The 225,276-nt window shown below is 35.2% G+C and overlaps 8 protein-coding genes and 1 long non-coding RNA gene across 22 annotated transcripts in view; 5 read left to right on the top strand and 4 right to left on the bottom strand.

The window, feature by feature from the left end:
* Window positions 1–13,367: 13,367 nt before the first annotated feature.
* LOC111052074 lies at window positions 13,368–29,048 on the bottom strand. The gene is made up of 6 exons (XM_039440566.1): window positions 28,605–29,048; window positions 26,736–26,996; window positions 23,801–23,942; window positions 20,801–20,941; window positions 16,594–16,746; window positions 13,368–13,885 (listed from the first exon to the last, which is right to left on the bottom strand). The coding sequence occupies exons 1-6, from the start codon at window positions 28,913–28,915 to the stop codon at window positions 13,670–13,672; spliced, it is 1,224 nt and encodes a 407-aa protein (XP_039296500.1). The 5' UTR covers window positions 28,916–29,048; the 3' UTR covers window positions 13,368–13,669.
* Window positions 29,049–29,702: 654 nt separating this feature from the next.
* Window positions 29,703–50,407, top strand: LOC111052073 (dolichyl-diphosphooligosaccharide--protein glycosyltransferase 48 kDa subunit). 5 transcript variants are annotated; one of them, XR_005572863.1, is made up of 8 exons: window positions 29,703–29,930; window positions 30,368–30,532; window positions 35,512–35,648; window positions 39,517–39,708; window positions 42,036–42,170; window positions 45,508–45,666; window positions 48,891–49,389; window positions 49,732–50,407. XR_005572863.1 is itself a non-coding variant. In XM_039440563.1 (8 exons), exons 1-7 carry the CDS (start codon window positions 29,786–29,788, stop codon window positions 49,278–49,280), a joined length of 1,323 nt encoding a protein of 440 aa, XP_039296497.1. In that variant the 5' UTR covers window positions 29,703–29,785; the 3' UTR covers window positions 49,281–49,310; window positions 49,670–50,407. The 5 variants fall into 5 exon arrangements, 3 of the variants coding, with proteins under 3 accessions (XP_039296497.1, XP_039296496.1, XP_022194380.1); XR_005572862.1 differs by having other exon boundaries at window positions 48,891–49,502; window positions 49,670–50,407; XM_039440563.1 differs by having other exon boundaries at window positions 48,891–49,310; window positions 49,670–50,407.
* A 227-nt stretch (window positions 50,408–50,634) lies between these two features.
* LOC120354163 lies at window positions 50,635–53,494 on the top strand. The gene is made up of 2 exons (XR_005572864.1): window positions 50,635–50,718; window positions 52,507–53,494. It is a non-coding gene; the product is annotated as an uncharacterized LOC120354163 (long non-coding RNA).
* A 9,360-nt stretch (window positions 53,495–62,854) lies between these two features.
* On the top strand, window positions 62,855–69,477 carry LOC111052069 (nucleolar protein 16). Its single transcript, XM_039440561.1, has 4 exons — window positions 62,855–63,122; window positions 64,748–64,865; window positions 67,761–67,946; window positions 69,307–69,477. Exons 1-4 carry the CDS (start codon window positions 63,022–63,024, stop codon window positions 69,445–69,447), a joined length of 546 nt encoding a protein of 181 aa, XP_039296495.1. The 5' UTR covers window positions 62,855–63,021; the 3' UTR covers window positions 69,448–69,477.
* Window positions 69,478–75,348: 5,871 nt separating this feature from the next.
* Window positions 75,349–80,037, bottom strand: LOC111052068. Its single transcript, XM_022338683.2, has 3 exons — window positions 79,974–80,037; window positions 77,396–77,460; window positions 75,349–76,353 (listed from the first exon to the last, which is right to left on the bottom strand). The coding sequence occupies exons 2-3, from the start codon at window positions 77,445–77,447 to the stop codon at window positions 75,542–75,544; spliced, it is 864 nt and encodes a 287-aa protein (XP_022194375.2). The 5' UTR covers window positions 77,448–77,460; window positions 79,974–80,037; the 3' UTR covers window positions 75,349–75,541.
* A 3,668-nt stretch (window positions 80,038–83,705) lies between these two features.
* LOC111052066 (mediator of RNA polymerase II transcription subunit 1) lies at window positions 83,706–115,876 on the top strand. 2 transcript variants are annotated; one of them, XM_039440560.1, is made up of 11 exons: window positions 83,706–83,879; window positions 84,446–84,579; window positions 88,959–89,092; window positions 95,377–95,512; window positions 96,699–96,942; window positions 98,525–98,631; window positions 98,840–98,937; window positions 101,558–101,885; window positions 104,510–104,690; window positions 107,599–107,800; window positions 111,602–115,876. In XM_039440560.1, exons 1-11 carry the CDS (start codon window positions 83,843–83,845, stop codon window positions 115,356–115,358), a joined length of 5,358 nt encoding a protein of 1,785 aa, XP_039296494.1. In that variant the 5' UTR covers window positions 83,706–83,842; the 3' UTR covers window positions 115,359–115,876. The 2 variants fall into 2 exon arrangements, with proteins under 2 accessions (XP_039296494.1, XP_039296493.1); XM_039440559.1 differs by lacking the exon at window positions 98,840–98,937 and having other exon boundaries at window positions 98,525–98,729.
* Window positions 115,877–133,762: 17,886 nt separating this feature from the next.
* LOC120354162 lies at window positions 133,763–147,234 on the top strand. 3 transcript variants are annotated; one of them, XM_039440558.1, is made up of 5 exons: window positions 133,763–133,911; window positions 138,333–138,866; window positions 140,771–141,093; window positions 142,730–142,899; window positions 146,888–147,234. In XM_039440558.1, exons 2-5 carry the CDS (start codon window positions 138,344–138,346, stop codon window positions 147,042–147,044), a joined length of 1,173 nt encoding a protein of 390 aa, XP_039296492.1. In that variant the 5' UTR covers window positions 133,763–133,911; window positions 138,333–138,343; the 3' UTR covers window positions 147,045–147,234. The 3 variants fall into 3 exon arrangements, with proteins under 3 accessions (XP_039296492.1, XP_039296491.1, XP_039296490.1); XM_039440557.1 differs by having other exon boundaries at window positions 140,765–141,093; XM_039440556.1 differs by having other exon boundaries at window positions 133,781–133,916; window positions 140,765–141,093.
* Window positions 147,235–149,319: 2,085 nt separating this feature from the next.
* Window positions 149,320–164,753, bottom strand: LOC111052071 (COP9 signalosome complex subunit 7). 2 transcript variants are annotated; one of them, XM_039440554.1, is made up of 6 exons: window positions 164,542–164,753; window positions 161,452–161,656; window positions 157,601–157,765; window positions 156,146–156,233; window positions 152,458–152,678; window positions 149,320–150,904 (listed from the first exon to the last, which is right to left on the bottom strand). In XM_039440554.1, exons 2-6 carry the CDS (start codon window positions 161,626–161,628, stop codon window positions 150,749–150,751), a joined length of 807 nt encoding a protein of 268 aa, XP_039296488.1. In that variant the 5' UTR covers window positions 161,629–161,656; window positions 164,542–164,753; the 3' UTR covers window positions 149,320–150,748. The 2 variants fall into 2 exon arrangements, with proteins under 2 accessions (XP_039296488.1, XP_039296489.1); XM_039440555.1 differs by lacking the exon at window positions 164,542–164,753 and adding an exon at window positions 163,727–163,981.
* Window positions 164,754–185,362: 20,609 nt separating this feature from the next.
* Window positions 185,363–225,276, bottom strand: part of LOC111052070 (leucine-rich repeat flightless-interacting protein 2) — an 88,129-nt gene continuing 48,215 nt past the window's right edge. For 5 of the 6 annotated variants that reach the window (XM_039440551.1, XM_039440552.1, XM_039440553.1 and 2 more), the window contains exons 3-11: window positions 220,194–220,326; window positions 219,247–219,416; window positions 215,126–215,272; window positions 208,554–208,670; window positions 204,033–204,201; window positions 200,202–200,470; window positions 197,844–197,948; window positions 188,501–188,634; window positions 185,363–185,441 (exon numbers count right to left, since the gene is read on the bottom strand). In XM_039440551.1, the coding sequence (XP_039296485.1) occupies window positions 188,524–188,634; window positions 197,844–197,948; window positions 200,202–200,470; window positions 204,033–204,201; window positions 208,554–208,670; window positions 215,126–215,272; window positions 219,247–219,416; window positions 220,194–220,326 (1,221 nt within the window). In that variant the 3' untranslated portion in view covers window positions 185,363–185,441; window positions 188,501–188,523. Of the gene's footprint in view, window positions 185,442–188,500; window positions 188,635–194,039; window positions 194,077–197,843; window positions 197,949–200,201; window positions 200,471–204,032; window positions 204,202–208,553; window positions 208,671–215,125; window positions 215,273–219,246; window positions 219,417–220,193; window positions 220,327–225,276 lie in introns of all 6 variants that reach the window. The other variant, XR_005572861.1, reaches the window with a different exon arrangement.

Below are 225,276 nucleotides of genomic sequence, written 5' to 3'. Positions count from 1 at the left end.
TTTATCCTATTCAGCCGGTATCTGCATGATTTCTGCTGGTAGTTCAGGTGTTTCGGAACTCACCTGAAGTTTTATAAATGTCCATTGAGTAGTAAAAATAAATTGTAGACTTGAGATCAACTCTTTGAAATCACCAAAAGAGTTTTGATTTTCAGTGTGAGTTTATTACTGAAGCATAAACACTATAAAAATAAGTAAAACGAGAATAATATGAATAATATACTACAATAATTGAAGTTATTTTAAAAATTTGAGTATAGTTTAATCCTGTTTACACTAAACCTCTGCTTCTAAATGAAGTTTTGCTCTGCCGAAAAAAGAATACCATTGATTCTTATTGGGGTGTTCACACGTTGATAGTCGGCAGATGTGTGAACACTTTCATAAGAATCGAAGGTGTCTTTTTTGGCAGAGTTAAAATTTATTTAGAAGCAGAGGTTTAGTGTAGACAGGGTTCAACAATACTCAAATTTTTGAAATAACATAGAATGTTAGAGCAGAAATCAATTAAAAATCAATGATTTCAAGACACAGATGGATCTCTAGTTTGATTAAAATAGTCAGTGGTTTTGCTTCTACACAGCTCTCTATTGTAAATTTTTCTTGTTCAGATAATTATGTTTTATTGTTCTCACAATAGTAATATCAGTAAATATTGATAAATCCACCAAGTTTGTAAATATATTTATTAAAATTTCTAGAGTGTAAAATTAGAAGTGTTTATTGAGAGATAGATGAAATAAGGCAGTGATAAATAGCTTAGTGTGATTAAATGTTTGAAAAATTGTTCAAGATATGAGAATTGGCCAATTTACTAAATTATAATATTGAAGTAATTGAATAATGAATTCAACGTGCTAGAATAATATTGAATTTATTTTTATTGTAGTTACTTGTGTGACTATTTTATTGTCATATGAGATTAAGGCTTAAATCACACTTAGGCGACTCAGGTGGAGAAGAGACTGGACTCTAGTGGAGAACATGTGTTTCCAAATGATGACGTCGCGGGGACTAGAATCGACTGGTCTGAGTGTCACCATTTGGAAACACATGCTCTCCACTAGAGTCCAGTCTCTTCTCCACCTGAGTCGCATAGGTGTAAGTGGAGCCTTACACTTGCCCGTTGATATTAATATTTGTAGCCTCTCTGTAATTCTCTCTTTTAATTCTTGCTCAGCTGGGTAGAGAAAGAATAGCATTAGCTCTTATGGTAGTGTTCACACATATTTGTGAATACTCCCATTAAAACTAACAGAATTCATTCATTCATAAAATAAGTACATCATCAAAAATGGTAGGGAGAGAAAAAATAAGATAATCTTGTGCTATTCCTCTCCCAAATTTAGATAACACATAGTCCGAAATAGGTTAAGGATGTTTGGTACACCTTTTTATGTTTATTTAAATTGGATAATCTTTTTCAATATAATTGTTAAGATCATTATAAGAGTGAGAAAAAGTGGCAACTGAAATTTTTAAGTGGTCTAATAAGCGAGTTATGTGTTGTTGAAGTGCTAAACTCCGTTTTCTTTCCAGATCATGAACGATTTTGAATTTTCCATTGGAGTTTTTTTAATACATTCAGTACATAATTGGCTTTGTTCTAATATGCGATTTTCGCGATTAATGTCAAAATAAACAAAATTTTCAAAAAATGTTACTTTTTTATTTATGAACGATATGGGGAATAAAATGTTTTAGTTTGGAAAGATACATTTTTTGAATTTTTAAGAGAAGTTCTAATAATAAAGTCGAAACCGTTTATGATCTGGAAAGAAAACGGAGTTTAACACTTCAACAACCCATAACTCGCTTATTAGACCACTTAAAAATATCAGTTGCCACTTTTCCTCACTCTTATAATGATCTTAACAATTATATTGAAAAATATTATTCAATTTAAATAATAAAAAAAGAGTAACGAACAGCCTTATGTCTTGTAGTTCTCCAATTCACAAAATATTCAGCCCTCAAGTATTTTCAAAAATACTCAAGTATTTTCAAAAATACTCAAGTATTTTCAAAAATACTCAAGTATTTTCAAAAATACTCAAGTATTTCACACATCCTTCCACTCCAATTATTTTCTCTATAACTTCTTCTTCACACGCAATTAGATGGTTCGGAACCCACGTTAACAACTGTAGTGCAAACTTTTCCAATAAAATGTTATAAAAACGAAAAAATAAAACGGTAGAAGCCTATATGTATTATAATGATTGCGTCCATTACCAGTCGAAACAGTGGATAAATATTGATTGATTAAAGCTGTAGAGAAATAATTCCTTATTTATATAATGTATATATCTAGGATATGAAATGTTTTTCCAGTATCTCTATTATAATGTATTATCAATATTGTTATAATATTATACTATCGTTGGCGAACTCTATAATAATTATTATGGACTATTGGTAGGAAAATATATTGAAAATAAAATACACTTCGCATATTTAATCTTTTGGATAGATTTAGCAAATTCCTTAAAGATACAAGCACATAGCTATAAAGTTTTGATAACATTATTATTTTCATAAAATTTGATAAATCATGCTTCATTATTTTGCATCTACTCCATGATTTTCAAAGCGATTCAGTTTGTATAATATAGAAAACTTGTATTTCTAAAGTGCACAGATATTATTGAGTCTAATCTCTGTTTAGAAAGTTTTAATCACGTGATTAATTTATAGATGATAGTAAATTTATATTGATAGATAATGAGATCTGCACAATTTTTTCTCGAATTCTAGCTAGAGTTGTGTAGGAGAAATATAGCATAATTGAATTTAAATTCAAAAGCGTTACAACTATTGACGTTATTTGTGACTTGAATATAAGTATGCGCAAAGTTTTTGTGATAAATGTTTGATAATGAGAAGAAATCAGAGGTAAAAATAAATAAAAAGCTAAACTAAATTCCAAAGTCGAATTTTTGAAACACCTAAATTTGTAGGGGAAATCCGGCATACTTGTACCTAGTGGATACTTTGCTTCATGTTGAAATGAAAAATTGTGTTAAATACTATGCTGTAACACAAGTAATAAAAATACTGATAAAATGTATATCATAAAATTAAATATAATTATTAATATGTATTATAATGTATTCGTCGAGACCGTTCTAGAAGTTGTATATCAGAGTACCTAATAAAAGAATTAATTATTATAGAAAAAAATGATTGATTTCTTTCAATCCTGTTATAGAAATTGGGTAGATATTTATTTAGTTTTTTTCGAATGAATTTACAAATACCTTTTTAGTTTTCTTTTCGTAGGTCAACTTATCTCAGCAAATTATTTTTTCAATCATAGTGCTTTCTCAGATCCTTTTGGTTGTTTGTACAAGAACTAACAGATCTCAATTCTGTTTTGAAGCAGGTAAGCACCAAAAGGGAAAAATGGACCCTTTATACATATATTTATAATGTCTATAGATATAATTCATATCCTAAAATGCAACACTCATCTAATAGCCTTGGTTTCCTCCTTCTAAAATTCCTTCTTATGCCGACTGTATTATGAATAGAAATAACTTTATTGAAACCTACACATGCATGAATTTGAACCCATCTGTTTACTAATATTGCCGTATTATCAAATATCATTTCCTGTTTACACTCGAAATTAAAGGTTATTTATATTTTTTATTAATGATGCCATCATACCAGTTATGATATAGGCTATTATAATGCGTCTAAGTTTAGTTTTAGTTTATCAGTGATTGACAATGGTGTAATAACCGAAACCGGTCTTTCTAATTATCAATAAATAAGTGGTTTTTTGACAATTTCTTAGTCTTTTTCATTCAATATGAATAATTACCACAATATCAACTTCTCAACTACACAAAAAGTATTATAATGCGGTCCACGTATAAAGTCAACACCTGATTAACATTGGTGTTGCTATCCTTGTCTGTCATTAGACATAGCAGATGGCTTTATCCTTTGCTAGCTCCACACTGTTGTCAATTAATTTTTTAACTATGAAGATATATAATGAGCTACCAGAATATCTAATACATTGTAAAAATGTATTAATGTTGAATGATAGACAAGGATAGCAATACCATTGCTAAGCAAACACAGCCATTATAACGTGGACCTCACTATAATTATTACTATCCCATTATTTCCACTGACTATAACGTGAATCCCACTATATATATATATATATATATATATATATATATATATATATATATATATATATATATATCCCCCATTTTCCCCGAATTATTCCCCATTTCTAATGTAAGTAGTTTTTAAGTGTTTTCAATCTATTTATGTCTTATGTCTCCTGTTTTAATTCATATAAATAGATTGAAAACACTTAAAAACTTGCATTAGAAATGGGGGAAATTTTCGGGAACTGAGTTCCCTTCCTCAACCGAGCAGACTGCAGTTTGAAATCCAACGGTTTAGTATATATATATATATATATATATATATATATATATAATATATATATATAACAACTAAGGAAACTGGGAAGGAGGTTATTAATTTAGAAAAACAACACAATATAATGAGATAACAAAATGGTCATGATTTTAATTATACGATCATTGACAATCAGTAATTAAAACAACAATTGTAACAAATAATAACGAAATAAGATTAAACGACTACACTAAACAGTCTTCAAATTATATTAAAAAATACAAAATAGAGACACAACATTGTTTCTCGAACAAATATACAAATAATTGTTACATTTTTAGGGAAAATGTAAGGGGACGTTCTACTAGTATTCTGTATTAATATTGTGATGTTTTAGGGGTAGAGTTTAATACCATAATAAATAACTAGTACAAGAAAACTGTGAGTTTTGAGATTTGTTGAGTTTTGAAAAAAAATTGAAAACCAAATTTTGAACTATGTCATTGATGCCCGGTTGCAGAGTCCTCACATAAGGTTAAAATCAGGCATTTAACTTATTTATGAAGCCATAACTCCACTTTTCGTTGCACAGATGTCAAAGTAAACTATATCTCCTATAAAACTAAAAACGCCCAATTAAACACATGATTTCGTTGCAGAGTCGTCAAAAAGAGCTTATTTATGTTTTCAAAAACGGTCATTTAAGTTATGGGCCCGAAGTCGTGCTGTTAAATCCAATATCTACTCCCGCCAAATGCATTTTAGAGGTTGTGATAGCTTTTTTGGAAGATGTTTATGAAAAACCATCTGTAATATTATCGCTAAATATGGTGAGAAATCTCGCCAAAAGCCAAGAGTCGCCATATAGTTTATCAATGTTATGTGAGGTCTTTTAAGTCTGTTCACAGTGATGTCGATTAAAACTTTCTCCGATGCCAAGACATTGGTTGGATAGAAGCATGTACGGAATAGTTATTTGTGCAACTAGTGCGCAAAGTGACAGTTTGCTGCACCGAAAGAAACGTTTACGCCCGAGCCGTAGGCGAGGGCGGAATGGTTTCTTGAGTGCAGCAGAGGAACTTTGCGCACGTATTTCACATTAAGTTTTTCCTACAGTTACCATTGAATATGAAAAGTGGGTAATTATGGGTAAAATTGCCTGAAATGCATCAAATGTTTTTCTGTGTAATTTTATTATTGATAAAAACCTTAATCCTAAAATCCTAAAGTCCTCGTTGTCCTTGGTTATAATATATAATGAATAATAATTAGCGCGTTGTGCTTGGTTGCACCTCTGCTCACTATAGCAGCCACAGCAGTCACTGTTACCAACTTCATTTTGATTTTGCTGCACTGTTGCTCCATACAACCTACTAAGTATTTTGCGTTGCCATGTTGCAAATCTGGAGTGCAGAAAAATTTTTCCCGCACTAGAGCGGAAAAGTGATTCTTTGCGTTCTGGAATCAGTGCAGCAATGGCCACTTTTCAACGTAACTGTAGGAAAAAAATGAATAGAGCTGCAGTGTGACTTATGAGTGATGCTAATTCGAGATATAGCTAAATGGGCTTCGGCAAACGACTGTGAACGACCAACCATTTATGTCAGTGATTTTAAACTATGTCTCACATAGCTATGTTTGATTTTATGTAACGACTCTGCAACCGGGCATCAGTTTAAAATGTAACTGTTATTCAACTTTTGGATAAAAACATTTTAACGGGCCGGTAAACAAATCAGGGTGTCCACTAAATCAGGCTCAGAAAATTCCCGTATATTTCCCGTCTTTCCCCGTCGGTTATATCTCATAATTAATACGGGTTTGGTGTTTTTATTTGTATATACAATTTCTACAGTTCTTTTATCTCAACATGAAAAATAATACAAAACCGGTATTGTTTAATTTGAAGTTAATAACAAGGCTCGATCATTATAGACTGTATTAACTGACGATTCAATGAGAATCCACAGTTTCTTGCTATGATGAGCGAGGAATCCCTCAATCGTACTATCTGACTTTGTAAATGTTGAAAAATTGTGAAAAAAATCTAAAAATTTACAGATTTCTTGTTGAAATGAAGGGGAAATCCCTCGAACTCTACTATGTGATTCATGTTTTGGAACAGTTTTGGGCTTCAAGCCTGTTGTTCCTTCCCCAATCCATTCATAGTTGAGAATTATATTGTATCTATCAATTATAAATAAATAAATGTTGGAAAAACATATAAAATTCACTATTTTTTTTGTAATTAACAAGTATATTAATCCTAATTATTGTGAAATAATCAGAAAATTCACAAATTTCTTGCTAAAATGAAGGAAAATCCCTCAAACTCTAAAAATAATGAAAATTGAGAAAATTTTGTAATTTACGGGTATATTAATCCTAATTATTGCGAAATAATCAGAAAATTCACAAATTTCTTGCTAAAATGAAGGAGAATCCCTCAAACTCTACTATCTGACACTAAAAATAATGAAAATTCACAGTTTTCTTGTAATCAACGGGTAATCCTAATTATTGTGAAAAAATCAGAAAATTTACAGTTTTCTTGTAATGAACGGGTCTATCAATCCTACTATTAATAAGAGGGCCGGAAAAACACATCTGGTCTACATATCCCATCAAATTGTTACATTCATTATATTGTAATTCGCTCTACAATTTTGTACTATTCAAAGAGATTCTTGCAATACACCCCACAGAGTGGACGAAAAACAACCAAAAAATTCAAATTACAGATCCTACAAGTATTGACACATCACAAAATTCACTGACAATTTTAGAGTTTTTGTCGAATTTGAAAAAAATCTCCGTAAATTCGAGAGAATGAAAAAACAACCAAAATTCACATTACAGATTCTACAAGTAGTGACACAACACAAAATTCACTGACAATTTTACAGTTTTGTCGAATTTGAAAAAATTCTCTGTAAATTCCACAGAGTGTACAAAAACAACCAAAAATTCATTTTACAGTTTTTGTCGAATTTGAAAAAATTCTCTGTAAATTCCACAGAGTGTGCAAAAACAACCAAAACTTCATACTACAAACACGGTAGTAACACAACACAATTCACTGAAAATTTAACAGTTTTTGACGAATTTGAAAAAATTCTCCATCACAATTTCCAATCAATCTTCAGAATTTTTCCGTTAATTTCATCACAATCTTCAAAATTTTCTGAACATTTTACAATAATTATACAATGTAAGATAATTATTCTTTCAATTTTTATCGAATTTTTCTAAATATGTGTACATTTTCCAATATTTTCATGTAATTTTTCAAACGTTTACCAGACACCTATATTATTATTTTTCAATTATTCTTTCAATTTTTATCGATTTTTTCTGAATATTGTGTACATTTTCCAATATTTTCATGTAATTTTTCAAACGTTCACCAAACACCTATAGTGAGATTCTTAGATTGACAACATTCCTCATAAATTAGATGAATGCTTTCCATTCAAACAATAATGACAGCTTTAAATGAATCTCTGTATAATTTTCTTGAAATATTTACTAAATTATACCAGCGTGTTGTACAGAACAAAATTTACCATACTGTATTATTTTTTAAACCAATATTTTCCTTTTTCAAATTCATTATCAAATTCAATTTTCAATATTTTACACTCTGTCCATAAACACTAGTTTCTCTTTTACTATTAATCTATAGTGAGGTCCACGTTATAACGGCAGTGGAGAAAGATTACCAAACCTCTGTCTTGTCAATGCCTGCTATAGACGGTAGCAGATACATTTTACTCTCTGTCCATAAACACTAGTTTCTGTTTTTCTATTTAATATATAGTGAGGTCCACGTTATAACGGCAGTGGAGAAAGATAGCAGTACAACGTTGCCAAACCTCTTGCTTGTCAATGCCTGCTATAGACGGTAGCTGATACAGGTTTATTGATGTAATATTAACTGTTCATTCTCGTTTAAAATAATCAATTATATTTTATTAAGCAATAAATTATATTCTTTAATAATTTCATAATAAATTTTCATAACTTAGATGAAATATTTTGTTAATTAATTATTCATTCTACAATGTTTGAAAAAAATTTGATGGATTTCAGGGAATTTTACCCATAATTACCCACTTTTCATATTCAATGGTAACTGTAGGAAAAAATTTAATGTGAAATACGTGAGCAAAGTTCCTCTGCTGCACTCAAGAAGCCATTCCGCCCTCGCCTACGGCTCGGGCGTAAACGTTTCTTTCGGTGCAGCAAACTATCACTTTGCGCACTAGTTGCACAAATAACTATTTCCAATTATTTAATAAAGAGTTTTCATTACTAAGATGAAATATTTTGTTAATTAATTATTCATTCTACAATGTTAAAAGATGATCTGGCAAAAGAGCAAAGCGAGAAAGAGATAGCGCTATCTGCTTTGTTGAATGATAGACAAGGATATCAATACCATTGCTAATCAAACACTGCCATTATAACGTGGACCTCACTATAGTAAAATTTACTTGAAACTGTGAATATTGGCGGAATAGGAAGCATAAATGATGCTGCAATTCATGAATGAATTGCTATCAGTTCTAAATCAATCTTACTATAACAATAGATTAGTGTTTAAAGGTGCGTACAGATATACGCGCCGCGAACATGAGCAATTCACTTTTAATCAGCTGATTATATCTGTATTTTTACAGAAACGGTAAGATACAGATATAAAAAGCTTGGCATCAGCTGATTAAAAGTGAATTGCTTATGTTCGCGGCGCGTATATCTGTACGCACCTTAAGATTCCACTGTTTCTTAACCTTTCCTTCTCTCTAAAAAGCGATCTCTCTAAAAAAAGGTCTAAATTAAATGAACAACAAACAAAATAAATAGGACGAACAAAAAATAACAAAAATAAAGAATACTACAAGAGTATAAATACAATTCACCAAATGTGATTCCCTCCAATATTGGTTGATATTTTCAAAAATTATACAAATTTTGAAGAATAATCACTATAAATGGGATTGATGTATCATTCAATGAATTCGATTCCTCCAATATTAGACCGGGCGTACACCGGTTAGTCAAGACAAGACTAGTCACGTTCAGTCACAATACTTCACATAGTTGCTTATGAAGACATGTCTAATTATTGCAATGACTAATCAGTGTGTGTTGCTTCATAAGCAACTATGTGAAGTATTGTGACTAATCGTGTTATGATCATGTCTTAGGCTAGGCACATACAAATTAGTCAAGACAAGACATGATCAGACACGTTTAGTCACAATACTTCACATAGCTGCTTATGACGCAACTCACACTGATTAGTCATTGCAATTAGACATGTCTTCATAAGCAGCTATGTGAAGTATTGTGACTAAACGTGTCTGATCATGTCTTGTCTTGACTAATTTGTATGTGCCTAGCCTAAGACATGATAATAACACGTTTAGTCACAATACTTCACATAGTTGTTTATGACGCAACACACACTGATTAGTCATTGCAATTAGACATGTCTTCATAAGCAACTATGTGAAGTATTGTGACTGAACGTGTCTGATCATGTCTTGTCTTGACTAACTGGTGTGTGACTAGCCAGTTAGTCAAGACAAGACAAGACATGATCAGACATAATACTTCACATAGTTGTTTATGACGCAACACACACTGATTAGTCATTGCAATTAGACATGTCTTCATAAGCAACTATGTGAAGTATTGTGACTGAACGTGTCTGATCATGTCTTGTCTTGACTAACTGGTGTGTGACTAGCCAGTTAGTCAAGACAAGACAAGACATGATCAGACATAATACTTCACATAGTGTTTATGACGCAACACACACTGATTAGTCATTGCAATTAGACATGTCTTCATAAGCAACTATGTGAAGTATTGTGACTGAACGTGTCTGATCATGTCTTGTCTTGACTAACTGGTGTGTGACTAGCCAGTTAGTCAAGACAAGACAAGACATGATCAGACATAATACTTCACATAGTTGTTTATGACGCAACACACACTGATTAGTCATTGCAATTAGACATGTCTTCATAAGCAACTATGTGAAGTATTGTGACTGAACGTGTCTGATCATGTCTTGTCTTGACTAACTGGTGTGTGACTAGCCAGTTAGTCAAGACAAGACAAGACATGATCAGACATAATACTTCACATAGTTGTTTATGACGCAACACACACTGATTAGTCATTGCAATTAGACATGTCTTCATAAGCAACTATGTGAAGTATTGTGACTGAACGTGTCTGATCATGTCTTGTCTTGACTAATTTGTATGTGCCTAGCCTAAGACATGATCATAACACGTTTAGTCACAATACTTCACATTGCTGCTTGTGACGCAACTCACACTGATTAGTCATTGCAATTAGACATGTCTTCATAAGCAACTACGTGAAGTATTGTGACTAAACGTGTCTGATCATGTCTTGTCTTGACTAATTTGTATGTGCCTAGCCTAAGACATGATCATAACACGTTTAGTCACAATACTTCACATTGCTGCTTGTGACGCAACTCACACTGATTAGTCATTGCAATTAGACATGTCTTCATAAGCAACTATGTGAAGTATTGTGACTGAACGTGTCTGATCATGTCTTGTCTTGACTAATTTGTATGTGCCTTACCTAAGACATGATCATAACACGTTTAGTCACAATACTTCACATTGCTGCTTGTGACGCAACTCACACTGATTATTCATTGCAATTAGACATGTCTTCATAAGCAACTATGTGAAGTATTGTGACTAAACGTGTCTGATCATATCTTGTCTTGACTAAATGGTGTGTGCCTAACCTTAGTTAGTATTTCAAAAATGGTTCAAATTTTGAAGAATAATCACTTATACATGTAAATAGTTTTGAAAGCATAGACATTTTGATAGTAATAAGTAGCCTACATGACTACTGCAAAAATAAGGTATCAAGGTATACCTTGAACAAAAGTTGATATTTTATAATATGGGCAAGATCATATCCTCAAGTAAAATTACTATTTTTGTAATAATCCAATCAGTTTTGAAAGGCAAACACATTCAAATTGTAATAAATTAATTCTAAAAATATAGTCTCCGTAAATGTTTTTTTAATGGTAAATATATTTTTCAAAATAGTTCACACGAAAATATAATTTCCTTCAATGTCTTTTGTGATTTTTTTTGGTGAAGCATGTACTTTTCAACATAGTTCACATTTTTCAAAGAATCCTTACTGTATAATATGGATATACTATTGGAAGGAAAACACATTTTAGTATTATATTAATTTGTAGCATTCTTTCTCAACCAAACTAAAAATAAAAGGTAACGTTGTTAATGACTTTTTAAAAAAAGGCAGCTTAAATCATAGCATAAGATGTGAAATAAAATGATTAAAAAAATGAGGAGGAAGAAGAAGAAGAAGAAGAAGAAGAAGAAGAAGAAGAAGAAGAAGAAGAAGAGAAGGAAGAAATAAGGAAGATGATGAAGAAGAAAAATTAAAAGAAAAAATACATAGAAAAGGATAAAAGAGAAGTGATAGGGACAGGAACAATTTTAAGATGGAGGGAAGAAGAAGAAGAAGAAGAGAAGGAATAGGAAAATAAAGGAGACTAAACAATTCAGGATTAGAAGGAAATAGAAGGGATAAAGAAGTTAAGTTGAGAAGGAGAAACCAGGAAAAAGATAATGAGGAGGAGAAATAGAAGAAGAACAAGGAGATAAAAGAGGAAACAGAGAAAAATAGTAGTGTAGTAGAGGTAGAAGTAGAGAAAGACGAAGACGAAGAAGAAGAAGAAGAAGAAGAAGGAGAAGAAGAAGAAGAAGAAGAAGAAGAAGAAGAAGAAGAAGAAGAATGATGCTGAGTAGAAAAGGAAGAATACTGAGGAAGTGCGAGAAGAAGAAGAAGAAAATATAAGTGAACGACATATAAGAAACAGTCAAATAATATTAAGAAATTAAAGAAAAAAGAAACTAAGGAGACTAGAGCAAGCAGAATACAAAGTAGAAGACGACAAATAGAATATAGAAGATTGAAAAGTAAAATGAAAAATGAAGAAGTAGGAGACGCCAAATTAATAGGAGAAAAACAATCAAACTGATAATCCTAACAAACTAAAATAAAAACAATCGCTTAGAACATCCAACACTTTACAGAGTTATACATTGTAACAGTTACTACATTACAATAAAATGTAACAGTACTACCATAGAGAAACAATAGCATAAGTGGATATGCCATGGTATAGGGCGTTTATGTCGCAACTTTTACTGTTATCTCAAGCCGATCACTGTCGATTTTTCTGTTTTGACCGGGTAAGTGTATGAACAGCACAATATGAGAGACTACCAGCGTCATAAAGCTTCACAGGAAAGAACTACGTGGACTATCGGCTTGAGATAACAGTAAAAGTTGCGACATAAACGCCCTATACCATGGGATATCTACTTATGCTATTGTTTCTCTATGGTAATACACAGAAATCGATATGGTTTTCAGTTTCACTGTATAAATACGGTACCTGAAGAATATGAAGAAGAAGAATAACTAGGAGTAGAATAATATGAAAATATCTACTTTTGTGAGTGATTGAGAAAATGAGTGAATTTACAACTTTTTGTTATATTTTTTAAAAGAAATGCAGACAGATTATTTATCTACGTTCTACAAAGTATTCACCAGAGGAGATTTAGTACATACATTTGGTAAATACATTGAATGGGGAAACTTAGTATATACCATGGTACATAAAATGAGAAATACATTGAATGGGGAACTATGAAATTGTGCTCAATTTGAGGTTAGGTCACTTTTTTGGGGATGATATGGTAAGCTTTTAACTTCCACCATTGGGAATCTTCAATTTGAAAAAAGGTGTTTATGATTTACATCTACCTGGGACAGTTAATTTCTGAAAAAGTCAACTGTACCTCCACTTGGGAGAATCACTTTCAGAAAAAACTGGACAATATGGTGATCTCCTAATGGGGAACCATTCGCTTTAAAAAAGTATTTTGTAATGATCGGTTCTCCTAAATTCATAAGTAACTTAGAAATTGCATAATAGAACTTCAAATCGTTTTACCTCTATCTGGGGTAATTAATTTCTGAAAAATTCAACTGTATGTATTACCTCTACCTGGAGAATCACTTTCAGAAAAACTGGGCGGTATGGTAAGCTCCTAATTGGGAACTATTAGTTTTAAAAAAGTGGTTGGTATGCTTTATGTTATCTATCTGGGAGAATGAATTTGAGAAAAAGCGGAGAACCGCAGATAAAAACGGAGACGCAACTTCAACCGCAACTGGTCCCACGTTTGGCGCCATTTCCAGACGACCGCAGTGACCCGCCGCCCATTTTGAGTGAGCGCATCGCCATGGCACGGTTGAAGTGGTGCCGGTGTGATGATGTGGCCGTCGATGTGCCGTTGCCAGACTTCTGGTCGTGGGCAAAGTCGGTCTCCAGGTTGGCATCAACTGATGACACTATTACCAGGAGAACACCAAGAACCTGGAACAGGTTGATAATATACAATAAGTACAATAATAATAATAATAACAAGATCTACTTGATACAAAAGGCAGTGCTGCTCAACACTGTATCAATGGTTAGGGCATTCTTAAACCTAGCAGCAGAATAATTCATCAAACTCTTGTCATAGACTTATTTTGATGAAAAACTGCATAGTAATGTGATGAAAAATGAAAACAATAAAAATAATAACAACAACAAAAGTAATAATAATATCGAGTGACCTGGCTGACTCAGGTCTGGTGTCAGAGTTTTCAGGTCGCAACTGATCAATTTCAGGGCCTCTCACATGACCTAACTACTATTTTTTTGGCAGCCGAGATCAAAGGTTTAACGGGTCCATCCAAAATACAGGATATAAGTGCAATCACTTGTACAATCACTACACTTGTACAAGTACAATCACTACATTCTACAATCACTTGTTGAAAGGATCAACAGGATCAAGTCCAAAACTGGTCCTATTCCAATTGTCCAAAAATATAGGTTATAAAAGTAATATTTCAAAATTAACAATTTACATACACCACAATAACAAGAAAACAAACTAATTTTGATTTTTATAAATAGTTAATATTGGGATTATAAAGGTATTCATGGAATCACTTTTTTCTACTAAAATGAACAACTATCAGTCAGATTTTTCAATTACTCAATTCATTCACTTACTGTAACAAGTGCTTTAAAAATCACGAGCTCAATAAAAATGCTTCAAGCCTTTTAAATTAATATTGAGCAAGTTATATTATTGACCGAGCGAAGTCTAAGATTCAAGTCGACGGTTTGGCATTTCTCTTAATGTTTATATGTATATATGTAGCGCATTTACGGCAAAACGCGGTAAATGATTTTCATGAAATTTGACAGGTATGTTCCTTTTTTAATTGCGCGTTGACGTATATAAAAGGTTTTCGGGAATTTTGCATTTCAAGGATAATATAAAAGGAAAAAGGAACCTCCTTCATACGCCAATATTAGAGTAAAAATCAGTCTATAGAATAATTCAAAGACCTTAAAGATGCATAGACTCACATGCATCGCTAGTGTCGTACTTGGAATTGAAATCCGCCATTGAGGGGGCAACCCATAAGATTATTACATACCAATGCCACCAATGCCTTTGTGATCTATAGTATTACTAATATTATATATATATATATATAATATCTCATGCTGAAATACCCCAATGGGGGCCTTCAATTTCAAGTAAGAGCTATCATTGGGAAGGCATAGGCATTGTGGGTCTATATCTCTTCAAGGTCTTTGGAATAATTCATCATAAATCAGCTGACAAGTGATTACACAGATGTGTGGAGAAGCCAGTCTATTGCTGTATTTCCATAAGGTCTATAGTTTCGATCAGGTACTTGTGGATGAGAATACTGCATGAGGTCTACTGTTCACAGAACTACTAGTATAGTACGATGTGGGAACAGTGCGGAGGTGGTAGAGGATAGAACTATCTGCTTTGTCTAATGACAGAGAAGTGTGGAGAAGCCAGTCTATTGCTGTATTTCCATAAGGTCTATAGTTTCAATCAGGTACTTGTGGATGAGAATACTGCATGAGGTCTACTGTTCACAGAACTACTAGTATAGTACGATGTGGGAACAGTGCGGAGTTGGTAGAGGATAGAGCTATCTGCTTTGTCTAATGACAGACAAGGATAGCAACACCAATGTTAATCAGGTGCTGATATTATAACATGAGTCTCACTAGAGTCACTCCAGTTCCCGCTTAACCAATACTGACAGTAGAATGTGGATTGGACCACTGAATTTTTATTTATTTATTTATTTATTTATTTATTTATTTACAATGCAAATGACACTAATGTAATAGCATTGAAAGATAAAATAATAAGGTAGTCCTTGTGCTATTTTTCTTCCAAATTTATAGGTGAAAAAGTCCGAAATGAGGTTAGAATTTCACGTGTACAATTTTGATAAAATTTCAGTCCAAAACAAAAATGAAAACTATAAATTTTGAATTTAGATGGCTTGAATTGATATAGTTATTTGTGCAACTAGTGCGCAAAGTGTCAGTTTGCTGCACCGAAAGAAACGTTTACGCCCGAGCCGTAGGCTTCTTGATTTTGGTTTCTTGAGTGCAGCAGAGGAACTTTGCGCACGTATTTCACATTAAGTTTTTCCTACAGTTACCATTGAATATGAAAAGTGGGTAATTATGGGTAAAATTGCCTGAAATCCATCAAATGTTTTTCTGTGTAATTTTATTATTGATAAAAACCTTAATCCTAAAATCCTAAAGTCCTCGTTGTCCTTGGTTATAATATATAATGAATAATTAGCGCGTTGTGCTTGGTTGCACCTCTGCTCACTATAGCAGCCACAGCAGTCACTGTTACCAACTTCATTTTGATTTTGCTGCACTGTTGCTCCATATAACCTACTAAGTATTTTGCGTTGCCATGTTGCAAATCTGGAGTGCAGAAAAATTTTTCCCGCACTAGAGCGGAAAAGTGATTCTTTGCGTTCTGTAATCAGTGCAGCAATGGCCACTTTTCAACGTAACTGTAGGAAAAATTAATTAGAATTATTACACTCAATTACCACTTGTAGCGAATAATATTGAGTTATTTAAGAAAATTTGGAACCATTCAAGCAACACAAACTTGTAAACACTAAAGCTTAGCTGATGTATATGAATAATTAGCATGTAATTACCAGGCATATGATGATGAGAAGCGTGTAGATGTGTATGGTGTTGTCTGGCAGTGTTTCCATATCCCGCAGCAAAGCTAGAGCTGGCTCGAACTCGGGTCTCAGTTCCAGACAGTGTCGCAGATGCAGGGCTGCCTCCTGGTAGTGACCGTATGCCTGCCAAAAACAAGCCAAAATTAGAGTATAAGTATTCTAAATTAGAGTTAACATAATTTCCAAAGTTAATAATTATTTCACAGTTTTAAGTGTTTAGTGAGTGTTATTTTGTTATTCAATTTGACTTGCAAACAATCATTTATGCCAAAAACAAGCCAAAATTAGAGTATAAGTATCCTAAATTAGAGTATATCTTAATTTTCAAAGTTAATAATTATTTCACAGTTTCAAGTGTTTAGTGAGTGTTATTTTGTTATTCAATTTGACTTGCAAACACTATAAATTCATTTATGCCAAAAACAAGCCAAAATTAGAGTATAAGTATTCTAAATTTGAGTACATCATAATTTCCAAAGTTAATAATTATTTCACAGTTTCAAGTGTTTAGTGAGTGTTATTTTGTTATTCAATTTGACTTGCAAACAATATAAATTCATTTATGCCAAAAACAAGCCAAAATTAGAGTATAAGTATTCTAAATTAGAGTTTATCATAATTTTCAAAGTTAATAATTATTTCACAGTTTTAAGTGTTTAGTGAGTGTTATTCAATTTGACTTGCAAACAATATAAATTTGTTTATTTATTTATTCGTGAACAGAATCACAAATCATATAAATATGATTAGGAAGGAACAACAGGCTTGGCCCAAATCTATTCCATTCCCAAATTCTGATAAATTAATAAAATGTCCAAAAAATAGGTTATGTTCTACTGTAAACGTTAAAGTTATTTTAAATTGAATGAAATCTTTTGGTACTCGTTGCTAGCACACAAACTTAGGTTTTGCTGGCAACGCCAATTAAATTTTAAGTTAAAATTTTATTTTTATTCTGTATAAGTATGAAGTATTTGTTTTATTCATTATTGTTATCTTTATAATTGGCAAATAAATGATTTTGATTTGATTTTTGAATTTCAATTTTCGTCCAAAAATATATATAAGCTAAATATTTTGAATTTAGAGAAATTAAAACACCAAACTATATTTAAATATAACACTTAATTATCACTTCATATTGAATTTATCAAGTTATTTTATAAAATTTTGAACCCAAAAATACACACAACTTAATTAGAACTTTTCTGTTTTCAAAAATGTTTGGACTGAAAATTTGATCTGAATTCAAGTGTATGGAAAATAACCTACTTTTTGGAATATTTATCTTTTATCTATCTATAAAAGCGAAATGGCACTCACTCACTGACCGACTCACTCACTCGCAGAACTAAAAATCTACCGGACTAAAAACGTTCAAATTTGGTAGGTATGTTCAGTTGGCCCTTTAGAGACGCACTAAGAAATCTTTTGGCGATATTTTACTTCTAAGGGTGGTTTTTAAGGGTTTAAAGTTTGTCTTTTAGCATGTATATTCTTCTTATTCCAATATCTTGAAATTATAATTGAAATGTCCATACCATATGTTAATATAGAACTATAATCTAGAGAGAGTACTTCTTCGAAACAGTTGTTGTGGTAACTAAATAAAAAATTTTGTCAGGTTGGCATTAAGTTGAGTTGAGTCGATATAGTAACAGGTGTTTTTCGAGATCAAATTGACATAATACGTTCAAATTCGGTACAGAGGTTCCGCTGAGGTCTACATGCAGGCGAGCGAAGCGATCTCATTTTTGGACAATCCAGTCGGGGGTCCAGGGGGCGGAGCCCCCTGGCTAGACGGATATGGCGAGCGAAGCGAGCCTGCCGGCTAGTAGTGTATAAATAAAAATTCGGGGAAGAATCAGTTTTGGGCTGTGCCTGTTAAGGTGCGTACAGATATACGCGCAGCGATCATGAGCAATTCACTTTTAATCAGCTGATGCCAAGCTTTTTATATCTGTATCTTACCGTTTCTGTAAAAATACACATATAGTCAGCTGATTAAAAGTGAATTGCTCATGTTCGCGGCGCGTATATCTGTACGCACCTTAAGGGCAGGTCACACCGAGCTCGCGTCCGCGGCGGTAGCGAAGTCAAAAAACTCGCCTTCCATGTTATTAAGTTGTGCAGGTCACACCGAGCTCGCTACCGCGGAGGTAGTACTCGGCGGTAGTTTCACTTCGCGAGCCAGGCGTGTCATCCAATACTTTAGTCCTTCCCCAATCATTTTAAAGAATTAAGTTTAGTTTATCAATAAATAAATAACGAGCGAAGCTCGGTGCCCCGATAATAATAATTATGGTGGTTTACTTTGAATATTTCTCCGAGAGTATAGTACTGCATCCAGGCCGACTTGTCGGGTGGCTGAACCTCTAGGGAGCGCCGAGTCAGATAGATGGCGTCATCCAAATACTGCAGGTTGAACAACACCCGGGCCAGGTTCAGCAGGACCTGTTCAACAAAACAAACATATTTCATTCATTTACTCCACACTAGCACCATAGAAAAAATTGCATAAAAAGATATCATAGAGAAACAATAGCGTAAGTAGATATCCCATGGTAGAGGCCGTTTATGTCGCAACTTTTACTGTTATCTCAAGCCGATTACTGTCGATTTTTACTGGTTTGACCGGGTAAGAGTGTATGAACGGCACAATATGAGAGACTACCAGCGTTATAAAGCTTCAAAGGAACGAACTACGTGGACTATCGGCTTGAGATAACAGTAAAAGTTGCGACATAAACGCCCTATACCATGGGATATCTACTTACGCTATTGTTTCTCTATGAAGATATCCCATGGTATAGTGTGTTTACGTTACAATAATGTCAGTGTTAACTCAAGCCGATAGTCTTATCGGTCCCTATAACTTGGAAGTTTTGTATCAAGTTGAGATGATATTGTATCATATTGTGTTGATACTGTATCATGTGTGGTGATATGCCATGGTAAAGGACCGTTATGTTGCAAATAATATTCACAATGTTGCAAATGTGAGTGTTAACTGAAGCCGATAGTCCTAGTAGTTGTTTTCATAGGTAGTCTCTCATACTGTTCCCTTCTTACACTCCCAACAACACACTAATAATAGACAGTGTACAGGGTGTCTATGTTGCAAATGTGAGTGTTAACTGAAGCCGATAGTCCTAGTAGTTGTTTTTGGTGAAGCTATGTGACGCTGGTAGTCTCTCATACTGTGCCCTTCTTACACTCTTACACTCCCAACAACACACTAATAATAGACAGTGTATATGGTGTCTATGTTGCAAATGTGAGTGTTAACTGAAGCCGATAGTCCTAGTAGTTGTTTTTGGTGAAGCTATGTGACGCTGGTAGTCTCTCATACTGTGCCCTTCTTACACTCTTACACTCCCAACAACACACTTATAATTGAAATGTCCATAACATATGTTAATATAGAACTAATCTAGAGAGAGTACTTCTTCGAAACAGTTGTTGTGGTAACTAAATAAAAAATTTGTCAGGTTGGCATTAAGTTGAGTTGAGTCGATATAGAACAGGTGTTTTTCGAGATCAAATTGACATAATACGTTCAAATTCGGTACAGAGGTTCCGCTGAGGTCTACATGCAGGCGAGCGAAGCGATCTCATTTTGGACAATCCAGTCGGGGGTCCAGGGGGCGGAGCCCCTGGCTAGACGGATATGGCGAGCGAAGCGAGCCTGCCGGCTAGTAGTGTATAAATAAAAATTCGGGGAAGAATCAGTTTTGGGCTGTGCCTGTTAAGGTGCGTACAGATATACGCGCAGCGATCATGAGCAATTCACTTTTAATCAGCTGATGCCAAGCTTTTTATATCTGTATCTTACCGTTTCTGTAAAAATACACATATAGTCAGCTGATTAAAAGTGAATTGCTCATGTTCGCGGCGCGTATATCTGTACGCACCTTAAGGGCAGGTCACACCGAGCTCGCGTCCGCGGCGGTAGCGAAGTCAAAAAACTCGCCTTCCATGTTATTAAGTTGTGCAGGTCACACCGAGCTCGCTACCGCGGAGGTAGTACTCGGCGGTAGTTTCACTTCGCGAGCCAGGCGTGTCATCCAATACTTTAGTCCTTCCCCAATCATTTTAAAGAATTAAGTTTAGTTTATCAATAAATAAATAACGAGCGAAGCTCGGTGCCCCGATAATAATAATTATGGTGGTTTACTTTGAATATTTCTCCGAGAGTATAGTACTGCATCCAGGCCGACTTGTCGGGTGGCTGAACCTCTAGGGAGCGCCGAGTCAGATAGATGGCGTCATCCAAATACTGCAGGTTGAACAACACCCGGGCCAGGTTCAGCAGGACCTGTTCAACAAAACAAACATATTTCATTCATTTACTCCACACTAGCACCATAGAAAAAATTGCATAAAAAGATATCATAGAGAAACAATAGCGTAAGTAGATATCCCATGGTAGAGGCCGTTTATGTCGCAACTTTTACTGTTATCTCAAGCCGATTACTGTCGATTTTTACTGGTTTGACCGGGTAAGAGTGTATGAACGGCACAATATGAGAGACTACCAGCGTTATAAAGCTTCAAAGGAACGAACTACGTGGACTATCGGCTTGAGATAACAGTAAAAGTTGCGACATAAACGCCCTATACCATGGGATATCTACTTACGCTATTGTTTCTCTATGAAGATATCCCATGGTATAGTGTGTTTACGTTACAATAATGTCAGTGTTAACTCAAGCCGATAGTCTTATCGGTCCCTATAACTTGGAAGTTTTGTATCAAGTTGAGATGATATTGTATCATATTGTGTTGATACTGTATCATGTGTGGTGATATGCCATGGTAAAGGACCGTTATGTTGCAAATAATATTCACAATGTTGCAAATGTGAGTGTTAACTGAAGCCGATAGTCCTAGTAGTTGTTTTCATAGGTAGTCTCTCATACTGTTCCCTTCTTACACTCCCAACACACACTAATAATAGACAGTGTACAGGGTGTCTATGTTGCAAATGTGAGTGTAACTGAAGCCGATAGTCCTAGTAGTTGTTTTTGGTGAAGCTATGTGACGCTGGTAGTCTCTCATACTGTGCCCTTCTTACACTCTTACACTCCCAACAACACACTATAATAGACAGTGTATAGGGTGTCTATGTTGCAAATGTGAGTGTTAACTGAAGCCGATAGTCCTAGTAGTTGTTTTTGGTGAAGCTATGTGACGCTGGTAGTCTCTCATACTGTGCCCTTCTTACACTCTTACACTCCCAACAACACACTAATAATAGACAGTGTATAGGGTGTCTATGTTGCAAATGTGAGTGTTAACTGAAGCCGATAGTCCTAGTAGTTGTTTTTGGTGAAGCTATGTGACGCTGGTAGTCTCTCATACTGTGCCCTTCTTACACTCTTACACTCCCAACAACACACTAATAATAGACAGTGTATAGGGTGTCTATGTTGCAAATGTGAGTGTTAACTGAAGCCGATAGTCCTAGTAGTTGTTTTTGGTGAAGCTATGTGACGCTGGTAGTCTCTCATACTGTGCCCTTCTTACACTCTTACACTCCAACAACACACTAATATAGACAGTGTATAGGGTGTCTATGTTGCAAATGTGAGTGTTAACTGAAGCCGATAGTCCTAGTAGTTGTTTTTGGTGAAGCTATGTGACGCTGGTAGTCTCTCATACTGTGCCTTCTTACACTCTTACACTCCCAACACACACTAATAATAGACAGTGTATAGGGTGTCTATGTTGCAAATGTGAGTGTTAACTGAAGCCGATAGTCCTAGTAGTTGTTTTTGGTGAAGCTATGTGACGCTGGTAGTCTCTCATACTGTGCCCTTCTTACACTCTTACACTCCCAACAACACACTAATAATAGACAGTGTTTAGGGTGTCTATGTTGCAAATGTGAGTGTTAACTGAAGCCGATAGTCCTAGTAGTTGTTTTCATAGGTAGTCTCTCATACTGTGCCCTTATACAGTGTGCCCCTATACTAAGAATACACTCTTACCCGGTCAAAACAGAAAAAAATCAACAATAATCGACAGTAATCGGCTTGGGATAACAGTATAAGTTGCGACCTAAACGCACTATACCATGGGATATCTACTAACACTATTGTTTCTCTATGCTATTACAATGCGGCGCTTCCTAACAAAGCGTGGTGTGGGTTGGAGAGGCGTGGATTAGCGTGGGTCTACTCTGTGGCGGGCCATATTCATAATCAATCAGCTGACAAGTGGATTATCCATTGTATGCATTACACAGATGTCTGGAGAAGCCGGTGAACAGGTGACACCAGATTGTAGATGAGATTGTACTTGTAGATGAGAAAACTGCGTGAGGTCTACTGTTCACAGAACTACTACTAGCATGGGAAATCTCAAATTTCATTTATTCAAACTCACAATATTACAATCAGAATCAATAAGAAAAACAAAAACACACAGCTCATTGAGATAGAAAATAATTAATGAAGATTAATAAAATAAATACTGGTATTTAGAAATAAATTAAGAAAGTATTTAGAAAAAAATCTTCTATCTATTTAGATTTATCTTCTAATCTATTTAGGGCCGGTTTCCGAGCTCGGGATTTAGCTAAGTCCTAGACTTTAAACAGCTGGAGTCAGAAAATTGGTTTTCCAAAACGGGGCGTAGTCGCAATCATTGTCATAGTCACGTTTGAATTGAATTTCAAAAAGCTAGAAAATTAAACACAAAATAAAATAGTGTAAAGTTTCAGCTATTTTGAATTATTCAGGACTGTCTAATTTCGTAAAGGAAAAACGTTTCCAATTATAGAAATGAGAAAATAAAAACTAGCCTACGACTACAGTTATAAAAGCTGCGACTACGCCCCGTTTTTGAAAGCCAATTTTCTGACTCCAGCTGTTTAAAGTCTAGGACTTAGCTAGATCCTGAGCTCGGAAACCGGCCCTTACAGTATTTAGAAAAAATCTTCTTATACTATCACCATAAATGATACAGTATCACCACAACATGATACAGTATCACCACAATATGATACAATATCACCACAACATGATACAGTATCACCACAACATGATACAGTATCACCACAACATGATACAGTATCAACACAATGCCACTGCCATTATAACGTGGACCTCACTATAGCAATTATAAGCCTAATCACCGAAAAATTTATCAACATTTTAGGTGTGTTCCTTACCTCAGCATTATGCGGCGATACAGCCAAAGCCCGCCTGAAACATTCGATCGACCGATAGGTGTCACCCTTAATCCGAAAAAAGTTGCCGATCTGATTGTAAAGTTGAACAGACTTCGGTTTCTCTCGTTTCGCCTTCATCAACCTGAAAAAAACATGAAATCCACTTCAAATACCAACTATCAAAAGCCAAATAGCTCTAATTTGATAAGCCAATTTCATAAATGATAAAGCTAATCGATTTGATAAGCCAACTTCATAAATTAATATTGGGGCACCGAGATTCGCTCGTTATTTATTGACTTTTGATAAACCAAACACAATTCTTTAAAATTATTGGGGAAGTACTAACAGCATAGCACAAAACTGTTTCTTTCCCGAATTTTGATTTAAATACACTATAAATAGTCAAGAAAGTAGGTTATGTTCCATACACTTCAATTGAGGTTTAATTTTCTGTTCAAACATTTGAAAACAAAAAATTCATAATTTAGATTATATATACAAAACAAACTGAATAACAACATAACACTCACTAATCACTTGAAATTGTCAAATAATGATCAACTATGAAAATTATAATATAATCTAGTTTAGAAGGATTATCATGTCATGTCAACAAATCAGATTATGTTGATCAAATCGATTAAATTGTCTAGCTAGATAAAATTTCTCGCAGATTGATTATGATTACACAGCTGGAAATAATTCTGTATCTCTCCCACACAGGCAAACGCATCTTCCGTTATGGAGAGACGACGAAATTATCATCTGTTTTCCAAGGATGAATTATCCTTTTAATGTCGTTCAGCGAGTTTTCCAAAGAATGAGACCTAGTGCAATCGAATCTTTATAATCATACACCTACTATGTTCCAAATTTCGTGAAAATCGTTAGAGCCGTTTTTGAGATCCGTAGAACATAAATAACCATATAAAAATAACCAGATATATACAAAAATTGCTCGCTTAATATAATAAGATTTATAGGTATCTTTTATGTATAGGGCTACTTGTAATATAGCCTAAATATAAATAGAAGTCTCAGTAATAATTTAAAAAGGGTACTGAGATTTGTATTATTTTATGATTTATAGGCTACTAGCAGTTCTGTGAACAGTAGACCTCACGCAGTATTCTCATCCACAAATACCTGATTGAAACTATAGATCTTATGGAAATACAGCAATAGACTGGCTTTTCCACGCATCTGTGTAATCACTTGTCAGCTGATTTGTGATGAATAATATTCTATAGTCTGATTTTTACTCTAATATTGGCGTATGAAGGAGGCTCCTTTTTCCTTTTATATCATCCTTGAAATGCATAATTTCCAAAAACCTTGTATAAACGTCGACGCGCAATTAAAAAAGGAACACAACTGTCAAATTTCATGAAAATCTATTACCGCGTTTCGCCGTAAATGCGTAACATATAAACATTAAGAGAAATGCCGAACCGTCGACTTGAATCTTAGACCTCACTTCACTCGGTCAATAATAGAAAATTCCCACACACATGCTCTGCTATTGTTGTGGGGCTTACAGTCCGGGTCCTGTAGCTTTGCCTACAATACTACCCGTTCGAAAGCATCAAACATTTTTGAAAATGTATCTTTCCATGATCAACTTCTTGCTCTTCTGTATCTTCTCAAAAGCAACGTGTTGCATCCGAAGAGATACACAAGGACCTTTAATGTATCTTTCCATAACCAACAGATGCTCTTTTGTGTCTTCTCTTCAAGCAACCAACGTGTTGCATCCGAAAATATACACAAGGAGCTTCAATGTATCTTTCCAAAAGCAACAAATGTTCTTTTGTATCTTCTCTTGAAGCAGCGTGTTGCATCCGAAACAAAAGGAACTATAATGTATCTTTCCATAAGCAAAATATGTTCATAATTTGATTATGAGATGTTGTGGTATTTCTCCATAATTGTAAGAATAAGACTTTGATATTGTCAATACCACTTTTATTTATTCGAAAATTAATTCATTATTCAGTACCAGGTTTCATGGTAAAACCTATGAGATTTCTCTTTCCCTTTTACAATCTCAACACATAACCTAAAATTGAATTTCGTGTACCTCCAACAACAACAACAAACTTATTAGTTTAGCTGAAGATGTGGTAGGTTTTACCATGAAACCTGGTACTGAATTATGAATTAATTTTCGAATAAATAAAAGTGGTATTGACAATATCAAAGTCTTATTCTTTCAAAAAATGTTCTTTTGTATCTTCTCAAAAGCAACGTGTTGCATCCGAAAATATACTATTTCTTTCTTTCTTTCTTTATTTCTTTATTTATTCTTTTTACAATGGAGCACAGATCGGGAGAGAAAAACTAAGAATACCTTGTACTATTTCTCTCCCAAATTTAGGTAGCATTAAAAGTCCAAAATGAGGTTATGTCTTCTACAAGGAGTTCTTGTGTAGTTGAGAAGTTGATATTGTGGTAATTATTCATATTGAATGAAAAAGACTAAGAAATTGTCAAAAACCACAGATTTATTGATACTTAGAAAGACCGGTTTCGGTTATTACACCATTGTCAATCTCTGACAAACTCTAACCGGTCTTTCTAAGTATCAAAAAATCTGTGGTTTTTGACAATTTCTTAGTCTTTTTCATTCAATGCACAAGGAGCTTTTTGAGTAAAGTTCTTTTAACACAACACAGCAACACAGCCTTCGTTCAAGATGCTCTTTCCATAGTTGGTGATACGTTGCAACTCTCTCATTCATGAAGAATCTCTGTGTGTAGGGAGCTTCCTCCATCTAGGGATCTAGGGTCTCTGAAGCCTGATGTTTTTGCAAAGCCGTGAATATTACCCCGCCAATCCTACCTTGACGTTTCAAAGTCACGGAGGCATAGGTATAGGACGCATACTGTACATTAATGTGAGACAGCGATAAATGTAAAATTTGAAATCAAACCTTCTCTCGAGCGCTTCCACGTCAAACTCAGCTCCCCTTTTTTTGAAAATTAACGCCACCGTCGGCTCAGGGACGTTGGGATGCGACATCCTGTTAGCGATGCCCACCAGACTGTCGTAATAGGTGAAGTTCACCGTTTTGCCACAATCCAATTGCTCGTTGTCGGGTGGTGACGGTTGTGACGACTTGGCCGATTTCTTGTCCGCTTTTGTTGTCGTTGTGTTGTGCGCCTTAGCGGTCATGTTTTTGGACGTGCTTTGCCTGCAAATTGACAAGAAATTAATTAGAAATCAGCTGGAAATTATTGGAAAGTAAATAGGACATAATTGATAAAAATTGTTAATCCTTTTTTCTAACAGTAGTCCACACCGACTGTGCTCTCTGAGCAAAAAATAGACAACTTTTGTTGCTCTAAATTTAAGACTTGCAACGTGTTTTCTAAAAAAAAACTGACAACTTTAGTTGTAGAAAACGATTTTCGGACATTTGTGTTGGCAATTTTGGTGTCAATGAAGTTTCAAGTGTTTTGACAAAAACATGTGGTAGGCTGTAATAGATATTTGTCAAATAATATGTAGGCTATCAGAATTTGACAAGATTTACCCTAGGTGTTTTGAGGGAATCATGTTATACACTACAGTGAGTTCCACGTTATAATGGCAGTGGATAAAGATAGAAGAATAGCGATGCCGATTCTCTGCATTAATTAATTACATTTCTACACTAACAAAAACATAATTGGCAACATTGTGGACCTAAAAAAGGATAGTACCACCGGCTTTGTCGAATGATGAACAAGGATAGCAAAACCAAAGTTGATCAAATACTGTCATTATAACGTGGACCTCACTATACCGGTACAGTCATTTGACAATATTTAGGTGTTGACAGAGTCGTGATAAACTAAAAGTGATTTAGTATGGCTTTTGTTGGTGGGGAGTCCCATGCCGGAAGGTCCCACCGTCTGAATATATCATTTAAGCCATCAATGAGCCCTTACGACTGTCAAACTTCAGCCGGGACCGACAATTTAACGCGCCCATCCGATAACTGGGGAGTGATCTGATTAAAAAACGTTTGGCAATGAGAGGGTTTGATCCGGGGATCTCTATGATGCTACGCAAGCACTCTATCCACTAGACCACAAATCATTCCATAATATCCTATAGCTTAAACTAATGTTATTAAACAGTTGTTCATAACTTGAGAACATTCAGGTGTTTTTACGGAATCATTCTGTGGTAAATTACCTCCAGTTATTTGAAAATCGGATGGACACGTTAATCGCCCGTCCCGGCTGCCTAAAAAGCAGTCGTTGAGTCATGTCAGAGGCCTTCAAATTGATCAGTTGCGATCTGAAAACTCTGACACCAGACCTGAGCCAGCCAGGTCACTCGATATTATTTTATTTGAAAAAGAAATCAGAATGAAGAATAACTTTTTCAGGTGTTTTAATGGAATCATGTGGTTAACTACAGTTATTTAACAAAGGTTGTGTATAATTTGAAACTATTCACGTGTTTTAACATCATGTGATAAACTAGAATAGTATTATTTTGTTCAACAATACAGATTCATCCATACAGTTGAATAACGTCAAGTTGGTACAGTGATAAATTGAGTTATTTCAATAACGGCAGTTATTTGACAAAGATTCTCTAGAATTTGACAAAATTCAGGTGTTTTAACATCATGTGATAAACTAGAAAAGTATTATTTTGTTCAACAATACAGATTCACCCATACAGTTGAATAACGTCAAGTTGGTACAGTGATAACTGGAGTTATGTCAATAAATGCAGTTATTTGACAAAGATTCTCTAGAATTTGACAAAATTTAGGTGTTTTGACAGATGTGCCATGACTTACAGCTCACGTGAAGTTGCATTGAGGTTCTCACAGTCAGTGCAGTAGAGATTGTCACTACTATCTGCACTGCGTTTAGTCCACGTTTTGCCATAATGTATGACCGTGGACGTGATTATGTTGAAGATAGGATCTTCCTCGACTTCCTCCGGTTGTGCAGACAGAGTCACCAGTTTTGGAAAGTGACTAGCTTCGATGATTTTGCCCTCCTCTGCATTCAGTTTCCACAGTGTACTCGTTCGCGAATTGCTTTGCAGAATGTGAAACGAAAGAATGTAGAGTGCCATGTACGTTAGACATGGTATTTCGCTCATGGTGAGGTGGAAAAAGCTACAAGAATTCAGCCCCAAAATGCAGAAAGTTCACATTTCAAACTAGACACACCATAACAAAACACAGACACTGGTCTCCCTTCGATCGGACTGGTTGCTGGAAATTGGAAATGTCTCCTGCTGCTGCTTCACAGGGAGAAGCAGGTTGTGCAAACTACTGAGATCCGTGATAAAAAAGAAAAATTCTGCACAAAAATTGAAGAAAACATCTTCAAAAATAACTAAAAATGCTTTAAAACGTGCAAATTGCAAAAAATTCACTTATTCGGAGCGAAACGAGATTGAAAATGTATGGGACTATGTGTATAACATTTATATGAAATACAAATGTTTCCCGTCCCAGGTTGATTTATTTGTTCCGAATGTGATTAATGGATGGAATTTGTCAAAAAATTATATATTTTCGCATGGAATAGAAAGAAACAATTAGTTCTTGTCTGAGGAGCCTCTTGCAGTGTAATTTGTCTGGAGAAACTCATTTTCTGATGAGTTAATTCTACGTCGTGAAAGTTGATCAAGAAACTTTGTATCTGAAGTGACAACAACCTATTTTTTGAGTTTCATGACAAATTCGTAGTTTTCAGGTGAAGTTTTTGTGATTGTATTGTTTTTAATTGGTTTTTGAACAGGAATTATATAATCATGTATTGTTGTGGGAAAATTCTATGTCCATTGAGGTAAACAATTGAGCTTTGCAATATTCCCGTATGCCGTTCGTAGCGCTAGCATCGTGAGCTCTCTAAAAGTTTGTAGTCTATGATGGATCTCCGCCATCTTGTCAATCTGTTCATCGACGACATCGATTCGTTGGCAATTCAGTTTGTTGATTAGTTTTCAGAATAGTTTTTCAACATGGAAAAGTCGTTTATTTATCTTGTACTTCTATTATTTGTAAACTGTAATTTGAGTTTTGTGTCCAGCGAACATGAAACACTTGTGCTTTTGGATAATTTGGCAATTAAAGAAACGCATTCAATGTTTTTCAAGTCATTGAAAGGTGAGGTTATGCATCTACTGAATGACGTGTCGTTGCCGGCTTGTTCTTTATTTTAATAAATTAATTAATTTAATAAGTGAAAGGGAGTAAAATTATCTATTGTATTTCTCTCTCTAATTTTGTATTTTCTTAAATAAGTTTATAGAGAATTTATACAATTTTGACAAGTAAATGCTTTCGTGTTCAACAATAATAATAATATTGTTATTTTGAAAATCAAAGAGACAAAATTTTAAAGAAATTTAAGTTTATTATTGTTCTCTTATTATCTAAAATACTTATCACATGAATAAGTTCTTTAGAATTCTAAGAAAATTAGCATTACATGTAGGTACTGTCTTATGTCGGCATGAAAACCATAAAAGTAAGTCGTCTAATTAATTTATCATGTTTAATTTATGATACAAAATTACTAATCTAATCCCTTTTTGTTTCAGATCGAGGCTACGCGTTGACCTTTAAATCAGCTGATGACTCCACATTGATTTTGTCAAAATACGGCGAATATTTGTATGAGAATTTGATCATTTTTGCGCCATCCGTCGAGGAATTTGGAGGCTCTCTGAGCACAGAATCGATCACTGATTTCATTGACAATGGAGGTGAGTTACATCATAGAGAAAATATACGATAAGAAAATATTCCATGGTTTGTAGAATTCATTCAAAGTTGGAAGTTTTGTATCAAATTATGGTGTTGTGTATCAAGTTGAGATGATATTGTATCATAAATTGTGTTGATATTGTATCGATACTGTATCTTGTGTTGATACTGTATCATATTGTGTTGATACTGTATCATATCGTGTTGATACTGTATCATAACGTGTTTATACTGTATCATATCGTGTTGATACTGTATCATTCATGGTGATAGCATAAGAAGATATCCCATGATATATAAAATGTAGTTTATGTTCCAAACTTGAAGATGATTTTTTGTTAACTCAAGCCGATTACTGTTGATTACTGTCTATTATTAGTGTGTTGTTGGGAGTGTAAGAAGGGCACAGTATGAGAGACTACCAGCGTCACATAGCTTCACCAAAAACAACTACTAGGACTATCGGCTTCAGTTAACACTCACATTTGCAACATAGACACCCTATACACTGTCTATTATTAGTGTGTTGTTGGGAGTGTAAGAAGGGCACAGTATGAGAGACTACCAGCGTCACATAGCTTCACCAAAAACAACTACTAGGACTATCGGCTTCAGTTAACACTCACATTTGCAACATAGACACCCTATACACTGTCTATTATTAGTGTGTTGTTGGGAGTGTAAGAGTGTAAGAAGGGCACAGTATGAGAGACTACCAGCGTCACATAGCTTCACCAAAAACAACTACTAGGACTATCGGCTTCAGTTAACACTCACATTTGCAACATAGACACCCTATACACTGTCTATTATTAGTGTGTTGTTGGGAGTGTAAGAGTGTAAGAAGGGCACAGTATGAGAGACTACCAGCATCACATAGCTTCAACAAAAACAACTACTAGGACTATCGGCTTCAGTTAACACTCACATTTGCAACATAAACACTATACCATGGCATATCACCACAATATGATACTGTATCATCTCATCTTGATACACAACACCATAATTTGATACAAAACTTGCAAACTTTGAATGAATTCTACAAACCATGTGATATCTTCTTATGCTATCTTTTCTCCATGGTTACATGTAGTGAGAATTACGTCATTAAGTCAGTGGAAATAAAGAATGGCATGGTTGCCTATCCATTGTATCCACCGTCTACATGATAGATTTTTCTCATGATGCAACAGTTGTGCCGAATCATCTTCTTTCACTATTATTCCCCTTCGTCTCTACCCCTTCTTTCTTCTCCACCTCCTCCTCTTTTTTTTACCTTCCTTGCCCTATTACCATAGGTAAGGAAAGTATTGCTTTCCAAAAAAATTAACGCACCCCAATTTTTAAATTTCCATATGTTTCAAGGTCCCCTGAGTCCAAAAAAGTGGTTTTTGGGTATTGTTCTATATGTGTGTGTATGTGCGTCTGTGTACACGATATCTCATCTCCCAATTAACGCAATTACTTGAAATTTGGAACTCAAGGTCTTTATAATATAAGGATTCGACACGAACAATTTCGATCAAATGCAATTCAAGATAGCGGATGAAATGGTGAAAATGATGTCAAAAACAGACGGAATGACTTGAAATTTGGAACCTGAGGTCCTCACAATATAAGGATTCGACCAGAACAATTTCGATCAAATGCAATTCAAGATGACGGCTTAAATGGCGAGAATGTTGTCAAAAACAGTGTTTTTCGCGATTTTCTCAAAAACGGCTCCAACGATTTTAATCAAATTTATACCTAAAATAGTCATTGATAAGCTCTATCAACTGCCACAAGTCCCATATCTGTAAAAATTTCAGGAGCTCCGCCCCATCTATGCAAAGTTTGATTTTAGTTTCCCAATTATCAGACTTCAGATACAATTCAAACAAAAAATTTCAAGTGGAAAATATTGAGCATGAAAATCTCTACAATTAATGTTTATTAACATTTTCACCTTTAATTGAAAATAAGCTCGAAATTCGAGAAAAAGTGATAATTCAATTGCAAACTGTTGGCAACTGTTGATTCTATTAAATGATTCACTATGAAGAGGTAGCAGACCTCGTGTGTCTCCAGCGTTATTGTACTGTCACCAGCTGGCTTGGATCTTTGAATAGTAGACTTGAGATGCGTGTGAACACTAGACTAGCGTCAGGTGATTTATTTTCATAACGGCAAGGAAAGTTGTGTGAGTGCGCCACACCAGATTTTTCTTCTTATTTTTTGTCCTCTTCATCATATAGTATTACTACTATAAACAACAATATAAACTAAAGCGTATCTAGAAGGTAAGAAACGCCACAGTAATAATTTTACATAATTTTACATTATTGTGAGAATCTCGTTATTAAGCCAGTGGAAATGATAGGATGACATAGTTGCCGATTCTCTGTTACCACCGCCCTCTATAGTAGATAGCTGTGATTCAAGTCATCCCCCTATATCTGATCTCATATTAATTGTTGATTCTTGTAAATAATGATCAATTGAATTTCAAATATCCTATCCTATACTATTAAACGAGCAACTTCTGTTTATATGTTTGTATTTCACGGATCTCGAAAACGATTCTCACGAAATTCAGAACATAGTAGGTTTATAATATAGAGATTCGATTGCACTAGGTCTCATCCCTGGGAAAACTCGCTGAAGGACATTAAAAGGATAATTATTATTTATCCTTGGGGAAACAGCTGATAATAATTATTTCTCACCACTTGCTTCCAACCAATACCTGCTATTGCTCCAAGTAATAGTAGGTATTGTTCCACTCCAGGATTCCCCAAAGTTCGAAACTGCAATCATGGTTTCATTGAAACGCATATCTCGGCATCAAATCAAGATATCCAGCTGAATTTGATCTCATCGTTCCAAGGATTGATAGATAGATCTAATACGGTATCGAATATTTTAAATGTAAACACCCATTGTGTGGCACATCATTATAAAACACTTCCTAAAACAAGGAAGATAACATCAATTAAAATATTCTATGATACTTGTATCCAAAATGGCGGCTAATTGAAGTTTTAGTTTTCAAAGAAACGAGGGGTTGTAACTCGAATATTTTGAATGTAAACACCCATTTTATGATACATCATTTTGAATACCTTTTCAAAACGAGAAAGATGAAATCAATAAAAAGGTTTTATGACACTTTTATCCAAAATGGCGACTGCTTGAACTGTATCAATTATGACTTCAAAAACTTAAACTTCAATCAGCCGCCATTTCGGATACAAGTTAGTATCATAGAACATTTTAATTGATGTTGTCTTCCTTGCTTTAAAAAGGCTTTCATAATGATGTCCCACACAATGGGTGTTTACATTTAAAATATTCGAGTTACAACCACTAAGTCACCCCCTTATGAGGGATTGAAATTCAGTTGTACGTCAAAAGGTAGAGTATTCGACCAATAACTTACCCTGAAAGTTACAGTATTATATCCACAACAGTCTCCAACTTATTGAAGGGCTCCCATACATATGACTCACTCTGTATATATGGTATTAGAAAGAACCTTTAAACTTGTACAAAACAAATTTGGTAGTATTGGCCAACAATAGCAGTACAAGTAGATTTCAGACTAACAAAGAAAGTCTAAAATTCTACAAACTCTGATTTGAAAAAGAAGATAGATGAAATCCTATGCTATTAAACGAGCAATTTCTGTTTATATGTTTAGGTGTTTGTATTTCACCGGATGTCGAAAACGGCTCTAACGATTCTCACGAAATTCAGAACATAGTAGGTATATAATATAAAGATTCGATTGCACTAGGTCTCATCCCTGGGAAAACTCGCTGAAGGACATTAAACGGATAATTATTATTCATCCTTGAAAAACAGCTGATAATAATTATTTGGTCGTCTGTTGGTGATGGAAGTGAATGAGCGAGTTCATGTGTGTGGGACGGTGTCAAAATTATGACTCAGCTGTTTTTTGTAATCATTCAATCAGGTACTTAGTGCCGGTTGCAAAAAAGCCGGGTTATTTTCAATCCTAGATACATCTTTCTGAAATGGTCTTCTCTGATTTGGTTCATGTGAAGTTAATCAGGATTAAAATTCAACCGGCTTTTGTGCAACTGGGCCTTTGTGAGGGAAATTTTTGCATTCCTCTGGGAATCAATCTCTCAATTTACTGTGATTAGATAGAACATTTCTGTATGAATGTTATTATAATTTCTTCTTTCGTAATACATTTTTTATGCTTTTGTACTCCAGAGCGAAGCTCGGTCCCCGTTATTACTATATTCACCGAGTAAATATATTCACTATTAGCCGTCAGGCTCGCTTCGCTCGCCATATCCGTCTAGCCAGGGGGCTCCGCCCCCTGGACCCCGGACTGGATCGTCCAAGAATGAGATCAGCAGGCTCGCTTCGCTCGCCTGCATTTTTATCATTTGTTAGGACGATCCAGTCGGTGGTCCAGACTAAACGTCTGGCTAAACGGATATGGCGAGCGAAGCGAGCCTGGCGGCTAGTAATATGATATTCCCAGGAATAGCTCCGATTGAAGTAGCAGTGCCCAATCAATTTTTCCGCGATAAGTGGATTTCAATCTTCAACTTGGTGCCAACCTAACAAAATCAACTCAACTTAATGCCAACCTGACAAAATTATTAATTTAGTTACCAGTTAACAACTGTTTCGAAGAGGTACTCTCTCTAGATTATAGTTCTATATTAACTTATGGTATGGCCTTTTTTCAATTATAATTGAGAGAATAAGAAGAATATACATGCTAAAAGACGAACTTTAAACCCTTAAAAACAACCCTTAGAGTTAAATTATTGCCAAAAGATTTCTTAGTGCGCCTCTAAAGGGTCAACTGAACATACCTACCAAATTTGAACGTTTTTGGTCCGGTAGATTTTTAGTTCTGCGAGTGAGTGAGTCAGTCAGTCAGTGAGTGAGTGCCATTTCGCTTTTATATATATAGATTCGTTGTAGATCCACGTAATTTGTTTTGTAGGTAACGTTCTGGTAGCTGGAAGTTCCCAATCGCAGGATATCCTGAGGGAACTGGCAACAGAATGCGGTTTTGAAATGGACGAAGAAGGAGCCTCAGTTATTGATCATCTCAACTACGATATTAGCGATAGTGGCAAGGTACGTGTGTCAGCTCCCATTTGTTGATGTGCTTCATAAAATACCACCAAGCTGTCTTTCTGTGTGTGGCAGGTCGTATCTGATACTGTGTTGTACAAAATACCACCTAGCCTATATTTCTATGTGGGAAGTCGTATGATACATGATTTCAATGTAGAATTTTTATGCGAACATGCTGTTGCGGCCATTTGAAATTGTATTCATTCGCTCATTGACTGCCAGATGGCAGGAAGGTTTCTATAATATTATATAATAATAATAATATCGAGTGACCTGGCTAGCTCAGGTCTGGTGTCAGAGTTTTCAGGTCGCAACTGATCAATTTCAGAGCCTCTGACATGACCTAACGACTGCTTTCTAGGCAGCCGGGACCGACGGCTTAACGTGTCCATCCGAAACACGGGAGTGGCCCGAGATAAATATCTTGCCCGTGCCGGGATTTGAACCCGGGCCTCTGAATCATGAAGCCAACATCTGATCCACTCGACTACGGCCACTCCTAAAGTATTATAATATCCATTACTCATCAATTTATCGTTCCAGGCACTGGATAGTTTGCCAGTCAGTGTGAATTCAGCTCTCGTATTGCTAGCACTCCCTGTCGAGGCTTTAAGATTCAGGAAATTTGTCCTGAATCTGCCTAAATATTCGTGTCGTTTAACATTTTAGGAAATTCGGCCTATATATTTTATATTCGTGTAAATAAGTTGAATTTTCGTTTTACGTGAAAATTTACTCACGTTTCGAATTAATAAGTGAAAAGTGAATGCCAGAACTCAATTTTTAGTTTTTGTTTTTATAAATAGTCAAGTCATAGTTTTATATATCCAGACAGTAAACTTCATCTTAGAACTTTTACCATGGCAAAATTGTAACGTGCTATAAATTTTCGGCTCTAAATTTATTGTCTAAATTCAATATATTTTAAATTTTGCTTAGTGGTTTTGTGTTTTGTTTCGGTTTTATATATGTTTGGACTTTTTAACATCAAAATGAACTTTATTCCGAAGTGAAAAGTGTAAATTTAAAGTATTGTGCTCACTATATAACCTTAGTGTCCGGTTTCCCATTAGGGAACTTTGGACTATATACGGCGAGGTGGAACTACCCTTGGGTCTCCCCACCATTCAAAGCCATACGCTAATAATAATAATAATCTTAGAACGGGAAAACAGCAAGGAACCAACTTTAACAATCGCATTTCGGATAGATCGGTTTGCATAATTTCACCTATCTTTTCCTCTCATCTATCCTATCCAGCTGTCCACCTTTTACCTCAAATATAAGTAGGCAAGCAATTCGATTCACGACATGTTGGATTTGGGATTTGGTGAGTACCTTTTCTGATTTTCTATGTGTTCTATGTATGTGTTTTTTTCTGAATGGATATATTATTCAGCACAAAGATTTGATTCGAATTATACAGTCCACTTCAGAGCATTTGAAACTTGTAGTTTGAAATATTTAAATTTAAAGAACCAGTATTTACGTACCACATGCTCATCGATATATTTAACTGTTGCAAAGTTATTCAAATTTAAAATAGTTATTTGTGCAACTAGTGCGCAAAGTGTCAGTTTGCTGCACCGAAAGAAACGTTTACGCCCGAGCAGTAGGCGAGGGCGGAATGGTTTCTTGAGTGCAGCAGAGGAACTTTGCGCACGTATTTCACATTAAGTTTTTCCTACAGTTACCATTGAATATGAAAAGTGGGTAATTATGGGTAAAATTGCCTGAAATCCATCAAATGTTTTTCTGTGTAATTTTATTATTGATAAAAACCTTAATCCTAAAATCCTAAAGTCCTCGTTGTCCTTGGTTATAATATATAATACTAATAATTAGCGCGTTGTGCTTGGTTGCACGTCTGCTCACTATAGCAGCCACAGCAGTCACTGTTACCAACTTCATTTTGATTTTGCTGCACTGTTGCTCCATATAACCTACTAAGTATTTTGCGTTGCCATGTTGCAAATCTGGAGTGCAGAAAAATTTTTCCCGCACTAGAGCGGAAAAGTGATTCTTTGCGTTCTGTAATCAGTGCAGCAATGGCCACTTTTCAACGTAACTGTAGGAAAATACTGATTAATCATTCAAAAGTTATAAATCTGACAGATCAAGCATTCTGTTCGATTTTTCATTCCAATTCACAAATTTCTTTCCAATAAAGCATTCCAGTATTTATTTCATTAATTATTTTTTATCTTACTGAGCTGTGTGATTTTGTTTTTCTTATTGATTCTGATTGTAAATATTGTGAGTTTGAATAAATAAAAATTGAATTTGAAAGTGTTTATTTGATTGATTGACAATTACAAATCATAATTGCAATATGATTGGGAGAAGACAACAGACATAGTCCAGAACTGTCTTCTCCCAATTTTTTACAAATAAGTTTCAAAAATGAATGAATGAGGTTAAATTTCACTTTTCATTTCAAAAAGTCCAATTTCCAAATATTGTGTTGAATATGTGAGTAGTGGCTTAACTGTTTTCTAATATTTAAAAATTGAAAGTTGATAGTGTAAACATTTTTAAGGTTTATCTATTTCATGTTGGTATGAAAACATTTACTCATATCATTTTTTTTAATCTGTATTTTTTTTCAAATTTAGTTTAATATAATATCAAATCAAAATCTTTATTATGCCAAAATACAAAATCACTTGAAATACTTCAAATCATTAATACAATAATAACTGAAATATTCAGTAGATACATAATCATTAAAATGAATAATACATTTCGATTGAATAAATAGAATTGGCACAGCTAGCAAAGCGAACTTGTGCGCTAGCTGTGAGTTCATCTTCGATATATATATTTTTAAACTTTCTTGCAAAATGATAAAACTACAAACAATAAGATTAGTATGAAGAAAATAAAAATATAAAGGCAAAAACAAAAATAAGATATCCCATCCGTCAATGATAAGATATCCATCAATTTTCATAATTTAGTTTATCGATTTTGCGAATTACGCCAGGCCCTCACAAACACAGGCTTTTGCCTACATGTGAGTCTCTCATAACGTAAGGGTGTATATAATAGTATTCCGACAAAAACTTGAAAACCTTCTCTTACAGTTCCCACTATACTCACTTTCTGATTTCCTCCAGCTGCCAGTAGAGAATCATTTTTTGGAAAACATAGGTGATAGTACTCTGTAGTATTTTATATTTTTATGTGTTTATATTTAAATGATACATTATGTACGTTGGATTATTTTATTCTTGATATTATTGTTTTATTGACATATATAGAGCAAACCTTGAATAGAGGTTTCCAATAGTATTGTTTGTGTCCTGAATGGAATGAAACTTTTATTCTATTATTCTGTTATTTTATTATGATGTATTTATAATGTATATTTTGACGTTTCCGATAGCATTGTTTGTATGCACTAAAGGAATAAAAATCATTCTTAAAAATCATTCTTATTCTTATTCTTATAATGTACTGTAACTGTACTGTATTATTTGTAAATTGGGAGAATAAATTGATTTGATTTGGTTTGATTCATTAGGATTTTTCAATGTGATAACTGTTCAAGATATCGATGTGCGGTTTTTGCCATTCATTTGCTCTTGAAATTCTGTATAAAAATAATGTATTTTATGACCATTTTTCCATTAAAAACAAACTATGTTGGATTCAGAATGTCGATTCCAAGATGATGGACTAAATTTTGAAGCGACAGAAAAGTAGTTTTTTTTTAAATTGATTAGGGTCCCAACTTATCGTAAAATTTCCTTGTAAAAGAAATATTAAGGTGTTTCCATTATTTTCAGCAAACTGTATTTCTTTTTTTGTTCACATCTATTTTTCTAATTCGATTCTATTCATTTTTTATTTATTTTTTCTGCAGCACACACTGATCGTAGCAGACGCAGCCAACCTGATAGATGCGCCCGTGATTGTCGGCGAGCGAAGAGGGGTAGCACCGCTCCTGTACAAGGGAACAGGACTGATAGCTGACTCTGACAATCCTCTAGTTCTCAGACTGCTCTCTGCTCACTCATCTGCCTACTCCTATGTACCTGATAGGCCTATCAAAGAGGTAATAATAGTACTTTACGTAACAAGTCCGGTAACGATAATTTACCGCATAAGTATGAGAATTATCATACGAATGCGGTAAATACGTTACCGTGCAAGTTACGTACAATATTTTTTGTCATACTTATCTGAGAAAGAATAATATTGCTGAGAAACAGAAACCATTACCTGCTGCTGCTCAAGCTACTGCATTCTATAAACATGACTAGCGCCTAGTTCATAACAGACAGACCTTCGAGCTCAAATAAAATAATGAAGGCCTAAATTATAAGATTTCAGATAAGTTCTTATAACTTTAAACTCCTTAAATTAGTTCTTCAATTATTTGAGTTAGTAGCCTATATTAATTACTCAGATGTTATTGGGACTCAGTAGAGTCCTAACATACTCGACTGTAAAGAGAACATATGATCTCTTTACAGTATAGTATGCTGTAATGAAAATCACTTGTTTTCTTGTTCTGCAAACAGCTGTTTACCGGCTTGATTTAATGCATGGAAAACAGCTGCAATAAGTATGGCAAAAACTCATTTATACAATAAGTACATTATCAAAATGATAGGGAGAGGAAAAATTAGGTAACCTTGTGCTATTCCTCTCCCAAATTTAGATAAGGTTACACATAGTCCCAAATAGGTTAAGTCTTGTAGTTCTTCAATTCACAAAAAATAAATTTTCAAATGAATAAATTCTTACTGACGACTATAGTGCCCACGTTATAATGGATGTAGTTGATTAACATTGGTGTTGCTATCCTTGTCTATCACACGACAAAGCGGATAGCTCTATCACTTTCTCGCTTTGCTCTGTTGCCAGAACGTCTTTTAACAATGTAGAATTAATAAATAATTGAAAAAATATTCCATCCTAATTATGAAAATTCATTATTAAATTATTAAAAAATATAATTGATTATTTTAAACTAGAATGACATATAATATTACATCAAAAAAACCTGTATCAGCTACCGTCTATAGAAGGCATTGAAAATACAGAGGATCGGCAACGTTGTTCTCCTATCTTTCTCCACTGCCATTATAACGTGGACCTCATTATAGTGAATTCTTACTGATGTATATAGAATATAGTGAGGTCCACGTTATAATGGCAGTGTTTTATTAACATTGGTGTTGCTATCCTTGTGTATCATTCAACAAAGCACATAGCTCTATCCTTTTATAGCTTTGCTAAGACATCAGGTTTTGTTCAACACACTCATCACCAGATGTCCTCGTCCAAATGCTTAGCATAGTGAGTAAGGAGTACACCTAAATTATAGTGAGGTCCACGTTATAATGGCAGTATTTGATTAACATTGGTGTTGCTATCCTTGTCTATTATTCCACAAAACAGATAGCTCTATCCTGTTTTGTATCAAATTATGGTGTCGTGTATCAACTTGAGATGATACTGTATCATATTGTCGGTATGTCGAACACTAATGCCGGTTACAGAGCTCGACCGACCGTCAGCGCGTACGTCAGTCGCGCTTGTCTTTTCCATAGATATTCCATGTATCCGTACAGAGCAGGACTGGCGGCACGCATGCGCACGGTCAGGACCATGCGTTTTAAGACCATCGGTCGAGTTCGTGCGCATCCGTTCCATCGCGCTATTGAAACAAATAGAATCTTTCAGAGCTGTACTGATCAGTAGCCCGATCGCAACATAACCAATGTGCTGACACCTCTGCCCGACAATCAGCTGATATTGAATTGAATAGCATAATGAATGAATTCAATTAATAGTTTCATATTTGAATTCAGAGTTTTTCTATACGTACATTTCTTCAATCATTTCTAAATGTTTTATTGAAAAAATCATATATTAATAATATTATCTACATATATTTGATCCATAGCTTAAAGTGACTGCATGTATTCCCAATGGTAATACAAGCTCGAAATAACTCATCAAAATTTCTGATGGACATTCTGAGGTAGTTGAAAAATGTATTTCCACCCCAAGAAATGATGTATATAATGGTATTAAATTCCCTTTGAAATGCTCTTTGGGCGACCATCGGGTGAACTTGATATATACGTCTTTTAATCTTTCGTTTACGAAGATAATAAGCTGCAATTAATCTGTAAAGACGTCCATTTTGTGAGTCAGAAAAACTGATGTATGGTCAGGATGGTGCATACGCACTGACGGTCGGTCGAGCTCTGTAACCGGCCTAATATTGCTATAATGAGGTCCACGTTATAATGGAAGTATTTGATTTACATCGGTGTTGCTATCCTTGTCTATCATTCAACAATTATCATTAGTTTGGTATGGAGAAATTGTACAATATTCAATTATTTTTTATAATTTTGTTTGCAGTATCCTCACGCAGTTGGCAAAAACACTCTGCTAATGGCCGCCCTTCAGGCGAGGAACAATGCCAGGGTGGTCTTCACCGGATCGCTCTACTTTTTCTCCGATGAAGCCTTCACGTCTCCCGTACAAAAAGCACAGGTCAGTCACGAAATCTCTTTTTATTCTATAAAAATGAATGTCTGTCTGTTTGTTTGTTTGTTTGTTCCCTATAGACTCGAAAACTACTTGACAGAACGGCATGAAACTTTGGGGAATACGTTGTGTGAATATTGGGGATGGTTTCTGACCAGAAATTTCAATAGGGGGGCTAATAATAATTATTGACAGTGCGAAGTGAGGCCTAAAGGTGCGTACAGACTTTCGCTCTGCTCCGCAACCGAACGTCACTCCAGCAGAGCGATTGATGATCGACCGGGGAGCAACAGTGGAACGCGAGAAGAGCTAACATCTCCCGTAACGTTCATAATCGGTTCGAATGCAGAGCGGGGGTGGAGCGATTGCGGAACGAGGGCGGAGCGAGTTGGAGGCGCGTATATCTGTACGCAGCTTTAGATTCAAGTCGACGGTTTGGCATTTCTCTTAATGTTTAAATGTTTGAATGTTTAAATGTGTATATGTTGCGCATTTACGGCAAAACGCGGTAATAGATTTTCATGAAATTTGACAGGTATGTTCCTTTTTTAATTGCGCGTCGACGAAGATACAAGGTTATTGGAAATTTTGCATTTCAAGGATAAATATAAAAGGAAAAAGGAGTCTCCTTCATACGCCAATATTAAAGTAAAAATCAGACTATAGAATTATCATAAATCAGCTGACAAGTGATTACACAGATGTGTGGAGAAGCCAGTCTATTGCTGTATTTTCATAAGGTCTATAGTTTCAATCAGGTACTTGTGGATGAGAATACTGCGTGAGGTCTACTTTTCACAAAACTACTAGTATATTAATCCATTTTACAGACCTATGTTTTCGAAATTGTCGGCCGAGCGGCTAACGTAGAACAGGAATATCATCATGATTCAAGATCATGTTGTGATAATATGATTTAGCATCTTAACTTACCAGCTGTAATAAACACGTCACTCTGTGATAAAATTGTTCACTGGTATTAAAACGGTACTTTTAAGCACATAGGAAGTCCGTATTGAGATGTAAATAAAAATATTTATTGTCAGATAAATTTCAAGGTTCACCAAATAAAGTCAAGTGTGACATGAGATACATTGACTTTTTGGCGGTACGAAGTTCGCCGGGTAAGCTAGTCAATAATATAATAAAGGAAAGTATTGGCTTATACACGTAGGGGATAGGAAATTCACGAATGACGCATCATCACGTCTCAACTACTCAACTCATTAACTTCAAATATTGCATATAGATTCTTAATTAACCGAGGATGGTTACAGGCCTATTCTAAATTCTTCCAGTAGATCAAGTTTTTAATCAGACCCTTGCGGATCACGGGTTACCTGCTAGTATTCAATATTTCTCATTCTTGTATCATGAGTTTGAATGTTTTGAAATTTTTACTTTCCGTTGAATTGCTATTGAGAATACGGCCCTTAAGATGCATCCACACTCTCGCCCAATGTGTGCAAATGAGGACGAGCGCAAGAGTGTGGATGCGTGGTTTGCCAGTATTCGCCTTCGCTTGTATTTTTGTCGAGTGGCCACAAATGTTCACATGGCAAGACCAACGTGGCCAAGCTTACAAGACACTTGGTCAGCCAATGTGTGCACTAGAAATCTTTCTATTTCCACCTCATACTAGTTTATTTTTCTTCCCTGTTATTTATTATATTTCATAATGTATTTACAGTTCCGGTCCTGTAGCTTTATCACATTGTGAGCATAGGTCGTTAATGTTTATAACTCAAAGTTTATAACTCAATTTGAGTCGTAACTCAAATTTTGAGTCGATTTCTTGTCGACTACTGTCTATTATTAGTGTGTTGTTGGGAGTGTAAGAAGGGCAAAGTATTGATTGATTGATTGATTGAGTACTTTATTTATGTAGATTACAATATATACTGGCTTATACACTTATATACAATAGCTTACAATACAGCAAAATCATAGATGAATTTACATAATATAGACTAAGAAAATAATTATTGAACTGTATATATGAAAAAAGCAATTTGTAATGCAGTATGAAAAGACTACCAGCGTCACATAGCTTCACCAAAAACAACTACTAGGACTATCGGCTTCAGTTAACACTCACATCTGCAACATAACGGTCCTTTACCATGGCATATCACCATAAATGTTACAGTATCAACACAAATGATACAGTATCGTCTCAACTTGATATACAACACCATGATTTGATACAAAACTTTTAACTTTGAATGAATTATATAAACCATGGGATATCTTCTCATGCTATATTTTCTCTATGCTATCACCATAAATGATACAGTAACAATATGATACGGTATCAACACACATGATATAGTATCATCTCAACTTTATATACAACTAGCCGTCAGGCTCGCTTCGCTCCCCATATCCGTCTAGCCCCGACTGGGGCTAGATCATCTAAGATCACACCGACTGGATCATCTAAGAATGGGATCAGCAGGCTCGCTTCGCTCGCCTGCATTTTTCATTTGGGCATTTTTATCATATATTAGGACAATCCTGTCGGGGGTCCAGACTAAACGGCTGGCTAAACGGATATGGCGAGCGAAGAGAGCCTGACTGCTAGTAATATAATATTCCCAGGATTGAAGTAGCAGTGCTTAATCAATTTTTCCGCGATAAATGCATTTAAATCTTCAACTTGGAGCCAACCGAACAAAGTCAACTCAACTTAATGCCAACCTGACAAAATTATTAATTCAGTTGCCAGTTAACAACTGTTTCGAAGAGGTACTCTATCTAGATTATAGTTCTATAGTAACATATGATATGGAAATTTCAATTATAATTAAGAGATTGGGAGAAGAAGAATATGCTAAAAGACGAACTTTAAACCCTTAAAAACAACCCTTAGAGTTAAAATATTGCCAAAAGATGTTTTGGTGCGCCTCTAAAGGGCCAACTGAACATACCAACCAAATTTGAACGTTTTTGGTCCGGTAGATTTTTAGCTATGCGAGTGAGTGAGTGAGTGAGTGAGTCAGTCAGTCAGTCAGTCAGTGAGTGAGTGCCATTTCGCTTTTATATATATAGAAGAAGAAGACACCATAATTTGATACAAAACTTCCAAAATTTGAATGAATTCCACAAACCATGAGATATCTTCTTATGCTATCTTTTCTCTATGCTATCACCACAAATGATACAGGATCATTTACAATATGATACAGTATCAACACACATGATACAGTATCATCTCAACTTGATACACAACACCATAGTTTGATACAAAACTTCCTACTTTGAATGAATTCTACAAACCATGGGATATCTTCGTATGCTATATTTTCTCTTTTGTAATGGTGAGTGTTTTGTGTGATTTCAGAGCTCTCAAAAGTGGGTGACGTCTGGAAATCAGGTGGTTTCCGAAGCACTGACACAGTGGGTGTTCAAGGAGGCCGGAGTAATCAGGGTCAAATCTGTGGCTCACAAGCGACTCAACGAGAAGGTGCCTCCACCGGCCTACACCATTATGGATACTGTGGTCAGTAGTTGACGGCGGTTAAAGTTGACGTTGGTTAGAATTAACATTAGTTAGTACAGAGGCATTGGATTTCAAACCGTTCCTCCATGACATGAAGAATCTCCATCTGGGGATCTATTTCATTTCATTTATTTATCGTCACATTACATCAATTTTTGAGTAACACTCATTTGACTGGTGACATGTCAATACTAGAACAACATTATATTTAAAAGACTTAGTTCTAACTTCTTGAAAGTAAAATAAATAAATACACTCTATGATGTATCTCATCAAATTCACATGGAAATGAAAGTCACAAAAAGTTAAGTTACACTCTACAGCCCCTTTTCACAAATTAAAATTCGGCAGCAGAGTATAGGACTTTCTCTACTAGCATTTTTCTGACTGTTAGTTTGAATTTGTTTATGGCTGCAGGTAATTTATTAAAATAACGTATTCCAGAGTAGAATGGAGTTTTTTCTAGAGCTGTGTGCCTATGTACTGGAAAAGCAATGAGACTACTATTACGTGTATTATACCCGTGATTATCTGTGCAGAATTGAAATTTATCTAAATTCTGTTTAACAAAAACCAACAATTGATAGATAAAAATAGATGGCAGCGTTAGAATGTTTAGGTTTTTGAAGAATGCTTTGCAAGAATCTCTTGATCTCAATCCACAAATGACTCTTACTATTTTTTCTGGATTATAAAAATTTTACCGCTATCAACAGAATTTCCCCAGAAAATGGTTCCATAGCTCAGATATGAGTAGACATATGCGTAGTAGACGGCCAATAGGGTGCTTTTGTCTAGTGAGTGAGAGAGGGTGAGAATTACAAAATAAGCTTGATTTCATTTTTTTTGCAAGGACCTGAATATGCTCCTTCCAAGTGAAACTCTGATTATTATAAGTCCCAGGAATTTTGTTGAAGAGGACACTTCAACACTGTCTTCAATTATTGGAAGATGTACTCTGTTCACTGCTGTTTGATTACGAGCAGAGCTGAATTGAATAAGATGGCTTTATTATAGTTTAACGATAGACCTTTTGCTTTAAACCACTTTGACATTGCTGACAGTGCACTTTTCAATTTACTTGCAAGAGTGATGTGATCGGGTCTATAGTGAGGTCCACGTTATAATGGCAGTCAGTATTTGATTAACATCGATGTTGCTATCCTTGTCTATCATTCGACAAAGCAGATAGCGCTATCCTTTTCTACCACAGCAACGTTCCAGGTTGTTTTTACAATGTAGATCAGCTATCCTTTAGAAGGCAGTTGCAAGGTAACTTTCTTCTCCTATACTTCTCCAATTACATTATATGGTGAACCTCACTATCAAAAGACCAGGATTCTAATTTCTAACAAGATGGCGCACCTCACGTGACGTGTATTGGTGCACTCAAGTATTTGTGAAATGTAAAAAGCATTGGTTAATATAGTGAGGTCCACGTTATAATGGCAGTGAAGAAAGATAGGAGAAAAACGTTGCCAAGTCTCTCCAATTTGCACTGACTGTACACAGCTGTTACTCAATTCATCCCATTGTATTTGATCTAATAATTATCATTTCCCTAATTACATAATCAATTTGATGTCAAATTAATCAAGGAAATTTTTTTCTATAATTTGATTTGAATATTTGCTTTCATAACTAAGATTAGATTTTTTGTATACAAACCTGAAATGGCGGCTAGTTTAAAAACCTGTGATACAACAATCTGAATTTCAAAACAACAGAAATTAAGTTATTTGGTAGATATTCTATTCCAATTTCTTTCAAAAATAATAGAAAAATAGAAATCATATTTAAAATGAGTAATTTCAATGGAAATAATTCTGAAATAACCTTAAAATATTATTTATACCAGTACGAGTAGGTCTAACCTCTAACCTATACATGTAGGCTAACTGAAGCATGGATGAAGTCTAGAATGGTTAGTTATTAACTTTTAAAATGTCATTTTAGGTATTTTAATTTGTATTTCTCATACGGTAATGTCTAAAAATTATTTAATTGTTTCAAAAACACATTTTAAATCAATTATACGACTTGTGTACTCAAGTATTTTGATAGAATGAAGAAAAAAAATGACAACTGATAATGAATTATTGTTCACTTTTGTACAGTCACTGTCAAAAGTAAAAATAAAATATTCTGGCAAACTGACAACATTGCAAAGCTAGAGAGAGATAGCGCTATCTGTTTTTTGTATGATAGAAGAGGACAGCAACAGTATTGTCAATTGTACACTGCCATTTGTAAGCGCGATATGGACGGCGGGAGAAGCCTCCACCAAATATGTAAGCAAAATGTGCCTTCACCGAATATGTAAGGGTGGGAAAATGAAAAACAAGAAACACAAGAAAAGATCGTACAGGTTTTTGATATTTAAAACAAAACAATAAATTATTTGTACAAAATTAGAATTATAATTAGAAATAATAATAATCAGATGAATATTTCAAGGGCTACTCGCTTTGCTGCTAGTGAGGATTCATTTGTTGTGGTTAATGAAAAATTTATGAACAATGACTCAGTAGTCACCTACCTTGATGAAAATGGCTTCCCACTTTGGCATCCACTGGTTGAAACATGACGTTAATTATTAATTAAAAATAAAAAAAAACTGATCCAATGAAGTGGGGTTCAGATCCCTTCCTATTTAATAATACAATTCTGTTTAAACTGCCCAAACTGTGACAGGAAAACTGTATTATAAAACAAGAACAAAATCTATCCCCTTCACCAGAACAGCCGGACTTTACTCACAGTCCTATCGAACGAGCTCACACACTGACACACTCCGACCAAAAGTAAAATTTTGGGTATTAAATATAACTCAGTCAATGCCAAACATGGAAGCCATTTCAAATACATATTTTTATCAGTCGCACAAGCGGCACGTTTGTTATTAAAAACAAAAAGAGAAGCTACATTAATTTTGACAACAAATGAAATAAACAATCTTTCTGTCGATGACAAAAATCGTTCAAAAACAAAAACACTGTTCATTAAACTTTTTCTAAATTAAAACTCTAAAATCCTGATCAATATGAGATAAATATATGATTCATATATATGTCCCATATGACCAGGTGACACATTATAACATGGACCTCACTACAGGCGTTTGTTTGATAGTTTCCATCCTGTATGTATTCTGTAGCGATGGGATGCATAGTGTATGATTATCCTAATATCTATTAATTAATTCTATCTCTGTCTGTTGGCAGGTATTCTCACTAGAACTGGAGCGCAAGTCCGGCGCCTCATGGGTGCCTCACGACGTGAACGACCTACAGCTAGAGTTTGTGCGCATCGATCCGTTTGTGCGGCGCACATTGACGCAGAAAGGCCGAGGCAAATACGAAACCGTTTTCCGTATTCCCGACGTTTATGGCGTTTACAAGCTGAAGGTTGACTATAACCGTGTGGGTTATACCCATGTGTATAGCAGCACACAGGTGTCGGTCAGGCCGCTGGAACATACGCAGTACGAGAGATTCATTGCCAGCGCGTATCCCTACTATGCCAGTGCGTTGAGTATGATGGCCGGTGTGTTTCTGTTTAGTTTGGTGTTTTTGCATTATAAGGAGGAGCCTGTGAAGGGGAAAGTTGAGTAGGTTAGGTTAGGTCGAGGTTTGTTAGGTTAGGTCGAAGTATGTTAGGTTAGGTTAAGTGAGATTGTGTGTGGATTGGTAAGAGGTAATATAGAAGAAGATGAAGATTGAGGAGGAAGAAGAAGAATTAGATGGATGAGGAGGAAGAAGAAGATGGAGAAGAAGAAAGAGCTTGTTAAGGGGAAAGTTGAGTAGGTTAGGTTAGGTCGAAGTTTGTTAGGTTAGGTTAAGCCAGATTGTGTGTGGGTTGGATGGATTGGTAAGAGGTAATATAGAAGAAAAAGAAGAAGAAGAAGTAGATGGATGAGGAGGAAGAGAAGAAGAAGAAGAAGAAAGAGCTTGTTAAGGGGAAAGTTGAGTAGGTTAGGTTAGGTCGAAGTTTGTTAGGCTAGGTTAAGTCAGATTGTGTGTGGAATGGAAATAGGTAATGTGGAAGAAAAAGAAGTAGATGGAGGAGTAGGAAGAGAAGAAGAAGAAGAAGAAGTAGGTGGATTGGCCGGTGTGTTTCTGTTTAGTTTGGTGTTTTTGCATTATAAGGAGGAGCCTGTCAAGGGGAAAGTTGAGTAGGTTAGGTTAGGTCGAGGTTTGTTAGGTTAGGTTAAGTCAGATTGTGTGTGTGGATTGGATGGATTGGTAAGAGGTAATATAGAAGAAGATGAAGATTGAGGAGGAAGAAGAAGGAGTAGATGGACGAGGAGGAAGAAGAAGAAGGAGAAGAAGAAGAAGATGGAGAAGAAAAAGAAGAAGATGAGGAGAAGCAGAAGAAGAAGATGGAGGATGCTAAGGAGGAGACTGAGAAGGTTGAGTATCTGTTAGACCTTTGGAACACACGCAGTACAAGAGATTTATAGCATATAGAAGACATAGCACAAGAAGATATGCCATGGTTTGTAGAATTCATTCAAAGTTTGCAAGTTTTGTATCAAAATTTGATACAAACAATTAATAATTTAATTATGGTGTTGTGTAACAAGTTTAGATGATACTGTATCATATTTTTGTGTTATGCAATGGTAGAGGACCGTTATGTTGCAAATGTTTGTGTTAACTGAAGCCGATAGTCCTAGTAGTTGTTTTTGGTGAAGCTATGTGACGCTGGTAGTCTCTAATACTGTGCCCTTCTTACACTCTTACACTCCCAACAACACACTCATAATAGACAGTGGTCGACAGTAATCGGCTTTAAAATTGGAACATAAACGACCTATACCATGGCATATCTACTTATGCTATGTTTTCCGTACGGTACAGCCATAGCCACCTCTAATACAAGGCCCCGGCCTACGATATTGCAACGTCGCAGTGTAGGCCTAGAATCTAATACATGATAGGTGAAAAAGATCAGCTGGTATTTTAAAAAATATTTTTCACCAATCATGTATTAGATTCTAGGCCTACACTGCTAAGTTGCAATATCGTAGGCCGGGGCCTTGTATTAGAGGTGGCTATGGTACAGCCCACTGCTTTGCACTTATTACCTAGGAGAGTGTTCTTATCCCTAAAATGGATGTTTTCACACTGACCGATTCCTCGCCGACACGACACGACAGAAAGCTCTCCGATTAGGTTGACGTATCAAGAATCGGATAGCGTCGTGTCGTGTCGTGTCGTCGAGGAATCGGCAAGTGTGAAAACGGCCAATGAGTGATTGAGAGAATAAAAGTTGATGAGATGAATCTATAGTAGCGTACAGACTTGGGCGCCATGAACACGTTTTGCTTTCCATCATTTGATGATATACTTATCATATCTGTATTTCTACATATGGAAATTACCGAATATCTGTATTTGTACAGGAACAGTGAGATCAGTTAATGATATACTAATCATATCTGTATTTGTAGAGGAACTGTGAGATAGAGTTATAATCACGGTATATAGAAGAAGACGGTAGGTGTCACGCGCATGTTTGTGCTAAATTTCCGGTGTAGCTGACGTCATTTTATATCCAATCATCTGTTTTCAAGAAATAAGTTTCATAATTGCCAATAGGTGTTGAAAGCCTCGGTTGGTGGCGATGACGTAATCTAGCTAGCTGGCCACTGCGCACACATTTCGTGGCCCCTACCGTTTTCATCTAACTACCGTGGTTATAATAAGCATAGAATCAGCTGATGAAAAGCGAAATGCGCGTATTCGTAGCACATAAGTCTGTACGCGCCATATGAGTGCTATAGAGTATGATTGACAACACTCCAGATTTCGTTTTGTGCGTGTATCAAAGGACGTTGACATTATTTTAAATAACCCTGAAGACTTGTTCACCTCCTGATTTCTATTATTCTGTCTCAAATATATTTATTTCATCGTAATAAATTACCTATTTTGTTTTGTTCATATTCCTCTAAACAAGTTCGGTCTCAAATTTTTTTACCGTAACTGATTTTTCGTTGTGTTCACCATGTTCCTTGTACTGAAATACATGGAAAGTAATTAGTTTTGACATTTGTTGTTCATTTATTTTGTGTTACCGTTTATTTTTGTTTGCATTTAAATTGATGATTATCGTTTTCTTCTTCAATTTTTCTCACTTAATTTTGGTAAGCCCCATTCAATATAGGATACATACCATGGTGAGATACATTTCTAATTCAATTCTATTTAAATTCATGATTATCGTTTCCTTCTTCAATTTTTCTCACTTAATTTTGGTAAGCCCCTTTCAATATAGGATACATACCATGGTGAGATACATTTCTAATTCAATTCTATTTAAATTCATGATTATCGTTTTCTTCTTCAATTTTTCTCACTTAATTTTGGTAAGCCCCTTTCAATATAGGATGCATTCTATGGTGAGATACATTTCTAATTCAATTCTATTTAAATTCATGATTATCGTTTTCTTCTTCAATTTTTCTCACTTAATTTTGGTAAGCCCCTTTCAATATAGGATGCATTCTATGGTGAGATACATTTCTAATTCAATTCTATTTAAATTCATGATTATCGTTTTCTTCTTCAATTTTTCTCACTTAATTTTGGTAAGCCCCTTTCAATATAGGATGCATTCTATGGTGAGATACATTTCTAATTCAATTCTATTTAAATTCATGATTATCGTTTTCTTCTTCAATTTTTCTCACTTAATTTTGGTAAGCCCCTTCAATATAGGATGCATTCTATGGTGAGATACATTTCTAATTCAATTCTATTTAAATTCATGATTATCGTTTTCTTCTTCAATTTTTTACACTTAATTTTCGTAGGCCGGGGCCTTGTATTAGAGGTGGCTATGGTACAGCCCACTGCTTTGCACTTATTACCTAGGAGAGTGTTCTTATCCCTAAAATGGATGTTTTCACACTGACCGATTCCTCGCCGACACGACACGACAGAAAGCTCTCCGATTAGGTTGACGTATCAAGAATCGGATAGCGTCGTGTCGTGTCGTGTCGTCGAGGAATCGGCAAGTGTGAAAACGGCCAATGAGTGATTGAGAGAATAAAAGTTGATGAGATGAATCTATAGTAGCGTACAGACTTGGGCGCCATGAACACGTTTTGCTTTCCATCATTTGATGATATACTTATCATATCTGTATTTCTACATATGGAAATTACCGAATATCTGTATTTGTACAGGAACAGTGAGATCAATTGATGATATACTAATCATATCTGTATTTGTAGAGGAACTGTGAGATAGAGTTATAATCACGGTATATAGAAGAAGACGGTAGGTGTCACGCGCATGTTTGTGCTAAATTTCCGGTGTAGCTGACGTCATTTTATATCCAATCATCTGTTTTCAAGAAATAAGTTTCATAAATTGCCAATAGGTGTTGAAAGCCTCGGTTGGTGGCGATGACGTAATCTAGCTAGCTGGCCACTGCGCACACATTTCGTGGCCCCTACCGTTTTCATCTAACTACCGTGGTTATAATAAGCATAGAATCAGCTGATGAAAAGCGAAATGCGCGTATTCGTAGCACATAAGTCTGTACGCGCCATATGAGTGCTAATAGAGTATGATTGACAACACTCCAGATTTCGTTTTGTGCGTGTATCAAAGGACGTTGACATTATTTTAAATAACCCTGAAGACTTGTTCACCTCCTGATTTCTATTATTCTGTCTCTATTTCATCGTAATAAATTACCTATTTTGTTTTGTTCATATTCCTCTAAACAAGTTCGGTCTCAAATTTTTTTACCGTAACTGATTTTTCGTTGTGTTCACCATGTTCCTTGTACTGAAATACATGGAAAGTAATTAGTTTTGACATTTGTTGTTCATTTATTTTGTGTTACCGTTTATTTTTGTTTGCATTTAAATTGATGATTATCGTTTTCTTCTTCATTTTTCTCACTTAATTTTGGTAAGCCCCATTCAATATAGGATACATACCATGGTGAGATACATTTCTAATTCAATTCTATTTAAATTCATGATTATCGTTTCCTTCTTCAATTTTTCTCACTTAATTTTGGTAAGCCCCTTTCAATATAGGATACATACCATGGTGAGATACATTTCTAATTCAATTCTATTTAATTCATGATTATCGTTTTCTTCTTCAATTTTTCTCACTTAATTTTGGTAAGCCCCTTTCAATATAGGATGCATTCTATGGTGAGATACATTTCTAATTCAATTCTATTTAATTCATGATTATCGTTTTCTTCTTCAATTTTTCTCACTTAATTTTGGTAAGCCCCTTCAATATAGGATGCATTCTATGGTGAGATACATTTCTAATTCAATTCTATTTAAATTCATGATTATCGTTTTCTTCTTCAATTTTTCTCACTTAATTTTGGTAAGCCCCTTTCAATATAGGATGCATTCTATGGTGAGATACATTTCTAATTCAATTCTATTTAAATTCATGATTATCGTTTTCTTCTTCAATTTTTCTCACTTAATTTTGGTAAGCCCCTTTCAATATAGGATGCATTCTATGGTGAGATACATTTCTAATTCAATTCTATTTAAATTCATGATTATCGTTTTCTTCTTCAATTTTTTACACTTAATTTTGGTATGCCCCTTTCAATATAGGATACATACCATGGTGAGATACATTTCTAACGGGTTAATCACAGCTTTGGGTTAATGGTATGCAGTGATGTTATCCATGAAGAATGATGCCGGTTATAAGTGAATCTCATTATAAATATTCATTTTCTGGATGAATATTATGAAATTTTGAATTAAAATTATATGGGAGCGCTTTTTATCGTATTTCTGAAGAAGAGTAGCCTACGTTTTATGCTAATTCGTATAGGACCAATATTTACATTATCAACATAGTAATTAATTCGTTTACACTATGTAGCTAGGGAGCTATATAGCAGAGCTTTATAAAATTTGAGCTACATATAGCTCTGCTATAAGTAGATTTAAAGCTAATTTTATGTAGCTATATTATGTAGCTCTGCTACATGTCATTTTTTATTTATAGCAGAGCTAGATGTAGCTGCTCTGTCCTTGAAGGAAGGCTGCCGCAGCTGTTTAGTGCCTGCTATTGGATAATTTTGTCTCTATTCCAGTCAAATTCACTCTCCATTATTGCACAATCTATATATATAAAAGCGAAATGGCACTGACTCACTCACTCACTCGCATAACTAAAAATCTACCGGACCAAAAACGTTCAAATTTGGTAGGTATGTTCAGTTGGCCCTTTAGAGGCGCACTAAGAAATCTTTTGGCAATATTTTAACTCTAAGGGTTGTTTTTAAGGGTTTAAAGTTCGTATTTTAGCATGTATATTCTTCTTCTCCCAACTCTTAATTATAATTGAAATTTCCATATCATATGTTACTATAGAACTATAATCTAGATAGAGTACCTCTTCGAAACAGTTGTTAACTGGCAACTAAATTAATAATTTTGTCAGGTTGGCATTAAGTTGAGTTGACTTTGTTAGATTGGCACCAAGTTGAAGATTAAATGCATTTATCGCGGAAAATTGATTGGGCACTGCTACTTCAATCCTGGGAATATTATATTACTAGCCGTCAGGCTCGCTTCGCTCGCCATATCCGTTTAGCCAGACGTTTAGTCTGGACCCCCGACTGGATTGTTAAACATATGATAAAAATGCTCAGATGAAAAATGCAGGCGAGCGAAGCGAGCCTGCTGATCTCATTCTGGACGATCCAGTCGGGGGTCCAGGGGGCGGAGCCCCTGGCTAGACGGATATGGCGAGCGAAGCGAGCCTGACGGCTAGTAATATATAAATAAAAAAAAAATGCTTGCAATGCGCAGTAACCTACTGGCACTCTGACAACAAATGAGTACAGTATATCTGGTGTAAACCAGCAGGCACTAACAGCTGCAAACAGCAGTAAACAGCTGCGGCAGCCTTCCTTCAAGGACAGAGCAGCTACATCTAGCTCTGTTATAAACAAAAATTGACATGTAGCAGAGCTACATATACCTCAGATTCTTCTTGATGTTTACCAAAAATTTTGGATAGCTCATTTTCTGCTATATAGCTGAGAAAATAGGCTTAAAACTGCTATATATTATTATTATTATTACAATTTAGTTGCGTAAAGCCACACATTTTGAGCAAGGCTCAAGTGGCATGCAACATGTCAAGTTGAGGATCGGGATCCTGAGAATGCGTTGCAGCACTCCTCTATTGGATAATTTTGTCTCTATTCCAGTCAAATTCACTCTCCATTATTGCACAATCTATATATATAAAAGCGAAATGGCACTGACTCACTCACTCACTCGCATAACTAAAAATCTACCGGACCAAAAACGTTCAAATTTGGTAGGTATGTTCAGTTGGCCCTTTAGAGGCGCACTAAGAAATCTTTTGGCAATATTTTAACTCTAAGGGTTGTTTTTAAGGGTTTAAAGTTCGTATTTTAGCATGTATATTCTTCTTCTCCCAACTCTTAATTATAATTGAAATTTCCATATCATATGTTACTATAGAACTATAATCTAGATAGAGTACCTCTTCGAAACAGTTGTTAACTGGCAACTAAATTAATAATTTTGTCAGGTTGGCATTAAGTTGAGTTGACTTTGTTAGGTTGGCACCAAGTTGAAGATTTAAATGCATTTATCGCGGAAAAATTGATTGGGCACTGCTACTTCAATCCTGGGAATATTATATTACTAGCCGTCAGGCTCGCTTCGCTCGCCATATCCGTTTAGCCAGACGTTTAGTCTGGACCCCCGACTGGATTGTTCTAACATATGATAAAAATGCTCAGATGAAAAATGCAGGCGAGCGAAGCGAGCCTGCTGATCTCATTCCTGGACGATCCAGTCGGGGGTCCAGGGGGCGGAGCCCCCTGGCTAGACGGATATGGCGAGCGAAGCGAGCCTGACGGCTAGTAATATATAAATAAAAAAAAAATGCTTGCAATGCGCAGTAACCTACTGGCACTCTGACAACAAATGAGTACAGTATATCTGGTGTAAACCCAGCAGGCACTAAACAGCTGCAAACAGCAGTAAACAGCTGCGGCAGCCTTCCTTCAAGGACAGAGCAGCTACATCTAGCTCTGTTATAAACAAAAATTGACATGTAGCAGAGCTACATATACCTCAGATTCTTCTTGATGTTTACCAAAAATTTTGGATAGCTCATTTTCTGCTATATAGCTGAGAAAATAGGCTTAAAACTGCTATATATTATTATTATTATTACAATTTAGTTGCGTAAAGCCACACATTTTGAGCAAGGCTCAAGTGGCATGCAACATGTCAAGTTGAGGATCGGGATCCTGAGAATGCGTTGCAGCACTCCTCTATTGTATAGGGACATGCCTCTACCAATGTCCTGGTTATCTTAGATAAAAACACTCTATAACCACCACACAACCTAATATCCTCTGGAATACAATTATAAAACTTCAATCCTGAATAATACGGTCCTTTTTCAAGCAGAGAGAGTCTATGAATTGGGAGCTGGAACAAACATGCATTTCTACCTCGAGTTCTGTATGCATGATTAATTCGGTCGACATTGAACATTTCTGAATTTTTGAACACAAAAGAAACCACTTCCAAGAAATAGATAGCTGGAACAGAAAGAAGCTGGAGTCTCCTGAGTATAGGTTTACAGGAAGAAGAAGGACTCACTCCCTCAACAATCCCAAGTGCTTTTTACTGCATTTTGAAGCATGTGTTCAAATAGTTCCTTCCTGACCCCCAAAATAAAATACTAAATCTAATCAATGATAGGAAATATCCATGATAGACCCTTAGAGCTGTCGTAATATTTGAATTTGCCTTTACAGTTCTCAGACTGTAAAGACTATATAGCCGGACTATATAGCAGATCTCCAGTGTCACTTCTCGAACTTATAGCAGAGCTACATAGTGTAAACCTAGCTTTAGTGATATAAAGCACTCTGATATTAATAATATAACAATCTAGCAATAATGTTGTAAAGACTATAATACATTAATAGGTACGGCACGTAGACTTCTTCATTTCTAGCTTAAAGAAATTACACATTATTTAACTATTTTGAATTTTGTGTCTTATACATGAAGATAATACAGTATCTTCAAAGCTACAATTTGACTAACACATTATATTTGTAAAGGGTCAATTTACTATTGAGAAATATTATTAATAATGTTGAGATATTATGGAATGTAGAAATAAAATAGTACAATATTGGGATATTGTTTATAATTTACCACTATGGATCAGACATTCATATAAATACTGTGTGTGTATATGTATTATGTGTATATGTATATATTTATATATATATATAGCACTTAACAGAAAACACTTTAAAGTTTTATAATATAAATGTAAACAGGATACACACGACACGGATAGATTAAAAACTTACATTTAAACGAGAATTTTCGGGGAGCTGGGTCCCCTTTGTCAATCACCCTTTGTTGATTCTCGTTTAAATGTAAGTTTTTAAGTGTTTTTAATCTATCCGTGTCGTGTGTATCCTGTTTATATTTATTTATATATATATATATATATATATATATATATATATATATATATATATATATATATATATATATATATTCATCCATTGTTACTATAATGCAGTTCACGGAACTCATTCCCCACATTCAGACTTGTTGTTTCATATTTATTAAGGATTGAGGTTTTTATGCGAGAAGCTGTTTCTTTTAGTTGAGAATTAATCTGGCCATTGAATATGTAAGAGGCTAAAAATATGCAGTATAAAGCTAAGTTGTCCACAAATAGTTTTCTACTAAAAGTTGTCAATTTTTGTAGAGAACAAGATTAGTTGCTCTTCTTAAACGTGGATCAACAAAAGTTGCCAATTTTAAGAGCTTGGTTGGCGTGGAATTGTAGAGGGGGAACATTTTGTTGGCAACTTTTCTATAGTGTTTCCCACACACTGAGAGAAAAACAAAAATTTTGTTGAGAGCTTTAAGAGGTTTGGTTCAACATGTATTCAACTAATATTAATTTGAAAGGCTTCACTGTTGAGAAGATCGAAACTACTGTCATCCATAATTTATTGACCGAAGCGAAGCTGAGGTTTTAGTTTCGACTCGATCGGCTTTTGTTTGTTTGTACCGCAGTTACAGTCGCAGTTATTGTCCGATTTGGTTGAAATTTGGTATACAAGCTCTTTGAAACAAGGCGCAGAAACGTATGTGTAACGATTTTTGATAAGACCTCCGGTTTTAATATAAATTGTGCCGCTCTAAAATGTGCTATATTGAATGAATGGTATCGTTGGAATGCTATCGATAGAGGACAAGAGGTTGTCAGCGGTGAACCTTGAAACGTCTGAGCCGCTCCAAATCATACTGTATTTATTAATTGAAGAAAACTTCTCACTTGATTGTACCATTTCTTCCCTTTTCAACACGATATTTCCCTGTTTCATAGATGAATAGTTTCTAGACCTACCGAACCGGCCGGAGACACATCACAGCTTAGTAAAGTTAGCTCTTGTTTTCGCTTTAGTATGAGTATGAGATCGGAAACCGACTTGTGAGCATAAACATTATGCATAGACATAACAAGCCGCCATAACATTGAATCCACTTTTCATAAAAAACATTATTAGCAACCTCCTGTCATTGTCACCAACATACCCATGTTATTTAGAATCATTTCCGTCTCACTATCGTCTGTGAGACGATTCATGGTCTAAATTGCCTACTGCATATTCCATTTTTTGTCAGTTGACCGATTTCTTATAATTAATTATTGTTAGAAAATTTGTAATATTGTAAATAATAATTATTTTATTTATTTATCTATTTACTCTTATGGCTTTTATCGGCAGAGAGATCCTCTCGGATGTTCTGCCTTGCCGTATTACCCAATGTCATTTCCTATCAACACTCAAGTTTATAGGTTATGTATTGGGTAAATAATAATATGGGGACGATATGGAGGTACCTCCTTGAGAGACATTTATAAGTCCGGTGTCCCTGGAAACAATGTCTTTAGCACTTTCAAAGGAGAAAATAATAGATGTCTTGGATAAATCTTCACAATATACTGTACTTTCTTAATGGCCCTTCTCATTAGTTTGAAAGTTGTAGGCTATTCATGAGCGAGGTCTACTGTTCACAGAACTACTAGTTAATAGGCTACTAGTTGTAGGCTATTCATGAGCGAGGTCTACTGTTCACAGAACTACTAGTTAATGAAGAATGATAGAATCGGCTTATACGTGTAGGGGATAGGAAAGTCACGAATGACGCATAATCACGTCTCAACTACTCAACTGATTAACTTGAAATTTTGCATATTGATTCTTAATTCACCAAAGATGGTTAAAGACTCATTTTAAATTCTTGAAGATTTCAGTTTGACGAGTTCTTAATTATCCAATGTTGTGATCAAGGCCAGGTTTTTCTGGATAGATCGTGTCAAGTAAAATTAAAAACAATATTCACAAACTTTAGGCAGTATCACAGTCCAGCAAAGCTCTCACTAAAGAAGTCCTCCAACTGGTAGAAGCTCCTTCCAATGAGTTCCTGAATACATTTACAGGGCGCGCTCTCTAACTGAGTCTGGCAGGCAGTTAAACATTCGCACAGCCAACACTGGAAAACTAACCTTCACTCTTGACAGACGACAGCGCGGCACATCCAAGTTGACCCTCCCTCGAGTTCCATGTGAATGCACTTCCTCTCTTCTGGTGAATGTGTACGGTAAATGTTTTTTCGCCACACTGCACAGAAAGCAGCTGTTTTCCAGTCCCTACGTAGATCTGAAAGACATTGTTTGCAGACGACTCTCGTCTGACGTCAGAACAGGTTTCTTTCCGGCCTAGGCCGGAAAGAGTACCCTTTCCAGCCGCTAACATGGAACTAAGAAAGGTGATCAAAAAACTTTTCATTATTTGTGTTCATTATTCAATAATTAAAACATTTATAATAATATCATCTTATTGTCATTTGAAAGAATAAAAAAGTATAAACTCAACCTCCCACATAATTGAACATCATCTTTTAGGTTATTTAGACAAATCAGAATAAAAATAAAAATCTGATGTGGCGCACTCACACAACTTTCCTTGCCGTTATGAAAATTTATCACCTGACGCTAGTGTTCCTGCGCATCTCAAGTTTACTGTTCAAAGATTTGATCCAGCTGGTGACAGGGCAATAACGCTGGAGACCCACGAGGTCTGCAATCTCTTCATAGTGAATCATTTAATAGAATAAACAGTTGCCAACAGTTTACAATTGGATAATCACATTTTCTCAAATTTCGAGCTTATTTTTAATTTTAGGTGAAAATGTTACTGAACATTAATTGTAGAGATTCTCATGCTCAATCTTTTCCACTCAATTTTTTTTGTTTGAATTGTATCTGAAGCCTGATAATTGAGAATCTAAAATCAAACTTTGCATAGATGGGGCGGAGCTCCTGAAATTTTTTACAGATATGGGACTTGTGGCAGTTGATAGAGCTTATCGATGACTATTTCAGGTATAACTTTAATCAAAATCGTTGGAGCCGTTTTCGTGAAAATTGCGAAAACCCCTGTTTTTGACAACATTTTCGCCATTTTAGCCGCCATCTTGATCGAAATTGTTCGTGTCGGATCCTTATATTGTAAAGACCTTACGTTCCAAAGTCATTCCGTTAATTGGGAGATGAGATATCGTGTACACAGACGCACATACACTCATAGTACACACACACACATACAGACCATACAGACACATACAGACACCCAAAAACCACTTTTTTGGACTCAGGGGACCTTGAAACGTATAGAAATTTAGAAATTGGGGTACCTTAATTTTTTTCGGAAAGCAATACTTTCCTTACCTATGGTAATAGGGCAAGGAAAGTAAAAATACTTGGACAATTTCCTGATATTCAGATTAGGCCTCAGATTTGCTAGAGCTATCACCTTCCACTTCTGCTTTCGGAAGTGCCTAGTAAACAACTATTCTCATATATATATATATTGTTTATTTTTGTGTGTGGCGAAAAATAGCGTTCGCACCACGGGCAAAAATGTTTTTCCAGCTCTCAATCTTCTCTAGTCCTCGGCCTACGGCCTCGGACTTGAAAATCGATTTCGAGCCGGAAAAGTCTCATTTTCTGCTCTAGGTGCGAAATATACTATTCCTGACATGTAGGAGCGATGACAATAAATGTAGACGAGGTCATATACTGTATGGATACCCAAACGCTGGAATATGGGCTGGCAGTGCGCATCATACTCACTACATGTCATAACACGGATTGCCTTTCTTCTGGAGCAGGAGTATGTTTCTCACATGCGTCGAGTGCCCACATATCAAGATGCCGTACTGAATGTGGCTGGCAAATACCGTATGGTACCACATGGTACAACATCAGCAGGCGATCAACACTGAGCAGCGTCCGCATTTTCCGGAACAGATAAACAACTCTTGAAAGCCTTTTGCAAACTTTGGTGATATGTGACTCCCATGATAGTTTGGTATTAATACCAAAACTAAGTAATGTCTCAGGCTCAGCATCAAGAGTACCTAACTGTTCTGCTGATAGTACATGCTATCTCATGAATTTTGGTCTCATTCAGCTTCAGCTTATTATTGGCAAACCACTTCTTGGCCTCAGAAAAGAGCGTGTGAGCCTTGGATTTGGCATCATGCCCTGACCAATGATCGTTTAGATCATTGCAGAACACACCTGTTTGTTCAGTAATTTTTGTGAAAAAATGCATTGGAGAAGCAGTAACTCAGGCAGTGCACGAAGCTAAGATTTAGCTAAGGTATAGCTACATAGATTAAATTGGTAGGGAGTATGAGTTATTCGAAAGAGTGTGATTGTATTTTATTATAAAATACATTTATTTAGAAGCCTATTCTAGAATATTCTCAACATCATTTTTTATTGAATGAATGTGAGTTGAAGTACTTTGAAAACAATTCATATTTCCCACCTTGAGTTGAAGCAGTTTGACTTGCAGGGATACCAAACTAATTCCTTGAAAATTGATATCGAAACTAATTATTTGATGCTTCATATTCATATTTAACTACATTATATTTAAATTTGAAAAACACTGAAAATTATATTTGAAAATATATTACTGTATAATATATAAAATTATCTCTATACAAAATTATATTACTGTATATTATATTATACAGTATATTGATTGATAATAATTTTCAAAGTGTTTTGACTTTATGATCAAGTCACCAGTTGTTGAGGTTAGATTTTCTTTCAACAAGCAAGACAAAGACACTCAAAACAACGTGTTCTCTGACTTAATTGCTTTTGATTAGTTTATTGAAATATATTTAATTGCTGTATTTGATTTGCAGATTTCAAAGTTTAAACAATGCCAAAAATTCATAAAGTACGTAGACGACAACGGTTTAGGTATGGAGCTAACAGAAAACGTGCAAATAAACGAACCGTCAAGGGTCCAACCATACAATGGTATGTTGAAAGCTTTCTATCTTTTTGCAATCTATTAGCTTAATTAGCAGTTTCAATAATTGTATTTGTAAATATGATACGTAATTCTCAAACTAATTAAATTTAAAATCATTATTTTTTGCAAAATTTGAGTTCAGTCAAGTGTAATTTACTTTGTAGTAAACATTGCGAGGTTAGGTTATCAATTTATTGCAGTCAAATAGTTTGACTTTTTGTTGAATTAAGTTATTCAAATGATGTGCAAATATAACTAATTTTAAATTTCACTATTTATAAGGACTCAGTTCAATTAATACAATTGAGTTATAATGGGTGTAGGTATTCTTGAAATAGGCCCATGTTTGTAAACAATGTGGGGATATAGGCTACCTATGGATATAGATAACCAGGCCTAAAATGTTATTGAAACTGAAGTGTGATATCAATCACTTGAGGATTTGCTCAAACCGATTTAGTTATTTTCAATAATATATGTAGGTGGATTACAAGGAGAATTAAATTTTGAGTAAACTTTAAAGAATTGTGAAGAGAAAGAACCTTCTAAAAAAATTGGTCAAAAACTTGTGACAATATCGTTCTTAATCAAATTCTAAAGTTACTTGTGCTTAATATACTTTTGTTTGAGTAGAAATTATAGAAGTATTTAACAAGAATGAAGAATGTAGTTGTAATATGATCAACAATAAATGAAATACCTCTAATTTTAAGATTCACGTTTATAGACCTATCAGTTTTTGCCTCGTTTTCGTTTCATAAGCTCAAATTGGTTTTAATAATTTATTGAAAAATTGGAATAATTTTTGAAAAAATTTGAATTTTTTTTTCTAGGCCTAGAATCATGTATTGATCTCAACTTGATTGAAAGAGTTGACTTTATAGATAAAAAAGTTATCAAGTGGATGAGGAAAAACAGGCTATCTATAAAAAAAACATGTCTTCGACGGCCTTCGGCGTTTTTCCTGATATTTGCAAGATTAAATTGAAAAAAATGCATCCCCAACAATAAGTCCTGCTCGTCGTATCCCACTCAAAATTAAAGAAAGATTTCAAGAATCTTTGGAATCACTAAAGTCAAAAGGTATTATAACCCCAGTTGAAGAGCCTGTTGACTGGATAAATTACGTTGTAGTTGATGAAAAGCCGGATGGATCACTGAGAATTTGTATTGACTCAGTTGAACTTAATAAATATATAATCAGGGAACGTTATCTCATTTCAACAGTGGAAGAACTAGAATCAAAATTACCACATCAAGTCCATACCATTCAAAATCAAATGGATTAGCAGAAAAGGCAGTTGGAATATTCAAAACAATGTTTAAAAAGGCAGCTGCAAACAAGCAAGATTTGGAATTGTATTTACTAAATTATCGTAATGCTCCCGTAGCTGGATTGGGATATACACCTTCACAGCTTCTTAATAGCAGACATATAAGAACTAAGATTCCTATACCACATTACGCATTGAATCTAAAAATTTTACCTAATGAGATAATCGAAAAGATGGCAAAGAATCAATCGATTCAAAAACTTTACTATGATCGTAATGTATCTAAAAACACCGAAGATTCTGTAGTTGGAGAGGAGTTGGACAATTTAAAATTGATTTTATTTTATTATTTTCAGTGAAATATTGAAGGAAGAATGGAATAAGCATGCATCTGTGATAAACAACTTCAAAAATATGGGCTTGGCTTTCAATCCAAATTTAGCCGTCGGAATTCCCAAAAACAGAGTTCTACCTGTAAGTATATCTATTTTATGTCTTGGATATTTTTTTACTGCTCTCATAATCTGAGAACTACTTGGGCCATCAATGAATGAACTGGAGTTCTATAGTTTTTCATAGTGAAATGAAAATTAACGGTTAGTCTCTGAGAATGGTTTTAATGACAATCAACATAAAATAACTTAGATATATTCGAAGGTATTTACAATTTTTAAACTGAAAACAACGTTCAAATGTAGTGAGACTTGGGCTGCCACGTCAGCATTTGATTAACCCAGTTTGCTATCCTTGTCTATCATTCGACAAAACAGATTTTGCTCTAACCTTTTCCAACTACACACTGTTGCCATATCGTTTGTAGTCTATGAAGAAAAATAATCAAATAAGCTACTAGAAATTTTAAATCTCACTTGAAAAGAAAACACCAATTCCTGCTCATCTGATTAACATTGGTGTTGCTGTCCTTGTCTATCATTCGACAAAACAGATTTTGCTCTATCCTTTTCCAACTACACACTGTTGCCATATCGTTTGTAGTCTATGAAGAAAAATAATCAAATAAGCTACTAGAAATTTTAAATCTCACTTGAAAAGAAAACACCGATTCCTGCTATATCAGATATACCTTGATGAATTGAATTCCATCTAGATTTAAGAATCTACTACAGAAAACAGAGGAAAATGAAAATTGGCAACTATGCCGTCCCATCACCTCCTCCGAATCTCACTATAGTGAGGTCCAATTCAAGCAGACAGCGGTCCTTATAAATAAATATTAATACTTGAACCAATGCCGAGTTTTTAAAGTAAATTATAGTACTCATTTATATTGAGGTCGACGTTATAATGGCAGTGGAGAAAGATAGGAGAACAGAGTCGCCGAATCTCTGTCTTCGTTATTTGGCTTCTTCCAATTTTTTTCATCCCACTGACCACCTATGAAAGGGGTATAATGATTTGTCAATTATAATCTAAGTCGTCAATCTTTGCATTCCACAATGCAAAAAGAATTCCTCACTGGAATAAGGACAAACCTGCAACAACTCCTCCCTCACCTTAATTCTGAACTTTTCACCTGTAAGAGCTTTTATGCTACCATGAATACTACCAATAAAAGGGTACTTGATACAAGGGCACTATTCTTTACAATTTCTGCAAATAAACTATATAAGTTAGGCTACCTTGATATATAATATTCCATTGCTGAAGAGACTTGATATATTGTCAAAAAATCCACTTTATTTCAATAAAAATCTGGTGTGGCGCACTCATACAACTTTCCTTGCCGTTATGAAAATTGATCACCTGACGCTAGTGTTCACGCGCATCTACTATTCAAAGATCTGAGCCAGCTGGTGACAGGATAATAACGTTGGAGACACACGAGGTCTGCTATCTCGTCATAGTGAATGATGTAATATAATCAACATTTGCCAACAGTTTGCAATTGAATAATCACATTTTCTCGAATTTCGAGCTTATTTTCAATTGTAGGTGAAAATGTTACTGAACATCAATTGTAGAGATTTTAATGCTCAATCTTTTCCACTTGAAATTTTCTGTTTATGTTGTATCTGAGGCCTGATAATTGGGAATCTGAAATCAAACTTTGCATAGATGGGGCGGAGCTCCTGGAATGTTTACAGATATGGGACTTATGGCAGTTGATAGAGCTTATCAATGACTATTTTAGGTATGAATTTGTTCAAAATCGTTGGAGCCGTTTTCGAAAAAATCGTGAAAAACCCTGTTTTTGACAACATTTTCTCCATTTTAGCCGCCATCTTGGATTTCATTTGATCGAAATTGTTCCTGTCTGATCCTTATATTGTAAGGACATTAAGTTCCAAATTTCAAGTCATTCCGTTAATTGGGAGATGAGATATCGTGTACACAGAAACACATACACTCATAAGGTGCGTACAGATTTACGCGCCGCGAACATGAGCAATTCACTTTTAATCAGATGATGCCAAGCTTTTTATATCTATATCTTATACAGTTTCTGTAAAAATACACATATAGTCAGCTGATTAAAAGTGAATTATTGTTCGCGGCGCGTATATCTGTACTCACACACACACACACACACACATACACACACACACACACACACACACACACACACACACGCACACACACACACACACACACACACACACACACACACACACACACACACACACACACACACACACACGCACGCACACGCAATACTTTCGTTACCTATGGTAATAGGGCAAGGAAAGTAAAAATTATTATTTCACTGTATGTTACATCATCAGCTGTAAGTTACTGTTGATAGTGTTGATGATGTGTGAGCACACACGAAAGCATGCTGCTGTCAAATAACTAGTAGTTCTGTGAACAGTAGACCTCACGCAGTATTCTCATCCACAAGTACCTGATTCAAACTATAGACCTTATGGAATGGAAATACAGCAATAGACTGGCTTCTCCACACATCTGTGTAATCACTTGTCAGCTGATTTATGATGAATCATTCTATAGTCTGATTTTTACTCTAATATTGGCGTATGAAAGAGGCTCCTTTTTCCTTTTATATTATCCTTGAAATGCAAAATTTCCAAAAACCTTGTATATACGTTGACGCGCAATTAAAAAAGGAACATACCTGTAAAATTTCATGAAAATCTATTACCGCGTTTCGCCGTAAATGCGCAACATACAAACATTAAGAGAAATGCAAAACCGTCGACTTGAATCTTGGACCTCACTGCGCCCGGTCATTAATTTTTATTTAAATAAAGTGAATTTTTTGACAACATTTTTCAAGTCTCTTCAATTATGAAAAAGTTCCACAACATCAATATTCACTCCACAAACATATTCTATTGCGTTTCAATTTTTGTTTTCACGTATTTTTTTATTTTATTTCTCTCTTCACAGGCATCAAGAGAGAAAGACGAGAAGCAGGATAAAGTGCAAAAGGAACAGAGAAAGGCACACAAAGGACATGTAATGAAGGAATTGGAGGAGGACGCGAATGCCCCAAGAGAGAGAAAGTTTCGACTGCCTAATAGCACGGTACAACAGCTGACCTATTATCTGGACAAATATGGAGAGGACTATAAGGTAAGTTCCAGCTATGATTAACATTGGGTCTTATGAGAGTTTTCACAACATGGATAAGGAGATGTCCCATGGTCGTTTGTGTTCCAAATTTCAAGTCGATTTCTTGTCGACTACTGTCTATTATTAGTGTGTTGTTGAGACTGTGAGAGTGTAAGAAGGGCACAGTATGAGAGACTACCAGCGTCACATAGCTTCACCAAAAACAACTACTAGGACTATCGGCTTCAGTTAACACTCACATTTGCAACATAGACACCCTATACACTGTCTATTATTAGTGTGTTGTTGAGAGTGTGAGAGTGTAAGAAGGGCAGTATGAGAGACTACCAGCGTCACATAGCTTCACCAAAAACAACTATAAGTAGTAGGACTATCGGCTTCAGTTAACACTCACATTTGCAACATAGACACCCTATACACTGTCTATTATTAGTGTGTTGATGGGAGTGTAAGAGTGTAAGAAGGGCACAGTATGAGAGACTACCAGCGTCACATAGCTTCACCAAAAACAACTACTAGGACTATCGGCTTCAGTTAACACTCACATTTGCAGCATAGACACCCTATACACTGTCTATTATTAGTGTGTTGTTGGGAGTGTGAGAGTGTAAGAAGGGCACAGTATGAGAGACTACCAGCGTCACATAGCTTCACCAAAAACAACTACTAGGACTATCGGCTTCAGTTAACACTCACATTTGCAACATAGATGTTGCAAATGTGAGTGTTTACTGAAGCCGATAGTCCTAGTAGTTGTTTTTGGAGAAGCTATGTGATGCTGGTAGTCTCTCTTACTGTGCCCTTCTTCAGTTAACACTCACATTTGCAACATAGATGTTGCAAATGTGAGTGTTTACTGAAGCCGATAGTCCTAGTAGTTGTTTTTGGAGAAGCTATGTGATGCTGGTAGTCTCTCTTACTGTGCCCTTCTTACACTCTTACACTCCCAACAACACACTAATAATAGACAGTGTATAGGGTGTCTATGTTGCAAATGTGAGTGTTAACTGAAGCCGATAGTCCTAGTAGTTGTTTTTGGTGAAGCTATGTGACGCTGGTAGTCTCTCATACTGTGCCCTTCTTACACTCTTACACTCCCAACAAAACAGTAATAATAGATAGTAGTCGGTTTGAGTTGAGACAAAAAATTGACTTGAAATTTGGAACCTGAACGACCTATACCATGGGATATCTTCTTATGCTATATTAAATCTATGTTATTATTCTTGGTTGTCGTGTGAACACCTAGACAATATTATTTTCACTGAGTATAATGTGAATCTCACTTTTTATTTTAGTTTTATTAATATTTATATAATATTATATTCTTCATATCAATATTCTTTGTTCTTGTTTGCAGGCTATGGCAAAAGACCCCAAAAACTACTACCAAGAGACGTGGAAACAGCTGAGGGCAAAAGTGAAACAATTCAAGGGTGTTCCAGAACAGTTTGAGAAATATTTAGCTGAAAGAGCAAAAAAGATGGAGGTTGATAGTTAGTTGTGTTAATAAATTGTTAAAAACATCAAAGGTATGTTTTATATTCATTTATTTCATCTCATTCATTTTTTTCATCTCATTTGAGGGTTGAGTGTAAGAGAGGGCCGGCTGCGCCCTAACTCCGCCCTCCTAGGTAAAAATAGAAGCAGCCATTCTATTCTATTCATTCATTTTAATTGTGTAAAACTCTCTTGAACTTGAGAAATTACAAATAAAAACCTGTTTGGTCTATAGATTTGATATGATATACTTTGTTCAATTAGATAATAATAATAATTAATAAAATTGATATTCAACATGAGATCTCAGGGTTTTATATGAATTCGGGCCGTGCATGGAAGTAAGCTTCCTACATATATCAAATAAATTTATAAAATGTTCTTATGAACTATGTGATATCACTCAACACGTTGTGACTTTTTCTTTAATTTAAGTTAATTTGAATAGCGCTTTTAATTAATTTCCCCACTATACGTAGAAAACCTAAAACGAGCTCGTTTGATTTATCACTCACATTCATGAAGTTCTTGACGGTCTTGTGGATTGAATTAATTATTTCCAATAATTAATTAGGCAGGTCTCTTTCATCTCTGCTGGGCTAACGCGTGGTCCAGATTTCTTATAGATTTCTTTCTAAATTAAAGATATATTTATAGGGAATGATTACAATTACGAACTCTTTAACAACACTGAGTTCACAGATAATTTAACATTAATTACAAATATTTCACATTTAAAAAGGGGTTGGCTTGATAATTTTAAAATTTTAAAGGAAGAAAGAACCCTAAACTCCATGTGCATCCTCTCAGGTCAAGATCTTAAGCCAGAAGAAAGTGGTTTTCAGAAAAATTTATCTCTTCCTAGAACAATTTTGTAAGCTTCTTTCTGATTGGCCTTCAATTTAATAAACTCAATACAATTGGTCGCCTCAGGATCAGGGCTTCTTCAACTTTATAATAGAAAAAATTTAAATAAAAAGTTTTTATATAAATATATGGAGTGTTTATCTTAAATTAATTTCATAAATAAATCGCAATATACGATGTTAATAAACAATATACATTTAGTTTTTTATATGAGTTTTGTATACTCTGGATTTTCGTGCTTTTTAGATTATAATAATATTTATACAGAAATAATAGTTGTCCGTATTTCTATACATCAACCTTCCTTAGTATATTATAATACATCCTTTGTGAGTAAATTTTTATATTCCAACCTATTATACTGGTTGATCGAACGATCAGCTGATTCGCTCAGTATTGATTCAAATAATTATCGATTTATTCTAGATCGATTGATTCATTTAAAGTTGTAAACAAACAATTCTAACCTCAATGTACATGCAAACTTTTATTTTTTATAATCCGCCAATAATAAGTAAGCCGCTTTATAATTTTTAATTTTGCCAATGGATTCTCATAGTTGTTGAATCACAATTATACATGTTTTCTTATCATTTTTGATAATACTATTACTCTTTATCGCTAACAATATTCGATTTAAGTTGATTATCCTTTGACTAGGTCTAACTTTCTTTTCCATTTTATAATTCTATTAAAATTCACTGGTTCATTTCAAAATATTTGATACTAAAGTACCACGTGACAGAGTGTAAGAAGGGCACAGTATGAGAGACTACCAGTGTCACATAGCTTCACCAAAAACAACTACTAGGACTATCGGCTTCAGTTAACACTCACATTGCAACATAGACACCCTATACACTGTCTATTGTAGGTGTGTGTTGAGAGTGTGAGAGTGTAAGAAGGGCACAGTATGAGAGACTACCAGCGTCTCATAGCTTCACCAAAAACAACTACTAGGACTATCGGCTTCAGTTAACACTCACATTTGCAACATAGACACCTATACACTGTCTATATTAGTGTGTTGTTGAGAGTGTGAGAGTGTAAGAAGGGCACAGTATGAGAGACTACCAGCGTCACATAACTTCACCAAAAACAACTACTAGGACTATCGGCTTCAGTTAACACTCACATTTGCAACATAACGGTCCTCTACCATGGCGTACCACCATAAATGATACAGTATTACCGCAATATGATACAGTATCAACACAACATAATAAAGTATCATCTGAACTTGATACACAACACCATAATTTGATATAAAACTTCCAAACTTTGAATGAATTCCATAAATCAAGGGATATTTTCTTATTCTATCTTTTCTCTATGGTAGAAAGCAGTGACAAGGCAGTCTGGGAGACTCCCATAAGAACCAACTGAATTATCATAGACAAAAGATAGCACAAGAAGATGTACCACGGTATAGGGTGTCTATGTTGCAAATGTGAGTGTTAACTGAAGCCGATAGTCCTAGTAGTTGTTTTTGGTGAAGCTATGTGACGCTGGTAGTCTCTCATACTGTGCCCTTCTTACACTCTTACACTCCCAACAAAACAGTAATAATAGACAGTAGTCGGTTTGAGTTGAGACAAAAAATTGGCTTGAAATTTGTAACATGAACGACCTACACCATGGGATATCTTCTTATGCTATATTAAATCTATGTTATTATTTTTGGTTGTCGTGTGAACACCTTGACAATATTATTTTCACTGACTATAATGTGAATCTCACTTTTTATTTTAGTTTTATTAATATTTATATAATATTATATTCTTCATATTAATATTCTTTGTTCTTGTTTGCAGGCTATGGCAAAAGACCCCAAAAACTACTACCAAGAGACGTGGAAACAGCTGAGGGCAAAAGTGAAACAATTCAAGGGTGTTCCAGAACAGTTTGAGAAATATTTAGCTGAAAGAGCGAAAAAGATGGAGGTTGATAGTTAGTTGTGTTAATAAATTGTTAAAAACATCAAAGGTATGTTTTATATTCATTTATTTCATCTCATTCATTTTTTTCATCTCATTTGAGGGTTGAGTGTAAGAGAGGGCCGGCTGCGCCCTAACTCCGCCCTCCTAGGTAAAAATAGAAGCAGCCATTCTATTCTATTCATTCATTTTAATTGTGTAAAACTCTCTTGAACTTGAGAAATTACAAATAAGAATGTTGGTTTCATCGGTTTCGTCAAAATCTTTGGTTGGAAATGCTTTAAAAAATACCCTGATTATTGAGAATTTCGAATTGACTTGACTCAGCTGTACACAGGGAAAATAGTAGCTTCTACTATAGAGAGGTCCACGTTATAATAGCAGTGTACAATAGACAATAATGTTGCTGTCCTTTTCTACCATACAACAAACAGATAGCGCTATCTCTCTCTAGCTTTGCAATGTTGTCAGTTTGTCAGAGTATTTTATTTTTACTTTTGACAGTGACTGTACAAAAGTGGACTAACAATTCTCAGCCGCCATTGTATTGCTTTCCGAAAAAATTAAGGTACCACAATTTCTAAATTTCTATACGTTTCAAGGTCCCCTGAGTCCAAAAAAGTGGTTTTTGGGTATTGGTCTGTATGTGTGTGTGTGTATGAGTGTATGTGCGTCTGTGTACACGATATCTCATCTCCCAATTAACGGAATGACTTGAAATTTGGAACTTAAGGTCCTTACGATATAAGTATCTGACACGAACAATTTCGATCTGATGCAATTCAAAATGGCGGCTAAAATGGCAAAAATGTTGTCAAAAACAGGGTTTTTTGCAATTTTCTCGAAAACGGCTCCAACGATTTTGATCAAATTTATACCTAAAATAGTCATCGATAAGCTCTATCAACTGCCACAAGTCCCATATCTGTAAAAATTTCAGGAGCTTCGCCCCATCAATGCAGATAGATTCCCAATTATCAGGCTTCAGATACAATTGAAACGAAAAAAATCAAGTGGAGTAGATTGAGCATGAAAATCTCTACAATTAATGTTCAGTAACATTTTCACCTAAAATTGAAAATAAGCTTTAAATTCGAGAAAATGTGATTATTCAATTGCAAATTATTGTTGATTCTATTAAATCATTCACTATGAAGAGATATCAGACCTCATGTGTGTCTCCAGCGTTATTGCCCTGTCACCAGCTGGCTCAAATCTTTGAATAGTAGACTTGAGATGCGCGGGAACACTAGCGTCAGGTGATCAATTTTCATAACGGCAAGGAAAGTTGTGTGAGTGCGCCACACCAGATTTTTTTTCTTCATTCTATCAAAATACTTTGGTACACAAGTCGTATAATTGATTTAAAATGTATTTTTGAAACAATGAAATAGTTTTTAGACATTACCGTATGAGAAACACAAATTAAAATACCTGAAATGACATTTTAAAAGTTGATAACTAACCATCCTAGACTTTATCCATGCTTCAGTTAGCCTACACGTTTAGGTTAGACCTACTCGTACCCGTATAAATAATAATTGAAAGGTTATTTCAGAATTATTTCCAATGAAATTACTTATTTTAAAGAGGATTTCTATTTTTCTATAATTTTTGAAAGAAATTGGAATAGAATACCTACCAAATAACTTAATTTCTGTTGTTTTGAAATTCAGATTATTGTATCACAGCTTTTTAAATTAGCCGCCATTTCAGGTTTGTATAAAAATAAATAATCTAATATCAGTTATGAAAGCAAATTTTCGAATCAAATTATGGAAAAAAAATTCTTGATTAATTTGACATTAAATTGATTATTTTATTAAGGAAATTATGATTATTATTAGATCAAATTTAATGGGATGAATTGAGTAACAGCTGTGTACACTCAGTGGCAAAATGGAGAGACTTGGCAACGTTTTTCTCCTTTCTTTCTTCACTGCTATAACGTGGACCTCACTATAGCTGTTGTGGAAACGTGGATATGGAAATGTCATGTACATATTTGAGTTCCAGACATTTCCAACTCTGTGTTCCAATGACAGCTAGTGGAAACTACTATTGCCTCTGTGTGCAGGCTGCTTTAGATTAGTAAGTCGAAGAAGACTTACTCATTTGAGTTATTTTCATGATGCCCCGGTGTTCTTAGAAAAGTAAGAGTTCCCCAATAGATAGCTGTGTTCTTTCCCAAACCAGCTATTCTCCAAATATCAAATTCTTTTCAATATGTTGTAGTGCAAGAAAGAACTAGAAGTGCACACTACAGAAATGTAAAAAAATTGCTCACAAGAGAAGAAATGAAATGATAACATAGCAGAACATCTAAGCACTTCCAGAAACATCAACACATCAGAAAACATTCAGGACATATCAGTGCTTAAGAGACAAAGATTTCAACATAGGATGAATTTCAGAAAGATAGGCTTGTTCTGCAACAATAGATTAAGGTGAGTTATAGTTGAATAATTCAAAAACTTACTCCTTCATCTCTAAAATATGTCAAATGACACTTTTGTCTAGATGTATACTGTTAGGCTAGGCGCACACCAGTTAATAAAGACAAAACATGATCAGACACGTTTAGTCAGAATACTTCACATTGTTGCTTATGACGCAACTCACACTGATTAGTCATTGCAATTAGACATGTCTTCATAAGCAAATGTGTGGAGTATTGTGACTAAACATGTCTTGACTAATGTGCGAGATAAATTACTTTTAACATGAAGAGGAGAAACCCATTTCTCCCTCCACAGTTTGTAGCATAGTCACAGACGGACATCCTGCGCACAATTGGATGCGCCCTGTCATTTTGCTTCAGGTTCTTGTGATGAACACATCTCCGTAACATACACAAACATAACACTTTGGAACATTGCCAGTGGAGGGGAGCGAAGCGTTACAAAGCTCTCTCACACAGACACAAAAGAAGGAGAATGCTGCTAGGTAGTGGGAGAGATTAGTGGAGGATAGAGCATCAGATCTCTCCGTCTTTGAGAAAGAGCCGTGTTAAAAGAAATTTATCTCACACTTTAGCTGGTGTGCGCCCAGACTTATACTACATGAGGTAAGCATTGGTTGAATAATGAGTCATTAAGTACTATCATTTTGATTTTATTGTAAAATTTACATCTTATGTACATTTATGACATCATGTTTGTTGAATAAGAGTTGATAATCATTGTAATAAATAGATCAATATTAATTTGGCCATTTGAGAATCCAAGGATTGTTCTGATTTTTGTCACAAATGACTAATTCAGAAGGAATTTAGTGAGGGAGTTGTAGAATTTAGACAGGAGCTGAAGAACCTGGAGCAGCAGCAGCAGAAGATCCACCACCTGAACCTCCACTGAAGGCTGACATGATGGCATCAGGTTTGGCCATGCTCTGGAACTTGTCAGGACTGAAGTTGTTGGTGATCTGCTGTGGGTTGGTGAAGGATGACATGTCAGGCATCTGTCTGGCAACCCTGTATTTCACTTCACTGGCTGAGGCACTCTCAGCTGGAGCTGGTGATCCAGATGCACCTCCACTGAAGGCTGACATGATGGCATCAGGTTTGGCCATGCTCTGGAACTTGTCAGGACTGAAGTTGTTGGTGATCTGCGATGGGTTGGTGAAGGATGACATGTCAGGCATCTGTCTGGCAACCCTGTATTTCACTTCACTGGCTGAGGCACTCTCAGCTGGAGCTGGTGATCCAGATGCACCTCCACTGAAGGCTGACATGATGGCATCAGGTTTGGCCATGCTCTGGAACTTGTCAGGACTGAAGTTGTTGGTGATCTGTTGTGGGTTGGTGAAGGATGACATGTCAGGCATCTGTCTGGCAACCCTGTATTTCACTTCACTGGCTGAGGCACTCTCAGCTGGAGCTGGTGATCCAGATGCACCTCCACTGAAGGCTGACATGATGGCATCAGGTTTGGCCATGCTCTGGAACTTGTCAGGACTGAAGTTGTTGGTGATCTGCGATGGGTTGGTGAAGGATGACATGTCAGGCATCTGTCTTGCATATCTGTTGTTTCCCTCGTATTTCTTGCCACTGTATTTGTCATACATCTCAGATCCTGGGATACCTGCTTGACTCGCATGATGACCTGTAACAGAAATCAAATCTTAAAAGTTGCATTAGAAAATTATTTTCTTCTTGATCACTTGTAGGTCTTGCTTTAGATTAGGAAAACGTTCTGCAACTAGTAGATGTTGCCATCCTTCTCTCACTTCTGGCTGCTTCCTAGTTCTATCCTTATCTAATTACTGGCTCCACTGTTTCTTCTATTGTAAGGTCCACGTTATATTGGCAGTGTTCGATTAGCAATGGTGTTGCTATCCTTGTCTATCATTCAACAAAGCGGATTGCGCTATCTCTTCCTCGCTTTGCTCTGTTGCCAGATTGTCTTTTAGCAATGTAGAATTAATAATAAATTAACAAAATATTTCATCTTAACTATGAAATTATTGAAAAATAAAATGTTTTGCTTAATAAAATATAATTGATCATTTTAAACGAGAATGAACAATTAATATTACATCAATAAACCTGTATCAGCTACCGTCTATAGAAGGCATTGACAAGACAGAGGTTTGGCAATGTTTTTCTCCTATCTTCCTCCCCTGCCATTATAACGTGGACCCCACTATAGTTAACGTTACTATTGTCGCTGTGGCAGGAGGTTCTTGCACCAGCTAATGTTTTTTTGTTTTTTTTTCAGAAATTTGTAATTTGATTGGGTTGTTTCATAATTTGATATCTTTTGTGTATCTTGTGTTGATTTGAATGAAACTATTGACTGATCGATTTAGGGCCGTTTGCACACTCAAAGCTTTAACTGGATTTAATCAGCTGGTAGCTTAAACTCAAAATGTAACACATAACAAACTAGACTTGATACGGATTTAATCCAGTTTAAAATGAAATTCAGTTTGAACTGTCATTGTGCAAACGGCCCTTAGTGAGAAACTCTCATTTTAAACTGTCATCAATCCTTATGAGTAAACATCAATGCTTCCCCTCTAAACAATGCTGTCAGTTGATGATGAATATCTATCCGAAGAATATATGGGTGTCAATTTTAGTTGAGCATATTAACCAATTTTGATAGAAAATTTTTGGAAAAAATATATATTTGCAAAACTTACCATAGGCTGTAGCCATCATAGCAAGGCTAAATAACAATGCAGAAGTTCCCATTGTTTATCGTAACCTGGAAATAAATAAAAAAATAAAAACACTTCACTCACATGGGCTACTTTTTAACAAATTAATAAAAAAATATAAAAATCTTGCAGTACCCTTTTTTTAAAAAACTTGAAAATATTTCAACAACTAGTTTCGACCCTAACTTAGGTCATTTTCAAGTTGAAATGTAGAAAATAATTAAACTAGTTGATACTCAACAACTTGTTTAAAGTTTTAAAAAATAAAACTAGTTTTAAAAAAAATAAAGGGTACTACAAGATTTTTATATTCACACTTTTTCTATGTATTTGAACACGACAAATACAAAACTTAAATATATATAAATACTTAAAATATAAATACTTTTGTGTGTTTATACAAAGCAGCTCGGAATGGATCAAGAAATCATCACATTTTTATATTGTTTTTATTAAATAGAAAAATCTATTGAATGTATGTGTCGAAAGTTATTGGGGAGTAACTTTAGTTAATTGACCGAGTGAAGTGAGGTCTAAAGGTGCGTACAGATATACGCGCCGCGAACATCAGCAATTCACTTTTAATCAGCTGACTATATCTGTATTTTCACAGAAACGGTAAGATATAGATATAAAAAGATTGGCATCAGCTGATTAAAAGTGAATTGCTCATGTTCGCGGCGCGTAAATCTGTACGCACCTTAAGATCCAAGTCGACGGTTTGGCATTTCTCTAATGTTTAAATCTTTGAATGTTTATATGTTGCGCATTTACGGCGAAACGCGGTAATAGATTTTCATGAAATTTGACAGGTATGTTCCTTTTTTTAATTGCGCGTCGACGTGTACACAAGGTTTTTGGAAATTTTGCATTTCAACGATAATATAAAAGGAAAAAGGATCCTCCTTCATACGCCAATATTAGAGTAAAAATCAGACTATAGAATTATTCATCATAAATCAGCTGACAAGTGATTACACAGATGTGTGGAGAAGCCAGTCTATTGCTGTATTTCCATAAGGTCTATAGTTTCAATCAGGTACTTGTGGATGAGAATACTGCGTGAGGTCTACTGTTCACAGAACTACTAGTTTAAACTTGGAGGAGTGAAATGATGTGCATACGCGGTTATGCATCATATTTTAATCTTTATTTGAAGATTTATAAAGCTTTCAGAGTAGCGCACATTACAATATTGATATTTAAAGATATTGTGGATGATTCGCACCCTAATTAAATAAAACTATTGAACTTGAAAACCATAAATACATTACTTTCTCATCAGTCATTGAAAACTTGTCAAGTTGAAATAAAAACACACATATATTGAAATAAAACACTCATATATTGTCAAATTCTGCAGTTTTATTTGGTCCAGGACCATTGTTCTACCTGGCAAGCTGTTTTTACTTTCCTTGCCCTATTACCATAGGTAAGGAAAGTATTGCTCTCCGAAAAAAATTAAGGTACCCCAATTTCTGAATTTCTATACGTTTCAAGGTCCCCTGAGTCCAAAAAACTGGTTTTTGGGTATTGGTCTGTGTGTGTGTGTGTGTGTGTGTGTGTGTGTGTGTGTGTATGAGTGTATGTGCGTCTGTGTACACGATATCTCATCTCCCAATTAACGGAATGACTTGAAATTTGGAACTTAAGGTCCTTTCACTATAAGGATCCGACAGGAACAATTTCGATCAAATGCAATTCAAGATGGCGGCTAAAATGGAGAAAATGTTTTCAAAAACAGGGTTTTTCGCGATTTTCTCGAAAACGGCTCCAACGATTTTGATCAAATTCATACCTAAATTAGTCATTGATAAGCTCTATCAACTGCCATACGTCCCATATCTGTAAAAATTTCAGGAGCTCCGCCCCATCAATGCAGATAGATTCCCAATTATCAGGCTTCAGATACAATTGAAACAAAAAAAATCAAGTGGAGTAGATTGAGCATGAAAATCTCTACAATTAATGTTCAGTACCATTTTCACCTAAAATTGAAAATAAGCTTTAAATTCGAAAAATGTGAATATTCAATTGCAAATTATTGTTGATTCTATTAAATCATTCACTATGAAGAGATTGCAGACCTGATGTGTGACTCCAGCGTTATTGCCCTGTCATCAGCTGGCTCAAATCTTTGAATAGTAGACTTGAGATGCGCGGGAACACTAGCGTCAGGTGATCAATCTTCATAACGGCAAGGAAAGTTGTGTGAGTGCGTCACACCAGATTTTTTTCAATAGAATTCAAAACTAGGTACTCAATTTCTCTATAGTGCTTGACAGATTTTCGATCATTGAAAAACAACTGATGTGTGAAATTTCCATTCAATAAATGTAGAGGATATTTTCGTGTCAGTCAATTCATAAAAAATAAAGTTCTAAAAGATTATTGCAGAAAATGAATAACTTTATTTGAGTTGGTCTATACTGAATAAATGAATTAAAGATTGAAAAAATGAAGGGATGTACGGGCTCTTGTGAAATAAAATCTTCACTCAAGTCAGCAAAATTCACAAAATAAACTATAAAAACTCAACATACTGTAATTTACTACTTACTCTTTGCAGTAATAGTAGATGTTTGTTGTTCTTGTGGTTGAACCACTGTGATGAATTGAAGTTTTTCGCACAGTATTTATAGTTGAAAATTTCAGTACAAGAAACGGATGTTACCCCCACCATTTACAACTTTTAGTTTGAGTCCCCTTAGAAATTATTATTCTTCTTCTACTATTAATACTTCTTCTTTTTCCACTACTACTTCTTTTTTCTCTTCTTCTTTCTCTACTTCTACCTCTAATTCTTCTTCCTGTACTTATACTTCTTCTTCTTCTTCCTCCACTTCTTCGTCTTCTTCTTCTTCTTCTTCTACTAATACTTCTCCTTTTTCCACTACTACTTCTTTTTTCTCTTCTTCTTTCTCTTCTTCTTTCTCTACTTCTACCTCTAATTCTTCTTCTTCTTCATCTTTCTCTACTCCTACCACTACTTTTTCTTCTTCTTCTTCATCTACTTCTTCTTTTTCTTCTTCGTCTTTCTCTCTACTTCTACCTCTACTACTACTTTTTCTTCTTCTTCCTCTACTTCTTCTTCTTCTTCTTCTTCTTCGTCTTTCTCTACTTCTGTACCTCTACTACTACTTTTTCTTCTTCCTCTACTTCTTCTTCCTCTACTTCTTCTTCTTCTTTTTCTTCTTCTTCTTCCTCTACTTCTTTTTTTTCTTCTTCTTCTACTACTTCTTCTTCTTCTTCCTCTACTACTTCTTCTTCGTCTTCGTCTTTATCTACTTCTACCTCTACTTCTTCTTCTTCTTCTTCTTCGTCTTTCTCTACTTCTGTACCTCTACTACTACTTTTCTTCTTCTTCCTCTACTTCTTCTTTTTCTTCTTCCTCTACTTCTTTTTTCTACTACTTCTTCTTCTTCCTCTACTACTTCTTCTTCTTCTTCTTCGTCTTCGTCTTTATCTACTTCTACCTCTACTTTTTCTTCTTCTTTCTCTACTTCTACCTCTACTTCTTCTTCTTCTTCCTCTACTTCTACCTCTACTTCTTCTTCCTCTACTTCTTCTTCTTCTTCTTCGTCTTTATCTACTTCTTCTTCTTCTTCTTTCTCTACTTCTACCTCTACTTCGTCTTCTTCTTCCTCTTCGTCTTTCTCTGCTTCTACTTCTTCTTCTTTTTCTTCTTCCTCTTCCACTCCTCCTTCTCCTTTCGGCTCTTAAACCTAATCAACTGCTAGCTAATAGTATTTCCATTGGAACTTGAATAATAATTAATACAGTAATAATGAATTAGAGGGGACGACTCAAGTATATTATGTTATCAAGCCTATTCAAGAATTTGTTAGCAGCCTTACCTCTATATAGTCGTGAGAGTTCACTCCAAACGGTCAGCATCTAAATAATGTCAAGGGTTGACGGTATCCATATGGAACGCGTCTGACAGCAATCACAACATGTAGCCAATCTTACTATAGTAAGGTCCACGTTATAATGGCAGTGGATAAAGATAGAAGAACAGCGTTGCCGATTCTCTGCCTTAATTAATTATATTTCTACACTGTCAAAAACAGATTTGGCATCGTTGCGGAGCTAGAAAAGGATAGTACTACCTGCTTTGTGGAATGATAGACAAGGATAGCAACATCAAAGTTTATCAAATACTGTCATTATAATGTGGACCTCACTATACAGTGAGTTCCGCGTTATCTATGTTAATTTCTTCCAGTAGTTTCATGTGGGGTGTTTGTCGTAGGCCTATATTGTTTAAACTAATTTACAATTTTAAGTTGAGTTAATTTTATGATTAGGTTTCCCCTTTGGAGTTTAGAGTACAATACATCCGTTTTATTTTTCATCGCTTGTGTTGCATCTTATCTCCCCCTTGTTCAAGGAGATATAGTCTAGTTATTCGTAAATAATTCTATTTCCTTCACAAGTTCTCCTAATTTTCTATGGTAGAGTGTTAGGCTAGGCACACACCCGTTAGTCAAGACAAGACATGATCAGACACGTTTAGTCACAATACTTCACATAGCTGCTTATGACGCAACACACACTGATTAGTCATTGCAATTAGACATGTCTTCATAAGCAACTATGTGAAAGACAAGACATGATCAGAAAACAATACTTCACAAGTTGCTTATGAATACATGTCTAATTGCAATGACTAATCGGTGTGTGTTGCGTCATAAGCAACTATGTGAAGTATTGTGACTAAACGTGTCTGATCATGTCTTGTCTTGACTAACTGGTGTGTGCACTCAGAGAACGGTCAGGCGTTCCGAGCTCTTGGAAACTGAACCTAGTTGATCAAGCGAAGTGAGGTCTAAGATTCTAGTCGACGGTTTTTGAATTTCTCTTTATGTTTAAATGTTTTTATGTTGCGCATTTACGGCGAAACGCGGTAATAGATTTTCATGAAATTTGACAGGTATGTTCCTTTTTAAATTGCGCGTCGACGTATACACAAGGTTTTTGGAAATTTTGAATTTCAAGGATAAAATAAAAAGGAAAAGAAGCCTCCTTCATACGCCAATATTAGAGTAAAAATCATACTATAGAATATTATTCATCATAAATCAGCTGTCTAGTGGACTATAATACTACCCGTTCAAAAACATCGAACATCTTGACCGTCGACGTATATACAAGGTTTTTGAAAATTTTGAATTTCAAGGATAATATAAAAGCAAAATTATAATATAAGAGGAGATAATAGATAAAGATAATATAAAAGGAGGCTCAAGCCTCCTACATACGCCAATATTAGAGTAAAAATCAAACTATAGAATTATTCATCATAAATCAGCTGTCGAGTGGATTATAAATTGCATGCAATTCAATATCTCAATGTAACTTGGTGAAAAATCAGATGCTGTGTGGATTATAAATTGCATGCCATGACGCATGCAATTCAATATCTCAATGTAACTTGGTGAAAAATCAGCCGCTGTTGGACTATTTTCATGCCTCATTAAATGCAATTTTTATGCACTATTCAATGAACTATTGATTGCATGCAATTAATAACTAAAATAACATAGTATTTCCTCTCGACCTTTCTCTGCTTTCAACTCGGGCTGACCTGTTGCCAGTATGTCTTGAAGGAGATTAGCTTTTGATGTTAGCATTTTTGATACACCAACCCCAACAGCCATTATAGTCGTTTTCACACCGATATCTCGCCGACACGACATACAGACAGGATTTACTCTGATGGACAGTATAAGAGGAGGCTGTGGTTTATAACTGCGCAAGGTCTACTGTTCACAGAACTACTAGTTGAATTGATATTGAAGCTATACACAGATCTGATTGGAACTGAAGTTAATTATAAATTACCTATATAGACTCTAATAGACCGATTATAGATTATATCTGTCTTAATAATGTCTCTATTAAGACAATATTCCATCCAATATTTGACATGAGTAAATGTTCCCGGGCAACTTAATCTTAAGCATTCAATTGAATCTGAAATCCATTTAAAAACCCATTGAATGAATTAAATTTTTTGGAATTATAGAAACTCATGTCAGTGTTCCTTGTGAATAAGTTATTTTGGCAATTAATATGCTCCTTTTTGAACTGAGGACAATCCATCTTTATTTAGAAATCTTGAATTAATAATCCGAAATTTCACTCTCAATCATCCAAAACTTTTCAAAAGGTGAACCAACTTGTCGACTGTGTAGAATACACAGCTTGTCGGCGTTCCACTTCGACTTGATCTTTCACGGCTGTTTCCAAGTCTGTTACGTTGGCTGACCTGCTTCTCAAACTGGTATGCAAAACAAATATGGCCGCTTTGCCGTCTGTAGATGTTTATTGGGAACGTTGAAAATGTTTTATAATTATAAATTGCTTGAATTAAAGTTTAATAATTAATAACAATTTATAATTCAATTGAAATTACCTACAACGATGATGGATAATCCACTAGTGAACGCCGTGACGAGTTGTAAGTTTTTTCTATGAAGATATTTCTATCAACAGCTTGTAAAATGGGGTTAACATGTACAAACGAGATTGATAATAACAACTTATTTATCGTAAATAAGATTATTATTCACTAGTTAATTATCATTTATTTTAATAGAAGTGAACAAGATTGGTTCGAGATCTTCATTTCCCATACAAACATGACATGATTCTAATTTAGTACCGTACGGTATTTCAATTTTTTAACAATATCATTTTTTAGTGATTGTTATTGTAACTAAGCTTGTAGTCATTTACATTCACGAAGTATAAAGATAAATAATAACATAAATTATTCTCAAGAATAACTAGCCTAGGATAATTTCATTTAAGAATCTTGCCAAGCATTAAGTATATCTTAAGCAGTAAGACTATCTTATATTTTATCTTTATGTTTCTTCCCAATATTTACTCAAATTATTTTTTCAATAGTGTAGTATCAATTTTTTTCTACTCCATCTAGCGTGTCATTCAAAATCTGTACTTATAAATATTTTTTTATCAACTTTTACTCTAATTTTAATTTACTTTTTCTGTTATTTTTAGGTCCCGCGGGCAGTGCGATCATGGACAAATCGAAAGAATGGCAGATGGAAATGTTGATGGAAAAGCTGAGATCAAAATCGGGGCAGTTTAAGTCATTTTTCGAAAGTGCCAAAGCATTAAGGATGTGTTTACTGGTAAGTATTTGAATTAAACACGTTCATTCATGACTTAGATTGATTATTTGTGTATTTTTATAGTGAAATGCACTTCAAACTGTTAGCATTAGTCGAGAATGCGTTAGTGTTATTGACCGAGCGAAGTGAGGTCTAAGATTCAAGTCGACGGTTTGGCATTTCTCTTAATGTTTATATGTTTTTATGTTGCGCATTTACGGCGAAACGCGGTAATAGATTTTCATGAAATTTGACAGGTATGTTCCTTTTTAAATTGCGCGTCGACGTATATACGAGATTTTCGGAAATTTTGCATTTCAAGGATAATATAAAAGGAAAAAGGAGCCTCCTCCATACGCCAATATTAGAGTAAAAATCAGACTATAGAATTATTCATCATAAATCAGCTGTCAAGTGATTACACAGATGTGTAGAGAAGCCAGTCTATTGCTCTATTTCCATAAGATCTATAGTTTCAATCAGGTACTTGTGGATGAGAATACTGCGTGAGGTCTACTGTTCACAGAACTACTAGTTCATAGAGAATCAAATTTCTACTGAACAATTCATCGTCTTGTTAAAACAATTTGATTTCAAGCGATTCAATGATTTTATTTCAGCCAGCAAATACATACAGTACACAAGGCCATGTCAGGGATCCTTGGTCATAGACCAAGTTTAGTGAATGCTTAAAGTGAATCAAATTCTCACTGTAACAAATTCATTGTTGAGTTTATACAGATGCATACACTTTGCATAGAAAAATGTTCATGACATGTTACATGCCACTTGAGCTCTGCTCAGCTTTGTGGCTTCACGTAACAAATGACAATAATAATAATAATTGTTAAAAAAATTCATGAATGTAAATTCATACTCCGACGTGGAAGGACTATGAGCTTGTTCACATGACTGCGATTTACGCTCGGTTGTCGCTCGATTGGCAAATCGCTCGGTTTGCCAGCCTCGTACACATATAACAGCGATTCATGAGCGGTTTGCGCTCGGTTATGATAAATAATTACTAGGTACAACATCTATGTACTCAATCTTAAGATCTTAATCTATGCACTTAACCACTATATTACTCTTAAACATTATATTACTGCTCTGATCGAAACCGCTCGGTTGACTGATAGATAGATATATATTACGTCTGGTTGGCCTCAACGGCGTCAGACAAGTCAAAGTGCTAGCAAAAGCGAGACACCATTAATTTTTCATTAAATTTATATCTAGTATATAATTACTATTTGTCTTTGACTCTATTACAGTAATCAAAATAGTCCTTCAGACTATAAAACCATTCCTCCTTTAGAAATAATTTCAAACTTCGTTTAAACTTTTTTCTTTTTTATCGTTAATATTTCCCGCAACCGAGTTGGTAGTACTTGGTAAATCTTTCTACCAATATAACTGGGTTTTTCTTCATACAAAGTCAATTTATGTTATTCCGAGAAGGTACTCTTATGCCGTGTATTATATTCACGTGTATTAATATGTGGAACGCTCACATTGATAATATATGTAAAAAAATGAAACATATTATACATAAATTTTACAGGTTAAACGGGTTAGGTGATTTAAATATATTACTATTAATTTACTTTGCTTACGCCCAGTCAGTATTACAGTATGGCATTAGGGTATGGGGTGGGGCATTGGACGTACATTTTAACAAAATCTCCTTAATTCAAAAACACTTAATTAAAGCTGCACTTGGTCGACCCAGACGTTACCCTACAAATCTCCTTTTTACAGAATTCCCAGTTTTAACAGTTAGGCAACTATTTGTGAAAAACATAATATTATACATAATTAAAAACAGAAATCTATTTACACCTCAAGCTCGAACCTACAATTTTCGAATGCAAGATAATTATCAAATTAACAGAACTGACATGACTGTATGCCGAAGACAATTTCCTTACATCTGCAATAGACTCATCAACCTGCTACCAGAAAACTTAATAGCAAATAGAACAACAAAAGCAAATCCTAAAAAAATAGCAGAGTGGATAAAATCAATAAACACTTCTCAATTCTTACAAACATAATATAATATTAAATATCACCATCATCTCATTTCACTAACTACAGTTCATCAATAATTGTATCAATTCTCAATTATATTTCAGATATATTCCTTCCAACACAATATATATCAACATTGACTTATAACAGCAACCAATCATAAAATTTAATATAGCAGTAGCTTACTTCATTTGTATTACACTTCAACTTTTCTCATATTATCAGTATTCTGTACATTTTTATTGTCATACATATTTGTATTATTTTTTCTTCTCTTTCACTTGTGTATTGTACTTTTTATGAATTTTTTTGGTACTCGCTGCCAGCACTCAAACCCTTGGTTTTGCAGGCAGCGCCTATTATGTTATTTTGTGTAACAAAGTTTTTATTTATATGAATACTTTGATTGTCTATCTTGTTTAACTTTGTTTTGACATATATCATTGTTTTGTATTATATTTGAAATGGCAAATAAAATTTGATTTGATTTGATTCATGCGTCCTATTAATAGTCTGTAGTGAACACCTTCTAATATATACACACATTTCCAAAATATAGAGACATGGAACACTGAGAATCTCCATTTTAATAAAATAGTCCCTACAATGTGTTTGTGGATGCAACCTCAACATAGTGCGCAATGCTTTCTTTTGACAAATGTAAATTTTCTGAAGGTTACTCTCTCCAGCTCCCCATAGGGCCACTGAATATGTAATATGTGACTCCACCAAGCAATGATAGACCGTCTTCAATAGAGGCTTATTATTTAATTTACTTAAATTCCTTAAGACAAAAATTCCACTCGCTATTTTACTTTCAATCTTATCCAATTGTTCCCCCCAACCCAGCCCTTCCTCCAGTTTCACCCCTAAGAAGTCCGTTGAGCTCTTGATTACCAATTCCGACTCTCCAATGAATAATTTAGGTGTTTCATTGTGTCTTAACCTCCTACTCTGATGCGTTTGTAGACACATATAATCTGTTTTCGAGGCATTCAACATCAATTTATTATTTGCAAAATATTAGCACAGACTATTCATCTTAACATAGGACTCAATCTCCAATTTTCTCAAGTCTTGGCTTCTTGTCACCAGAGTCGTATCATCTGCAAAAACATACAGATTCTCAATGGGAACCGACCCTGCAACATCATTCACATAGATCAAGAACAGATTTCCGGTCTTCGTGGTGACTGAAGACATGTGTATGCTCTCATGCCTGCTCTAGTATATCGAGCCGCCCGGCAACCGAGCGACAACCGAGCGGTTGTAGTCTGTGACTACAATCGCCGCGATTCGCCGGCGACTACTAAAACCGAGCGATGCATGTGTACGGCACCATGTGTTTCCCTATACCTGGCAATCGCTCGTTTTGCCAACCGCGCGACAACCGAACGTAAATCGCTGTCATGTGAACAAGCTCATAGTCCTTCCACGTCGGAGTATGAATTTACATTCATGAATTTTTTCAACAATGCATTTGTTACAGTGAGTATTTGATTCACTTAAAACATTCACTAAACTTGGTCTATGACCAAGGATCCCTGACATGGCCTAGTGTACTTTATGTATTTGCTGGCTGAAATAAAATCATTGAATCGCTTGAAATCAAATTGTTTTAACAAGACGATGAATTGTTCCGTAGAAATTTGATTCTCTATGAACTAGTAATTATGTAAACAGTAGACCTCACGCAGTATTCTCATCCACAAGTACCTGATTGAAACTACAGACCTTATGGAAATACAGCAATAGACTGGCTTCTCCACACATCTGTGTAATCACTTGTCAGCTGATTTATGATGAATAATTCTATAGTCTGATTTTTACTCTAATATTGGCTCTTTGACAAATTAATGTTAGTTGCTGTAAACGTGTACTGGACCAAATTGCATGCGGTTAGTGCCGGAAGAAAGGTTGGCGGCCCTATATGTGTCGGTTTACATTTCAAATAAACGTCAGATGTTATCACCGCTGATTCGTTTAAACTGAGATGGTGCACACGGCCATTGAAGTAAATTACCTAAATAATTACCTGAATTACCTTCCTCTTCACCAATACCAGCAATGCCTGATGGGTTGCGTCAAGAGTAAACTCTTGATTTATAACTTTTCACATTTTCAACTATCGAGATGGCAGTACACGTCAGGCAAGGCCTACCAAGTCGTTATTTATAATGAAGTATAAATACATTTGTTTGGGATAGCAATCTTTGTTGTGTATGATTGAAATTTTTATTCTGTTTGATTATTTTCTGAATTAGTGATTTTTTTTGTAGTAAACACAAGGATTTCCTTAGTATTTTATCTACCAATGTTTTCACATCAGTGTTGTTTGTTGCAATAAAATAAATGAATATTTGCAGGAGAAACGCTACCCGGTGGACAGTTTAGAGCGTAGCCAACTGCACAAATGTCTGGACACTCTGCAGCAGAATATAAAGGTGGCAACACTGCAAGCTATGGTGGAGCGGCTAGAGAGCGTATCGCGACAGCTGGGGTGAGTGCTAAATGAAGTATTTCGACTTTTTGTAATAAAATCATAGAGAAACAATAGCGTAAGTAGATATCCCATGGTATAGGGAATTTATGTCGCAACTTTTACTGTTATCTCAAGCCGATTACTGTCGATTATTGTTGTTTTGTTGGAGTGATAGTGTATGAACGGCACAATTTGAGAGACTACCAGCGTCACACAGCTGCATAGGAAAGAACTATGTGAACTATCGGCTTGGGATAACAGTAAAAGTTGCGACATAAACGCCCTATACCATGGGATATCTACTTATGCTATCGTTTCTCTATGATAAAATGTTGTGCAAAAATAGTTTTGCAAAAGAAATATTTCTTCTATGCTTAGTTTTGAAGCATCTAAATTTGAAAATCTGCTTTGTGAAAATACTTGAGGACTGAAAATTTTGTTAATTGAAGAACTACTAGTTGTTCTGTGAACAGTAGACCTCACGCAGTATTCTCATCCACGAGTACCTGATTGAAACTATAGACCTTATGGAAATACAGCAATAGACTGGCTTCTCCACACATCTGTGTAATCACTTGTCAGCTGATTTATAATGAATAATTCTATAGTCTGATTTTTACTCTAATATTGGCGTATGAAGGAGGCTCCTTCTTCCTTTTTTAGTATCATTGAAATGCAAAATTTCCAAAAACCTTGTATATACGTCGACGCGCAATTAAAAAAGGAACATACCTGTCAAATTTCATGAAAATCTATTACCGCGTTTCGCCGTAAATGCGCAACATATAAACATTTAAACATTAAGAGAAATGCCAAACCATCGACTTGAATTTTAGACCTCACTTCGTTCGGTCAACAAGACTTAACCTATTTCAGACTATGTTTTTATTTATTTTTTGATACAATTACAAATGATATGAATATGATCGGGATAGAACAACAGGCATATCTTTAAACTATTCTGTTCCCAAATTTTGATAAATAATAAAATGTCCGAAAAAATAGGTTATGTTCTTACTGAGGAAAGTTAAAGTTCAAAGTTCTGTCCAAAATTATATATGAGCTAAAATTTTTGAATTGAGAATGATTAGAATACCAAATTATAGTCAATATTGCACTTAATATCACCGCACTTTGAATAAATTAACTTGAGTTATTTCAGAAAATTTTGAAGCACAAAAATATAAACACAACTTTCCACTAGGCACAGCTGTTACCACTATTTAGTGTTATCTATATTTGGGAGAGGAATAGCACAAGGTTACCTTATTTTTCCTCTCCCTATCATTTTGATTATTTACTTATATATATATATATATATATATATTATATATATATATATATATATAATATATATATATAAAAGCGAAGTGGCACTCACTCACTCACTCGCAGAACTAAACATCTACCGGACCAAAAACGTTCAAATTTGGTAGGTATGTTTAGTTGGCCCTTTAGAGGCGCACTAAGAAATCTTTTGGCGATATTTTAACTCTAAGGATGGTTTTTAAGGGTTTAAAGTTCTTTTAGCATGTATATTCTTCTTATTCCAATATCTTAAAATTATAATTGAAAATGTCCATACCATAATTATGTTAATATAGAACTATAATCTAGAGAGAGTACCTCTTCGAAACAGTTGTTCTGGTACCGTAACTAAATTAAAAATTTTGACAGGTTTGCATTAAGTTGAGTTGACTTTTTAAAGGTTGGCACCAAGTTGAAGATTGAAATGCATTTATCCAGGACCTCCTAAATACCAATTTATCCAGTTAGCCAAAATTAGCGTTTTCTCAGCTTTTCTGCGTTTCCTCACCTTTTTCAATAATTGATGGAAATATATTTAAAAAAATTCAGTAGGTTACATAGGTTTAGCTGAGGTGGAAGAATTTTGTTCGCCAAAGATACGCCGATATAGTAACAGGTGTTTTTCGAGATCAAATTGACATAATAAGTTCAAATTCGGTACAGAGGTTCCGCTGAGGTCTACATGCAGGCGAGCGAAGCGAGCCCGTTGATCTCATTTTTGGACAATCCAGTCGGAGGTCCAGAATTCGGTACAGAGGTTCCGCTGAGGTTTACATGCAGGCGAGCGAAGCGAGCCCGCTGATCTCATTTTTAGACGATCCAGTCGGGGGTCCAGGGGGCGGAGCCCTCTGGCTAGACGGATATGGCGAGCGTAGCGAGCCTGACGGCTAGTTGATGTTATACATGAAGAAGGCTGACAGTTTCAGTTTGGTGACAAATTGATAAAGTGTAGTTGACATGTGAAGACAAAGTAGTTTTTAATCAAGAAAAGCACTCAAGCTTCACTTGTTGACTGGTTATGAATAGTAAGTAGCCCAAAGTTTGATAAATCGCTAATGAATTCTTATTAGTCTCAAAGTACTATAGGATACGATGACCCCTGTGTTCAATGGGACTCTAAAGCTGCGTACACATATTCGCGCTTCCAACCCGCACCGAGCACGCTCCTCCCTCGTACCACCATCGAACCACAGTCGCTTCGCTCACGCACCCATCATGAACGTTACGGAAGATGTTAGATCTTCTCGCGTTCCCCGGTCGAACCACTGTTGCTCCCCGGTCGATCATCAATCGCTCTGCTGGAGTGACGTTCGGTTGCGGAGCAGAGCGACAGTCTGTACGCACCTTAAGGCTCAACTCTCATTTAGGCGACTCAGGTGGAGAAGAGACTGGACTCTAGTGGAGAGCATGTGTTTCCAAATGGTGACACTCAGACCAGTCGATTCTAGTCTCCGCGACGTCACCATTTGGAAACACATGCTCTCCACTAGAGTCCAGTCTCTTATCCACCTGAGTCGCCTAAGTGTCAGTTGAGCCTAAAGGTGCGTACAGATATTCGCGCCGCGAACATGAGCAATTCACTTTTAATCAGCTGACTATATCTGTATTTTTACAGAAACGGTAAAAGATATAGATATAGAAAGCTTGGCATCAGCTGATTAAAAGTGAATTGCTCATGTTTGCGGTGCGTATATCTGTACGCACCTTTAGGCTGACAACTATAGTGAGGTCCACGTTATAAGGGCAGTGTTTGATTAACATTGGTATTGCTATCCTTGTCTATCATTCAACAAATTGGATAGCGCTATATCTTTTCGCTTTGCTCTGCGGCCAGATCTTCTAACAATGTAGAATTGATTAATTAACAAAATATTTCATCTTAACTATGATATTATTGAAAAATAAAATTTCTCGCTTAATGAAATATAGTTGATATTTGAAACGATAATGAACAGTTGATATTACATCAATAAACCTGTATCAGCTACCGTCTATAGAAGGCATTGACAAGACAGAGGTTCGGCAACGTTCTTCTCCTATCTTTCTCCACTGCCACTATAACGTGGACCTCACAGTTATAGCTGTAAGCATGTTTATCATGCACATACACATGTTCATCATAAGCGAGAGGGTTCCAACATAAAATAAATAGCCAATAACAATAAATAAACCATTTGAAAATTGCAAATGGTAATGATTGAAAAATAATTTATCCTCAAATAGATCAGCGAAGGAAAAATAAACTACAGAAAATTGATTGATTGAATACTTTATCTGTGTAGATTACAATATATTCTGACTTATACTTTTATTGACCGAGCGAAGTGAGGTGTAAGATTCAAGTCGACGGTTTGGCATTTATCTTAATGTTTATATGTTTCGCATTTACGTCGAAACGCGGTAATAGATTTTCATGAAATTTGACAGGTATGTTCCTTTTTTAATTGCGCGTCGACATTATATACTAGGTAAAAATCAAATGATAAAATTCATTAGAATAGCCTGGAGGTACCGATCTCAGCTGATTGTGGAGTTCAACACTTAATAATGCAATCTTTCTCCTGTCTTATTTACATTAATTATTTGTAGAGTCTAATAGTAGTCAACTTCTGGCAGACGGCCTGAAGGCCATTGCTGTATAAAATTTATCAAGTTATTATATATATATTTTTTGTTGTTGTGGTTGATGTCAATAAAGATTTTTTGAATTATTATTATAAAAGGAAAAAGGAGCCTCCTTCATACGCCAATATTAGAGTAAAAATCAGACTATAGAATTATTCATAATAAATCAGCTGAGAAGTGATTACACAGATGTGTGGAGAAGCCAGTCTATTGCTGTATTTCCATAAGGTCTATAGTTTCAATCAGGTACTTGTGGATGAGAATACTGCGTGAGGTCTACTGTTCACAGAACTACTAGTATAAAACAGCTTACAATACAGCAAAATTATAGAAGAAGACTTCTCATGTTTTTTATGTAATTTTCAACTATTCTTTACTTCCCTCTATGCCTTCACTCTGCTCTTTCTCTTCCCTTCCTCACTCACTTTTTCTTTTCCCCATTTCTTAATAATATCCCATTACTAGCCGTCAGGCTCGCTTCGCTCGCCATATCCGTCTAGCCAGGGGGCTCCGCCCCCTGGACCCCCAACTGGATTGTCCAAGAATGAGATTAGCAGGCTCGCTTCGCTCGCCTGCATTTTTATCATGTTAGGACAATCCAGTCGGGGGTCCAGACTAAACGTCTGGCTAAACGGATATGGCGAGCGAAGCGAGCCTGACGGCTAGTAATGTGATATTCCCAGGATTGAAGTAGCAGTGCCCAATCAATTTTTCCTCGATAAATGCATTTAAATCTTCAACTTGGTGCCAACATAACAAAGTCAACTCAACTTAATGCCAACCTGACAAAATTATTAATTTAGTTGCCAGTTAAACAACTGTTTCGAAGAGGTACTCTATCTAGATTATAGTTCTATAGTAACATATGATATGGAAATTTCAATTATAATCAAGATTGGGAGAAGAAGAATATACATGCTAAAAGACGAACTTTAAACCCTTAAAAACAACCCTTAGAGTTAAAATATTGCCAAAAGATTTCTTAGTGCGCCTCTAAAGGGTCAACTGAACATACCTACCAAATTTGAACGTTTTTGGTCCGGTAGATTTTTAGTTATGCGAGTGAGTGAGTGAGTGAGTGAGTGAGTGAGTGAGTCAGTCAGTGAGTGAGTGCCATTTCGCTTTTATATATATATAGAAGATTATTTTCATGTACTGTTAAGCATTGAACACTCGGCCACTGCGCTCAGGTTCCTCGAACCTTGCAGGGACTTCCCGTTTTTAATATAGTTATGTATAATCCTATTAATGGTATTTTTCTTTTTCATTTTATATTGTATTTTTCTTTTTTTCATTTACAACCATTTTTGCCATTGTAATTATGTTTTTGGGACAAATAAAAGATTTGATTTGATTTGAATTTACATAATAGACTGAGAAAATAATTATTGAACTGTATATGATATGAAAAAACAATTTGGAATAACTATAGATAATATTGTTATGCATCTAAATAAATTGGCGGAGCTTTGGACATTTCAATATCTATTCTTTGGAAATAATGTTCAAAATATCCTTCCCACTAACTCTCTACCAAAGAATCGGAGATACAAAAGTCCAACCGCAAAAAAGTTTGCTGGAAGCCTTTCGCTGTGTAGACACAACAATGTATGCCGACATGTGTATCATGCATGTTCTACTGTTAGTGACTAGTTTAAGGCTCAACTCACACTTATGCGACTCAGGTGGAGAAGAGACTGGAGTCTAGTGGAGAGCATGTGTTTCCAAATGGTGACACTCAGACCAGTCGATTCTAGTCTCCGCGACGTCACCATTTCAAAACACATGCTCTCCACTAGAGTCCAGTCTCTTCTCCACCTGAGTCGCATAAGTGTGAGTTGAGCCTAAGGCTAGGGCTCACGAGCGCACAAAGTGCGTCCGTTGCAACTTATTTTTTGACGTCCGTTGTAGAAATGAATAGAAGTGAATTGGTGACAACACACGAGGTACGTGCGTACCAAGTAACGGAAGTCGTAACGGACGGTGATTTTTGAACTGCGTAGAAATGCTACAACGCACGTCGAGACATGCGAAAGTTATTGCTTCGTCTGGTTCAATTGCGTAAAGCCAACTGACGTTGACGCACCACACTCAACGCTCGTGTGGTGTCATTGGCGACGGCCGCATAAAGTAAGTTGCAACGGACGCACTATGTGCGCTCGTGTGGCCCCAGCCTAAGAGATTTTGTGGTATTTCTTCATAATTAAGAGAAAAAGACGTTGCTGTTGTCAACAAAATATGTAGTGGTATTTAGTGGTATTGACTACATCAACATATTTTTCTTTCAAATTTCGAGCTGACTTTGATTCAATCCTGTAATAGATAAATGAATGAATTGATAAATAAATATGCTACTATTTTGTTGGCAGGCTAAAATTCGTGGCGGGACCCACAGGTTTGGATTGGTTCATATCTTCGGACATGTTCTATTTGGAGGTGGTCCTGGAGGCCAGCGGAGCAGTCAAGGATGTCAAAATCCACCACGAGGGGAAAGTAGAACAACAGGTGTGTTCATCCAATACAATATTTATTCACTTTTTGTGTAGTTGAGAAGTTGATATTGTGGTAATTATTCATATTGAATAGAAATACTAAGAAATTGTCTTTAACCACAGATTTATTGATACTTGGACCGTTTTCGGTTGTTACACCATTGTCAATCTCTGATAAACAATATTTATTCATAATTGTTGATATACTGTATAATAAGTCTTTGGGTTTCCGAGCTCGGGATTTAGCTAAATTCAAGACTTAAAGGCTGTGCAAAGGCTAAAAAAAAACTTTCTACTGGTTATATTTAAAAAAAAAAATCGATTTGTATATCATCAAGCTATTAAAATGAAAAACGTTTCTCAGGAAAACATTTTTTTTTCAATCATTACTTTTTGAGATATGAGCGGCTCAAGTTTAAATTTTTTGGACAGATCATTTCAAATTCGGTTAGAGAGATCCATGAGATTTTAGAGGATAGATCTTATAAAATGAAAAATTATTGGTCATTTTTTGTAAATTGAATAACTTTCTCAAAATTGATATTTTCAGAAAATTTTGGCTGTAGGACATGATTTCCTATTTTTGGGTGTATTCCCCCTCCCCCCCATTACTAAATTTGAAAATCCCTAAGGAATCCTGTTCAGAATTAATTTTTCTTTCAGGTGATGTGTAGTTTTTTATCTATACTAGAAAATATCCAAGTTGTATAGGGTAGAAGTGGTAGGTTTACGTAATTTTGAAAACCCTTTAAAAAATAGGCCTTTTTTGAAAATTCGTAGCTCCGGAACCAAAAATGGTAGAATCCTGCGCGACCACTCAATTTAGTGGAAGTTTCATTATCTTTCATTTTGTAGAGAATGATTTTACCCCAAAAACTCGAAGTTTCCGAGATTAAATGGAAAAATTGAAAAAAGTCCAAAATTTTAGGGTTTTGGGGGGGTTTTGGGGGTGCCCTCTGGCGTGTCAGCAAATTTCAGATTCGAATTCAGCGCCCCAAAATACATATAGAACCGTCGAGAAAAATTTCGGTGCTGTTTCCTGAAAAACGACCATTTGACTATGTGTATTTATTATGATCAAGTCAAACCTTTATTTTAATCACATTTTCTACAAATATAAATTTTCATTCGCTTAGAGTGTATTTTTATTCGTTTGTACTGTTAATAATTTAATTTTTGTTAATATTTTTTTATTCTAGAGTTGTGAGGAATTAGTCTCCTGCCTGACCCGCCGTGACTTCGCCGACTTTGCCAACCAGCTGGAGGGACTGGCCGGCATCTACCAGCTGAATGCAGACAAGAAGGTCAAGTGCAAAGCTTTCACCGCCCTAACTTCACTCGAGGCAGACCTCACCAGTCTGGCAGCTGTGGGACCTGGACCACTTGACATCCAGGCGCAAGTGCACAGGTCGCTGGTTGGGGTGCTGCAGAAACGCAGGGGAGGTTGGTATTTTTTTTAGTTAGGAGAGGTTAGTTGGATGTTTCTCCTCCTCCTCCTCCTACTTCTTCTCACCCTTTTTCGGTAGAGAGTTAGTGGGGAGGATATTTTTAATATTGTTTCCGAAGAATGGACATTGATATGTCCAAAGCTCCGCCAATTTATGTAGATGCATTACAATATAATTAGGCCTATCTATAGTTATTATATTACAAATTGCTTTTTCATATCATTTACAGTTCAATAATTATTTTCTTAGTCTATATTATGTAAATTCATCTATAATTTTGCTGTATTGTAAGCTATTGTATATAAGTGTATAAGCCAGTATATATTGTAATCTACATAAATAAAGTACTCAATCAATCCTCCTCCTCCTCATCTTCTCCATCTCTCCTCTCCTTCTCCTCGTCGTCTCCTTCTGCTTCTTCTGCTTCTCCTTCCACTTCTCCCTCCCATCTTCCCAGTTATCTTTTACTTTTCTCCCCCTTGGGGCCAGACCATATTGTGCGTTTTTTTAGGCGTTTCCAGACAGAGTTTTTATAGTCGGCAAGGCAGGAAAGTCTCTGGCTGATTGGATTGGCGCCTGAGATGAAACGCTTAAAGCTGTGCAAAGGCTAAAAATAAACTTTCTACTGGTGATATTTTTCTAAGTTTTTCGATTTGTATATCATCAAGCTATCAAAATGAAGAAGTTTTCTCAGGAAAACATTTTTTTCCGATCATTACTTTTTGAGATATGAGCGCCTAAAGTTTAAATTTTTGGGACAGAAAATTTTAATTTCGGTAATAGATAAATCCATGAGATTTAGAAAATAGATTCTTCATGATATTGTTGATCAAGTAAAAAAATGTTCTTTAAATAATAATGTTTAAGAAAATTATTCATTTCACCAAAAATGATCAAAATTAACTCAACTAAAAGTGATTTTTGATCATTTTTGGTAAATTGAATAATTTTCTTAAAAATTAATATTTTCAGAAAATATTTTTCTTACTAGATCAACAATACCATGAAGAATCTATCCTCTAAATCTCATGGATTTATCTCTTATCGAATTTGAAATGTTCTGTCCCAAAAATTAAAACTTTAGGCGCTCATATCTCAAAAAGTAATGATCGGAAAAAAATGTTCTGAGAAAACTTTTTCTTTTGATAGCTTAATAGTATACAAATCGAAAAACTTTGAAAAATATCACTAGCAGAAAGTTTATTTTTAGCCTTTGCTCAGCCTTGATCAAAAGTAATGATCGGAAAAAAATGTTTTCCTGAGAAAACTTTTTCATTTTGATAGTTTGATGATATACAAATCGAAAAACTTTGAAAAATATCACTAGCAGAAAGTTTATTTTTATTTTAGTTTATTGTCTGGTCCTTCATCTTGTCATCTGCTCTCTTGTATTATTGTTGTTCTCTTAATTGTAGAAAGTAAGTTGACTTTTGTTTTGTTAAACACACGAAAAAAATTAATCTGAATCTTCTCCATAATCATCATGATCATCTTCTTCCACTTCTCCTTAAATCAAGTATTTCTACACAATGTAATGAGTAAATAAATGTTTATTGATTTTTTTTAAATTTATTTAGGCCACCCAATGAAACTGACCTACTTTGTCAGCCCCTACGACTTGTTGGACACAGAAGCCAACCAGTCGCGACCCCTGACTGTTGACAGTCTACTGGCTGATGACAAAGTGGGACTCAGTGTCACCGTATGCATGGAGGGCTCACTGTCACACAAACTGCAAACTGCCACTCTGGTCACCCTGAACAACCAGAATAATGGCAAAATGTGAGTAGAAAAGGACAGCAACAATTATGTACTTGTATTGAACCCACTTTGTCACAGTCCCACTTTGTCAGATGACAGTTTTAGTTGATCGTCTACTGGCTGATGACAAAGTGGGACACAGTGTCACCGTCTGCATGGAGGGCTCACTGTCGCACAAACTGCAAACTGCCACTCTGGTCACCCTGAACAACCAGAATAACGGCAAAATGTGAGTAGAAATTCAGCTAATTTATGTACTTGTATTGTAAGTCATCGATCCCGGCCATCGACCTTATGGAAACACAGCAATAGACTGGCTTCTCCACACATCTGTGTAATCACTTGTCAGCTGATTTATGATGAATAATTCTATAGTCTGATTTTTACTCTAATATTGGCGTATGAAGGAGGCTCCTTTCTCCTTTCATATTATCCTTGAAATGCAAAATTTCCAAAAACCTTGTATATACGTCGACGCGAAATTTAAAAAGGAACATACCTGTCAAATTTCATGAAAATCTATTACCGCTTTACGCTGTAAATGCGCAACATATAAACATTTAAACATTAAGAGAAATGCCAAACCGTCGACTTGAATCTTAGACCTCACTTCGCTCGGTCAACAAGTTACATTTGGACCAAAATCTAACGGGACTCGAGAATATTCCGAAGAGAGAGAGAAGGAAGGCACCTAGAGACCGGACCAAATTGTTCCGACTCGTAAGCCGCATTCCTGACGACTCCAGAGAGCCGGGTACAGGGAGTACCCAACTATAGTGAGGTCCACGTTATAATGGCAGTGAAGAAAGATAGAAAAACGTTGCCAATTCTCTCCATTTTGCCACTGACTGTACACAGCTGTTACTCAATTCATCCCATTAAATTCAATCCAATAATATTTTCATTTCCTTGATAAAATAATCAATTTAATGTCAAATTAATCAAGAAAATATATTGATTCAAAAATTTGCTACCATAACTGAGATCAGATTTTTATTTTTATACAAACCTGAAATGGCGGCTAATTTGAAAAGCTGTGATAAAACGATCTGAATTTCAAAACAACAGAAATTGAGTTATTTGGTAGGTACTCTATTCCAATTCCTTTTTAAAATAATAAATATAGATCCTATTTAAAAATAAGTAATTTTAATGGATTAATTCTGAAATAACCTTTCAATATTATTTATACCGGTACGAGTAGGTCTAACCTATACGGGTAGGCTAACTGAAGCATGGATGAAGTCTAGGATGGTTAGTTATCAACTTTTAAAATGTAATTTCAGGTATTTTAATTTGTGTTTCTCATACGGTAATGTTTAAAACTTATTTCATCGTTTCAAAAATACATTTTAAATCAATTATACGACTTGTGTACTCAAGTATTTTGATAGAATGAAGAAAAAAATGGCGGCTGAGAATTTTTGTTCAGTTTTGTACAGTCACTGTCAAAAGTAAATATAAAATATTCTGGCAAATAGACAACATTGCAAAGCGAGAGAGATAGTGCTATCTGTTTTGTTGCATGATAGAAAAGGACAGCAACAGTATTGTCAATCGTACACTACCTCACTATAGACGACTTATGGCCAAGTCCTGTTCTGGGGCTCTTTTTGGTTTCGAGTGGAATAGCAAGAGGACCTCCAATAGGGATTGGGAACGTTTTTCCCGACCCGGAGATTGCATTCCCAGAGGCTACCAGACTGTTCCTACTCCCGTCTCACCACGTCCAACCCTGTTAAGCAGTGCGAAAGCTCGGCCCCTCTTTCTTAAAAGTGGAAATCATCTCAACAAGGCACTCACGGCCCTGTTTCAACCCCCGACACGAGCTAGGGTGGTTGACGGACACCACACGAAGTGTCCCGTTCCCTATTGCGGCCCACCCCAAAATAATTGTTTGTTTACTCACACAAAAATAATTGTTTGTTTACATAATTTACCTTATGTATAATTAAATCTCCAGGTAATTAAGACTCCAGGTACTTTTTACTACAGATAATCATCCAAGGAAAAATCGATAGAAAAAGAGGTCCTGGAAGGAGAAGAATATCTTGGCTGCATAACCTTAGAAAATGGACGTGAAAAACATCAGCTGAACTCTTCCGCATGGCTGTGGACAAAATTAGGCTTGCCATGCTGGTTGCCAACATCCGAAACGGATAGGAACTACAAGAAGAAGAAGATAATTAAATAAATAAATAAATGTTTATTTCCCAAAAAACTTAAACTACAATATCAATTACACAAAATATTAGATAAATTACAATATTACATAAAATAGTTACAAAAAATTATTATAATGTGTCCTCCACTTGTTTAGTTATTTCTGGTTGGAAATTGACCTACTCCACTATGGCCTACCATGTTCTAGAGTAGGTTTTGTTAGTTTTTTGTGCGTATTATTAATTAGTTAGTGTTTAGTAAGTCATTAGGTGGTTAGTTGTTATTTGAAATAATGTTTTCTATGTTCTGTCTTCCTTTGCTCATCAACCAATTGTATACTATTGTTTTGAACTTTCTAGGATGATTAATCTGTTTAAAGTTTGCAGGAAGTAGATTGTATAGTTTTGGTGCTAAATGATTGAAATGTCTCTGGTATAGTGCCTTCCTTGCAACACTGGTGATGAGAAGATTCCTGTATGTGGTGTTGTGGATGTGGTTTCTGGTTTGAAATGTTGTTGGGTTCTTGTGTAATCTGCATAGTATCTCCTTGGAGTAAAGCTGTCTTGGATCCATCACGTCAAACTCATTGACAATTACAGAAAAACTTTGATTAATAAAGTTTTTATAAATAATAAATTTGATAAATAAGTCTCCATCAATAATTGTTTTTATATGTTTTTTGACAGCCCATCACCGTCCTACACCCCTCTAACGGCCGCTAACAGCGCCAACCTCCCAGCCTGCTTTGCACTGAGACTCTCGCAACCGATGCCCGTCTGCCTCCAGCTGTTGGACCAAATCAGACGCGTCATCAGCGCAGGAGGAGATGTGGGAGGAGGAGGTGGAGGAGGAGGAGAAGGTGGAACCCAATGTGCTGTGCAGTTGGTGGGCAGTCAGCAGCCCATGTTGGCACTACTGGTGGCTAAGGGAGGTGGTGGTGGTGGTGGTGGAGGAGGAGGAGGAGGAGGAGGAGGAAAGGAGGTGACCCCGGTTGAGAATCGTGGAATGTTTGTGGTGAGTGAGCCTTGTTGTTCAGCGCCGTTACCATAGAGAAAAAATAGCGTAATTGACCGAGCGAAGTGAGGTCTAAGATTCAAGTCGACGGTTTGGCATTTCTCTTAATGTTTAAATGTTTGAATGTTTATATGTTGCGCATTTACGGCGAAACGCGGTAATAGATTTTCATGAAATTTGACAGGTATGTTCCTTTTTTATTTGCGCTTCGACGTATATACACGGTTTTTGGAAATTAAATACAGAAAATATAGCATAATATCATAGAGAAACAATAGCGTAAGTAGATATCCCATGGTATAGGGCGTTTATGTCGCAACTTTTACTGTTATCTCAAGCCGATTACTATCGATTATTGTCAATTTTTACTGTTTTGTTGGGATGAGAGTGTATGAACGGCACAGTATTGATTGATTGATTCAGTACTTTATTTATGTAGATTACAATATATACTGGCTTATACACTTATATACAATAGCTTACAATACAGCAAAATTATAGATGAATTTACATAATATAGACTAAGAAAATAATTATTGAACTGTATATGATATGAAAAAGCAATTTGTAATATAATAACTACGGTATAGATAATTATACTGTTATGCATCTACATAAATTGGCGGAGCTTTGGACATATCAATGTCCATTCTTCGGAAAGAATATTAAAAATATCCTCCCCACTAACTCTCTACCAAAAACAATCACTCAGTATGAGAGACTACCAGCGTCACACAGCTTCACGGGAAAGAACTACATGGACTATCGGCTTGAGATAACAGTAAAAGTTGCGACATAAACGTCCTATACCATGGGATATCTACTTACGCTATTGTTTCTCTATGATAATATCCCATGATATAGGTCGTTCATGTTTCAAAATTCAAGCCGATTTTTTGTCAACTCAAGCCGATTACTGTCTATTATTATAGTGAGGTCCACGTTATAATGGCAGTGGAGAAAGATAGGTAAACAATGTTTCCGAACCACTGTCTTGTCAATGCCTTCTATAGACGGTAGGCTGATACGATATTGCAACGTCGCAGTGTAGGCCTACAATATACATGATTTGTGATGAAGATTTTTAAAAATACCAGCCGATCTTCTCCACCAATCATGTATTAGATTCTAGGCCTACACTGCGACGTTGCAATGTCGTAGGCCGGGGCCTTGTATTAGAGGTGGCTATGCTGAAACAGGTTAATTAATCCTATTATATTAAGCGAGCAATTTCTGTATATTTATATCTGGTTATTTATGTTCAACGGATCTCGGAAACGGCTCTAACGATTTTCACGAAATTTGGAACATAGTAGGTTTATGATATAAAATTCGATTGCACCAGGTCTCATCCTTGGGAAAACTCGCTGAACGACATTAAAAGGATAATCCATCCTTGGCTGAAACAGCTGAGACTTTCGTCGTCTGTGGATAGTGAAAAGTGAGCGGGTGATTCTGTGGAAAATCAAAATATCGCATCCCCGAAATTCATAAGCTGACGTACAGCCAGCTGTAAAATATAATCACGATCATTTTTACTTTCCTTGCCCTATTACCATAGGGGTAAGGAAAGTATTGCTTTCCGAAAAAAAATTAAGGTACCCCAATTTCTAAATTTCTATACGTTTCAAGGTCCCCTGAGTCCAAAAAAGTGGTTTTTGGGTATTGGTCTGTATGTGTGTGTGTGTGTGTCCTACTACTGTAGTCTTTAAATTTGTTTTAATATCGGGGCACCGAGCTTCGCTCGTTATTTTTATTTATTGATAAACAGAACACAATTCTCTAAAATGATCGTGTTTATATTTTACAGCTGGCTATACGTCAGCTTATGAATTTCGGTGATGCGATATTTTGATTTTTCTCATACTCACTTTTTTACTATCCACAGCTGTTTCAGCCAAGGATGAATTGTCCTTTTAATGTCGTTCAGCGAGTTTTCTCAAGGATATGACCTAGTGCAATCGAATCTTTATATCATAAACCTACTATGTTCCAAATTTCGTGAAAATCGTTAGAGCCGTTTTCGAGATCCGTTGAACATAAATAACCAGATATAAAAATAGCCAGATACAAAAATAACCAGATATAAATACAGAAATTGCTCGCTTAATATAATGGGATGTTAAGAGAAGTGCACTCCAATAGGGCTTATGCCTAGGTGTGCCAAATTTATTTCGCTTTATGTTTTCGTCCTTTAAAGCAAGACGTATAATTTCTATTGGTATTTTTTTATTTTGTATTTTTAGCTGGTACAATGTTTTTTAATATTATCATAGAGAAACAATAGCATAAGTAGATGATATCCCATGGTATAGGGCGTTCATGTCGCAACTTTTACTGTTATCCCAAGCCGATTACTGTCGATTATTGTTGATTTTTACTGTTTTGACCGTGTAAGAGTGTATGAACAGCACAATATGAGAGACTACCAGCGTCATAAAGCTTCACGGGAAAGAACTACGTGAGCTATCGGCTTGAGATAACAGTAAAAGTTGCGACATAAACGCCCTATGCCATGGGATATCTACTTATGCTATTGTTTCTCTATGATATTATGTTGTGCGAAATAAATTATTTTTCTTGAATTGAAGAAAGTACATCTGTACATTTTTGGTGTTTTGCAGACACTACCTGACCACACCCATTGCTACTTCATGACTGAGAACCGGCAGTTGGAGGGGGTTCTAGTGACCAGTATACCGTTCAGTCATCCCTCACATGTGCCCAAGGTCATCGCTCTGCTAAGACAACAGGCTCTCTTCAATACACTCATAACCAGCTGTATTCGACCTAATGCTAAGCATGGTGAGTGCGGATGTCACCTAAATTAGTTGTTCTATTATTATTAACTGTAGTTATTCTATAATGAGATCCACGTTATAAAATCAGTTGGTTGATCATATTTCTATAATGAGGTGCACGTTACAGATGGAATTAAATAGAGAATGCATTTATTCAAATGCTAATTAATATATAATTATTATTTAACGAAAATCGTAAATAAATGCTGTAAATCGCCCCGAAGACTTCTGCTACTGCAGACATTGACAACAGGGTTAACAGCTAGATGGAAACTCGAGAACTATTATCCAAAAATTATTTGCCAGCCCGGGAATCGAACCCGGTACCTCTCCCAATTGCCGGTCAGGAATGCTTACCCTTACACCAAACTGACAATCTCTGGATAGCAGCGCTCATTTTATACGAAGCCATAGCGGCCAACCAGGTTACAGATGAAATTAAATAGAGAATGCTTTTATTCAAATGCTAAATAATCATTAAATTTTCGTTAAATAATAATTATAGGTCCACGTTATAATGGCAGTGTTTGTTTAGCAATGGTATTGCTATCCTTGTCTATCATTCGACAAATCAGATAGCGCTATCTCTTTTTCGGTTTGCTCTGTTACAAGATCGTCTTCTAACAATGTAGAATTAATAATTAACAAAATATTTAATAATGAAAAATAATTATGAAATTATTTTAAAATATGATTTCTTGCTTATTGATTATAATAAACGAGAATGAACAGTTAATAGGGGTATTCACAATGTTGTTTTAGCCAGCTAAAGTGCTATTTGATAACTCTGGATTGTGAACGCCCCATCTAAACCCATATGCTATAAGCTAACTGCTGTAGCGATCCGAGCGGATAATTTGTGTAACTTGAAGTTAGTTTGAAACTTAGACCAGTGATATTATGAACATATTATGTTCAGCTGTTCTTAGTGAGAATTTGTGTGTATTTTTGGCTTCAAAATTCATAAAATAACTTAATTAATACAATGTGCAGTGATAATTAAGTGTAATATTTAACTATAATTTGGTGTTTTAATTTTTCTAAATTTAAAATTTGCATCTCATATTTATTTTTGGACGAAAGTTGACCTTGAACTTCTTACAGAACAAACATAACCTATTTTTTGGACATGTAATCAAAATTTGGGAATGGAATAGTTTTGGGCCAAGCCTGTTGTTCCTTCCCAATCATATTTATATGATTTGTTATTGTATCCACGTATAAATGAAATATAAATGAATATATTATATATATTTAATATTCTAGACTAGAATAGACAAGCTGGGAAGTCTAGCCTCTGAAGCCAACATCTACTGCCTTATCGCCCTATCGTGACGTCATCATCGTATAGAAAACTTTTAGATTGTGTCTATTTCAGATGAAAGTAAATTATTATTTATAAAAATGGTAAACTCCCGCTGCGCTCCCACTGAAATAGACACATAGAATATCGTGACGTCATCATCGTATAGAAAACTTTTAGATTGTGTCTATTTCAGATGAAAGTAAATATTATTATTTATAAAAATGGTAACTCCCGCTGCGCTCCCACTGAAATAGACTCAATCTGCTATGGAAAACGATGTAAACAAACTCTACAGAAAAGTTTTCTATCCGATGCTGACGTCACGATGTAGCGATATGGCAGTAGATGTTGGCTTCATCTACTTTCAGTATGAATATACAATGGGGCGTGTCTATTCTATAACTGGTCTAAGGTTTGAAAAAGTAAGATTATAAACATATGGCTGCCGCTTTAACAGAGATAGCTAGAGTTAGCGGACTCAAACCTGCGCTATCTGCTATCTCGTCTGTTAATTTTTTTCTAACGTACCACTAAAGCATTGAGTTAACACAGACTTAGCAAATAGCTGGAGATAGCGAATAGCTCGACTTAGCCAGGTAACTCCAACATTGTGAATAATTATTACATCAATAAACCTGTATCAGCTACCGTCTATAGAAAGTATTGACAAGATCGGCAACGTTTTTCTCCTATCTTTCTCTACTGCCATTATAACGTGGACCTCACTATACATCTGAAGATGTGTTGGCACAGTATACATACAGTATGGAAACTTGGCTAGTACCCTGGCGCAAAAATCCGCCATCTTGTTAGGAAGCGCCACATTATTTATTCATTTATCTATTTATTTATTAGAACAGTCACAAACACAATATTTGGAAAGAGAAACAGGCAATTGCCCAAAACTTCTTCAATTCCTTGATTTTGGCACATAAATTGTCCAAAGTGAGGTTAAGTTTAAAATTTCTGTTTTCACCAAAGATTAACACTCAGATAATACGTATTCGAGATATGACTGTAATAGCATAGAGAAACAATAGTGTAAGTAGATATCCCATGGTATAGTGCGTTTAGGTCGCAACTTTTACTGTTATCCCAAGCCGATTACTGTCGATTATTGTTGATTTTTTTCTGTTTTGACCGGGTAAGAGTGTATGAACTGCACAGTATGAGAGACTACCAGCGTCATAAAGCTTCACGGGAAAGAGCTACGTGGGCTATCGGCTTGAAGTAACAGTAAAAGTTGCGTCATAAACGCCCTCTACCATGGGATATCTACTTATGTTACTGTTTCTCTATGGTGATAGTATTGATAGGAGGTTCGGATCACTTTACTAATCCGGATCAATTGATCTCGTTCACTGTCGCGAACCAATCAAAAGACAGGACTTTAACTTGCTAACAAGATGGCGCAGTCACGTGACGTGTCTAGTATTTGTGCCATTTAAAAAGCATTGTTTGGATAGGCTTTTGTTTGTTAGTTTCCATTCTGTATCTATTCTGTGGTGTTGGTTTCAACACGAAACTGCAGTCCTTTGGACAAGTTTAATAAATGTGGATGTGACAAAAATAAAACTATGTTTTTTTTTAAATTTATTTTGTTCAGTTGCCGACCTGGAGAAGACGATAATAATGGAGCTGACCCCTCTGTCGTGGTGCCAGATCTCGATCTCTCTGGAGCACCCTGTAGAGGAGAGTATGGCCACAGCTGAGTTGGACCTGAGCAATGTGTCAGCTGTCAAGTGTAAGGTGTACACGTCCTCCAACGAAAACCATTCGCCCGACTATGCCACACGCGTGCTACAGAGGTCAGTATATCCCAAAGTTGATTGATTGATTGATTGAGTACTTTATTAATGTAGATTACAATATATACTGGCTTATACACTTATATACAATAGCTTACAATACAGCAACATTATAGATGAATTTACATAATATAGACTAAGAAAATAATTGTTGAACTGTATATGATATGAAAAAGCAATTTGTAATAAAATAACTATAGATAATAATAATATTGTTATGCATGTACATAAATTGGCGGAGCTTTGGACATATCAATGTCCATTCTTCGGAAAGAATATTAAAAATATCCTCCCCACTGACTCTCTACCAAAATAAGTTAGTAGACAGAAGGTTGGTCACTCATCTATTGAATTTAAGGGCCGGTTTCCGAGGTCGGGATTTGGCTAAGTTCTAGACATTAAACAGCTGCAGTCAGAAAATTAGCTTTCCAAAACGGGGCGGAGTCGCAATTTTTATAACAGTACTCGCATTCGCAGTTTTTATTTTCTCATTTCTATAATTGAAAACGTTTTTCCTTGACGGAGTTAAACATTTCTAAATAATTCAGAATAGCTGAAACTTTACACTATTTTCTCTTTATTTTATTTTGTGTTTAAATTCCTAGTTTTTTTAAATTTAATTCAAACGTGACTTTGACAATGACTACGACTACGCCCCGTTTCGGAAAGCCAATTTTCTTACTCCAGCTGTTTAAAGTCCAGAACTTAGCCAAATCCCGAGCTCGGAAACCGGCCTCAAGTTGACATGCAATTTGGAGTGGGGGAACTGCAGCCGTGACGTAGGCTGTAGTACACAAAGTGGGCAGAATATCGCATTCTTGAAAATCATACGGTGACGCTTAGTCTAAATTCAAATCAAAATCAATCAAATTCATTTATTGCCAAAAATAAAACAAACAATAATTTAGTCATACACATACATACACGAGCAAAAATAGAAATAAAATGTTAATAATACAATATTACACATACATGCATATACATGCGAGTTAAGATTGCGATTAATCAAATAGTCTTTTTAAAAAATGAATTTATTTGTTAACCACATATTACAATAATTTTATATCTCGCGATAGAGCTCCATCCGCTATGTCCGCTAGCTTGGAACTGACTACTAAATACAATGTTACCTTCCACTACAACTATGCTACATCAACAATAATGGAATGAGGAGTGCTGACTATATAAGTAATTAGCTATATAACTTGCATATACATGCATATACATGAGAGCAGAAAAAACAATTATTATAATTTGTTGTCAATATTTGCAGTAGCAGAAGTCTTCGGGATGATTTACAGCATCTAATTGGGATTCTCGTTTAATAATAATTATTCATTAGTTAGCATTTGAAAAAATGCTATTTCTAATCTATTTCCATCTGTAGTCATGTATTGACAATCATAAATCATTATTATTGAACTAGCAGGTAACCCGCGCTCCGCAAGGGTCCAATTAAAAACATATACTGAAAACTTGACCTACTGAAATCTTGGAGAATTAAATAGGCCTATAACCATCCTCGGTAAATTAACAATCTATATGCACAGTTTCAAGTTAATCAGTTGAGTAGTTGAGACGTGATGATGCGTCATTCGTGAATTTCCTATTACCTATGTGTTTAAGCCAGTTTTTTCTTTTTTTATAGTTTATTTATTTATTAATAATCATTAGATTACATCAATTTTGGGAATAATCCCATTTGACAGGTAACTTGTCAGTACTAATACTAATCCTAATACATACAATCAAAATAATAAAATATTTATTCAGGTATCAAGTGTCAAGTATCATTAAGGATGGTAATGATTTATATTATATATAAAAAATCAATTTTCTCTAATAACATTTTTTGACTGCCTGTTTGAATAAAATGACTGATTCAATGTTTCGAATGTCTGTTGGCAGCCTATTATAGAGCCTCATTTCTGAATAAAATGGAGTTTTTTCAAAAGCTACATTTCTATGGATTGGAAATGCAATAATATTTCTATTTCGAGTATTATACTTATGATTATCTGTACAAAATTGGAACTTATTGATATTTACTTTAACAAAAACTACTAGCTGGTAAATGTAAATGGAAGGAAGTGTGAGTATGTTAAGGTCTTTGAAAAATGCTTTACATGAGTCCCTTGATCTCAGTCTACAGATAACTCTCAATATCTTTTTCTGCGTGATGAAAATTCTACGGCTGTCTACAGAATTACCCCAAAATATTGTGCCGTAGCTCAAGTGGGAGTAAACATATGCATAATAGAAGGTCAATGTGTTGTATAGATGTTTCCTGGACATGAGAAGATTGCATTTTTCAACACTAAATTTTCCCCAGTGCATAGTCTGTCAGTACCCTGTCTTTTCTTCTATAGAGGGTAGCTGATACTGGTTCTATATCTTCATCAGAGTTGAAAATTATCAGAATAAATAAAGAGTTTGGTTTAAAACCTGTAACCTTTCATTCCGTACAACAGAGTTGTACGTGCTACCAAATATGCCAGGGAGTCACTTGGAGAAAGCTCTGTTTGGTTGGGCTTTTATTGTTACATGAACTTTGAATCATAAATTGAATGAGTTTGTTTTAATTATTAAATTAAAATTAATTGAATAACGAAAATGGAATCAACCTATATCCATCTATGGGAGTACGTCAGCCAGTAAAGGTGGCACTGGATAAAGGTCCTATAGCCTACCTTGTGTAAGTGACCACGGCTTGTTCATCAAGCCGTAGTTCATTAGTAGTTATTGTCTGACATTAGTTATTGTTTTCATTTGATGTTCTCTTCTGTGATAAAACATTCATATAAATTTATTAAAAAATGTGTTTCAATATATGGTAACTAATTTTAAACTGCAGAACTTTAGTAAGTGAACACCTTCAGTGAATGACATACACCCCCATCTACGGTAAATTCAGAATATTTATGTAAAGTTTGAAGTTAATCAGTTCATTAGTTTACTTCTATAAATAGAGTGTATTTCTAAAAAAAACAGAGGTTTATTTTGGATGGAAAGATATCTGAGATATCTGAAGATATCAGAGATATCTAACGGTTGATATCTAAGGATAAAGTCAGATTAAACATTTTAGAAATCTCCAATGCTCTGTATTTTTAAGTGATTCTAAGCTAATTACATCTGAATTAATTCTAAATATTTGTACAATATTAATTACAAGATTATAAAATAAAAATAGACATTAATTTCAACTTGAGTATAAAAATATTATCAATTCTACTAAATTTCCTTGTATTATTTTACTAATATATTTTCTAATGTATTTAAGTGATTCTCAGCTAATTCCATCTGAATTTATTCTACTAAATTTCCTTGTATTATTTTACTAAATATCGGGACACCAAGCTTCGCTCGTTACTTTTATTTATTGATAAACAGAACACAATTCTCTAAAATGATCGTGTTTATATTTCACAGCTGGCTATACATCAGCTTTTGAATTTCGGGGATGCGATATTTTGATTTTTCTCATTCTTACTCACTCACTTTTTCCGCAGACGACGAAAGTCTCAGCTGTTTCAGTGAGTTTTCCCAAGGATGAGACCTAGTGCAATCGAATTTTTATGTCAGAAACCTACTATGCTCCAAATTTCGTGAAAATCGTTAGAGCCGTTTTCGAGATCCGTTGAACATAAATAACCAGATATAAATAGCCAGATACAGAAATTGCTCGCTCAATATAATAGGATATATTTTCTATATCGTATTTGATTTAATGTATTTATGTGATTCTAAGCTAATTCCATCCCGTTTACTAAATTTCCTTGTTTTATTTTTCCAATATAGATCCCTCTCCATCCCAGTCACGATGCGAGCCCTAATCAAATCCTGGCAAAAAATGACCAGCATAAAAACGGAGGTTGACCAAGGATCAGGAGCAGGAGGAGGAACTGGAGGAGTAGGAGGAGGAGGTGGAGGGGGAGGAAACATGATGAACGACGGAGGAGGAGGAGGAAATCTAGGAGGCGGAGGAGGAGGTGGCAGTCTAGATGAGACAATCCGGATTAAACCAGATCCAGATGGCATGATGATGGAGGAGGAGGAGGAGACGAATGCTGGCGGGGAGGTAGTGGGTGTGGAGGAGGAAGAGGAGGAGGAGATGGAGGTGGAAGAGGTGGTGGGGAAGCCAGAGGAGGGGGAGGGGAAGGTGGTAGAGGGAAAGCAAGAGGAGGAGGAGGAGGATTTGCCGATGCATGTGTTGGAAGCAATCATTAGTTCGGATTTGTTGTTGAATGTGCCCGACCATTTAAACTTGAAGGATGCGGTGGAGCTGTTTGGCCTGGGGGGACCACCGCATGCCACCACTGAACCCCCTCAAACCTCCGCCTCCACAACCGCAAAAGTTGTCGATGATGATGTCGCCGCAAAAGAGTTGAAGAAAGTGTTAATGTCTGGTGGAGGCGATGACGAGAAGAAGAAGAAGGTGGAGGTAAAGAAGGAGGAGGAGGAGCCGGAAGAGGAGGAGGATGACCTCCTGGGATTGTCCAAGAGTTTATTAGAGGCAGCCCCGTCTCTTTTGCCTGATGTTGCCGTTGAACCACTGGCGTTAGCCACTGATGTTCCCAACTTGCTGGCCACTCTGTCGGGGGATGTCAGTGATGTTCCTGCTGCCTCAAAAACTGCTGAACCTGCAACAAAATCAGGCAAAAAACGCAAGTGGAAAACAGAGGAAGAGGGGGAGATCGTGGTGGAGTCATCCAGTAGTGACTCGTCAACAACTCTAGGTAGCAGCAAAGAAGAGGTTGAGGTTGTGTCTAGCAGCACACTGCAACCGGTGCTAAGTTTGTCGCCATCCTTGGAGCCACCGGAACCCAAGAAGCGGTCGCCCAACTCGATTCTGCAGGATTTGGAGAATAAAAACCTGGTGCCTCCCACAGTCAGCATCACTCCCATCACAACATCCAACATTAACTCTGTTTTGGGGTTGGAGAGACGTCCTGGCATTGAGTTGATTCCAATCGCCAGCCCCATGACGAGTTCTAGCAGCAGTAGTAGTATCACAATTACACCGATTTCAAAAAACGGGGGGAGTGGGGGTGGAGGAAGTAGTACTAGTAGTAGTAAGAGTAGTAGGGGAAGTAGTTCTAGTAGCAGTAAGAGTAGCAGTAATAGTAGTGAAGATAAGGACAAGAAGAGGAAGAGGAGGAGAGAGGATAATTTCATGGGGCCTCCCAAGCAAGATCCGTTGTTGAAACCGGTTTCAGTCAGTATTAAACCAACGGATTGTGGAGGCTCGCCTAGACCAGTGTCTCCCAGCAGCTCCAAAACCCCCAGCAAGTCCACAAAACATAGTCATAGTCCTGTGTACACATCCAGTCCCAAAAGCAGTCCCAAACACCGCACGTCTTCCCCGTCTGGAAAACCTAGCATGTCTGCACTGAAATCTGCCTCGTCTGTCAGCTCACCCAAGCCTGACAGTTCTAAAAGTAGTAGTAGTAAGTCTAAAGATTCTGGTGGTAGGGATAAAGACAAGAAGTCTAGTAGTGGTCATCAGAGTCCCAAGTTGAAGTCGTCGACTGTCAAACTGAAGCCACTGGATTTGGGAAGTGGTGATGTGGCAGGGGCGAATCCAGGGGTGGGGGGCAGTGGAGGGGGTAGTAGTACACCCCCCAGTGGTGAGAAGTTGTTGCAGCCGCAGCAGATCCGCAACCGCAAGGGTTCACTGTCAGCAGTCATTGACAAACTGAAATCCGCCCAACATTGTGGCGATGGTATTGTGCTGGAAGGTGGGGCCAGTGTGTCAGCATCAACCAACGTCAAACTGTCACCTAGTGGAGGTGCAGCTACAGCCTCTGGTGCCACCCCAACCTTGTCCAAAGATGCTGCCAAAGTGGGTGGCTCAGGTGTGGTGAAATCTGCCTCTGGCGACAAACTGGGCCCTAAAGCTCCCGGTGATAGTAAGGTGCCTGGTGAATATATGGTCAAGCACAGTTCAGATGGGATGAAGATCACCATCAACAAGACACGTGCCAAAGACTCGTCCAAAGCTAAGAGTAGTGGTAGTAGCAGTTCTGTAGTCCCATCTGGGTCGGGTTCCCCTAAAACTCACACCGGTCTGAAGCCAGGAGTGAACAGTGGTCCTGCTTCCAAGAAACCACAGTCGAGTGCGTCTAGTAGCAGTTCTTCATCTTCCTCGTCTCAGCGTGTGAGTGCTAGTGGAACCAAGGTGCTGAGCAAAACAGCCAAAACAGTTTCACCCAACTCCAAAGCCAAATCATCGAGTAGTTTGTTGTTGAAAGATGGTAGTAAACTGAAGACATCCAAATCATCAGTGTCATCATCAAGTGGCTCCTCTTCATCATCATCATCTTCTATCTTTGCCAAGAGTGATCTGAAGAAGATGAGTCCACATCGCAGTGGTGGGGGAGAGGATGGTGCCAAAACTGAGTTTGGCCTGATTCCTCCGCAGTTGGTGGTTGAAGGTTTGATTAAGCAGTTGGATCCAAACTTTCAGATTCCAAAGTTGTCGGCCAGGCAGAACAATAATAACAACAACAATAGTAGCAGTGTGAACAACAATATGACAATGTCATCATCATTGGGTGGTGATGATGCTGGTAAGAAAGGAGGGGTAGTTGTGAATGATAGTGGTGGGAGTAAGGTGGCGAGTGGAGGGGGTAATAGTTCTATGGGGTCTTCTTCGACAAGCTCTAGTAGTACAAGTTGTGTTGTTGAGTCTAAATCAGTGAGTGATCCAGGAACTCATCCATCACGGATTGATGGCCTCAGAGCAGCAGCTGCAATGGGTTTGAAATTTGAAGGTAGTGATTTTGGAGGGAAGTCAGCTGATTTTTTAGGGTCTACCTCCACCACTACCGGTACAGTTACCAGTAGTGGTGGGGGGGCTGCTGTGTCATCAGCACTGCTTGAGTCGGCTTCCAGTCTGCTGCGTGGTTCAGTTGATAGTTTTGCTGCAAAGATTGAGGAGAAAATGCTGGATCTCACGTCTACCAGTTCAGATGTAGTGGTTGATTTGAAAAAAGTGTCACAGAAAGCTTCAAGTATTTTGGCAGCTACCACCTCGACAGCATCCCAGGAAGCAGCTGAGATTCTGTTGGACATGTCAACATCATTGCAAGCAGCAAACAAGATGCTAAGTGCAGGTGACAAGCTGTTACCAGACAAATTGGTGCCAAATGTAGGTCCCAACACTGACAAAATGGCACCCAATGTAGGACTAAACACTGACAAAACTGCGCCCAATGTGGGACTAAGCACTGACAAAATCGCGCCCAATGTGGGACTAAGCACTGACAAAATGGTCACTAATGTGGGACTTAACGAAAAAATTGCACCCACAAGTTTCTCACCACTTTTAGCCATCACCCACCACAAACGCAGCACCCCTCCTCCCTCCACTTCAACTACCCCTCTCCCTCCACCCTTGCCAGTTACATTTTCTGTGCCCTCACCTTCGGTTTCTGTGCACATTGTCAAGTCACCGGCTCCATCACCGCTAATAATTCCTTCACCACATTCTGCATCACCCTGTATCACAGACGATGAACTCATGGATGAGGCACTGGTCAATATAGGCAAATAGCAGCTAGCTGTTGTTTAGGGCTGTGAAACATGCACCAGTAATGTTGTATGGGTGTGAAACATATTCCAATACTGAGGTCACATATTGTTATATATGGGAATAAAAACATGTATATCACAATATAGTACAGTATTGTTGTATGGGAGTGAAACATGTATCCATGGTGACAGTTGTTAGTGAATCTCACTGTAGCTGTTGTATAGGGATGTAGAGTTTGGACCAGGTTTGCTATATAGCTTCGAAACCTGTATCATAATATAGACCAGCATTACTTTTATGGGTGTAAAATATGGTCAATTACTGTAATCAATTTTTTGTATTCTATTCTGTAATAGTTATTTACTGTTCATGATTGAAAAGTTGTTTTGTTTCAAATGATTGTAGCCTATCGATGCCAAAATGAAGAAACGTTTGATTTGTAATAGAACAGTCTGCAGACAGGAAAGTAGTAGCATAGAGAAACAATAGCGTAAGTAGATATGGCATGGTATAGGGCGTTTATATCGCAACTTTTACTGTTATCTCAAGTCAATTACTGTTGATTATTGTCGAATTTTACTGTTTTGTTGAGGTTAGAGTGTATGAACGGCACAATATGAGAGACTACCAGTGTCACACAGCTTTACGGGAAAGAATTACATGAACTATCGGCTTGAGATAACAGTAAAAGTTGCGACATAAACGCCCTATACCATGGGATATCTACCTATGCTATTGTTTCTCTATGGTAGTAGCTTCTACTAGCTACTGTGGGAACACGGAATTAGAAATGTCTGGAACTAAAATGTACATGACTTTCTCAATTCCGTACTCCCATTGCAGCTAGTGGAAGCTGCTATTGTCCCTGTGTGCAGCATGCTTGACTTGTATTGTTATGAAGATGTGATACATGGTTATGATAAAAACACTCCATTCACATGGGCTAAATTTAAATTAATATAAAAATCTTGAAACACCCTTTATTTAAAAAAAAAAAAACTTTAAAATAGTTGAACAACTAGTTTCGGTTATCACATCATCATCAGGTTATAACCATGATGATGGTGTGATCATTGAAGAAACTAGTTGTTCAACTATTTTGAAGTTTTTTTTTAAATAAAGGGTGCTTCAAGATTTTTATATTGTTTTATTAACTTTATGGTTATGATTTATGTGTTATAATGTTGTATTGTTTCGGGTTTTAGCCTTTGGTACTTTACTGGAAGTTGTGTTATTTTAAACGATTGAATAAATAATCTGGTTACAATAATTAATGTTGCTCTAACCAGCATTGTTATAAGGAGTTGAAACATGAATGGTTCTAAATATTTATGTTTCAACCAGCTCAGTCAGGGGTCCCCAACCTTTTTTATCCAAGGGCCACATTGTTAATTCTTGGGAGGCTTAGAGGGCCAATAACAAGGATGTATGTGGAATTTGACTTGTGGGGACACACACGACGGGGGATTTGGGGGGTGTACAATTTTATTATATAATATGAGGAGTTTTGAGTATGTTTAAGTTGGAAGAAACAAACCAATTAATTTTATTTTAATAAAAGTCCAATTTATTGAGTGTAAGCTCATAAGAAAACTTGACAATGCATGAATTTGTAAAAAGTTTATTATTAAATTATTATATATAATATGAGGAGTTTTAAGTATGTTTAAGTTGGAAGAAACAAACCAATTAGTTTTATTTTAATAAAAGTCCAATTTGTTGAGTGTAAGAAGCTCATAAGAAAACTTGACAATGCATGAATTTGTAAAATGTTACTATGCTAAAAGAAAATAGGTACTCATTTTTAGTGAGAATTTATTTTCCACTTGAATTTTCCGCCCATTTAGGATCAAACTTTGTGGTTCCGATCATTAAAATTGATTTCAAATGTTCATCTGACAAGAAAGTATTTGGATTTATCAAACTTCATTTTTGAAAATGTCTGCTCACACTTGTAGGTAGATCCAAAAAAGAGAAAACATAGCTCGAGCATGTTTTTTTATATTTTTAAAGTCTTTTCCTGGGAGAGAACTGTAAAATGGAAGTAGGTTACCTTCTTTGTAGCGTTCAAACAGGGACATGTACAGTCCGTGCAGACCATTTGCTAATACGGTATCTCACAATGGTTGATCGCTGCTTGTTTACAGCTAATTTTACACTTATTAAGAAATGGAGTGGCTAGTAAGAGAAGAGTACTGAACTCATAGTTGTTAGCAAAAATGTGTATAAATATATATTTTTAAAAATCTGTTGCAATAACTCTCGGCGGGCCGGACAAAATCCATCCGCGGGCCGGATGTGGCCCGCGGGCCGTAGGCACAGTATACACATACAGTACGGAAACTTGGCTATACCCTGACGCCAAAATCCGCCATCTTGTTAGGAAGCGCCGCATTGTAATAGTATTGATGGTAGGTTCGGATCACTTCAATGATCCGGGTCAATTGATCTCGTTAACTGCCACGAGCCAATCACAAGACCAGGATTGGAACTTCCCAAGGTCACGTGACGTGTTTAGTATTGGCGTCATGTAAAAAGCATTGGTTAGATAGGCGATTGATTACAATTTTCCATTCTGTATATTCTGTGCCGTAGGTTGGAGAGCCCTGAGCTATGTTATAAGGATGTGAAACATGGACTGTTGTACTAATAACAGTTACATGTTATACTAGTTACATGTGAAACATGGACTGTTATTCTTAATAATTAATTTAACAATTGAGAATGGCATGCACAATAATTGGTTATGTCTTGAAGAAATAAATAAAGGTTATTTCAATTAAAAAAACAAAATAATCAGGATCATAATAAGGATAGATCTGATAATAATTATAAAGTTGATCACAGCCATTAAGTTCTATCAAATGACATAAATTATTAAATTTTAGTGTTTTAATTAATTGCAAATGAAGATTCTGTATTATTGATGCTCTATAGTGAGGTCCACGTTATAATGGCAGTGGTTAAAGGTAGGAGAATAGCGATGCCGATTCTCTGCATTAATTAATATTATATTTCTACACTGTCAAAAACATAATTGGCATCGTTGTGGAGCTAGAAAAGTATAGTACCACCGGCTTTGTCGAATGATAGACAAGGATAGCAATTCCAAAGTTGAACAACTACTGTCATTATAACGTGGACCTCACTATAATATTGAGTTACTTAAGACACAGTTTGTGCCAAAACTAGAAATTTTGAAAAGATGATTACTATAATATTATTGATCTTGAAGAAAACCTTTCTATAGGAAGATTATAAATTTTAGAAAAAATACAGTTTTTTTTTGTATTGACAGACGTTTGAAAAACCAATGACAGCCATGGAATCCATAATATTTTGTTAAATTACATGCTATTGGCGCCTGAACAAAGATTTTAGCCCTCTATGTTCAAGCTACAGTTTTAATAATTATAAAAAACTGATTATGTTTAATTAAACTGTTTTCTGTTCGTATTTTGCTTATCTTTTATTAGTAAGATGAACAAACAATATTTATTTGTAGCCTAGATGTTAAATTGTATTTAATTATTAGTCTTGAATGTATGCTATTCTTGGGCCAAATGTATTCATTTCAATTCTTAGCTTGTCTTAAAAAATTTATCCAATCCTTGGTTTAAATGTATTCAATCATAGAGAAACAATAGCATAAGTAGATATCCCATGGTATAGGGCGTTTATGTCGCAACTTTTACTGTTATCCCAAGCCGATAGTTCACATAGTTCTTTCCTATGCAGCTGTGTGACGCCGATAGTCTCTCAAATTGTACCGTTCATACACTATCACCCCAAAAAACAGTAAAAATTGACAATAATCGACAGTAATCGGCTTGAGATAACAGCAAAAGTTGCGACATAAATTCCCTATACCATGGGATATCTACTTACGCTATTGTTTCTCTATGATTCAATCCTCAAGGGCCGGTTTCCGAGCTCGGGATTTAGCTAAGTTCTAGAGATTAAACAGCTGGAGTCAGAAAATTATCCCTCCAAAACTGGGCGTAGTTTTTATGGTTATCTTGATTTTCTGATTCCTATAATATTGGAAACAATTTCCTTGACGAGATGAACCATTCCTAAAAAATTCAAAATAGCTGAAACTTTACACTAATTTCTCTTAACTTTATTTTGTGTTCAATTTTCTAGTTTTTCGAAATTTAATTTGAACGTGGTCTATGACTATGCCCCATTTCGGGAAGCCAATTTTCTGACTCCAGCTGTTTAATGTCTAGAACCATAGAGAAACAATAGCGAAAGTAGATATCCCATGGTATAGGGCATTTATGTTGCAACTATTACTGTTATCTCAAGCCGATTACTGTCGATCTTTACTGTTTTGTTGGGGTGAGAGTGTATGAACGTCACAGTATTGATTGATTGATTGAGTACTTTATTTATGTAGATTACAAAATATACTGGCTTATACACTTATATACAATAGCTTACAATACAGCAACATTATAGATGAATTTACATGATATAGACTAAGAAAATAATTATTGAACTGTATATGATATGAAAAAGCAATTTGTAATATAATAACTATAGATAATAATTATATTGTAATTCATCTACATAAATTGGCGGAGCTTTGGACATATCAATGTCCATTCTTCGGAAACAATATTCAAAATATCCTCCCCACTAACTCTCTACCAAAAAATGAGAGTATGAGAGACTACGAGCGTCACACAGCTTCACAAGAAAGAACTACGTGGACTATCGGCTTGAGATAACAGTAAAAGTTGCGACATAACGCCCTATACCATGGGATATCTACTTACGCTATTGTTTCTCTATGCTAGAACTTAGCTAAATCCAGAGCTCGGAAACCGGACCTAAATTGTCTTTGATTTTTACAAGTCACACTGTCTCCAAAGTTTCTTTGGTTTATTATATATTTATTTATTTATTTAAATATTTTTCGACAGATTCAGCTGATGGTTTAAACTAGAAGAGTTCAAATTTTATGAATGTAATCTCAACGAATTTAATCACAAAATTTAAAACACGTACTATGGTTTAAAAATAATTTAAAACAATATAATATATTTTAAAAATGAACAACTTGGATACAACAGGTACTATGTATGATTAAAAATATTGTATATATATAATGTGATAAAGAAGATACTGTATATAATGTGTAAAATACAAATAAAGAATGTTATTATATCTATTACTAATTATTATAAGATGAACAAGTATAAATACGATATTCAGACATTGATATTATATTATTGTAACTATTTTAATTTTTTGATATTGAGTTGATAATGAACTTATTAAACATGATATTCTATGCATGGACTGCAATGACATTATTAATTAATCTTTGTAAATTTGTTCAAAATTATTATAGTGAGGTCCACGTTATAATGGCAGTGTTTGATTAGCAATGGTATTTATTTATTTATTAGGTTAGCAAAAAATACAAGAATCGGAAAAGAAAAAACAGGCTATTGCCTAAAACTTCTTCAATTTCCTAATTTAGTTTTAAATTGTCCAAATATTATAGGTTATGTCCATTCAAATTTCTACACCAAATCACAATCTAAAATATAAATTAGAATAAAACAAACAATTTTAAATTTGGATGGATTAATAATAAAAGTTTCTTAAAAACATGAAACAAACTATAAATTCACAAAATAAAGAATAAAAACACTTAAATTTTGAGCTCGAAAATATCATATTGCTATCTTTGTCTATCATTCAACAAAGCGAATAGCGCTATCTCTTTCTCGCTTTGCTCTGTTGCCAGATCGTCTTTTAACAATGTAGAATTCATAATTAATTAACAAAATATTTAATCTTAATTATGAAAAATATAATTCTTTGCTTAATAAAATACAATTGATTATTTTAAACGAGAATAAACAGTGTTAATATTACATCAATAAACCTGTATCAGCTACCGTCTATTATAGAAGGCATTGATAAGACAGAGGATCGGCAACGTTGTTCTTCTATCTTTCTTCACTGCCATTATAACGTGGGACTATAGAACCGAAGACATTTGTGAAATGCTTTTTTATATAAGTTTGTTTTTAAATGAATAAAATCATATTATATGTTTAATTGTTTAGTTCAGTTAACCTTCTTTATTCATAAGAAATTGTAGAATAGGTACTATGAATAAGTAGAATAATAATCAGTTGTAGCAAATGTGGTTGAAAAATCGGATAGATGTATTCATGAGTTCTGGATGAACGGAGAATTTGATGTCTTTTATAATGAAAGATGTATTCGGATAGATGTATTCAGGAGTTCTGGATGAACGGAGAATTTGATGTCTTTTATAATGCATTATTATATTTAGGAGAAACACGGACCTCGCCTTAAATTCTTTGAAAAAAAATTGAAACATTAACCAGTGTTTAGGAGATATGGTCATTTGATTTTTTTAACTTTCCCTTTTCAGTTACAGTACACAAACATTGATTTTTTGCCGTCATTATGAATTCTATCAGATTAAAGGGACCTTGACAAGCATCATCTGTTAATCTAATAGAATTTATAAGGAGTGCAAAAATTACGTCCAAAAATGTGGTGTGGCGCACTCACACATCTTTCCTTGCCGTTATGAAAATTGATCACCTGACGCTCTAACGTTCACGCGCATCTCAAGTCTACTATTCAAAAGATATGAGACAGCTGGTGATAGGTCAATAACGCTGGAAACACACGAGGTCTGCAATCTCTTCTTAGTGAATGATTTAATAGAACCAACAGTTTGCAATATAATAATCACATTTTCTCGGATTTCAAGCTTATTTTTAATTCTAGGTGGAAATGTTACTGGACATTAATTGCAGAGATTTTCATGCTCAATCTTTTCCACTTGAAATTTTTTGTTTAAATTGTATATGAAGGCTGATAATTGAGAATCTAAAATCAAACTTTGCATAGATGGGGCAAAACTCCTGAAATTTTTACAGATATAGGACTTGTGGCAGTTGATAGAGCTTATCAATGACTATTCCAGGTATAAATTTGATCAAAATCGTTGAAGCCGAATTCGAGAAAATCGCGAAAAACCCTGTTTTTGACAACATTTTAGCCGCCATCTTGGATTGAATTTGATCGAAATTGTTCGTGTCGGATCCTTATAGTGTAAGGATCTTACGTTCCAAATTTCAAGTCATTCCGTTAACTGGGAGATGAGATATTGTGTACATAGACGCACATACACTCATAAACACACTAAAGCTGCGTACACATATACGCTCTTCCAACCCGCACCGAGCACGCTCCTCCCTCGTACCGCCCTCGTTCCTCCATCGAACCACAGTCGCACCGCCCACGCACCCATCATGAACGTTACGGAAGATATTAGATCTTCTCGCGTTCCCCGGTCGAACCACTGTTGCTCCCCGGTCGATCATCAATCGCTCTGTTGGAGTGACGTTCGGTTGCGGAGCAGAGCGAAAGTCTGTACGCACCTATACAGACCAATACCCAAAAACCACTTTTTCGGCCTCAGGGGACCTTGAAACGTATAGAAATTTAGAAATTGGGGTACCTTAATTTTTTTCGTAAAGCAATACTTTACTTACCTATGGTAATGGGGCAAGCAAAGTAAAAATCGATGTGTGTGTAACTAGAGTAGAGCTGCGTTTACACCAAAGTTATTAACAAAATGTTTATCATCACATTGGCGAAATTCTGTCCTATTCTTGAGTTATATGCATTCGAAGATGAGTGATTTCTCTGATCTGAGAGTGGAGGTAATATTCTATGTTTGAGTGAATAACTCACCCTGTATTGTAGCGAAACGTCTCATATTATAGCACAACACTTTCTTAGATCAACCTCTATCCATAGCCCCAATATCAACCAAATCTGGGAGATTTGCATGTCAGCTGTATAACTCAACCTGTATAGCGGCTAGGGATGCCAAATTTGGCTCCGACATTTCGCTGTCTCAGTGCAATAGTGTAACAACTAAGAAACTACTACTTATGAGAAAACAATGATTCAAGATTTGGGCTCCAGTTAAACTGAAAGAATTTCAAATTTTGTCAGGTAAAGCTCTATCCATGGTGCAAATTTCAACCAAATCTGAGACACTTTTGGTTTTTGTGGGAAAATTTTCTTGGACATTTAAGAACTCTGAACGGATGGTCGGATTTGGTTGAGTTTGGTACCAAATGATAGATCTTGAAGAGACAAACACAGACATTATGATGAAAATGAAAATATACTCATAGGTTCAGCAGATATGATAAAATTTTCAAATTGTAGGTTTGCAGCTTGATAACTCATCCTGTATAGTAGTTGGGGGTGCCAAATTTGGTTCCGACATTTGTCATTTCAAGCTCTATCTATGGTGCAAATTTCAACCAAATCTGAGACACTTTCGGTTTTTGTGGGAAAATTTTCTTGGACATCATGAACATTTAAGAACTCTGAACGGATGGTCGGGTTTGGTTGAGTTTGGTACCAAATGATAGATCTTGAAGAGACAAACATAGACATAGGCCTATGATGAAAATAAAAATATACTCATAAATTCAGCAGATATGATAAAATTTTCAAATTTTATGTTTGCAGCTAGATAACTCATCCTGTATAAGTAGCTGAGGGTGCCAAATTTGGTTCCGACATTTCTGAGGTCAAGCTTCATCTATTGTGCGAATTACAGCCAAATCTGAGATACTTTTTGTCTCAGTGTGGTTCACAATGGGTAGTACGGTAATCATCAACTTTTTGTGAAAAATAAAAATCTTTCAAACTTCGTAATCTTATGGTCTTTGATGGTAATCATCAACTTTTTGTGAAAAATAAAAATCTTTCAAACTCAGTGATCTTATGGTCTTTGATGCGAGAAACACAAATCTGGAATCATATTTGCAAAATTCCTTACAGTTCAGGAGATATCACCATTCAAAAATTTGAAAATTTTATGTTTGCAGCTTCATAACTCACTCTTTATAGTAGCGGGATGTGCCAAATTTGGATCTGACATTTTTCAGGTCAAGCTTCATCTATTGTGCGAATTACAGCCAAATCTGAGACACTTTTTGTCTCGGTGTGGTTCACAATGGGTAGTCCATGGTAATCATCAATTTTTTGTGAGGAATAAAAATCACTCAAACTTCGTGATCTTATAGTCTTTGATGCGAGAAACACGAATCTGGAATCATATTTGCAAAATCTGGTGTGGCGCACTCACATAACTTTCCTTGCCGTTATGAAAATTGATCACCTGACGCTAGTGTTCCCGCGCATCTCAAGTCTACTATTCAAAGATTTGAGCCAGCTGGTGACCGGGCAATAACGATGGAGACACACGAAGTCTGCGATCTCTTCATAGTGAATGATTTAATAGAATCAACAATAATTTGCAATTGAATAATCACATTTTCTCGAATTTAAAGTTTATTTTCAATTTTAAGTGAAAATATTACTGAACATTAATTGTAGAGATTTTCTTGCTCAATCTACTCCACTTGATTTTTTTTGTTTCAATTGTATCTGAAGCCTGATAATTGCGAATCTATCTGCATTGATGGGGCGGAGCTCCTGAAATTTTTACAGATATGGGACTTGTGGCAGTTGATAGAGCTTATCGATTACTACTTTAGGTATAAATTTGATCAAAATCGTTGGAGCCGTTTCCGAGAAAATCACGAAAAACCCTGTTTTTGACAACATTTTCGCCATATTAGCCGCCATCTTGAATTGCATTTGATCGAAATTCGTGTCGGATCCTTATAGTGAAAGGACCTTAAGTTCCAAATTTCGAGTCATTCCATTAATTGGGAGATGAGATATCGTGTACTCACACACACAGACACACACATACAGGCCAATACCCAAAAACCAGTTTTTTGGACTCAGGGGACCTTGAAACGTATAGAAATTTACAAATTGGGGTACCTTAATTTTTTTCGGAAAGCAATACTTTCCTTACCTATGGTAATAGGGCAAGGAAAGTAAAAATTCCTTACAGTTCAGGAGATATGACCATTTGAAAATTTTATGTTTGCAGCCTCATAACTCACCCTTTATAGTAGCTGGATGTGCCAAATTTGGATCTGACATTTCTAAGGTCAAGCTTTATCTATTTTACAAATTACAGCCAAATCTGAGATACTTTTGTCTCAGTGTGGTTCACAATGGGTAGTCCATGGTAATCATCAACTTTTTGTGAAAAATAAAAATCTTTCAAACTTCGTGATCTAATGGTCTTTGATGCGAGAAACACAAATCTGGAATCATAGACTATTTGCAAAATTCCTTACCGTTCAGGAGATATGACCATTTAAAAATTTGAAAATTTTATGTTTGCAGCTTCATAACTCACTCTTTATAGTAGCGGGATGTGCCAAATTTGGATCTGACATTTTTCAGGTCAAGCTTCATCTATTGTGCGAATTACAGCCAAATCTGAGACACTTTTTGTCTCGGTGTGGTTCACAATGGGTAGTCCATGGTAATCATCAATTTTTTGTGAGGAATAAAAATCACTCAAACTTCGTGATCTTATGGTCTTTGATACGAGAAACACAAATCTGGAATCATATTTGCAGAATTGCTTACCGTTCAGGAGATATGACCATTCGAAAATTTGAAAATTTCATGTCTGCAGCTTCATAACTCACTCTGTATAATTATAGCTGGGGTTGCCAAATTCGGCTCCGACATATCTCAGGTAGAACTACATCTATATGGTGCAAATCTCAGCTACATCTTCTGAGATGTCTGTTTCAGTGTGTTTCACGATGGTTAGTTCATGATTTTTCTTATTTTTTGTGAAAAATAAAAATCACTCAAACTTCGTGACCTTATGATCTTCGATGCGAGAAACACGAATTTGGTACCAAATGATAGATATCGAAGATTGATTGATTGATTAAGTACTTTATGTATGTAGATTACAATATATAGGCCTACTGGCTTATACACTTATATACAATAGCTTACAATACAGCAAAATTATAGATGAATTTACATAATATAGACTAAGAAAATAATTATTGAACTGTATATGATATGAAAAAGCAATTTGTAATATAATAACTATAGATAATAATTATATTGTTATGCATCTGCATAAATTGGCGGAGCTTTGGACATATCAATGTCCATTCTTCGGAAAGAATATTAAAAATATCCGCCCCACTAACTCTCTACCAAATGAAGAGACAAACTTAGGCATATGATAACATTGAAAATATACTCTATATATTTAATATAATAGTATATTTCGCACCTAGAGCAGAAATGAGATTTTACCGGCTCAAAATCGGGTTTCAAGTCCGAGGCCGTAGGCCGAGCACTAGAAAAGATTGAGAGCCGGAAAAACATTTTTGCCCGTGGTGCGAACACTATTTTTCGCCACACACAAAAATAAACAATATATATTTATAATAATAATAATTTACTGAGCACTTCCGAAAGCAGAAATGGAAGGTCATAGCTCTTGCAAATCTGAGGTAATCTGAATATCAGGAAATTGTCTAAATTGTCTAAATAACCTAAAATATGATGTTCAATTATGTGGGTGGTTGAGTTTATACTTTTTTATTCTTTCAAATGACAATAAGATGATATTATTATAAATGTTTTAATTATTGAATAATGAACACAAATAATGAAAAGTTTTTTGATCAGCTGTTTTTTGATCACCTTTCTTAGTTCCATGTTAGCGGCTGGAAAGGGTACTCTTTCCGGCCTAGGCCAAAAGAAACCTGTTCTGACGTCAGACGAGGGTCGTCTGCAAACAATGTCTTTCAGATCTATGTAGGGACTGGAAAACCGCTGCTTTCTGTGCAGTGTGGCGAAAATATATAAAATATATTTTGCTCTAAGGATGTTATTAAAAACTTGAGCAACTGAAATCTTGAAGAATTTAAAATAGGCCTATAACCATCCTCGGTGAATTGAGAATCTATATGCAGAGTCTCAAGTTAATCAGTTGTATAGTTGAGACGTGTAATGCCAACGTAGAATCCCGGCTATTAGTAATGTTCATAATACATATATACATAACTAGCCGTCAGGCTCGCTTCGCTCGCCATATCCGTCTAGCCAGGGGGCTCCGCCCCCTGGACCCCCGACTGGATCGTCCAAGAATGAGATCAGAAGGCTCGCTTCGCTCGCCTGCATTTTTCATTTGAGCATTTTTATCATAATTATGTTAGGACGATCCAGTCGGTGGTCCACACTAAACGTCTGGCTAAACGGATATGGCGAGCGAAGCGAGTAGCTCTGATTGAAGTAGCAGTGCCCAATCAATTTTTCCGCGATAAATGTATTTAAATCTTCAACTTGGTGCCAACCTAACAAAGTCAACTCAACTTAATGCCAACCTGACAAAATTATTAATTTAGTTGCCAGTTAACAACTGTTTCGAAGAGGTACTCTATCTAGATTATTGTTCTATAGTAACATATGATATGGAAATTTCAATTATAATTGAGAGATTGGGAGAAGAAGAATATACATGCTAAAAGACGAACTTTAAACCCTTGAAAACAACCCTTAGAGTTAAAATATTGCCAAAAGATTTCTTAGTGCGCCTCTAAAAGGCCAACTGAACATACCTACCAAATTTGAAGGTTTTTGGTCCGGTAGATTTTTAGTACTGCGAGTGAGTGAGTGAGTCAGTCAGTCAATCAGTGAGTGAGTGCCATTTCGCTTTTATATATATAGATATATTTTGCTCCAAGGGTGTTATTAAAAACTGAAATCTTGAAGAATTTGAAATAGGCCTATAACCATCCTCGGTGAATTGAGAATCTATATGCAGAGTCTCAACTTAATCAGTTGTGTAGTTGAGACGTGTGTGTAATGCCAACGTAGAATCGCGGCTATCTATATATATAAAAGCGAAATGGCACTCACTCACTGACTGACTCACTCACTCACTCACTCACTCACTCACTCGCATAACTAAAAATCTATTGGACCAAAAACGTTCAAATTTGGTAGGTATGTTCAGTTGGCCCTTTAGAGGCGCACTAAGAAATCTTTTGGCAATATTTTAACTCTAAGGGTTGTTTTTAAGGGTTTAAAGTTCGTCTTTTAGCATGTATATTCTTCTTCTCCCAATATCTTAATTATAATTGAAATTTCCATATCATATGTTACTATAGAACTATAATCTAGATAGAGTACCTCTTCGAAACAGTTGTTAACTGGAAACTAAATTAATAATTTTGTCAGGTTGGCATTAAGTTGAGTTGACTTTGTTAGGTTGGCACCAAGTTAAAGATTTAAATGCATTTATCGCGGAAAAATTGTTTGGGCACTGCTACTTCAATCCTGGGAATATTATATTACAAGCAGTCAGGCTCGCTTTGCTCGCCATATCCGTTTAGCCAGACGTTTATTCTGGACCCCCGACTGGATTGTCCTAACATATGATAAAAATGCCCAAATGAGAAATGCAGACGAGCGAAGCGAGCCTGCTGCTCTCATTCTTGGACGATCCAGTCGGGGGTCCAGGGGGCGGAGCCCCTTGGCTAGACGGATATGGCGAGCGAAGCGAGCCTGACGGCTAGTTAGTAATATTCATAATACATATATACATAATATACATAATGTACATAACACATAATACATAATGTTTATAATACGCATAATACACCGGACAATATTGTAATACTATTACTTTCTATTACTGATGAGAAAACGCTCAGTGAGATTTCCTTTACTATGTCTGCGTTTGTGGAATGGGAAACTGGATTGTCATTCATAAGTCATGCATATGAAACTATCTTTGATAGTAAGTCATGCTGATACTTTAACGTGGATCTAAAACTATTCAGATTATAATTTTCAACATGCAACCAGAGTCGTAGCATTGTTCTCAGTTGGTTGCTTACAATAATGACGTCGGAAGAATAAATTGGACCAAGAAAAGAGACATCTTTATCTGTTGTTATCATTAAACATATCCTTTCAATTACCAAATTGAGTTTATGTCATCATCTTTTTCTTCCTCAGTTACTATCAGACACATAGTTACGTGCCCCACGTGTAAGAGGATAGAGCTATCTGCTTTGTGGAATGATAGACAAGGATAGCAACACAATGTTAATCAAATACTGCCATTATTGACCGAGCGAAGTGAGGTCTAAGATTCTAGTCGACGGTTTGGCATTTCTCTTAATGTTTAAATGTTTATTTGTTGCGCATTTACGGAGATGTGTTTCTGATTGTAACTGAGCGAAAAAGTAAGATCGATGTAAGAGAATTAATTCAACTATTTTTGTTGCAAATTTCATGTATAGAGAAGTCCACGTTATAATGGCAGTATTCGATTGACAATTGTATTGCTATCCTAGTCTGTCATTCAACAAAGCGGATAGGCTATCTCTTTCTCGCTTTGCTCTGTTGCCAGATCCAGATCGTCTTTTAAAAATGTAGAATTAATAATTAATTGACAAAATATTCCATCTCAATTATGAAAAATTAATTGACCGAGCGAAGTGAGGTCTAAGATTCAAGTCGACGGTTTGGCATTTCTCTTAATGTTTAAATGTTTATATGTTTTTATGTTGCGCATTCACGGCAAAACGCGGTAATAGATTCTCATGAAATTTGACAGGTATGTTCCTTTTTAAATTGCGCGTCGACGTAAATACAAGGTTTTTGGAAATTTTGCATTTCAAGGATACGATAAAAGGAAAAAGGAGCCTCCTTCATACGCCAATATTAGAGTAAAAATCAGACTATAGAATTATTCATCATAAATCAGCTGACAAGTGATTACACAGATGTTTGGAGAAGCCAGTCAGTCTATTGCTGTATTTCCATAAGGTCTATAGTTTCAATCAGGTACTTGTGGATGAGAATACTGCGTGAGGTCTACTGTTCACAGAACTACTAGTAACGTGGACCTCACTATACAGAGAGTCCCACGGGAGGTTTGAGAGCCGAAGACCGCAGATTCTATAGTGTGGTCCACGTTATAATGGCAGTGGAGAAAGATGGGAGAACAATGTTGCCGATCGTCTGTTTTGTCAATGCCTTCTATAGACGGTAGCTGATACAGGTTTATTGATGTAATATGAACCATTCATTCTCGTTTAAAATAGTCAATTATTGACCGAGCGAAGTGAGGTCTAAGATTCAAGTCGACGGATTGGCATTTAATGATTAAATGTTTCAATGTTGCGCATTTACGGCGAAACGCGATAATAGATTTTCATGAAATTTGACAGGTATGTTCCTTTTTTAATTGCGCGTCGACGTATATACAAGGTTTTTGGAAATTTTGCATTTCAAGGGTATAAAAGGAGCCTCCTTCATACGCCAATATCAGAGTAAAAATCAGACTATAGAACTATTCATCATAAATCAGCTGACAAGTGACTACACAAATGTGTGGAGAAGCCAGTCTATTGCTGTATTTCCATAAGGTCTATAGTTTCAATCAGGTACTTGTGGATGAGAATACTGCGTGAGGTCTACTGTTCACAGAACTACTAGTAACGTGGACCTCACTATACAGAGAGTCCCTCGGGAGGTTTGAGAGCCGAAGACCGTAGATTCTATAGTGTGGTCCACGTTATAATGGCAGTGGAGAAAGATGGGAGAACAATGTTGCCGATCCTCTGTCTTGTCAATGCCTTCTATAGACGGTAGCTGATACAGGTTTATTGATGTGGAATATTAACTGTTCATTCTAGTTTAAAATAGTATATATTTTGTTAAGCATGATATTATATTTTTCAATAATTTCATAACTAGTAGTTCTGTGAACAGTAGACCTCACGCAGTATTCTCATCCACAAGTACCTGATTGAAACTATAGACCTTATGGAAATACAGCAATAGACTGGCTTCTCCACACATCTGTGTAATCACTTGTCAGCTGATTTATGATGAATAATTCTATAGTCTGATTTTTACTCCAATATTGGCGTATGAAGGAGGCTCCTTTTTCCTTTTATATTATCCTTGTAATGCAAAATTTCCAAAAACCTTGTATATACGTCGACGCGCAATTTAAAAAGGATTCTGTCAAATTTCATTAGAATCTATTACCGCGTTTTGCCGTGAATGCGCAACATAAAAACATTTAAACATTAAGAGAAATGCCAAACCGTCGACTTGAATCTTAGACCTCACTTCGCTCGGTCGATTAATTTTTCATAATTGAGATGGATTATTTTGTCAATTAATTATTAATTCTACATTGTTGAAAGACGATCTGGCAACAGAGCAAAGCGAGAAAGAGATAGCCTATCCGCTTTGTTGAATGACAGACTATAGTGAGGTCCACGTTATAATGACAGTATTTGATCAACTTAGGTTTTGCTATCCTTGTCTATCATTCGACATAGCCGATGGTTCTATCCTTTTCTAGGTCCACACCGATGCCAATTATGTTTTTGACAGTGTAGAAATATAATTAATTGAAGCAGACAATCGGCATCGCTATTCTTCTATCTTTATCCACTGCCATTATAACGTGGACCTCACTAAAGTAAAAAGTAAATTCGTATGGCTTTTGTTGGTGGGGAGTCCCTTGCGGGAAGGTCCCACCGCCTGAATATATAATTTAAGCCGTCAATGGGCCTTACGACTGTCATACTTCAGCCGGGACCGACAGTTTTAACGTGGACCTCACTATAGGGATAGCAATACAATTGTCAATCAAATACTGCCATTATAACGTGGACTTCTCTATATACATGAAATTTGCAACAAAAATAGTTGAATTAATTCTCTTACATCGATCTTACTTTTTCGCTCAGTTACAATCAGAAACACATCGTGATACTTTAGTATCTCTCTCTCTCTCACGAGAGCTGTAACTTAGATAATAGATTCTACATGAAATTTGCAACAAAAAATGACCAGTAAAATTTTCTTATATAAACCTTTGTTTCCGAGTTAGATAGATTTTTCGATATTTTTGAAAAACGTCAATGACAAGAAAACTATCAGTGAAAATCCAATTCTAAGGATATGGTTGGAAAGAGGAAGAAATTTCCAATAAAGTTAAAATTCTTTTAATTTGACTAATTGTTTGACGTTTTTGAAACTTTTATGGGCGTTCAAACTATATGAAATTTGGCTATGAAGTGGACGAATGTACTTTCTTTAAATTTGAACACTCATGAAAAGTTAAAAAACGTCAAAATAAAGGAACAAATTAGCTTATATAAATCTTATTGAAAATTTCTACCTCTTTCCAACCATATCCTTATAATCAACTCACATAATTAACTTCTTCTCCTTCTCCTCCTTATTCTTCTTCTTCTCGCTTCTTCTTCTTAACCCCATCCTCCTTCTAATTTTTGTTCTTTTCTTCTTCTTTTTCACCGTCTTCTCAGTCTCCTTTCTCTTCTTCTTTTTCTTCTTCTTCGTCATCGTCTTCTTTTTTCTCTTCTTATGTTTTTTCTCCTCCGTCTTCCTCTACTTCTCCGACTACCTCTTTCCCTTCTCCTTCTCCGTCTTCTTTTTTGGTAGAGAGTTAGTGGGGAGGATATATTGAATATTGTTTCCGAAGAATGGACATTGATATGTCCAAAGCTCCGCCAATTTATGTAGATGCATAACAATATGATTATTATCTACAGTTATTATATTACAAATTGCTTTTTCATATCATATACAGTTCAATAATTATTTTCTGAGTCTATATTATGTAAATTCATCTATAATTTTGCTGTCTTGTAAGCTATTGTATATAAGTGTATAAGCCAGTATATATTGTAATCTACATAAATAAAGTAGATACTCAATCAATCTTCTTCTACTTCTCCATCTTCCTCTTTTTCTTATTCTTCTCCGTCTCCTTTCTCTTCACCTCTTCCTTTGTTTTTTTCTCCTCCGTCTTCTTCTACTTCTCCGTCTACCTCTTCTTCTTCTCCTTCTCCTTCACCTCCTTTCCCTCCTTTTCTTCCTTTTTCTTCTCCTCCTCCTCCTCCTCCTCCTCCTCCTCCTCCTCCTTCTTCTTATTTTTTTTCTCCTCCTCTTACTCCTCCTCCTCCACTTCTTTCTTTTACTTCATCATCTTCTCAATCTTATTTTTCTTCTTCTTTTTCTCCCTCTTCTACTTCTCCTTATTCTTCTTCTTAGTCTTTCTCTTCTTCTTCTTCTTCTTCTTCGTCTTCTTCTTCTTCTTCTTCTTCTTCTTCTTCTTCTTCTCTTCTTCTTCTTCTCTTCTTCTTCTTCTTCTTCTTCTTCTCTTTCTTCTTCTTTCTCTCTTTCTTCCTCTCCCTTCTTATTCTTCTTCTTCTTCTTCTTCCACCCAAATCATGCAACCATACAGTGTAACAATACTACAATAAGCTTCTCACTCGAAACCCAATGTGAGTGAGCACAGTGTTTGCATGGAAAGCATTCAAGCTTCTAATGAGAAATGCTCTGACAGATTAACGTGAACTCACTGTAACTTATAACATACTAATATGCTCTAGCAGAACTAAGGAAGGGGCTTCCAATTAAAGATGGCGGTCCAGTATAAAAGTAAGACTAATTTCATTAATAGTTTCAGTTTTACCATAGAGTAAAGATACTGTTTAACCTAGATTATTTTCCTCTGGGTTTACTAGCAACTAGTGGGCGATTTGAGTTGATGTCTGCTTATTAGTTAACAAAATTGGTAAAGTATGTACACACTTATTCATACATTGTATTGATTAGGCTGAAGCTGCGTTTACACCTGAGTTAATAGCACGAGTTATTAACAAAAAAGTTATTAACTTGACTGAATCGTCAAAAATTTCTCTTGAAAAAAGTTAATAACTCATGTTTCTAACAGAAAATTCCTTGTTATCAGTATAATTGACTTCCATATGATTTCATTTAACGAGACTATTCATATGATAGAATAGGCGGAATAAAAATCTGGTGTGGCGCACTCACACAACTTTCTTGCCGTTATGAGAATTGATCACCTGACGCTAGTGTTCCCGCGCATCTCAAGTCTACTATTCAAAGATTTGAGCCAGCTGGTGACAGGGCAATAACGCTGGAGACACACGAGGTCTGCTATCTCTTCATAGTGAATCATTTAATAGAATCAACAATAATTTGCAATTGAATAATCACATTTTCTCGAATTTAAAGCTTATTTTCAAATTTAGGTGAAAATGTTACTGAACATTAATTGCAGAGATTTTCACGCTCAATCTACTCCACTTGATTTTTTTTGTTTCAATTGTATCTGAAGCCTGATAATTGGTAATCTATCTGCATTGATGGGGCGGAGCTCCTGGAATTTTTACAGATATGGGACTTGTGGCAGTTGATAGAGCTTATCAATGACTATTTCAGGTATAAATTTAATCAAAATCGTTGAAGCCGTTTTTGAGAAAATTGCGAAAAACCCTGTTTTTGACAACATTTTCGCCATTTTAGCCGCCATCTTGAATTGCATTTGATCGAAATTGTTCGTGTCGGATCCTTATATTGTAAGGACCTTAAGTTCCAAATTTCAAGTCATTCCGTTAATTGGGAGATGAGATATCGTGTACACAGACGCACATACACTCATACACACACACACACACACACACACACACACACACACACATACAGACCAATGCCCAAAAACCACTTTTTTGGACTCAGGGGACCTTGAAACGTATAGCAATTTAGAAATTGGGGTACCTTAACTTTTCTCGGAAAGCAATACTTTCCTTACCTATGGTAATAGGGGCAAGGAAAGTAAAAAGCAAAAAATTTTCTTCAAATTAAACATGATTGTGTGTTATCATTAAAATAATGATCTTCATCTGATCTAATGTAAATTAATTATAACGTGTTTACACCAGAGTTTAAAACAAAAGTTTTCAACATAAGTTAATAACATTTTCTTTTGGCTGCTAGTTTTGTTATCAACAAAAGTTAATAACTTTGTCACGTGTTTTGTCTGCAGCTGTAGTTATTAGTTATTAAGTTCCTACTCATTTTGTTGCCAATACAAGCCGGAGCAAAAAACTAAATTGCGAGATTGAGGAATGGATAAGATCAAATGAAACTGAAGAAAAACTCTTCTAGGCACCAACTGTTTCTTGTTTTATGTTTTGTTTTCTTATCATAGAATAATAATTATTGTGTGTTACTACTAACTTTTATCTAATTTCATCATCTACTAATCTACAAAATTATATTTGTGTGTAAATTCCACTAATCTTTGTTCTTATTTTGGTTCAATTTCTTAGTTTATATTGAATAAATATATTACTGCAACTTAGGTCTACGCACAGGTTTTACCTTGTAGGCTACTCCTTAAACATACATAGATGGACATAAAAAATATACTGCAGTTTTGGGATCATTTTATATATTTAATAGTAATTTTCTTGTATTATTTTTAGATGTTATAATATTTTATTATTATAATTGTGTATGTTTTTTGAGTATCTACAAAAATATATATATACAGCTGTAGTTGTAGGGTAGGGTTGCTGGGCGAGGGGGTCGCGGGGAAGATAGTAACCTATTATTAACAAAAGTCACCGACTCTCGATGGATAACATAAATCTTATTAATAACAAGGAATTTTCTGTTGAAAACACGAATTATCAACTTTTTTTCAAGAGAATTTTTTGTCGATTCAGTCAAGTTGACAAGTTTTTATTAATAACTCATGTTATCAACTCCGGTGTAAACGCAAATCAACATGATGTTATTAACTTTGGAATTAACATCAGTTGATAACAAAAATGTTAAAAACTTGTGTTATTAACTCCGGTGTAAACGCAGCTTGAATGTATTCGTGTATTTACAAGATTAACTACACTTCCAAATTTAGAGTACATGGTTTTTGAGTTGTTAGTATTGAACAGTAGCATAGAGAAACAATAGCGTAAGTAGATATCCCATGGTATAGGGCGTTTATGTCGCAACTTTTACTGTTATCCCAAGCCGATAGTTCACGTAGTTCTTTCCTATGCAGCTGTGTGACGCTGGTAGTCTCTAAAATTGTGCTGTTCATACACTATCACCCCAACAAAACAGTAAAAAATTTACAATAATCGACAGTAATCGGCTTGAGATAACAGTAAAAGTTGCGACATAAATTCCCTATACCATGGGATATCTACTTACGCTATTGTTTCTCTATGATAGTAGGCACCTATTTTAATGGACTAACATGAAACTTATTAAATCCAGTGTTAAAATCTCCCATGGAGAAAAAAATGCAGTGTTGAAATAATACTTGAAACTCGAATGAATAATGCATTATTATGATTATATTATAACAGGGGTGCCCATCCCCCAATGGTCCATGTCGCAAAATTCCCCCCAAAATTCTCAAAATTCCCCCCATTTTTCCTAGTTTTTTTCCAAAAATCCCCCCCAAAATTCAGCCTCATGTCGCAACTTGTGACATCAAAACATGCTGTGTGCACCCCTGTATTATAATATGCTTTTTTAAAACTACAAACTGATATTATCACAAGTTATATCACTCACACAACTTTCCTTGCCGTTAAGAAAATTGATCACCAGACGCTAGTGTTCACGCGCATCTCAAGTCTACTACTAATCAAAGATTTGAGCCAGCTGGTGACAGGACAATAACGATGGAGACACATGAGGTTTGCTATCTCTTCGTAGTGAATGATTAAATAGAATCAACAGTTGTCAACAGTTATCAATTGAAATAATCTCATTTTCTTTTAATTTTGAGCTTATTTTCAATTTTAGGTGAAAATGTTATTGAACATTAATTGTAGAGATTCTCATGCTCAATCTTTTCCACTCGAAATTCTTTGTTTAAATTGTATCTGAAGCCTGATAATTGGGAATCTAAAATCAAACTTTGCATAGATGGGGCGGAGCTCCTGAAATTTTTACAGATATAGGACTTGTGGCAGTTGATAGAGCTTATCAATGACTTTTTTAGGTATGAATTTGATCAAAATCGTTGGAGCCGTTTTCGAGAAAATCGCGAAAAACCCTGTTTTTGACAACATTTTCGCCATTTGCGGCATTTGATCGAAATCGTTCGTGTCGGATCCTTATAGTGGAAGGACCTTAAGTTCCAAATTTCAAGTCATTCTGTTAATTGGGAGATGAGATATCGTGTACACAGACGCACATACACTCATACACACACACACATACAGACCAATACCCAAAAACCTTTGGACTCAGGGGACCTTGAAACGTATAGAAATTTACAAATTGGATTACCTTAGTTTTTTTCGGAAAGCAATACTTTCCTTACCTATGGTAATAGTGCAAGGAAAGTAATAATAAATGAAATGAAACGAAATAAAATTTGAAAGTTCAGTTTGGAACCCTTAGAATGTATTCTTATTTCTAAATACCATATTAAAATGCAAAGTTTAATTATCATTAAACCTATTATTAAATTAAATGCTGTAATTCATTAGCATTTGAATATAATTGCAATATCTCAGTAATTTTCCACCAAAGTTCAATTCTTAATTCAATAGGGAAATTTAATTCAATTCTAATGTTCCTTTCAAAATAATTTTGATAATACCGTAGTATTGATTGATCATACCATAAATAATACAAGATGTAATAAATAATAATCTTTGTACAATAATTTATCATACACCAAATATCTCATTTTATAACCAAGAAAACATAGAAGATATCCCATAGTATATAGGGCGTTTATGTTGTTTGTAAAAGTGAGTGTTAACTGAAGCCGATAGTCCTAGTAGTTGTTTTTGGTGAAACTATGTGACGCTGGTAGTCTCTCATACTGTGCCCTTCTTACACTCTTACACTCCCAACAACACACTAATAATAGACAGTGTATAGGGTGTCTATGTTGCAAATGTGAGTGTTAACTGAAGCCGATAGTCCTAGTAGTTGTTTTTGGTGAAGCTATGTGACGCTGGTAGTCTCTCATACTGTGCCCTTCTTACACTCTTACACTCCCAACAACACACTAATAATAGACAGTAGTCGACAGTAATCGGAGAAGAAATTCGGAACACAAGCGACAGTCTATACCATGGGATATCTCCTTATCTATGTTGTAACCGTATTGTATTTCACACACCCTTAAATAATATGGTTCAATTTTTTCAGGGGTTTACACAATGGCATCGCCCAGCTACGAGGGTGATCCAAGAAATAGCTTCCAAATTCTGTGTCTAGCAGTTTTAATAATCAGTTTGATACCAACCGGCCTAGCAGTCGTTAACAGAAGTGGCAACGTTGCAAACAATGTTGCCAACATGGGGAGTAACGTTGTAAACAATGTTGCCAACATAGAAAATTATGTTGTCAACAAAACATTAGACAGAGTAGATGTGACAACTTATAATGCTGAAAATGGGTCTAAAATAACAGTTGATAAAAAGGAGAACGATTTTCAAAATGGGACAACTTATGGAGAAGAAGAAAAAGGAAGAGAAAGAGGAGAAGAAGAAAGAAAAGAAGTAGAAGAAGGAGGAGTGGGAGGAAGAAGAGGAGGAAGACGGGAAGAAGGAAAATATTTGAAGAACAATGTCACAGAAGTTGATTTTCTTCTTGAAAGATCTGAGTCTGTAAAGCGTGAGGGAATTTATCCATATCATCATCATCATCATCATTATAGCCCACATCATGTTGAGTATGAAGGTATTTATCCAATTTAATCTATTTATTCATTGAATTATTAAACAAATTCAATAATACAGTATTTTTATAGGGCTATTTGGAAGATTAACTTAATTACAAAGAACTACTAGTAAAGACCTACTTTTTGTGTAGTTGAGAAATTGATATTGTGGTAATTATTCATATTGAATGAAAAAGACTAAGAAATTGTCAAAAACCACAGATTTATTAATACTTAGAAAGACCGGTTTCGGTCTCAAATCTCTGCCGGTTTCAAACTCTGAAAGATTGACAATGGTGTAACAACCGAAACCGGTCTTTCTAAGAATCAATAAATCTGTGGTTTTTTGACAATTTCTTAGTCTTTTTTATTCAACTAGTCCCTTTTTTATTTCATTTCAGTGAATAACTCACCCTGTATTGTAGTGAAACGTCTCATATATTATAGCACGACACTGGTTAGGTCAACCTCTATCCATAGCCCCAATATCAACCAAATCTGGGAGATTTGCATTTTTCATGAAATCCATGAGTAAAACATCAATACATCGTTACAATGCGCATTTTGCCTTTCATCAGCTGATGCTATACTTACTATATCTGCACCTTACTGTTTCTGTGCAAATACAGATATAATCAGCTGATGAAAAGTGAAATGCGAATGTTCGTGGCGCATAAGTCTGAACGCACCTTAAGGCTAGGCACACACCAGTTAGTCAAGACGAGACATGATCAGACACGTTTAGTCACAATACTTCACATAGCTGCTTATGAAGACATGTCTAATTGCAATGACTAATCGGCGTGTGTTGCGTCATAAGCAGCAATGTGAAGTATTGTGACCAAAGTCATTAGACATGACTCCATAAGGCTAGGCACACACCAGTTAGTTAAGACAAGACATGATCAGACACGTTTAGTCACAATACTCCACATAGTTGCTTATGAAGACATGTCTAATTGCAATGACTAATCAGTGTGTGTTGCTTCATAAGCAGCTATGATGTGAAGTATTGTGACCAAAGTCATTAGACATGACTCCATAAGGCTAGGCACACACCAGTTAGTTAAGACAAGACATGATCAGACACGTTTAGTCACAATACTTCACATAGTTGCTTATGAAGACATGTCTAATGGCAATGACTAATCAGTGTGTGTTGCGTCTCAAGCAACTACATGAAGTATTGTGACTAAATGTGTCTGATCATGTATTGTCTTGACTAGCTGGTGTGTGCCCACCCTAAGCAGCAATGTAAAGTATTGTGACTAAACGTGACTAGTCTTGTCTTGACTATCCGGTGTACGCCCAGCCTGAGACAAATCTTTTAAATTTTCAGAAGACTACTACATCCAAGATGGCCGTTCACACACCGATATCTCGCCGACACGACAGGACAGAATTATTCACTCTGATAGACAGTTATGGAGTCCCACGTTATGGACATCACTATACCAATATTACCCATTGAACATACTAGTAGTTCTGTGAACAGTAGACCTCTCGCAGTATTCTCATCCACAAGTACCTGATTGAAACTGTAGACCTTATAGAAATACAGCAATAGACTGGCTTCTCCACACATCTGTGTAATCACTTGTCAGCTGATTCATGATGAATAATTCTATAGTCTGATTTTTACTCTAATATTGGCGTATGAAGGAGGCTCCTTTTTCCTTTTATATTATCCTTGAAATGCAAATTTCCAAAAACCTTGTATATACGTCGACGCGCAATTAAAAAAGGAACATACCTGTCAAATTTCATGAAAATCTATTACCGCGTTTCGCCGTAAATGCGCAACATATAAACATTTAAACAATAAGAGAAATGCCAAACCGTCGACTTGAATCTAAGACCTCACTTCGTTCGGTCAATTAAATTTTTCGTATAATTTTCTTAAGCTATTTTCTGAAAGTTTCAGAAGACCACTACATCCAAGATGACCGACATCATCCACTCAACTTTCCCCAGCACCATCATGATTCCCCCCACCATGAATACCCCCGACCGGTACACCATCATCCCAGTCCACACCATCATAGCGGCCTGCCTTATGATATAGCAGTGAAGGCCGCCCTGGGCCCTCTAGTGGGCGTGGCCTTACTGGGCGTGGTCGCCTCCCTGGTAGCCAATCCGGTGCTGCTACAGTTGGGAGTGGTGGGGGCTGGCAAGAGGAGGAGAAGGAGGAGACATACCGCCCACCCTGCTCTCGACTTGTCTGTTATAACAGGGTTATTGTCGCAGGTAAGTTTTTTTTTACTTTTATCATTTATAATCCTATTATATTAAGCGAGCCATTTCTGTATATATATTTATTTATGGTTATTATTTATGTCCAATGGATCTCGAAAACGGCTCTAACGATTCTCACGAAATTTGGAACATAGTAGGTCTATGATATAAAAATTCGATTTCACTAGGTCTCATCCTTGGGAAAACAGGCTGAAGGACATGAAAAGGATAATTCATCCTTGGAAAAACAGATGATAATTTCGTCGTCTGTCGATAACAGAAGATGAGTGTGCCTGGGTGGGAGATCAGCTGTGTAATCATTCAACCAGCTTACTGTATCTCGCGAGAAATCTAGAAATTTTAATTGAGTCAATCAAAATAATCTGATTTGTTGACATGAGATGGTATATATCATAATATTCAAAATATTCAAAGTTAATCATTATTTTACAGTTCTAAGTGATTATTGAGTGTTATTTTGTTATTCAATTTGGTATGTAAAAAATATAAATTAGAACTTTTATGTTTTCAAATATTTGGACTGAAAATTTGACCTGAATTCAAGTGTATGGAACATACATAATCTACTTTTAAGAATATTTAATGTATAAATCAAAATTCGGGGAAGAACAGTTTTGGGCTATGCCTGTTAGTCCTTTCCCAATCATTTTAAAGAATTGAGTTCTGTCTATCAATAAACAAATAACGAGCGAATCTCGGTGCCCGATATTTATAATAAAAATCTGGTGTGGCGCACTCACACAACTTTCCTTGCCGTTATGAAAATTGATCACCTGACGCTAGTGTTCCCGCGCATCTCAAGTCTACTATTCAAAGATTTGAGCCAGCTGGTGACAGGGCAATAACGCTGGAGACACACATGAGGTCTGCTATCTCTTCATAGTGAATGATTTAATAGAATCAACAATAATTTGCAATTGAATAATCACATTTTCTCGAATTTCGAGCTTATTTTCAATGTTAGGTGAACAATGTTAAGTGTTACTGAACATTAATTGTAGAGATTTTCATGCTCAATCTACTCCACTTGATTTTTTTCGTTTCAATTGTATCTGAAGCCTGATAATTGGGAATCTATCTGCATTGATGGGGCGGAGCTCCTGAAATTTTTACAGATATGGGACTTGTGGCAGTTAATAGAGCTTATCGATGACTATTTTAGGTATGAATTTGATCAAAATCGTTGGAGCCGTTTTCAAGAAAATTGCAAAAAACCCTGTTTTTGACAACATTTTCGCCATTTTAGCCGCCATTTTGAATTGCATCAGATCGAAATTGTTCGTGTCGGATACTTATATCGTAAGGACCTTAAGTTCCAAATTTCAAGTCATTCCGTTAATTGGGAGATGAGATATCGTGTACACAGACGCACATACACAAACACACACACACACACTTTTTTGGACTCAGGGGACCTTGAAAACGTATAGAAATTTAGAAATTGGGGTACCTCAATTTTTTTTTGGAAAGCAATACTTTCCTTACCTATGGTAATAGGGCAAGGAAATTAAATAGTTAATAGTGGATGAAAAAAAGTTTTTTAGTGAATTTCTATAATTGAACATTCAAACAAGTAGCTCTATTAAGAAACTATTAGAATAATTATATTGACTAATTTTTTTCACAGGTTCCCAAATCCAGCTACCTCCTCTCCCAAGAACGCAGTCTGGTCGAAAACTACATGCGGTGTTCAGGACTTCTTAACTCAATTCAAGATGGCTGCGTTCTCAGATTGGCCTGTGAATTGTGGAGTGAAAATTCCAAACTGTTCCAGAGTCAACGCAACGTTGTCAGAAGGTAAACTACATCCATCTATCATATAGTGAGGTCCACGTTATAATGGCAGTATTTGATTAACATTGGTGTTGCTATCCTTGTCTATCATTCCACAAAACAGATAGCTCTATCCTTTTCTAGCTCCGCAACGTTACCGGATGGATTTTCAACAATGTAGAAATGTAATTAATTAACAAAATACCTAATCTCAATTACGGAAATTTATTAATGAATCATTGAAAATATATTTTCTTGGGGAATAAATATAATTGATTATTCTAAACAAGAATGATCAGTTGATATTACATCAGATATACCGGTATCAGCTATCCTCTATAGAAGACAGTGGCAAGGCAGAGAATCAGCAATGCTGATCTCCTATCTCTCACCACTGCCTGTAATATTAACCGTACATTTTTGTTTAGAATAATAAATCATATTTCATTCATCAATAATATATATTTTTAAACAATAAATTTACATTAGTAAAATTAAATGTATTTTTAATTAATAATATTTCTACATTTTTCAAAAACTATCTGGCAACGTTGCGGAGCTAGTAAAGGATAGCACGCACTATCTGCTTTGTTGAATGATAGACAAGGATAGCAACACCAATGTTAATCAAATACTGCCATTATAACGTGGACCTCACTTTTGCAATCAGTGGTCGACAATATGATACAGTATCACCTCAACTTGATACACAACACCATAATTTGCTACAAAACAGTATAAAGATCACTGCTTTGTGGAATGATAGACAAGGATAGCAACACTAATGTTAATCAAATACTGCCATTATAACGTGGACCTCACTTTTGCAATCAGTGGTCGACAATATGATACAGTATCACCTCAAGTTGATACACAACACCATAATTTGCTACAAAACAGTATAAAGATAACTGCTTTGTGGTGTGATAGACAAGGATAGCAACACTAATGTTAATCAAATACTACCATTATAACGTGGACTTCACTTTTGAAATCAGTGGTCGACAATATGATTCAGTATCACCTCAACTTGATACACAACCCCATAATTTGCTACAAAACAGTATAAAGATTACTGCTTTGTGGAATGATAGACAAGGATAGCAACACTAATGTTAATCAAATACTGCCATTATAACGTGGACCTCACTATAGCAATATTAGTGTTAGACATACCGACTACATGATACAGTATCAACACTATATGATACAGTATCATCTCAACTTGATACACAACACCTTAATTTGATACAAAACAGAATAAAGATCTCTGCCTTGTGGAATGATAGACAAGGATAGCAACACCAATGTTGATCAAATACTGCCATTATAACGTGGACCTCACTATAGCAATTAGTGTTCGACATGTTCACAATATGATACAGTATCAACACAATATGATACAGTATCATCTCAACTTGATACACAACACCATAATTTGATACAGAACAGGATAGAGCTATCTGCATTGTGGAATGATAGACAAGGATAGCAACACCAATGTTGATCAAATACTGCCATTATAACGTGGACCTCACTATAGCAATTAGTGTTCGACATGTTCACAATATGATACAGTATCAACACAATATGATACAGTATCATCTCAACTTGATACACAACACCATAATTTGATACAGAACAGGATAGAGCTATCTGCATTGTGGAATGATAGACAAGGATAGCAACACCAATGTTGATCAAATACTGCCATTATAACGTGGACCTCACTATAGCAATTAGTGTTCGACATGTTCACAATATGATACAGTATCAACACAATATGATACAGTATCATCTCAACTTGATACACAACACCTTAATTTGATACAAAACAGGATAGAGCTATCTGCATTGTGGAATGATAGACAAGGATAGCAACACCAATGTTGATCAAATACTGCCATTATAACGTGGACCTCACTATAGCAATTAGTGTTCGACATGTTCACAATATGATACAGTATCAACACAATATGATACAGTATCATCTCAACTTGATACACAACACCATAATTTGATACAGAACAGGATAGAGCTATCTGCATTGTGGAATGATAGACAAGGATAGCAACACCAATGTTGATCAAATACTGCCATTATAACGTGGACCTCACTATAGCAATTAGTGTTCGACATGTTCACAATATGATACAGTATCAACACAATATGATACAGTATCATCTCAACTAGATACACAACACCATAAATTGATACAAAACAGGATAGAGCTATCTGCTTTGTCGAATGATAGACAAGGATAGCAACACAAATGTTAATCAAATACTACCATTATAATGTGGACCTCACTATTCGAGTTTTACGACTGATAATAATGATATCTATAATATAATAAAGGAAAGAATATTGGCTTATACACGTAGGGGATAGGAAATTCACGAATGACGCATCATCACGTCGCAACTACTCAACTCATTAACTTCACATTTTGCATAAATACATTCTTAATTTACCGAGGATGGTTATAGGCCTATTTCAAATTCTTCAAGGTCTCATTAGGTCAAGTTTTCAGTTTGTCAAGTTTTCAATTAGACCATTGTGGAGCACGGGTTACCTGCTAAGTAATAATTAATAAGAATAATAATTTTTGAATTATCTAAACTAATTAATTTCATTTTTTCAGGACCCTTTCTGAGATTATTGCAAGTGATTTTAACCTTCCGGTAGTCGCGCCCTACTCAATCACACGAGCAGTCGCGTGTTGTATTTTGTACAACATCCAATTTTCCAAGTACTCTGTTTACTGTCAAAACATATTAATTGACCGAGCGAAGTGAGGTCTAAGATTCAAGTCGCCGGTTTGGCATTTCTCTTAATGTTTAAATGTTTATATGTTGCGCATTCACGGCAAAACGTGGTAATAGATTTTCATGAAATTTGACAGGTATGTTCCTTTTTTAATTGCACGTCGACGTATATACAAGGTTTTTGGAAATTTCGCATTTCAAGGATAATATAAAAGGAAAAAGGAGCCTCCTTCACACGCCAATATTAGAGTAAAAATCAGACTATAGAATTATTCATCATAAATCAGCTGACAAGTGATTACACAGATGTGTGGAGAAGCCAGTCTATTGCTGTATTTCCATAAGGTCTATAGTTTCAATCAGGTACTTGTAGATGAGAATACTGCGTGAGGTCTATAGTTCACAGAACTACTAGTTAATTGTATAATTACTTTTTCCATCTTCTTGGATTATTTTACGCCTATGAACTGGATGATTACCATTTCATAGCCTAATAAGGTACATCACGCAAAGCCATCAATTCTGTGTTATTGGTTCGTTTACAGTCGCCGTATACAGTCTTTCCCTATCTTATGCACTGTGGCGACTAAATGGCACCTAAAGACTGAACCATTGCTCGGTTGATACTGCAACTCAGTGGAGTGATGGGGGGAAAGTTTTGGAATGCATAGGTGACTCATTCACTGACACCACCCCATTCAATAGTTTTGTGCAGCAAAAAACTGACACTGTTGTACTTTTTACAACAGTGCGACTGCCGGAAGGTTAATAATTGGTTTACGACTAATAATAATGATATAATAAATAATACCAATAATTTTGGAATGATTTAAACTAAGTTTAAGTTTAAAGTTTTGGAATGCATAGGTGACTCATTCACTGACACCACCCCATTCAATAGTTTTGTGCAGCAAAAAACTGACACTGTTGTACTTTTTACAACAGCGCGACTGCCGGAAGGTTAATCATTGGTTTTACGACATGATGATATAATAAATAATACCAATAATTTTGGAATGATTTAAACTAAGTTTAAGTTTAAAGTTTTGGAATGCATAGGTGACTCATTCACTGACACCACCCCATTTAATAGTTTTGTGCAGCAAAAAACTGACACTGTTGTACTTTTTACAACAGCGCGACTGCCGGAAGGTTAATCATTGGTTTTACGACATGATGATATAATAAATAATACCAATAATTTTGGAATGATTTAAACTAATTAATATGATTTCATTTTTCAGGACTCTTTCCGAGATCATGGCAAGTGATTTGATTCCTGACCATATAAGAGGCATGATATACAAGGCCAGTCAACACGGAAAGCTGTTGGGTCAATGTGAACAATACCATTGCAAGCGATTTCAAGGGGAAAATGTTGAAAATTTAGAAAAATTTTAAAGGAATAATTGAAGATTACATAGATAAAAATGCCTTGAATTCAAAATAATATGTAAACATGATTTTATATTATTTGAAAATGAAATTGACAAATATAAAAAAAAAGAAATTTGATCATAAAACCCTTTTCTGATCATTATATTTTATTTGTGTTTTATGAAATGTGAATAAATGTGGAATGTAATTAGTATGCTATTGTTTATTAAATGGAGAGATACTGAAAAGAGACGTCTATTATCAGTTTAAATTTGTTTTACAAGTTTAGAAGTATTTGTGATTCAATTATTCTAATTTTGTAAATTTTCAATAGTAATTTCTTGCAGTGGTCAAGTTATTAGAGTAATATTGTTAATTTCCATCAACTAGGAGGTCCACGTTATAATGGCAATATTCAAGTCTGTGCAAAGGCTAAAAAAAACTTTCTACTCGTGATAGAAAGTTTTTCGATTTGTCATCAAGCTATCAAAATGAAAAGTTTTCTCAGGAAAACATTTTTTTCCGATCGTAATGATTAATTCCATGTTGTTAAAAACGATCTGGCAACGTTGCAGAGATAGAAAGGATAGTGCTATCTGCTTTGTTAAATGATAGACAAGGATAGCAACACCAATGTTAATTAAGGCTGTGCAAAGGCTGAAAATAAACTTTCTACTGGTGATATTTTAGAAAGTTTTTCGATTTGTATAATATCATCAAGCTATCAAAATGAAAAGTTTTCTCAGGAAAACATTTTTTTTCGATCATTACTTTTTGAGATATGAGCGCCTAAAGTTTAAATTTTTGGGACAGAACATTTCATATTAGGCTAGAGATAAATCCATGAGATTTAGAGGATGGATTCTTCATGGTATTGTTGATCTAGTAAAACAAAAAATTATGAAAATATCAATTTTTGAAAAAGTTATTCAATTTACCAAAAATAACTCAACTGAAAGTTATTTTTGGTTATTTTTAGTAAATTGAATAACTATCTTAAAAATTGATATTTTCAGAAAATTTTTATTTTACTAGATCAACAATACCATGAAGAATCTATCCTCTGAATCTCATAGATTTGTCTCTTATCGAATTTGAAATGTTCTGTCCCAAAATTTTAAACTTTAGGCGCTCATATCTCAATATGTAATGATCGAAAAAAAATGTTTTTCTGAGAAAACTTTCTCATTTTGATAGCTTGATGATATACAAACCGAAAAGCTTTGAAAAATATCACCAGTAGAAAGTTTATTTTTTGCCTTTGCACAGCATTAATTAACATTGGTGTTGCTATCCTTGTCTATCATTTAACAAAGCAGATAGCACTATCCCTTCTATCTCTGCAACGTTGCCAGATCGTTTTCAACAAAGTAGAAATATAATTAACAAAAATATTTAATCTTAATCATAGAAATTTATTATTAAATCATTAAAAAAATACATTTCCTTGACAAATAAAATATACTTGATTATTCTAAACAAGAATGAGATATATCGGTATCAGCTATACTCTAAAGAAGGCAGTTGCATGGCAGAGAATCGGCAACGCTTTTCTCCTATCTTTCTTCATTGCCATTACAACGTGGACCTCACTATAGAATGCAATCTATTTTTATGCTTTCAAATACTCTTGTTACAGCACCTGCTTGTATTCAAAACAAATAAGGTAGCAACTTAAAAATTAGACAAACCATAAGGCTGGTCACACACCGATTAGTCAAGATTAGTCACGTTTAGTCACAATACTTCACATAGTTGCTGATGGAGTCATGTCTAATTGCAATGACTTATCAGTGTGTGTTGCGTCATAAGCAGCAATGTGAAGTATTGTGACTAAACGTGACTAGTCATGTCTTGACTAATCGGTGTGTGTTGCGTCATAAGCAGCAATGTGAAGTATTGTGACTAAACGTGACTAGTCATGTCTTGACTAATCGGTGTGTGATGCGTCATAAGCAGCAATGTAAAGTATTGTGACTAAACGTGACTAGTCATGTCTTGACTAATCGGTGTGTGATGCGTCATAAGCAGCAATGTAAAGTATTGTGGCTAAACGTGACTAGTCATGTCTTGACTAATCGGTGTGTGTTGCGGCATAAACAGCAATGTGAAGTATTGTGACTAAACGTGACTAGTCTTGTCTTAACTAATCGGTGTGTGTTGCGTCATAAGCAGCAATGTGAAGTATTGTGACTAAACGTGACTAGTCATGTCTTGACTAATCGGTGTGTGACCAGCCTAAGCACTCATAAACAAACATTTCTCAAGGATCATAATACTATTCAAATAAAATAGGAAGTTACCATCAATTAATCATATAATCTTTCATCAATATTACAAACTAAATACAGATTAGAAATTCAATTACAGTAAGCACAGAAACAACTTAATTAGAAAATTATTTAATTACCTTAAAGTTTAGAAAGTCTTGACTTTTCACTGATATCGACGATATTGCATACTGGTATCAACATTTTGAATATCGAATTTAGGACATCAACACAAGAAATATCGAATTTAATTACCTTACAGTTTAGAAAGTCTTGACTTTTCACTGATATCGACGATATTGCATACTGGTATCAACATTTTGAATATCGAATTTAGGACATCGACACAAGAAATATCGAATACTTTTATCGATTTCACTGGGAACAGTTGTTACTGTCCACCGCTCGTAACTTGGCTTCTGAGGTCTATGGCGTAGGCTTCGACCATTAATATAATTATATTATAATTATACTATATATTATAATTATATTAATGGTCGAAGGGCGTAGGGGGGAAATGAACGAGTGGCGCCATCTTGTTGACGAATCGGTAGTGTGACTACAAACCGTGCTCACTAATAAAGCTATTTACCATCAGCTTTCAGTTTTGTTCCCGCAGCTGACCGGAGTAAACGTCGAAATGTTGTGTTATTTTTTCATTAACTTAGTTATTCATCTTAAATTCTATTATTTTATGTAACGACTAAAAACGTTATGATGTAATTTTACTTATAGATCGCTGGGATGGAAATTGCTCAATTACATTTGGCGAAGACAAAATAGACCACAGCGTTTGTGTACTCGCTACCTGGCTCTCCAGTGCCATATGTCACGCCTAAAACTAGATCGACTGCATTCCTTCCAGAGACCAAGTTACGAGCGGTGGACAGTAGTAGCAATTTATTGATAAGGTGCCGGTTGCACAAAAGCGGGTTAAATTTTAACCGTGATTAGTTCCACGAGAAACAATCAGAGGAGCTGTCTTTTCAAAAAAGCCTTCTCTGATTGGTTCTCGTGAAGTTAATCATGGTTAAAGTTTGACCGGCTTTGGTGCAACCGGGCCCTAGTTAGTAATTTATTGCCAAGATCTAATAAAATAAGACAATTCAACTTGAGATCTTGAGAATAATTTTTTGAAATAATTTCCTCAAATGTCCTCCAGTTTTACAAGTAGAAAACTAGACAATACTGATCCCAACACCATCAAATTTTTAACAAATCAATAAAAAAAAATCTCAAGTACCGAATATCCAAGTATCGAACACCACTATCGATATACAAAGTATCGACTACCAGTATCGATGTTGAAAGTATCGATCACATATATCGATATCCAAAATATCGACTACCAGTATCGATGTTGAAAGTATCGATCACCTATATCGATATCCAAAATATCGCCCACCAGTATCGTTATAACCGATATCGACTCCAAAGTCTCGAAACTTGGTTTTGCGATTATTTTTGCCAAAATTTGGTGCCGGTCCTCATTGGTTTGGTTTTTCCAGTTTTCTTAGAAGACTTATCACTGCTGCCTATTGTGATGGCGTCAGTCGACATTGCCTCGTCTGTGTCGTGTGTCTGAGTTTTCAGCGCCTTCTTGATATTGATAACCTGCAACAAACACATCAATATTGTAACTTAACGAGCGTAGCGAGTTCTTACGTATGACTGGAGGAGCCTAGAGTCGTTGTCCGTTTGATGGATTGACGATTAGTTGCCATTGTGTACGTTCTGGGAACACGGTGAATTGTTCCTTGAGTCATTGTCCATTTGTGGGTTTGTTGGTTCAATGATTACTTTCAATTGTGTACGTTCTGGGAAAACGGTGAATTTTTTGGATCAAAATTTACCGGTAAATTGTTCCGCGTCCCATGGGAACAATTTGACAGTCAATGTTCAAAAATTCAGTTATCTATATACTATAATAAAGGAAAGAACTGGCTTATACACGTACGGGATAGGATGTTTGACGCATAATCATGTTTGACGCATCACCACGTCTGAACTACTGGACTGAACTTGAAATTTTGCATATAGATTCTTAACTAGTAGTTCTGTGAAAAGTAGACCTCACGCAGTATTCTCATCCACAATTACCAGATGTCAACTGTTTTAAATGTTAACAAACTCAGTTCACGTTTAAATTTGTATTCCATATGATATAATTCATCCAGTTCCGTGATGATCTTTCTATCTGATGAAAATTAATTTTTTAGAATCAAAAATATTATAATTTCTCCAGCATTATTTACTTTATTTGTTTATTTTTAGAATTGTGTTTCGCCGTAAGAGAAAATAGTGTAAAGTTTCAGCTATTTTGAATTATTTAGAAATGTTTAACTCCGTCAACGAAAAGCGTTTCCAATTATAGAAATGAGAAAATAAAAACTGTGACTATTATAAAAAACTGTTATAAAAAATGCGACTACGCCCCGTTTTGGAAAGCTAATATTCTGACTCCAGCTGTTTAAAGTCTAGGACTTAGCTAAATCCCGAGCTCGGAACCGGCCCTTGAACATTCAAACATTTAGAGAAATGCCAAACTGTCGACTTGAATCTTAGACCTCACTTCGCTCGGTCAATTAATTTCCATAGAGAAACAATAGCATAGTTAGATATCCCATGGCATAGGGCGTTTATGTCGCAACTTTTACTGTTATCTCAAGCCGATAGCCCACGTAGTTCTTTCCCGTGAAGCTTTATGACGCTGTTAGTCTCTCATATTGTGCCGTTCATACACTCTTACCCGGTCAAAACAGTAAAAATCAACAATAATCGACAGTAATGGGCTTGGGATAACAGTAAAAGTTGCGACATAAATTGCATCTCATATTGCACAATATGAGAGACTACCAGTGTCACACAGCTTCACGGGAAAGAATTACATGAACTAGCGGCTTGAGATAACAGTTAAAGTTGCGACATAAACGCCCTATACCATGGGATATCTACTCAAGCTATTGTTCCTCTATGATGTAACTTACTGAGCGCGAGGTCTACTGTTCAAATTCAAATTCATTTAGTTGCCATAAAATAATACAGATTGATAAAATAGATATTCTAACTTACAAAATGGCACTACCGGCAAAGAAAACTTGTGCGCCGGCAGTAGTACTGTTCACAGAACTACTAGTTTATTCAATAAACGTTTTTTCTATTCTTACCTCCTGCTCGATCTCCTCCTTATGTTTGAGTGCCCGATTCTTCTCAGCATTGGCCCGATTAATCTGGGTCTCAACACATGCAAGTATGGCCTCACAGCTGTCACACCATTCCTGTAGAGTCCCAATCACAGATCCCAACTGAGACGGCTGTGTGTCTCGGCCTATAGCGTAGTCCACCTCCAGCTGGCTGTTTTTCTGGTCCAGTTTGCCGTGAATTATGTCTAAAAAACGACAGAAATTGATTAGAAATTATGTTGAATCATATCAAAATCATGTGGAAAGAACGAGGAAAAATATTTGTAAAAATCTGGTATGGTACACTCACACAACTTTCCTTGCTCATTGAACTGTAAGCCTCATTCTTAAACGAGAATAATTTAGGGGAATAACATAATGACGATTGGCGGCAACATATTTGAAACTACGGTATCTATATATATAAACGCGAAATGGCATTCACTCACTGACTGACTGACTCACTCACTCGCAGAACTAAAAATCTACCGGACCAAAAACGTTCAAATTTGGTAGGTATGTTCAGTTGGCCCTTTAGAGGCCGACTAAGAAATCTTTTGGCAATATTTCAACTCTAAGGGTGTTTTTTAAGGGTTTAAAGTTCGTCTTTTAGCATGTATATTCTTCTTATTCCAATCTCTTAATTATAAAAATGTCCATACCATATGTTAATATAGAATTATAATCTAGAGAGAGTACCTCTTCGAAACAATTGTTAACACTGGTAATTAAAATTAAACTGGTAATCTCAAAATTAATAATTTTGTCAGGTTGGCATTAAGTTGAGTTGACTTTGTTAGGATGGCACCAAGGTGAAGATTTAAATGCATTTATCGCGGAAAAATTGATTGGGCATTGCTACTTCAATCCTGGGAATATCCGTTTAGCCAGACGTTTAGTCTGGACCCCCTACTGGATTGTTCTAACATATGATAAAAATGCTCAAATGAAAAATGCAGGCGAGCGAAGCGAGCCTGCTGATCTTATTTTTGAACGATCCAGTCGGGGGTCCAGAGGGCGGAGCCCACTGGCTAGACGGATATGGCGAGCGAAGCGAGCCTGACGGCTAGTATGTGTATATAATTGTTTTCAGAGTACTTTTTCCTTTGATAAAATTGTGAAATTCAATGATTTTTTAGAAGTCGACAAAACAGCTGCTCTACAGATGAAATATCTCGACTTTGTGTTCTTTTTATACACTGCTCTACCTACCTACCTCATGCACGAGAAGGAGGTTACAATTTCATTTCTCAAAGATGGGGTGGACCCCCCATTAGTTCCCCAGGAAGGAGACTCATGCCAGTTGATAGAGCTGATAAATAACTATACAGGGTATGAAAAAATCGGTCAAGTCATTTTTTCAGAAAATCGTGAAAAACATGTTTTTTTTTTTAGTAATTATCCGCCATTTTTCTCAAGAATATTATGGAGCTCCTGTAAATTTCCCAGAAATAAGACTCATGTCACTTGATAGGGCTTATAAATAGCTATCCATGGTATAAATTTGAAGAAATTCGTTAGAGCCGTTTTCGAGAAAACTGTGAAAACATGGTTTTTTAGTAATTATCCGCCATTTTTCTCAAGAATATTAAGGAGCTCCTGCAATTTTCCCAGAAATGAGACTCATGTCAGAAGTTAGAGCTTATAAATAGCATGGTATAAATTTGAAGAAAATGGTTAGAGCCGTTTTCGAGAAAACCGTGAAAACATGGTTTTTTAGTTATTATTTGGACTCAGGGGACCTTGAAACGTATAGCAAAATTGAAATTGGGGTACCTTTTTTTTTGGAAAGCAATACCATAGAGAAACAATAGCGTAAGTAGATATCCCATGGTATAGGGCGTTTATGTTGCAATTTTTACTGTTATCTCAAGCCGATTACTGTCGATTATTGTCTATTTTCACTGTTTTGTTGGGGTGAGAGTGTATGAACGGCACAATATGAGAGACTACCAGTGTCACACAGCTTCACGGGAAAGAACTACGTGGACTATCAGATTGAGATAACAGTAAAAGTTGCGACATAAACGCCCTATACCATGGGATATCTACTTATGCTATTGTTTCTCTATGGCAATACTTTCCTTACCTATGGTAATAGGGCAAGGAAAGTAAATACGAGAGTAATTCATAAAAAATTATGTTGAATCATATCAAAATCATGTAGAAAATGTGGAAAGAACGAGGAAAAATAATTGTATATAATGTAAACTAGAGTATTGCATAGTCCACCTGCAGCTGACAGTTCTTCCGGACCAGTTTGCCCTGAATTATGTCTGCCGAATCACCTCAAAAAAATATCAAAATGATGTAGAAAATGTAGAGAGAATATCGAAATAGTATATTACGCTACAAGCACAGAAAGTCAGTGTTTACGGTATGAGGATAGTTTCCCGGGCGAGGCTTGCCGAGCCGGGGAATATGTTATCCGAATACCGTAAACACCTTTCTGAGAGAGTCGCGTACGATATTTTTCGCCACACTACAGGTATAGCTGACGCCAAAAAGTTAGGCGGTTTCGTGGGTCTCTTGTGCGTTCCAACAGCTGATGTTGTCAGAGTTGTCATCTAGCTTGGCTTAGGTGATGATTTTTAAATCAAAAGAGACAATAATAATAGATGCATTGCATCAGCTGTGAGTAGGTTACACCATGTGACCCACGAAGCCGCCTAACTTTTTGGCATCAGCTATATAACAATAATAAATTGAATAAGAATGAGGGGGGGGGGAAACTTTGAAGTCTCATATCTCAAGAACCAGACGTCGTAGCAGGGTACTCAAAGTGGGGTGGAAATTTCCGATCTCACCCTCCTGAACACAATGCACCATATGGCACAGTTGTCCAAACACATTTTCAAAAAAGTTTTTTGCAAATGTAGACTATTTGTAAATTGTATTAATTTGAATTTGTAATGCGTAAATGTATTATAATTATAATCATTCGGCTATAAACCTTGATAAAAGAAACCAAGATCATGAAAACTCTTTTTATTGACACATAGTATAAGAAAACTCAATTTTATTCTTCTATTGACATATTAGGCTACCGGTATACAAAAAAAAAAAAACTGAACTTCATACTTTTTTCATGTGAATATTTTTTGAAAAAAATGAGAACTTTGACTGTTAGTTCCATGTTAGCGGCTGGAAAGGGTACTCTTTCCGGCCTAGGCCGGAAAGAAACCTGTTCTTACGTCAGACGAGAGTCGTCTGCAAACAATGTCTTTTAGATCTACGTGGAGACTGGAAAACAGCTGCTTTCTGTGCAGTGTGGCGAAAAAGAATTAAATGTATTATTTAGAGATATTTTTCTAACACTCAAGTTATCATCTTAAACCCATTTCCACGTGAATTATGTATAACAAATCACGACAAAAATAATATATTGGAATTTTGTAGAAATGAAGATAATATGCAGAATATTAAAGAAAACAGTAAGGCTAGAAGCACACTAGTTAGTCAAGATAAGACAAGACACGTTTAGTCACAATACTTCACATAGTTGCTTATGAAGACATGTCTAATTGCAATGACTAATCAGTGTGAGTTGCGTCACAAGCAGCTATGTGAAGTATTGTGACTAAACGTGTCTTGTCTTATCTTGACTAACTGGTGTGCGCCTAGCCTAAGACTTTGAGAAGATAAAGAAGAGTTAATAAAATGGGAACCTCACCAGCATAGATAGCCTCTATTATCAAGTCCTCAAGATCTCTAACGTTTTTGATGTCCAAATCCTTTAGAAGAATCGAGTAAGGAATGCACTGAAAACAAAAATAACATGAAATTATTAGTATATATAGAATAAGTACATTCTTTTGCAAATGTCTACCAATATCAAAGAAATTCTACAAAATTTATTGTAATGATAAATAAAAGTGAGGAAACTGGACTCCATCATATCAGTATCAAAGTCCGTACTCAGTTCAGTGCAAATATTATTGTTTTCCATCTATACAAAGTTGGATTTCAGATTCTCAATTATCAGGCATCAGATACAATTCGAACAAAAAATTTGGAGTGGAAAAGGTTGAGCATGAGAATCTCTACAATAAATGTTTTGTAACATTTTCACCTAAAATTGAAAATAAGCTCGAAATTCGAGAAAATGTGATTATCCAATTGCAAACTGTTGGCAACTGTTGATTCTATTGAATGATTCACTGGCCCATATGAATAAAACCAGAGCAAATGCTCATGAGCAAGAGCATGGAGCATAAGGTTTTGCTCATGAGCAAAAGGTAGTAGCAAAAGCATTTGCTCATTTTTATATGAATAAGCTTTACCTTATACTCTTACCTTATGCTCCTGAACTCTGCAGCAAATGCTCACGTATTTTAAATATTTTTCATCAGCTGATTCGCTTTTGTAGCCTTACTTTGCTTTTATAACTCACGGAAGCGCTAAATATGCAAGTAGGATGGACCGCATGTGTTTGCGTCGTTTGCTCTGTTTTCTATTAATTTATGAATAGAGTTTTACGTTAGTTGAGTTTAGAATTTTGAAATAATAGCGTGAAAAAATGTCATCTCTATAATAATCGTCAGCATATTCTTATAATATCAATAGCTTGTTATAATCGTCTACACTCTCATCTTTTTAAATGCCTAATTCCTATTTTGTGATGGCTATCTTTATATCAGGTATGTCTTTTGTATTTATTCTCTTGTAGGAATAATGGTGATATATATCATGGTTGAATCTGAAAAGAGTTTTATAGTTCTCAACTATTGGTTGTGATCGTATCTGGTATAGTTTCCTCTTCCTCATACGAATTAGTTGAGCCATTTTACTATGAGCAAAAGGTGATAAGCTGCTCTAGACTAGACTCACATTTTTTGAAGCATTTGCTTCAAAAGTTGAGCAAATGCTCTAGTTTATTCATACAATTTTGAGTATAAGCTTTTACTTTTGAGCAAATGCTCAAACTATTTTTTTGATGAGCATGAGCAAAAGGTTTTGCTCACGTTTATTCATAGAAAATGAAGCAAATGCTCCATATTTTAGAAGTATAAGCAAATGCTCAACTTTATTCATATGGCCCAATATGTTCGCTTAAAATACTTCTAGAAAGTCGCCTTTCTAAAATAATAAATAAATAAATTTAAATTGAATATTTAGTTTTTCTTACCTTTAGTTCAGTAGCCAGGGTTACAATAGTGAGATGTTGCAGTTTTCTTGACTCAATAGGTCCCAAATCAATGAATTGAGCCTTGTTATCCAAATACATTCTGTACGTACCGTAGGCGAACAGCGATAATGTATTATAGTAGTTCACTGTTGAACCCGTTTCGAGCTGAAAAAACAAATTTATTCATTTATTTATTAATAATCATTACATTACATCAATTTTGGGAATAATCCCATTTGACAGGTAACTTGTCAGTACTAATACTATAATACATACAATCAAAAAATAAAATAAAACATCAACAACAATCAAAATCAAAAGAAAAATCATTAAAACATCGTTCAAATGAACTTAAAATACACAGAGATTGTTCAATTTTTTTAGACCTAAACTATTTATTTATTTACAATTCAAATGACACTAATGTAATAACATTGAAAGATAAAATAATAAGGTAGTCCTTGTGCTATTTTCTTCCAAATTTATAGGTGGCAAAGTCCACGATAAGGTTAGAATTTCACTTGTATAATTTTTATAGAATTTTAGTCCAAAATAAAAATTAAAACTATTAATTTAGAATTTAGATGGCTTAAATTGAAAAATTAATTATAAATATTCCACTCAATTACCACTTGCAACGTATAATATTGAGTTATTTAAGAAAATTTGTAACTTCAAAAAACACAAACTCGTGAACACAATTCATATACGAAAAAAAGTGAAGTCCACGTTATAATGTTATAATGGCGGTATTGATTAACATTGGTGTTGCTATCCTTGTCTATCATCATCCTATAGTGAGATCCACGTTATAATGGCAGTATTTGATTAGCATTGATGTTGCTATCCTTGTCTATCATCCTTGTATAATAATAATAACATTATTCTCGCAAAGAAAGCACAAACAATAATCACAAAAAATGCAAAAAAGAAAATGAAATAATATGTTGGCAATAGAAGTAAAAGTAAAAATAAAAATTAATATACCTATCATCCTCCTATAGTGAGGTCCACGTTATAATGGCAGTATTTGATTAACATTGGTGTTGCTATCCTTGTCTATCATGCGACAAAGCAGATAGCTCTATCCTTTACTACCTCCGCAACGGTGCCTAATCGTTTTTCAACAATGTTTTCTCATCTTCCATTACAACTTGTACCTTAATGAGGTGGACATTCATATATAGAGAAAATATAGCATAAGAATATATCCCATGGTATTAGGTCGTTTATGTTGCAAATTTCACTGTTATCGTTATCTCAAGCCGATTACAGTCGACTACTGTCTATTATTAGTGTGTTGTTGGGAGTGTAAGGCTCAACTCACACTTAGGTGACTCAGGTGGAGGAGAGACTGGACTTTAGTGGAGAGCATGTGTTTCCAAATGGTGACACTCAGACCAGTCGATTCTAGTCTCCGCGACGTCACCATTTCAAAACACATGCTCTCCACTAGAGTCCAGTCTCTTCTCCACCTGAGTCGCCTAAATGTGAGTTGAGCCTTAAGGTGCTTACAGATATACGCGCCGCGAACATGAGCAATTCACTTTTGATCAGCTGATTATATCTGTATTTATACAGAAACGGTGAGATATAGATATAAAAAGCTTGGCATCAGCTGATTAAAAGTGAATTGCTCATGTTCGCGGCGCGTAAATCTGTACGCACCTATACAAACTATATAAAGGTGCGTACAGATATACGCGCCGCGAACATAAGCAATTCACTTTTAATCAGCTAATGCCAAGTTTTTTATATCTATATCTTATACCGTTTCTGTAAAAAATACAGATATAGTCAGCTGATTAAAAGTGAATTGCTCATGTTCGCGGCGCGTATATCTGTACGCACCTTTAGTATAAGAATGGCACAGTATGAGAGACTACCAGCGTCACATAGCTTCACCAAAAACAACTACTAGGACTATCGGCTTCAGTTAACAGTGACATTTGCAACATAACTGTCCTTTACCATAGCATATCTATACAATATGATCATAGAGAAACAATAGCGTAGGTAGATATCCCATGGTATAGGGAATTTATGTCGCAACGTTTACTGTTATCTCAAGCCGATTACTGTCCATTATTATCAGTTTTTTCTGTTTTGTTGGAGTGAGAGTGTATGAACGGCACAATATGAGAGGCAACAGCGTCATAAAGCTTCACGGGAAAGAACTACGTGAACTATCGGCTTGGGCTAACAGTGAAAGTTGCGACATAAACGCCCTTTACCATGGGATATCTACTTATGCTATCGTTTCTCTATTATATGATACAGTACCAAAACAATGTGATACAGTATCAACACACATGACACAGTATCAACACAATATGATACAGTGCCAAAACAATGTGATACAGTATCAAAACACATGACACAGTATCAACACAATATGATACAGTATCACCACAATGTGGACCAAATATTCTGCTTGCGGCTTATAATGGAGAAGATGTTGGAGTACAATGCCAACTCTTTCCATATGTTTGTGGATTTTAAGGCTGCATATGATAGCATAAAAAGACATAAACTGTATGAGGCGATGAACGAATTTGAAATTCCTCAAAAACTTGTTAGGCTTGTTAAAATGACTATGAGCTCAGTCCAATGCCAGGTAAGAGTGCAGAATCTTCTATCAGACACATTTCAGTCCTACAATGGCCTAAGGCAGGGTGATGCTTTAGCATGTCTGCTTTTCAATGTCGCACTGGAGAAAGTAATAAGAGACTCCAAAATTGATACTAGAGGAATCCTGCTCAATAAGACAATTCAATTACTGGCTTATGCCGATGACATTGATATTGCAGCCAGATCAATCCCTTATATGATGGAGGCATTTCATAGCATGAGAGGAGCAGCAAATAGCATGGGACTGATTGTAAATGAGCAGAAAACAAAAATCATGGTCTCATCAAGGTCCAATGCTCAGAGAGAGAATGCTGCTCAGTCTGATCTGATAGCTGACTGTGGTCTGGAGATGGTTGATGAGTTCGTTTACCTTGGGTCTTCAGTTAACACAAAAAATGAAACAACAAAGGAGGTCAGGCGAAGAATTCTACTGGCAAATAGGACATACTTTGGTTTGGCCAAACATTTCAGATCAAGGAATTTGAGTCGAGAAACGAAAATAAGAATTTACCGCTCACTGATTCTGCCTGTGCTGACCTATGCCAGTGAGACATGGACTCTAACAAGACTGGATGAGAACATGATCAACATCTTTGAACGAAAGATTCTTCGCCGAATTTTTGGTGGTGTGCAAATTGATGGAGTGTGGTACAGAAGGAAGAATAAGGATCTTTATGATATGTACGGCCACACCAATGCAATGGCTCTCATCAGAGTAGGGAGGCTCAGGTGGGCCGGCCATGTTGAGAGAGCTGATGACTCATATCCGCCAAAAAGAATTATGAATTTTAAAATGGAAGGAAGAAGACACCCCGGCCGACCAAGACTGAGGTGGATGGACTCTGTAACTGAAGATGCAAGGAGGCTTGGTGTAAGAAATTGGAGACGAGCTGCCATGGACAGAGTGGAATGGAGGCGATTGCTAGAGGAGGCCAAGATCCGTTTTGGATTGTAGAGCCATGGATGATGATGATCACCACAATGTGATACAGTATCAACACAACATGATACAGTATCAACACAACATGACACAGTATCAACACAATATGATACAGTATCGCCACAATATGATACAGAATCACTACACACGATACAGTATCAACACACATGATACAGTATCAAAACAATAATTATGATAAAGTATCATAACAACTCGATACACAACACCATAATTTGATACAAAACTTCTTGCGCTATCTTTTCTCTATGATTTAGATTACCTCTTTGATTCTTGGCATGGTTAGCAGCTCTCCGAAAACATAGACGCCGGGAGCAGCTATGACTTGCTTTATGAGTTCCACAGCGGCTGCCCCTCTGGCCGATTTGGCCAATTGCACGAATTGTTCGAGGGGGTTGTTGTTGTTGGCCGAACCCTCGGTTGACTGTTCGGTAGACATGTTCGAAATTGGAATTTCACGTTCAAACCTATGTAGAAAATAGGATAAACGATGTAATACAAGAGTTGTTTTTTAAGATTGAAAACAATTGAAACATTTTCGATTATAGATATTTGATATAAAGTTAGGAAGAATGGTGTTAATTTATATTTATGAGGGCTCATAAATCTGATACATACCTACTGTTGCCATGCTAAGGTAACAATATAACAAACTCAACCGACAAACATTACAATCATCTAAGAGGTCTAAGATTCAAGTCGACGGTTTGGCATTTCTCTTAATGTTTATATGTTGCGCATTTACGGCGAAGCGCGGTAATAGATTTTCATGAAATTTGACAGGTATGTTCCTTTTTTAATTGCGCGTCGACGTATATACAAGGTTTTTGGAAATTTTGCATTTCGAGGATAATATAAAAGGAAAAATAAGCCTCCTTCTGACGCCAATATTAGAGTAAAAAATCTGGTGTGGCACACTCACACAACTTTCCTTGCCGTTAAGAAAATTGATCACCTGACGCTAGTGTACTCGCGCTTCTCAAATCTGCTATCTCTTCGTAGTGAATGATTTAATAGAACCAACCGTTGCCAACAGTTTGCAATTTAATAATCACATTTTCTCGGATTTCAAGCTTATTTTCAATTCTAGGTGGAAATGTTACTGGACATTAATTGCAGAGATTTTCATGCTCAATCTTTTCCACTTGAAATTTTTTGTTTAAATTGTATATGAAGGCTGATAATTGAGAATCTAAAATCAAACTTTGCATAGATGGGGCAAAGCTCCTGAAATTTTTAGATATAGGACTTGTTGCAGTTGATAGAGCTTATCAATGACTATTCCAGGTTTAAATTTGATCAAAATCGTTGGAGCCGTTTTCGAGAAAATCGCGAAAAACCGTTTTTGACAACATTTTCGCCATTTTAGCCGCCATCTTGGATTGCATTTGATCGAAATTGTTCGTGTCGGATCCTTATAGTGTAAGGACCATACGTTCCAAATTTCAAGTCATTCCGTTAACTGGGAGATGAGATATCGTGTACACATACGCACATACACTCATACACACACACACACACACACACACAGACCAATACCCAAAAACCACATTTTCGGACTCAGGGGACCTTGAACCGTATAGAAATTTAGAAATTGGGGTACCTTAATTTTTTTCGGAAAGCAATACTTTCCTTACCTATGGTAATAGGGCAAGAAAAGTAAAATCAGACTATAGAATTATTCATCATAAATCAGCTGACAAGTGATTACACAGATGTGTGGAGAAGCCAGTCTATAGCTGTATTTCCATAAGGTCTATAGTTTCAATTACGTACTTGTGGATGAGAATACTGCGTGAGGTCTACTGTTTACAGAACTACTAGTATTGCTAATACGACAAGCATTGGATTTAAAGTAAAGTTCAATTCCTTAGGGTCTCTCAAGATGCACTTCTGGAGACATGTGATTAGAGCCGCCACGGCTAGAGCACATAACCTATAAAATCATTGGATTTGATGACTCAATCTTTGGATTTTTATGTCGTATGAAATTTATGCCGACAAATGAATTGGAAGAGGGGAAGAAAGCTACTATTATGCTTTTACTATTCATATCTAATGAATCATCAAATCTACTGGATGTAAGTATAGATTTGTAGATTTATAGATTTGATGGGCTCTAACAGCACGTTTCAAGATGCAGCTAATGAATTACTCTTTATTTATGAAAAATTTTGAAGATAAGATAAAAGGTTTATAAAAATCTTACTATAGGGATTTTGACAATTTGCTCAATACATACCTCAACCCTCTGTGGGCCGATTTACAAATTCTATAAAATGACTGAAATTGAACTTTGTAGAAAAGGAATGAGTTTTCGTGAATAACAAAAGTTTGGGAATGAGGAAGTTTTTTAAAAAACCTTTCAAGAACCAGTTTATGCAACTAATCTGACAAATGGATGTCTCTTGGAATAAAAACATATGACGATTTAACCTTTTCAATAATCATTAGAACTGAAAAGAATTCAATGTAATAACTTGTTGATAAAGTATCCAAAATAAATATAAACATAATGCAAGAAAATTATAACTTACTTGAGATGAAATATTTCTGATATTCCTTTGAAGATAAAGAACGGCTTTACTGTATGGCTATGTGCATTCTGAGGTAATACTACCTAAATTATCCCAGTAGCCTATTTCTTCATCAATATTAAAATTATAATCTGAATTAAACTTTTAACAAACAAGATTTATCAGATTTAATTGCAAAAATTAAGTTGGAATACCGAAAGATGAGCTTCAACAATTTTTATAGGTTAGGATCCTTTGATTTCGACTTTTTAATTTTCAATGCCATCAGGATCAAAATAAAATTGTTTGGTGAGGATGGCATGAATTATTAAATATAAACTTGAGCTTCATTTATTAAATTGAGATTCATATATGGTATTTTTCGTGAATCAAAAATACTAGTTTTTTTTAAATAAATGAAACTATTTACTTAATCCAGAAAGGTGATTTCAATCAGCTGGCTTCTATAACCTAAAACCGCCGGATTCAAATTTGACATCCATATTCCCAATACTAATAATAATAATATCAAAAATTCATCACATTTCTTGAATGTTAATTCCTCAATGAAATATAAAAAATATATTTAGAAACCTTGAATTTGAATTTTTCTATTATTTATTTACGTAGTTTTAAAATTGAACCAGCTTGAAACTTGTACCTACAAGTTAAGGTAAACTTTCCAAAGTTCCAACACACCTTGCCTTACGAAAGTATTATTCTAATACTCATTTTATAATAGGATAAGTAACGAATTTATGAATTCAAAAGTAATAAATCAAGTCAAAGTTAGTAATAAATTAAATTACTAAGAGACAACATAAACATAACCCTACCTTTGCGGTCGAAGCAGAAATTTGAATCAAATTATCCGAGTGAGCAAAAATAGCTAACACGGCTGAACATCAACAAATATATTATTATTCCACTATTCACTGCTAACAAGCACTGTAACTATTTAAATATTCAACAAAATTGCAAACAAAACTAGACACTGCAAAATCCCGAGATCTCTACACACACAAACACTACCGACAGATTATGGAAAAAAATGAAATACAAGAACATCTGACTAGATTAGTTCAAAAATGACCACCCCAGCAGCACTAATCAAGAAAGGTATAGCGCCAAACTGGGTCGACGACAAAGTGGGTCGACGACAAAGTGGGTCATTTTTTCGACCGCATTTGTCGCCTCATGACACGACAAATGCGGTCACCTCAGGAATGTGACCCACTCTGTCGCTGACCGCATTTGTCGGGAGGTGCAGAAATAAAAATCGACCGCATTTGTCGCCTCTTGACACGACAAATGCGGTCACCTCAGGAATGTGACCCACTCTGTCGCTGACCGCATTTGTCGGGAGTTGCAAAAATGAAAATCGACCGCATTTGTCGCCTCTTGACAAGACAGATGCGGTCACCTCAGGAATGTGACCCACTCTGTCGCTGACCGCATTTGTCGGGAGGTGCAAAAATGAAAATCGACCGCATTTGTCGCCTCATGACACGACAAATGCGGTCACCTCAGAATGTGACAATATATATCGAGATTCTGTTATCGATACATTGTACTTTATCGATACCGTATAGCCTTTGATAATGCAGAAAATTGGTTGTACAAACTGATTAACTGACCTGTGCCTCGTAATTTGAATTTGAATCTTTAATTTGTGTTTATGATGTTGAATTCTATTTTACAATTTGATTTGAATTACAAGAATCAACAAAATGAACTTGAGATTCAGTGTTAATAATGTGGTTTAAAGTAACAGGCTATTATCAACAATAACCTAACTTTTATGGAAATTGTTGAGTTTTAGAATTCTAGTATTGATGTCTAAGTTCTACTCATTGTTTCAGTATATTAATTTAAAATGCCGTTTTCATAGATGACCTAGATAGGCTAGCTAAACTAAGATAGATTGAGTTGATCGAGTTTGAGTGAACAGAATTAAAACTTGAATCGGTTCCTAATGTAATTCTTCAGGGAATTAGTTATTTTTTGTTTACAATAAACCAGCAGTTCATTGGTTATTTTAATAACTCATTCGTCGTTTGTGTGTTTAGAGCTGTAGCCTACTCTGATAGGTACAGTACTGTAATAGGAGAGGAAAAGCGATTGAGAAATTTCTCAAAAAATGATAAGATTTATAATTACTTTTACATTTAGTTGCACTGTGCAATAGTAAAAGAGTATAGATGAAAAATAGTAGGTACTTAGTTTAAACAAAAAACCAGATTTGATTCCAGCTTTAGATTTACTAATATTAAGCTGCTGGGCGGTTCACACCAAAGTTAAATAGGCCTACTGTACGAAGTTTTAAAAATTTAATCCCTATTTTATTAGATTGAACGGAACTTGACAAACACATATGTTCATCATGTGTATGATAAGTTATTATGTTCAATCTATGAGGATTAAGTTATTAACATTTTGTTAATAACTTTGGTGTAAACGCAGCTTTAATGTAGGATACTATGCAAACGGCCCTTAAAAACGCTCACCTACCAACCTACCTTCAATCTTTAATGCACTGCCAAGCTTACTAAACAATTGCACGCACAACTGTAGTTAACAGTCACATCATATTATGTGCGCTGGATTAATATAAAAGTAAAAGCGCTCATTCTCGATAAAACAAGTCTGTGCAATTTAGTAGATACTCATAACAGCAAGTCCACAACTAAAATAAACATAAAAATATGGTAATATATCTACCCTATATACTAGCAACTTCTGTTAATATGTTTAGATGCTCATATGTTTGTATTTCACCGGATCTCGAAAACAGCTCTAACGATTCTCACGAAATTCAGAACATAGTAAGGTTTATAATATAAAGATTAGATTGCACTAGGTGTCATCCCTGGGAAAACTCGTTGAAGGAAATAAAAAGGATAATTATTATTCATCCTTGGAAAAACAGCTGATAATAATTATTTCGTCGTCTGTTGGTGATGAAAGTGAGTGAGTGGGACTGTGTCAAAATTATGACTCAGCTGTTGAACTTTTGTAATCATTCAATCAGGTACTTAGTGCTAGCGGTTGCAAAAAAGCCGGGTTATTTTCAATCCTGATTAATTCCAGTGGATCCATCTTTTTGAAATGGTCTTCTCTGATTTGGTTCACGTGAAGTTAATCAGGATTAAAATTTAACCGGCTTTTGTGCAACTGGGCCTTTGTGAGGGAAATTTTTGCATTCCTCTGGGAATAATCTTAATTTACTGTGATTAGATAAAACATTTCTGTATAAATGTTATTATAATTTCTTCTTTCGTAATTTTTTTATGCTTTTGTACTCCAGAACGAAGCTCGTTCCCCGATATTATATATAAAAACGAAATGGCACTCACTGACTGGCTGACTGACTCACGCACTCGCAGAACTAAAAATCTACCTTTAATCTAATATAATCTAGCTTTATTGAGAACAAATGAACAGGAAATGTTCAAATTTAGTACAGAAGCTAAGCTAGGGTGTAATAATGTTGTGTTAGAAGGAATTTAAAATAACGCCAAAGATACGCCCAAAATCTGCATTTTCCAGCGTTTTTTTTCGCTTTATCGAGAACAAATGCACAGAAAATGTTCAAATTTACTACAGAAGCTCAGCTGGGGGGAATAATGTTAAGCTCAGCTGGGGGGAATAATGTTGTGTTAGAAGGAATTTGAAATAACGCCAAAGATACGCCCAAAATTAGCCTTTTTTTTCGTTTCTCTGTTGTTTCATCAAGTAATAGACAGAAAATGTTCAAATTTGAAACAGAGGTTTAGGTAGGGTCTAAAAATTTTGGGACTTTATTATTTCATCAAAGATACGTCCAAAATCAACGTTTTTCTCAGCTTTTCTGCATTTTCTCAGTACTTTGACTTTCTGATGGAATGCTCAAATGAAAAATGCAGGCAAGAAAATCTCATTTTTTGACGATCCAGTCGGTGGTCCAGGGGGCGGAGCCTCCTTGCTATGTCGAGCGAAGCGAGCCCGACGGCTAGTCATAATATAATATTATGATGTAAATTACGGTACTAGTGAGTTTATTCTATTTGCGGGACCTGATGTTATAACTAGGTATAGCCTACTATATTTATTTGCACAGCCACAAACTTCTTTGAATTAACGCAGTTAGCACCTATCATTGTAGTCCTGCCACTAAATGTTATTATTTTTATTCTGGTAACCTTTGTTATCATCAAAGTAAGGGTGGTATAGGAAGAGGAATAAAACAAGGAAAATCGTTACTCAAAAAATTACCAAAAATCTATGATAAAATCTATGATTAAATCATAATTTAATAACAGCATCATTTAATAATTTCATGAATCTAGATTAAATATTTACAAATTTTAAACATTAATATATAAGTTGGCAATTACCGTGGGTACCTAGTAAAGTGAAAATACATCTTTTGGAAATGGTTTGTGAAGCTAATGCAATTGAACTTCCAAATTAAAAAAATAATTGTTTTGTCATTGTACAGACCTAATACATATAATAATGATGTTAGCTATTTTAACAAACTTTAATCATATTTTAATGATATATTGTGAGGAATAGATCCGCATCTAGAAAATAATTGATATCAATAATAAATTAAAGTAGGTAATATTTTCCTTCAACATTGTTCTTGACTTTGGAAATGATGAATAAGAAGTACACTTTAGGACTTTGATGATCATGATATATTTTCAAGAACAACAACACTACTCCTAATTTGGCTGTTGTAATCAATACATGTTTTAAACATTTTTTATTATGTTGATGCTCTTCTTGGTTCCTAATGTATTATGATAAACAATTTTATACAAACAATAATCTGATTTGCCCTTGAGGTATTCAAAATTGCTCTCTGGTTGGGAACATAGTAAGGTTTGAAAAAAAATTGAAACAGAGTGGTTCTTTTGATACAGAGTGTGAATTTTTTGAGAGTTTGATCTTTACTGGAATTTGGGCAAAGTTTTCGCCAACACAAACCAACGCAGTTCGGTTTAATTGAAATAAATTGCTATTAAAAAGAACGACTAGCATTCATAAATTTTTACAATAAATGAATTAATCACTCACTGTGACAACGAGATCTTTCGGCAGGTCAGCCATCTCAAGCCAAAAGAATTCGTTGTCACAGTAAGTGAATAATTAATTTATTGTAAAACATTCTGACTGCTAGTCGTTCTTTTTAATAGCAAAAAGTGATTTAATATTAAGCAGTTCGTGATGGAAAATAACATTGAAGAAATAAATTGTGTTGACGGTAATTTTGGTCTTTACAAAGAAAAAGGTCTTGCTCTCAAAAAGGTCTTAGTAATGGGGTGCAACCTAGCATGCAAAACCTCAAAGGACACGTCAGAATAAGTAAAACACCATAGTTATTTGTTATGCTTTAAGCGAATAGCTCAAATTTTTATTTCAATTATTTTTAAAAGTATTTAATAGTACCTACATTTATAAAATTATATTATTATAAGAGTTTTCCAATTTTGTAATAATTAGGCTATTGAATCTGATTTTTTAAAATATTTCTAACCATTAAAATCAATTCTGGTAAGCATAAGAAATATTAGCTCATTTTTCAAGGACCCTTTATATAATTTGGTGAAGGCTATTCAAAACTTATCACCTACCGTACATAATTTGGTTGAGGAGCTTTAGCTATTCCATTTTTATATTACAATATGATGTGCTATATAAAAATGTAATTATAATTTAATATGCACTGATGTCAATGTTATGTTAATGATACATTCAAAATAGATCTTTGCAATTCAGTGATAATATTGTAACTGATATTCATAAGAGCAGATGTGTGACCCAAGTTATCGATACACATAATGTCAAATCATCATTAGCATAGATAAACAATAGCGTTAGTAGATATCCCATGGTATAGGGCGTTCATGTCGCAACTTTATCTCGAACCGATTATTATCAATTACTGTTGGTTTTACTGTCTTGTTGGGGTGAGAGTGTATAAACGGCACAGTATGAGAGACTACCAGCGTCACACAGCTTCACGGGAAAGAACTACGTGGACTGTCGGCTTGAGATAACAGTAAAAGTTGCGACATAAACGACCTATACCATGGGATATCTACTCATGCTATTGTTTCTCTAAGTCATTAGCCAAATCTTTAATAGCCTACATGTGAAAAAGGACTCTCGAAGTGTTTCTCTATTGTAAACAAAAAGCTATAGTTATGTTAGTTAATGAACAGAACACTTATTTGTTTGTTCGCTTAATTTGTAACATAAATTCGAGTGAGTGTATTTGCTTGATGATGCTAATGATAAGTTTAAGAAGTTATTTGATTGGTATATGTTGGCTGTTGATGCTGCATATCCTCTTAAACGTATCAAAGTTAGTAGCTTAATCCAAAGCTAGATGATGGATGGTATACTGCTGATTAAATAAAACTCGAAAATAGTTTTAATAGCTATTATGGCTTACTAAAAAAATTCAGTAAGACTAAACAATTTATGGCTTACTTAACATTTTAGTAAGACTATCCAATTTAAACATAAATATATAATAAGCTGTAAGGAAGAGTATAGAATTGCTATTAAGAAAGCAAATATAAATTATTTCAACAACAAAATAGAACATTTATAAAATAAAAATTGAGCTGCATGGAACGTCGTTAAATTTTTTACTAATGTTAACAATAGAGGTGTTGATTCACATGATGTTGACAATGCTAATTCATTTAATAACTTCTTTAAGGAAACATCGAGGAAATTGATGAAATGTGAAGAACAGTGATTACCTCAGCTCTTACTACATCAATAAGTTCACTAGACCTCATGTAAAATTTTGTTTTTTGTTAGTGCAGATTATCTGTAAGTTACCAGAAAATACTTTTTGTGTAGTTGAGAAGTTGATATTGTGGTAATTATTCATATTGAATGAAAAAGACTAAGAAATTGTCAAAAACCACAGATTTATTGATACTTAGAAAGACTGGATTAAAAGATTCCTTTGGACCTTTCTAAGATGTAAGTACTAAAGACTTGTTTAACAATGAACAGTAAAATAATTTTATTATGGACATTTTTGAAAATTTAGATGAATTCGATGAAGTTGAGACATTATGTTTGAATAACTCTAATGATTATTACAATATTATTTCTAATCAACCCAGTGTAAATTTTGATATAATTCATAGTAATATCAGATTCATTGGGAAGAATTTAGACGAGTTCTGTTTAGAATTTGCTAATGTATTGCCATTTATAGACATGATTGTATTATCTGAGACGGGTCACCAAGGTGTTAGGCCCATAGGGTGTGATATACCTGGTTTTAATCAGTACTATTCAATGAATCACACAAATAGAAATGGGGGTGTAGTAGTTTACTTGAAAAAAGATTATGATCATGTTCATGTGCGGGAATGCACAATAGTTGGGGCTAGTTGTCTCGTGATAGAGCTGAAAATTTTTGAGGAGGAGTGGGTTATTGTTTGTGCTTACAGATCACCTAATGATAATTGCCAGGACTTTGTTAACTCTTTAGCTGAGCTGCTTTCGAATTTAAATTTAGGAAAAAATATTATATTTGTAGGAGATATAAATATTGATATCTTGAATAATAGAAATAACATCCACACTGAATCTTATTTGAATTTATTGAACGAAAATGGGCTTATATCTTATGTGAATTGTTTTACAAGGGTTCCATTTCAGGGAACACCTTCGTGTTTAGATCATTATTTCGGTAATGTTCACACTAATAAGCACATTGAACCCATGGTATTGAAGACTTGTATTACTGATCACTATGTTACTTCTCTTAGGGTTCGTTGTGAAATAGACTTGACTAACAATGCTGCTCAGTTCCCACTTGTTGCCACCAGGCTCGATTATGATAGGCTTTTGTCTCTTATCCAGTCTGAGGGCTGGCAGTCTGTATTTTCTAGTAGGGATGTTAATGTTTCAACAGATAACTTTGTAGCAACTCTACAAAGCTATATTGAAAAATCCACTACAAATGTAGCCAAATCTAGTTCGAGGTTTAAAAAAATCAAGCCATGGATTACTCAAGGTTTAGTATTTTCTATTAGAAGAAAGCAAGCTCTATTTAACAAATGTAAAAAGGAACCATTCAATTTAAATCTGAGAAATTATTTTAGAAGTTATCGAAATAGATTGACAGTCCTTATTAGAGAAGCTAAACGATTGTATTATAGCAGAAAAATTGAGGAGGCTGGAAATGATGTAAAACGGACTTGGAATGTAGTTAGGGAGGTAGCTGGTTGTAAAATAAGGAAGGAGTGTTTGGAAGAAATTGAAATTGATGGTAATGTCTATAGTGCTAGGGATAATCCCAATATATGTGCTAATGCTTTTAACGATTTTTTCATCTCTATAGGAGAGAAAATGGTAAAAAATATTCCTAGTGAGCCTGGTGATGATTTGCAACCAGACAATCCCCACAATCCGCAAGATTATTTTACTTTTCAATATGTATCAGAGACTGAGGTTGTGGAGGCGATCGAGAGTCTTAGAGGTGCATCTGGGCCTGGTCATGATGGCATTACTGTATCTGTTTTAAAATCTGTTAAAAGTATTGTTGCCTCTCCACTCAAACACATTATTAATGTAAGTTTTGAACAAGGTATTTTTCCAGATTCTTTTAAAACAACTGTAGTAAAACCAATATTCAAATCACAAGACAAAAGGAAAATTACCAACTATAGACCTATAAGTTTACTTTCGAATTTGGCTAAAATAATTGAAAAATGTGTAAAGAGACAGCTACATAAATTTTTGGAAGTGAATAATATTCTGTCAAAAAATCAATTTGGTTTTAGAGAGGGGATGGGAACACAGGAAGCAATTGCTGCTTTTGTTCAAGAAACAATCTTAAACTTGGATGTAGGTAGGAGACAAATAGCTATTTTTCTTGATCTTGCAAAAGCCTTTGATACAGTTTGCCATGATCGTCTACTTGATTGTCTCCGTAGCCTTGGTCTTGAGGATGTGGCACTGGGATGGTTTTGCAGTTATTTAAAGAATAGGCAACAATGTGTTAGAGTCAATAACACTGTTAGTGAATATAAATCTGTTAAAATGGGAATCCCGCAGGGAACAGTGATTGGACCTTGCCTCTTCCTGATCTATATTAATGACTTTTGTAACCTTAATTTAATCAATGGGAAAATATTGTCATTTGCAGACGATGCAGTTTTAATTTTTCATGAAGAAAACTGGGCTAGCACATATGACTCAGCTGCTAGGGGACTGGGAGAAGTAAAAAAATGGCTTGATAGAAGAAAACTGACTCTGAATTTGTCCAAAACAAAATACATCTCTTTTTCCTTGAATATACAGAATCAGCCAGTTAATATGTCACTTGTTTTGCATTCTCCAAATTGTCTTAGTCATGTAGATTTAGGGTGTTCAGTTAATTGTAATAAAATAAAGAAGGTTAGCAGTATCAGATATCTTGGAGTAATGGTTGATCAGCATTTAAAGTGGGATGTACATTTGTCGCAGCTTACTACACGATCTAGAAAACTTATTTATTTATTTGTGAAATTACGTTCTGTTTTGCCTATGAAAGTCATGAAGATAGTGTATTATGCACTGGCACAGTCATTGCTCCAATATGGTATTGTGGGTTGGGGTGGTGCATATACAAATGTTCTAAAACCAGTAAAAACAATACAAAATTTAATATTAAAAATTATTCTGAAAAAGAATAGAATGTATTCAACAAGATTGGCTTTTTTGGAATTTTCAGTTCTACCGATTAGACAGATATACCTGAAACACATCATATTATATTATAAGAAGCTATCACTTTTTCATTTCATTAATAGAACGGATTGTGCTATTACAAGACGGGAGGAGTCAGGTCTGGTTACTGTTCCTAGATTATTGACTACTGCTGGTCAGCGTAGCTTCATATATTTATCTCCATTATTTTTTAATATTCTTCCAAGTAATTTGAGAGGTTTACTCGCCCAAAAAAACTTTGGACTACATTTGAAAAAGTATCTAGCTCTCATGGCTGGGATAGTGCCGAGAATTTCTGGATTACATTAGTATAGTAATTATTCCAATTGAATAGATTTCATTTTGTACCACATCTTATATCATGTTATACACTGGGCTAGGCAATATCAGGTCATTATTATAATTTATTATAATTTACAAATTTTGTTGCATCTAACACATATTGTATGTAAATATATTGATCTATTATAGCATCACTGATTTATCTTGTTTATTGAAAGGATTTGATTTTAGTTGTTAATGTATATACTGTAATGTTAATTAATAATAAGTAAGTAGTCAAAGTACGGCTGCTCCTTCCCCAAGCTCGAGCTTGCTCTTTTGGGGAAGTAGTTCCTTATGTTTATTTGTATTTCCTATTGATTCATTTTGTTGTTATATTTCTAAATTGTGAATTATTGTAATGCTTTTTCAAGGAATAAATAAATAAATAATAAAATAATAATAAATAATCCTTCAACCCTGAAACTTTTTTTAGTAGATGCATTCAACTGCTGGGGAACTCTTAGCCTTTGTATGTTTAGTATTTTGTTAATGAATTGATGAGACATAGTATCAGCAATGACCATTTTCAGTGTTCATAGTGTATGAATAACAGTCCTTTTTTGCTTAGTAGAATTGCAAGTAATTCTCAAGTGAAAACTTCATATACAGTTGTGTATGTTGGGCTGCATGTTTACTCTAAAAACTCCAAAATAGTAACTTGCTGCTATTAGTGTAGAATGGTACATAGTATATTAACAAATATTGTAGCAATCGTAGTATATCATTCTAGATATACAGAGTGATTCATAATTATGGTAAAATATATTTTAATACGTGATAGTAGAGGTAAAAATAAGAAAAAAAGTTCATATAAACATATATCCATAAACGCTTCATTAGCGAGCTATACAGAGTAAAGGATTTTGCCCGGAATTCAGTTCCTCTGGTGAAATACACAGATGCTGAATTGTTTAGGGACTGGTTTTTGAAAAACTTATGCTGGATTCATATGGGAAAATATCTGAAAAATTGAAAAAAACTAGTCTGAAAGCTGTAGTGTGAGTAGTTTTTGAGAAAAAAGTTAAAATATGCAAAAAATCCAAGTAGAGAAACACAGACTTCTACGTTTGATGCCCAATAACTTTCTTTAATGACTTGTAAACAAATAATTTTTCGCACTAAAAATTGTAGAGAATTTAATTCTGAAAAGAATTATGTAAGCTGTGTTAACTAAATTCAAATAAAAGTTTAATGAAATGTATTCTTATGTAGTACATTACACCACAAAAATTTGCTGTTTTACGAGGAGAGAACTAATAACTCAGAGGTTGTAGCTGATTGCAAATAAAACATGGATTTTGATAACAGCTGTTCAAAAACAGCTGATTCTTTATGTTTTAAATAAGAAAATATTTGAAAGAAATTATCAGCTGAAAATTATTTTCAGAGATATTTTAGCTCACTGTTGAACAGAAAAAGACAAACTGTAAGTTAGGCCTACTGTAACTGCGCTGTGTTTTTTTTTTAATTTATCAACCAGTTATTAGTAACCATTCCTCTTTGCTTTTTTGTTGAGTGTTAACTTTTGAAAAAAGGCAGGTAATCTTAGACATTATTCATACTCCGAATTAGCTGACATGCATTAAATGTATGGAATGGGACACAACTGTAATAGTACTGAAGCAAGACGTTTGTATCAAGAGAACTTTCCTAACCGAGTATGTCCAAGTTCAAGGTTTTTTGCCACTATTCATCAAACAGATCCTTTGATATCCAAAGAGCACATTTATGCAGGCAGACCTCGATCTACTATAACTGTTGAGTTAGAAGAACAAGTTCTTAATGAAATTTATGAACAACCAGAGAAAAGCACAAGAGAATTGTCAGTGCAGTTTAATGTGAATCAATCCATTATTTGAAGGATACTAAAATAGCAGCAATATCATCCATACCACCTCCAGAAAGTTCATACTCTATTGCCACGAGACTGTGCTGGTATTTGCCGATGGTTTTTAGTAAAACTTGTTTACCCAAACTTTTTAACAACCGTTTTATTTACCGACGAGGCACTCTCTACAAGAACAGCTATCGTTAACGTCCACAACCAACATATTTGGGCAGCTGAGAATCCTCATGCCATCAATCCTAATCTTCCACAACATCAGTTTTCAGTAAACATTTGGGCAGGAATCATAGGAGATCATCTACTTCTGTTTGAGCTTCCTTCCAGGCTTAATGGCATAATCAACTAGTCTTTTGGTATGAGTTTAATGTCATTTAGATATGCTACTTTCATATAAAAAAACTTTACATAAAAAACCGAATATTTTATTTTCAATCAGCTACAACTTATGAGTTATCAGTTCTCTCCTCATAAAACAGCAAATTTTTGTGGTGTAATGTACTACATAAGAATAAATTTTATTCAACTTTTATTTGAATTTAGTTTACACAGCTTACATTATTCTTTTTCAGAATTAAATTCTCTACAATTTTTAGTGCGAAAAATTATTTGTTTACTGGTCATTAAAGAAAGTTATTGGGCATCAAACATAGAAGTCTATGTTTTTCTACTTAGATTTTTTGCATATTTCAACTTTTTTCTCAAAAACTACTCATACTACAGCTTCCAGACTAGTTTTATTCAATTTTTCAGATATTTTTCCATATGAATCCAGCATAAGTTTTTCAAAAACCAGTCCCTAAACAATTCAGCATCTGTGTATTTCACCAGAGGAACTGAATTCCGGGCAAAATCTTCCACCCTGTATAGCTCGCTAATGAAGCGTTTATGGATATATGTTTATATGAACTTTTTTTCTTATTTTTACCTCTACTATCACGTATTAAAATATTTTACCATAATTATGAATCACCCTGTATTATAATTTCCTCTTTTGTTATAAATTGTCTATGCTATTGTACTTCAGAGCGAAGCTCGATACCCCGAAATTTTTTTATGGTGCTCAATAATATTAAGATATGATTATCGACTTATTTCAACATGTTCTATATTCTTCACTCTTCAAAACATGCGTCTTATTTGTTAACTATCAGCTGTTATTGTAGCTCCCCAAGACAACTCATTGACAGGTTCAAAACAAGCAACCCTAACACTTTCACTGACTCCTATTCTATCGCACACTACTGACTCAATGACTCTGGAATGTTGTCTTGCTATCTCACATGAATGGTAGGCTATGGATTGTAGGCACCTATTGAGAATACCCATAATGGCCGGGACACTCATATCCGCACCGAGCCCGCGCCGCGATACGGCCGAGTGTCGGATGTACTACGGAAAGTGAGAAAACAAATGCTTTCAAACGTGTAGGAACACATACTACTGCACCACGTCAGCACCGTCACCGTGTTTGAGCCGTGCCCGCGCCGTCACCAACTAGTTCAGTTTACTTTTTGACGGTGACGGTGCGGGCTCGTTTAACATAGAGTGAAAAACTATTTCAGAGTATTTCTGGGTATTCAGTTATTGGAGAGATTTTTCTCTATTGGAATTTTCCAGTTTTGTACGATTAAAGAGATGATAAATATGATTGAAAAATAAGTTAAACCAAAATTAAAAGTATAACCAAATAATAAGTTAAGCCAAAGGTATAATAAACATAATATAGACTAGTAAATAATAAAATGGACAACAAAAAGTATAAATGAAGGAACACGTGACTGTGTCTTAAATTTCAAATTTGAAACTAATAACGTTTAGATAAGGCAGAAGATAACAATTTTATTGCTGATATATATTTATGATACATTACTGATTGTGGTATTCTTATGCACCGAAATATATACCAGCACTATGATTCTCATCTTCTGTGTCTACAGGTAATTAGTTTAAAATTGAAAATCTAATTTATTGTATTATTGTGATGGTGAATTAAGATAAGAGTTCAATGAATATAATCTAGAGCTAGAGATTTTCAAAAAAAATTTTTTCAAGATGAAAAAATATCCAAATATCTAACTTACACTTGTATAATTCTACCCTCATTATACAACTTGGAGTATTGATGAGAACTCACTTATTCACAATAATTAATTCTGAACATGATTTCTCAGTAATTGTTAAATTTATTAAAGGGAGGAGGGGGAATACTAGCAAAAATAGAAAACCATGTCCTTCAGCCAAAATACATATTTGTCATTGTAAAAGTGTACAGTAATTCTTTAGCGATGACTCGAGCCGCCACGGCTAGATCACATAAATTTTCAATATAGGAGGTTCTTGATATAAAAATCTATTGCACAGGGTCTCATTCCTGGGAAAACTAGCTGAAGGACATGAAAAAGAGAAATCTATCCTTCTAGGAACAGCTGATATGAGACTGTTTCATAATCAGTTGTACCACTATAAAAGTGAGGTGTTATTATTCCAGCTGTATGACCCAGTAAATACAATCTATTTCAATCTGCAGATTTCGTGTAAGGCCAGTTACAGAGCTCGACCGGCCGTCAGTGCACCATCCTGACCATAAGCATCGATGAATCAGTTTTACACATTCAGAGCTCGACCGACCGTCAGTGCGTACCTATGCACCATCCTGACCATACGCATCCATACATCATCAGTTTTTCTGACTCACAAAATGGACGCCTTTACAGATTGTTCAATTGCAGCTTATTATCTTCGTAAACGAAAGATTAAAAGACGTAGATATCAAGTTCACCCGATGGTTGCCCAAAGAGCATTTCAAAGGGAATTCAGTACCATTATTTACATTATTGCTTGGGGTGAAGATAAATTTTTCAACTACCTCAGAATGTTCATCAGAAATTTTGATGAGTTATTTCGAGCTTGTATCACCATTGGGAATACTTGCAGTCACTTTAAGCTACGGATCAAATAAATATTAATATAATATTAATAATATATGATTTTTTCAATAAAAAATTTAGAAATGATTGAAGAAATGTATAGAAAAACTCTGAATTCAAATAATGACACTATTAATTGAATTCATTCATTATGCTATTCAATTCAATATCAGCTGATTGTCGGGCAGAGGTGTCAGCACATTGGTTATGTTGCGATCGGGCTACTGATCAGTACAGCTCTGAAAGCTTCTATTCGTTTCAATAGCACGTCAGTCGACCGATGGAACGGATGCGCACGAGCAGCTCTACCGATGGTTTTCGTATGCAGTATAAAACGCACGGTCCTGACCGTGCGCATGCGTGCCGTCAGTCCTGCTCTGTACGGATACATTGAGATTGAATATCTATGGAAAAGACAAGCGCGACTGACTTACGCACTGACGGTCGGTCGAGCTCTGTAACCGGCCTAAGGCCGCACGAGCGCACATAGTACGCCCCTTGCAACTGACTTTTTGCGGCCGTCGCCAGTGACACCACACGAGCGTTGAGTGTGGTGCGTCAACGTAAGTTGGCTTTACGCAATTGAACCAGATGAAGCAATAACTTTTGCATGTCTCGACGAGCATTGTAGCATTTCTGCGCAGTTCAAAAATCACTGTCCGTTACGACTTCCGTTACTTGGTACGCACGTACCTCGTGTGTTGTCACCAATTCACTTCTATTTATTTCTACAATGGACGTAAAACAGTAAGTTGCAACGGACGCACTTTGTGCGCTCGTATGACCCTAGCCTAAAGGTGTATTTTCGTTTGTGCGTAAACTTCCGCAGTCGACGACGACAAGCATTGTTCACATCCATATTGTCCAAATTTCAAGTGTGCTAAAACAGCTGACCAAATAACTTTTCATCATTTATGTTTATTATTCAAGAATAAAAACATTTCTAATAGTATCAACATAATATTGCCATTTGAAAGTATAAACTCAACCACACCTATTAAAACATAATTCAACAAAATCTTTTAGGTTATTTAGACAAATTGAAATCTACCCAATCTGAGATTCTCACCCTGTTAGGCTAGCTTCACATGCTTTCGGTTTCAATCGGTTCAGTTCGGCTCATTACCGAAAACGAATGAGGCTTTCAAACATGTCAGGTTTTAATTCCTACGGTTCTAATTAGGTATTTTCTTCTCAAGCACTGCTGTGTTTAGATTTTCACAGTTCATGCTGGTATATTTAAATATAACAGTTGGTGTTAAATTGTAAGATGTTATTTCTTGAACAACAAAATTTTAAAGTTAATTAAAAATTCTGAATTATTTGAATAGTTTCTTTTTGATTATGTTAATTTTGGAAGTTCAGAGAGATTATTTTTTTAATTGAAAATTTGTTCCTTGTTTTGACACATGGTATAAAAAACTTCATCTCTTCTCTCCATTGATGCAATCATGTAATATTCATGGAAAAATAAAAATTCTCCTTAAGTTTTAATTTATATCTTTCATATTTTTCTATCATTGAGAAAAAATGTTTCTGTGAATTAACAGAAATGAATTGACCATATGATTTTGACTTGGAAAATTTTGAAACAGATAATCACGATATCAGTTTAAAATAAAAACAAAAAAGGCAAGCTTGTTTAAAAGACTTTGTTTTTTCCTGTTTCCCTAGCAACAAATTCGAATTTAATGAAACCTATAATTTGTGTCGAGGGGGCGTTCGGTGCTATGCGGTAGCTATTCGGTACCGAATTCAAACCGAATCATCGTTTACACTTATTGGAATTTGCTGAAAACAAAACGAACCGAACCGAAAGTGTGTGAAAGTAGCCTCTCGCTAGCAACGAATTGAAACCTGATGGAATTTATTAGAGTCAAGTGGGCGTTCAGTTCTATGCGGTTTCTATTCGGTACCGAATTCAAACCGAATTACCGTTTCACACTTATCGGAATTTGCCGAAAACGAAACAAACCGAATGAGTGTGAAACTAGCCTTATGGTCGACGGTCCGACGACGGCATTTACACACAAACGAAAACCAAGCTTCAAACGTAACAATATTCTCAGCTTGAAAGGAGAAGAAGAAGAAGAGAAAGATGGAGAAGAAACCTCATTTCAATCATCTTCATCATCTATTCCTCTATCCATTCGCAATCGCAAAAATGAATGTAATGAGGGAATAGGACAAAACTGAACATAAGAACTCCTATTCCCCAATTACATTAATTTTTATTGTTTATTCCTTAATTCTCTATCCATTCGCAATGGCAAAAATGAATGTAATGAGGGAATAGGACATTCTAAACATAATAATTCCTATTCCCCAATTACATTCATTTGTATTTTTTATTCCTCAATTTGTACAAAGGTTTGTACAAAAATGTGAGCAAATATGAAGGTTATAGATTCATCGATATCAATTGAGTACAAATACCATAATATTTATTGTTAATTAATATAAATTTGGTGTTTTGTATTGAACGACCTACCCAATTCATAACCTAAAATTTGAAAAACAAGGTTAAATTCCCACTAAATTTGAATACATTTTTGAAACATTTGAATTGACTTGCATTTAACGTTACACATTAACAATAACAAATTATTAATAAATTTTTAATAAATAAATTAGCCTACACAGATTCAGCTCACTAGAAAACAAAGTCATTGAATCAACTCCTATTTTATAGCACTTCTTTCCTTTAACTATTCACATTTGTTCACAACAAACAACTTGGTAAGGAATGATTAGAAACAGGGTTGCCAATCCTAAAAATGAATGTAAGGATGTTTTGAAATCGATAGGAAGAAGTGAAAATCGAACATTTTGATATATCGATAAAAAATGACCCACTCTGTCGCTGACCGCATCTGTCGGGAGGTGTAGAAATGAAAATCGACCGCATTTGTCGCCTCTTGACACGACAGATGCGGTCAGCTCAGGAATGTGACCCACTCTGTCGCTGACCGCATTTGTCGGGAGGTGCAGGAATGAAAATCGACCGCATTTGACGCCTCATGACACGACAATTGCGGTCAGCTCAGGAATGTGACCCACTCTGTCGCTGACCGCATTTGTCGGGATGTGCAGAAATGAAAATCGACCGCATTTGTCGCCTCTTGACACGACGAATGCGGTCACCTCAGGAATGTGACCCACTCTGTCGCTGACCGCATTTGTCGTTAGCCCAGTTTGTCGTCGGTCTCAAATGTGTATCGACCCACTTTGTCGTCGACCCACTTTTGTAGCATCCCTCAAGAAACGTTTACGACATTTTGAACCGCGCTAGTTTGAAATCTCTCGACGAAAAATGACTTTAGATTTAATCATTTTATAATACTTATATATATTTTTGTTTATTATTTAGAAGCTGATTATTATTTACAAGATAATTTCATTAGATCTAGTAATAGTTTACAAACATTTTTATTCAGCAAACGTGCGAGTCCCCTAATGAGAAGCAATAGTATTTTTTCCATCTTCAAATCAGACCAAAATTATTAAAAATCTGGTGTGGCGCACTAACACAACTTTCCTTGAAAATTCATCACCTGACGCTAGTGTTCCCGCGCATCTAGTCTACTATTCAAAGATTTGAGCCATCTGGTGACAGGGTAATAACGCTGGAGACACACATGAGGTCTGCTATCTCTTCATAGTGAATGATTTAATAGAATCAACAATAATTTGCAATTGAATAATCACATTTTCTCGAATTTAAAGCTTATTTTCAATTTTTGGTGAAAATGTTACTGAACATTAATTGTAGAGATTTTCATGCTCAATCTACTCCACTTGATTTTTTTCGTTTCAATTGTATCTGAAGCCTGATAATTGGGAATCTATCTGCATTGATGGGGCGAAGCTCCTGAAATTTTTACAGATATGGGACTTGTGGCAGTTGATAGAGCTTATTGATGACTATTTTAGGTATGAATTTGATCAAAATCGTTGGAGCCGTTTCCGAGAAAATCTTGAAAAACCCTGTTTTTGACAACATTCTCGCCATTTTGAATTGCATTTGATCGAAATTGTTCGTGTCGAATCCTTATAGTGAAAGGACCTTAAGTTCCAATTTTCAAGTCATTCCGTTAATTGGGAGATGAGATATCGTGTACACAGACGCACTTACACTCATACACACACACACACAAACAGACCAATACCCAAAAACTACTTTTTCGGACTCAGGGGACCTTGAAACGTATAGAAATTGGGGTACCTTAATTTTTTTCGGAAAGCAATACTTTCCTTACCTATGGAAATATGGCAAGGAAAGTAAAAAACAGGGCTTCGAAAATATTTCATAGACACAACAATAAGAAACTTCCTAAAAATATGAGAATACTATAAAATTCCTTCACAAATATAGGTTTTGAAACGTGGATTATAAAATAGTAAATAAAATAAGAACATTATTAAAAAAAAAAAAAACACTTCAAACTATTAACTTTACTTAATTAGGAAGCATTGTTTTCATGATTCTGACAGTTAAAGTGTATAATCGATTAGGAGGTATCATAAGAAATAACAATTAAACCCATAAAATACTTTAAAAACATTTCATTGCAATAAATTAATATCATATATAGTATATTACAAAATTTTATAAGATAATTATTTGAGTTTGTGTTTTTTTTCATTCGCGTGTTGTTTTTTATTTTGGGCGAAATTTGAAACAATTTCTTCGATATTAATTACGTTTCAAACGTCATTTTCAAAATCATAATTTACAACTGAGAAATGATACTATAAAACTGGTTTGATTGAATCAAAAGGAACACTAGAAATTGAAGACATAGTTCCAATATTATTGGAACCATAAATAAAATATTATAAAAAGAATTTCGATGGATGAAATATATTACTAAAGCTATTAAACCATCAAATGACAAGAATTAAGTTTGAAATATTAATATCATCAAACAAATTGTCTCAAATTTTCTCCATTAAATATTACGAATATAAAGAAATTGTTAAATTTCTAACAGTACAATTGTTATTAGTTCTCATTTATTTTACAATGCTATAAACCTATCGCATTTCAAATATGTATAATATATAAACGCATATAAATATCTCTATGAATTAGTTAAAAAACATAGTAATAATATCATTATTTTAGTTAATAATCAGAGGTACAGTTACAAATAATTACAATAAAGTAAATAATGTTATGCACATAATAATTTAAATTTTATTACTTACATAATGCAAAGCACAGGCAATTAAAATTTAAATACAATATACACAAAAGTTACATTAATGATGAAAAACACGAGGAGGATGAAAACTGATGACAAAATATGGCCAAACAAAAATTGAATCAGTGATATATAATGATAATTACGGAAACGATAAAAGGCAGAAAATGGGGAAATATATACACAAGGAAACACTGAACAATATCGGGACAACAAATAATTCTATAATTAGGCCTACATTGAAAAATGTTAAAAACTGAGTATTACTAAGTGTGATGTATTTTAGTTGTGATTCATTCTATTTAATTTGAGCAGAGGTGGCTGACTTTTTAAAATAATATATTTTCAATTTTAGGAGTGGAATCACGGGAATTTTTCAACCCTATTGTTCCAACATTAGGTGTTAATTGCACAAAAGCCAGTTAATTTTTAATTGTGATTAATTTAGGAGAACCAACCGGAAAAGCCTTCTTTTCGAAAAAGCCTTCTCTGATTTGGTCTCGTGAAATTAATCACGATTAAAATTTAAGCGGCTTTTGTGCAACCGGACACAGAGAGGAATAATCGTATATGTTCTGTTAAAATTACGAACAGGTTTCTGCTAATTCCCATTTTAAATAATTAAAAACCTTTTTGCCAATTTTTGGATGTTGAATCCTTTCAATGTATTTTTAAAGCATCGGAGCTTCATGATCAAATTCAAAAAACCTCAGAGATGAATCTGATCTATAATTAAATCGCTAATTGCAGAAAGGGAACATGCCCAACTTTTTTAAAAATTGTTTTTTTTTTTTCAAAAAATCAACTATTTAATGTAAGATACATTGTTTACTGTAGGAAGGATACATGTTCTACTGAAAGCATTGTAATGACGTCGTTTTGAATCTATCGTTTACTACAGGTTTAGATTCAGGTTTAAATAAATTTTTTCTCTCTCCTGTAAAATTATGAAAACTTGACATGTTCCCTTTCTGCAATTAGCGATTCAATTGATATCAATAATTTATATGTGATTCCATCAAAATATTTTTCATTTTCATAAGATAATTCGTGAATTTTAGTATTTTTCCAGACTATTTAGGATTAAAAAAGTATTTTTCCTTAGTAATATTTACTTCAAATATAATTGTCAGCACAATAAAAAGCTACCGGATTAAACAGAAAGATTCTCTCAGAGAGATTACAGAATCTATCAATGAAAACGAATATTAGTTTTGCACGTTTAATGATTATCTATGATTCTCTCTCACATACAAACTCTCTCTCTCTCTCACACACACACACACTCTCTCAATTTGGGGTTGTGTGACAGAGAGGACCAGGAGTCCTAACTCCGCCCTTAATAAAGGTAATCATTCAATTTAATTCTGTCTCAAACACTCTCTCCCTCACTCCATCACTCACTCTCTCTCTCTCTCTCTCTCTCTCTCTCTCTCTCTCTCTCTCTCTCACACACACACACACACACACACACACTCAATGACAACATATATTTTTTCACTTGCAATAAATTAATTTATTTTTTAAAAGCACTAAAGCACACACTTATGATTCGCTTCGCTTGCTGGCCCCTTATTAATTAATTAAATTAATCAACTCTAACTTTCAAAAGTTTTTTATAAGTAGTAATAAAATTCGAAGTTCTTGTATCCCAAACGCACTAGTTCGCTGGCGTAGTAGATATAATCACCACTCATCTGAAATGAAAAAAAAACAAATGTTAAATAGTTATTTGTGCAACTAGTGCGCAAAGTGACAGTTTGCTGCACCGAAAGAAACGTTTACGCACGAGCCATAGGCGAGGGCGGAATGGTTTGTTGAGTGCAGCAGAGGAACTTTGCGCACGTATTTCACATTAAGTTTTTCCTACAGTTACCATTGAATATGAAAAGTTGGTAATTATGGGTAAAATTGCCTGAAATGCATCAAATGTTTTTCTTTGTAATTTTATTATTGATAAAAACCTTAATCCTAAAATCCTAAAGTCCTCGTTGTCCTTGGTTATAATATATAATGTAATAATTAGCGCGTTGTGCTTGGTTGCACGTCTGCTCACTATAGCAGCCACAGCAGTCACTGTTACCAACTTCATTTTGATTTTGCTGCACTGTTGCTCCATATAACCTACTAAGTATTTTGCGTTGCCATGTTGCAAATCTGGAGTGCAGAAAAATTTTTCCCGCACTAGAGCGGAAAAGTGATTCTTTGCGTTCTGTAATCAGTGCAGCAATGGCCACTTTTCAACGTAACTGTAGGAAAAATAAATTAATTTATTGAAACAATATAAAAACAATATGAGACTGCCCACTAACGGTATGTTTACATCATTATTTTCTATTTGCATTTAACAATGCACAAATCAAATATATTATTAGAAAAGGAATAGACATGTTCATCTTCAGCGAGAGGTGTCTAACATAAAATAAACAACCAATAACAATAAATATATCACTGGAAAATTGCAAATTATAATTTTATATTAGTGAGTAGGTTTTTGATTTTGTATTAACATTTTTTAAATAAGTGCAATATTTCTCAAGTTTTTTATTGATTGTGATACATTCTGTGATTCATTTAGAGTATAAAATCAACCTTCAAAATTCAAAATTTTAAATCATCATTCCTGGACCGAAAATCAAATGACGAAGCAGTGTGTGATTACATAACCTTATCTTTTGGACAACATTAACATATTATCACAATTTTTGGAGAGAAATAGTACAGGCTCAGCCTAGTTTTTCCTCCAATGTCATAATTGTATTATGATTATAGTATTTTATACAATAAATGAAATAAATAGAGCAGCAATCTCTATATATAAAATTGAATGTCTGTCTGTTTGTTTGTTTGTTCCCTATAGACTCGAAAACTACTTGACAGAACGGCATGAAACTTTGGGAATATGTTGTGTGAATATTGGGGATGGTTTCTGACCAGAAATTTTAATAGGGAGACTAATAATAATTATATATTAATCCATTTTACAGACCTATGTTTTCGAAATTGTCGGCCGAGCGGCTAACGTAGAACGGGAAGATCATGTTGTGATAATATGATTTAGCATATGAACTTACCAGCTGTAATAAACACGTCACTCTGTGATAAAATTGTTCACTGGTATTAAAACGGTAGTTTTAAGCACATAGGAAGTCCTTATTGAGATGTAAATAATGAAAATATTGATTGTCAGATAAATTTCATGATTCACCAAATAAAGTCAAGTGTGACATGAGATACATTGACTTTTTGGCGGTACGAAGTTCGCCGGGTAAGCTAGTAAAAAATAAACAACAGCGATTGGACATACAAAAAAACCTGATGTCAAAAAAGTCTTCTCGAAGCATTTCGCTGAGATGGCACAAAATGTAAGTCTAGGCACACACCAGTTAGTCAAGACAAGACATGACCAGACACGTTTAGTCACAATACTTCGCATAGTTGCTTATGATGACATGTCTAATTGCAATGACTAATCACTGTGTGTTGCGACATAAGCAACTATGTGAAGTATTGTGACTAAACGTGTCTGATCATATCTTGACTAACTGATGTGCGCCTAGCCTATGATACAATACTTAACATGGTTGCTTATGAAGACATGTCTAATTGCAATGACTAATCAGTGTGAGTTGCGACATAAGCAACTATGTGTAGTATTGTGACTAAACGTGTCTGATCATATCTTGACTAACTGATGTGCGCCAGGCCTATGGTACAATACTTGACATAGTTGCTTATGAAGACATGTCTAATAGCAATGACTAATCAGTGTGAGTTGCGTCATAAGCAACTATGTGGAGTATTGTGACTAAACGTGTCTGATCATATCTTGACTAACTGATGTGCGCCTAGCCTATGGTACAATACTTAACATAGTTGCTTATGAAGACATGTCTAATTGCAATGACTAATCAGTGTGAGTTGCGTCATAAGCAACTATGTGGAGTATTGTGACTAAACGTGTCTGATCATATCTTGACTAACTGATGTGCGCCTAGCCTATGGTACAATACTTGACATAGTTGCTTATGAAGACATGTCTAATTCCAATGACTAATCAGTGTGAGTTGCGTCATAAGCAACTATGTGAAGTATTGTGACTAAACGTGTCTGATCATATCTTGACTAACTGATGTGCGCCTAGCCTATGGTACAATACTTAACATGGTTGCTTATGAAGACATGTCTAATTGCAATGACTAATCAGTGTGTGATGCGTCATAAGTAACTATGTGAAGTATTGTGACTAAACGTGTCTGATCATATCTTGACTAACTGATGTGCGCCTAGCCTATGGTACAATACTTAACATGGTTGCTTATGAAGACATGTCTAATTGCAATGACTAATCAGTGTGAGTTGCGTCACAATCAGCTATGTGAAGAATTGTGACTAAACGTGTCTGATCATGTCTTGTCTTGTCTTGACTAACTGGTGTATGCCTAGCATAAGACGAACGTGTGCAGCATGTTTGTTTATGATGCATGTTCAACCGTTAGTGGCCAGCCTTAAAGAAAGGGACTGGCTTATACTTGTAGGGGATAGGAAATTCACGAATGACGCATCATCACGTCTCAACTACTCAACTCATTAACTTGACATTTTGCATATTATAGATTTTCAATTTACCGAGGATGGTTATAAATGATACTGTATCCACTGGACTTTCTGGAGGCAACAGGAACTTGACGTACTAAAGTTCATACCCAGGTTTATTCTAGATCAAATGAGATCTTGATGAAGTGATTCTACCTACTTGTTATGAGTGGTGCAGTCTTGCTACAGTTCTTTTAAAAGTGCTGATTTTGCATTTTTCAATTTATCTAATCGTTTCTGTAGGTGCGAGTGAGCAGTTTCCAGTTCTTCGACTCTCGCCTGCGACTCTCGATACTGTAACAAAGATCGATACATCGATATTAGCGGATAGTCGATACAACGCTGAATTATTCTCGAGTGCATTCAACGATTTTTGTGTAGACGTTTTTCTTCAACAGCCCTACTTCGATTACCTGCAACTCTCGGCGCTGTAACAAAAATCGATATATCAACAATATCAAGTGGTCGATAATCGAAACATTGGAAGATTTCGATATATCGATAGTAATTACTAGTCGATAGTCGACAGATTGTTGAATATTGCAAAGGATGTAGAAATTATTTCTGGTACAGTAGTTTTGTTTCATTGGGGAAGCAACGTATTTTCAATAATAATTTATTGTTAAATAGTACGATTGTCGACTTAAACAAACATCAATAATCTCGTCTAACTGATAGTCGAACATTGCCAATCATTCAATAATTATTAATTTTATACACTTTATTTTTCTGATTCATGATGAAGAGAGAATTCTCTGTATTCAATCTATTTTCAATTTTTACATGCATCTTATCAAAGTGCTATAGTGAGGTCCACGTTATAATGGCAGTATTTGATTAACATTGGTGTTGCTATCCTTGTCTATCATTCCACAAAGCAGATAGCGCTATCCTTTTCTAGTTACACAACGTTTCCAGATTTTACACAATGTAGAAATATACATTCAACAAGTAAAAACATTTAATCTCAACTCAATTATGAAAACGTATGGGTTTGGTTAGGTTAGGTTAGGTTAGGTTAGGTTATATTTTTCTTGACGAATAAAATATAATTGATAATTTTGAACAAGGATGAACAGTTGATATCATCAGATATACCGGTAAATCTATATATAATCTACATAAACAATAAATCTACCGGTAAATCAGATATACCGGTAATCTATATTTCCCGGGCTGACAAACTATCTTCCATAGAAGGCAAGGCAGAGAATCGACAACACTGTTCTTCTATCTTTCTCCACTGCCATTATAACGTGGACCTCACTATAGTTGACTGAACATGGATTAACTGAGTAAATTAATTAATCTTCAAGTGAATAAGTGACAAAAATGAGACTCACTGTATTTAGGACAAACAAAAATGTTACAATTTTAATACAGATGATAGCTCAAGAAAGTAATGCATGTTATTTACAAAAGCAGACAATTTATGATCAAATATTAGATGGAAATAAATATTGGAAGTTACATTTGTTCATATGCTAATTAATGAATAATCATTATTAAACGAAAATCAAAATTAAATGCTGTAAATCATTGCTGTAAATGTTCATTGGATCGTTAACTATAGTGTCAGTTATTGTAAATTCCTCCATACGCCAGGATGTATTGTAATCTACATAAATTATGAAATCTAACTTAATATTTAATTATTATTAAACGAAAATCCAAATTAAATGCTGTAAATCACCCCGAAGACTTCTGCTACTGCAAATATTGTCAACAGGGTAAACAGCTAGATGGAAATTCGATGAGCGCTACTATTAAAAAATTGTTTGTCAGCCCGGGAATCGAACCCAGTACCTCCTAATTGCCGGTCAGGAATGCTTACCCTTACACCAAATTGACAATCTCTTGATAGAAGCAATTCCCGTGCTGACAAACAAATTTTGTATAGTACGAATTTCCATCTAGCTGTTTACCCTGTTGTCAATATTTGCAGTAGCAGAAGTCTTCGGGGTGATTTACAGCATTTAATTGGGATTTTCGTTTAATAATTATTAAATATTAAGTTAGATTTCATAGTTTATGTAGATTACAATATATCCTGGCGTACACAGTAATTCACAATAACTGACACTATAGTTAACGATCCAATGAGCATTTGACAAGGTATGAAGTGGAGAATGATTGGTTGATATTTGGATGAAATGCGCATTGGATTGGGATAATTGACCGAGTGAAGTGAGGTCTAAGATTCAAGTCGACGGTTTGGCATTTCTGTTAATGTTTAAATGTTTTTATGTTTATATGTTGCGCATTTACGGCGAAACGCGGAAATAGATTTTCATGAAATTTGACAGGTATGTTCCTTTTTTAATTGCGCGTCGACGTATATACAAGGTTTTTGGAAATTTTGTATTTCAAGGATAATATAAAAGGAAAAAGGAGCCTCCTTCATACGCCAATATTAAAGTAAAAATCAGACTATAGAATTATTCATCATAAATCAGCTGACAAGTGATTACACAGATGTGTGGAGAAGTCAGTCTATTGCTGTATTTCCATAAGTTCTATAGTTTCAATCAGGTACTTGTGGATGAGAATACTGCGTGAGGTCTACTGTTTACAGAACTACTAGTTTATGTAGATTACAATACATCCTGGCGTATACAGGAATTCACAATAACTGACACTATAGTTGACGATCCAATAAACATTTTACAAAGTATGAAGTGGAGAATGATTGGTTGATATTTGGATGAAATGCGCATTGGATTGGGATAATATAATATTGTGTTGTATCTACTTGAATCGGCCTACTCTCAACAGATAACCTTGCATTCTTGGTGAAGTATATTTAACGATATCCTTTCTTGTAAGAGTATATTTAACAATTCCATTTCTTTCAACACTACTGGAAAATTTATCAAGCTGAAACGAGTAAAAAAAGATATAGAAATTGTGTGAAAAGTGAGAAGGTTTTATTATACAGTAGTGGTACGTTGCAAATTATATCTAACATGCGTATTATCTTGTACAACATTAAATAAAATCTTTCAATTTATAGAAAAAATGTAGTTTCTCTCCTGATGTAAGTTCTTGAGAGAAAATTGAGTAGAAACAATTAAGGGACGGTTTCTGAGCTCGGGATTTGGCCAAGACCTAGACTTTAAACAGCTGGAGTCAGAAAATTGGCTCTCCGAAACGGGGCGTAGTCGCAGTCCACGTTTAGATTTAATTTCAAAAACTAGAAAGTTGAACACAAAATAAAATAAAGAGAAAATTGTGTAAAGTTACAGCTATTATGAATGATTTAATGTTTCATTTCGTCAAGGAAAAACGTTTCCAATTATAAAAATCTGGTGTGGCGCACTCACACAACTTTCCTTGCCGTTATGAAAATTGATCACCTGACGCTAGTGTTCCCGCGCATCTCAAATGATGGTGACATGGTGACAGGGCAATAACACTGGAGACACACGAGGTCTGCAATCTCTTCATAGTGAATCATTTAAAAGAATCAACAGTTGCCAACAGTTTGCAATTGGATAATCACATTTTCTCGAATTTCAAGCTTATTTTCAATTTTAGGTGGAAATGTTACTGGACATTAATTGTAGAGATTCTCATGTTCAATCTTTTCCACTCGAAATTTTTTGTTTAAAGTGTATCTGAAGCCTGATAATTTGAGAATCTAAAATCAAACTTTGCAGTGATGGAGCGGAACTCCTGAAATTTTTACAGATATGGAACTAGTGGCAGTTGATAGAGCGTATCAATGACTTTTCTAGGTATGAATTTGATCAAAATCATTGGAGTCGTTTCCGAGAAAATCACGAAAAACCCTGTTTTTGACAACATTTTCGCCATTTTAGCCGCAATCTTGTATCGCATTTCATCGAAATTGTTCGTGTCGGATCCTTATATTATTGTAAAGACCTTACGTTCCAAATTTCAAGCCATTCCGTTAATTGGGAGATGAGATATCGTGTACACAGACGCACATACACTCATACACACACACACACACACACACACACACACACACACACACACACACACACACATATACAGACCAATACCCAAAAACCACTTTTTTGGACTCAGGGGACCTTGAAACGTATAGAAATTGGGGTACCTTAATTTTTTTCGGAAAGCAATACTTTCCTTACCTATCGTAATAGGGCAAGGAAAGTAAAAATGGGAAAATAAAGATTATCATGAAAACTGCGACTACGCCCCGTTTCGGAAAGCCAATTTTCTGACTCCAGCTGTTTAAAGTCTAGGACTTAGCTGAATCCCGAGCTCGGAAACCGGCCCAGAAGGTATGATAAGAATGAAGAAAATTAATGTGAATGCAGTATTAGAAAAAGTCATAACATTAGAGAAAGTTATTATTATAAAGGAAAAATGAATGAGAGCGCAAAATTACATAAAATCATTGAGATTGAGAAAAAGGTTAACTTTTTCCTATACTTATTGTAAGAAAAATGTAAAAAATAGTTGAATCAACAGAATTATTTGGGATAAATTTGAAGCACGCACTATCATTTTATAATATTGAGATTAGAAATAAATAAATTAATAATTCATTTCCTAGTTGTATGAAAAGTAAAAGAAGATAAGTTGAAGTTATATAGTGAGGTCCACGTTATAATAAATTAATTAGTCTGATTATCTTGTTATCTAAATTCAACTTCTCTTCATCACTCAACTGTGATACTATAGTAGAAACGTCAAAATGTATTTATTGTTGTTGTTATTCTATTTGTTAATATTAACCATCATTACATGAGCATTGTGTATTATATATACTACTGTAGAAGTGTGTGACTTGAACTTATCGTTGTTAAGTTATATATTGTACAATATACTACATTCATAAAATGATTATGACTTTGAAGGAAAAACTAGGCTGAGCCTGTACTATTTCTCTCCAAAAATTTTGATAAAAAGTTAAAAGGTTGAGGTTACGTATCACACACTGCTTCGTCACTTGATTTTTGTCCAGGAATAATGATTTGAAGATTTAGAATTTTGAAGGTTGACATAATACTACAAATAAATCACAGAATGTATCACAATGAATAAAAAAATTAAGAAAAATTACAGTTATCGTTATATTGACGTTGTCTATGCTGTAAAGGCTTTTCGACAATAAAATTTCATTTATTCTATTTATTTATTTGATGGCAGTGGAGAAAGATAGAAGAACATCGTTGCCGATCCTCTGTCTTGTCAATGCCCTCTATAGACGGTACCTGATACAGGTTTATTGATGTAATATCAACAGTTCATTCTCGTTTAAAATAATGAATTATATTTTATTAAGCAAGAAATTATATTTTTCAATTATTTCATAATGAATTTTCATAATCAAGATGAAATATTTTGTTAATTAATCATCAATTCTACATTGTTAAAAGACGATCTGGCAACAGAGCAAAGCGAGAAAGAGATAGCGCTATCCGCTTTGTTGAATGATAGACAAGGATAGCAATACCATTGCTAATCAAACACTGCCATTATAACGTGGACCTCACTAAAGTCAGATAGAATTGAAACCTGTCAGAATTTATGTTATTTCCAAGGAATGATGAAAGTTAAAAATTGATCTCAATATAAAATTAATTAGATTAAACTAGTAGTGAAAAATTGTGAACACAACACACAAACACAATTCAACACACATAAAACAAAACACAAACTGCAGAAAAAACTCAAACAAAATAAAATCTAACGGCCAAACTTACAAAGATAGAAAAGCTACATTTCTTCTGAGTTCAGAAACTGGAAACAAAAAGGAATTCGACGAAAATAAATGCAATGAAATGAGTGATAAAACAGGAGAGAAGCAGAAAATACGAAGCGAAATTACGACAAAATAAAAATGTAAGAAGAAGATAGAAAACCACCAACAATTATAGAAATTACTAAGTTTGAAATACACATTTCAACTATGAAATAGAAAACCACCAACAATTATAGAAATTACTAAGTTTGAAATACACATTTCAACTATGAAATACGAAACGAGATACTAAGGGTCGGTTTCCGAGCTCGATATTTAGCTAAGTCCTAGACTTTAAACAGCTGGAGTCAGAAAATTGGTTTTCCAAAACGGGGAGTAGTCGCAGTCATTGTCATAGTCACGTTTGAATTAAATTTCGTAAAACCACAAAATTGAACACAAAATAAAATAAAGAGAAAATAGTGTAAAGTTTCAGCTATTTTGAATTATTTAGGAATGTCTAATTTCGTCAGGGAAAAACGTTTCCAATTATAGAAATGAGAAAATAAAAACTGCGACTACTGTTAAAAAAGCTGCGACTACGCCCCGTTTTGGAAAGCCAATATTCTGACTCCAGCTGCTTAAAGTCTAGAACTTAGCTAAATCATAGAGAAACAATAGCATAAGTAGATATGCCATGGTATAGGGCGTTTATGTCGCAACTTTTACTGTTATCTCAAGTCGATAGTTCATGTAATTCTTTCCCGTGAAGCTTTATGACGCTGGTAGTCTCTCATATTGAACAGTGGACAGTGAACAGTGGTGGAAAATGGCCGGTCTCAGGCATTTGGGTCGTTGTGCATTAAATGTGAATAGATGCCTTCTAAAAACAAATACATGTTTACCGATAGCTACAAAAGTATCACAAAAATTCATTCATTACCGATTGAATGAACCCACACTACTAACATCATCCATTCAGAGAGTTAGTACGCCGAACCGATGTTACGCCCATGGTCCACCCCTGGATCTGCCTCAGATCAGGGAAAGAGTCAACTTGGTGCTTAAGTTGTACGATAAAATTGACCCAGTCAAGCTCACTGCCGACTCGCATTTCATTAATGACTAGTGATTAGAAGTGATTAGACTCACTTGATCACGTAGAGATTATAATGGCCATGGAAGATGAGTTTGGGTTTGAAATACCAGATGTGGATGCCGAGAAACTGTTAAAGCCTTCAGATATCGTACAGTACATAGGCGACAAGCATGATATCTACGAATAAACTTGGTAGCCTAAAAGATTATCATTCGTAGATTTGCTTTCACCTGGTAGGAATATACATACATTGAATAAAATTTAGGATTACAAATCTAGGATACCATCTTCGAGTTGTAAAACAAAGTTTTTGTTTTGTAAAAAAATGTCAGAAATTGATTCAAGAGAGCAACTTGCTCTATCGAAGACTTTATTACTTCTGTTTCTTTCCAATATGTTAGCTGTAATGGTTATTATGAAAGAAAATGTGTTGAAACCGATTGTATATTATTTCAATGAAAAGTTGTTGCTATTTTAATATTGTGCCGTTCATACACTCTCACCCCAACAAAACAGTAAAGTTCAACAATAATCGACAGTAATCGGCTTGAGATAACAGTAAAAGTTGCGACATAAACGCCCTACACCATGGGATATCTACTTACGCTATTGTTTCTCTATGGCTAAATCCCGAGCTCGGTAAACGGCCCTTGTTTAAAAAATATCCTAATAAGATAGAACGACTTGAAATGATTATCACCTAACCACTTATTCATAAAAAATACAAATAAATGTGATATAATTGAAATGGTAATAGGTATATGATAATTAAAGAGTTAGGTACATATTTTTTACACAAAGGAAGAGTTCCAAACTTAATATATTTGCACTAAAAATTAAATAAACAGTTTAATAATTGAATAATCAATAGGTAATATAATGTACGCTACTTGGACGTGAATGTCTTTGGCAGTGCTCGAATGAGATTCTAGTCTCGGCTGACGCCTCGACTAGAAACATCATTCTCGACTGCAAAAGGCCCCTTCCCATCCTTGTGACGTAAGATACTATTCAGGTATGGTGAGATCTTAGACCAGTTATAGAATAGACACGACCTATGGTATATTCATACTGAAAGTTGATGAAGCCAACATCTACTGCCATATCTCCGAATCGTGACGTCAGCATCAGATAGAAAACTTTTCTGTAGAGTTTGTTTACATTGTTTTCCATAGCAGATTGTGTGTCTATTTCAGCGGGAGTTTACCATTTTAATGAATAATAATTTACATCCTTCTGAAATAGACACAATCTGAAAGTTTTCTATCCGATGATGACATCACGATTTGGAGATATGGGAGTAGATGTTGGCTTCAGAGGCTAGACTTCCCAGCGTGTCTATTCTATAACTGGTCCAAGGGTGAGATATAGTGATATTTTTCCATATTTAAACACTAGGATGTTGTCTAGAAGTACCACACATTGATTAAAAAATTACATACATATGAAATTATGAAAAAATACACGTATAATTTAATGTGTATACACTGAAGATGACATATTAGTGTAAGTAATTTTCCAATATATTTGTGATATTTCTAGATAACATTCCAGTGTTTCATTATGGTAATATCCTATTATATTAGGCGAGCAATTTCTGTATTTTTATATCTAGTTATTTATATTTATAACTGGTTATTTATGTTCAAAGGCTCTAACGAATTTCACGAAATTTGGAACATAGTTGACCGAGCGAAGTAAGGTCTAAGATTCAAGTCGACGGTTTGGCATTTCTCTTAATGTTTAAATGTTTATATGTTGCGCATTTACGGCGGAACGCGGTAATAGATTTTCATGAAATTTGACAGGTATGTTCCTTTTTTAATTGCGCGTTGACGTATATACAAGGTTTTTGGAAATTTTGCATTTCAAGGATAATATAAAAGGAAAAAGGAGCCTCCTTCATCCGCCAATATTGGAGTAAAAATCAGACTATAAAATTATTTATCATAAATCAGCTGACAAGTGATTACACAGATGTGTGGAGAAGCCAGTCTATTGCTGTATTTCCATAAGGTCTATAGTTTCAATCATGTACTTGGGGATGAGAATACTGCGTGAGGTCTACTGTTCACAGAACTACTAGTGGGTTTGTGATATAAAAATTCGATTGCACTAGGTCTCATCCTTGGGAAAACTCGCTGAATGACATTGAAAGGATAATAATTCATCCTTGGCTGAAACAGCTGTGGATAGTAAAAAGGTGAGTGAGCGAGTGAGTATGTGAAAAATCAAAATATCGCATCCCCGAAATTCATAAGATGACATATAACCAGCTGTAAAATATAAACACGATCATTTTAGAGAATTGTGTTCTGTTCATCAATGAATAAAAATAACGAGCGAAGCTCAGTGCCCCGATATTAATGAATAATAAGGCTAGGCACACACCAGTCAGTCAAGACAAGACTAGTCACGATTAGTCACAATACTTCACATAGTTGCTTATGATGCAACTCACACTGATTAGTCATTGCAATTAGACATGTCTTAATAAGCAACTATGTAAAGTATTGTGACTAAACGTGTCTTTGTCTTGTCTTGCTAACTGGTGAGTGTCTAGCCTAAGTAATAATATCGTTCTCATTAAACTTTACCGGGAGATATGAATTTTGAGAACATAAAAATCAGGATATACAGAGAAAAAATGAAGAAATCGTTTGAAATTGTCACTCAAAACTTATAAAAATGTGATAAATTACTGGAAATATTTTAGATTTATCTTACCTCTCTCTGTAGTTTCCGTTTCTCAGCTTTTAAATCATCTTCCACTTTTTCAGCTATTTCTGCAGCCGTCTTATATCGCACTACCTGGCTTTCTAATCTGGCAACCTGTGAAAAAAAAAACATATAGAATTTTATAATTATCCCCAAATAATTAAAAAAAAAAAAGTTCAATTTTGGAGGTTTGATAATAAAGGTTGTTAACCTTAAACTGACTGTGTATCAACATAGAGAAAAGATAGCATAAGAAAATATGCCATGGTTTGTAGAATTCATTCAAAGTTAGGAAGATTTGTATCAAGTTGAGATGATACTGTGTCATATTGTGTTGATACAGTATCATTTATGGTGATATGCCATTGTATAGGGTGTTTATGTTGCAAATGTGAGTGTTCACTGAAGCCGATAGTCCTAGTAGTTGTTTTTGGTGAAGCTATGTGACGCTGGTAGTCTCTCATACTGTGCCCTTCTTACACTCTTACACTCCCAACAACACACTAATAATAGACAGTGTATAGGGTGTCTATGTTGCAAATGTGACTGTTAACTGAAGCCGATAGTCCTAGTAGTTGTTTTTGGTGAAGCTATGTGACGCTGGTAGTCTCTCATACTGTGCCCTTCTTACACTCTTACACTCCCAACAACACACTAATAATAGACAGTGTATAGGGTGTCTATGTTGCAAATGTGAGTGTTAACTGAAGCCGATAGTCCCAGTAGTTGTTTTTGATGAAGCTATGTGACGCTGGTAGTCTCTCATACTGTGCCCTTCTAAAGGTGCGTACAGATATACGCGCCGCGAACATGAGCAATTCACTTTCAATCAGCTGATGCCAGGCTTTTCATATCTGTTTCTTACCGTTTCTGTAAAAATACAGATATAGTCAGCTGATTAAAAGTGAATTTCTCATGTTCGCGGCGCGTATATCTTTACGCCCTTCTTACACTCCCAACAACACACTAATAATAGACAGTAGTCGACAGCTTGAGTTAATAGTGACAAATGCAACTTAAATCCCCTATACCATGTCATATCTTCTTATGCTATCTTTTCTCTATGCTATCACCATAAATGATACAGTATCATATCAACTTGATACACAACATCATAATTTGTTACAAAACTTCCAAATTTAAATGAATTCTACAAACCATGGGATATCATGCTATCTTATATCTATGCTATCACCACAAAATGATACCGTATCACTACAATATGATACAGAATCAACAGGACATGATACAGTATCACCACACATGATACAGTATCATCTCAACTTGATAAAAATCACCATAATTTGATACAAAACTTGCAAACTTTGAATGAAATCTACAAACCATAGGATATCTTCTTATGCTATCTTTTAACTAACCGTAGTCTGCAGTGTACTGTTATCACAGTAAATGATAGTACTTAATGATACAGTATCAACACCACAATATGATACAGTATCGCCAAACATGATACAGTATCATCTCAACTTGATACACAACACCATAGTTTGATGCACAACTACCAAACTTTGAATGAATTCTACAAACCATGGGATATCTTCTTATGCTATTCTTTACTCTAAGGTATCAATACACATGATACAGTATCAACACAATATGATACAGTATCACCACACATGATACAGTATCATCTCAACTTGATACACAACACCATAATTTGATACAAAACTTGCAAACTGAATGAATCTTACAAACCATGGGATATCTTCTTAATATGCTATTCTTTACTCTAAGTTATCAATACACATGATACAATATCAACACAATATGATACAGTATCACCACACATGATACAGTATCAACACAATGTGATACACAACACCATAATTCGATAGAAAACTTCCAAGCTTTGAATGAATTCTACAAACCATGTGATATCATCTTATGCTATCTTTCCTCTACGGTATCACATAACCGTAGCCTGGTGAAACCTCATATTAAACATAAATAACTTAAGTGCGAGATAAATTACTTTTAACGCGGCTCTTTCTCGAAGACGGAGAGGTCCGATGCTCTATCCTCCACTAATCACTCCCACTACCTAGCAGCATTCTCCTTCTTTTGTTTCTGTGTGAGAGAGCTTTCCAACGCGATGCACCAACACTCCCCTTCCAGCTATTGCTGGCAATGTTCCAAGTCATATACTGGTCAGCAGGTATAATATTGTTTTCATCACAAGAGCATAAAGCAAAATGACACGGTGCATCCAATTGTGCGCAGGATGTCTGTCTGTGTCTACGCTACAAACTGTGGAGGGAGAAATGGGTTTTCTCCTCTTCATGTTAAAAGTAATTTATCTCGCACTTTAGCATAGACTACTTAACCGGAGTTTGGCGGTTAACTAACCGTAGCTTGCAGTGTGCTGTTATCCTGGTCAGCCTTTTGTAACCGGAACTTGTAATCGCCGATCAGCTTGTTAGCCTCTCGCTGCACCTCCTCAATGTCGTCCAAACCCGAGCTCAAGCCGCCGTCAACGCTTAACGGGCCGTTAGCTAACCGCCGGTTAGCGGCGCCGCCTCGGTTACGTGTGCGCTCTTCCTCTAACTCCAGTTTGACGCGGTTCAGTTCGTCTAGAAGTTCATTGCGTTGCTCGACGAATTTTTTTAGTCGTACGTCTGCAAAAAAAGAGAGAAAATTAGATAAGAGCTTGACATATTACTGTATACATGAAGATAATTCATTTTTACAGAAACTCGCTGGCTTACTAAACTGAAAGCTTTCTGTGGAAAAAGTATCAAGCTCAAAGCTTTGACATATTCAGCTATTAAGTATAAATTCATCTCTTGTATTTATGTGATACAAACCAAGTGTTCTTGGGAAAATTAATATAAGTTTTACCTCATCCAAGGCTTATGTAATAATCATTTCAAATATCCAATGACAGGTATATAAATAGAACTGAAAAACAGCTAATTGACCGAACGAAGTGAGGTCTAAGATTCAAGTCGACGGTTTGGCATTAAATGTTTATATGTTGCGCATTTACGGCGAAACGCGGTAATAGATTTTCATGAAATTTGACAGGTATGTTCCTTTTTAAATTGCGCGTCGACGTATATACAAGGTTTTTGGAAATTTTGTATTTTAAGGATAATATAAAAGGAAAAAGGAGCCTCCTTCATACGCCAGTATTAGAGTAAAAATCAGACTATAGAATTAGTCATCATAAATCAGCTGTCTAGTGGACTATAATCATAGCCACCTCTAATACAAGGCCCCGGCCTACGATATTGCAACGTCGCAGTGTAGGCCTAGAATGTAATACATGATTGGTTAAAAAGATCAGTTATATTTCAAAATCTTTTCCACCAATCATGTATTAGATTCTAGGCCTACACTGCGATGTTGCAATATCGTAGGCTGCGACCTTGTATTAGAGGTGGCTATGCTATTACTACCCGTTGAAAAACATCGAACATCTTGGAAATGTATGTTTCCATCAACGTTGTAGACAGTTGCAGCCAGACCCTTAGACCAGTTATAGAATAGACACGGCTCATTGTATATTCATACTGAAAGTCGATGAAGCCAACATTTACAGCCAAATCCACCCATCTTGACGTCACAACAGTGACGTCACGCATCGTAAAGAAATTATAGAAAACCTTTTTGAGTTTGTTGTGTAAGTGTTTGTGGTGTGTAACTTACATTGTTATTGAACAATGCATTGTTGTTAGCGTGATTGTGACGTCAAGATGGGTGGATTTGGCAGTAGATGTTGGCTTCAGAGGCTAGACTTCCCAGCGTGTCTATTCTATAACTGGTCTAAGGCCAGACCTGATAACAGCGCTCACACTCACATTCCGGGACGACACGTCACGGTACGATAGGACAGAAAGCTCTATGTTATTTAGGATTTTTTCTAGACATTTTAAATTGATAAATTATTGATTAATTTTTGAGAAAACATAACAACAGGTCAATGTAGCTTACTGAGCGCGAGGTCTACTGCTCACAGAACTACTAGTAAAAAGAACAGCTATAGTAAGGTCCACGTTATAATGGCAGTGTTTCATCAGCAATGGTATTGCTATCCTTGACTATCATTCTACAAAGCTGATAGCGCTATCTCTTTCTTGCTTTGCTCTGTTGCCAGATTGTTTTATAAAAATAATAAATTTACAAAATATTTCATTTTAATTATGAAAATTCTATGGTATCAGCATAAATGACAAAATATCACCTCACATGATACAGTTTCACCTTCCATTATACAGTATCAACACAATATGATACAGCATCAACTCAACTTGATACACAACTCCATAATCTGATACAAAACTTGCAAACTTTGAATAAATTTTACGAATCATGGGATATGGTGAATGTGATATTTTCGAGCTCAAAATTTAAGTGTTTTTATTCTTTATTTTGTGAATTTATAGTTTGTTTCATGTTTTTAAGAAACTTTTATTATTAATCCATCCAAATTTAAAATTGTTTGTTTTATTCTAATTAATATATTTTAGATTGTGATTTGGTGTAGAAATTTGAATGGACATAACCTATAATATTTGGACAATTTAAAACTAAATTAGGAAATTGAAGAAGTTTTAGGCAATAGCCTGTTTTTTCTTTTCCGATTATTGTATTTTTTGCTAACCTTATAAATAAATAAATAAATAAATAAATAAATAAATATATTTGTATATCTTTTCTCTATGGTATCACCATGAACGAAACAGTATTAAAACAATAGACTATGATATAGTAACACCTCACATGATACAGTTTCACCACACATGATACAGTATCAACACAAAATGATACAGTATCATGTCAACTTGATACACAACTCCATAATTTGATACAAAAGTTGAATGAATTCTACAAACCATGGGATATCTATCTTCTTATGCTATATTTTCCCTATGATGTCACCATAAATGAAACAGTATCAACACAATATGATACAGTATCACTACAGTATTATACAGTATCAACACAATATGATACAGTATCATCTCAACTTAATACACAACACCATAATTTGATACAAAACTTCCAAACTTTGAATGAATTCTACAAACCATGGGATATCTTCTTTATGCTTTCACCATACCCACCTCTAATACAAGGCCCCGGCCTACGATATTGCAACGTCGCAGTGTAGGCCTAGAATCTAATACATGATTGGTGAAAAAGATCAGCTGGTATTTAAAAAAATCTTTTCCACCAATCATGTATCAGATTTTAGGCCTACACTGCGACGTTGCAATATTGTAGGCCGGGGCCTTGTATTAGAGGTGGCTATGCTATCATCCACCACTAATGATACAGTATCACTCAACTTGATACACAACACCATAATTTGCCAAGTTGCCATAATGCTCCAAGTTGAAATACCTTATACATACTTTTTACAAAATTAATCAGTTAACAAACTATGACATCATAAGGAATATCTACTTAGCATATGCACATGTTCTATTGACATATTGTTTGGAGGTCATTTAAAGATATTTAAAGATATTACTCATTTAAAGATATTTTTCATTTTGCAGAAATTTTTAGTCAAAGCAGCCTTGGGCAAACCAAGGATCTATCCTAGTAGGGACGTTTTCCAAGAAATGAATGTTCTCACCATAAGACAGCAATATATAAAAAACTTAATCCTTTCTATTAATAAAACTAAACATTTACCAACAATCCGTGCTCTCACTTACAACACTAAACAAAAAACTTACAAAAGATATTGATGAATGGGTAAAAACTAGAATATTTTTCAAAATAGACTTTTAATCATAAAATTACACATAATAGATTGATTTGGTGAATACCTAAAATAAAATTGTGATTTTGTGAATTTCAACAAAGTTCTTTTTTTGTGTTTCAGTCAAAAAAAATCTTTCAATTATTTGAACTGAACTCATTGCTAGCGATCAGACACGTGTCTCTGCTAGCAATTACTGCCGGTAAAATGAGTACAACTAGGATTTCAGTTATGTTATATCTAATTTATTTTTATTATTTCTAGAATAGAGTATATTCTGAATTTCTGTATGATGTACCCAATTATTATGTGAATTTGTAATTGTATAAATCTTGTACATATGGCAAATAAATTGAATTGAATTTGATACAAAACTTTGAATGAATTCTACAAAGCATGGGATATCTTCTTATGCTATCTATCTTTTCTCTATGATATTATTGATGAGGGCAGTTTTAACTCACCTAAAGACCCTGTGCCGACCTTCTCAAGGACCTCAGCGACCTGTGAGGACACTAGCGCCCGTTTCGGTGTTTTCGGTGTTTTGCTCAGCCTGCCACTATCACCTCCGCTATGATCATCGTCCTCTCCACTCGACGAGTACTCCCCTCCCACTATCACGAGACCTTGTTCCTGACAAAACAGATAAGGAGAAGCTTGTTGAGAAAATGAACATTTAGGTGGCAAAACAGATAAGAAGAAACTAGTTGAATATTACATCATATATACCGGTATCAGCTATCTTTTCTATGGAAGGCAGAGACAAGGCAGAGAATCGGCAACGCTGTTCTTCTATCTTTCTCCTCTGCCATTGTAACGTGGACCTCACTCTAGCATTGGTATTAGTAGTTATTAGGTGGGCCTTCAACTGGAACCGATTTCGTCCGAACTAGCATCGGCCGAAAACAACCGAACTCGTCCGAACGATCCCCCAACAAAGAAAGCTATAGATGCTCGTCCATTGCAACAGGTGCATACGTCCATGCACGGCCGATCAAGTTTTCGATCCGAATTGAATGGGATTTTCCGGCTCTATCCGGCCGAAGTCGAGCTGAGCCTAACCTCAAAATTGTTTCACAGTCTTGTCTGTTTTTTGAACTTGTTCTGTTTTATAAAGTTTCAACTATGGACAACGAAAAGTTGATTAGTTTGGTTCAAGAGCATGTTCCATTGTGGGATATGCGAGACAAAAGATATCATCGTCGTGATGTTCAAAGGAATCTGTAGACAAAGATTACTGAACAAATAGGATTTGAAGGTAGGATTATTGTAATGAATAACTAATTTAGTGGACATTTGTTTATTCAATTTTCAAAATCTCAATTTAATCATTGAAGTCGAGCTGAGCCTAACCTTAAAATTGTTTCACAGTCTTGTCTGTTATTTGAACTTGTTCTGTTTTATAAAGTTTCAACTATGGACAACGAAAAGTTGATAAGTTTGGTTCAAGAGCATGTTCCATTGTGGGATATGCGAGACAAAAGATATCATCGTCGTGATGTTCAAAGGAATCTGTAGACAAAGATTACTGAACAAATAGGATCTGAAGGTAGGATTATTGTAATGAATAACTAATTTAGTGGACATTTGTTGATTCAATTTTCAAAATCTCAATTTAATCATTGAAGTCGAGCTGAGCCTAACCTTAAAATTGTTTCACAGTCTTGTCTGTTTTTTGAACTTGTTCTGTTTTATAAAGTTTCAACTATGGGCAACGAAAAGTTGATAAGTTTGGTTCAAGAGCATGTTCCATAGTGGGATATGCGAGACAAAAGATGTCATCGTCGTGATGTTCAAAGGAATCTGTAGACAAAGATTACTGAACAAATAGGATCTGAAGGTAGAATTATTGTAATGAATAACTAATTTAGTGGACATTTTTTGTGTAGTTGAGAAGTTGATATTGTGGTAATTATTCATATTGAATGAAAAAGACTAAGAAATTGTCAAAAAACCACTGATTTATTGATAATTAGAAATGTCAATCTCTGATAAACTGATTCAATTGAGTTTATCAGAGATTGACAATGGTGTAATAACCGAAACCGGTCTTTCTAATTATCAATAAATCAGTGGTTTTTTGACAATTTCTTAGTCTTTTTCATTCAATAGTGGACATTTGTTTATTCAATTTTCAAAATCTCAATATTTGTTTATGAAAAATGTTGATGGCTATGATGGTAGTTAATTCAATATTCAATAGTTCAGCCAACTACTGAACTAGACTGACGTAAACGGTTCGAATGGACGACCATATTCGGACGAATTAACGGCCGGCAGATTCGTCCGATCCAACGGCCGAACGGATCGGTTGAATACGGTTCCAGTGGACGGTTACCCTTAGACTGGTTGAATGGTTAAAAAGTGTAATGAAGCGAGAACAAACTTGTTGACAAAATTAACATTTAAGGCCGGTTTCCGAGCTCGGGATTTAGCTAAGTCCTAGACTTTAAACAGCTGGAGTCAGAAAATAGGCTTTCCAAAACGGGGCGTAGTCACAGCTTTCATAACAGTAGTCGCAGTTTTTATTTTCACATTTCTATAATTGGAAACGTTTTTCCTTGACGAAATAAAACATTTCTAAATAACTCAAAATAGCTGAAACTTTACACTATTTCCTCTTTATTTTATCAAGTGTCTACTTTTCTAGATTTTGGAATTTAATTCAAAAGTGACTATGACAATGACTGCGACTACGCCCCGTTTCGGAAAACCAATTCCAAAGAATCAAAGTAGTGAGGATTAATTCAATCCATCTAAATTCAAAATTTATAGTTTTAATGTTTATTTTGGACTAAAATTTTATAAAAAATGTACACGTGAAATTCTAACCTTATCTTGGACTTTGTCACTTATAAATTTGGAAGAAAAATAGCACAAGGACTACCTTATTTCACCTTTCAATGTTATTACATTAGTATCATTTGCATTGTAAATAAATAAATAAATTATCTGACTCCAGCTGTTTAAAGTCTAGAACTTAGCGAAATCCCGAGCTCGGAAACCGGCCCTAAATCAGTTGAAAATAACGTAGTGGATATTGACATAATATCAGAAAAATGTCAAGGAATCAGTACAAAATAGGGCCAATAGGTTGGTGCGAGAAATTTGTTTATAATAAGGTTGAGAGGAAGGTACAAGGAAAGGAGGAGAAGAAAAAGGGGAAAAATGAATAGGAGATAATAAGGAAGAGGAGGAAGAAAGAGGAGGAGAAGGATTGATTGATTGATTGAGTACTTTATTTATGTAGATTACAATATATACTGGCTTATACACTTATATACAATAGCTTACAATACAGCAAAATTATAGATGAATTTACATGATATAGACTATAGTTATTTGTGCAACTAGTGCGCAAAGTGACAGTTTGCTGCACCGAAAGAAACGTTTACGCCCGAGCCGTAGGCGAGGGCGGAATGGTTTCTTGAGTGCAGCAGAGGAACTTTGCGCACGTATTTCACATTAAGTTTTTCCTACAGTTAGCATTGAATATGAAAAGTGGGTAATTATGGGTAAAATTGCCTGAATAATGTATGTGTGTTTGAATGGCGGGGGGCAGCTGTGTGGTGTGTGCTGTGGTGGCACTGTGCTGTCGCTTTCCTTGGTTATAATATTATAATATAATGAATAATTAGCGCGTTGTGCTTGGTTGCACCTCTGCTCACTATAGCAGCCACAGCAGTCACTGTTACCAACTTCATTTTGATTTTGCTGCACTGTTGCTCCATATAACCTACTAAGTATTTTGCGTTGCCATGTTGCAAATCTGGAGTGCAGAAAAATTTTTCCCGCACTAGAGCGGAAAAGTGATTCTTTGCGTTCTGTAATCAGTGCAGCAATGGCCACTTTTCAACGTAACTGTAGGAAAAGAAAATAATTATTGAACTGTATATGATATGAAAAAGCAATTTGTAATATAATAACTATAGATAATAATCATATTGTTATGCATCTACATAAATTGGCGGAGCTTTGGACATATCAATGTCCATTCTTCGGAATAGTATATTTCGCACCTAGAGCAGAAAATGAGATTTTTCCAGCTCGAAATCGGTTTTCAAGTCCGAGGCCGTAGGCCGAGGACTAGAAAAGATTGAGAGCTGGAAAAACATTTTTGCCCGTGGTGCGAACGATATTTTTCGCCACACTACAGGTATTGCTGACAAAATAAATAAAGAATACAAAATAAAGAATACTCGTTAAGCTATCGTACCTATCTCTTGATTTTATTGGTAGAAGATTTGCAGTCAGGATTTCAGATTCTTTTAAAATTTCACTTGGAATACCACAGTCATCTTCAAGCATTTTTGAAAATTCGGAATGCACTAATCAACAATAAATAATTGAATAAAACTGGTTGCGAAGCGAATTAGTTTGATTCGAAACTGGAACTAAAATCATGGCGACTTCAGCTTATTATGAAAGTGGACACTCGCCCGATCTAGCGGATGACTTATTAATAATAATTAGCGCGTTGTTTCCAGCCATAAGCGGCTGGAAAGAGACAACTTTCTGGCCTAGACCGGAAAAGAAACCCTTTTCTGACGTCGTCTGCAAACAAGGTCTTTCAGATCTACGTAGGGACTGGAAAACAGCTGCTTTCTGTGCAGTGTGGCGAAAAGAATATTAAAAATATCCTCCCCACTAACTCTCTACCAAAGGAGGAAGAGGAGGAGAGGGACGAGGAGGAGGAGGGAGTGGAGGAGATGATGAAGGATGAGGAATTGGTGAGGATGGTTGGAGAAGGTGGAAGAGGAAGAGGAGGAGGAGGAGGAAGAAGAGGAGGAGATGATGAATTATGAGGAAGTGGTGAGGATGAAGGATTTGATTGATTGATTGATTGATTGATTGATTGATTGATTGATTATTTATTTATTACGTGTGCAAGGTCTGAAGAGACCAATGGCAAGCTTCAAGTTACAGAAATACATTGCAAACTCAAACCGATCGATACTAACCTCGATAAGTCGATCGATACTAACCTCGATAAGTCGATCTCGATCTTCTAGTTGTGCCCTGGTGAATTCTAAATCTTCCTGCAATTTGGCAGCCGCTCTTTTTAAAGCTTCGAATTGTCTACACTTGTCACGATGTTCTCTCTAAAATAAAACACACAAAAACCATGAAATAACACAAATTGAACACACAAAAAGTGGATGAAAACGCACAAAAGATGGTCCAAAAACAAAGTATAGCTTATTAGTCAAATCAAATCAGATAAAAGGCAGCCGCTCTTTTTAAAGCTTCAAATTGTCTGCACTTGTCACGATGTTCTCTCTAAAATAAAACACACAAAACCCTTGAAATAACACGAATAAAACATACAAAAAATAGATAAAAACGCACAAAAGATAGTCCAAAAACAAAGTATAGCATATTAGTCGAATCAAATCAGATAAAAGTCACAAACTATGGTAACAATAGTGAGATCGTCGTTATACTATTGCAGTCATTGATTAACATGGGTCTTGCTATCCTTGTCTATCATCCTTGTATCATCTTCCTATAGTGAGGTCCACGTTATAACGGCAGTATTTGATTAACATTAGTGTTGCTTTCCTTGTCTATCATTCGACAAATCAGATAGCGCTATCTTTTTCTAGATCCGCAACGTTGCCAGATAGTCCTAGTAGTTGTTTTTGGTGAAGCTATGTGACGCTGGTAGTCTCTCATACTGTGCCCTTCTTACACTCTTACACTCCCAACAACACACTAATAACATAGAGAAACAATAGCATAAGTAGATATCCCATAGGGCGTTTATGTCGCAATTTTTACTGTTATCTCAAGTCGATAGTTCATGTAATTCTTTCCCGTGAAGCTGTGTGACGCTGGTAGTCTCTCATATTGTGCCGTTCATACACTCTCACCCCAACAAAACAGTAAAAATCGACAATAATCAACAGTAATCGGCTTGAGATAACAGTAAAAGTTGCGACATAAACGCCCTATACCATGGGATATCTACTTACGCTATTATTAGATAATAGACAGTAGTCGACAGTTATAACTCAAGTGAAAAATGTTGCTAGATCTTTTTTGAACAATGTAGAAATATAATTATAATTCATTAACCAAATGTTAATTTTCATTTATGAAAATTCATCATTCAATCATCAAATAATATATATTTAATGACGATTAAAACATAATTTCTGATCGTTTCAAACAAGAATCAAATTCAAATTTAATTTGTCAAATTGAAAACAATACAATGTAGACTATGAATTATGAAAATAATATACAAGCAAGAAATGCATAATAGAATTCCAATAACACATAAACTCTTAGGGCCTGTTTCCGAGCTCGGGATTTGGCTAAGTTCTAGACTTTAAACATCTGGAGTCAGAGAATTGGCTTTCAGAAACGGGGCATAGCACTACCACACGGAGCACTACCTCCGCAAACAAAGCCGTAGTGCATTCGTGTGAAGTCATCACAGGTAGGGCTCCTACACCAATGAAAATTCGTTGATTTCAGATGATCTATATCAGCTAGTGTTTCTATTGGTGTAGAAGCCCTACCTGTGCTGACGTCACACGAATGCACTACGGCTTTGTTTACGGAGGTAGTGGGCATAGTCGTTTTGGGCAGCCAATTTTCTGACTCCAGCTGTTTTAAGTCTAGAACTTGGCTAAATCCCGAGCTCGGAAACCTGCTCTTAAAATTAAAAATAACTTGTTTTCTATCCGACAAAACCAGCAAAACCTAGGTTTGTGCGCTGGCATAGGTACATAGTAATAAACTGATAGAGTTTGTGAGCGAAAATGTAAAACACAAAAAGAAAGATAAATGTAAAGAATGAACTGTTGATATTACATCAAATATATACCGGTATCAGCTAACCTCTACAGAAGCCAGTGACAAAACAGAGAAACTTCAACACTGTTCTCCTATCTTTCACCACTGCCATTATAAAAAAAAAAAAACAGCTGATAGTTGCAGTGATAGTAGTTTTAATTTTTCTGCTCAAAATTTTCAAGTTTATTTCAATATTATTGAAACTTTCGGATTGTTCAGTGTTATTTCCGGCTCTTATCAACCCTTCGAAATTCAAAATTCATCAGTCATATCTCGAATACGTATTCTCTGAGTGTTAATCTTTGGTGAAAACAGAAATTTTAAACTTAACCTCACTTTGGACTATTTATGTGCCAAAATCAAGGAATTGAAGCAGTTTTGGGCAATTGCCTGTTTCTCTTTCCAAATATCGTGTTTGTGACAGTTCTAATAAATAAATAAATAACGTGGACCTCACTATAGACTTTCATTACACCATCACATGATCCAATTAAAATTCAATCAAGTTCTAGAACGCACAGAGAAAATTACATTTTGACCTTTCCCTATTGGCTCAAAGCCTAAACGAAAGACAGACACTTTTATTCAAGTCCCCAAGAACTTCTATTGAGAGATCCCTTCAAACTGGCATCTTTCCTATTATATAACACATCAATGCAACCCGTCCAACCAATGCTGACTGACTATAGTGAGGTCCACGTTATAATGGCAGTGGAGAAAGATAGAACAACGTTGCCGATCCTCTGCCTCGTCAATGCCGTCTATAGACGGTAGCTGATACAGGTTTATTGATGTAATATTAACTGTTCATTCTCGTTTAAAATTATCAATTATATTTTATTAAGCAAGAAATTATATTTCTCAATAATTCCATAATGAATTTTCATAAAGATAAAATATTTTGTTAAACGATGCCGATCCTCTGTCTTGTCAATGCCTTCTATAGACGGTAGCTGATACAAGTTTATTGATGTAATATTAACTGTTCATTCTCGTTTAAAATAATCAATTATATTTCATTGAGTAATAAATAATATTTTTCAATAATTCAATAATAAATTTTCATAAAGATAAAACATTTTGTTAAACGATGCCGATCCTCTGTCTTGTCAATGCTTTCTATAGACGGTAGCTGATACAGGTTTATTGATGTAATATTAACTGTTCATTCTCGTTTATAATATTCAATTATATTTTATTAAACAAGACATTTAATTTTTCAATAATTTCATAATGAATTGTGTTAATCAATTATTAATTCTATTAATTCTGTTGAAATACGATCTGACAACACAGCAAAGCGAGAAAGAGATAGCGCTATCCGCTTTGTTGAATGATAGACAAGGATAGCAACACCATTGCTGATCAAACACTGCCATTATAACGTGGACCTCACTATAGATTGTCTGTGCTACAACAAGCCAACTATTCTAGACAAAGAATTTGATCTAGATTCAATTGAACTAGTCTAGGAATTGGGTCACCATAGATTTTAGACTAAATTTAGTGACAGGCATTGAGTAGTGCGAGTCTATTGAAGATAGATTTGTAGATTCTATGGTCTTTGACTGTTACACCTCTTTAGTGGGACATTGGGCCCATTCTGTGTACATGGAATGTGCTAAATTGTCCGATTCACAATTTACCAGTTAAAAAGTTCCGCGTTCCATGGGAAGAGTTTTGACAGATTCTCTACCAGAAACTATAGTGAGGTCCACGTTATAATGGCAGTGGATTGATTGAGTACTTTATTTATGTAGATTACAATATATACTGGCTTATACACTTATATACAATAGCTTACAATACAGCAAAATTATAGATGAATTTACATAATATAGACTAAGAAAATAATTATTGAACTGTATATGATATGAAAAAGTAATTTGTAATATAATAACTATAGATAATAATTATATTGTTATGCATCTACATAAATTGGCGGAGCTTTGGACATATCAATGTCCATTCTTCGGAAAGAATATTAAAAATATCCTCCCTACTAACTCTCTACCAAAAGATAAAGATAGAAGAATAGCGATGCCGATTCTCTGCATTAATTAATTATATTTATACACTGTCATAAACATAATTGGCTTCGTTGTGGACCTAGAAAAGGATAATACCACCGGCTTTGTCGAATGATAGACAAGGATAGCAAAACCAAAGTTGATCAAATACTGTCATTATAACGTGGACTCACTATGGTACCAGTTCCAAAATCCTGCCCCACAGTCGAAGCGTGGTAAATTGTCCGACCTGGTACATGTTACAACTATCTGAGCTCTCATTGGTCGATTATTGTAGTCAGCTTGCTTCTCTGCGCATGCGCTGATAGTTTGTTTACCATAGCATAGCCATAGAATACATTAATACCTATACATATATACATTAATACATAGATAACCAAAAATTTGATGTTTGATAACCATTCATTAAATGAATTTTTCTCTATAGAAAATTTGAGATTAATGGAGTGAAAGAAATGCACACTTTTCTAGACGGTAAGTTTGTAAAACAGCCTTTCTTAATTCACGCAGCTAGTAAACGACACATTTTAGTGTAAATCAACTTTATAAGTGCGCGCCAAAAGCTTGAACCAACGATTTCGAAATGGCGTTCCATGGGAACATTTTGCACTAGTCACGTGATGGAACAATTTACGATTGGAATGTGCACATTCTGTATACACTAAAGTTCATAGGTTATAATACCGGGTGTTTCAAAAAGATTGACCCAATTTTAAACAGTTATATTTTAACAGTTATATTTCAACAATTTGAAAAAAAAGCTAGCTAATTCAGTAATGTTATTTAATATTTTCAGTTCAGCAAAGATGTTCATTCTTTCTACATATTATTTTGTATTATTGTATAGTGTTGGGAACCAATAAAGGCTTTTATTATTATTATTATTATTATTATTATTTTAACAATCTTACAATTTCAAAATATTGTACCCTTCTGTATCCTTTCGGGTTCCGCACCCTTCCCCTGCCTGCATTCCTTGAATATTCAAGAAAATGGCTCATTGAAAATACATTCTCTTTAGAAGAATTCAGGACAGGAGTATGTAGAATAAATTATTAATATCAACTACTATATGAAATAGTTAATTATAACGTAGTCTTATAACGTGAACTATAGAATGTTATTGTTGTCTTTATTCATTTTAAGGATTTTTTATTATTTATCTATAAATATAAAAGCGAAATGGCACTCACTCACTCGCAGAACTAAAAATCTACCGGATCAAAAACGTTCAAATTTAGTAGGTATGTTCAGTTGGCCCTTTAAATGCGCACTAAGAACGGATTTGGAAAAATATCCAAAGATACGCCATAAATCTGCGTTTTTCCAGCGTTTTCACAGCTTTATCGAGAACAAATGAACAGAAAATGTTCAAATTTAGTACAGAAGCTCAGCTAGGGTGTAATAATGTTGTGTTAGAAGAAATTTGCAATAACGCCATAGATACACCCAAAATTAGCGTTTTTTGCGTTTTCTCAGTTATTTCATCAAGTAATAGAAATAAAATGTTCAAATTTGGTACAGAGGTTTAGCTAGGGTTTAAACATTTTCTGACTTTAATATTTCATCAAAGATAAGCCCAAAATCAGCGTTTTTCTCAGCTTTTCTGCGTTTTCTCTGTACTTTGACTTTCTGATGGAATGAAGAATGCTCAAAACAAAAATGCAGGCGAGCGAAGTGAGCCCGTTGATCTCATTTTCGGACGATGCAGTCGGGGGTCCAGGGGGCGGAGCCCCTTGGCTACACGGATATGGCGTGCGAAGCAAGGCTGACGGCTAGTTCCTTAAATATTCAAGAAAATGGGTCATTGAAAATCCATTCTACTCTTTAGAAAAATTCAGGACAGGAGTATGTAGAATAAATATTATTAATATCAACTATTATATGAAATAGTTAATTATAACGTATCCTTATTATGGGTGAACTATTAAATGTTATTGGTTTATATTGTTGTCTTTATTCATTTTAATAATAATAATAATAATACTGAGGGTGATGCCCACATAAGCTCTTAGTCTTGTGCGTGGGTAATAAGTGAGAGGGATGATGATGAGAAATGACGATTACTTTTTAGGTGCTCGGGACCAACGGCTTATCGTCTCCTCCGAAAGAATTTTTTTCTTCATTTTAAGAATTTGTTGTTATTTCATTTCATTCATTTATTGTATAAACTACTATAATCATAATACAATTATGACATTGGAGGAAAAACTAGGCTGAGCCTGTACTATTTCTCTCCAAACATTTTGATAAAATGTTAATGTTGTCCAAAAGATAAGGTTATGTAATCACACACTGCTTCGTTACTTGATTTTCGGTCCAGGAATGATGATTTAAAATTTTGAATTTTGAAGGTTGAATTTATACTCCAAATGAATCACAGAATGTATCACAATAAATTGAAAACTTTAGAAATATTGCACTTATTTAAAAAATTTCAATACAAAATCAAAAACCTACTCACTATGTTATTCACAGCTGAAAACTTTTGTTATTGATTTTAGTATAATATAATGGTTAGGTTAGGTTATATATTGGTTTGTGGTTTGTTTATATTATATATTATATTTTATCGAGTTGAAACATAGACCTCACTACTTTCGGTCAATAACTGTTTAAAATTGATTCATTCTTTTTGAAACACCCGGTATGTTGGGTTGGGGGTTTATCTCTAGAAATGTACATTTTGTTTCTGAAAATAAATGATAAATAAATGAACTCACGTTGAGTTGAGAGTGATTTTCATCCATCTCCTCCAGCCGATCTTTGAGCAGTTCCACCTGATAGGCTGCAGCCGCCTTCTCATTGTCCAATTGCGCATTGGCTATCATAGCTTTCCGAAACTTATCCTCCACCTCCTTCAGTTCGTGCTGCAAAATCAAACATTAAATATCACTTTGAACATCATATTAAATTTATTTACCTACACAGAATAGTTATTTGTGCAACTAGTGCGCTAAGTGACAGTTTGCTGCACCGAAAGAAACGTTTACGCCCGAGCCGTAGGCGAGGGCGGAATGGTTTCTTGAGTGCAGCAGAGGAACTTTGCGCACGTATTTCACATTAAGTTTTTCCTACAGTTACCATTGAATATGAAAAGTGGGTAATTATGGGTAAAATTGCCTGAAATGCATCAAATGTTTTTCTGTGTAATTTTATTATTGATAAAAACCTTAATCCTAAAATCCTAAAGTCCTCGTTGTCGTTGGTTATAATATATAATGAATAATAATTAGCGCGTTGTGCTTGGTTGCACCTCTGCTCACTATAGCAGCCACAGCAGTCACTGTTACCAACTTCATTTTGATTTTGCTGCACTGTTGCTCCATATAACCTACTAAGTATTTTGTGTTGCCATGTTGCAAATCTGGAGTGCAGAAAAAGTTTTCCCGCACTAGAGCGGAAAAGTGATTCTTTGCGTTCTGTAATCAGTGCAGCAATGGCCACTTTTCAACGTAACTGTAGGAAAAATAATTTAATGAATTTAAGAAAGAATAACAGACATTTGCATCGCTTTACGAAGTTTACCGTAAACTTTCTTGAGTTCGTGCTGCCCAAAAAAACATAATTAATTTAATTACAAGGAATTTTTGAAAAAAATATAGCCAGTATAGCTGGAACTACTCATCTTTGATCTTTAGTGTTTTTGAAACATACTTGGTAATGCCAGTATAGCTGGAACTAGTCAGCTTTGATCTTTAGTGTTTGTATTCTTCCATGGTTCCAAATTGTCTTAAATAACTGAATATTATCTCACTATATTGTTACAAGTGGTGATTGAGTGGAATATTTCTAATTAATTTGTTGAATTGAGCTAAATTTAAAATTTATAGTTTCCATGTTTATTTTATTATTATTTATTCGTGGACAGAATCACAAATCATATCAATATGATTAAGAAGGAACAACAGGCTTGGCCCAAATCTATTCAATTCCCAAATTTTGATAAATTAATAAAATGTCCAAAAAATAGGTTATGTTTCTACTGTAAAACGTTCAAGTTCAATTTTCGTCCAAAAATATATATAAGCTAAAAATGTTTAATTTAGAGAAATTGAAACACCAAACTATATTTAAATATAACACTCAATTATCACTTCATATTGAATTAATCAAGTTATTTTATAAAATTTTGAACGTAAAAATATACACAACTTCTCTCACTAAGCACAGCTGTATTTCAGTACTTAATTGTACAGTACTTAATTGTAGACTAAAATTGTATAAAAATTGTACACGTGAAATTCTAACCCTATTTTGGACTGTGTCATCACCTATAAATTTGGAAGAAAAATAGCACAAGTGCTACATTATTATTTTACCTACCAATGTTATATATAACATCAGTTTTATTTGTATCGTAAATAAATGAATCGATAAATGAATGAATAAATGATAGGGGTACAATAGTCTGTCTAAAATGAATTGAGACGTCGAGAAAATATCCTAGTTGCCAAACTGTGCGAAATTTGAATCTTTTCATGCAAGCTTATATGACTGGATGAATATTCAAATTGACAACTCTGCATCCACTATGTTGACGAATTTAAATACATCCTATCATATGGGGCTTGTATGAATAAATTGAAATTTTGCACAATTTGGCAACTAGGATATTTTCTTCAAATCTCAACTTATTTTATACAGACTACAGTTATTCTTTGTGATTGAACATTCAAGTAGCTCTATTAAAAATACTTCATTATTAAATTTATTTATGAGTTTAATCATTTATGTACTTCAAAAAATGGATAGATGAATATTAAGGACTAGAAAAAGTTATGGGCAATATCCTGTTCTTCTTTTCTGAATATTATATGTGTCTCATCATAGAGATCCCGGGTTCAAACCCTCTCATACCAAAAGTGTTTTAACCAGATCACTCCTGTGTCATCGGATGGGCACGTTAAACTGTCGGTTCCGGCTTAAGTATGACATCGTAAGGCCCGTTGACCGCTCAAATGATATATTCAGGCGGTGGGACCTTCCCGCAAGGGAATCCCCACAAACAAAAGCCATAAGAATTTACTTTTATCATAGGGAAAGGATAGCATAAGTGGATATCCCATGGTTTGTAGAATTCATTCAAAGTTTGTAAGTTTTGAAACAAATTATGGTGTTGTGTATCAAGTTGAGATGACACTGTATCATATTAAATTGATACTGTATCATATATGGTGATAAGCCATGATAAAGGACTGTTATGTTGCAAATGTGAGTGTTAACTGAAGCCGATAGTCCTAGTAGTTGTTTTTGGTGAAGCTATGTGACGCTGGTAGTCTCTCATACTGTGCCCTTCTTACACTCTTACACTCCCAACAACACACTAATAATAGACAGTGTATAGGGTGTCTATGTTGCAAATGTGAGTGTTAACTGAAGCCGATAGTCCTAGTAGTTGTTTTTGGTGAAGCTATGTGACGCTGGTAGTCTCTCATACTGTGCCCTTCTTACACTCTTACACTCCCAACAACACACTAATAATAGACAGTGTATAGGGTGTCTATGTTGCAAATGTGAGTGTTAACTGAAGCCGATAGTCCTAGTAGTTGTTTTTGGTGAAGCTATGTGACGCTGGTAGTCTCTCATACTGTGCCCTTCTTACACTCTTACACTCCCAACAACACACTAATAATAGACAGTGTATAGGGTGTCTATGTTGCAAATGTGAGTGTTAACTGAAGCCGATAGTCCTAGTAGTTGTTTTTGGTGAAGCTATGTGACGCTGGTAGTCTCTCATACTGTGCCCTTCTTACACTCTTACACTCCCAACAACACACTAATAATAGACAGTGTATAGGGTGTCTATGTTGCAAATGTGAGTGTTAACTGAAGCCGATAGTCCTAGTAGTTGTTTTTGGTGAAGCTATGTGACGCTGGTAGTCTCTCATACTGTGCCCTTCTTACACTCTTACACAGTTGGTAGAGAGCTAGTGGGAGGGATATTTTGAATATTCTTTCCGAAGAATGGACAAAGCCAAAGCCAATGGACAATTGATATGTCCAAAGCTCCGCCAATTTATGTAGATGCATATCAATATTATCTTTAGTTATTACAAATTGCTTTTTTATACTATATACAGTTCAATAATTATTTTCTTAGGCTATATTATGTAAATTCATCTATAATTTTGCTGTATTGTAAGCTATTGTATATAAGTGTATAAGCCAGTATATAATGTAATCTTCATGAATAAAGTACTCAATCAATCAAACTCCCAACAACACACTAATAATAGACAGTAGTTGACAGTAATCGGCTTGAGTTAACAAAAAATCGGCTTGAAACATGAATTCAATACCTATTCCATGGGATATTTTCTTGCGTCATCTTTTCTCTACAGTATCACCATAAATGATACAGTATCACCATAAATGATACAGTATCACCACACTTACTTACTTGGAATTGAAATCGGCCATTGAGGGGGCAACCTATAAGATTATTACATACCAATGCCTTTGTAATCTATTATATTACAAATATATCGATATAATATCTCGTGCTAAAATACCCCAAATACCTTCAATTATTTCAAGTAAGAGCTATCATTGGGAAGGAATAGGCATTGTGGGTCTATTCTCTCTATATCTCTTCAAGGTCTTTGGATACAATATCACCTAAGTATGATACAGTATCACCACACTATGATACAGTATCATCTCAACTTGATACACATCGCCATAATTTGATACAAAACTTGCAAACTTTGAATGAATTCTACAAACCATGGGACATCTTCTTATGCTATCTTTTCTCTCTGGATTTATCGAATGAATTAATTATAATACAAATAAATTAAGTGAATGAATAAATAAATTAAATAATTGAATAAAAACTCACCCTCATATCCCTGAGACTAGTGGCTTCCTCCAGAGAATCTTCAGAGCTCCGCCGCGACGAATGATAACTGTTGTTCTCTCTCTCCCTCTCACTGCGATGGTTCTCCCTGGAAGAGAGAGAGCGAGGTGTCGCAATAGCGGCTGCCACACGCGACGATCGTTGGACGGCATCTGAAAAGCACGCAGTTAAATGGAGGCTTTCACACTGGGTGGAATTTTGTTTTGAATGTAATTGAATGAGGGGTTTCACACTGAAAGGAATTTAGATGATCACTGGACGGCATCTGAAAGGCACGCAGTTAAATGGAGGCTTTTACACTGGGTGGAATTTTGCTTTACATGTATTTGAATTAGGAGTTTCACACTGAGAGGAATATAGACGATCGTTGGACGGTATCTGAAAAGCAGGAAATTAAATGGAGGCTTTCACACTGGCAGGAGTTTTGTTTAACATGTATTTGAATGAGGGGTTTCACACCGGGAGGAATTTTGTTTTGAATGTAATTGGATAGGGGGTTTCACACTGAAAGGAATTTAGATGATTACTGGACGGCATCTGAAAGGCACACAGTTAAATTGAGGCTTTCACACTGGGAGGAATTTTGTTTTGCATGTAGTGTAGTTGAATTGTGGGTTTCACACTTAGAGGAATTTAGACGATCGTTGGACGGTATCTGAAAAGCACGCAGTTAAATGGAAGCATTCACACTGGGGGGAATTTTGTTTTACATGTATTTGAATAGGGGGTTTCACACTGTAATCATGAACATGAAGTAAGGAATCTAAAAATTAATCTCAAAGTTTTCTTCTTGTTTTTCATACTTTTCTATCATACTCTTGTCTTGGAGATAATATTCAAGTAAACTTGACTTCAATATTTCATAATCGTCCATTTAACTCAAAAAACTTGAACTCAAGGAAACTTTACTAATGTAAACCCTACTTTACCTGGTGTGCTGTAGATATCGTAGACTTTATCAGCTGTTTCTTCGGCTTCTCTTTGCTGACGTTCCAACTCTCGCATTCGAATTTCGCGCGCTTCCGCTCTTGCCTGTCGTTTTGCCGCCAAACGAGCTTCAGCCTGCAACAAAATTGACAAAATCCTATTAAAAACATGTAAAAAGTCACTAGAAACATGTTAAAAAGTTATTACGAACATTTACAAATGGACAAAGAATTGGGACAGAAAATAGAAAGTTTGTGCTTCTGATTTAACCGTGCTTGAACTCACTATGGTCCGAGCAAAATTACTTCTGACTTTGAGAAATAGCGCGGCACAAAGAAATGGAGGGAGATCTGCCAATTACAGTGATTAATAGGAGAAGCGCAGTTGCCAATTTGTCAATTAGAGTCAGTCGTCAGACTGATTTCAGACAGGAAACTTCGCATATGTAGCATGAGCATATGAACAGTCATTAGAAGTTGGAGAACGCTGGCCGGTTCAGAACGGTAACATCGCGCCTCTGTATCCCTCCCGCTGTATGTTTCTCTGCTGCGCAAATCCATCCCAAGTCTGAAGTAAATTTGCACGGACTATTGTTTATTGTTTTGGAATTGTTTATTGTTTATTATTATTGTTTATTGTTTTGGAAGAGACGGATTCAAGGATCCAAAGTTTCAAAGAACCCCACACGTCAACCGAAACTTACTGTGTTCCCAAGTAGTATGTTAGTTGGGCAAACCAATACCTGTGTCCTTTACAAGAACCAGGAGTTTTTCCCTATACTAACATCCCATTCATCACCCGGTTGCTTGTCGCAATCCAGTGTGATATGCTTGGCAGTCTCTTCAGACTGATTAGTCCTCGTGACCTACGTGAGTTCCACTCCAGACCTTCTTTGTAGGTCCTACCGCTGATGGAGGGGTGGCCAAGCTGCCTCAAGGGCACCCGGCCACCCTTGACTCAGCCCCTTGACCCACATTTGTGCCTGGAGTTTCACCCATCTCTGGTCTCTTGGTTTTTTTCTTTTTGCCCCTCCGAAACTTCGCAGGGACAGAAGCTCCACCTCTCCCAATAAGTTTTGCCTGAATGGCCGCCCTTCTTTGAGCAATGGTAAGTTTTGACCTCTCCACCCACAAACTCGTGACCTACGTGAGTTCCACTCCTGGCTTCTTTGTAGGTCCTACCGCTGAAGGAGGGGTCGCCAAATTGCCTCAAGGGCACCCGGCCACCCCTTGACTCAGCCTCTTGACCTACATTTGTGCCTGGAGTTTCACCCATCTCTGGTCTCTTGGGTTTTTCTTTTTGCCCCTCCGAAACTGCCCTGATGGGGCAGATCCCGTGGGTTTGAAGGCAAGGCAACTTCTAGAGTTGCCTTGAGGTTCATTTTAGTCGCCTCCTATGACAAGCATGAATGCTGTGGGGTGAATTCTGGTTTTCAACACATTCTTGAGTACGATGATCGACTCAAAGCTCCCCCAACCCACAGGGGGCTTGTCCGGACTATAGAAATATACATAGGACTAGCCGTTAGGCTCGCTTCGCTCGCCATATCCGTCTAGCCAGGGGGCTCCGCCCCCTGGACTACCGTCTGGATCGTTCAGGAATGAGAACAGAAGGCTCGCTTCGCTCGCCTGCATTTTTCATTTGAGCATTTTTATCATATGTTAGGAGAATCTAGTCGGGGGTCCAGACTAAACGTCTTGCTAAACGGATATGGTGAGCGAAGGGAGCCTGACGGTTAGTAATATAATATTCCCAGGATTGAAGTAGCAGTGCCCAATCAATTTTTCCGCGATAAATGCATTTAAATCTTCAACTTGGTGCCAACCTAACAAAGTCAACTCAACTTAATGCCAACCTGACAAAATTATTAATTTAGTTGCCAGTTTACAACTGTTTCGAAGAGGTACTCTATATAGATTATAGTTCTATAGTAACATATGATATGGAAATTTCAATTATAATCAAGAGATTGGGAGAAGAAGAATGTACATGCTAAAAGACAAACTTTAAACCCTTAAAAACAACCCTTAGAGTTAAAATATTGCCAAAAGATTTCTTAGTGCGCCTCTAAAGGGCCAACTGAACATACCTACCAAATTTAAATGTTTTTGGTCCGGTAGATTTTTAGTTCTGCGAGTGAGTGAGTGAGTGCCATTTCGCTTTTATATATATAGACTAAATATAGAAAAATACTATAGTGTGGTCCATATTATAATGACAGTGGAGAAAGATAGGAGTTGTCAATAAATTCTATACCTCGACACTGTCTCTTTAGAAGATAACTGATACCAGAATATCTGGTGTAATATTAACTGTTCATTCTTGTTTAAAATAATCAACTATATTTTATTGGTCAAGGAAAAACAATTCTCAATGATTAAATAATGAACGTTCATACTTGAGATTGAATATTTTGTTGATTAATTATATTTATACATTGTTAAAAACTAACTGACAACGCAGAGAAAGATAGTGTTATCTGCTTTGTCGAATGATAGACAAGGATAGCAACACCAATGTTAATCAATTACTGCCATTATAACGTGGACCTCACGATAGCAATTAGTGTTCGACATACCGACAATATGATACAGTATCATCTCAACTTGATACACAACACCATAATTTGATACAAAACAGGATAGCGCTATCTGCTTTGTGGAATGATAGACAAGGATAGCAACACCAATGTTAATCAAATACTGCCATTATAACGTGGACCTCACTATAGAACAAGAACAACCACATATGATACAGTATCAACTCAACTTGATACACAACACCATAATTTGATACAAAACAGGATAGAGCTACCTGCTTTGTGGAATGATAGACAAGAATAGCAACACCAATGTTAATCAAATACTGCCATTATAACGTGGACCTCACTATAGAACAAGAACAACCACAATATGATACAGTATCAACTCAACTTGATACACAACACCATAATTTGATACAAAACAGGATAGAGCTACCTGCTTTGTGGAATGATAGACAAGAATAGCAACACCAATGTTAATCAAATACTGCCATTATAACGTGGACCTCACTATAGAACAAGAACAACCACAATATGATACAGTATCAACTCAACTTGATACACAACACCATAATTTGATACAAAACAGGATAGAGCTACCTGCTTTGTGGAATGATAGAAAAGAATAGCAACACCAATGTTAATCAAATACTGCCATTATAACGTGGACCTCACTATAGAATAACTTGAATAAGATAGACGAAAACTGATAGAATACTGTGAACTGAGACCACGCCTTTAACCTTGACAAATCAATAAAAAACAATTGCACAGTGATAAATAGACTAGAGTGATTGACTGCCTTGCCAATCACTCATTCTTCGGATACATAGTTTTCCTTCACTTTTTCATCAAACAATTCACAAGTTCGCAAACATGCAATAGTATTAGATTACATAGTTGAGACATCGATACTCAAGTATGGCAAATAGATGAAAAAAGAAATAGATGAAAAAACGTGGACAGGATATGTTGCTAACATGGAAGAGTTACAAATCTTGTGTAATAGCAGAGAAAACTTATACAATATATTTTATAAGATTGTTTTATCCTGTGGCAATAGGTAACAATGTATATTACGAGGTACGTTCATGAAGTAAATTCAGTTTTGCCGTCTATGATAAAGGTAATTGCTATAAAAAAAATTCCTGAAATAAACCGGGTGTCACAAAAACTACTGTGTAACCTCGGAAATTAAAACGTGAATTTAAAAAAAAAACACTTATGGAGTGAAAATGCACTTACATTTGTAGTGACATGGTCATCATAACACTGAAGGAATCTAATCTAGTAAATTCCTTCAGTCTCTGAGTGTGACCAACAACAGGTCGAAACGATCGTCACTACCAATGTAAGAGCATTTTCACTCCATAAGTGTTTTTTTTTTTAAATTCACGTTTAATTTTATAGTGAAAAAGTATGGATATACAACAGAATAACCGAAGTATAGCAACAGAATAAGCTACTAGAATAGCTTATTCAAGCTATGTTAGTATATTTTATAATGAAGTCCACATTATAATGGCAGTCATTGGTGTTGCTATCCTTGTCTACCATTCGACAAAGCAGATAACACTGTCCTTCTCTACGTTGCCAGTTAGTTTTTTTTAACAATGTAGAAATATAATTAACAAAATATTCAAACTCAACTATGAACGTTTTTTATTTAACCATTGAAAATTATTATTTCTGTTGTTACGAGTGTCTGGTTTGAAATTCTCGATAATTCAAACATTTGTTCACACCTTTCCCACATATGAAAAATATCCAAATCCAACATCTAATCTAATTAAAAATTTCAGTTGATTCAAACAAATCCTTGGCTTCATAAGCTTAAATTTAGTATAATTCCACTCTATTTATCAATCAAAGATTTTATAAAATTAATGAGATTCTACTGTAATTGAAAGCAACATGAGAAGAGCATTACAAATCCTGCAAAAAACAACACATTTTTTGAAATACTACAGTGATATTGGGGTTTCTTTTAAAAACAGAAATGAAGTACCAAAAATTACACAATAACTCTCAAGGTCTCTTCACACCTAGCTTAGTTGACCGAGCGAAGTGAGGTCTAAGATTCAAGTCGACGGTTTGGCATTTCTCTTAATGTTTAAATGTTTATATGTTGCGCATTTACGGCGAAACGCGGTAATAGATTTTCATGAAATTTGACAGGTATGTTCCTTTTTTAATTGCGCGTCGACGTATATACAAGGTTTTTGGAAACTTTGCATTTCAAGGATAATATAAAAGGAAAAAGGAGCCTCCTTCATACGCCAATATTACAGTAAAAATCAGACTATAGAATTATTCATCATGAATCAGCTGACAAGTGATTACACAGATGTGTGGAGAAGCCAGTCTATTGCTGTATTTCCATAAGGTCTATAGTTTCAATCAGGTACTTGTGGATGAGGATACTGCGTGAGGTCTACTGTTCACAGAACTACTAGTGTAGCTAGGAATACGTCTTCGGAAATGTAGCAAACCTATCTCCCCATGTTAAATCAACGCTACACTGGGGTGAAATGGACAGATTG

The sequence above is a fragment of the Nilaparvata lugens genome, chromosome 14, assembly GCF_014356525.2.
Source record: "Nilaparvata lugens isolate BPH chromosome 14, ASM1435652v1, whole genome shotgun sequence".
Classification (NCBI taxonomy): Eukaryota; Metazoa; Arthropoda; class Insecta; order Hemiptera; family Delphacidae; genus Nilaparvata; species Nilaparvata lugens.
The sequence above is the reverse complement of the archived record's forward strand: the minus strand, read 5'-3'. Positions and strand labels throughout refer to the sequence as shown.

What these genes read in the sequence shown, in the direction of transcription:
- LOC111052068 (XM_022338683.2), bottom strand. Translation starts at nt 77,447, where the DNA reads ATGGGAACTTCTGCATTGTTATTTAGCCTTGCTATGATGGCTACAGCC. An exon ending in TATGATGGCTACAGCCTATG is followed by an intron (nt 76,354 to 77,395) that starts GTAAGTTTTGCA and finishes TTTCTGTTACAG; the next exon opens with GTCATCATGCGAGTCAAGCA.
- LOC111052071 (XM_039440554.1), bottom strand. Translation starts at nt 161,628, where the DNA reads ATGTCTACCGAACAGTCAACCGAGGGTTCGGCCAACAACAACAACCCC. An exon ending in CCATGCCAAGAATCAAAGAG is followed by an intron (nt 157,766 to 161,451) that starts GTAATCTAAATC and finishes TTGTTTTTTCAG; the next exon opens with CTCGAAACGGGTTCAACAGT. An exon ending in AGGAGGAGATCGAGCAGGAG is followed by an intron (nt 150,905 to 152,457) that starts GTAAGAATAGAA and finishes TGTTTGTTGCAG; the next exon opens with GTTATCAATATCAAGAAGGC.
- LOC111052073 (XM_039440563.1), top strand. Translation starts at nt 29,786, where the DNA reads ATGGAAAAGTCGTTTATTTATCTTGTACTTCTATTATTTGTAAACTGT. An exon ending in ATATTAGCGATAGTGGCAAG is followed by an intron (nt 35,649 to 39,516) that starts GTACGTGTGTCA and finishes TTTTTTCTGCAG; the next exon opens with CACACACTGATCGTAGCAGA. An exon ending in CTGATAGGCCTATCAAAGAG is followed by an intron (nt 39,709 to 42,035) that starts GTAATAATAGTA and finishes TTTTGTTTGCAG; the next exon opens with TATCCTCACGCAGTTGGCAA.
- LOC111052074 (XM_039440566.1), bottom strand. Translation starts at nt 28,915, where the DNA reads ATGAGCGAAATACCATGTCTAACGTACATGGCACTCTACATTCTTTCG. An exon ending in CTCTCGGAGAAATATTCAAA is followed by an intron (nt 16,747 to 20,800) that starts GTAAACCACCAT and finishes TGTTTTTGGCAG; the next exon opens with GCATACGGTCACTACCAGGA. An exon ending in TTCTCATCATCATATGCCTG is followed by an intron (nt 13,886 to 16,593) that starts GTAATTACATGC and finishes AACCTGTTCCAG; the next exon opens with GTTCTTGGTGTTCTCCTGGT.
- LOC120354162 (XM_039440557.1), top strand. Translation starts at nt 138,344, where the DNA reads ATGGCATCGCCCAGCTACGAGGGTGATCCAAGAAATAGCTTCCAAATT. An exon ending in ACATCATGTTGAGTATGAAG is followed by an intron (nt 138,867 to 140,764) that starts GTATTTATCCAA and finishes ATTTTCTGAAAG; the next exon opens with TTTCAGAAGACCACTACATC. An exon ending in CAACGCAACGTTGTCAGAAG is followed by an intron (nt 142,900 to 146,887) that starts GTAAACTACATC and finishes TTCATTTTTCAG; the next exon opens with GACTCTTTCCGAGATCATGG.
- LOC111052066 (XM_039440560.1), top strand. Translation starts at nt 83,843, where the DNA reads ATGATGGATAATCCACTAGTGAACGCCGTGACGAGTT. An exon ending in CATTAAGGATGTGTTTACTG is followed by an intron (nt 84,580 to 88,958) that starts GTAAGTATTTGA and finishes GAATATTTGCAG; the next exon opens with GAGAAACGCTACCCGGTGGA. An exon ending in AACCAGAATAACGGCAAAAT is followed by an intron (nt 98,938 to 101,557) that starts GTGAGTAGAAAT and finishes GTTTTTTGACAG; the next exon opens with CCCATCACCGTCCTACACCC.
- LOC111052069 (XM_039440561.1), top strand. Translation starts at nt 63,022, where the DNA reads ATGCCAAAAATTCATAAAGTACGTAGACGACAACGGTTTAGGTATGGA. An exon ending in AAGGGTCCAACCATACAATG is followed by an intron (nt 63,123 to 64,747) that starts GTATGTTGAAAG and finishes TATTATTTTCAG; the next exon opens with TGAAATATTGAAGGAAGAAT. An exon ending in AATATGGAGAGGACTATAAG is followed by an intron (nt 67,947 to 69,306) that starts GTAAGTTCCAGC and finishes TCTTGTTTGCAG; the next exon opens with GCTATGGCAAAAGACCCCAA.